The sequence below is a fragment of the Sarcophilus harrisii genome, chromosome 4 (assembly GCF_902635505.1).
Source record: "Sarcophilus harrisii chromosome 4, mSarHar1.11, whole genome shotgun sequence".
Lineage (NCBI taxonomy): Eukaryota > Metazoa > Chordata > Mammalia > Dasyuromorphia > Dasyuridae > Sarcophilus > Sarcophilus harrisii.
Window position 1 is genome coordinate 239,489,465 of NC_045429.1, and position 243,992 is coordinate 239,733,456.

The window sequence follows — 243,992 nt, forward strand, 5'->3', positions numbered from 1 at the left end:
CACAAATATTAAAAAGGATAAGAAGTAGAATTTATTAGGAAAAAAAGTAGGGCTAGTAATCACTGATCCCAAGTAAATTCAAACTTAAAGATTCAACCAAGAGAGAAATAAATCTGTATTATGTGTCAATCATTAATATTGGTTTATATGCATTTCTGTTTATATAAATGCATATGGTACATATCTATGTATGTACATGTGTGTGTAACTATTATTTTGTGGGTGTGAATATATATATATATGTGTGTGTGTGTGTGTGTATACATATATATATACATGCTTAACTGTAGCCTGTTTGGGGAGATGGGGAGGATGAAAAGGAAAAAAAAAAAAAGAATGAAGTAAAAAAGTACAGAGCAGAGAACAAAAGAATAACCTACAAGGAAGAAAAGATGGACAGTTAAGAATGTAACGTCTTTTATTGTTTTATTGAAGTGGATATTTACTATATTATGAATCCTCCCTGATGTTTTGCTGAACACATGACAATGTTGTTTTTATTTTTCTATCTATTTCTGTTTTGTATTTGTTTTAAATAAATTTTAAAAAATCACACATGTGAAAAAAAGAACAGAACCTGAAAGTGTCTGTTTTCTTCAGGTCAAAGGATCTTAATTAACCATTCTTTTAAACTCTTAAGAAATTCATTTTTCTCAAATCTAGGATGCGCATTAGAATATTTGTGGTTTCTTCTGGAGCATGAATTCCAAGATAAAGTTCTTTTATCCCTTCAAGATTTTCCCATCATTTTTAGTGTAATATTCAATGGGTATAAATCAAATTCAGAATAACACTATCCCTTGTTGTTTTCTATATTCCTTGGAAAATGCAATTATTAAGGCAAGTAAAGAATTTATTAGCAACTCTGCTTTATTAGTCCTGAAGTACACATTTTAAATTCTTAACTATTATTGTATCATGACTCTGTGTCAAATTTGTGATATATAATATACAACATACTTCAATGGCAGCATCATGTTTCCACTGGTTCATAAAATTTTCCATATGAATATTGTTTAATATAGTGTTCCTCCATCATTCTTTTTCAAGTTCATCCTATAATGTCATGTTCCAAAAGATATTCTTAAATTCCATCCAACAATGCTTGTGACCCATGAAGCCAAATTATTTGTTTATAGATATGAGGATATAATTTTGCTGCTTTACCATATGCATATTTTTTCCTATAATTTATTATTTCCCTTTTAATGATATTCTTCCTATGTTGTATCAATTGCTCTCCAGGGCAATAATTTCCAAGTTTCATATACATACATACATATATATACACACATATATGCATATATTTATACACATATGAATATGTATAGATAAAATATATCACATAATATTCAACAATTATTTAATAATTAATAATAATATAATAATAGATCTATTTTTAAAAAGTGGGGTGTTGTTTCATATTTATACACATATACACATGTGTACATATATATGTGTTTCCCTTTTCCACAAGACAATCTACATAAAATATTTTTTAGCTTGTATTTTATTCAAGTAAAATTAAGTATTCATCACAATTTCATAATAAAAACAAAACTTACACATAAAGTAAAAGTAACAAAATATCAAATGATCAAGGAAATGAATTGTCAAAAGATTAGTTTCCTCCATCAGCACAAAGGGTTGAATGCTTATGACTCCCAATGCCAATTATTTAATCTCCTTCAGTCCCCCTGTGATAAGGAAAGTTTGGTGGGGAATATTCAAACAGCACTGGGAGATAAAAGTGTTCAATTTCTCCCTCTAGTCTAAGGACCAGGTGATTTCCTCTTGTAACCCCCTATTCTCTGCAAGCCACCTATGCTGGGAAACATTGCCTTCAGTTGTACTGGCACCCTCTCTTTCTGCAATCTTATCAACTACTGAGAATTTGATGCTAGTTTCACATGTTGATTTTAATTTGAACTTTATTTCCAATTAAATAAATGGATTTATTTATGCAAGAATATTTTAAAAACATCCAATAATTTTGGTCACTATTTCAAATTTTTTCAATTCCACAGACTCATCTCTTACCAATGTGATACAATCCACAACTTGGAAAATTATTTCCCCCAATACACTATAAGCTCCTGAAGGTTGGGGTCTGTGCTGCTTTTTCCTTCTGTATTTCTCCTTCCCCAATCTAGCATGATGTTAGGCATTGAGAAAGTATTCTATAAGGACTTGCTTAACTGAAATGTTAGGCTTTTATGTAATCATTTGCTTGGCAAAACTTTTCTTTGCAGATAATGCAACATAAAAACATTTTATATCTCAGTAAGACCTTTTCAAACAATGAATCACTTTCACCCCATAAAAATTAAATTATGGAACTTATATGCAATGCTAACTTAACTGATAAATTAACAGGCAATCCTGAACATCATCTCTTCATTAACAAATTTGTATAACAAATATGCTAATGCCGAAATATTTCCCAAGTGTAATCTTTTTTGGACTAACATTCTCCAAATCAGATGATTAAAGAAAAAAAAAATTTTTAAAAAAAGGAACAAAAAGAAATTAAATATTCAAAACTTAAATTAAATATGCTACATTTAGAAGAAGAGGCCAGTTTGTCAAGAGTTAAAGACCATTAAAAATCCACACAACGTCCTTTTCGTTCCCAATCTCCATATCGAGTAGGTTCAGGACCTTTGGGGCCACCTTTTTCCTTTGTAAGAGGATTGATATCACCTGGAAATTCTAAAAAAAGAAAGAAAATATAAACAAAGCTCAAAATGAGCTAGAAGAAATATAGTTAGAAGAAATATTATAATTGATATATATACACATATATTAATTCTAAAGAATGTTAATTATTGAGAACTAGTTTTCAAAAAATACCATTGCAAATCATTATTATAAACATTTATCTCTTCCTTCTACTGCTTCCAATTGAACAATAAAAAGATGAAGATCAAGACCCTCATAAAAAATAAGCAGAGTTATGCAAAACTAATTTCCACCTTGGTCACATCTAAAAATGTTTCATTTTACTTTTTAAGTCCAACACCTTTATAATGGCTTAGTCTCCTAAACCTGTAGTTTATTATTGCACTGATGAGAGTTCTTCTCCCTTCCCCTCTTCGATAAGGTTCTTGTCATATAAATATTCTACTGGTTCTGCTCATTCTAATCTCCCTTAGTTAAAAGAAATCTTCTCACTTTCCTATGAAAATGTCTACTCCAACATTTCAAATGGCACAATAATATTTTACTACATTCATATACCAAATATGTTCAGCTCTTCCCCAAGAGGTGGTTATTTTCTTAATTTCCAGTTGCCTTTCTTTGATCTCTTTGGGTTATAGGCCTAAATAGTGGTATAACTGGCCAAAAGTTTTGCATTGTTTCATAACATTTTGGGTATGTTTCAAATTGTTTTCCAGAACAGCTGGATCAATTCATAGCTCCACTATCAGTACACTAGTATCCTTGTTTTTCAATAGTTCCTCCAATATAAAATTATTTTTTGGCAGTTTGAGTGGCGTGGCACTGAATAGAACAATTTAGGTAGAATTATCACTTCTTATTATATTAGCTTGGCCTACACACGAGCAATTGGTGTTTTTCCAATGGTTTAGATCTGACTTTGTGTGAAAAGTTTTTTGTAATTGTGTTCATATAGTTCCTGGGTTTGTTTTAGCAGGTAGACATTCAAGTGTTTTATTTTGTCTACAGTTATTTTAAATGGAATTTTCCTAACTCTTGCTGCTGAACTTTGTAAATAATATGCAGAAATGCTGATGATTTGTGTGGGTTTATTTTATATCCTGCAACTTTGCTAAAGCTGTTGTTTCAAGTGAGTTTTTGTCTGATTCTCTAGGACATTAAGTATACCATCATATCATCTGCAAAGGATGATAGTTTTATCTCCTCACTGTCTAATTCCTTTAATTTCATTTTTCTCTTATTGCTAAAACCAATATTTCTATAACAATATTAGATAATAGTGATAACAATGGGCATCCTTGTTTCACTCCGATCTTACTGGAAATGCCTTTAGCTTCTCTCCACACAAATAATGCTTGCTGATGGTTTTAAAAGATGCTGCTTATCATTTAAGGAAAAATAACCTAAGGACAGGCTTAAAAATGCTCTTATATGTTTATATACTTATATAGTTTCTTGTCTTATGCCATTCTTCTCCACTGCTGTCCATACTCACATATCCTCCAAATGGACATGGGATACAGAAAGAGGCAAATACAAAAAAAGACCTGTCTTTCCAGCCCCTATTCTCTTTCTCTCTTTTTTTAATTATAGCTTTTTATTTACAAGATAAATGCGTGGGTAATTTTTCAGCCTTGACCCTTGTAAAATCTTCTGTTCTAACTTTTCCCTTCCTTCCCCCCAACCTCTCCCCTAGATGGCAGGTAGACCAATACATGTTAAATATGTTAAAGTATATATTAAATACAATATATGTATACATATCCATACAGTTATTTTGTTGCACAAGAAAAATCGGACTTAGAAGGAAGGTAAAAATAACCTGAGAAGGAAATAAATGCAAGCGGACAAAAACAGAGGGAGTGGAAATGCTATGTTGTGGTTCATGACTCATTTCCTAGAGTTCTTTTGCTGGGGTGTAGCTGGTTCTCTTCATTATTGAACAAATGGAACTGATTTGGTTCATCTCATTGTTGAAGAGAGCCATGTCCATCAGAATTGATCATCATATAATATTGTTGAAATATATAATAGATCTCTTGGTCTGGCTCATTTCACTCAGCATCAGTTCATGTAAGTCTCTCCAGGCCTTTCTGAAATCATCCTGTTGGTCATTTCTTACAGGACAATAATATTCCATAACATTCATATACCACAATTTATTCAGCCATTCTCCAATTGGTGGGCAGCCATTCAATTTCCAGTTTCTAGTCCTTTTCTACCAAAAGGGCTGCTACAAACATTTTGGCACATGTAGTTCCCTTTCCCTTCTTTAAGATCTCTTTGGGATATAAGCCCAATAGTAACACTGTCCAGCCCCTATTCTCAAGGCAGGTAGGTGGCACAGTAGATGGAGTACTGGGGCAGGAGTCAGGAAAGATCTAAGTTCAAATCTGGCCTTACACATTAAACTATGTGACCCTGGGCAAGTTACTTAACCCTGTTTGCCTCTGTTTCCTCATTTTTAAAATAAAATGGAGAAGGAAATGGCAAACCACTCTGGCATCTGTCGAGAAAATCCGCCAAAAGGGGTCACAAAGAAAACACAACTGAAAAAAGATCAAACAACCACTCTCAAGGAACTTCAGTCTAATGAGACAACATGTAAACAAATACATATGAAACAAGCAATGTATAGGAAAAATAGAAATAATTAAAAGTTCAAGCACTGGAATTAGAAGAGAAGACTTCCTGTAGAAGGGAGTATTTCAGTTGAGATTAAAGGAAGTCAGAAAGCTCAGCAGTTGGAACAGAGGAGGAAGAACATTCCAGGCATAGGAGAGAGAGGCAGAAAAAATGCCTGGAACTTAGAGAAGGGTGTCAAAAAGTCAGGAGGCCATTGTTATTGGATTGAAGAGTATCTGTTGTGGCGAAAGTTAAGAGAATACTGGTGAGATAGGAGGCTAGGTCTTATGAAGGGCTTTAAAAGTCAGAGCATTTTGCATTTGATCCTGAAGGCAATAGGGAGACAGTGGAATTCCTTTAGAATGCTTTGTAAGGCTGGATTTCCAGTATGTATTCATACCACTTAACCCTTACTATAGTATGTTGAACACAACTTAAACCCATGATTCAAAATCTTCAAAACTTCAGCACTTGCAAAGCACTTTTAAAGTTTAATAATTTTATCCCCATAACAAACCTGCCTAGGGTCACCAAGCTAGTAAGTATCTGAGGCTGTGTTTAATCGTCTTCTTGACTCCAGACCACAGAGCCATCATGCTAATTATTCATTAGTAGAATATATACGATATAGAAATATACACATTCACATAATATAGGAGATTGGATTGAATGTTTACTAAATTGAGACTATACTAGGAATACTGATTTTTAAAATAAATACTTGTTAGTAATTTTGTTTCTTTTTCTTGAAATCTGTTTACAAAGAAGAAATTGTAGTTATTAGATTAGTATCATTGTACAGATGAGGAAAGGAAAGTTCAGAGGTAATGCAATTTATCTATGATTATACAAATAGTAAGTAGCACAGCCAGAATTTAAATTCAGTTATTTTAGGTGTAAATAAATCTAACACTCCATTCTACCACAATGCCTCTACCAGAAGAAAAGTTTATGCATGGAGGGAAGAGACACTAATTATGTGAATTTGCTACATGGAGTTCAGGTTAATCAAAGTTTGACCATATTAAATTGGTCTCCCTCTCTTTGTTTTCATTAGGTCATATAGCTCAATATTCATTCTTAAATAGCTTTAGAATCAAATGACCAAACATTATAATTCCTTTATTTAAAAAGAAAAAAAAAAAGATATGTCAATGTGTTCTTTTTTCCTAATTTTTGGAAATCTTCCCCTTTTCACTCATCATTTCTCCTTAATCACATGATAATACTGAATCTTCTCTTTAACAAAGAAAAAACTGATAATATAAACAAATATTCTGTCCTATTAGTATCTATCTCTTTGCTATGAGAAGGCTGTATGTTTCATTTGTTCTCTGAGATCATTACTGGTTTTTCAATTACTTTAGTTTGGCTTTCTCTTAGTAATCTTTTCACTGATACTGTTCTTACTACTGTGTATACCGTTCCTTTTAGTTTTGTTATCTTTACATCAGTTCATGCAAATATTCTCAGATTAAAAAAAAAAAGATCTTTAAACTTCCCATTTTTTTTAATTATCTGAAGTCATTCTATTATACTTTAAAATAGTTTTTTTTTTCAGCCATTTCCTGTTAATGAGGTTAGAATCCCCTCAATTCCCAGTCAGAGAACCAAAATGATGAGGTCAGTGGCAGTCAGAGAGTTGTTAAAATCTCCTTATGGTTGGTGCACAGGTTCTTCATGAAACCCGAAATATTAATTGGGAAAAATGAAAGTTTACTGTTGGATGGGAAGCCAGTTTTGCTAAGAGATTGACTTCTTTAGTGGCAAAGTCCTATTAGGGAAATGAAGACTGGCACTGAGAAGAGAATGCCTTCTTAGTGGGCAGGGTCCTAGCAAGTTGCTCTGGAACTTTTGCAAAGAGTGCGTTTTGAAACTGCCCTTTATTAAAAGGAATCTTGAGGCTTCAAGTTGAAAAGGAAACCAAAGTTTCCAGGCCTCCATGCTTATCAGTATCTGGCCCAGATCTCCAACTGGAACACTTCAAAGGGGTGCTTTTTGACCAAGATTTTTAATTGAATCAAAGGGTCTGGCATTCCTAAAAGATAACTTATATGGGGGGAAACTCCAAAAGGCAACACAGATCAAAAGGGAACACAGTTTCAGTAAAGAGAACAGTTTCCCTCCCCCTTCACTGTCTGATAGGCACTAATGTGCTTCCAATCCCTTGATAACACAAAAATTAATGTTATTAATATTTTGGCTTACGTCTTCTTGAGGCATATGTGCCCAATAATAGCAACAAAAACTCCAAATAATAACTTCTCTTGCCTAAGCTCAAAATGGTATCTAGAAAGGTTAGATCAGTTCACAGTTGTATGAAATTTAAATAAAGTGCTCGTTTCCCCCACAATCTCTATATCTATTTAAAAATCAACTCTGTCAATTTACAAGGTATGAAGTGGAAGGTTAAATGCTATTTTAATTTCTATTTATGATTTAAAGCATGTTTTGGACCACTTATCTCTTGGGAAATTATTGTTGAACCTATATATATCTAAATCAGACTTTTATCAGTGATAGTTGATATATTTTTTTCCACTTAACCATTTCTCTTATATCTTTCATTGTTTTATACACTACTATTATTCACAATTACAGTGATATAGTAAGGCAGACAAATATAGCACTAACCATCCTCAAGTAACTAGTATTGCAGAAGGTATTGTGAACCTTCACAAATGAAAAATATATGAGCATTTACTCTTAATTCCCTGAGCTGGCTCAATTTTCCCAACTTACCTTATACTAGAACTAGATGACTAATAAAAATTCCTGCTAAAGGCAGGAATAATGAATATATCAGAACAAAAAATTTGGATTTTCAATCTCCCACCAATGTACTTAGTTTCTGTGGGAGAGAATGGTCTTACATTTACAGAAACCTGGCAAAGTACATGAGTGAGAAAAACTCATGGGTAGGGGCCAATATATGTTTCTTAATTTTTATTTTCAACCAAATTCTCTCCTTCCCCCCATCACTTCCTAAACCCATTAAGAAGGTAAGAAAAATTATACCCATCATATATATGAAGTCATGCAAAACAAATTTCTACATTAACTATGCTGCCAAAAAAAAGTAAGAAAAAAAATTTTCAATCTGTTCTAAGAATAGATAAACTTTCCCTCTGGAGATGAACAGCATTTTTCATAATGAGTCCTTTGGAACTATAGATCATTGTATTGATCAGTCTGGCTAAGTCTTTCAGTTGATCATCATGATAAAATTGCTGTTACCATGTGCATTTTTCTCCTGATTGTTAGTTTTTCTTTCCATTAGTTCACACAAGTCTTCCCATGTTTTTCAGAAACCATTGCTCGTCATTTCTTGTAGCATAATAGTATTCCATCATAATTATATAATCACAATTTGTTCAGACATTTCCTAAAAGATGGGCATTCCGTTAGTTTTTAATTATTTGCCGTCACAAAAAGCTAGCTGCTATATTCTGTACAAATAGGTCATTTCCCTTTGATTTCTTTGAAGTATAGACATAGTAGTGGTATTTTCAAATTAAAGGGTACGTACCATTTTATACCCTTTGGGTATAGCTACAAACTATTCTCTGGAATGGCTGAACCAGTTCAGAGCTTTATCAACAGTGCATTAATGAGTCTACTTTTCTACATCCCTTACAGCATTTGTCATTTCTTTTCTGTCATGTTAGTCAATATGATGGATATGAGATGGTACCTCAGAATTGTAATTTTCATTTCTCTAATTTTTAGTGATTTATTGAATTTTTCCTGTGAATATTGATAGCTTTAATTTCTTCTGAAAACTGCCTGTTTATAACCTTTGATTATTTATCAATTGAGGAATGGCTTTTATATTTTTAAATTTGCTTGACTTCTCTCTATATATTGAGAAATGAGAACTTGGTCAGAAAACTTGCTATAAACTTCTCCTCAATCCAACCCAGTTTTCTGCTTTATTTCTCTTTTGGTAGTTTTGGATTTGTTGGTATAAAACCTTTCTAATTTCATTTAATCGAAATGATCAATTTTACCTCCTATAATCCTATTTGCTGTTTTATTATGATCTTCTGTATGTATAGAACTGACAGGTATATTTTCCATGGTTTCCCTAATGTGTCCTATGACTTTATCCTTTATGTCTAAATTCCATTCCCATTTTGAGTTTAGTTTAGTATATGGTAAGAGATGTTGGTTTTTGCGTAGTTTCTGTTTTCCAGTTTTCCCAGCAATTGAGTGAATTCTTGCCTCAAATAGCTAGTATCTTTGGGTTTATCAAGCACTAAATTACTTTGGTCATTTAATTGTGTATATTGTTTACATAATCTGTTCGACTGACCAATCATCCTATTATTTATTCATCACCAGACTGTTTTGATGATTGGTACTTTATAGTATAATTTGCGACTGGAACTTTTCTCAATCATAACTCTTGAACTAAAACCTTCAACATCCACTTTCTGTCTCTCGAATTGAAAATTGAGTGGATGCCCATCAGTTGAGGAATGGCTGAATAAGTTATGGTATATGAATATAATGGAATAGTATTGTTTTTTAAGACATCATTAAAAAAAAAGAAAAAAGAAAAAGAAATCATTAGCAGTTTGATTTCAGAAAAGCCTGGAAAGACTTACATGAACTAATGAAAATGAGTAGAACCAGGAGGACATTGTACAGCAAGATTATGGGATGATCAGCTATGGTAGTCTTAGTTCTTCTTAGTAATGCAGTGATCCAAGACAATTCCAACAGACTTAGGATGGAAAATGTTAATCATGTCCAGAAAGAGAACTATGGAGACTGAATGAGGACTGAAGTATACTGTTTTTAACTTTTTTGTTTGTTTGTTTGCTTTTTCTCTGTTGTGGTTTTTCCTTTTTTTCTAATTCGTCTTTCACAACATGACAAATATGGAAATATGTTTAAAATAATTGTAAAAATATAATCTATTTCAGATTGTTTGCTGTCCTGCAGAGAGGGGAGGTAAGGGAGGGTAAAAAAAATTGGAATTCAATATCTTTTTTAAAAATAGCTTTTTATTTTTCAAAATACATGCAAAGATGATTTTCAACATTCATTCTTGCAGAATGTTTGTGTCAGCCCTCTTTGTAGTGGCCAGAAACTGGAAATTGAATGGATCCCCATCAATTGGAGAATGGCTGTACAAATTGTGGTATATCAATGTTATGGAACATTATTGTTCTGTAAGAAATGATCAACAGGATGATTTCAGAAAGGCCTGGAGAGACTTACATGAACTGATGCCGAGTGAAATGAGCCAGACCAGGAGATCATTATATACTTCAACAACAATACTCTATGATGATCAATTCTGATGGACGTGGCTCTCTTCAACAACGAGATGAACCAAATCAGTTCCATTTGTTCAATAATGAAGAAAACCAGCTACACCCAGCGAAAGAATTCTGGGAAATGAGTATGAATCACTACATAGAATTTCCAATCCCTCTATTTTTGTCTGCCTATATTTTTGATTTCCTTCACAGGTTAAATGTACATTATTTCAAACCAATTTTTTTTGTACAGCAAAATAACCAATACATGTTAAATATGTTAAAAGTATTTCTTAAATACAATATATGTATACATGTTCATACATATTTAACATGTATTGGTCAACCTTTCATCTGGGGGAGGGAAAGAAGGGGAAAAATTGGAACAAAAAGTTTTGCAATTGTTAATGCTGAAAAATTACCCATGCATATATCTTGTAGATAAAAAGTATAATAATAATTAAAAAAAAAAATTCATCCTTGCAAAAGCTTGTATTCCCATTTTTCCCCTCCCTTCCTACCTTTCCCCTTTCCAAGACAGCAAGTAATCCAATATAAGTTAAATGTGTAATTCTTCTAAACATGCCCACATTTAAATACTGCACAAGAAAAATAAGATCAAAATTGGGGAAAAAAAAAAAGGGGAAAAAAAAGGGAAAAAATAAACAAACAACAACAAAAGGTGAAAATACTATGTTGTGATCCACATTCAATCCCTATAGTCCCTTCTCTGGATGCAGATGGCTCTCTCAATCATAAGCCTTTTGGAATTGGCCTAATCACCTCATGGTTGAAAAGAGGCAAGTCCATCACAGTTGATTATCATATAATCTTGTTGCTGCTATGTACAATGTTCTCTTGGCTCTCTACTCACTTCACTTGACATCAGTTCATGTAAGTCTCTCCAGACCTTTCTGAAATCATCTTGCTGATTGTTTCTTACAGAACAATAATGTTCTATATTACATTCACAGGCTATAACTTATTCAGCCATTCCCCAAACATAGGGCATCCACTCAGTTCTTTGCCACTACAAAAAGGGTTACTACAAACATTTTTGCACATATGGATTCTTTTCCCTTTTTTATAATCTTTTTGGGATACAGGCCCAGTAGAAATACTGCTGTATCAAAGGGCATAATTTGATAGCCGAAAGAGTATGCATAGTTTGATAGCCCTTTGGACGCAGTGGAAATCAAAATATTACAAAAATGAAAACTACCCTTACATATAATTGGAAAAATAAAATACTGCTGAGTTAGGGGGGAAAAAAGTACTGGGCCACAAAAGTGTTTTCACAAAGACAGCCTCCGTGTTGAATGATTTCACTGATAAACCAAGTTAATCTACTCTGTGCTTGACTCATTAAGCACAAATGTCTCAAACTAACTGATCAGATGAGTGGTATCTGATGTTCTGCTTCCAAACTGCTCCTCTATTCAGTTGAACTTATTAATCAGCAGACAATGGAATATACATCACTTCTAATTTAGCTGACAAAGTTCTGAAATATGTTATTTCACCTCTTATTTTTCTGAATTTAGACCTAGGTCCTTTCAACAAATTATAATTTTGTTTATAGTTAATTACCAATTTTTATCTCCTAAGATAAAGAAAATTAAATTTGTTCCATGATGAAAAAGAAGTTCTAGTATTCCCATTTTCCTAGTTATTGATCTAAAAGTCCTCCCATTACTCAAATTTTCATATACAAAAGTCACTGAAGCACACTATTTTCTATAAAAATCAATATACTCTGTTCCAATCGCCACTTCTAGGTAATTTTTCTTCTAGCAATATTTTCCTCTTTTGAATTTCACTTTTTAAAAAAAATCTAGTTTAAAGTAGCTCAGGATTCTATAGCAGGTTACATTAAATCAAGTAACTTGCTTATGATTCCCAAGTCAGACGTAGCTTCAATAACTACTTCACTTAAGAACTCTGGTCAGATCTCTTTGTGTACCATGGACAAAAACTTTCCTTTAGAAAGCTCAGTTCATTAAGATGCACATAAAATATGAAACCTTCAGACAAAAATAAACAGATTATTTCAACTTGAAAGTTTACACATTTACTTACGCATGCATTGGTGCTATATAAGAAAAGGGACTCTACCTATGATTTAAACTCCTGAATGAGTAAAAGACTGATACAGATTGGTTATCTCCTCTGTTTAGAGAGCTGCTTATTTCTCAGGCAGATTAAGTGATTTGCTCATTCATACAGGCACATTTCAATGACTTTGAGATCAACTCTCCATCCACTATTCTCTTTCGTTCTGCATTGTCACCAAACTGATTCCTATAACCTTCATTGTTTTCAGAAGCACTCCTAAATCTCCCTGCCTTAACTGAAAGCTGACTTTCCTCATGAAATCTCCTTCCATTCCCCCCTACAATGACAGGGCAAGTAAGATTTCCAGATTACTATTCCACCACTATTACTTTCCTCTTCCAAAATCCATGTTCAGCAGTTTACACTAGTTTTTCCAAATCTTATTAACATCTGCAACCTATTTTTCCCTACTTCTATTCACATGTTTTACTCTAAGCTGTAATTTTCCTCTGGTTCCTTCACACTTCTAATTTCATCTAGTGAATTATAATTATCTAGCTTTACTTTTCTCTGTACACATGGTCAGCTATTTAAAAAATATCTTTTCTAATACTCTAATCCCTTTCTTTCTATCTACTGGGAAATAAATGTTTGTACTTTTCTAAAGAAATTTTTCACATATTGCTTTGCATGAAAAAAAAAATTATTCTGCCCTATAGCAGAAAGAGCAAATCAAAAGATTTGATTTCAAAACTCAGCTTTACCAGTCATTTTATATTTAAATCTCAGTTTCTTCATTTATAAAATGGGAATAATAAATGTACTACCTGACTCATAGGGTTGCCCTAAGAATCAAAGCTACATATAATACTTTGAAGACCTGAAATCAATGTATCAATGTAAACTCTTCTTAAAGCTGAATATTTCTCATCTCTCCTATTAGACCAAAAACTCCTAGATACTAGAGACGTGATTTATTCATCTCTGTAACACCACATTACCTCACCATTTTCTGGTAGTGAGCAACAAATGAAGGCATCTTAGACATATTATTTAAAAATTACACATTTATGGAAAGAAGTGTGCAGCACCTAGCATCTTATTATTTTATGAACAGATTAGGTTATCTAAGAGTTACATAATTTGTTGGGCATTTCCCACAAACTTCTGAAAATGTTTTACCACCTTTTTTCTTGGTATATTATGCTACCTACAAGATCCCGAAGGAAGTCAAGATTTATATATTTATAAACAAAGCAACAGTTATCTTCCAAATACTTGTTTTTAGAATTGCTTCTAGGTTTTCCATTTCCTACTCACAGAATCATACAATTTTAAAACTGGAAAATATGTTCTGATTTGCTTTTGAATTGCTTGTAAATTTCTCTGAATTTAATTGCCTCATTCTTATGTTTTTCTCTATCTACTGGCATACTCACACTTAGAACCTCATAGTTTTGAAACTGTTCCTCCTGTAACATATTTTTTATCATTTTCCTACTTAATGTCTCATTTTGGCTTCTAATGTGAACAAATTACTAAAATTGAAACATTTTTCTCAATTAGCTCTAGCTCCATCCCCTATCCTTGTATTATTTATCAAATACCCTAAAATTTCTTAGGTTTAAACACCAAGGTTACTGGTGATATAATTTATTAACATCATAACAATAAACCAAATCTAAATAATTATTTAAAATATATCAGTACTGAGGAAGATCACAAAATCATTATCATTACACTTGCTGATTTCTCAGTTGGGGAGAAAACAGTTCCTTCATTTACTTCTCTCAAGATAGTAATTAAGTTTTCTTCTCAAGAATTCTCTTTATGTTTCTTTGTAAGAATTATACATCAGTTCCCTAATAACAGTTAATACCTAGCATTTATATAGTGTTTACTATGTGACAGGAACTATGCTAACAGTTCTCCTTAGAGACTCTTCATATAACACTGGTTAAAGTATAAATGTCTACTGCCTCTTAAATTAGTCTCTGAGATAAGTTATTGAATTTAGTACTACATATGTATGTGTATTTCCTTCCTCTTCCTCAACAGATTACAAACTCTTCACCAAATGAGACTACGTCTCTATTTCTTTTGTACCTTTTCTTTTTTATACATATTTTTTATTATATAATGTTGTCTATTGTTTTTGATTAAAGCCTTTTATTTTAAAAACATATGCATAATTTTCAACATTCATCCCTGCAAAACCCTGTGTTCCAAATTTTTTTCCTCTCCCTTCCTTCTATCTCCTTTTCCCAAACAGTAAATAATCCAATATGTTAAATGTGCAATTCTTCTATACATTATTTCCATAATTATCATGTGCACCTTTTCTTAGAAAAACCGTGTTAACATTTTTGAAAATAATTATTTGGTAATATGTGATAAATGAGCTCATTAACTTACTCATGAATTTTACTATTCCCTATCATTATCATGTTTTGGAGAAAAATGCCCTCTTGTTGAGATAACTCTTTGACTGAATTTTATAAAGCCTTTGATAATTAGAATGTGAATATCTCTGGAAAATACTTTAAAAACTAAGTTAGCAATCACCAGCTGTTATCCCTCAAAATATGAGCAGTTTAGGGCAGTTTCCTAGGTCCTTTATGCTATATGCAGGCAAATAAAAATTCTCTTTGGCAACACAAGCACGGGTGCTCTATCTAATGCCAGTTCTAAAAGGGTCAACCCATGTGATGACCACGTTAACAACCTTAGAATCAGACAGAGTCAGGATAAGCAAAAGTCCTTAGTCTTTATTCTTGTTCTTTAGAGGTAGGATTGAATTGGATGGAAGCAGAATCTCCCAGACCTTCCTTCTTCATCTCCCACCCAGAGTGACCCTAGCTAGTCTTACTCCACCCCCTAGTCCCTCCTACGATTCTTTGTATACACCAATCATTGAGTCAGCACAATATAGTGGGAAGGGCCATTTTCCAAGTATATGCTTATAAAGTATTGTCCAATCGGTAATTAGCCTTAAGTGCTCAGTTGTCCAGACCTCAGTCCATAAACTCAAGAGTTTCAGCTCTCTACAAACCCAGAGAAAGATACTTCAGTTGCTCCACACAAGTGTGAGAAAAGTCATAAGTGACAGTCTTATTTAGGTATTTTTAGTATTTTTTTCAAAGTTTATAACATGGTGACAGATCTAGTTAACAGACTGAAAGTTTGTGGGTGCTATATTACTAAAGTAAACAAATTAAAGACTAACCAATAGAAAATTACAAAACTGAAAGAGCACCAGAGGGAGGATCTTATTTCATAATCAGCACTTTTTAAAAAATCTGGTACAGAATCAATATGCAAAAAAACTGACTATCAGAACTGAGATCCAGAAATTTTGATTTAAAAGTCAAGAATTATTTGTGTTCCCAGCATGTTGTCTTTGTGTAGAAGAGATAGAAAAGCCAATAGTGGAGTCTGGAAATCTTTTTTTGCTGCTTTCAGAACTCTGCCACAAAGCAATACAAAACTGCATTTTGATGATGATGTATTTTACCACAATTTTCAACTCGCCTCCAGATCTACTTATACTACTACTACTACTACAATGAAGTGATTCATACTCAGAAATATTTAGTTAGTATCTCTATTATAAACATCTTCATGAAAAGGTAGACTACTCCTACACAAACTGCCAAAGAAATGAGAAATCTCACTTTTCTTACGGTCTTTTCAATACCAAGTAACTAGGTTCATTAATATTTTTGGAGTTGCTTGTTAGATTGATGTATAAATTAATATCAAGGAAAAAGTAATTATCTACAACTTGAAAAGACTCTGTTGGTGGTCTAGGATAAAGAGGATTCATTACGATTTTGTACTTGCAAAATCCTCCATTATTTTATTAAAGTTTGACAATCAATATATTGATTTAACAATTGCTTTCAATTTATCCTCATCTTTGAAATAATTCCTTCAATTAGCCAAAGATTTAGTTTTGTTGATATGAAGGCAGTTAGGCGGTACACTGAATAGAGTATTGGCCCTGGAGTCAGGAGGACCTGAGTTCAAATCCAGCCTCAGATACTTACTAGTTGTGGCCCTGGGCAAGTCATTTAACCCCAACTAGCTGATCAGTTACTTCCACCAGTTAGTAGATCACTATTTTCTCTCCAACTTATATTTGGTATTCTCCTGAGCACCAAGAGGTTAAATAAGTAACACCCAGAGCACACAGAAGTTGTCATTTCTCCTTCATTCTCAAAGAGGACCATGACATTAGGGAAGTGATGTGCTGACATGCAAGTGAATTAGGCTTAAGTAAGAGACCACAGTGCAAATCTCACTTTCTCCTCTGGAGACATCTGGATCCAGGGACCAGATACAGCTCAGGACAACTGGAAATGGCCCACACCTTGGCCTTTTTAAGCTAAAGTCTTCAACAGATCTCAGTTTAACTGAGGGTACTCCCATTCTGTGATTAAGGCTAAATTGCAACTAAGGCAAAGAATCTCTTCTTTTACCTAGTCCAAAAAACCAAAACAAACAAGAAATCCCCAACTAACTAACTAAATGAATGAAGGAATCTGGGAGGGGAAGACCTTCAGGGTTTCTGGGCAAAGCAGAAATAATTGCTATTTACATTTAATCTAAGTCAAATGGAACCCAAACAATGACTAAAAGGACCTTTTGATGGCCAATTAAAATCAGATTGGTTTTGGTTTAAGACCTGGTCCTTAAAAAAGAAATCTAATCAGTAAAACCCACAAGCTATCTTAAGATCATTCATGTGACAGAACTGGCTATCTATTCACTATGCCTCTCAAAAATATAAATTTTTATTATACTTGTGTATGCAAGTATATATGTATGTGTGCACATGTACAGATTTTTCTCATACTTACTTTCTAGTGGTTCTTGTTCTAAATTGGAATCTTCTGGAGCATCAAATCGTCCTTGTGGCAATTTGGGCTTCTTAAGTTCTTGCTTGCTTGGTCTAGACTGTCCTTGACTAGAATTTGCTCTCCCCAAAGAATTACTCAGGAATCCTATGAAAGTGAACAAATGTAAAGATGAGAAACAAGACATTTCATTTTTTCCAAATAAAATCAAAGAATACATAAAATAAGAAATAAATTTTAAAATGCCCTAAACTCCTATTAAAAAAAAAATCAGCAAAAAGTTTTAAAAAAGATAAAAAATTCGAAACAAAGTAGGTACCTATCAATTGATAATTAGCTGAATCACTGTGATATATTGAAGAGATTATTATTTCTCCAATGGAGAAAAAAAGACCAAAATGCTGAATTCAAAGGAAAATGGGAAAACGTCTTTCACTATAGCTGGTGGAAATGGGGAGATACAGTCAGGAACACCTCAGTTCAATTTTTACTTCAGATTCCTCATTGTAAAAGAGGATATAAAATTATGCATCTGTCTCACAGGGTTGTGGTGAGGATCAAATACTATTTCTTAGATAAAGTACTCTGCAAATCTGAAAAACTTAGAAATGATGGCTAATAGAAGATCATAGATCTAGAACTGGTGGGAGCCTCAAAACCCATCATTTAGTCTACCTCTCATTTAATTGATGAGAAAATTGAGGCCCAGGGAGATTTTTAAAGCTTTGGCTTCTAACCTAAGAAGCAGGTATTCTTTCCACTACATTCTATAGCCTCTTTTTACTACACAAAATTATGCAGAATGAAGAAAACAGAACCAGAAGAATTATACATAGATTCCTACAAAAATGTAAGACTACCAAAGGAATCTGAACTCTGAGTAAATGTTCAAATCTCAGTACTGAAAACATTTCTCAAGCGGACTGACCTTTTGATTTAGAGAAGAGGTGGGAAATGTCCAGCCCATGGACCATGTAAACCTTGTGAAATCATTTGCTAAAGGAACTTCAGACATTTTAAGCTCAAAGTCAGGTACAAATATCTTCCATTGCCCGAGTTTTGAAAAGTAATAATTTTGTATGGCCCTTGAATGGTGTTATAAATATGCCAGTGGATCTTGGCAGAAAAAAAAGTTCCCCACCCCTGGTTCTGAGGTATTGGATTATTAGTACAAAATGTTCCATGAAGTTAGAGGTAGCTGGGTGCTTAGAGTGAAAGAGACATGAGTAGGAATCCTGCTTGGGCACCTACTAGCTATATGAATTGTCTATTTTGGTTTCCTTGCCTGTAAAATGATAATAACCTCTCAAGGTTATTTTTAGAATCAAATAAACATTTAGTATAATGCCCAGCACATAAAAAGATATTTTTAATAAATGTCTGTTTCCTCATCACTATGTTGGCTGGTTTCTTTGCTTTGTCATAATTGAGGAGAGTTGTGTGGAGTTGGGGAGAAAGAATATAAACTTTCCAGGTAAATTCACTGACCTCATAAAGCTGAAGAAATTAATAGAAAAACTAAATTCTAGACTAGCTATTCTGAACTTTTTGGTCTCAGAACCCATTTATACTCACAACTGGATTTTCAAAATGGTTTCTGCAATTCGTTTTGAAATGTTGTTTTGACAGAAATATGTGAGGAAAATTTAGCCTTCTACAGATATGTAGTTGGAAAAGAGAAGAGTATTTTGACAGTCTTTACAAATACATGGATATTCTAATACTAAAATAAAACTTGATAAATAATCATTTTTTAAGGTTAGCTACAATGTGGAATATGAAACTCCATCAATCAGTACTGTGTGCTGTTATTAAAATTTAAGAGTCTATCTTGCATTTTGAATGACTCTTACCCCTGGTATTATTTTGTAACATCATAAATTGTTCATTTGAAAATATTGGTTTACTAAATTATGCAACCTTCCCCAAAGTTAAAATGTTTCATTATACAATATCAGAACATGACATTCATTGATATCACTATTTCATCAGAAAAATCTTTTAGTCAAATTCACAGTAGCAAATGCAAATTTTAAAAAATTTTGATTTTCAACACAATTTTAATTTTACTTCAAGTGATAGGTTCAATTTGTTCATTAAACAAACAAACCAACAACTACCAAATATATATAGTTTCCAACTAACTTTATTTTGTAAATTGTTCTTTCAAGTAAAAATATTATTTAATGAAAAAAGCAGGGAGTTTGGCTAGAAATTCAAACAACTGCACAAATGCTTTTCAATGAGACAATTAATATAAATATGTTCTTTTCATTACATCATAAAGAATATGAAAAGGTTAGGTGCTCAAAGGTGGACATTTAATCAAAATAATTTCTTATTGATTCATCAAAGGTTGACTATCTTAAATAAACTGGCATCTTTATTTTGTTTGTACTATTATAAGTGTCAATGAAGAACACAATGACTTCAAGTGTAGTTTGGTGTCAGTTTTACTTAACATTGCTTTTGGACCTTCAATGCAAATGTCAACTGAGTTGTTTCCAAATAATGAGATCAAAAATTATTATTCAATACTTTAAATATTTCTGATATTTACAACAGAAGTGCTGATGATACCACTAGTAGTCATCTCTAGGACCTTACTACATTAAAAAAAAAAAAAAATACAAAGTAATTGGAGTAATTGTGGCATATGAACAATCGGGAGGTTCAAGAAAGGCAGTGGTATCTAAAGAAGGTGGTGTCTAAACTGACTTTTGATTAAAAAACTAGGGAGATTATCAAGAGTCAAAAGGAAGGAGACTGTATATTCCAGGCCATCAGAGATAGCTAGAGCAAAAGCAAGAAAACAAGAGATGAAATATGTAAGGTACATTAAGAAAGCCAATACAGCTCAACCACAGTGCGAGAAGGGAAGTACTTATATTAACAAGATTAGAAAGGTAGAGTGAAGCCAAATCAAAAAGGTTTTAAAAGCAAAAAGGAGGAATTTATATTTTTTATACTAAGGGAAAACATTGATTAACTGATATGGTCAGATTTGTAAGATAAGAAAATCAGTTGTATAGAGGATAGATTGGAGTAGGGAGAGAGGAAAGGAAACCAATTAAGTGGTGCAGTAGTCCAGAAAAAGATGGTGAGGATCTGAACTAAAGTTGTATTCATGTGAATAGAGAGAGAAGGAAAGTGAGAAATGTTGTTGAAGTAAAAATGACAAGACTTGGCACTGAATAGATCAGACATTCACATAGACTTTTTATAAGCATTACCAAACTCCCTTTGGCAACGTACACCAAATGGCACCATCTCTTTTATAAACTCTTTGCTGGTAGAAAATAACATACATTAAAATTTATAATAAAGAATGGTATATGGGCCCTTGTAAGATATCAGAAGTTGAAATAAGAATCATCCACCTAAAATTAATGATTATCTTGTACAAATGGAATTCACATTGCACTTATATATTATTTTTTATTGTATTATGATCTGAAAAAATACATTTAATATTTCTGCTTTTTTTTTTTGGGGGGGGGGCATGTTTGTGACTTTTATGCTCTAATATATGGTCAGTTTCTGTTAAGGTGCCACATTATAAGTGAGAAAAATGCATACTCCTTTCCAGTCTCATTCAATTTTCTCTAGTTATCATTTTCTTTCAAAGTCCTATTTATGTTTTTAACATCTTTCTCATTTATGGTTATATTTATCTAGTTCTGAAAAGGGAAAGTTTGAGGTCTCCCAGTTTGTCTACTTCCTCCTGTAACTAACTTTTAAAAAAATAATCTAGATGCTTGGTGTGTATCTAATATTACTTCATTGTTTATGATGCCATTTAGCAAAATATTTCCTTTATTGTCTTTTTCAACTAAGTTCATTTTTGCTTTTGCATTATCTAAGATATACTTCAGCAGAAGGATAATATATTCCACTCCATCCCCTTTATTCTAACTTTGTGTCTGTTTCAAGGATTTTCTTTTAAACACCATATTGTTTGATACTGTTTTCTAATCCATTATGCCATCCACTTATGTTTTGCGAATAAGTTCATTCCATTTACTGTTATAATGAATGTTATTTTCCTCTTATCCTATTTTAATATCTATTCTTCCCTCTTTTTATTCTGACCCTCCTCAAAAGAAATGTTTTGCTTTTGAACACTGCCTCCCTAAATCCATTCTCCTTTTAATCACTACCCATTTCCTCTTCCAGTCCATCTCCTTTCCTCATCCAATCTTTTTTTTTTCTGAGAATATTCTAACATAATTAACTCACACCTGTGTCTTCTATGTAGAATTCATCTCTTCAGTCATGTCCAACTCTTCACGACTCCATTTGGGATTTTCTCGGCAAAGATATTGGAATGGCTTGCCATATCCTTCTTCAACTCACCGTCCTAATAATGCTAACAACATTCTTCTGATTTAACCATTCTGGAGAGCAATCTGGAACTATGCCCAAAGAATTATAAAACCATGCATACTCTTTGATCCAGCAGTACCTCTACTGAGTCTATAACCCCAAGAGATCATAAAAGGATCCACACATGTGCAAAAATGTTTATAGGAGCCCTTTTTTCCCTTTTAAAATTACACATACATTTTTTTGGTGAGGCAATTAGGGTTGTGACTTGCCCAGGATCATACATCATATGAAGTATAAGTCATTTGAATTCAGCTTCTCCCAACTTCTGGTCTGGTTCTCTATTCATTGTGCCATCTAACTGCCCTTTTTATTGAAGCAAGGAACTGGAAATTGAGGGATGCCATGCCCATCAGTTGGAGAATGGCTAGATAAGTTATGGTATATGAAAGTCATGGAATATTATTGTTCTCTAAGAAATGAACAGGCTGATCTGTTGAACTAATGTTGAGTGAAATGAACAGAACCAGGAGAACATTAAACATAATAACAATAAAGTAATTTGATGGATTTGGCTCTTTTCAAAAATGAGGTAATTCAACAAGGCAATTTCAATAGATTTAAGTGCCATCTCTAGAGAATTAGGGAGGCTGAATGTGGATCAAAGCACAGTACTTTCTCACCTTTTGTTGTTGTTCCTTTTTTTTTCTTCCCACTTTTAATTTTTCTTGCACAGCATGACGAATATGGAAATATGTTTAGAAGAATTCCATATTTAAGCTATATTGAATTGCTTGCTATCTTGGAGAGGGCAAAGTACAAGAGAGAGAAAAATGTGTAACAAAAGGTTTTGCAAAGGTAAAAGTTAAACACTATCTTCACATGTATTTGGAAAAATAAAATACTATAAAAAATAATAATAACCTTCTTAAGAGTTACATGTATGGGGGTGGGGGGGCAGCTAGGTGGCATAATGGTTAGAGCACCCGCCCTGAAGTCAGGAGGACCTGAGTTCAAATCTGGCTTCAGACACTTAACACCTCCTAGCCCTGTGATCCTCAGCAAGTCACTTATTCTCAATTGCTTCAGAGAAAAAAAAAGTTTGTATCATCATCTCATAAGAATAGAATTTAACCTTTATGCTTCTTGAATATTCTATTAGAATATCAAATTTTCTTTCTTTCTTTCTTTTTTTTAAAATTAAAGCTTTTTATTTACAAAGCAGATGCATGGTAATCTTTCCAACATTGACCCTTGCATAATCTTTTGTTCCAAATTTTCCCCTCCTTCTTCTCACTCCCTCCCTTAGCTGGCAGGTAGTCCAATACGTGTTAAATATGATTGAAATACATGTTAGATCCAATATATGTATACATATTTATACAGTTATCTTGTTGCACAAGAAAAATCAGATCAAGAAGGAAGAAAAAGAAAAACGGAGAAAGAAAACAAAATGCAAACAGTGTTCTATACAGTTCCCACAGTCCTCTCTCTGGGTATAGATGGCTCTCTACTGATTTGAATCAATTCAATGTTGAAGTGAGCCATGTCCATCAGAATTGATCATCATATTGTTTTGTTGTGGCTGTGTATAATGATCTCTTGGTTCTGCTCATTTCATTCAGCATCAGTTCATGTAAGTCTCTCCAAGCCTCTCTGAAATCATCCAGCTGATTGTTTCTTATAGGACAATAATTGACTATCAAATTTTCGGCTCAGGTGTGGTCTTTTCATCAAAAATGTTTGAAAAGTCCTCTATTTCATTAAATTTACATTCTCTTTTCTGTGACTCCCCAATATTTAAATGGTTTCTTTCTGGTTGTCTACATTTTCTCCTTGACTTGGGAATGCTAGAATTTGGCAATCATATTCCTTCATTTTGGGATCCCCTTTAGGAGATCATAGGTGTAATATTTCAATTTTTATTTCACCTTTTGATTCTAAGTTATCAGGGCAATTTTCCTTTGTAATTTCTTGAAATATGACATGTGGATTTTTGATCATGGCTTTCAATTAGTTTAATAATTCCTCTCTTTTCAATCTATTTTCCTTGTCAATTGTCTTTACTCAGGAGGGGCCCTCTGCTCCCCAATAGTCACAAGTTCTAGTATACTTTTCTACCTTTGAACTATGACCACATTCCCTGTAGCTTCAAGGACTAGTATTACTCTCCACTCTGGAATCTCAACTGGGAACTTCAATGGAGTTGCCAAATAATTCTTGATCTTAAGCACAATGTCACCTGTTTTGACTAGTTATTCAATCCACTTATTATCTTTGAGCTGAGAGTTCCTGAAATTACTTCTGCTACTATGGCAGTTGCTTCCAAGGTCAATCACTGGTCTTGCTGCTGCCTGCACTTCAGGCCAGTTCCCACTCTGATTGTCACAGACCTCCTTCCAACTTTCTAAGTTGTCTTGGGCTGGAAAAATGTTCCCATAGTCAGGAACTCCCCTTTCATACTTTCTTCCCTTTAAGATGAGGGGTTCTTAATCTGGGGTCTATGAATTTTAAAAATATGATTTTTAAAAATAATTTTATTCTTATATATTTCATTTCCTTTGTGTGTGTGTGTGTGTGTGTGTGTGTGTGTGTGTGAAATGTTAAATGTGTTAAAAACATTCTGAGACGGGTGAATAGATTTAATTCATCAGACTGCCAAAAGGTTCCACAAAATAGAAAAAGTTAATATCAAAGTATCAAATAAAATTCTATCTCATATTGACTAGGAAAATCACAAACTATGTTATACTGTATTTTTGTTTATTTTGTTAAAACATTTTAATCTGGTTCCCAAATTTTACAGGTACAGTTTGACCACTTTGCACTAGAAAAGGCAGGTTCTAAACAGCAGGCACTCCAAAGAAGGGAGATGAGAAATGGAGAGGAAAATAAGAAAAGGGAAAAAAAAAAGGTAGTGGAAAATAAATGGCTCCTTCCCCAAGTAGTCCCCTCAAGCCTCTTAGTTTTGGATTAAAGGGGTTCTGATGTCTAAAGGACTATGAAGCGTGCCAGCAGTCACAAAAGGGCCAGCACAGTAGTTGATAGATAAAACTTTCTCCTTCCTCAAATCCTCTCCTTTTGATGAGGACAATACAGCCTCCAGAAGAGCATCTGCATTCCCTGGGAAAGACTCTCTTCCCATACATTATGCACCTTCCCTGGGAAAGACTTTATTCCCACACATTATGCACCTTTTGGATGCAAAATCTACATTCCCTAGGAAAGATTCTTTTCCCACACCCTATCTCTCTCTTTTTTTTAATTTTTATTTAATAGCCCTTTATTTACAGGATATATGCATGGGTAACTTTACAGCATTAACAATTGCCAAACCTCTTGTTCCAATTTTTCACCTCTTACCCCCTCCCCCCCCCCATCCCCTCCCCTAGATGGCAGGATGACCAGTAGATGTTAAATTAAATTAAATTAAATATTAAAATATAAATTAGATACACAATAAGTATACATGACCAAAACGTTATTTTGCTGTACAAAAAGAATCAGACTCTGAAATATTGTACAATTAGCTTGTCCCACACCCTATCTCAAGTATGTTCCTTTCGGATGCAAAGCCCAAATTGTTTTGTTTCTGTATATAAGTAAGCCCTGAGAAAATGTCTCTTTGCAATTCTTTGACATTGCCCACTAAGAGAACATCTTAGTGTCTTTCTCTCTTTAATAAAGTGCCTTTTCTTATCACAGCCTTTTGTGTAGCGTTTCTCACAGCGAACCCGCCCAAACTGGTGTTTTGGAGAACTAGGAGACCAACCCATATTCCTGCCACAATCCATACCTCATCACTTTTGCTCCAGAAATTATGTTCACAGTTTTGCCGATTATATAAAACAATGACTACTACATGGAGGTTATATACTCTGCCAAAGATTACATACTCTCCCAAACCTACAAGAACTCATACACCTTAGATAGTTTAATTGACAAAATTATAAAAGATAAAAGTATAGGATAATGTTTCTTTAGTCTACATGTTCATATCAAATGCATCACATTAAGACATTTATCAACTGGTAGAAATTTTGTGATGTAAAAAAATAACACATGTGAAGATATATATATATATACACACACACACACACACACACACACACATAGCTAGTAGTAACACAGGAACTACAAAGCTAAGTTAAAAATAATAAAAATAATCATAAGCAGTATAATCTCTTCAAGCAATGGAATATTTTATTCATAAACTTGCAAAGTAGGAAAATACTTAAAATATACTTAAATAAAATACTTAAAAGCAGTCTTTTGAATATTTCACAACTGCACTTTCTCTAGAACTCTCCTCTCCCCATTGGCGACTTTCTCTCTGAAAATGCCAGTTTAGAATGCTTCTTAGTCATGTTTCACCTCATTTAAGCCTAGATTTTCTCAGAAATCCTTGTCTTTCAGAAATCTTCATTTTATCCCTCAACTCTTCCAGATACTTTTTTCCTCTATGTCTCCTTCCAGCTTTCTAGTGACTTTGTGTATTTATGCTACTTGTTTCCTCCTCTTAGAATGGTGCTTGACTTTTAATAAACTACTTCTCAATAAACAAACAAACAAATAATTCCTCTCTCTCTGTATGGTCCATCCTCATGTGTAGAGACAGAACTGGTTGCTGTCACTTTAACTCTTGAGCTTAAGCATTCTCATTTATATACTATTCAGATCTACAAGGGATTTTGGAATTCATTTGATCTAAAACCTTTATTTTACAGGTGAGGAAATTGAGGTCTGCACAGTCATATAAAAATGTGGCAGAGTCACAATTTGAATTAAGATTCTTTGATTCTATATCCAACATCTTTCCACTAAACTAGAAAAATGCTGTGAAAATCATAAGGTATTATAGATAAGCATTATCATTAATCAATACTTTCTTTGATAAAACTATAAGTGTGACTATAAACTATTCACATTCATGCAAAGTTTTCAGTCCAAGTCTTATGTTTTACATCAATATTTATCTGACCCTAAAAATAAGTTGACTTTTTATGAAGTCAAATCTCAATTTAGCAAGAAAAGATCATTTACCGCAAAAATCTGTCTAAAATGCAACTTATCATAGCTTTATGAAACACTCAAATATCTTATCTGCTAAGTCATATTAGTTTAGTATAAGACATACATAAAAAAAATTTGAGTGCTTGAAATAGATTTCACATTTAATGTCCTGGCTAATTGGTTTTCTGCATTTCATACTAACTAAATTTGTTTTGTTTTGTTTTTTGTGCATTAATTCACTTTGAAATGAAAAATTAAACAAGTATCTATCTAAATGGCTATATTTATCACTGTGAGAACAATGAGAATTACCAGTAATTCTATCTAGGTTTGATAAAACTTTTTAAAAGATATCTGAGGTGTCTGGTATGTATATTCATTTACATGTTATATAGCTTCACCATGTCTCATCACTTATGTGATAATCAAAAAAAGTCCTTGAGCATGAGTTTGAAAAGATGCTCAATTACAAAAGTACAATAGACAGACTTTCTAAAACTAAATTTCCTGAGTATTTCTCCAAAGCTAATGAATACTGAACAAAATGTCAGACAAGCAAAATGTTAAGTGAATAAGACCCATTTTAAATCACAATGGCCTTTTCTCAACTCATTCTCTTGGGCTTTTCTTCAGTATTTCTCCTCAAAAACCTTTTCATGTCACCAATCTATCTGGATTCTTGTAAAACTTTCCCGATCACTTGTCTGGAGCCTCTTAGATTGGTTCATCTTTCTCTTGCTCTTACTTTTTGGCCTCTTCCACCAATAGACACCTCCCAGCCTTATTCTCTTTTGTACTTTCACTTCCTTACCAACGCCATCTCTCCCACTATCCTGTTCTCATTTTCAATTATTCTATGTGAATGACTCCCAAATATCTATAACTTTGACAACCCTAATATGCATCTAATGTTGGTACTTCTAGTGCAGTACATAAAAAATGAAATTAATCTTTGTCATTCCTGCAATTTCTCTCACTATGCATGTATCTACTCACTTAGGATCAAATCTTGAGTCAAAGGACAATTCAATTCAATGTAAAGCAATTCAATAAACATTAACAACTAAGTAAAAAGAATAGAATAGTCCCAAGTAGTTAGAATACAAAGACAATAAAGTGATTACCACCTTCAAGTACATTACATTCTACCTGCCTAAGATACCTTAATATTTAATCACTCGCCAAATCCACTTGGTTTTCTGTATTTGTTCCACTGCCTTTGCTTAACACTGGAAATTGACGGGATCCTATGAGTTAAGGAATGGCTAAACAAATTGTGGTATATAATAGTGATGGAATGCTATTAAGCTGTAGGAAATAAGATTCCAAAAAATCTTGGAAGACAAACATAAACTGATGTAAAGCCAGGGGAAGAGAACCAGGAAAACATTTTACACTGTAACACCATCTTGTAACTAAGATCAATTGTGAAAGACAGCTACTTTGATGAAAAGTGCTATTCAATCCCATAAAGAGATAAGTGATAAACTAAGTGCTGAATGAAGTACTATTTTTTTTCACTTTATTTTTCTTGCCTTTTTTCCCCTTGGCAATGTGGCTAATATGGAAATAATTTGCATGACTTCATATATCACATTGTTTGCCTTCTCAATGGGTGGGGCAGTGGCTGACAGGAGAGAAATTAAAACTTGAAATATTAAAAAAAGGGGCAGCTAGGTGGTGCAGTGGATAGATCACCAGCCCCAAAGGACAAGAGGACCTGAATTCAAATCTAGTCTCAGATACTTAACACATCCTAGCTGTGTGACTCTGGGCAAGTCACTTAACCCCAAATGCCTCAGGGAAAAAAATTTTAAAAAGATGTTAAAAATATTTAAAAAAATTTTTTTAACTGCTTTTGTTTTATTTGGACTCATGGCTCAGGTTATAGTAAAAATCTAGAATGAGTAATTTTTTAACCAAATCAAGAAAGAAAGCTGATATAAATCAAGCTTTATGATGTATTGATTCAAGCAAGCAAGCAAGCACACACACATGTGGAGAGGTCAACTGGTGCCTACTCTCTCTCTTGCAATATAAACAGACATTTGTCCCAACAGATGTAAGAAACTCCAGAGTGAGGGAAATGTGTGGGGAGGAAACAGTGAGGTGGCAAAATGATATACCCCTTGTATACAAAGGCAAAATGATACGCTTTGTAGGAAAAAGTAATTGATTCTGGATGGGAGGAAGCATTCCTGATAAGCCCCAAATGTGGTAGAGAACTTTTGGAGGACTAGGTTTGGATGAGCAGAGGAAATTTCCTCCTCTTGGGGTTAAGAGTTTCATCCAGTCAAAAATCTCTTAAGTGCCTAACCCAGAGTTAACAGCAGAAAAGCACAAAATGTTCTGTCTTTGCTTATATACTTTTATGAGCATTAAGTTCACTTAGGCTGACTCCACAATGGAGTACTATCATTATAACTATAATATCAAATAACAACTATAACATCAAATAATATAAAGTTTACTACACCTTCCTATTTCTACTGACACCTTAATTGTGGGCTTCATTATTTCTTTTAAGGACACATTAGCTTCCCTAATTGGTCTTTCTGCATCATCTCTTTCCTCTCCAATACAACCTTATACTACTTCTAATGTAAATCTTTCTAACATGCAGATTTGATCATGTTATTACATCATTCCAAGATCTTGATGGCTTCCCCACTATCTACAAGATGCAATATTATTGTATCCTTTTGGCATTCAAAGTCATTCAGGAAAAGGTTCCAATTTACTTTTCTTTCCAACTTTTTTTTTTTTTTTAAAACATTACTCTCTTTTAAACTAGACAGCTAACTTTTCTTGGGTCTCCACATTTCTGTTCCTGGAAATTCATTTAATAATTGGTAAAAGTGATACCTTCCCTTTTCTCTCATTCATCTTTGACCTCTCCTGTGTATTTATTACATTCTAACTTGTGCATGTGTACGTATATACATACCCCAGTCCTCAGGTTTTCTGAGAGCGGGATTGAATGTGATTTTTAATTTTCCTATGCCCATGTGAGATGCCTGCCTAGTGACTAAATAAGTCATGTGACAGCCAAAAAAAAAAAAACCTTAAAATTTTTAGATAGCATCAAGGGAAGCAAAGTCTCTTGGAATAGTATGGTGATCATCTCACTACACTTTATTCCTCATACTACACCTGGAGTATTGTATTCATTTCTGGGCACTATATTTTAGGCAGGACACTGATCAAGTGGACAGTGTCTGAGGGAGAAGGAAAATGATGTTAAACGGCCTTAAGGCCATGAAATCTGAGGATAATGAAGGAACTAAGGATGTTTAACCTGGAGACAAAAAAGACAAGAGAATATGTCTTCCAAATCGTCGAAGATTTATCACGTGGAAAGAAAACAGAAGAAAAAGTAATAAAAAAAAGTGTCTCATGACGCTTGACAACAGAAAAATGTCCTAGAGATATACGAATGAGTTGCCTCGGAAATAGCACGTTCCTACGCAGTCAATCTACATTAATAAATGCACCTACTATTAAATAAAAGCACCTACTATGTGCCAAGCAATGCTGAACCACTGAACAATTAAAAAAAAAAAATAAATAACTGCTTTTTACTCCGATCGGGAAGCTCTTCCTAAGGGGAAGTTTCACGGGGTACAAGGGTAGGGAGGGGGCCAAAGGGCGCAGGTCTGCGTGCGCTGTGGACTCCCTCCCTCGACGGAGGCACTGTCGTCAGGCCCAGGTTCAGCCAGCAACCGAAGGGAAAAGAACCGAGAATAGAAAGAAGTAAGAGCCAGTTAGAATTCGGGGGCCCAGAAAGAGAGCAAAACAGCTCGGAGCACCAAACGCTGGGGAAGCTGGAGGACGGAAAACGGGGAATGAGTAGGTTTTACGTACGCATGCGCAAAGGCGCATCGAGAGGCTCAAGCCCAAGACGCCCCTCACATACCGTGACCGACAAGAGTCTAGCGGCTCCCACCGCGCTCCCACCCCTGGCATGGCCGCAAACCGCTCTCAGTCCGAGGGGAGGAGGGTAGGACGGAGGAAGCGTTTAGAATGTTCCTTACTTGTTATCACCGGGGTCCACGCAGCGCTAGAATAAGGACCCAGAGAGAACAGTCGTGCGAGCACAGTGGCCATGGCAAAGTCGCGCGAAGGCCACCTCCCAACCTCCAGCAGTCACTTTCTTTGGCCCGGCGGCCAGTAGGCCGTTCCCCCTCCGCCAAGAGGCGATAGCTAGCAGCGCGTGGGTGGAGCCGGAAACCGTATCTCCCCCTCGTCCTATGATCACGCCCCCTAGGACGCGTAGCCCCTCCTCCTATAACCACGCCCCTAGGACGCGTAGCCACGCCTCCGTTCTATTGACCTCTCTACTCCTGGAGCCTCCGACTACCCGCCTACCTCCCTGGCGGGGATCTTGGAAAACCTGGAGTGCGTCTGGGAAGCTCCTTCAAGCTGCAGGAAAGCTTTTTTGTGGCGTGCTCACGTCCAGTATCTTTCAAAAAATGGACCCCAAACTAAGCCGTGCATGCGACTTTGGCCATAGGAAAATTATAGCTTTTGGATGGAAGCAGCGGGACTGATGTGCAGCCTGACACAAGGCCATTTGTGAATCTCCTCCGCAGCTTCCAATTCAATATAAGTACTTAAGTACTATTACAAAGCAGCAGTCATCAAAACCATTTGGTACTAGCTAAGGAAGAGTAGTGGGTCGATGGAGTAGGTTAGGTACAAAAGACACAATAGTCAGTAACTGTAATAAAGTATTTGATAAACCCAAAGACTTGGCTTTTGGGATAAGAACTATTTGACGGAAATTTATGGGAAAACTATCTAACATGATAAGGTCAATAATAAGATAAAGTCAAAATGAGTTATGATCGACATATAAAAGGTGATACTATAAACACATTAGGAAACTAAGGAATACTCTGTCAGATGTTTGGAGAAGGAAGGAATTTATGGTCAAAAAAGAACTAGAGAACATTACAAAATTCAAAATGGATAATTTGGATTACATCAAATTAAAGTTTTGGCACAAACAAAACGAATGCAGTCAAGTTTAAAAGGAAGCAGAAAACGGAAAAAAATTTTTTTACTACCAGTGTTACTTATATAAAGGTCTCATTTCTAAAATATATAGAGAATTGACCCAAATTTATAAAAATACAAGGCATTTCCCACTCAATAAATGGTTAAAGAATATGAACAATTTTTCAATGAAGAAATTAAAACCATTTCTAGTCATATAAAATATGCTCTAAATCATTATTGGTTAGAGAAGTGTAAATTAAAGATAATTCTAAGATACTACTTCCCACCTCTCAGATTGTTGGAGGGAATGTGGGAAAACCAGGACATTAATACATTATTGGTGAAGTTGTGAAGTGATCCAACTATTCTGGAGAGCAATGTGGAACTATGTCCAAAGAGCTATAAAAAACAGTGTCTCTACTGAGTCTATATTCCAAAGAGATCATAGAAGGGGGTAAAAGACCCATATGTGCAAAAAATTTTGTAGCATCCCTTTTTGTAGTAGCAAGTATCTGAAAACTGAGTGGATGTCTACCTGTTGGGGAATGGCTGAGTCAGTTATGGTATATGAATGTAATGAAATTATTATTGGTTGATTTCAGAAGAGCCTGGAAAGACTTACACGAATGGATGCTGAGTGAAGTGAGCAGTACCAGAAAAACATTATACATAGTAAAAGAATTATGTAGTGATCAACTGTGATGGACTTGGTTCTTCTTAACAATGAGTTAATTACCATCTGCATCCAGAGAGAGAACTATGGAAACTAAATATAGATTGAAGCATAGTATTTTCACTTTTTTGTTTATTTTTTTTCTCATTGTTTTTTCCCTTTTGGTCTGATTTTTCTTGTACAACATGACAAATATTAATTGCATATATTTAACCTTTCTTAAATTGCTTGCTGTCTTGGGGAGAAGGGAGGTAAAAGAGGAGGTAGAAAAATTTGGAACACAAGGTTTTGCTAGGGTGTTGAAAAATTGCCCATGCTTATGTTTTGAAAACTAAAAACTTTAATTAAAAAGATGAATGTCAAAAATTATCTTTACAAGTATTTAGGAAAAATGCTATTGAAAAAATTTAAAAATTATCTATTTTACATTTTGTAATTCTCTGTCTTGTTTGGTCCCTTTTCCATAAATCTGACAGACTATTCCTTCCTCTTCTAATTTTTTTAGATGCCACCCTTTATGTTGGTATATGGTATGAGATGTGGTCTATACCTCATTTGTGCTTTGTTGTTTTTCAGTTTTCCCCAGCACTTTTTTTGGTCAAATAGTGAGTTCTTCTCCCAAAGGCTGGATTTTGTGGTTTATCAAACACCAGGTTACTATGGTCATTTACTGCTGTGTCTTGTAAACCTAATCTAGTTCACTAATCCACTATATTTTTTAGAGCCAGATTGTGTTGATGACTGGTGCTTTTATAATATATTTTGAGATCTGGTATTACTAGGTCACCTTCGTTTGTATTTTCCCTCCATTAATGTCATGGTATTCTGATCTTTTCTTCTAGATGAATTTTATTATTTTTCCTAAGTTCATAAAACAATTTTTCAGTAGTTTGATTGGTATGGCACTGAATTAAGTAAATGAACAATTTAGGTGTTGTCATTTTTAATATATCTTCTCAGTTTACCCATGAGCAATTAATATTTTTCCAATTGTTTAGATCAGATTTTATTTGTGTGAAAAGTGCTTTGTAATTGTCTTCATATAGTTCCTGGTTGTGTCTTGGCAGGTAGACTTCCAAGTATTTTATATTATTTACAATTATTTGAAAATGGATTTTCTCTCTTTTGTTGCTGGGCCCATTTCCTTTGGCGTTTTCATCTCCCTTCCTGAGATGTCAGGGAGGGCACGATCAACTCCTTTTTATGGTGTTTTCACTCTTTTTGAGCAGTCAGGGAAGGTGTTCACACCTTCTTCTTTGGGGTTCTCACCTCCTTGAGAAGTCAGGGAGGTCATGACCAACTATGTTCTAAATCAAAAGAAAGCGGGAGATGTTATGGGCCAGAACTTGAAACAAGGTGCTAAGTCACTGGAATTGATAGAGACAATGCTTATGTACTTAGTTCACACATTAGAGTTCATACCTTTAAGAGAGGATATATAAGGAGAAGCCCACTAGAGACTCCAGGAGATTCACAAGTCAGAAACCCACAAGCTCACTCTTGGAGGGGGAGTCAAGATTCATTCCAACTTCCACCTTTGTGCTGGCTTTGGATTCAGAGGGAGCTAGAGGCTGAAGCTGGAAAAGACAAAGGACTAGCAGCAAGAGCTCTTGGAACCAAGGAGAGAGAGGCCTCCAAGAAAGCTAACCGGGCTATTTTGAAGGAAAAAAATAAAGGATCTGGACTTTAACTCCTGGCTGAATTTGAGGTGATTATTATACTTAACTGAAAGGAAGGCTGCCTCCAGAAGCCCCCAAGAAATCTGCTCTCAGAGAACAATATATTTTAGAGAGGAGAACATTACAATTATCCCCATTTTATAATAAGGAAATTGAGGCTGAAAATGATTAAATGATTTTGTCCAGTCAACCAACATAGGTTGTATATTTGAGCCAGGTTTTAAATTCAGGCTTTCCTTACTACAAGTCTAATGCTCTAGTCACTGTATTGTTAACCTTGTTTTTATAGTTTTATCTTTTCAAAAACAGAAACAAAAACAAAAAACTCAACATCCACCTCTTAAGTCTAATCAAGGCAGCCTGTAGTTCAGATCACACACAATGAATCTCACTATTAGCTAACTTTGCTATTCATTCATTAAGTTTTTACTTTCTTCTGGATTATGTGCAAAGCACTTTCAACTCAGGAAAGGAAGAATAGAGCTGTTCTTTCCCTGGCATTTCTGACACAAATCTAAAACTTAAAGAAAACATAAATATACCACTTGCCATTTGCCTTCCCTGCTTCAGACTCCCTCAAAGAAGGAAGGAAATAAGCACTTGTAAAGCACTTACTATGTGCTAGGCACTGGGCATACAAATAAAAGCAAAAAGGCAGTCTTAGCCCTTAAGGAATTTACATTTGGATGGGGAAAGATACAGAATAGAGCTGAAAAACAAAGCCAGAGAAAAGGTTTTTCTGTACAGAAGAATGATTTTGAAGTCTAGATGTCAGGACCAAAGAGGGGAATGAAAAAAGAAAAGCAGCTCATTAATGAAAAGGAGGTACAAGTGGATGTTCCATGTTGAAAAGTCTAAAAAGATGGTTGAGGTGTTTCAAGGTGAAGAAATCCCAATCCCTTAGAGAAGTTCCAAAATGAGAGAGCATAATTTAGAAATCTAGGAGTAAGGAAAGAGGGCTAGGAAGGCAATATATAACTTGCTTATATGCTTTTTTGTTCTGTCAGTGTTGGCTATATTTAGATGCCCAATTAATTTCTATTCCTTCTTATATTTTGAAACTATCTTTAGAAGTTATGTTAGTACTTCATCAATTTCCAGATACTAACACTAGAGACCATGGAATTATCAACATATATTTTAGCAATCAAGGAATATTTGTTGAGTGCTTACAATATGCAAAGCACTGGTATTATGGGGGATACAAAAAAGACCTGGTCCTTAATTTCAATAAGATATCTCTTGTGAAGGTCAATAAGATTGAATGGGACTGATTGGATGAAATATTTCTCAATATTGTCACATGATCCCTGTTCCCAGAACTTTGGACCTTGGAGGGAGGTCATTTACTCTCTGGCAGAATGGACTTTGAACTTGAGATATAGGAAGTTGCAGGAAGTGACATGACCTATGGGAAGCAGCCAGCACTGGTGATCTTTGGTCAAAGATGGTTACATCCTGTTAGTCTATCCAATGAGAAGGCTCGAGTCTTTTGGTTTTAAATCCCGGACAAGCCAGAAACAAGTCGGGTTCCAGGAGCACATGGCGGGAGCATGGGATAGCTCCCAGATGTGTGTCTGGGCCTCTCCCTGCAGGGATTACACCAAATTTTGGGTCCTTAAAGAGATCAGCATCAAAAGATGCTTCCTATGTTGTAATTTCTATGTTCCCATATAATAATTTAATATAGGAAGCCAGCAAGACAGCATGTGTGTGGGTGTACATCTCCCCTACCCCCCTTTGCTATGGTGCCATGTAGTGACCTTGAACCTAAGTTCCTATCTCCTACCCACCTTTTCTTCAACTAAGAGTGAATTTGAGAGTTTGTCCTAGGAAAAATTTTCTATTTATAGGTCTCCCTATATGACTTGGCTAAGAAAATAAGAAAAAAAAGTCAGAACCTAACTATTCTCTATAACCACTTTCTGACACATAGAACTACCAATCTGCTGTTGAACTTTGGATGTCACTCAACGTTTTTACATTTTTGGGGGGAAATACTGTATTCATTTGATCATAGAATTAGAAATAGAATGTTTCTAAGATGTCATCTAATTCAATTCTCTTATTTAAAAAGAGATTTCTCTGGGCCTCAATTTCCTTAATTAGCCCATTCAAGGTCACAGAAGTATTAAATAGAAGAGTGAATTTTTCAACTTAGAACCTATGATGATAAAAGCCCACTAAATCACACTTCATTTATCTCCAAATAACTCTAAGACAAATAGGATCATATTAGGTATAAAAGCTCTTGCTTTCTTCCTATTTTCCATAGTCATTAAAAACATCATTGAGAGTTCTTTAAGAATATTATGTTTTATATAGATGAGGAGTTTTTTTGAGCTAAATCTAGGGGTTATTTCACTGATTTCTAGGCTCAACAAAGGGTAAATATGTTCATCCTCAGGTCCTGAAGACCAAATACATTTTAAAACAAAGATTATTTTATAGATAGGTCCATAAATTGAAAGAAAAATGTTAAAAATAGAAAAAAAATTGATAATCTACTTTGATTATCTTTGGACAAAATGAGAAAAAATTAAGTTTTTTCAAGAGTTAAAGGGTCAATTATAACTAGGGCCATATTTAAATTTAGCAAACCATTACTCCAAACTCAGGATTGAGGCAGTATGAAAATGAAAAACTAATCTTCATTGTGAAAATATTATGAACATAACATGTACTAAGAACCTTAACTGTTTAGTTAATTGATGAATTTCTCAAATATATCTTAAAAAGTAGAATGCTATTTAGCAGGATCATTAAGGTATCTTTCAGTGATTCCATGCTCCAATAACTTAGAAAATCAAGGGAAAAAACTTTTACATAGGTTATGTGTTATAAAATCATGCTAAACTAGAGAATTACTTGATCTTGCTTTTAAATGGCATACATACATATTTGCTCCTTACATTATGAAAATTAGCAAGAGATTTCAGTTATTTTAACTGCTCCTAATAGAGTCATAGATTAATTTTATTAATGCCAGATGAAGTAACATAATGCTAAAAATAAACATGCATTAATTGTACAACAAATTAGCCTTTAAAAATTGTGTCACAATTAGTGAACTTCCTATCCACTTTAGTGCATTATTGTTTAAACATGAAAAAAGGGAAATGAAAAATACTGAACTTATTATGCTTCTCAGCACCATTAAAAAGTCAAAAGACCTTTAAACATTTTCATATTATCAAAAACACTTGTATCTGTATCATCACCAAACATGTAAAGTTAATAACTTTGTTCTGTTTCAAGATGAGTTATTTTATTTACAATATTTTGTATTTCAATAAAATCTTTGAACAATATTTAAAAATTATCTAACTTCATAAAAGTATTGCAGAAAATTTAACATTTAGGAATTTTATGTACATATAAGGAAGTTCATGAAAAAAGTTAATTTAAAGAAACGTATTCAGGGAATACAAGCAACATTACCAAATTTAGCAAAATTCCAAAATCAAGGTTGCAATCATTTAAACATTCAAAAACTATATACTGCTAGCTTCTGAACATGAAAAGTTCCAGTAATAAAAGTAAATATGTGAAACAATATGTTTTTGGGATCAAATGTAAAAATACAATTGTACAGATGTGGCAAATGTTTAAGAATAATGACAACAATGATTTTTGTAAAAAAAAAAAAACCCTTTAAGATTCTATGGATGTCTGAGTTGAAACTAAATGGGATACTCATAATAATGAGCAATTTCAGATCTATAGAGAGTTTTCAAAATATATATTTTAGCAGCCATAATTGTATTTCCAGTTAAAACATTCTAAAATTATAAGATTCAACATAATTGACTGCATAATACCTCAATGTTAGAATTTAAAAACCAAAGTGATTCTAGTAATAATACCTAGGCATATGTAAGAACTCTTGCAGATGGAAAGCCAATAATAAACAACCAAATATACATACTGTGCTTAAATCTTCACTCGGAATAATCAAGTACCAAAAATATAAGAAAACATAATAGAAAAGTAAAAAGAATAAAATTAAAAAAATATTGCACAGCCACATTACCTAAAAAGTAAAATTGATATTTAAAAAGCTCTACACATGGATGATATAAATTATCTTCCATATAAAAAGTATAAATATTTCTTGACACTCAGTGGCAGCTACAGTTTAATACCACACATTATTTGATTCACTGATGAATGAGGTAATTGCCAAGTCTCTAACAATGCTTTTATGCTACTGGAAATATTTTAGAGCAGCCACTAGAAAAAATTTTTCTAAAAATATTTCTGAATCAAGAACAGCAATATGTGCAGCTCTCCCAATAAGTGAATCAGCTGTATTGGGCAATGCATTGATGACATTGTATCGAATCAAATTACAGTCCTTGCTTTGCAGAACTGGGAGAAGGAGGTTCTGGATCATTTCAGCATAAATTGGTCCTACAAGTGAAAAGAAAAATGAAAGTACTTTCAAGTTATGTAAAATTCAATAAGCCTGAATAATCTAAATATATTTTTATTCTGTACATATAATAATGACCATGTTAAAATTTACCATGCCCAATTACATTTCATTTTAATATTAAGATTCTAGTATTTTTGTTAGGATTTTATTAGGAAAAAATATATTCATGGCATTTTCTCAGTTGTATTATAATATTTGCAATGTAAAACTGTCACTTATCAAATCTTAGCAAATTTTTTGGTTTAATGAAAATAAAGCCTAAATCAAGTGCTATTTTTTTTCAGTTAATAACATGATTTTTAAAAAAAATTATAGCTTCTTATTGATAAAATGTATGCATGGGTAATTTTTCAACATTGACCCTTGCAAAAACTTCTGTTCCAACTTTTCCCCTCTTTCCCTCCATCTCCTCCCCAGTAATATGATTTTCTTGTATAATTTGATGATATTAGTTGTATGGTCACGTAAGTCCATTAAATTTTTAAAAATTTATTTTTATTATGAGAAAACACCAATAGTTGTGAAATTCCTATATATAAACAACAACAACAACAAAAAAAACGGATTGTGATAAAACTGGGCTGCTATTATCTATAAAATATAATTTTAAAATTGTATGTTAAATTTAACATGATAATTATAGAACTTTTCTGCTTGTTTTTCCTTCTGAATTTGGGCCATTCAGAGAAAACAAATCACACTGTTGAATGAGTAGGGGGGGAGTTCTTAGAAATATTTTTACAGCTTTCATTTTCAGCTTATTTTCATGAAGTAATAGCCAGAACAGCAATGTGTTTGTCTCTTCCCAAATACACAGGACTTACAGAGGTCTTTGTTGTGAAGAAGGCTTTTTAAATGCTTTTCTCTCTTTTTATTTCAAAATTGCCTAATTTTTTGGACCTGTGCAATTTTAGTTAATGAGATGCTATTAAGCTGTAAATGTAGCTACTATTTATAAATGTGAACTTCCTAGGAGCAAAGACATTTGCTTTTTCAACACTGGTTCATTACTGTATTTTAAATAAAGGCCATGAGTTTTGTTAACCAGTTTTTATTTTGACAGATAAACTTAACAGGTAAAGAGGGGATAAAAACCATTTATTTATGGCCCTTATGATTAATAAAAATGCAGTATCAAAAATACAGAGGTGGTAGCAGAAATGTAATTTTAAGAGCAATGTAAAGAAAGTAGCTGGAAGGAATATTGGGAGTAAATATGGATAAGAGGTTGTATTGTTTGAATATATCACATTAGATCCATCAAAGCAATAAAAACTATAGAGTCACCAAATCCCTTTTACCCTCTTCTTGCCACAAATCCCACATTTAGTACAGCTAGTTTCCTTGTGTGTCATGTAGCCTTATGTAAAATATTGTATAGGAAAAAATGCCAAATATAAATCATAGGAACGGATTGTCCCTATCCCCCCTGTCTCCCAATAATCTTGGACAGATGGTATTTCACTGACAATTTGGACAAAGAATCTGTTACTAATTAGTTATCTAAGTTTATTTAAATTATTAAATTTCTCTGAACCTCAAGTTTCTAATCTGTAGAATTAAGGGACTTAATTAGAATTTTTTTTTGAGATCTTTTTTAGCTGGGAATCTTATGACTATTTTAGAATTATGTGATCTACAGCTAGAAAGAACCATTAATCAAAGTCAGCAAGTCTACTGCTCCTATGAACAAAGAAAGGTAATTTTTGTCCATCATTACAAAAATGACGGCAGAACAGGAAAGAAAATCTATTAATATAGGCTATAATCACCACAGAGAATATGAATGCTCAAAGAACCTAAGAGGGGAAAAAAGGAGGGAAAGAAAAGTGGTAATTTAATAAATAACACAGTTTTCATTTATAGAATAATGCATGGTTTATAAAGCATCTTTCTCACATGAATCCAGTGAGCATATGCATGCATACAGTGTGGATCAGATTTGTAGGTGCACCCAGGCACTCCTGGCTCACCCTCTATGCACACTTATAATTTTGGTGATAGGAAATATAAGCAATATTTCCATTTTATGGATGATGAAACTGTGGTTCAGAGTGATATGTCAAAGAGCTCACTTAATGGAAATAATTCCTATCTTATTAGAAAATATTTTTTCTAAAACAAGTAAAGGATGGTAAATTAAGGGATGGAATGTGCTATTCCTTCACTGACCATAGTGGAGAAAGGATGGGAAATAAAGGTAAGGATTCACTGGGGGAAAACGGCATGAAAAAAGATTAGGAAAAAGAAATTAAGGGAAAAAAGATATTTTTGAAGTTATAAACTTGAAACATTTTTTTATTTGTGCTAGAAGGCAATTTTTCCAATTACCTGACTGTTTGTCCTTTAAAGCTGTTTTGCACATCTCAATACGGGCAGAATGATATGGAACATAACGATCCTGCAGAGATCCTACCAATACTACATTTTTGAAGTAATGAAGACCTGTGGCAATGAAGGATAAAGAGAAAGCTGTCAATAATTTAAAGTGCACATGTTTTCTCAAAATAAAGTTTCAGAAACTAATGCATGAATCCTGTAGGCTTTTCTAATAAAAATGTTGCTCACTTTTATTTTTTTTTTTAATTAAAGTTTGAATCTGATAAATTATAAAAATCGAGTAAAATTTTGTTATTATAATAAAATCAAATACTATTTCATTTTCAATTAACATCCCCTTATTTCATCAAACATAGTGTTTAAGACCTTAAGATATGAATACTAAGCCTTCAATGAATTATTGTAGTTATTGTTCAGTTTTGGTTGCGTCTGATACTTCATGACCCCATTTGGGATTTTCACAGCAAAGATACTGCAAAGGTTTGCAATTTCCTTCTCTAGCTTACTTTACAGATGAAGAAACTGAGGCAAATAGGTTTAAGTGACTTGTCTAGGGTCACACAGCTAATAAGTGTCTGGCCAGATCTGAACTTAAGAAGACAAGTTTTCCTAACTCCAGGACTTGCACTCTATTCACTCTTGACACCTAACTGCCCATTCAATGGATAGATAATTCAAAACCAATAGGCAGTGAAATCAGTTAAATTAAATCATGTTTATAAATACATTTTCTATGTACTGTTATTTAGAATCCAGGGCAGAGCAATATTAGAAAAATGTTTGAGGCACATATTTGAACTAAATATTTAATTTATTAATAAATATGAAATAAAATATTTACATTGTGCTAAATAAAAGGGTAAATGAAGTTAGTAGGGTGCTGAAGAAGAGGAAAGAATGAATGAATGAATGTAAAGATTATAAGCATGATGGTTAAATTTATTAGAGAATTGCTTTGACTGTTTCACACAATTTATCTCATTTTGTGCTAATGCTCTAAAAGGGAGGCAAGTATTTAACTACATGGTAACTGCAGTATATTTAATTTTTTTAACATTAAGTTGGAAACAAGTCACTATTTTTTCCAGTTTTCCCAGTTCATATATTGAGCTTGTAGTCAGATATTCAGTCCAGGACTTGGTAAAATTGATATTTTTCTGATAATTCTCCAGATTTGTTTAAAAAGAACTCTATTCTGTAAAGGATGCTAAATTGTTAATTGTAGATTAAAGGGATAGTTGAAGAACAAAGAAAATTGATCAAAATTTTAAGATTTTTGTATTACAAAGTAATTCCTAAATGTTCACCATATTATTATGCTCATATCTAGCTAGTTTCAGATCATGGAATCATAGGTATAGATTTGGAAAGGACTCTCACAGGTCTGAGTCCAAACTCCTAGTTATACAAATAAGGAATTGAAGTCTTGCCCAAAATCAAACAGTTATTAAATGACAGTAAACATCTCAATTGATAACTCTGAAGTCAGAACTTTTGCCACTATATAATTCCATCCAATTATTCATTAGAGACCAAGCCTTAGTGAGCATGGACATCTTGCTCTCTAACCTCCTTTATGCCTCTCTTACTCTAGTCCTCTTCTATCCTCCATAATTGCTTACATTAAAAACCTTTTTTTTTTTGGGTCACCTCTTTCTGGTGTTCTATATCTTCTCAGAAAATGTAAGCGCTTTAAAGACAGAGGCTATATAAGTTTTATAGTGCTCAGCACTAATATTAGATCTTTAATAAAAGCTTGATTAATAAGTGGATTAGGGTATGTGGACTCAATGACTAACACTTTATTATTGTTAAATAAAATCAAGGTATGATGTCCTTTCCATAATCTTTTAGAGATATCTTAAGAATGAAACTGAGAGATTGCTGGAAAAACTTTGGACAGTAGTTTTAGTAGAGGGATCAAAAATCAGATTGCAAGGCATTTAGTCACTTAATAAGAACCACTAGAGATCCTAAGCCTCTGGAAACCAAAGGTAGGACCTAAATTAGAGATCACTAGTGATCACACTATCAACTGCCTTTTTGGACATTTCAAACTGCATTTATTACTACAGAGATTTCAAATTCAACACATTTCCAATAGATTTTATTATCTTTTCCTTAAAATCTATCTCCTTCTCAATTTTCCTATTTCTAAGACACCACCATACTTCCAATCAACTATTTGCAATTTTGATGTTATCTTCAATCTTAACCCACATACGTAATTAATTGCTAAATCTTTTCATGTCTGTCTCCACATTCCTGTATTCAATCCTTTTTCTACTCATCTGAGCTCTCATTACCTCTTTTCTAGATGATTGTAATAGCTTCTTAAAAAGGCTGTCTACCAACTACCTTGAATTTATTTTCTATGTACTTATAGACGTATGTTATTTTTTTCCTGGCTCAAATCTTTCCCCAGTCTAATCCATTCATCACCCATCTGACATAAGATGAATTGCCTAAGTATACAACTGATCGTGTTACTCCCTTAACTCAATAAAACTGCAGTAGATCCTTACTATCTTTAACATAAAAAAAAAAAAAACACCACTTTTATTTGCCATTCTTTTTCTAATCTATCTTTGTATCCTTGTTATACATTACAACTCTTCTTACACTCTGCAGTCTAAGCTTTTTGGCAGCCTTGTTATTTCTCACATATAATATTCCATCTCCTGGATCATGCCTTTGAACTGGCTATCCAATGCACTCCTTCCTCACCTCTGCCTCAGAGACTTATTTTCTTCAAAATTAAACTTGAGTACAATCTTCTGCATGCCATTTTTCCTGATCTCCTCAACTGCTAGAATCTGTCTCCACCAATTACCTTGGTTTTATCTTGTGTATGTCATGTGTGTGTGTGTGTGTGTATATATACACACACACACACACACACACACACACACATATAAAACACACACATATATCATCTCCACTGAAATAAAAATTCCATGAGGACAGTGTTTGTCTGTGTATCCCTGGTGTCTAGTATAGTACAAAAGCAAATATTTAATGAATATTTGTTAGCTGATTGGCTGGTTAAGTTCCTTTCCTTGCCATTATGAAGTGAGGCTAGAAACTTGAAGTCTTGTGAACTGCCTGTCCTTATTACAAGATGTTAAGTGATCCAAATTCCTGGTCCTCTTCACTCTAAGGTCTCTAGAGAGTTTGTAATAGTGGTAAGCCATGGAAATGGATTCAGCTGCTCCAGATCAATGCTATATATGCTCAGAATCATGGAAGATAGGGGTCCTCATCTACTATTTTACTCCTTCCTAAGACTATATCTATGTGATGTTTTGATTCCTTTGGTTCAATTATTACAGACAACACCCTTTTCCTTGCTTCTGTTCATACTTTTACAGAACTGATTCCTCCTTAGGTGCAGGTTGAACTATATGGCTTCCAAGTATTTTTACAGTACTATGAGATGCCATGAAAAAACCTCAGAGGACTTCTGGTTCAACTCATACCTAAATAGGAATTTCCTTTACAACATCTGGTATCTGCCTAAAATCCTCAAATGAGGAGCAGCTCTCTACTTCCCCAGATACTGGAATCAACTTTTATAGAATTCTTTATTAGTAGGAACAGGAAGACTTTCACAAATAATTTTCTTCAATAGAAGACCACATCTTCAGTCATGAGACAAAATGAAAGAAGTGAAGATCATAGGATTCTTTTGTGTTTATATTTACTAATGATGGGGAAAAAATTCCATTTGATTATAAAAAGCAAAATGTAGCTTTAAAGGCTCTCCTTCAACAGTATGTCTTCTCTAACAAATAGTAAGATTATACAAGAGTCTCTGAGTTCCGATCATGAAGATACTTGCCATTGTCACAGAGGATGTCTTATGCAGAGTCTCAAAAGAAGATATATTTTCTCCTTCTACAGAAGACTTGTTTTCAGATGACATTATAATGATTTTAATAACCACCAAAAAATCTAATAAAGACTTTCCTCAAGGAGAGCAGCTAAAATTATCACCTACATGGAGAACAACCATCATCCAAATAAATAATGCCTAGACAGGTAATGGATGAGTAATCCAACTATTTATGTTATTTAAAAGCACTTGTAAATAGATAGTGAACTGGGCTCAGAAACAAATGGAAATAAAAATATGACTGAACTGTATTTGAGAAATGGTATAGCACTTTCAAAAATCCTAAATTGTACATTGACAGAAGTTACATTTTTAAAAACCACAATTCTTCTCATGATACTATGTGGATGCAAACCATAGAACAGTTTGGTCATAAGCCAAAGAACAGAATTGCAGATTTCTTTAAAGACAATGGAAAAATACATGGTAGCATATGTAGGCAGCAGCTCATTAATACCTTCTTTTGCAATTAGTGATTAATAAATACTGAGAAAATGTTATAATTAAAAAAGGACGTAGGTGAATCATGTCTCAAGAGTAAGAGGTAATAAACAAGCATCTTAAATTATGAACTGGTATCTGCAGAATGTTATGATTGTCTCATAGAGATTTTTTATGAAGAACTTATGGGACAGTAGTATAGAGTAACACAGGAAGTAAAGAAGTGAATGGAGAAGTAGTATTAACGTTGGTGAGATTATGGAACCATTTAAATGTTTTATATATATGTATATACACATGTATTTAAATATATATGGATAATCTATTATTTCACTGACTCTACCTATAACACACACACACACACACACACACACATATATATATATCTTTTAAAAGCATATGGTTTTCAATATTTCAATGTAGTGCTTTAAGAAAAAACTTTTGCTCTTTTAAAAATAATTTTGTTGATGCATTTTTAAAAATAATAATGATAGCTAGCATTTATATAATGTTTGCAAAGTACTTTATTAAGATTATCTCCTATTTTATCTTCAGATGTAAGTATTAATACTATCCTCATTTGACAGAGAAGATAGATGTAAAAGGGTTACAAAGCTAGTATATCTGAGAATGAATTTCAAATACAGGTCTTCCTTATTTCAGAAACAGATATTTCACTTTACATTGTCTAAATTACCCTTTGGTTTCCTTTTTTTCTTCCATATATCCATCCCTTATAACAAAGAATTTTTTAAAGAGAAATAAAAATTCAGCAAAACCACTCAATTGTATTGGAAACAAACAAATAAATCTGATAATATATGCATTTCCTTCCTTTTCCCCCACCTCTACCCCAGTTTTGCAGAAGAGTGGAGGGAGATATCATGTATCTTATTTGGAATGTGTATCTTTGTGATTTTGCAACATTCACCTTCAATTGTTTTGTGGTTATTACTCCCCCTTCCCCTCTCCGAATTGTTATGGTTGTTGTGTAAATTGTTTTCTTGGCTCTGCTTACTTCAGTTTGCATTAATTAACATATACCTTTTCATGATGCTCTACAGTCATCACATTTTTCATTTCTTAGAGCATAGCAACAATCTATCACATTTATATATAAGAGTTTATTTAGCAGTTTCCCCAACTTGCCATCACAAAAACCACTGCTATGTTTTGATAGATATGGGGCCTTCTTTTTATTAGTGGAGAATATGCTTAACAGTGGAATATCTATGGGTTAAAACATACAGATAGCTTTGCCATTTTATTTGCATAATTCCAAACTACTTTCCAGAGAAAAATTGTACTAATTCATACCCTCACTAAAAATCGATCAGTGTGCTTATCTTTCCACAACTTCAACACAGACCATTTCACAATTTTTTCTTGTTTTTGCCAATTTGTTCAGTATGAACTAAAATCTTAACTTGTTTCGATTTGAATTTCTCTTATTATTAGTGACAGATCATTCTTTCATATGACAGTTAATTTGCAATTCTTTTCAGAACTATTTATATCCTTTGAGCATTTTTCTATTGGGGTAATGGTCTTAGTTTTTAAAAGGTTTTCTATGAATTCTTGAATACTAATTTTTGTAGGCATGAGGCTCTGTGGATAGAGTGCTGAGCCTTTAGTCAGGAAGACGAGTTCAAATCAGGTACTCAATTACTAACTATAGGACTTGGACAAGTCGCTTAACCTCAATTTGCTTTAATTCACTGGAGAGGGAGATGACAAACTACTTCAGTATCTGACCCCCAAAATCCCATGAATACCACTGGCATGGGTCTATGAGGTTATGAAGAGTTGTACACTACTGAACTAAACACAACAGTAAATAGTCTTTGCTATAGTTATTAATATTTATTCCTGAACATTTGTTGTAGGTCCTTGGGTTCAAGATTTCTTTCTCAGTTTTAAAATAAGCTACAACAGGCATTAACTAGAGTGTTCATAATGAAGATCATTAAGATGCTTATGCGATCAACATTCCAAAGAAAACAGAACAGTCCTTAACCTTTTATTTTTAAACTTATTATAAAATATCAGATTTATTCTTTATTAAACCAACAAAAATAGTTAGTTCCTCCTAACTCTATTTTTTATCAAAACCAAAATATATAACAACATAAAATGTTGTTTACAAATCAAAAGCAACACCTTTTACTGAATAGCTTCATGATATGTGCTTATGGATACATTTGCTTAAAAAAAAAAAAATTATCCTGTGCTACGGTTAGCACAGTAGGATTCCTTAATCACTATACTTTATTTGTCAGATTTCTACAGCTGGGAAAGATTCTCAGTTGTTTGTTTTAGGGATTCTTAAAATAGTGACTTTCTGTTTGTGAAATTCTGAACAATGACTTGATTTTTAGGTAGTTCATTTTGTTTTCAGTATTCAACTTTAAACTGAAATTATAGTTATTTCCCCTTAAAACAACTAGCTTTCATTAGAATTTTTTTATTTTTGTTCACTGGAAATTTACCTGCTTTAAGCATGGCAGAAATAATCCTTGTCGCAGTATAGATTTGTGGTCTAAATTTCTCCAAAATTGGCAGTAGCTGATGCGTTTTAATATTTAATCTGACTTTTCAAGTTAAAGGCCAAAGAAAATGAGGTTTAGGATAAATTTCAATATGACATCTTATAGGACCCTCAATCCCATGAGATCTTAGCTGGTTTGTTTGTTCATCTAATTTTATAATTATTATTTTATTATTCATTAAACATATGTATAGTAAAAACCTATAATGTGAAGGAACGAGATGCCATGAAAGATACAAAAAATAAGATAAATCCTGCCAACAAAGAACTTATAGTCTAATCTTAAACAAATGAATAACTACTGAATAACTACTAGATGACAGAGTGGGTACGTGACATAGTAGACAGAGCATTGGGCCCAAGCCTTGAAATCCAGCCTTAGATACTAGCTATCTAAGTTACTTAACTTAGGGCAAGTTACTTAACCCTGGTTACCTCAATTCCTCATCTGTAAAATGAGTTAGAAGTCCTCCAGTATCTTTCTTTGAAAAGAAAATCCCAAATAGGTTCATGAAGAGATGAACACAGCTAAAACAACTGAGCAACAACAACAAAAGCACTATGGACCATGCTGAGGGGAAAACAAAAATAATTAAATTCCTAATATTATAAAGTTTACAATAGATAGATAGACAAAGAAGATAAGACACATGTATGCAGCAAATGAAAATATAGTTACGATAGAAAAGATAGCTCATAAGCAATACATTTCAAGGAAAACTGAAAATGCAGGTAAGAGACAAAAAATGCTAGAAGAGTTTTAAAGATATTTTACTTCTGTTTGAGGAGTTATTTCTCTTATGTACTTCTACATTTCTTCCAATCAGCATCTTGAGCTCTTACTTTGTTTCAGGTACCCATAATCAAACAACTTTATAAAAAGAAAGTATATAGGTCACCTGAAATCAATATCATTCTTCACTGGGTTGATTTTGCTGTTTTCCTTCAAGACTAAACTAAAGTATCACTTTCTACATGAAACCTTTCTGGACTGTGATTAGCACAGTGCCTGACACATACTTGATAATTAAAAAGTGCTTGTTGATGTTTTCTATTGTCTTCAAGAATGGTCTTCATTTACATATAGTCAATGTATATTGTGGTATATATATATGTATGTATGTATATATCATTCCCCATATTTATGATTATTCTGGTTTCTTTTGAAGCAATAGTTTGAATTTTGCTGAAAAGTCCAACTCCTATTCAATGACAATCAAAGCTTATTTTGTGTAATGTTATTTTTTTGGGGTACAAAGTAATCTTTGCCTTTGTAAAATGATATTCTAATTTCCCGTTTGATATCTCCTTAAGAAACATTATGTAAGATCTGGCCTTATTTTGGTTAGTATGTGAAGGATTTTCTTTTTGTTGATATTATGACTGATGGTATGACCAAAGCTGACCACAATACTCAATGAATTAAACTTAGCTTTCTGTTGTAGTTTGTGATGTCTCTCCATTATTCCTTTTCCTGCCAGTCAAGGCAACAAACCATGTTAAGTGTTTACCATTTGCCAAGTACTATCTTAACCCTAGAAATACAATTTAAAAAGAAGGATAGTCTTGCCCTCAAGGAATTTACATTTTAATGGGGAAACACAACAAGTAAAAGAAAGCTGAAAAGTGAGAAAAGGGGTAGGAGAAAAGACACTCACATGGAGTATCAGGAATTGAACTTTCAAGATGGGGGCACAGGAAAGAATGGAATTCCAACGTGAGAAGGCTGCTCCCTACATGGTAGAAGAAAGAACTCTAGAATCAAGTCAAGTCAAGAGTCAAAAGCAAAATAGAAAGGAAATGCTACTTCTGGGAAATTTTCTTGTATGATTTTTTTTTTTTTGCTGAGGCAATTAAGTCACTTGCCCAGAGTCACATAGCTAGAAGTATTAAGTGTCTGAGACCAGATCTGAACTCAGATCCTCCTGATCTTCAGGGTTGGTGCTCTGTGCCACATGGCTGCTCCCTGTATGAATTTTTTTGAAGTGTGGTGCTTCTAGAAAATTTTTAATCCTTCTTTCTTTGCATCCTATCTTTAAAACCAATCTCCTTGGCTTATAGAGATTTCATGTAATCTTCTAGTTTTAATTTTGTCCAAATATCTGCATTTTTGGATTTCAATTTTGCCATTCTTTTTTGAGAATCTATAAAATCAATTGTTTCATTTATTTAGTTTCTTCCTTGAGAACTTTAATTTCTGCCCTGATTTTTAACCTTATTTCTTCTTTTAATTACATAATTCTTCTTCTGAATCATTCTGGAGGTTCTTATTTCATTTTAATTTGGGGGGCACCATGTAGCATTTATTGTATTACCTTCTTTTTTCTAAGAGATTTTCTTCTATCCATAGTACTTATTCATTGTATTGGCTCCTTTTCTAATCATTTGCTTTTCTTTATTCCTTCTGCTGGTTTTTAGGTGAAGTATTCCTTATAACCGACGTTAATAGGAATGATCTTCCTCTTATACTAAATGATGCTACAAGGGCCTACTGTTTTTCTCCCACACTAATGAACCCCATCCCTGGTTTCTTTTTACCATTTACATTTTTACAAATTCTGTGACTTCATCTGTTACCTGGTTGGGACATCTGGCTATATAAAAGACTCAGAGGTATTTTTAAACTAGACATAATATTCTTCACTTGACCTTCTTAAAGATACTAATTCCCTCTCTAATATATAGACTGTTCTAAGTCTTGTTCTTCCAAGCAATTCTTTTCCAGTTACTAAATCTCTTGGTTGAATACACGAATTTCAATCTATTAAGGAAGTGAGACCTCAGCATCTAGCTGGGATTTTAAGTGGAGAGCCTAAGAACTAATGTTTAATACTGCTATAGTCAAACAAAATTTGAGACAGGAAGTTATTCTTTGGGTTGTGCATGGAAAGAATTGGGCACTGTGATAAGTTTGTAATGTGGCTTTCTGCAGTTTTCTTTGATAAAAATTATCTTGCAGTGAACTGTTCCTTTCCCCTTGTTTCAGTTATTTTAGTTATATTATCTGGTACATTTCTTGTTTTAAGGTGGTAAAAGGGAATTAAATCTAACAGCAACTTCTTACTATCTTGTTGGGGAAGCCCTCATACAAAAAAATCAGTCCTAGAGTATAAGACTGTAAACAGTATCGACTGTTACTCTGTAAAATCATCTGTTGCAAACAGCTGTTCATTTGCAGAAGAAGCTTACAGGTATGGATCAAAAATATAAATATTATTCTAAATTAATTAAATACAAATTCATTCAAAAGTATTACTAAATTTATTGAGACATTTTGGCCAAAATAGACATGAGAGTAAATGATAAATATAGGTAATGTGACAACAAAAAAGGGTAAGATTTTATAGATAATATTAAGTAAAATGTTTGCTCTCTTTTCATATAACCCTTCCTTAGGGGATGATTAACCTATTCTATAATATTTGTAATGTGAACAATTGGTTAACTTTGCAATTCATCTCAGAAGTTCAAAAGAAATCTTTATTCAGGAGGAAAAATGACCGGGGAAGCTTTGCCTGTATTACAGAGCTATTCCAGTTGTGTTCCAGAAATAGGAGACTGGCTGTGTTCTAAAGCCTCAAATCCATGAAATTCCAGACTTCATGATTCTTAGCAAAGTAATGGGCAAACTTAATAAGGATTTATATAGTAATATAATTAATTTATATAGTAATGTAATTTATATAATAATAGTAAAGTAACAATAGATATTTGTGGATTTTAAAAATGGCTGAGTAGAGGGATAAAAGGCAAAAAAGAAAAAGATTATACACATACTTATTTTGAAATATTTTTCTTTTCTCGTGATCATACTGTGGTAATGTTTGATTTATGTTTGTATTATATTCTTCAGTTATGGACTGATTTTATGTTTTGCTATTAAGTACTTAGTATAGAACCTAGAACACAGTAAGTGCTTAATAAATTTTTGTATACATATAACAATAATAGTGTTGGAGAAGTTGTGAAAGAACTGATGAACTAATACATTGTTGGTAGAGATGTGAATTAGTTAATCATTCTGAAAGCAATTTGGAATTATGCAAATAAACAGATATCCATATTCTTTGGTCCAAAGACCAACCATATCCCTCATAGAAGGGATTGATAGATAAAAAATAAAATTTTTATATTATTTATAGATGTAGTAGTATGGTTTTTATGGTAGCAAAGAACTAGAAACAAAGCAGATACCCAGTGATTGGAGAAATGACTAAACAAATGATGGTTATGAATATAATAGAATATTATCATGTTGTAAAAAATAATAATACAGAGAAGTGTGAAAAGACTTAAGTAAACTGATATATAAAGTGAATTTGTAGATCCAAGAAAACAATAAACACAATGACTACAACAATACAAAGGGAAAGATTAAAATGTATGTCACAAAATTACAAGATTTAAGGGAAGACACATTTCCTCACTGCTTTGCAGATCGGGGGGGGGGGGGGGGGTGAAGAGGTTCATTGAAAATATACATTTTCCCATATACTGCCTAGTTTTGATAATTTTTTCCTCTCTAAAAATAACTGTTGTAAAAGATGGCTGTATAGGAAGGGCAAAGGGGACAGATATGGAGGAAAATCTAAAATTAAAAACAAAAGATACCAATAAAATTTATTTACTTATAATTTAAATTTTTTTTATTATTATTTATTAAATTATTAAATTTTAAATAAAAAATTATATATACACACATAAATCACACTATACATGCATATCACACACACACACACAAATTATATAACACATACCCACACCCCTTAGACCTGTTTGTAAACAGTAGATGGAAATGCTAGACCACTATATGGCTAAGAATAATTCAGATAACTAGATGGTATAGTAAGTAATTAATGTGCTGGACTTGGAGTCAGGAAGACATAAGTTCAAATCCAATTTTAGATAGATTTACAAAATGTGTGATTCTGGTCAAGTAACTTACTCTCTTTCCATCTATAAAATGAAGATAAAATAGTAGTTACCTCCCACGGTTATTATAAGGATAAAAACAGATAATATTTATGAAGTACTTTGCAAACCTATAAGTGCTATAGAAATGCGATCATTATTACTGTTTTTAACAGCAGCAGCAGTAAGAGTTGTGAACAAATACTGGTGAGGCTAGCTGCTTAAGCCTTAAAGATATTCAAAATAGAATATTTTCATCTTGACAGAAAAGAACAAGGCACTCTGGGACTTGTTTTCAAATCTCAAACTGAAAGAAACATAGTATGTAAATTTCCCATTACTAATTGCAATTAAAAACATTTTACAATCATTACTTTATTTCCAAACATTTGTGGGTGTTTAGCTACATAGCACTAAAAATAGTTTATTAAAATAGCTGATATAACTGACAACTACTGTCTCTTAATTTGGGTTCTATGGTCAAAAGTTGTACTGCTTTGCAGATTTGGTTTCAAATAGGTTCATTAAGTGAAAAATATGTATCACAAATATATTCACCAGTTCCTGTCAACATAAGAGTCAATCTTAATAAAAACAATGTTTTCGTACAGGCAGTCTTTGACTGATGGTGATTCAATTTCCAGTGCTCAGCCATAAATCACATCCATCTTATCAACTTACAGTACTTACTGCAGGCACGTAGCACACAAATGCACTTATATCAATCTGCTTCCTGACGTATGCCACGTAAGGCTCTCCTTGGCCCCCAGTCTCTTTCCCTGCCCTGCAGAGCCTCTCTCCCTGAGGGTCTCTTGGGTCCCAGCCAGCACCAGCACAGCCCCTCCCTGGGGGTTCTTGGGCTGTTGCTTAAGCAGAGGGAGGGAGGGGGCAAAGCAGGAATAAAAGGGAAGAGGGAGGGAGACAGAAAAAGGTATCAGACCAAAGGAGAGTGTTCTGTGAGTATAAAATGGTATCTTATATCTGTGGCTCACAAACTGTCTCTGAAGGCAACTCCAAAAAGAATTTCAAGAATACAATGAGGCACAGTTATAATATTTAAACAATTATATGGCTTTCCAGAGAAGTAATTTGATAAGAGCCTCATTTGTAGTCATACATTTCAGTGTGTTTAAAAATCAATTTCACTACTATAATTATATATGGCATTAAACAAACCTTTAATTGAGTGCTAGTGAAAAAAAAGACCCCACTCAAATAGATGATTTCCTAAATAAATTCTGATATCAAAATTAAAATCATATGCTGCAGATTATTATATCTATTTTTTCTTCCCTGAAGTTTTTTGAAATTTTTCTTATAAGGAGATACTAGAGGTGGCTAAATTAGCTAGACTTTCAGATTAATCAAGGTATGACTATTTATTGAACTGAACCCCATCTAGCACTTCAGAATAAGTAAAGAAGTAAGTGGATGGAGGAAGGTAGAGAGTGAAATGAGTATGGACAATTTCAGAAACACAATTTAAAAGAATGATTATGGTTCCTGGTTTAGATGTGACACCTGAAACTATGAATTTATTTAAAAAAATTAATCAGTCCTCTGAAGTCATGCTGATGTCTGAATTGATTCCAAAATAATGATGACATAAAGTAGCCCCAAATTCAAGATTAATAATGAGCAAGCGGCAACTTTTAATTAATGGTGTTTCTTAATAAAGGCAAGATTTATATGATAAAAACTTAAACAAAAAGAGAAATATCTATAGTCAATGAAATATAGTAAAAAGCCACTGGACCAGGATTCAGGAGACTAGAGGTAAGTCACTTAACCTCTCTAAAAATTAAATTCTTATGAAGATACCACCAATGATCCTGATTACCTTATGGGAACTTTAGAAATTATCTAATACAACCCATTCATTTTGCAAATGATTTGAGGAGCACATAAGATTATGCATACATAGCACTTTGTGAACTTTAAAGCACTATTCAAATATAAAGTATTATTATTGATTACTAAAGAAATTACACTAGTCTTTCATGATTTTTTTTAAGGTAACCAGTCTATTTTGTAACAATAACTTGCTTATAAAATCAATTCATCTAATAAGTATTTGTTTGTAACAAATATAATGTTATGAGTGTAGAATTGTGAAGTTATTATTTTATACTTGCCTGTTTTCTTACTGAGTTTGTATAGGAAAGTTTGTCTGGGGTCCGAATGGTCTCGACATGTCAGTTGTAATAAAGAACCTGACTTTTTCCATTTTTGCATAAACCAGAGACCTGGAGAGTTATGAATAATATGTTAGTATAAATCTAAAATATGATAATTACATCCAAAATTACTGATAAGCACATGCTTTAGTTTTTAAAAATCCAGGAAATTGCTAGTTATTCCATTAGCCTATAAAACACTTTAACATTCTTATCTTTAAAAGTCCATTAAATAGAAGGATAAAAAATTGGATTAAGTAGATTAACAGAAAACCAGCTCATTACGGTAGTTATATTAGCAAGATAATACGAAGGAAAAAATACTGAGAAGCTGATCAGAAACTATTTGATTAGTCATGGAAAGAATGAAATAGAATATCTTAAATACACTGGAAAATGAAAGTGTGGATATATGATTTCAATCTACAGATGATGATTAGTCAAAGCTTTCATTTAAGGTGACCAAATAATCAATTTTCAGATTACTGATGATTTACTTAGGTAATTTACACTCTACACTTATGCTAATTTTCTTATATATCAGTTCTCCATATTTGTATAGTTCCTTTAAAATAAATCATCATTCATACATGACTCTCAGATCACTGAAAATTCATTGCCATCTACTGCTTTGTCTTTGTTTATTACATTTGTCAGTTTGTAGATTAGAGCAGAGGCTCATCACTGTAAGAAAAAAGATAAAACTCAAACAATTAACATTATACCTATAAAAATTGTTGGCAAAAGATTTATTGAAGAAACTCAAACTACTATTTCTCTGCATTGTGGTTTAGATTATGTATAGATTTTATTTTTTCCATCTTATTCTGTTTTACTGGAAATATTTAAGAGTTAACTGTAAATACTTTGCCACCAAAATTTTAAGTGAGGGAAAGAAAACTGCATGGTTTGCATATCAAAGAAACAAGATAGGCAAAAAATATGCCTATAAACAAAGATTTAATCTGAGAAATAGAAAATGACAGAAAATCCCTTCTCTCTAAAGGAAAATCAAATTCTCTAATCCTAATTTCACCCAGAAACCATTTAAAAGAATCCAAGATGTTCAACTGAATGAAACTCTTACCTCCATTTCAATTAAAAATATTTTATTGTGAGATTAAGACTTTTATACTATGAAAAAGAATAATAATTCTGTGATTTTAGCTGAATACATTTATTTTTTTATGACATACTTTTAATAAAAATATTTAGAAGGGTTAATACAATGTAACATAAAGGGTCAAATGTTTATTTTGACAAATACCAAGTAAATGTAAAAATATCTCTTTTCTCAAATAACTTTATTGGTTTATTACATATAATTTGGGGAAAAATGAAGGAACAAAACAGGAAATGAGCTGGTTTTCCTGATTTAGGCATATGGGGACAATGAATTCTCATTTATCAACATATGAATACTAAAAATAGCCAATTCTTATTCAACTATCTCTTTAGTTAAAAGATTCAAAAAAATTCAAAATGACAAAATTTTTACCTGTATTCACAAGAGCACTACTGTTGTAGAGGGTACCAAGGTGTGGTCCAGATAGAGATAGAAAGGTATGAAGTTTGTTGAGGTAATATTTAAATCTAGGCCGTGTAAGCACTGAACGGATAATTAAGTTCCCCAAGGAATGTCCAATAAAGCTTAAAGAAAAAAAATTACATTGTCTTCAAATCTGTTCAATTTTAGTTGAATTTTGTTATTTCACAGATATTAAAATTGAGATCTTGAAGGATTAACTGACTTGCCTGATGTCAAAAAGTATTTGCTAATTCCTACTACTCCTTCAAAGTGATGGTGAACACTTCTTTAACAATCCAAAATTTAAATAATTTTGCTCTCTGTGTTCTAAAGAGGCTCTGTAAATAGATGGCTTTCTAAATTAGAATTGAAATTGCCAAGAAAATATTTTAAAGGTAACACTGAGTTGAGTAGTTCATAATTTTGCTAGTGGGTAGAAAAACCAAAATACAATAAAGCTAAGCTTACTCAGAAATTATTAAGCCACAATTGCCTATATAATAGCCAGCACAGTAAAAAGTTATGTGTGTATGAATGTTTAATGTGGAAATGTTTACCTTTCTTTTAACTTTATATCAATAATTTGTAATGTAAACACTGTTAAACTACAAATAATGTTTACAAAGCACTGGTAAAATACAAGTTAGTTTCTACAATAAAGAAGTGAAAACATGTTTCATTTCATTATTATTTAAATAATAGTTCAATGATTAATGTTTTAATTGTACCTATTTAACAAAATTTGATAAAATTTGGGAGAACTCTTTGGGCATTTACTTCTCTTTGAAGGAAAATTACGATTTGTGGATCTCCACTGAGACAGAATCTATGAGAACTCGTTAATATAATAATAAGTTTATTAAGCTGGTCATACTAATGTGAACACAAAATCATTTAATTGAAAGTATTATATTATAAAGTATAAAAGTATTTTATTATATAATTTAAAAGTAATCCTAGAAATTCCCTTTTCTCAGAGAATTAAAAAAATTTTTAGGCCAAAAGTAGGGATGGATAAAATATTTATGCAAGGAATTGTCATGTGCTGAAGTATTCTCCTCTACTAAAGGCATTATTCAGCATTTGAAAGATATTACAGTGAGAATGTTTCAAGTTAAAGCTACTTTAAATAAAAGTCACTGCCATCAAAATTTTGCTTTCTTTTCAATTTTACTTATCAGAGTAAGAATTTAAGAAGTTCTAATCCAGTTAGCACTTATTTAGCTAGGTGTTCCCTAACTTTTTGAAGGAAAAAGTTATTTTACATGACTTGTACTTTGGAAGTCATAGTGAAGTTTATAAGCATGAATGTAGGTATAACAGTGGTGAATTCTGTAAGAGATGGAAGGTATGAATATATTATATCACAAATAACTATATACTCCTGGAGTAGTATGAAAGCAGCAGAGCTACTTTGAGCTATAATTCTCTCTAAAAAAAAAAAAATGGCAATGTTTTAGGAAAAGAGATAGCTATGACCCTGAAAACTATTCTGTGTCATCTATTAAAATTGACTGTCTGGTGAAATCCTGACATAATCTAAGGATTGATATAATTGATTCCAGATATGGAATGGATACTAATAATACTAAAATACCATTTATATTTTCTTTAGAAAGGGATTTGTACTCATTTTTGTTTTTCTGACACTGACAGCATTTTTGCTCCCTTCTCTCCATTCATCTTTTGTACTCATGGCTCCATTCACCTGGAAAGTATTTCCGATGAAATACTTTCATAGTATTCATGATGAAAGTTTTTTCCAATTCCCCCCAGTTGCGAGTGTCGTCGGGATAGTTATCTTCCCCTTTGTGAGATCTTTAAGGGCAGGAACAATTTAAAAACAAAACAAAAAACCAACCTTTCTTTATGGTACATCGCCTACTGTAATAGTAAATGCACATAATGTTACTGATTCTGTGTGTGTGCATCTCTAACAGTAAACACTCAAAATATGATTTAAGCTTCTAAGGGAGTTTTCATCTTTGAATCTCTACCACAATATCGTACACATACTAAGTGTACTTAGTGAATTGAACTGAATTGAAACTAGCTGGTTAGAAACAGTTAGCTTCTCCTTTCTTCATATCTTTTGAGGAAGGAACATTTATCTTTTTGTTTAGTCCCTGCTGTGTTAGACCAAAAGTCCTGTATAAAAACAAACAATTATTTATATTAATAACAAACAATTCTTCTTTTAAAGGAGAATTGATGACACTGAAAAATTTAAACCCAGTAGAGCAACTATCAGCCATGAAAACTGGATGCTCTAATTTTCTTTTTCCTGTCTTCTTGTTTGTATGCACTTGTTACTGAACTATTTTTATGGCATTTTTATCTACTCTCAAATAGTTTAGTTTTATTTCTACGCACAGTTTTTCTATTTTATAGTTAAGGACAAAATTATTATGAAACTGATGTTTTTATATAATTTGTAAAAATATTAAACAATAAGAACAATTTTAATTACCTGATTTTTGAAATTGTTAAACTATAAATTTGAATATACTGTATTATCTCATCAAGAAGGCGATCAGTCATGCTATCAAAATCAGCAAAGGTATCATTCTAAAGAAAAGCAAAATGTATAAATCAGTTACATGTACAACTTTTTAAATGTATTACCACTTCTAGCCAAATATTAATATTAACCTTAATGTACATATTAAAACCTGATCTTTCTTTGCTTCAATGTTTTTGTTTGAAGAAAGCACTAAATGAATTTACATTATGGCCCAAATAGTAAGATTGGTTTTTGGTGAAACTATACCATGAGATCAGAAAACTGAGGGAAGGGATTTAAGAAATTTTCTTCTCCAACCATTACATTTTATAACTGAGAAAACTGAAGACCAAAGAGGTTAAGCTCTGACATCACAAAAGTAATAAGCAGCAAAACCAGGATTTGAAGCCTAGTCCTGACTCAAATGCAATGCTCTTTAGCATTCTCTTTTAACATCATTAACAACCCTCATTTCATTTCCAAAAAACACAAAAACAAAAAAAACCTCCAAAACTTTTTTTTGGGGGGAGGAGCATTCTACTTAAAGTAAAAGCAAAAAAGTTAGCATAAGTAGTCAGAATTACAAATTTAATTAATAATTCCCGTCTGTATATAAACTCTAGAAAAATAAGCAGAATGCTTAGAAATATAAGTATAAAATATAGATATATAAAAGTCAAAAACAAAAAAATAACTTTATACTTATTCTTTATTTCATGAAATTTAAGAAAAGATTTTTCAAATAGACAGAAATGAAGTTATAAAAGAAATACTTTTAATATGATTTCCTATAAAAAGGTCACATCATACCTGATTCCTCTCAGACATAAGAAAATCTATTCGTCCTCCAGGAAGTCCAAGTTCGATATATGTTTTAACTAATCTAAGGTCTGCACTGTTACCTAGAAATAAAAAAAAAAATTCAAGTTTAAAGAAGCAATGGAAATGTAAAGCACAGTATTCCTGCATTTTTCTAGTTTATGAAAGTAATTTTATGGCCTGTGTTGAGTGAGCAGTGAGCAGACTGTTATTTTTTTTTTTTTTTAACTTTTAAAACTTCAAAATTGACATCCCAAATTCAGATGATGCCCATCAACAGTAAGCAAATGAGTAGCTTTGAGTTATACTATAATGGCATCATTCTCAAATTAATGATGTATTTCCTTAGCTATTCTTACTTGTCAATTAGGGTAGCATATAATACATCAAAATTGTGCTTTGTAGCTATTGTTGATTATATATAGCAAGTCAGCTAGACATGAACTTTAACTATTCTAGATCATCATTAACAACTTCATAATACATACTAGAGCTAGTCTTAGCTATGGGCACCCTCCTTTGGGAAGTGAGGTGAACTAATGACAGAAGTAGCCTGGAATACTGGAATATTACAAAGAGTTTTAGGTTTTGAGTCAGAAGTTCTGAGTACAAAAGGATTTGTACTTAGTAAGAAAGCTCTCATCCTCACAGCCTCAGTTTCTCCATCTATAAAATGGGAATAACTATACCTCCAACACTAGGTTGTTGTAAGGATCAAGTAAGAAGTATATGTAAGGCATGTTATAAACTTTGAAATATCATGTAAGTGGAAGCTATGATTATTCTTTCCAAAAGAAATTTTTAAAAGAACACACTTTCATTATTAGCAGGCTTATTTCAGAAAGATTTGAAGAGGCATGAACTGATGCTAAGTAAGTAGAACCAAGAGAACACTGTACCCAGCAACAAGATTATACAGTGATCAACTCTGAAGGACATGGCTCTTTTCAACAATGAGGTGATACAAAGCAATTCCAATAGACTTGTAATAGAAAGAGCCATCTACACCCAGAGAGAAAGACTATGGAGACTGAATGTGAATCACAACATAATATTTTCACCTTTTTTTATTGTTGTTTGCTTGTTTTTTTTTTCTTTTTTCCCCCCTTTTGATCTGATTTTTCTTGTGCACCATGATAAATGTGGAAATATGTTTAGAAGAATTGTACATGTTTAACCTATATTGGTTTGCTTCCTATCTAGGGGAGGGGAGAAGAAGGAAGAAAAACTAGAACACAGGATTTTGCAGGGGTGAATAGTGAAAACTATATTTGCACATATTTTGAAAAAAAAAAGTTATGATTATATTAAAAAAACAACATACTTTCAAATTTTAGGATATATTGATTTCTATCATCTGTTAAACTATGTTCCATAAAGCAGGAGAGCTGTTCCACCTAGGGTCAAAACTAATTATTTTAATTAAATATTTTGGTTCTGTAACCATTAGAAATATCATGCAACTTCCCAAATTTCTAACCTGTTTATCTCACACCCCTCTCTTTAATTCTGATGTCAGCTTATCACCTATCTGGAGTGTTGGTCTAAGATACCTGTACTAATGAACCAAATCTATGAACTGTCTAATTGTATAATTAGACAAAATATACATAAGAGTTGAAACAGCTTCCATAACTTGAATTTATAAAAATTATGAATATGTGCTATTTTCTCCATTTCAAAAGAGTCTTCAAGCCCATATGTGCAGAAAGCTGGTTCTTGCTATTGCTGCTGCAGTTTGTCCTTCATTTTCAAAAAGAACTAATGACAACATGAGGTGATGTCTTAACTTGAATGCAAATTGGATTTAATTGAGGCAGAGTTGCACAAAGTTGTCAACCTCTCTCTTTTCCAGTCACAGAATTTCAGTGGCAAGAGAAAAATCAAGACAATTGGCAATGGCTTGGAATGCACTGTTATAAGCTTGATATTAAGACGTATGACAATACCTAGTAAACAAAGTTCAGCTTTAGTAGTTTAAAGGCTTTAATACCAAACAGGGTTGAGGTTGTTTCTTTTTTCTTTTTTTTTTTTTGGGGGGGGGGGGAAGGGATTTATAGGTAGAAGGTCAAGTTCCTTACTCCTAATCCAAGAAATCAGCCATATGATATAAATTAAAGTTTTTAAATAATAAAGGAAACTTATAGTGCATCCTTTTATAAAATGAAAAAATTATTTTATAGTATGAATAATTCATTAATTGATCTATTTTATAAGTCTTACTGATGCCTTCCAAACATTTCTTTTGGATAATGTTCCCTTAGCTTATTAATTCAAATATTTGATTGCAAATTATTAACTGAAGGAAAAAGCATATATTTATCGTGGGAACTGAGGTGCACCTTCAAAGAATAGAGCTTTGGATTTACTTAATTAAATGCAAAAAAAAAAAAAAAAAAGAAATTTTAAGTACTTTATAGTACAGTAACAGTCCACTTATCTTGAGATTAGATTTTTAGCAATCTTGACTGTACAGAAACTGAAAGATCAAACTATTTCAATAATCACTAAAGAGATACTATAAGAAAAGTGTTATTTAGTTCATCACAAAGCACCAGTCCTTATGCTTTTATTTAAGAGCCTTGCTAGCTTTTAACTTAAAATTCTTTTCTTGAAAAGTAACTTTTATTGATATATTTTGTTTTATTGTCTAATTTTATATCACAGACATTTCTAGATATATGTCCCTCTTCCTCATCATTCAATCTTGACCTTGTAATAAAAAAAATTTAAAAAAAACTTACAGAGTTAAACTTATTGCTATAAATAGACCTTTGAACCTGAGTGACTGAGCAATGCATTTCTTTGCCCTGTGGCACTTGAGGGTCTCTGGTATGTTTTCAGGATTTTCTGGTAAAAGGCAAATTGCTTGTCTTGATGAGTCTTTGCCTGCTTCAAATAACTCCCATTTCTATAACTTTTTAATAAGTTTGCAAAGTGCTTAAGAAAAACAATTTAACAAAATCAGTGGATATAATGACCATGTTTGACAGTATAGGTGATATCTGTACCCACAGTTCCCCTCCTCTCTAACAAGCTTTGTTTTAGGGGCAGCTATGTGGCACAATGGATAGAGCATCAGTTCTGAAATCAGGAGGACCTGAGTTCAAATCTGGTCTCAGACACTTCCTAGCTGTGTGAACCTGGGCAAGTCACTTAAACCCAATTCGCTCAGCAAACCCCTCCCCCCCCCCAAAAAAAAAAAAACACAACACCAAGTTTTGTTTTATCTTCTAGGATCAATACTAGTCATTACATTAATCAATATTTAATTAAGTCTGGTTATCTAGTTTCCTATATCATAACAAATTAGAAAAGGCACATTTGAAAATGGTTAGGTCTGTTAGAAGAAGGTTATTGACTATAGGAGGTGAAATTTGACAGATGGTTAAGACATAAATGAAAAATTCAAAAATGGATGCAGAAATTATTTTTCTAATATAGGCCAGTTAAAGACAGAATGTTAATAATGTTAATAATGTTGACTGAGTTATCAAAAATAGACAAATTAATTATCCTTTGTTAAAAAGCAAAGAAATACGCCTGAGCAAGATGCTAATCCAAAATGACTAAAACTAGATTAGTAAAATTTAAGCTATTTTAAAAATTAACTTAATACTTTTTTGACAGCACTTTAAAGGTTTATAAAGCATTTCACATATTATCACCTTTGACCTAACAACAACTCTGTGAGGTAAGTGCTATTATTATCCCCATTCTAAGACTGGGAAAATCTGAAACTTGTATGACCAGCCCAAGGTCACATACTTAGTAGGTGCTGAAGCAGGCTTGAATTCGAGTTTTCTTCCTAACCCCAAGTTCAGTATTTATATCTACTATGCTCTCTAACTGCTAATGCTTTCCCCCCCTCCAAATCCCTTTCCAATGATATCTAATCACAGTGATATTACTATTTATATAATAGTAATTTATATAATATGGTATGCTTTTATCAGGTTAAAAAAGACTATATAAAAGATGTCAATATTTGCTTAAGCAATTAAAAAATCTTTTTGTTCAAATCCAGAGAGCAAATAATACAAGAAGATTATCATCATCGTCATCATTAATGGGACTAAATATTTTTATCAAATGTCATGGTTGCACACACCATCTAAACCATGAACACAGACAATGAGATGTATTCCATCTTCTGAACCATCATCCTCTTCCACGCTGAAATAAGGTATTGAGGAAGCCAGTTGAAGAACATCACTGTACATAAATCCAGGTAGCTTAAGTTGTTTTAATTCTTCCTTTGCCTGAAGAAAACTGAAGCAAAATATATGAACTAATATCTAATAATAATATATTATATTTTTAGCATACACTGGGTTTACAGAATAAAGTAAATCTAGAATTTAAGAAAATAATGACATTATATATTATTATTAAATTCCAAATATTTTCTTCTTCTTTTGGGGAAAATTCTAATTTTAATCAATACAGTGAATGCAAATGGGAAATTACTTAAGGATAAGGCCAGGAGGCTGTATGCTTCTTAATTTCTAATTAAAATTTTAAAAGAAAGTTTGGGAGAGACAACTGCAGTATGAAAGCTTATTTGTCATATATATATATATACATACACACACACACACACACACACACATACACACACACACACGCAGACACAGACACACACACTCTTCAAATCTCATAGTTAAAATGTAATAGGTTAGGCTACTGTATCTATCTTCCTCACAACAATGAATGGTGAGAACAAACCTTGTAAGCTAAGGGGTTTGTTACAGTATGAGCATTTGGTGGTGAGAACTCAGTTATAAAGTTATAATAAAACAATCTCTCAAGGATTGTAAACATTAAATCTTATTATATATTTAATGCTTATCCTTGATCAACAAATTAAAAACCACAAACAATTTTGTATTACAATTAGAGAAGAATTAGTTATTATATGCCTACCAGTCCTTATATAAAAGGAAGATTCGAATTTTGATTGTTGAATGACTTAGAAAGAATGATGGATCTCATGGAAGGCTATGGCTATCTTCAATGCCACAGGAATGTTTTTTTGAACTCAGAAAGTAGGGGAAAGCATGACTACATAGCTCTCTAGTATACCACTGTTTCCTTAATAATGTAAGTATTTTAGAAGTATAACAACATTTTATGAACTTGCATATACTGTCACAAAAAGCTCATAGAATGAAATATTTTTTGCTTCTAGGTCATGACAGAGATGCAGAATGGCTTCTGGTCATTTGTCGATTCAACAATCATTTAAACTCTATTATGTGTAATATAACAAAGATAGGGAGATAGCTCAAAACTCTTGATAACAGTAATTTTGGTAGTTAATTTAAGGAATATTTGATTTTAATTCATTCCTGATAATCAAAATACCAAAATGGGACAACACTATCTTTATTTTATTGAGGCAATTGGGGTTAAGTGACTTGCCCAGGGTCACATAGCTAAGAAGTGTTAAGTGTCTGAGACCAGATTTGAACTCAGGTCCTCCTGACTTCAGGGCTGGTGCTCTATCCATTGCACCACTGTCTTTATTTTAGAGGAAGATAGGTAACACAGGACTTGGAATGTGAAAGATCTAAGTTAAAATTTTATTTCAGATACTAAGTTGTGTGACTCTAAGCAAGCTATTTAATTCATGTCTGCTTTACTTTTCTCATCTGTAAAATGGAGTTAATAAGCATCTACTTCCTAGGGATTCTGAGAAGAAAAAATGAGATGATTTATAGAGATGTGCAAACCTTAAAAGTCCTATCTATGTAAATGCTGCTACTTATTATTATTCAAGATGTTTTTGTTGATGGAATAATAGCTAAATGTTATTAATGCAAAAAAAAAAAAAAATCAGCTCATCTAGGAACATAGTTAAAGTAAATATTTTACTTTAACTGCTGGCCTGGTTGTCCTGGCCTTGAATTTGCAAATTTTATCATTATATGTAGTTATAGATATTCTATTTGTCTCCTTAATCCTCCTTCCAAGTTTTTCTAAATCAATTTTATAAGTTAGAGGACTAGTATTCACACAATGACAAACTTATATCGTTCTATATACTCTGTAACCTTGGAACTTTCTGGTCATTTCCTTGTTACTACAATGGCGGACAATTTCTTTAATTCTTAGTTCTGTTCAGAATACCTGATTTCTCTCTAGACTAGATAGAAAAGGCTACTAGATTTGTACAGTGAAAATAGTTTTAAACAAGAATGTAATCCATAAAATGACCAGTGGAACATTTATTCTTAGGAATGGTTTGATTATATCAAGAGAATAATAATTAATGAATGTGAGAATAACAGATGTGTCTCTTAAGAGACATATTATACTCACCTTGATCTTTCAGAAGGCTATATGAGGAAATGTTTTAAAATTATTTTTATATTACACAAATTAAGAGTACAAAAGATATCTTCATTCCTTCAGTACAATTTCTGGTATTTCCCCAGCATTTAGTAACATTTTCTACTTTCCAGGATTTAAACCATTATACTTTTATGTTTTATTGTCAACTTACTTTTCTTCTCTAAAGACAAAATTTTTAAAATCATATTTAGGTCTGCTGGCCATTTCTGGAAGTACATCTATTGTTATGAGAAACACGTTAATATTCTAAGATTGGAAAGTGAATTTTTTATAAGCCTAAGAGGAGGTAACTGATTAATGCATGAGAATTGTCAATAGTTCAAATACTCATCAACTAATTTAATTCAATAAGCACTATTAAATGCACAATGACTATGATTTCTAATTTCTTTCCTTCAATAGTTCACATTTAAGTAGCTCCATAAAGGTATTTAATTTAAATAAATATATTATTGGTCTATTACTTACGCTTGTATTTGAGGTTTGGGTGAATTTTCATACCAGGAAATTGATGAAGTAGAGCTGTATGAAGTGCTGCTTGGTTGTTTCGTAATTGCATCAAATTTGTTTTTAGAAGAACACTTAACACTACAAGGAGACTCTCTTGGTGCAGATGGGAAAGACAAACAACCAGGAGTACACACAGTAGGCATATTTATAACATCCCTCAGATATTCTCTGTTTATTCTTTCAGCTTGGAGAAATTTCTCTTCTGCTAGCCCATGATTGTTCTCCAAGTGAGAACTTATTGTTCTATCCAAAACTGAGTCTGTTTCCTCATAATACCCATTTTGAATCATTTCTTGATCCTGCTCTTCCTCCTCTTCCTCTTGTTGAGGATTAATCATGCCTTTTTCAGAAATTTCCTTCTGAGGGCTATCTGGATTGCTGTGGTCAATAGCACATGTATCAGAAATATCCGTACTACTTTGAGAACCAAAATAATTCTCCACAAGCCCTTGTTTTACCATATCAATACTGCTGGCTGATGAAAAGTCATTTGTACCTGTGTGAGTTTCCTTTTTAACTACTGGTAATTCTGCAACCATTTGTTTGAAGTCTAATTTTTCTTCATGAGGTCTACCTTCACTAAACTCTGCATTATTAGAAACAGAACCTGTAACACCACAAGTGGCTCCCATATAAATAAGTTCTGAATTTAGTGTAGTCACTTTCTCTGTAGAGATAAAAGGTTCATTAGGACTTTGAGAGTTCTTACCCACATTAAAGTTTTTCTGTGAACTGTGGCTACTAGAGGTATCTTCAACTGAAGCAACACCCTGAAATGAATCTCTTATATTTGAATATAAGGAATTTATAGCTGTAGTTTCAGTGTATGGAAGTCCTGAAAATACAACACTCTGCTGCTGTAAAATAATACTCGACTTTCTGTCATCATCATATTTTGGCAAATCAATCATTCCTAAATTTAACACAGTTTTACTATCACTTAGATGGCACTCAGGTACAACAGATTTCTTAGAATTTTCATCAGGTGAGAATTCATCATCATCTGAAGGTAGAGAATTTATGGATGTCAAAGATGACTGTATTTCACTTAAAGCACTTGTACTCTCTGTACAATGGCTTTCTAATGAAATTTTTACATTAGAATCTGGTTTTAGTAAAAGCTGAGGATACATTTTTTCATTATTAGCACCTTTTTCTTGTATGGTTTCAAATATTACATCAGGGTTTGGATGTGTTGCAAAAGAACTTGGTTCACTCTCAACACCTGAATCTGAAAATCTAGAGGAGGCATATGTGACATTAACATCTGGTAACTTAATTGTATCTGTACTTACTACAACATGATATTCTCTTGCAGAAAGGCCAGATGGATTACTTTTTAATTTACTTAAAGAATCTCCAATACATCGGCACTTTGTTTCTCGTACAATTTCCTTTTCAGAAACTAATCCTTCTTCTATAGATTTAAATTTATCACTAGTTTCTATAGATTGAAAGTTGTGTAACTGAGAATTATTTAAAAATATTTCATCTTGCTGAGATTCTGTCCATAGCCCTACTGTGACAGTTACTTTCTCTCCTCTGAAAGGATCTTTACTACTTGGTTTTACTTCAATTGTCCTAATTCCTGTTGATTCAGTTGTTTGATGATCATGGCAAACGTCCGATGGCCCTCCAGATGCCAGATTGTGATCCACTTGTGTAATGTCATTATCGTCCTGGGAGATACCAAGTTTACCTGAAATGGACAAATTTGCACAAAGATTTAGGCTGCCAAAGTTCAAAGAGGAAAATTGGTTTGGCTGTATAGTTTCAATTTTTGTAGGCTTTTGTTCAGTTCTGTCTGTGTCAGCTGGCAAAAAGCCAACTTCTTTTTGATTTGTCTGTCTGATGCAGGTCTTTGTTTCATAATTAAATCCCCTGATTGTGGGATCCAGACCTTCCTTTTGGCTATGTGAAGGCTTGCCTTCAGAGCATTTAAAGAGGTCCTCTGATGCTGTATTTTTCAAACATTTGTAGCCTACTAAAACCACAGAGTCCTTAGAGTTTTGTCTTATTACTCTTTTGGTGTTTTCAGTTTTCATAGTTCTCATCAGTTTAGTAACCTTAACCTTGGATTTATTTGAATCTTCATTTTTTCCTTTTAGAGACTTTGTGAGCTGCTTTTCACCTTCTGTATACAATATATTGGAGGCATCAGCAGGTCTGATTTTCAACTCTGGGCTAGAAAGTCCAGTTATAGGGCTTTCTTCAGTCTCATATTTATCCATTCTATTGGACTCTGATCTCTGAAGATTCTGAATTCCCATCCAGGGTGCATCTAAGTCTTTTATCCAAAGAAAAAAAGATTCAGGTTTAAAACAAGATAAGAGAACTCAAGTGATTAAGATTTTTTTTTTTTTTCTGCACATAAATTTCAAATATCCTCAAAATAAATATAACCAGAGGGAAAAATGCTTCAAAATGAACAATTTTATGTGCATTATGATTGAAAAAATTTTAAAAACATTCCTAGCTTGCACACACATTTTAGTTTGGTTATACTTACCTTCAGTAACAGAATCTAAATACCTATCTTCAAAGATTATAGGTAATGAATTGAGATCTCCATCAAGTTCACTACATTCAATAGGAAGGGGTGGAAGAGAGCTGCAGAAGGAAGTATTTTTGATAGCTGTGCACATCTGTAGATGACTCTGAGCACTGAAAAATATGAAGTTAGTCAGAGTTGTAATATAAATCCAACAAATTCAATTTTTGCCTTTAATTTTTACATGGTCCCCAAAACAAAAATTCCTGTAAGTAGCTGAGTTATTTTCATAAAGCTTAATGGCACAATTCCTTTGAAAGCAGGGAGTATAGGCCAGGGCTAGAGTAAGGATCTTCTTTATCTCTTAGGTAAAGTAAAAGGTTATTTATCTTATGTGTATAAAACCAATAAAGAGGAAAACAGAGCTGATACAGTGATATCCCTTTATGTGGAAAATAAATACTTCAATCTTTGGATGAAGAAGGTAGATATAATAAACTGGTATATAAAACAGATTTAAATTTTTTTTTTAAATTACATTCTGCTTTATTAGACAGCAGTGTGATATGGTGGATAAAGTGTTGGATCTAGAGTCAGGAAAGACTTGAATTCAAATATGGCCTCATATTAACTCGCAGTGTGGTCCTATTTTAAGGCAAGTCACTTCAGTGTTTTCTGCCTGTCTCCTGTTTTGTAAAATGCAGGGGAAGGTTACTAACTATAATATTTAACTCTCAGGTTATGAAGATAAAATGAAATAAAAATAAAATATAAAGATAAAATGCTTTATTTGTAAAATATTTTATAAACTTAAAAGTACTATGTAAGTCCTAGTTATTATTATGTTTATTGTTCTGTATTACTTTTATGCATAAATCTATGTTGATATTATTAATTTTAGTATATAAATTTCCCAAATGTAAGTAGGCTTACGGGATTACACCTATCTAACTTATTGTGAAGCATAAAATAGAAGTATAAAACAAAAGGGACCATGTATATTGTTTGTTACTAGTATTAATAAGTTAAAACAATGTGCTAATTGCTTTGACTCTAAAGAGAAAAATGGTAGTGAAAAGGAAGAGTGTGAGAAAAAGTAGGTAAGCACAAAGTATGTTACATTTGCCTAAAGTATAACATTAACATAAATTAATGAAGGGAAGAGAAATTGGAGGGACAGGTTTGGTCTGGATTGTAGAGATCATAAAAAGCTAGACTAAAGTGGACTTTATGGCCTTTTGAGGGCTATTGACAAGAAAATGATATGATCTACAGCAATGGTGTCATGAGATATCATTCCTGTGGGCCACATATTGACTTAGAAAAACACAAGATTAACATTTTCTATGTTGTACTATATTTTTATTTATTTTGTTAGACTTTTCCTAGTTACCTTTTTATCTAGCTCTGGTGAAGTGGGAGTTTTGTGGGATAGGTTGGAAAGTTTTATTCCTCTGATCTACAATATCACCAAATGCCTATTAGGTATTCTGAAGGTTTTCTACTCAATGTAATAACCTCTTATTTGACTTGTTAGTTGACAATCTTCAGCCATATTCCTCACTTCCTTCTAATATAACTTTGGATTTTGCCTTTGGGATTCTGGGCTATGATAAATGAACTTTCACTTTCTCTTTTCTGGAACCAGGCCTACACAATCACTTTTTGGAAATTTCTGACTAATGCTAACTCCCATGTAACCCTTTTAATTCTTCTTTATGTTTTCCCATTAGAATGTAAGCTCCTTCACCTCTGAGATACCACTACACACCTGTCAGACTGGCTAGAATGACAGGGAAAGATAATGCGGAATGTTGGAGGGGATGTGGGAAAACAGGGACACTAATACATTGTTGGTGGAATTGTGAATACATCCAGAAATTCTGGAGAGCAATTTGGAACTATGCTCAAAAAGTTATCAAACTGTGCATACCATTTTGACCCTGTTACTACTGGGCTTATATCCCAAAGAGATCTTAAAGAAGGGAAAGGGACCTGTATATGTACGAATGTTTGTGGCAGCCCTCTTTTTAGTGGCCAGAAACTGGAAACAGAGTGGATGCCCATCAATTGGAGAATGGCTGAATAAATTGTGGTATATGAATATTATGGAATATTATTGTTTGGTAAGAAACGACCAACAGGATGATTACAGAAAGGCCTGGAGAGACTTTCACGAACTGATGCTGAGTGAAATGAGCAGGACCAAGAGATCATTATATACTTCAACAACATTACTATATGATGATCAATTCTGATGGACATGGCCATCTTCAGCAATGAAATGAATCAAATCAGTTCTAATGGAGCAGTAATGAACTGAACCAGCTATACTCAGCGAAAGAACTCTGGGAGATGACTAAGAACCATTACATCAAATTCCCAATCCCTATATTTTTGCCCACCTGCATTTTTGATTTCCTTCACAGGCTAACTGTACAATATTTCGAAGTCTGATTCTTTTTGTACAGCAAAATAATGGTTTGGACATGTATACTTATTTTGTATTTAATTTATCCTCTAATATATTTCACATGTATTGGTCATCCTGCCATCTAGGAGAGGGGGTGGGGGGAAAGGGGAAAAATAGGAACAAAAGGTTTGGCAATTGTCAATGCTGTAAAATTACCTATGCATATAACTTGTAAATAAAAAGCTATTCAAATTTAAAAATAAATAAAGCTTTCCAATACACACACACACACACACACACACACACACACACACACACACACACACAGAATGTAAGCTCCTTTATGGTAGGAACTGTCTTGTTTATATTTGTATCCCTAGCACTTAGCATGATGCTTGCACAATATTAAGTGTTTTAAAAATTGCTTTAGCAGATATAATACATTATCATATCAACACACAATCAGTATCTCCTTTGAATACTAAAGGTACATGCAAGTTTGATACTGGAGGCTAGTGATGGCTTACTTGCAAAGGATAAATACACAAATGAGAGCTGTTATGAAAAATAGCAGGATCACAATATCCATAAAAATATCAAGTAGTTATAGTGCCAAGAAGTTGAAGATTATGAATGGTCAGGGATGAATTTTCAATTAAAGAATGATGCTTCATATCAGACTTCTATACATTTGACTGACTTGACAGGTGAGGGAAATTTTTTTTTTGGGGGGGGCAAGATTTGATTTCTCAAAGACTCCTCAATCTATATATTCAGTGGAAAAAATACTGACTCAGCAATACAGAATTTTCATGCAAAATAAATTCATATCATTCTTGTAGTATTTTCTGCTTTGTGCTACTTACTGGAGTTCTTGATAGGCAAGGGCTGCATGCCTTGGATGTTCAAAACAGAAGAATGCTTCAGAAAACCTGCGTACCTGAAAAATCCCAACGGTTATTATTAATCAAAGACGGAATAGTTTTAGGTAAAGGAATTAGTTGTAAACTCTTAAAAATACAATTAGCCTACAATCAAAATACACCAAAGTAATGCTTATCCTAATTTCAAATAATAAATAGTATCAACAGACGTCCATTGATCAAAATGAAATATAATAATATGAAAACATATATGTGAAGGGTTCTGAAAGACTATGATTAGAGTTATAATTCTAAGTGGCATCTGCACACAGTCAGAAAGTACTGAAGCCATACATACAGCTTTTATTGCTCAGTGAATGAAAATAAGGCCCTCAACAAAACTATATGTTAAGTGTATCAAGAACATCTATGACCTTCCTTTTCTTTGTTAATCTTCTTTAGCTACCCAATGCTATAATTGTTTAAACTCCCTTCCTCATAAAAAAAACAAAACAAAACAAAACAAAACAAAACAAAACCAGGGAAGAATATGAAAGTCCTTTATACTTTGATATTTACTCTATAGTGACACCTCTAGCAATCACATTTTGCCAAATTTCAGATTTGGAGCAGGTTAGGTATCATTTAGTTAAGACTTACAGTTTACTAACAATATAATATTTTGAGATATAGTCTTTCCTTAAGTGAAACTACTTTCTGAAGGAGTTTATTGTAATTTTCATTATCTCTACATATCAGAAAGTTCTTTTTTATAGATCAAGTTTGAATTCTCATCTCTCTGAGAGTTTGTTTTCTAAAACTTTAGCAAATAAACAGGTGTGATAGTCCTTCAAATTTCTGCTGTCAACTAACATGTCCCTTCCCTAAAATTGCTCTTAAAAAAATACCTACAATTCCTTCAATTTATCCTCATATGAAATCCTTCATCATCCTGAATTCCAGCCTTCCTCTGACATTGTTCATTATTTGTTGTCAAACCAATGTCAACTGTTCTGACATTGTACCGATGCCCTTTCTAAAATAAAATATTCAATAAAGAACATAGTATTTCAGGTGTGGGCTAACCACTTGGAGTTCATATAGTTAAGGTATCACTTCCCTATTATTATAAGATTTCTCTTCATGTACCATAAGATTACATTAGTTTTCTTGGTGATCAGAGCAGTTAGGTAACATAGAGGAAAGAATGGCAGGCCTGACATCAGGAAAACTCATCTTTCTTGAGTTCAAACTAGTCTCAGCCACTTAGTAGCTATGTGTCTCTGGGCAAGTCACTTAATCCTGTTTGCCTCAGTTTCCTCATCTGTAAATGAGCTAGAGAAGGAAATGGAAAACCAGTCTCAATATCTTTGCCAAGAAAAACAAAGAATCAGACATGATTGAAATGAATGAACAAGAAATATTTTCACAGCTGATTTATACTGACCTTACAACTAACTAATCTCAACCCTATTTTCAGATGAACTGCTTCTGTCTCACCCTGCCTCCTCCATATTATATATTTTGAAATTTATTTTTTTGAACCTAAGAATAAAGCTTTATAATTAGCTTTGGCTAACTGGTCTTAGATTTGGCCCAAATATTTTAATCTTTCAAAATTTTCTTGACTACTGACTCATCCAGTGAATTGGCTATTCTGGCCATCTTTGGTCATCTTTACATTTGATAAATATATTACCTATTTATCTATTTTAAATCTTTTATCTAAACAATTAAAACATTTTGTTCTTATTAATAAAATGTCAGGTAGGTAAAGACAGAATGCTAAATGTGACAGATCTTTTCCTTGCTATTGAAATCACATTCTAGCTAAATCTGATAATATGCTTGATTTAGTTGAGGCTCTTACTCAGAAGTGAGGAACTGAATCAAAAGGAATAAAGCTTGTGTTCCTCCCTTCTCCTTTACCCCCAAGCTATTTGGATGCTTTTCAAATGAGCTAGGGGTATAATCTTGGTTGAGGCTGCTGGATGAGAAGGGGCATATCTTGGCACTCTGATTTTTTTTTTAAACTCAAGTCTTAGCTCTTGCAGGCTGCTGGGTCAAACCATAGTTGTAGGACTTGCTAGTCCCTTCCCCCCAATCCCTGATCCTAATTCCTCCTTCCTTCTTTGTCCTAAGAACCCAGACTCCAAGGATGCAGGTTCTATTCTCATAACAATCATTCCATTTTTATTTCTTCCTCTTAGAATTCCTAGTTTTTTTCTCCCCCCAAAACTCAAGTTCCACTCTGCAAATGGAGCCTTTCCTAAACCCCCAACTGCCTATGCCTTCTGCTCCCAAATGTTTATTTTGAATGTTTTTATTTTGAATGAATTGAAAATATAGTACACTACAGTAGAGAGAAAACTGACTTAGAAGGCAGAAGACTTGGATTTAAGTCCTGCTTCTGGACACAGGTAGTGTGACCCCTCACAAATTACTTAAACTCTCACTTCAACCTTCTAAGACTTACTTGCAGAGAAAGTCTGATCTCCATTGTAGATGGAGTTTCTCTATACTGTTGAATTAATACATAGTAGATTCTCTATAGTAAAGGAGTACAGAATTTTATTCCTAAACCTTTTATAGATACATGCATTATTGTCCCTTCCCAGAATATAAGCTCCTTGACTGTAAGGGCTGTTTCATTTTTGTCACTGCAGCTCTAATATGTAGCATAATGGCTAGCACATAGTATGTGTTTAATAAATACTTGCTGATTAACTGATTCCTTCTCTCCTAAATAACTATTTTTAATTTCTGGAAGGACGAAATAGATTTTGCAACATTCAGTTGCTATACAATTTGTAGCTGCTATCTTTGAGGAAAGAATCATGAAGAGAAAGAATGCAGGTATAGTGATCACTCATAATTACAGAGAAAATGATGATAAATATGCTGTAGCTTCTTAATTCCTAAAAGAAAAGTGATGGTCTCAGGAATCATTAAGAGACAATTTTTGGACACAATCAATGTGAGAAACTGTATGTGTTTCCCATGAATGGGGGAAGACATAAAAGGAAGAGAAAATAAATATTCTTGGTTAAAAATTAAAAAAAAAAAAAAAGAATACAAGGAATAAAATGAAATTCTCACATTGTAAAATTTCACATAACAAAGAATTTAGAAAATCTTCAGATAAAAAAAAAAACAAGAAACACTTCAAATCTTGATGCTTAAAGGATTATAGTTCAGGCATCTGCAATATTAATTTTAGAATAGTAGTTCCTTAATATATTCAAACACAATTGATAATATTATTATTTTTTAAAATTATATTGGAAATTTGTCAAAGTCTTATAACTCAATATGCAAAGTGAGAAGAATCTAGTTAAATAATGACAAAATATTTTCATTACAGAAATTTTATCACAAAAGAAAAATTCAGCTTATTTGTATCTTATGTTAAAAAAATAACAAGGGAGACTAATTAAAGAGTGAAAAATCAATCGGAGTTTAGCTTATGTAAGTAAAAATACTTACAAACAAAACAAAATACACATAAGTGAAAGAAACAAGGAAAAAGAAGTATATTTTTTTGGGTTGTTTATGTGAATAAATTCTGAAAAACCTGAGACTCCTGTACTCTGCCATTTCTTTCCTGAGGACAACATATATAAAAACGGAAACTGCAACAGAATGTTTCCTTAACAAGGCTAGCTAATGTATTAACAACTTAGTTCAAAATTAAGTGTTTAGAATGAAAATAATTGTCTATGTGCAACACTACTCGGATTAGCTAGTAAATAATCCTTACTGCCAAATGCTGGTATTAATCATGACCTATTTAAATCACAGGAATTTAAACTATTTTTTAGGAATTACTTTATTTTACAAAAGGAACACCAAAAGGATAACCAAAAAGACCTCCAAAAACATAGGATCACAAATTTAGAGTTGGAAGAAACCTCACTGAATGTAAAAACCCTCATTTTGTGTGAAATACTACATAGTATTTCTAATCCCTCTGTTTTTGTCCACTTGCATTTTTTATTTCCTTTACAGGTTAATTGTACATTATTTCAAAGTCCAATTCTTGCACAACAAAATAACTGTATGGATATATATATATATATACATATATTGTATTTAATATATACTCTAACATATTTAACATGTATTGGTCTACTTGCCATCTGGGGAAAGGGATGGGGGGAAGGAAGGGAAAAATTGGAACAAGAGGTTTTGCAATTGTCAATGCTAAAAAATTACCCATGCATATATATCTTGTAAACAAAAAGCTATTAAAAAAAATTCTCATTTTATAGATGAGGAAAAAGACTTAGAAAGACTAAATTGGGGCAGCTAGGTGGCGCAGTGGATAGAGCACCAGTTTGGAAATCAGGAGGACCTGAGTTCAAATCTCACCTTAGATATTTAACACTTCCAGCTGTGTGACCCTGGGCAAGTCACTTAACCCCAACTGCCTCAGCAAAAAAAGAAAGACAGATTAAGTGACTTGTCTAAGATGAAACATGTATTATCAGAAGTGAGATTTTAATCCAAAGCCCCTGACTCCAAAATCAATGTTTTTTCCCTTTTTACTATGTTGTCATATATTGTGATTTGAAGGAAATTATATGTTTTTTGAGAGCAGTGATGTTTCGTTTTTATTTTTTATCTCAAGTATCTAGCACAATACTTGGCACATGTTAGGACCTTACCAATTGTGATAATTATAATATTGGTGGAGATAACCTAAAGAATAAAACATCTTAGAAAAAGCAACATTTTTTTATTATTTTGGGCTTTATCAGACCCATTATTAAATCAGTCTCATTACCTCTCTAGAACAAATGGTAGAAAAAATGACCTAACATAAAAAATACTGTTAGGCAAATGTTTATAAAATCTATTTGAAGTATGTAATTTAATTATTTTAGAAAGCAAAATATGGAAAGCAATGACACCACATGGCTAAAATGTTAAATGCAAAACAATTTATGTAGGCCAATAACTAAGTTAATAAAATATTTCTGAGGAAATGTTGAAGAAAATATTGAAGAAAATGTAATAGTATTTAGGATTTAAGAACAGACGATGTGGAATTAAGAATTATAATAATGATCATCAACCAACAGATAAGTACAAGGTGATGATTCAAAAAGAAAAATAAAATAAAACAGTCCCAATCATCAAGGAAGGTAAGGACCCAGAATTTAGTAGTAGCAAGACAATTGGTCAAATTGCATCTAATATATACAGTGCTTTTAACATATATTGCTCCCCCACACAATTCCCTATGTTTTTACTAAACAAAATCTCATCTTTTCAATGAAAAATGTTCTCTTGATGAAGCATATTGATGGTAAATTCTGAAATACCACAATCTTAAAAGAAATGAAGACACAAATGACACAAAGACCAGTGGAGAGATATATAGTGAGCACAAGAAGCCTAAAGCTTATATTTACCTCAATGAAGATGAATAACTTAAGAAATAACATTAAGGAAATGTAGGGCTAGAAAAAGAAGTCAGGCTATCAAGAATGAGATAAAAAATAGATAGCCTGACTATTCAATTATAATTCATATACAAAACAAAACCAGCAAATATTTGGTATGTTATGTTGACATTATTAAGAGGATTTATGGAAAAACATGGGACAAGAACTGTACTAAAAAAAAAAATGTGAGTGATTTATTAAGGTGTATCAATGGATATAAAAAAAAAATTAGATCAGACCCCTTGACATACTTAAATAACAAAATTAAAGAGGAGCTTAATCCAAATAGGGCATATGGTGTAGGAACAAGCATATTTATTAAGTTACCTTTGGGTATGGTTTAATTTTAAAGGACACTTAAAAACAAAAACCTAGAATCAATGAAATTAGAGAAATATCTTATTTTGAATCAAGAACTGACATTCTTACTATATGGTTTCATATGGTTTTGTATTAGGCAAATCTCACCATAATGGGATAGAAAAAAGTTCAAAATTAAAAAAGAAAATTACCTTTTTCACTGCCTTGAAGAATAAGAATACATAATGTTATAAAAATCAACAAGAAAGGTGATGAAATATTAGCTAATCTTATATTTCAATTCTTTAATGAAGAAACAAAAAAGGAGAGAATTAATCTTACTAAGAAGATTTGGCAGATAGAAGGAGGGCAATGATAAGTAAAGCCAAAACACTATAAGTGTTAACAAGTGCCCTTCCCTCCCTCCAAATCTTGTCCCAAAAAAACTATTTTAAAAAGTCAGAATTACAATAAATAATGCTCAATATGAAACACTGTTCAAGAAGTAAACGACTCATGTTTAAATAACACTACTTTAATTAAAAGAAGAGACAATGTGACATGGAAGGAGAACAAAAGAAGTATCATATATATATAGGCCATTATCAGCTAGGCATTATACTAAAAACTTTACAAATATTATCTCATTTGATTCTGTAGGGTTGGTGCTAGTACACGGTGGACAAAGTGAAATAGACTTGATGAGTAAGACCTGGGTTTCAAATCCTAATCAAGTCATTTAACTTCTCTGAGCCTAAAAATCTTAGAACATGAAATTAAAGTGAATTTGCAATCTTTTTTTGTGGGGAAAGTCCTTAAAAGTCCTTTAAATGTGTGTAAGCCCTAATGTTCAGTTCTTTGTTTTTCTACTAGTATTTTATTTTTATTTTTATTTTCATAAGACAAGAAATTAGTCCTAAAAACTCACAGTTGTTTTTGTAAACATTTTACAGGTTATTCAAAGGATTTTACTAAGACTTGAAGAAAATCTAGCATCTGAGAAAAAGTAATACATAATGATCAAAACACAACCAAGTCTTATTGATGCTATTTAGTAGAACACAGACTGAATAAATGCACATCTTTTCAAAAGTATTTATGCCACTCAAGGCAGGTTAGATGCTGATGATTTTTATACTGTCACATTTACCCTTTGTTTCTGTTAGTATGTCATAATTTTAAAACCTCAAGAAAATCACTACCAGCAGAGGTCACTATACACAAAAATATTGTCTTCCCAATTTTTCTTAATAGTCATACTTAAATTTCACTCGTACTTATTTATAGGCTATATCTCTTCATTTCGACTAACTTCTTTTAACATAAAAGCCTGGATTACAAGAATAATCTTAGATTATTGCAAGGTCCCTAAAATACCACTCTACTATGAACAATAGATATGAAAGAAAAGGCTTCTTAGTTCTAAAGAATTTGGTCCTAAGGAGTCATTGGGAACATTTCTAGAATAAGAGCTTTATAACACACTCATTAGTTGTGCCATCCCTTGTTTTAGTCTATATCTTTAAAGCACACAATTATTAAGTGATTATCATGTGCCAGGGACCCTTATGCTATATTACAAGAGTCTATTCAATGAACTTAAAGGGGAAAAAAATTCAAAACAAGTGGTGATTCTTTCACTGTCCACCTTTTATTTAGCTTTCCTCATCTGATGAAATAAATTTAACACTAGTATTACAAAAAGCATGATGAACATAACTTTTATCATTTTAAAATGTAAAAGGTATTTTAGATTGTTTCAATGCCTCAGTCATCAGTATGAATATTAATTATCATCATTTTTATTATGAGAGTTCTCACTGAAAGAATATCAGTGAATACAGCTTTTTAACAGAACATCACTTTTTTTTTTTTTTTTTTTTTTTTAAAGTTCTAAGAGGAGCAGCTAGGTAGCACAATGGTTAAGAATACCAGCTTGAAAGTCAGGAACATCTGAGTTTAAATCCAGCCTCAGACTATGTGAGTCTGTGAAAGTCACTTAAACTTGTCTGCCTTAGTCTAAAAAATAAGCTGGAGGAGAAAATGGCAAACCATTCCAATATATTTGCCAAGAAAATCCCAAGTGAGGTCATGAAGAGTAGGATCTAACTGAAACAACTGAACAATTCACTTTTTCCCTTAAGACATATTTTTCCCAGTTATTTCCAATTACTGAGGTTTTTTAAAGTCTAAAAAAGTAATTTCTGTATCAAATATGCACAATAACTTTACCATCTTTAAATAGTAACTACACTGTGAAGAAACCCACATCCAGATAGAGAAATTATAAGGCTACCATGCAAACATTTTTCTCCTCCAAATGGAGGCATATTTATTTCCTTACAGAATAGTGCTACTACATTGGATAAGATTATTCCAAAACTTTAATCATTACCAAAATTTTTAATTATTTGACTAAGAGTAATAGCTGCTTCTCATACCCAAAGTGCTCTTCAGAAAAATAAACTGTTCACAAATAAGTCCTCTGAAAAGCCATGAAATTCATTACAAATCACTTTTTATTGGCTATTTTTCTCAAGGTCAAGCTAATTTTTTGTGCCATGATATAATTTAAACATAATTTTAAAAAATAACTGGTTCAGTCAACATTGAATGATAAAAAAATCTTTGCTTGTTCAATTAAGCATTGGGTCAAAGATATGGGAAAGCCTTAGATATTTTTATTAAGAATCAAAAAAGCAGTCATGTATAACACAGAAGTCCCAAAACACTATATAATGTGAGTAGTGCAGAAGTACTTAAAAGCTTTTGGTGAGTGCAAAGTGTGAAGAACTGGAAAAATCATGATTTCAATTCTTGTTATAATGCAGAGTCAATATTATGTTTATTCATTAAGTTATTCTATTTTTGCTTTTTTGAGTCATATATTGATTATCGGTTTTCTCTTCAAGGTTAACAAGATTCTGATTTAGTTCACTTGCTAGCACTGATGGAAGATGGAATATTATGAGTAGTTTTGTATCACAAAACAATGAAAGAAATGAAAGGTCCTGAAAACAAGGTAAGAAGTCATTTATCCTCATTGCAAAATCAGGTAAGGCTTCCACCACTGCCCTTAAGGAAAAATTTGGGAAAGCAGACCTGATCAAATCCTTAAAAAAAAAAAAAAATTTTAACAAGAGGTGACATTTTAAAGACTCTCAGAGAATGGATCTCAGGATATTGCAAAGAGTAAGATTCCCCCAAAAAGGTTAAGATCATGAATTGAATAGCAAAAACAGAAGACTGAAAATACACTATAAATCCATTAGCTGACTTTCACATATCTACAAAATCTTAGGTGACAATGTTCTATATGTGCATTAAAGATATGGCTGAGGAAGAGAGATAAAGGAGAGAGGTAAATTTTCAGTTTTCCCTCTATATTTCAATCAAAAAGTTCATAATGCAATATTTTACCATTTTTGTTGGTTTATTATAAAAACATTTGATGGAAGAGGCAGATTAGGGATTCTCAGTATCTTCCACAGGTTAATGTCACACAAAATGCATAGACATATATTATAATAGAAAATAGATGTGATGACAAGGAGAATTTTATTTGAAGATCCTCTATCAACACAGAGTAAAATAAATGCCCTCAAAAATATTTACTAGGGCCATGAAGAGTATCTTGCTCTAAATGGTGTTTCCCAAGATGTTCTTATTCCCAACTGACACTATGATTACTGTATTGAGACAAAGAACAGTACAGGGTGTCCTTTATAAGATTTATAATCACTTAAAATAATTCAGATTAACAATCCACAAAGCAAAACTCAAATAAATGAACATGAGTTGAATCAAACAATGACTGGTGCCAACTATGTGCCAGCCATTGTGCTGGATATTGGGTAGAGAAAAACAATAATGAAATAGTAATACCTGTTACCAAGAAAGTTACATTCTATCAAAGAAACAATATATATATATATATATATATATATATATATATATATATATATATATATATATAACTGTACACTGACTAAATATAAAATAAATAAAAGGCAATTATGTCAGGGAGAGCACTAGGAACTGGGGAGTGGGGCAAGGATAAGGAAAGATATAAAGAGGTCTGGGTAGAACCTTGAAGAAATTAAGGAAATTCATATTGCTTTAATTAAGATGTCTTCATCAAGATCTGTATCTTGGACAGTTACTACAGCTGGACAATCATTTAAATTAAGAGCTGAATAGGAGATAAGGTTGATTTTCATTTGGGAAGCTAGGGAAAGCCTTACCTTTCCTCAAGTTATTTACCCCCTTTTGTGAATGTCTATTTTTTTTAAATCAATAATCTGGGTAATACAATTACACACAACTCCAAATCAGGGACCATTACACTCCTGGAGGAATCAAAATTTAAAAGGCAATGGAAAGAGTGAATGGAAGGTAAAGTAAATATGAGATAGTATGAAAGATTCTGAGAGAAAAAATAAATAAAAAATTATCGAGGATCTTATAACTAGAAAATGAGGCATATAAAGGTATATAGAATGAAAGATAATGGACACTAAATGCTAGTAAAAAAAAAAGAATTGCAGAAAGGACCAGTATATTAACTATATACTTTATGGATAATTTTATGGAAAGACAGATATAAATCATAGGAAATGAGATGGGGATAGATTATTATCTGTAAACTTCAGATCTATAAAAGAATATTATCATTTTTCTCTAGTTCTTTCACTTACTCGTGACTAAACCATGAGAAATTCACTTTCCTAATCTTTAAGATGAAGAGGGTGGCTTTAGATAACCTCTAAAGTACATTTTGGCTTTAAATCCAATGATATGTTCTAAATCCATAGCTAAACAATATATATGTTGCAATTATATATACATATATTTTTATTATATACATTTTATTTATTTATTATACATGTTATATACATACATTTTATTAATGCCTTTGTTTCTGGAAATATGTCAGCCTTTCTCCTCCTTGCCACCCAAAACTGACCTTTTTTTTTGGTAAATAAAGAAAAAGTAAAAAGAATGCCTAACAGTGACTGAGTTTGTCCCCTCTTCCCCCCTGCAATATATACACACATATATAAACAAATAAACAAAGTTTTGTCCCAGTAGTCTATTTCACTTCAGGAACAAGGAACAATGTTTCCATATCTTGTTTTCTGTGATTATTATTGATTTTTGATCATATTTGGCTAACTTTGGGTCATCTTTTTATTTATACCACTGAAATTTGTGTGTGAGTGTTCTGATTCTGTTTGTTAATTTATTTTTTAGAACAGTGTAATAAACATCCAATAAGTAGTTTGGGAGTGAAGAGAGAGAGATTAGCTTCACTCTCTGGAATGAGTTTTCTCACTCATAAAACGAGAGAGGCCAGATGGTTGCACTAATAATTTCTGAGGGCCCTTCCAGCTCTGGGCTTTGATGACTGAGTGTGCATGTACTTGGGTAGCTTTTGTTTTTATAAACTTCAGGGTATGTATTTTAGGAAAATTTATCAGATAAATGGCAACTTTCATCACGATGTTTTACATTTAGCACTCACCCTTAATGTATGATGTTCTTGTGCTAATAAAGCTGTTATTTCATCCTGTAATGTTATAACTTCTAAAAATTGTCCCCATAGTGCCATTAGAAGTGAGCATAGCTGTGCAAGATTCATATTTATGAGTTCTGCCAGTTCATCAGGATTTTCCATTTTCTGAAATTAGAGGGGAAAAAAACACAACACTTTTCTAAGACCTATTAAATATATTATCACAATTCTTTATAAAAAAATGCTAAGTACTCAAAATAAGAAAAAGGCTGGGAAAAAGAGATGTATTTCTTACTTTCACATAATACCACAATGACTTTTACTTTTTACTACCTACTTATTTCATTACTAAAATAGTAATTCTAGTAGTTTTACATATTATTTCTAGTAAAACTTTATTAGTCATATCATTTCAAGTTATAACAATTATGATGTCAAAAATAACCTGAAAATCTTCTAAATTAGATTTATAAAACATGGAACTTTAAGGACACAGACAACAAAATGTAGTAACTTTACACATAATATACAAATGTGATTAAACAAAACAAAATTTGAGATATTGATTCAACCTCATAATTACAGGCTTTAAAACATCATATCTACAGCTATATCAGATATTTATTTTACATATTTATGATTCCATATAAGGCACTGGAGCAATTTCTAAATTGTTCTTTTTGGACTTAAAGACTCTTATAACTCTATTCTTTAATTTCAAAGTTTTGGTTTGCCTATAGCATTCTGGAATGGTCTTCATAAAGAGGTAAAAAGTCTCCTTATTGGAGATCAAGTAAAGATTATGATAACTACTTTTTACAATTGTCATGGAGGGTTTTTTTTTTTTTGTTCAGACACAAATAAATTAGATTACTTCCAAAGTGTGCTCCAACTCTTTTGAAATTCTGCAATTTCTGTAAACTGTTACTCTAAACATTCTTGCCTAGTGGGTAACAATAAAATTATTCTACTTAGTTAAATATTTATGAAAACATCACAAAAGTTAAGCTATTACTAACCTACTGTGAAAGGTAGAGTCCACTAAAAGAGGCAATCACTTAGCTGGTGAACTGCTAAATAAAATGAGAGTCTCTTAGAAGAATAAAATAAATTTAGTTCCAAATATTCAAATTTTTCATGGAAGCAATTTTATTCATGAGGATAAAAATTTTTTTAAACACAATTAGAGCACAAGTGCTCTGTGCAGGTAAAAACCTTTTCTTCCTATTTCTTAACATTACCTTAAGAGAGAAGCTATCAATAGCTTCATTCTCCTGAACATCAACATTGCGGGAGATCAGGCACAGACATGCAGAAATTCAATAATCCTCAGTAAATCTTCCTTAAAAAAAACAATTACTGGGGCAAAGAAATACTATAAGCTGCAGCTAAATTTAGCCTGTCATTTATTTTTAGTTTGGAAGAGGACTTTTTTTTGAGGGGGGAGGGGGGAACAGGCAGTCAGACAAGGGTCATATAGCTTGTAAGTGTTAAGTGTCTGAAGTCACATTTGAATTCATATACTCCTGACTCCAGGGCAGGTGCTCTATCCACTGCATTGTCCAACTCCCCCTTATTTTTAAAAAAATTAATATATGATGTAATGGTACAAATTTATCATTTAATGAAGAAAATATTTTTTAAATGTCTTTAGAAAAAATGTCTTGACAATAAGAAAAAAATTGAATTTTATTCACTAAAGTTTTTTCCTAAAATAACATTTGAATGTTTTCTCAGTTCCACCTAATTTTTAGCAAAGAATCTTAACTTAATTCTTAATGCCTTTTTGTTGACTGAGCTCAAAATTATTTTTAATTATTTTTAAGAAATTATTTTTAAGAAGAGGGAGGTTAACTGAATCAAATAAATCATGCCATCCCAGATTTTGCTGACCTGGGACTAAACAACCAGCTTTCCTGATTTTTATTCTTCATGTAATATTGTGTAACATCCAATTTCTGTTCTTATGTATACACAGGTATTAGAGAATCCCTTTGTAATATGATCTAAACATACAGAACTGAAGTTGAAAGCCTATCCATGTCAGAGGTAGCCTTGTACTGTAGGAAGTTATTCTTCTGAGTGTATATAATTCCATTATGGTATATATGAAATCATGTGATAGTGATATTCTATTATACTTATATGGAGATCTTATATGATCTTGGCAGGAAAAAAAGGTCTATTTTGTTTGTAAACATAATTTGTATTAACTTATGAAACTTAAGGTCTTAGAGAGCTGCCTGGAGGTTAAGTGACTTCCTCAGGACAACACAGCCAGTATGTCAGACTTGGAACAACATAGCCAGTATTCCCAGCTTTAAGGACAGCCTTCTATTCATTACACCAGGATAAATCTAAGCAGAATTCAAATACTCCAAATTCTAAGTAAAAACAACCCCAATAATCCACCATTATATAATATTAAGAATAAAATGATACATACATATATATACTACTTTATAGCATTTCTCTTATCAAGGATGAAGAAAAAATTTTAATATAACTGATTCTTATAATAAAAGTAATAAAACAATAATTTAACTAAATTATTATTTATAACATAAATAGAAAATATAAATAATTAAATGAAATAAAAATAATTTAAATACAATAACTGATTCTTATACCAAAACCAAACAAGTTTGACTTATGGACTAAATTGACTTTAGAATTTCAAGTAGTGTTATCAATGCAAAACAATTTCCAACTATCAAATTTCCAGTGACAAAACTAGATATATAAGCAGTAAAGACATTTTTATGCAAGGATCACTTAAAAAAAATTCAGTCTTAAGTCCAGCAGATTTTTTAATGTTCCCCCACTCATTCCATCACTTTCCCTCCAAAATAAGTTAATAACTCTAAAGTAAGGAGAGACAAACCAAAACTACAATTAAAAAACATACATACAAAAATGGTAGCCAACTTTAGGATATGAATAACATTTGAAATATCAAACACGGAATGTGAAGAAAAGGAATTAGAAAAGAAGGAAAGAAAAACTGATTATAGCATCTTCCAAGTCAAATCTCTTTATATTACTTTTAAGCATTATTATGAGAATTCATATTCAACACAGGTAGCTAATTTACATATGAAAATACAAAGAAACACTAAAGTCAAGTCATATATCTGATTTCTGTATTATCTATACCACTACTCTCTCCCATTAGTACATGTGACAATAAATTGCATAAGGATTTTAAACATCGGAAATGCTTAGTTCCTTACTGTAAAAACAAACCAAAACAAAATAAAAGTTTCCAGCTACAGCAACAACAAAAAAATAAATCTAAAACAAAATTGGTTAAATACTGGACAGAACTGTTAACAGGGAAAACTTTCTAAATAATGACAATTAACAACACCAACTATAGATAATCAAATGATATTTATCCATGAAAAATAATTTTTAAAAATCAACCTTTTATTCTTTGAGAAAAATTATCTCAAATTACCTGAATAAAAATGAAAATCTTTTCCTTTTAAAATATATTCCAATAATGCAACTACATATAACATATTAAACTACAACCAAATGTTACATGATGTTATAAACTGGATTTCATACTGAAATATTTTCTGACCAATTTAAGATTTAATTTCAGTAAGATAAATATCTTTTCATTTTAGAGGAAAAAAAAATATTTTTGAAATGTTCAATTTAAATTATGAGTCAAATATAGTTTGAATAGGTGACAAAATAATTAAATGATTCTTAAGTCCAAAATACCTTTACTTCTTCACATAATTCGGTAAGGCGAGCTTCTACATCTATTTTTTCTGAAAAAGAAAAAAATTAAAGCATAGAAAGATGAAATATTTTAGTGTTAAAATTTAGCATTATTCTGCAAATAATACAGCTAAATTATCTTCTTATATAAGTAACTGTAAGGAATTTCCAGGCTAGGTTTGAATAGTTAAGTAAATATAGATACAATTTACCATTTTTCATAGGGACATTAACTATTTCGATTCAGTAAATAACCATTTTTCAAAATTACTGCTCTAGGATAAAGTATAATAGTATTTTTAAAAAGCTAAAAATGCCATAAAAATATAATACTCACATAGTAACTAGTTCAACTTCAGTTCAAAGTTACCATTCTCTGTTATGCATCATAATGTACATCTTGAAAAATTTTAATGAATTGAATCATACTTAAAATGGAATACTATATTATTTAAGGAGAACGTGATAAATCCTTTTAAATATTTTCTAATTCCATCTTTTATCAATTATATATATGTACACATACACACACATATCATACATACATACGTGTGTGTGTGTGTGTGTGTGTGTATTACACATCAAGAATTCTTGGAGGCATATCTGTATCATAATCCAAATTTGTATGTTATACATTATAAACACCTGGATGAAAAGCAGATTGAATTAAAGTACTTTTAACATGAACTTCAAAAATACTTTAAATGAAGAAAAATGAAACATAAAAATTTCTTCATTTTTTTCTCTCATAAGTTAAACTTGCCTATTATATGGTGATACATATTTTTTACTGACTTCATGCCTGTGAAACTAAAACAATATAGTTTCTGTGAAAGATGAAAAAAAATTAAGCCAAATTACAAACCTAATACATAAACTTAACAAGTAGTGGTTATCTAATTTAACCACTACTATTGGCTTGTTGACTCATTTTTAGTAATGGGAAATTTCCTATCTTTCAAAACAAAAATGTTTATTCCATCATTAAAATAACTCCTAATACAATGAATTTAGAAAATGTTATGAAATGATTGCTGTGAATACAACTAAATTAATACATTCAAGAGATAAAGCTTTCATTGGTAGTTATAGATGATGAATATTTGCATAATACTTATATTCAAAAATTGCTTTACAAATTTTATACTTAATTTGATATATTATTCCATTTGACAACCTTACTGGTAAAATGATACTAAAGCAAGGAAACTTAATACTTTTGTTTTAGAAGTTTAAATAATGGTATCCCCTCAAATGAAGTCAAAAGGTGTTGACAAAGTTTGTGACTCTTACTATTTTTCATTTGTCTCTATGTAATACTGATCATTTTCTATGTTGACAATGACTAACAGATATAATGCTTTGAAAATATAGAGAAATTTTGATTCTTAAATTCAGATCTTTAAAAAACAAATCCACCGAATTTAAGACAACAGTTTCTATTTAAATTCAATTAAAGATTTTAAAATCATTGGTATCAAACTCAAATAGAAAAGGGGGGGGGCCCTCTAAATCATACAGCAGGATGCATAGTGACTTGGAAAACCAAATGTTAACATTATATCCAATCAAAAACAAATATCTCCATATTTTATTTATTTTCCAAAATATTTCCCAATTATATTTTACTCTGCTTAGGCTACACTTGGGATTGTTATGGGCCCCAGTCCATTTTGGATGTTTTGACATCTCTATTTTAAATTTATTGCTTCAGTTAAGAAAATTGTTATGAATGTATGTTTTAAATTATTTTCTCTTTGTTCTTCACTGTTTTTAATTTAACAAAAGCATCTTTTTTTTTTAGTCTAAGCCTCAAGTTAAATCAAATTAATATAGGAATGTTTTATGTAGGCTCATAATATAAACTGAAAAACTACCAATTCTAAATTGATGAATCAAAATCTTATTTTAAGATTTCATGAAAATAAAGGAAAGTAGCTGGATACAATGACCCTGAATATGAATGAATTTATTTTGACAATAGAGACATTGGGAAATATCTGGTCAGAATTTCCAAAAATGTATTTATATACATATAGAGAATAATAATATGATAAATGTTTATAGATATTTTGAGATGAAATTGTCATAAAAATGATGCTTAAAGAAAATACATTTATTAGAACTTCACCTTTTGTTCTTATTCCTTCTACCCTACCTTATATTCGGAAATCCTGTTAACTTTTAGCTGCTTCAATGAAATGGGACCAACTTTAACATAACTAAGCTAACTTTTGGCAGGGGAATCATATGAAAAGGTCTGGTTGTCCTTTTATTTAATTTTTTATTTGTTTTAGATTAATAAGAGTCAAATATTTTTAAAGAGAAAAAAGTATATTGAACTGTAGGACATTTTCAGTTTTGTATGACATAAATTACTTGTTTGATATAAAAACTCTTTAAAATATTTCATACAGATGTTAAACTACTATTACCATTATTTGCTTATTAAACTGAATTGTAAATGTCTTTGAAACATAAAATAGAATTTTGTCATTTTAATTTTTAAGAGTAAATTTTTATTTCTTATATAACATAGAATAATTACTTTTGAATTGGAGCAATATTACATTAAAATATAACTCAAACTCAAGTTAATTCAAATAGTGTTCTCATTTATTTCTGTCATGAAGATTAGATTTTTTTCCCACCTTTTAAAAATTACTGAATTTACTCAAAGCTAAGGTGAACTTTAGTTCAGTTTTGGCAGTATAGATGTTATCTAAAATGAGTTTTTTAATGCCTTTTAATTATCACATGGTAGCCCCATTCTTCAATACAATTTTTGACTACTATCTAGAAAGAAGTATTTAAAGAATGCTGAAAAGGATATTAGAAGATTCTTAAGGATAGCCTTTTTATATTTACCATTTTATAGTTGAAAATAAGAAATTTAGCTAATTCTGCCCTTTGGATATTGGATTCAAATTGAGAAAGTTACATGGATCAAAGAATTTCTGATTTATCAAATAACCAAAATCTGTAACTACGAATGGTGGGAACATATTACATTTTGTATATAAAGTTATCATAATAATTTAAAACAAGAATTTCTATTACTAAAAATTCTATGAGATTACTTATTCTGCATTAAAAACATACCTATATTTGTGTCTTTCTGGTTTCGTGGACATTTTCTTCCAAGAAGGCGCTCGTAAAGGACGTGCATGCTGGCCTTGGCTAGTTATAAGGATTGTACACATGACTAGTTACTATACTCCTTTTTTCAATGTAATTTATTAGAATTTGCCTATAAGTTAGTAATAAATGTTATAACTGCTCTCATGCTGTAGTTAGATTAGAACTTAAATAAAGCAGAGTCCAATGGTTAAGTTAATAAGCATATTAAATGTGTACATTAAGGATGACAATGAAACCTAAAGCTTGGTACTTATTTCAATTTAAATCTCTTTAAAATTTAAGAGACATTTGATCAAAAAACTCAATTTTGTTTATATGTAATTATATTCATTTTCAAATGAACAAATATTTATAAATGAACACCTATTAGTAGGCACAGTGCTAAGTATAGGGAAAAAAAAAAAGAAAACAATTTGCTTTCCTTAAGGAACTTAAAAGAATTTAAAAGTTGGTAGGAGCCTCAGTCTAATCCCATTCATTCACTTGACACTGAGGCCCAGAGAAATGACACCCTTACTCAAAATCAATTAATGATAGTGGGTACTACTCTCTAATCCACTTAATCACCACTTTTAAATTAGATGTCAATCAAAAAAATACATCATTGTGGTGAAAGTAAAAATGAAAAAAAGAGAAAAGAAATCAAAGCATAATTCTAAATACTAGGAATATAATATTTCCACTTTTTTTTTTTTTAAACTCCTCTCAAAAAAGCTCTGGATCATTTTCCAAATTTTTTTTGAAAATCAGATTTTGAAATACTTACAAATTGGAAAATTCATGGGAAGAAGGAAAAGAAAATCCAAGTTTTAGAAAAAAAATAAATTCAATATTTTAAAAATAAAAAGCAACTATATAGATCTATTTAAAAACTGTGGTTTTTACAGAGTATTAGAATTATATTGTTACATGTATTTTATTTTTGGAAAAAACAATAATTATTTAAGTCTACATATAGCTAATTACTTTTATCTTAAACAGTGAATAAATTTTTTTTAGCAACCTATTTAAAAGATGCATGCAAAAGAGATTAAAAATTCACAAGAAAAAATGGGTATGTCAAGAAATAGTAAAGAAAGATTTAAGAAAAACAAAATGTTGTCAACAAATATTTACTGAACACAAACTATTAAAAAATCTTGGATAATAAAAAGCAAATCTTATTCTGTAAGTCATATATCAGTACTTATATGGATTCAAAAGATTTTTAAAAATTATCTTTTACCATACAAAGACTGAAGGTTTTGTGATAAATCATTTAAAATGCATAATTAGAAATAAACAAACTTGATTAATATTTGAGATTGTATCCTGAGTTGAATTATGAGGTGTTTTTGGATTAATTATATTAATTCCCATTACACTTTATCCAAAAGTGAAAATACATAACAGAAAAAAAAATCTCTACTATGTATGTTTTTACTAAGAGGAAACAATTATCAAGTACAAATTTTAAAAAAATAACTTACTCCATAAAGGGAGAATTTAAGGGATTGATACTTTTTCTATTTGAAATACATTTTTTGTCCCTGAAAAAAACAACGTGATGAGTACTTCATGACTCAACTTCTTTTATAAATTGGCTATTGTTGGCAAATGTAATTTTCTGAGTTAAAATGTAAATAATTTTCTTTCTTAAACATCTACTACATTAAATATAAAATTATGTTAGTAACTTAAATAAAATATAATTTTGTTTTAAGATCTCTATCACAGGTACTGATTCAACATAAAAAAGTCAAGGTGATTATAATCTAGTTCCTTGAAGAAAATAGACACTTTCCATTATTGTTCTACATGTAGAATTTGTCCAAAGAACATATTCAGATGTTTTAAATAGAGGGGAAAAATAAGGAAGCAGTTTGTCCAGATAATAAATGGCCTAAAATATAATAATCCTTTTACATTATTCTTTTTTCATTCTGAGGAATAATATATTAGCAAGAAGAAATGTTTATTATCACATACACATGGGATGTATGTGTGCACAAGTATTTTAAACTTTTGAAACAGTCAATGTAATTAAAAACCAATATGCCTGATTTTTTCCTCCAGGGAACTGGTGGATTTTTTTTTTTTTTTTTTTTTTTTGGTGTATATAATTCAAATGACCGTGACATTATAAAGTCAAAGACAAGCACGGTATTTGCCATTTCCAAAGGAACAAAGTAACGGTGAATCAAAAAGCTGGATTTACAAGAGTTCAATGATTCAGTAATGATTCATTAAATATATTTGTGGTTTATCTATCCAAAAAACCCAAAACAGCAACCACAAAAAAGCCATCTAAAACAGGCAATTATAAAAAATAGATTTCTTTTTTGACATTAAATTTTATTTTCATTTTTTTTCTTTTCTTCTTAACTTTAGATGTAATTTCAAATGAAGAATTTTCACATATGTGAAATGATATCTGCTATTTCACAGACAGCATTATATATTAAAAGATTAATGTATTTAAAAGAATAGGCAGAATTTAAAAGAATATGATGTAACCAAATTAACAGTAATCAAAATGGAAGCTCTCTTCAAAAGGAGCTAACAAAATTAAAATCTTTAAAATTATTTAATTTACTAATTTTTATTATGTCAAAATTAAAAATCCAACATAACACCAAAATTTTAACTTTTAATCCTAATAGATATATGTGTTTGTGTATACAGTGTATATGCATACACATTTTACACATATCTATGCATACATATATTTAATGAAATCATATGTTTGCTTATTGGTGACCTATAACTCTTAAAAACTATTTAGATAATATTCATAATCCCACAAATTTAGAGCAAGTCATTTGAAATCAGTTTTTTTAAAGTTGTTTCAGATGCTTACAAAATTACACATTCTATTAAATATTTTTGGTGGACCTTTAATTTGTTTCCATAATATTACTTAATAATAATAACAGTAAGTAATATTACTGTTTTTATTTTTACATTATTACAAAGGATAATTGCTACTTTTTGTTTTTATGTGTCAAAATAATCACTTAAAAAGTAGCACTAAGAAGTGTTTTTTCTTAAAAGACTGTAAAATACTTCTGAACCACACATTCAGATTGAATAGTTGAGAGAGAAATATTTTCATTTATGAATGGTTTGCATGTGAAAAGTATAGCAATGTGTCTTCATAATTAACAATATAGAAAAGATTTGGAAGTACAGAAAAAGATCATATTACTTCCAACATACCCAGATCTATTCTGTGACAAGAAGGAAGCTCTTGTGTTACCATTAGGAAGTAGCTGTGCAATCCCTGGAATGCTAGCAGCAAACTGGCACAAAGTGTATAATGGAAATTGTAGGCATGATGTAAGAAGGATTCTGCAATCATGAAACTGCATCCCTAAACAAAAATATTAAGACAAAATATTACTACCTCAAAAAGCTAAAAACAGGAAAAAATTTTTTTTCATAAAATTCAAATAATCCCTCTCAAATCTAAACCACAACTAAGCCATAACTAAGGTAAAGCTTAATACAATTGTTCTTTTTTAAAATCAAAGTAATTTAAGCATATTAAATATGGCTCAATTGATTAAACTGAATAATACTGAAACAATCTTCATTTATTTAATTTAAGCACAAATTTTTTTAATCTTGCCTGTAAAAATTATTTTATTAGAATTATAATTACTACTTTTTGGAACCAGAGGGGACATCTGAACTAACTGGGCCAGCATTTTGATTGGCTATGATTCATTACCTCATTACTTCCTAAGATTTTTATCAAATTTGTTATGTATAAAGATACACAATATGCCATATATAAATGTTTATTAGTATTATTGACTAATGTCATCTCCTTTTGGAGGGAGTTTCTGCTGAATGAACATATAATGTTTGAGGGTCTATCTTTAATTCTGCAGAGAGTAGAATATTGATGGGGATAAATTTCTCTAAAAGCATTTTCGTTAGGCTGTTAAGGTTTTGCTAACAGAACAAGAGATAATTGTGGAAAGGTGACAAATCTGGGAGGCTGTCAAAATTTTTTTTTGTTAAATATATATTGTAAACTAGGTCTTAAGGTTTTATTATAGTTTTGACAATCAGAATATGGAATCATCTGATAGTTTCTAAACTTTCCCTTTTAATTGCGAGAGTCCATTAAAAGATTCAATCCCCAAAGTGACTCTAATTATCCAAAATTCTACAGTTTACTGAAAAAAATACTTGTTCATATTCCATTTTCCTGAAATAAGAGAAAAAAAATAAATATACTATAGTCTTACATCTGGAGTTAACTGTTTTGAGTAGTTATTACCAAAGACCACACTTTCAAGAGAAGGAATCACAGAATCCTTGTTTTGTGCTGGCGCATTCCTATTTAACCATGTATTCTTCACTGGACGAGGAAAGCTGAAGGAAAAATTATTTTTAAATTATTGGTTTTTTTTTTTAAACAAGCAGCATAAATTCAACTAAATATATACTAAATAAAGTCTTATGAAAATAAAAATTCATGTAAAGGGCAACATTTCTATAAGATTTTGATTTCTACTAATGCATTTTTAAAGAAAATTTTTAAATTATTCCTAGAAGTTAAAGAAAAATGAGGCTGAAAAAGATTACAATTATTTCTGCACTCAAGACAAAGATTCTCAAAAATATTGTTATTCTCCTCTTCTGATGAATGTTCACATAATCCAGATAGTGGACTAAAAAAAATGGAAGGGGAACCTGACAAAGTTGACATGTCAGTTTAGCTATTTTTTTTTTTTAGAAACGCTGTAAGGATGAATAGTAGTACTCAAATTAAGTAGTTTACAATTACCTAAATATTTACATAATTATTCTGATGTGGGACAAAATTTATGGAGTTAGGATCCATAATTTAAATATTATAGGAGGAAAAGCATTTAATGTACTTGGTATCTTAGTTTCTCAAGAAATAGAGATAATTTCATAAGATCACAGAATCAGAGATGTAGAGCTAGAAGGAAGTTTTATGATTTACACCCACAGCTGGGATATTTTAAGCTTTGACAAAATGTCTACAAATTCTTTTAGGCACTATCTGAACAATTCTGAAGTCAAAGAAGACATGGTAGCACAAATCCTCTATAAAAAATCTCTCTGAAAATGACCATTTAAAAAATAATTCTACTATTTCTATTACATGTTGTGTGAAATAATGATAACTGATTTTGTTAAATTAATGTACTTACACAATTTGAAGAAAGTAAGGGAAAAAGAAATCAAAATCGTCATAAGCAACAAGCACATTTCATATGCAAAAAGAAATTTGAATTTGCAAAAATAAAAATGTTATTATCTTAGAAAATAAGAGATCTTCCAAGTCAACTGTAAATTCCATTTCCTGCCAAATATCTTTCAAAATTAAGTGTTAGTATGACTGTTTTTGGAAAAACTGAATTAAAATAACTTACTAAAGAAAAAGAAATAGATCATGTGCAAGCCAGGCATATCAGAAAATCCTGAAATTACTTAATTTAAATAATTAAGTGAATTAATATCTATTTGAGCTTAATGGCATTAATTTAATTTTACCTATATTAGAACAAACATAAAAGAACATGAAATGCTCTAGCTCTTTTTGCTATGATTGGAAGAAAATCTATAATAAATAAATTTAAGAAAAAACTTGGTGGAACATTTAAAGCTAGGAATATTACCTTTAACATGACCTTGGATCAATACCATCAGCAAAAAGCTTTGCCACTAATCTTGTCCTGCTGCTTCTTGCCAACCTCCCAACTTGATTTATAAATAAGTAGAGGAAAATGAGAGAAAAATTCTGCATTCATAGTAAGGACAATTCTAGCAACAGATAGGAAGCTTCATAGAAGTTACTGAGGGCAGCAACATTAGCTATTAAAGGCACGCCAACTTTTCCTCTAGCCAATAAGCAAAACCAACAGTTCATCCTCCCGGCATATGAGTCAGAGTCAAAAGAATCTTCTTTCAATAGTCCATGTTTAAGTAAGCTATCCTTTTTTTTCTTACTAGTCTGGCAAAAACTGCTATACTACAAGAGGAAAGCACATGTTTAACTAAAATCAGAGTGATCTGGTTAATAATGGAAATTGTAAGCAAGATGTAAGAAGGATTCTGCAATCATGAAAATGCATCCCTATATTTCACTACTTAATGAAAGCCACCAAAATGAGCATGTGAAGGATAGTCTATGTAGTAATTAAGTGAGATCCTATGCTTGCATTATTCATATAGTCTTATAGTGAGTTTGGAAAACTGGAGTTTCTAGGTAAGGGTTTCTTCTATAAAAAGAAGTTCAAAGTAGCATACAACTTAAAAAAATGAAAACTTCCATTATGAACATCAAATAGTTGTAATGTAGGTTTGTAAAAGTAAATATAAAAAAAGAGGATGATGACATCAAGAAGTGAAATCTTTCAGGATCTTTATAGTTTAACTTTTATGCTGGGTAAATTCTGTTCACAGATATTAAGCAATTTTAATAGATTTTTTTTTAACTTAAGGAGAATAATTTATCCCTACTTAAAAATTAGCAATTTTTTCATAAAATCATAGATTTACAGATGGAAGAGCTCTTACAAGTCACTTAATCCAACTCCTTTATTCTATAGATGAGGAATTAAACAAACAGTGGTTGAATGACTGGTTGAGAGCCATACAGCTAATAAGTAGGATTTAAACTTAGGTTTTCATGACTCCAAGTCCAATGCCCTATCTACTATACCACACTCTAATGGTACATCATCTTTTAAATAATTCAAGAAATGAAATGATCCAATAGAAATGAAATAAGAAAAATCTAAGTTTAATAATCAAGAGTAAAAAACATCACCACAGATATACAAATCTGAACATGGTAACTAGGAATTGCTGAAATAATCCTTCTGATATAATGAATATTATTCAAAAGTTTATCACCGTACACAATGACTAATTTTAGTCTTCATAACTAGAAAAGTACATGAAATAGAAAGGGTTTAGCAAAGAATTTTTAAGACTAAAATATTATCCAGCCAAAAGTTAAAGAAGCTGGAAATTATTCAATCTAGAGATAGGAGGAAAGAATGATAGGAAATTTAATAGCTAAAATACATAAAAGGCTTATATGTAATAGATGTATACAAACAGAACAAGGGGAAAATGGTCTTTTACTGCAGCTTTAAGATTCAGACATAAAATGAATTTCCTGACACTAAAGATTGTCAAACACTCAACTGGGTTATTAAAAGAGGTTTTAGAATATTTTTCTCTACACTCTTAAAAAAAACAACATTAAATAGTTCTAATCAAATGAGAATTATATTTTGGCATGACCATGCTAAAGAATAGGGACATTCATGGAACAACTTTGGTTTGTCCTAAGATCCTACAAATTTTTACTAAAAAATGTTTTGGATAAAGAAATACTATTACATAATATATCTGCTAAAATTTATTATATACTTATTTTATCATAATTTATATTACCACAAATAAATCTGAAAAACTTCTAAACAGTTCCACATCATTCTTCAAAGCAATTTTCTTCCTACCAAAAAAACACCCCAAATCAAAACATTGTGACTTAAGGATTCAAGTAAATTTACCTTATTAATGGCTGGTGTAGTGCAACCAATGATGCATGGACTGTAACAGACACAACAGAAAGATGGAAATAATCAAACATAACATTAACATGATGATGAAGGCCTCTATGGAGGCTAAAGTGCAGCTTCAATGTTCGGCTACTTATTAGTTGCAAGGAGTTCAAGTCATCTGCCCTATTAAAAAAAAACAAAAAAACAACCAAAAATGTTTGTATATAGGTAAATAAATGGTTTAGAAGACAATATTTCCTAGGCCAGTATAAAATAATAGAAAATAATAAAAAGTAAATATAATATAATCTTAGGGAAAGGTCATTATTACTTTTAAAGACTCTCAACAAATGTTGAGAAATAATTTTAAAAGCAGCACCCAATAATGAGAAAGTAAAACTTGTCTCATCACTTTGTTCTCAATATCCATACCATAGGTATCTTATGTAGCTGTCTCATAATAAGGTTTGGCATTTCTGTAACTACAATCAAATTCTACTACACAGAGATTAACATGACAATACAATGACAATTAGTATTATAATGTATTACAGGGCAAATTCAAGATTAGCAAATTCTTAAAAACATTTCAAATTATTCTTCTGTAAAGAATTTTGTGGAGCCACTGTTGGGGACTTTGACATGTTTTATTTTAGTAAAATAGAAAATTTTGATTGAAATGAGATTTTTACCTGTAAAACAGTTTTGGAACAATTTCGAGAAATATGTCCAATTTAGCAGTTAGATAACAATAACTACAAAGACCAGATGATGAACAAAACAACTCTCTAGAATTTGGTAGAAGTGGTTGTTAAGTAGGAAGCTGACTTCTTAATGCCATTACACGAAATTCTCAAGACTGAGATAAATCAGTGATACTTAAGATGAATTAAATGCAGAAAAACCACAATGAAATTCTACAAAAAATGTTTTAAAGTAGCAACTGCAAGACAACAAATAAAAAATAAAACTATTTCATTGAATTTACAATTCTCTCTACATAGCAGTCAATCAAGTTAAAGTATTTCTAGTAATGACTGGTCTAAAATACATCCCTGATGATTTAGCTGGATAAGCAAGTAAGCATAGTCACTTCTAAATTTCTCAGGCAGTTTTGAAAATGAGAATTATAAACTCTGAGAGCTATCAGTGCTGCTCATAAATTCATAAGCCGTAAAACCTAAAAATAACTAAAGTTAATTTACTGTACTTCTAAGATGTGGGTCAACGTGCTCTAGTAGAAAGAACAATGAATTCTGAGTCCAGAATCCTGGATTCAACTTCTCATTTTTGATTTTTACTACCTATATTACACACGGTAAAGTCACAAAAATACTTAAATTTCCTCATGAATAAAATGGGGATAAACTCATCAATAATACCTATAAGGCTGATATAAGAATCAAAACAATGTGTATAAAGTGAGTCAACAACTATTAAATGCACAATAAATCAGATCTTCTTGTGTAGAAAATGGGGATACTACTTACATTATGTTTCCTCAAAACGGCTATTGTGAGAAATTAAGAGAGTTTTCATCTTTAGCATTTCATCATGGTATAGAAATATATGAGTTCATTTTCCTATACTTTTCCATGTTAAACAATTTTACCATTTAAATTTCATGTAATTTGGGTAGATGTGTGATTATAGTATATTGTTTTCAATTTGGCAGACTTGGGATCCAAAATTACATTCCCCAATTTATTTTATAGAAGAATTATCATCAGAAAGGAGATGTAGGGAACAAATGTTTATTAAGAGTCTACTATGTGCCAGGCAACATAGTAAGCACTTTACAAATATCATGTCATTTGATCCTCGCAACTACCCTGTAAAGAAGATGCTTTTATTATTCCTGTTTTATAGTTGTGGAAACTGATTTAAGTGATCTGTCCCTGGTAATACAACTAATAAATATCTGAAGTGGGATTTGAATTCAGATATTTTGGACTCCAGACTTAGTGTTCGATCTACTGTTACCTAAATATAAAGAAAGAAAAGAATAATAAAAAAATTCCCAGTTCTCACTTAGTATATTATGTCTAGGTATTTTAATAGTCAACTGTTTTATTTGAATACTTACGAATAATCTGTGTCTGTGAAGTGCAGATCTAAAGATAACAGGAAATTCATTTCATCAAGGGATTCTTCAATCTTAAAAGAAATTAATGGCTTATGAAATCCACTTTGAATAGGTATAGAAAATATTGAATGCTTTAAAATATTTTTTACTTGTATGGATGCTTACCTTTTTTTCATCTAATAGCATTTTAACTTTGAAGATCATAACATCATTTATAACAATCTCTTCATTTTTGTAAAGAATTTGAAATATTTTACTGCAAATTACATTGTCATGAACAGAAGCTGGAAAGGCTAGATCCAGACCTGAAAATAACAACATAAAGAACTGACATGTGAATGGCAGAATATTAAAAAAGTAATTAAATGCACTTTACATATAAATTCTGAACTCCTTATTTTATCAAATCCAGGGTCCCTGCCATTTAAAAAATATTAAGTCATATCAAAAAGAGTTCAAGAAATTTTTTTCTAATTAAGAACAGGAACACATAAATGCACCAATAACAAGCATCAATGTAAGGAAATGCACAGAAGCTTAGATTTGATGTCCAATTATCATTGATTGCTTACAAGCAACAGGATCCTCATCAGCAAATCAGTTAACTTCTCAACATCAGTTTCCTCATCTATAAAATAAATACTAATACACTATATCTGCATATCAATACACCAGCCACTACTAAATATTAGGGTTACAAAAAATGAAAAATTGTCCTTGTTATCAAGAAACCTATATTCTAATCATTTACATATTGTGTAAATAAGTAAATAATAAAAAAAAAAAAAATTCTCCTGGTTCTGTTCACTTAACTTTGCATCAGCTCATGTAAAGTCTTTCCCAGTTTTTCTGAAATCATCCTTCTTGTCATTTCTTGTAGAACAGTAACATTCAGTGCAATCATATATCACAGCTTGTTAAGCCATTCCCCACCTGATGGGCATTCTTTGAAGACACCACATAAAGAACTGCTAAAAATACTTTTGTACAAACAGGTCCTTTTCCCTTTATTTTTTGATATCTTTGAAATATAGACCTAACAGTAATACTGCTAGATCAAAGGGTGTTCAGTTTTATGGCTAGACAATCTTCCTTCACATTTTTTTTCACTATGCCTTTGATATCTTTGACCTTTTTTTCCCCTAGCTTTATAAAAATATATATTTTTGGATATTTGGTTGGTATGGCACTGAATAGATTAATTTACATAGAATTGCCATTTTTATTATATTGGCTTGGCCTACCCATGTGCAACTACTAATATTTTTCCAATTGTTTAGATTTGACTTAATTTTTGTGAAAAATATTTTGTAATTGTGTTGATATAGTTCCTGGGTTTGTCTTGGAAGGTAAGCTGCCAAGTATTTTATATTGTTTATTTATATTGTTTACATTTTAAATGGAATTTTTCTCTTGCTGTTGGATTTTTTTGATAATATACAGGAATGCTGCTGCTGGTGGTGGTGGTGGTGGTGGTGGTGGTGGTGGTGTGTGTGTGTGTGTGTGTGTGTTTTGTTGGTGGTGGTGGTATTCCCTATTTAACCCATTGCCAAGATGAATTAAGTATTCGAACTACCTGCCCTCTCCCACCCCTCAATCTAATGCCTCTGTTTTGGTCCTTCCTCTGCACCTCATTTGGATAGGGTAAATTACTGTTTTTACCTTTTCCTAGACAATTTTTAGAGTCATTTCATACTCAGCTCTGCTCTACACTTTGCTTTGAGTTACCCAATGTCAATCTTAAACATATGGTATACATTTCCCTGTAACAAACAAACAATTTGTCCTAGTTGAGTCCCTTGAAATCAATCTTTGATGTTGGCTCTTCCATGTCCTGAAAATCTGCAAGTTCCATGTCCTGAAAATCTACAATTATTCTCATATTTTCTTTTCTTGATCAGTACTTCAGGACTGGTTTTTTAAAAGATGTTTCATATTATGTTCTATTTTTTCATTCTTTATATTTTGTTTTGTTATAGCTTCACTGGATTATCATTGCCCAATTCTAACTAACTTTCAAAGAATTATTTTCTTCTTTATGACTCAATATTTCCTTTTCTAAGAGGATGACTTCTTTTCATAAATCTTGTTTTTTCAACAATCCTGAATAAAAAGCTTGCCTTCTTCCCATTATACGCCTAATGCTGACTTAATACAAGCATATATTTTTTGCATAATGACAATTAACATTCATATATAGTTACTTTAAGGATATTTTCTTCACAACATCAGCTGAATAATTAAATATTATTTTTACTGATTTATAAATGAGGTACAAAGAAACCAAGTAGTATAAGAGGTAAAAATACTGAAATCTATTAACATGGTACATGAACTGTGTCACAGAGGTACAACAGGGTAGCATGCTACTTTAAAATTCCAAACCAATATTCCTTTTACTACAAAACATTTCTTTTACATTTTGGAATAAGGACAATTATGAATGATGTAAGCTACATTTGCAGAACCAATGTGGTAACATTATAATCCATATATTAACATTTAAAAGTTGAAAGAAGATACCTTGGGATAAAAATAAGACTGGTATAGTAAATTTTCAAGTGCCCCAAAGATCAAAGTTTACAGATGGTATTAAAATACCTACTGTTCATGAAATTTATTCATCTTAAAAAGTATAGTAATCTTATTGTGGGATTTTTCTTTGAGAATATTATAGACTGTAGTTCCAAAATGGCTTAAAAATTTTCAAAGGCTTGTTAAAACAGGCTTTAAAAAGCAAGCAAACATGGAGACTGAATCAACACATGCTATGTTCACTTTTTTTCTTGTTTTTTTTTCCTCCCTCTCTTGGTTTTTCTCTTTTGAAGTGTATTAAAAAAATTAATGTACATGTATAACCAGAAAAAAAATAAACAATTAGAGACAACCCCCACTTCACCCCCAAGAATCAAACAACTTTTTTTCTTTATGTGTAGATGCTTAGGATTAGATTAATTACTTAAAATAATCTCTGGTAGGTTTATACTCTAAACATGGAGTAGGTTTGTTTCTTCCACATCTATAAAACTCAGATAACAAATTTTTCAGTTTGATTTTTCTCTTTTATTCCATCTCCATTGATTTATATAAAAACTTTTAAAAAATTATGTAACAAAAAGCTATTTTGTCTTTTATGATCACTTTTATCCTTTGGTTAAAAATTCTCCTCCTTGTTACAATTGTGAAAGGTACCTTCACAAGTGTGAACTGTCACCTCCAAACCATAATGAGATGTGAAAGTTGTATTTTAATAGAAAACAAAGAATAATAGAACATACTGTTCTTTTCTATTTTGTTTTAGTGTTATTTAAATGCAGTTCAAGTGAAAAAAAAAACCCATCTCTTTACATCTTTTTTCTATAATCCTATTCTGATGTAAACTCTCTAAAGACAAGGTATATGCACAGATTATTCTACTATGGATTTTCTACTATTCTAAAAAACAAAGGAAAATGGGCAAACAGAACAAATACACATAAATGTCAAATTAGCTTCAAATAATTCAAGTTTTCTATTTAAAGCTAATAGAAATTAAAATATTATAGCTAGAGAATTAAAAACTCAGAATTTGGGTGTGACTAAAATGGTTAAGCAAGCTAATTAATTAAGTAAAATGGAACAATGACTTCATCTTTGGAAGGCATTTAAGCTTGGTATGTAACACAATCTGGTCACTGTCAAATAAAACAAGGATGAATCATGGTGGCATCACTTAGTGAATCGCTTGGGACAAGAAATAATTTTGACCTAGTTTAATTTTGTGATAGCAATCATTACGCTATCCACTGACAGTAGACTGATTCAGAAACTCTGACCTTAAAGATATAAAACTGGTTTGAACTGGTTTCACCATCTTTAATTAATTATTAAAGTTTAGTGCTGGGTTTTCTATCAACACTTCTTTTGTTTTTAATTCCTTAGTTTTTAAGAACAGATATTATACAAGAAACATATAAAAGTAATAGTTCTTAAGATCACATTTCATAGACTTACATAAGCTGATGCTGAATGAAGTGAGCAGAACCAGGAGAATATTGTACACAGTAACAACAACTTTATATGACTATCAATTATGGTAGATTTGGCTTTTCTCAACAATATGGTTCAAAGCAATTATAATAGACTTGGGATGAAAAATATCATTCACATCCAGATTGAAGCACAATATTTTCATCTTTTTTGTTTGTTTTGTTTTCTTTCTTGTGTTATTTTTCCCTTTTGGTCTTATTTTTCGAGCACAACATGACAAATATGGAAATGTTTAAAAGGATTGTCCTTATTCAACCTTTATCAAACTGCTTACTGTCTTGGGGAGGGCCGAGGTAAGGGAGGGAGAAAAAATTGAAAGTCTTAAAAAATTAATGTTGAAAACTATCTTTATATGTATTTGGAAAAATAAAATGCTACTGAGAGGAAAAAAGATCACATTTCATTTAGTAGGTAATTATTACAAAAGGTTTTTGGGATGGGGTGAGGTGGAAGGAGAAGTCAAGCATTTCAAGGATAACTTAAGTCTACAATGAAAGGACAGACACACTAAAGTACAAAAGAAAAGTGCAATCAAAAATGAAAAATACCACGTATTGCTGCAAAACAGCCCAGCTATCCAAAGGAAAAAAAAACAAAACCAAAGGCTTTGGAGGGATTTGATAGCAAGAGGATCAATTATTCATTTCTATAAAATGCATTTAAATATCTTTAAGTTGGAAAACATTGAGAAAACCAGTTCAAAACAACAAACAAAAACAACAACAAATCAGCTGCTATGGTAACGATTCTTAGAATGGAAGTATATAAACTTAAAAATAGTGTGAATAAGCCTGTGTAGATCTGATCATCTTTATGAGACAATACAATATCCACTATAAACAATATTTAAGGATATTTTTTAAACTCTCGACGTCTTGTCTCCATTGAAGAAAGGAATTAAATATACTAATATAATGAAAAGCATAATTGTTCTGCCATTATAGAAATTCTCAAATAAAGACAGAAACCTGCAAAGCAAAACTGGACCATACAATATTTCAAAGAAGACTAAGAAATTTATTCACATATGCACAAAAAACACTATTGATGGGCTAGGAACACCTTTAAATCTCACTAAAAATCTGTATCGTCAAAAGTTACATTATTTAATATGATCAAAATGTGGCTTCATGAAGAATTAAAGAATGTGCCAAAATTTGTGACTTCAATGTAAAATCATACTGAACCAGCTATTACATCAAGCCATGCCTTCATAGAACCAAAGCCTAGCCAGTTCAGCTATGTAGCCAGAAGCACTGTCCTACCATGCTCCTCTCCAAAATCTGTAAGGGAAGGAAAATCATGCTTCTTATCCCTCACTTTCAAGCCCACATTCTACCACATTCACTCTTGAGCACCTCTTCCTTTGAAGTTTACTCTCCAGAGATATATTATTCTATCCAGATCCTGGTAGATATTTATTACCAGCCCCTGAAATATTTCTGTTTTTTCAAGGAATTTTAAAACTGTCCAAAGATGGAATTTAATACAAACCCCATAATATATTACTGATTTATGTAAAATTATTTATCTATCTTGTGTCCCTCTTTGTAACATATAATTTAAATTTTCACAAAAATTATTATATTATTATTAGGGAGTTTTACAGTGCCTCTAGATATGTTTTAAAGGCCAAAAATATTTACATTACAATCATTTAATACTTCACTTTTTTTTTAACTTAAAAATGTTTCTTGGCTTACCTGTTGCATGTAACAAGCTAGCTTCTAATCTGTGGGGAATTCTTGGAGGAACTTTCATTGAAGCCCGAATTTGGTAAAAACTGAAGAAAAAGAAAAAAAATTTTGATAATTAAAAAATGCTAATTCTTTTTTTTTATTATGGTTATTTTTTTACTGACAGAATATATGCATGGGTAATTTTTATAACACTGTCCCTTGCACTCACTTCTGTTCCAACTCTTCCCTTCCCTCCCTCCACCCCCTCCCCTAGTTGGCAGGTAGTTCATACATGTTAAACATGTTAAAGTATATCTTAGATGCAATATATGTGTGCAGATCTGTATCGTTCTCATTACACAAGAAAAATTGGATTCAGAAGGTAAAAATAACCTGGGAAGAAAAACAAAAATGCAAGTAGTCCACATTCATTTCCAAGTGTTCCTTCTCTGGGTATAGCTGATTCTATCCATCATTGATCAATTAGAACTGAATTAGATCTTCTCTTTGCTGAAGATATCCATTTCCATCAGAATACCTCTTCATACAGTATTGTTATTGAAGTGTATAATGATCTCCTAGTTCTGCTCATTTCACTTAGCATCAGTTCATGTAAGTCTCTCCAAGCCTCTATGTATTCATACTGCTGGTCATTTCTTACAGAACAATAATATTCCATAATTCCATATACCACAATTTACCCAACCATTCTCCAATTGATGGGCATCCATTCAATTTCCAGTTTCTAGCCACTACAAAAAGGGCTGCCACAAACATTTTGGCACCTACAGGGCCCTTTCCCTTCTTTAATATCTCTTTGGGATATAAGTCCAGTAACACTGCTGGATCAAAGGATATGCACAGTTTGATAACTTTTGGGGCATAATTCCAGATTGATCTCCAGAATGGCTGGATCCATTTACAACTCCATGAGTAATACATCAGTGTCCCGGTTTTCCTTCATCCCCTCCAACATCTGTCACTATCTTTTCTTGTCATAGCCAATCTGACAGGTGTGTAGTGGTATCTCAGAGTTGTCTTAATTTGCATTTCTCTGATCAATAGTGATTTGGAACACTCTTTCATATGAGTAGAAATAGTTTCAATTTCCTCATCTGAAAATTGTCTGTTTATATCCTTTGACCATTTATCCATTGAGAATGGCTTGATTTCTTATAAATCAGAGTCAATTCTCTATATATTTTGGAAATGAGGCCTTTATCAGAATCTTTAACTGTAAAAATGTTTTCTCAGTTTATTGCTTCCCTTCTAATCTTGTTTGCATTAGTTTTGTTTGTATAAAAGTTTTTTAATTTGATAAAATCAAAATTTTCTATTTTGTGATCGTTATTGATCACAAATCAATAACGATCTTTAGTTCTTTGATCACAAATTCCTTCCTCCTCCACAAGTTTGAGAGGTAAACTATCCTCTGTTCTTCTAATTTATTTACAATCTCATGCTTTATGCCTAAATTATGAACCTATTTTGATCTTATCTTGGTGCACGGTGTTGAGTGTGGGTCCATGCCTAGTTTCTGCCATGCTAATTTCCAGTTTTCCCAACAGTTTTTGTCAAATAGTGAATTCTTATCCCAAAAGTTGGGATCTTTGGGTTTGTCAAACACTAGATTGCTATAGTTATTGACTATTTTGTCCTGTGAACCTAACCTATTCCACTGATCAACTAGTCTATTTCTTAGCCAATACCAAATGGTTTTGGTGAAAAATGCTATTTCTTTCATCCTTATCTTTCTGTCAAAATAAACTAGTCATCCATATTGCTTATTATTAACAGAGAAAATCTATTAAAAAAAAAATCAAAGACAAAAAGTAAAGTACCATAATTGTCTGTGCTTTCACATATTCTCATTGTAAAATATTCACTTATTTCAGTAGAAAATATTTGTTAAAAATTACTAGTAAAGGTCATCACAATGAAACACCAGATTGCCAGATGAGAAGTTACTACTAAATAATATATTTTCCCAATATATTCCAATCTGTTGTACAATTTATCATTTAATCTTTTTCTTCATATCTTGCCTCCATAAAATAATTACATCCCAATATTAGTTGGGAGTCACTTTAGAAGTAATTTGATCTAGCTTTTATTTTATAAATGAGGAAACAGAGGTCTAGAGGTGACTGACTGGCCGAAGGTCACAAAGCTAGTGAGTATGGGAGCTAGTACTAATTTAAAAACCTGTAATTTTTCTTCTTACCATTTTACTTTGTAGTTTTCAATATTAAGAATTTACAAACAAACAGTAGGCATTTAGATAAAAATGAACGGATTTATAGAGCAAAAGAATTTCCACACCTCTATTTTAAAACAATTTTTCACTTTTAAATTTGGAAATTTAAAAAGAAACACAAATTTAACTGAAATATGACAGGATTTTATTACTTTCTTTTAAAAAATCAGCTTGGTAAAAACTATGAATCCCCTCGTAGAATGAACAAAGCAAATGCTAAATTTCAGTTCGAAGTGTTGAAAGTAAAACTAATTTTTTTTTCTATCCAAATCTAAAGATTCTCTCTAAAATGAAACATTTCCCCCCCACCCCTGCAAATATCAGTTCTTAAGTTAAGAATCCCTAGTGTAGGCCAAAAGCAATTTTCCTTTTTCTTTATGACTAAAAAGAAACCTTCCTTAAACTATTAATTTATATGATTAGAACACTCATTCTAAATATCTCATCTATAAATCTCTATTTTTAGAATAACATTTAGCAAGCCAAATAACACTACCTTACAACGAAGAAACATCTATTATTGCCAAAAGGACCTAATAAACCTTTTCAATTACACTCAATGTTAGGCAAGTTTCTAGGACTATATAAATTGCAGATAGTGCCAACCTACATTGGTAGTGGGAATTTCCTATAACAACGAAAGGTAGTCGTACAGCATAATGTAGTTAATCTGTGTTTTTTTATTTCTGATGGAGGTTGAATAAGACCTCCTGATCTTTGGTTTCAAGGAGTAGCATCTGAAGAGAACCTGAATTACTGTAAACAATCTGAAAGCCTAACAAGCTTTCCCAAAGGCTAAAAGGAAGGATTGCTGATAGGATTATAAGTGGAACTTTTGACTTTGATTAGGTCATCTGTTCAAGTGGACCTTTATTACAGTCCCAATCCAAGAGGACATCTCTGTTAGAATTCTAAGCAGATTTCTTTGCATTGACAAAAATCATCATAACCCCATGATTACTGTATTTCTCCTAAACTTCTTTAGGGATTTAGCCCACCAGTCAATGGTGTAATCCCTCACTTGCCCATGCCTAATGGAGCTTCCTCCATGTCAGTTGTGATTTCTGCTGGAGAACTCATCTTTCCCTTTGTTAATTGTTAATACCCCTAAAATTCCTAATGAATTTGGCCCAATCTTAGCATCATCATAAAATCTTTAAATCCTTGATTTGGAGGTCTAACCTGACAAATTCTTTTCAGACAATCTACAATACTGCCTATAACCTCAATATATTTTTTGGGTCACATGTCCCCTTGCTCTATCATTTGGTGGTAGTGAGGTGGACTTTGAGACCTATTCTCTTATCAGGAAGGAGCTCATCTGGCCATTATCACCTATAATCAAATACATAAAAGAGCTGCAGAAAGAAAGCTAATTTTCTCAGACTACTCTGTTTGTAAACCACTCATTCATTTATGATTCTGCATTGTAATTGCTTAAGCCCATGAAATAAATAGCAATAACTAGCATGTAAATAAAGAGTATCCATTTCCTTGCTAACTCCTGTTATCAAAAGACCTTGTGGAATTCTGCAGGTTAGGGAGTAAGCACAGGATAAGCTATTTCCCCAACTTCAAGCTGGTTTAAGAGTAATATTACAACCAATGCTTATAGAAAGAGAAGAATCCTTTATTTAGCAATTCTCATGAGAAGCGGTTATGGTCATGGGCAACACACACACTGAATACAGAGGAAGAACTGGCTTCTTGGTCAGGAACTTTTTTTTTTTTAGGGGGAGGGCCTGAGGCAATTGGGATTAAGGGACTTGCCCAGGGTCACACAGCTAGGAAGTGTTAAGTGTCTGAGGCCAGATTTAAACTCAGGACCTCCTGACTTCAGGGCTGGTACTCTATCCACTGCACCAACTAGCTGTCCCCTGGTCAGAAACTTTGTTTAGTCAGTTCCTTGACATAGTAACTGGTTAGAGCTATCATAAAAAGATATGTCAACCTTTCCTTCATCCTGTTTGACAATATCTGTGCCAACCTAACTTCTCATACTTATTTTTCAGGACTAAGCCCATGATGAGATACTCTCTTTCACCTCACAGTGTCTTCCCTTTAGAGACTTCTTCCTCCTGGTTAATTATGAGTTTCACTAGGGAATTAAGTTTTTCCCTTATTAATTCACATAGTATTTATAATCTGAGATGTATGTCTTCATGGTTGCTCAATGTCATGAACTTTTACATAATAATCTTTTTACAATTTATTGCTCTGCTTAATCTCTATTTACTGATCCTGATGTCTATTTTACCTCTTCATAGGTAGAATCTCATTACTGTGGGGAAAATCTGACTATATCCCATACCCCCATCATAGCTATATTCTATTTTCTATCCCATAATATACGTACCATTTACTGACTACTATGTTCAAGAAGCACTGCTAGGTGCTAAAGATACAAGTCTAAAAATTAAATATCTCCTTCCTGCAAGGAGTTTTCATCCTACTGTAGAAATTGTTGCGTGGCTTCCAGATCTAGTAAACAAGTTCAGACATCTGTGAATACTGTATGTCTATGAATAATACTTCAAAATGAAGGAAAATGTAAAACACTTGATGAGACACCGGGCCCTGTGGAATTTGAGGAGAACATGAAATTACATAAAACATACTATTTCTGAGTGGCTTAAAAAGAGAAATAAAAATTATTAGAATAGAATTTCTGTCCTGTAGAGCAAAAATAATGAGCAAAACAGAAAAATTCCCATTTGCAATATCAAACCACACTAAAGAAACAAAAAAGCAAACAGCCTGGGAATGTTAATACACAGAAGTGAAGAACTGCCTCAAAGAGAAGCAAAAAACCCAATAAAATTAAAATAAAACATATTTACTAAGCAAGCAAAACAATGAACTCAAAAATGTGTAGAAACAAACAAAAAAAACTTAACAATGTAATAAAGGAAATAATAAAAGAAAAATGCTCCAAACTTTAGCAATGAAATCCCAATTCAAAGATTTCACAGATCACTTGTAGGAAAAGAAAAACAATATAAAAGTAAGGTAGCAAATGGTAAGACACACAGTGGTTAAATTTAACAATTCAATTCAAAATTCATTTCAAAATGTTCTGTTAGCCATTGGGAAAAAGACTTTCAAATACAAAAGGAAAGAAATTTGAAGAATACAAAACAATTCTATATCCTGTAGAAAAAAAGAGAAAATGGTATATTTGTTCAGAAAAGCAGTGGAGCTCAGGATGCAACCCCAAGAAGTCCACTGAAATGTGGTGAGGTCCTGGAGAAAGGGTAGAAAGTAAGAACAAAGGACAGAACCTTTGGTTTAATCTAAGTGTAAAAAAGTGTGTGAGATGGATGATGATTTAGCAAAGTAGAACAAGTTAGATAGGAGAACCAAGAGTTAGAGTCGGGAAAATTCAGAGAGGAAAGAATCTAGGAAGAGAGGACAGTCATCAGTACCAAATATTGCAGAGATCAATAAGAATGAGAAGAAAAAAAAAATCAATAGTTAAGGACTGAGAGGTGACCAAAATGAGGTGGGGAATGTAGAAACCTTATTTTTAGGTGTTTGTCTGAGAATAGGAAGAACTATATAGCATGTCATCTTATGGGCATGGAAAAACTGGCTAAGTTTCTTAAAAGTTAGAGTAGATCTGGGTTATCCGAAAACAAAAAGGTTAGAGCCAATAGAGGGTTAGAGATAGAAAATTGATTGGGGAAGGGTAATATGCTGAAAATTGGAAGAGGATGAGATGAAGGGTAAATATGAAAGAACACACCATGGCTTGATAATTACCTCATTAGAGATTGAAAGGAAAAGAAAGGAGGGAATGATCACAAAGGGTTTTAAGATGACAAGAAGTAGAGAAGATAGCTCATGGTAAATGACCTCAATTTTGTCAGTAAAGTAAGGGGCATGCATTAAATCCATGTAATATCAATAGCAACAGAAATAGATTCCTCCTCAAAAATTGTCTGTAAAATATAATTTTTACTTAAATAATTTTAATTTCTAAGACCTCCATTTTAAAATTAGGAATAAGTTCTTTTAAAGCAGTTTCAGGGAAATGTTACTGGAAAAAAATGTCAGAAGAGGTTGATAAAGACTTTAAAAAAAAAATCACATCAATCTCAGAGAGAGTTGAGAAGCTAATCTTTTTTTTATTTCTACTTCTCATTCAACAACTGTGGCTGAACCAAGAAGCAGCTGCAAAAAATAAGCCACATTCTTATTGCTTCTATCTTACAGCCAATACTGATATTGAAGTATACTGTGATACAACTATATTTATCTTGCAAGATCACTATAGCTCCTTCCCACCAGAATTGATAATTTACATGACATTTAGAAACATTATGTGTTTGTTATTCAAAAAGAAATAATTTAATAAAAACTTTATACATTTTTAATAGCTGGGTTAATTTTATCCAAATGTTTTTAACTCCTTCACCTGTCATTCATATTCTTTTACATGTGATTCTAACCTACCATTCCAACCTACAAATTCAATCAAGCTAATTTGATTACTCTGAATATATCTTACATATCTTCTACATATAACTTCCACAGAATCTTACATATCTTACATATTCTATCCTATCCATATTTTCTATTTCTTCCATTTGTGTAAAATAGTGTCCTTCAAGAAATACTATCCCTTACAAAAGATAAGAGATTTATCTATATGATCCAACAAACAATTATTAAGCACCAACTATGTAGAAGGTACTCCATAAAATCCTCCACTGATGCTTCACTGAATGTAGAAATAAATAAATGAATTGATAAATGAATAAAGAAGTCATTAAGTACTTTGTGGAGAAGACAATACTAAGCACTGGAGATACAAATATAAAATCAAGGCAATTCTTTGTTTAAGAGTGTCAAAAAACTAATAAAAGCAGACAACACATTCAGCTACAATAATGGAAATTCTTCACTGGATTACTAGAGTACAATGATAAAGTAGATAGCAATCCATCTTTCTACTGATAAAAATCTCATCTATTTCTGGTGTTGAACCATTTAATGGGGCAAAGGACTTTGATCTTAAAAGCTTTCAGGTCTTCTCTAAGGAGCAATATCTTCAAAAACAACTAGCAAGTTAAATTTCTATTATGGTTGCTTCCTTGTGTGATAGCTGTGGGAGATGGACTGGAAGTAAGACTCTTGGTTTGAAAGATACTGCTGTTCCTGGGTTACTACTAGTGGCAACTGATCAGCATATTGAACTGATGGCGATGTGAACAGTGGGAGCCTGTTCTCTACAGGGACAACTGAATGGATATGTAGGGTGTCAGAATAAGGAGCAGAGGATTATTTAGAGGTTGCTAACTTGGGTAACTGGAAGGATGGTAGTATTTTCACCACAGTGGAGAAGTTTGGAGGAGGAAGAAGAGGGGAGAAGATAAAGAGCTGCAGTTTGACATGCTAAGTCTGATATGTTTCCAGAACAGTCAGCTCAAAACAGCTAATAGATGATGTGGAAGTAGAGTTCAGGATACTAAGGGTAGACCCCTGTGGTGAATTTATAGAAGGATATGAAAAGTAGTACAAAACAGACAACTTGTAATGTATGTACATCATTAGAGGAAAGATTTCATATTATGAGATCAAAGATAAGTTGGAATACTGGAATCAAAGTTCAAATCTGGTTTTGATAATTTTGCTTAGGATTACAACACATACTCCATTTTACCAATGTATTTTTCAAATTTATAATTTTGATGGTGGCCTAATGATCCATTATATAATCTATTTATCCATTCTCTGAATGACTAACATATATAAATTATTCAAAAATTTGCCAAGTAATGTACAGCACATTATCCTATTTGAGTCTCACAATAAACCTATAAAGTAGGTATTACTATCCCCATTTTAGAAATGAAGAAACTAAGGCTGAGAGAGATTAAGTAGCTTTCCCAATGCAACTCAAGTGTCAGAGGGATATGAAAACAAGTCTTTCTGACTCCAATAATATCTATTGTGACACACATCAAAAATTATTTCAGACATCTAAAACTGAATCACTAGACATAAAAATTGCTATCAAAATTTCATTATTAAAACAACATATTTATAGATAGATGCTTCCTAGTATTTAAGTTAATATGGAATAATATGACAAAAGGGTACCATAAGTTTTGTGATTCAGACTGTATTTCATATGACTTTCCAAATTAATAACCATTATGTAGCTCAAGCTCATCAATACCTGCCTTACCTGTGTGACTTTTGTTGATATTCTCTCTGATACTCACCATAAGGGGTCCACCCAAAATGTTGGAAGTCTTTTTTCCTTTCTTTTGACCTTGTGATAGTTTTTGCAAAATTTTTTTAAGTTGTTATCTTTAAAAAGGATCTTAATTTTTCTCAGAATGATAGCTTTGGAACTAGAAGATACCTGAGAGTTTAACCCTTGTAGAATTTCCTCTTTAACATCTCCAACTGATCATCTAGTCTCTACTTGAAGACCATAGTGAGAAGTACTGTAACTTCTCAAGATAACCTATTCCATTTTTAGACAGTTATAACCATAATAAAGTTTTTCTGATTATCAATATCCTTATGACCCCTTCTGTGATACCGCATACTTTATTAATGTCCTTTCTCAAATGTGGGACCCAGAAACAAAAATGAGGCTCTCAAGTTTGACTATGGAAGAAAATGGTGGAACACTTTTCTCTTCCCTGGGAACCTAAAACTTCTCTTAGTTAAGTCCAATATAGAATGTTTTTTTTTGTGCTACCATTGTTAAACTTGTAAACTAAAATAGCAATTTAGTCACTTCTTTTCCATTCAATTTTTCAACTTTATGCTTATAATTCTTAAATTTCATTTACCACATTGAGCTCAATGTTCTATTTTGTCAAGATCTTTTTGGATTCCATTGTTATCATTTTGTTATTCTTCTCAACTTTGTATCATCATAAAAATGGATTAGGACACAATATTCCTTTATCTAAGACACTGATAAAATGTTAAGCAGCCAGAGACAACTACATTACAGTGACATTATTACACTGAAGACCTTTGTTAAAGCTAAAGTCAAGCCAGCAATGGCCAGATTCTAAAAGTAGTACTGAATCCAATTGTTATATTATTGGCTAAGCCCACATCCTACTGGTTGGTTTTTCCCCCCTCAAATAAGTATAGAATAGAATAGAATTTTTAAAAAAATCAAATATTCTACTAAAATACAGATAAACTACATCTATACTATTCTACTGATCTACTATTTAAGAAATTGTTGCTACAAAAATTAATGTTAGCTCTTTGTGATCACCACATTTCTTCTCTACTTCATTATTTCCTTAAAAATGCATTCTAGAATTTTACCAGGAATTGAAGTCAAACTCAAGTCTTGATGACTTCAGGCAATTCCTTCCTTCCTGCTCTACTACTCTGTGTGTGTGTGTGTGTGTGTGTGTGTGTAAATGAGGATAACATTTGTTCTTTTCCAAGACTGGAACCTTTTCAATTCTCCATTTTCTTTTAAATGTCATTAATAGTGTCTCAGTAGTTACATATGTCACTTTTTTAATATCTGAAGTTATTATTCATCTGGGTCTGGTGTCCTGGATTAATTAAAGCCAGTTAAAAAAGTTCTCTTACTATCTCTACTAACTCCCTGTAGTCACTGTTGTAATATCTATTTCAGTCTAAATGTCATTCTTTGCCCATCTTCTCTAAAGCAAACTTGTCATTTCCCTATTTAACTTCCTATTAATAAGACAACTAATAATTTTTTTCAAGTGGCTAACCATGTTTTCCCTTGAAAATTATATATCCATGTCATCTGATCATTGTTCAACTAGGAAGCATATTATTACTCTTACAGATATGTAAATTCCTTTCATGTTCTGGATGGCAGGTATGTAGATGAGATATGTACTAAATATATTTTCCTTATTTCCTTTTTTTCTCTTTTATTAATAAGTTTAGTGACTGATTCAGTCTTCTCTTTACGCTAACTTCTGTTTCATTCTAAAGGATTTTAACGTATATACAAATGTGATATATATACTGATGTTCTCTCAAATATATATTTGTATAGTATATGAAATATACTACATATAAAATATACTAATATTCCTAGTTTCTCAATTTACTCGATTCCCATGAACTATTCTCTTCATCCTATCTCAGTTACTACAAATAGGGATTTTGATCTTCCCATAACACAAATGCATGATCCAAAACACTTCCATGTTACAGAATTCCAAAATTTCTTTATCTGATCATAATCTATTATATTTTCATTTCTTCCTATGTTATATTCCCCCTAAATCTATTCTTTATTCTTATTATGACTTCCTTAACACACCCATATCCTGGCTATCCTTTCATCCCTTCCAATATCAATCTCCTGATAATCTAATTCAATTCTATCCTATCCTCCATTCTCAATTTTTTTTCCGATTATAATGCTTTGCTCAACTCCAATCCTGGATTACCATATGCCTCCTATTCACATATTGCTAAATATAATTGGAAGAAATCACTAATCTGTGTAGCACAATTTATGCTAGTTAATTGTAACTGGCTTCTAACTGCAACAAGGTGTATCCTATTGAACAAATCTTTCCCCCCTCCCACTCCCACCCTTTTTCAGCTAAGAACTTCATCTCATGTTACCCCAAGGTCATCAACTCCCTTTTCCCTTCTTCCTAATCTCACATCAAAATGACAGTATCACATATGATTTCCTCCTTTGTTTGAGTCAGATAACATGGAATTTGTCAAGGCAAAGTCCCCTTCTCTAGCAGGTTGTCTTCTCTGCTATCTACAAACATATCCAAGTCCACCCCAGCCTTACAGAATCCTCACTTGATCCTATTATGGCCAAATTATCATGCTACAACTCTCCCCACTCTTTTAAACTAACAAACTTGAAAAAGTCAGCACTTATTGCCTCCTCTGAAGCTCTCAATCTCCTCTAGACTTTCTGCACTGTGGCTTCCAGCCACATCAATTGAAACTGCCTTTTCCAAAGTTACCAATGATATCTTAACTGCCAAATCAAATGACTTCTCAATCATCAAACTCTTCAACCTGCTTAAAGCAATTTCTATGGAGAAGAGAACAGTCTCTCAACCACCTAACAGAACAACAAACCAGTTCAGCTAAAGCAGTAAGGCACTCTGAGAGAGAAAAGAAGTACTATGTGTCAGGAAATTCACATCACTTATATTATCTCAACCAGACTCCAAAAGAAAGATATCCAAGATCCTGAACCTAAAGGCTTTCAAATTAATAATGACCCCTTAAGACAACAGGAAAAAATAATGATGAATGTTGGAGGTGATGTGGGAAAACTGAGACACTGATGCATTGTTGGTGGAGTATTGAACGAATGCAACCATTCTGGAGAGCAATCTGGAATTATGTCCAAAAAGTTATCAAACTGTGCATACCCTTTGATCCAGCAGTGCTACTACTGGGCTTATATTCCAAAGAGATACTAAAGAAAGGAAAGGGACCTGTATGTACCAAAATATTTGTAGCAACCCTGTTTGTAGTGGCTAGAAACTGGAAAATGAATGGATGCCCATCAATTGGAGAATGGTTGGGTAAATTGTGGTATATGAATGTTATGGAATATTATTTTTCTATAAGAAATAACCAGCAGGAAGAATACAGAGAGCCTTAGAAAGACTTACATGAACTGATGTTGAGTGAAATGAGCAAAAGAGATTATACACTTCAACAACAATACTGTATGAGGATGTATTCTGATGGAAGTGGATATCTTTGGCAAAGAGAAAATCTAATTCAGTTCCAATTGATCAATGATGGACAGAATAACTACACCCACAGAAGGAACACTGGGAAATTAGTGTGAACTGTTTGCATTTTTGTTTTTCTTCCCAGGTTATTTTACCTTCTGAATCTAATTCTTCTTATACAACAAGAGATCTACGGTTCTGCACACATATATTGTATCTAGGATATATTATAACATATTTAACATGTATAATAAGACTGCCTGTCACCTAGGGGAGGGGGTAGAGGGAGGAAAGGGAAAAGTTGGAACAGAAGAGAATACAAGGGATAATGTTGTAAAAAATTACTCATACATATGTTCTGTCAATAAAAAGTTATAATAATAAAAAAATAGTGAGGAATGACAAGAAAGATGATTTCATAAAAACTTGGAAAAGACTTACATGAACTGATGGAAAGTGAAATGAACAGAAGTAGAACATTATACTAGGAGAATAGAACTAGGAGTAACAGCAATACTGCAGGATGAACTGTGAATGACTGTTTTCAGCAATACAATGATCCAAGATAATCCCAAAAGACTCATGATGGAAATATACTATGTACCTCCAGAGAAAGATCTAACGTTTGAATATGGACTGAAGCATACTATTTTTTACTTTCCTCCTTTCATTCTTATTTTTTTGTGTTCTAGTCTTCTTGTAAAAAAAAATGACTAACATGGAAATGTCTGACATAATTACACATGTATAATATATATTAGATTCCTTATCCTTAAAGGGAAGGGAAGGAAAAAGGGAGCGAAGAAAGAATAGAATTTGGAACTCAAAACTTAAAAAAAAAGTGTTAAAAATTGTGTTTTAATATATAATTGAGGAAAAAATAAAATATCATTTAAAAAACAAAATATATGCATTACCATTCTATTTTGCCACTTCATTCCATGGACCTTTTCCTTCTGACTTAACACCTGAACCTAGGTTTTGTAAGGTCCGTTAGAACATGAGTTCTTTGAAAGCAGGGACTGTCTTTATTTCTATTTATATCCTCAGCATTTATCTCAGCAGTTTGTTTGTAGTAAGCATTTAGCAAATGTATTTTCATTCATTCATTCATTCATTCATTCATTCATCTATTTTTATCATCTTGACACTTTGGCCTTTTTTTCTTTCTTCCTCAATTTTGTGACATTGTTTTTTTTTTTTTTTTTTAAGTTTTCCTGTCTAAACGTTTTCGTTTCTTATGTTGCCTTTTCATCTATTTCATGTCCACTAATCAAGGATGACCCCCAAACTCTTTTACTTTTCTTTTACACTATCTTACTTGTGATCTCATCAACTCTCAAGTGTCCATTAGATTATCATCTCTATACTGATGCCACTTTATCCAGGCCTAATCTATTTCCTGAGCTAATCTCACATATCACCAACTGCCTTTTTTGACATCTCTAAATGGATGTCCAATAGAACGCAGTTGTTGAAAACAGAATACATTTTTCTTTCTGAGATGTTTTCATCTTCCCTATTGCTCTCAAAGATACCACTTTTGTTTTCAGTCATCAAGATTCATAATCTTTGCTTTATTCTTGACGCTTTACTTTCACTATCTCCACATATCCAATCACTTGTCAAACCTTGTAATTTCTTTTTCTATAACATTTTGTGTGTACACAAAAACCATTCTCCATTTGAACAGTCACTACATTGGTTCAATCCTTTTTCATATCTATCTCAGACTATTTTAACAGTCTTTAAATTAGGCTTTCTGGCTCAAGTCTCTCCTTATTCCAATCCATCCTCTACTAAATGATTTCTGCAAAACATAGATATGACTTTATCATCTCACTATCCAATAAATTACAATAGCTCCCTAATACTTCTAATTACAAATAGAAATTCCTCCATATGGTCTTGAATGTTCTCTTTCCCAACTTTTCTCTTTTTAGAAAACCTGACTTTTTAATTATGAAGAAATAATTTGTTCTTTTAATCCCATTGTTTTCTTCTCTCCTCTTCAAGACTGCCTTCCACTTTAATATGCTTGTATTCTCCATTTATTTCTCTCTCACATATCTTTGGAGAGGCTTAGCACTAAAGATTCAAGTTTTTCTATTCTGCTAATTATTCTAGCTTTTCAGGCCATCAATTCTGGCATTTAACTTCTCTCAATATTATGATTTCTCTCTTGATGATTGTGGAATCTTCTGCTACAATTCTATGGAATCCTGAAAATTTACAGGGTTCTGTGTTTCATCAGCAAGTTCTTTCATCTTGCAAGAGTTAGTTGGAGAGATTTGTAATCTTTTGGATGCATTTATACTCCTCTTCTCTACCAACATTTACCTCCCTTTGTGCTAGATTTTTAATTGGATCTTCTTCCTTTTGAAATATGTGGCAGAATTAGCTTTTTTGTCCCCCCTTATATTTCCCTATCACTCACTTGTCTCTGAAGTAAGGTATTCCCTAAAGGCTCAACAGCACTGTTGTTTTAGGTTCCTCCCACCCCCAAAAATTTATTTTTTCACTGACCTCAGTCTCTGGCCCAGGTAAGCTTTGGGAATTGGAATGGCCTTAGCTGCATTTCAGACTTTTTAATTTTAGGCCCATACAGTATAACACCCAGGCATTTCCCTCAATTTCCTTCAATTCTTTAGTTCTCTGATTTGGTTTAATCAGCATTTGTTGCTTTTTCTAGGATTTGAGGAGGGTGCTGTGGGGATTCCAGGCAAAGTCACCTTGGGGTTCCCTAATCTAAGTGCTACTTCAGGTAAAAGGAAGTTTGATTTTCCTTCTTCACATGAGTAAGCGTGTAGATGTCTGTTGCATTTTGTAATTGTTCATTGAGGGAAGGAGATAGGCAGGTGCTTTGATGGATATTCTGGAGTAAAAAGGAAATCCTTGGGTGGGTCCTAAAGCACAAACTAGTAAGCTACTTTTGTGCCAAAGCACAGAAACATGTGAGGCAGAAATACTAAGTGAGCATATTATGGATAAGTGCTCTCCACTGTTAATTCATTGGGCTTCTTGTTTTCTTGTCCTGAAAATTCAGCTAATTACTCTTCCTAAAGTTCATAATTCTTATTTTTTCTCATTTTTTAGAATTACTAGCTCTTCATCTTGCTAGCCTTATAACCTAGAGAAAATATTATTTCTTATGAGTCAAAGCAATTGATTTTAAAGACGGAATACACAGAGATAACTTAAGATCTCTCAGAAGTATATGACAAATCAAGAAACCTAGATACCAAATGGTAACAAGGAAACTGCTCAGAACTTTTAAGTAAAGAACAAAGCATTGATCAAATCCATGCATCATTCCCAAGAAAAAAGCCCATGCTTCAAACTATTTGTTGTTAAATAAAAAAAAAAAAATTATATGCAGCATGGAGAAAACCTTCAGAATATGAAGGAAAGGCAATTTAAACAACACAATTATTTTGCAGTCACAAGAAAATAAAAAGAATAAAACGCCATATTTAGTTGCAATCACAAATAATATATATTACAAAGATGCTCCTACTATTTATCAGTGACTTTCAACATGGAAAGCATTTAAGGCACTCCTAAAAAAGTTGAACAGAAGTGAATACATTATTTGACTTGCAAACACTCCAAATAAGCAGGTAAATAATGAACAATTTGTTGAGGAAAAAAACAGATTTTCTCATGCTTCTAAGTCTACAATTTTAAGAAAAAGACTGACCAATGGGTCAAAAGAAAAAGGTCAAAGGACCATCTAGGGGAAAAAAGGATCTAAGGAGCTGAAGATTTAAACAGCAACTTAATCAGGAGAAGCAAAACAGGAAGAGTTAGTGTACTTTTTATGGATTGTGTGGGATTAACTGAGTAAAGACACTATCATGGGAATACAGCCTTCAACTATACTTTAATTGTGACTTAAAACTTTATAACAACCAGCATTATAGCCAAAAGTTGCAGATGTTTTTAACCACCTCTTAATTAGCATTTTAAGTACTTTTTAAAAAGGATGATTAAGGTTTTGAATTCTCTTATCTGAGGATATCTGCTTATATTACAGATCTCTAGGCAAATTTAAATTAAAAGCTTATTATTATTGATTTGTATTCTTTTATTTCTGGGTTAGATCTCCCCAAATGGAAACTGATTGGAATGTAAGTCAGGACTCCTCCAAACAATGGGAGAAAAGGTCAGATTGGGTGGGGGTTCTGCATTCAAGGTATTTAATCTTGTATTTTGCAGTTTTACTTTGCACTCACTTCTTTATTGACAAACACCATGTCATATGGGAGATGCCATTTGTTCTGAGACTATAATAAAGCTCTTTTTTTTTTTTTTTTTTTGCTTTCTTATTCTTAAAAGTCTCTGATTGCTTTTGTGGTCCTTACTGTCCCACACATGGATTAAACCCTTCATCTCTATAAATGAGACAACATATTTGTGGGAGAGAATAAGAGAAAGAGAAATTAAAGACTGATACAGTTGATGTACATTTACAAAATCAGATGAATAAGAAAAGGATAAGAATTCCTTTAGTCTCTCAAAGAGTGGGAACTATAGAAGAATAGTATAAATACACAGAACTGGGAGAAAGGAGAAAAGGGAGGTGAAGGACAGTAGCATAAAATAGGAAAGGAAAAGGGTCTTACCAAGAACAATGGCATGGAAGAGGAAGTGGGCCTTTGTAGGTAGAGATGGAGAGCTTCATCCAAGGAGAAACTGCATCAGCTTAAAAAAAAAAAAAAGAGCAGTCTCTCCCAGAAAAAGAATTCCATCCTAAAAGAAGGGCATTCTAAGGGCAACCAACACCTAGAATTGAAGTAAACTGAGATCTTTTGGAAGTATCGAATCCCTTTCTGGAGAGCTCCCAAATCCTGGGAAAAGCCTGCAAACTTCCAATTAAGTGGTCTCATTCAGTTGAAGATCTGGCCAGAGATATGGTTGCAATCTCTATTGAGTTGAAGATTAGTTCCATACCATTCCCAGTAGGTCAAACTCCTAAGATAAGTGATCTCTTTTCTATTACAGATCTAAGCCAGGGCATTGTCAACAATTGAGGCAATCTCATTCAATTTTGAATGAAAGCCAAGCTTCAACGGCTAATAAAAGACAACTCTAAACCCCCAAATCTATGTAGAAGTCCTAAACAGGATTTTCTCTTCTTGGCAAAACTGCCTGCCAGGACTTTTGCCCACTGTGAAGAATATTCTCTTCTCAGTGTTAACCTTTGCTATCTCCCTAACAGGACCTTTTGACTAAGAAGTCTGTTTTCCTAACAGGCTGGCTTCTCAGTGCCAATACATTTTTTTTTGTCATACAGATTTCAGGTTTGCGAATTCTTTTGAATTGGACCTGCCCCAACCAGAGGGGATTCCTCACCCCAATTCTTAAACCTCTTCAATACCACTAACCTCATCAGAATGGCAGTAAGAACATAGAATTAAGAGATGATAGCATGGTAAGGGCTAGAAGTAGTATCTCTTTAAGGTCTGGGTCAGAGTGATTTCTACCATATTAATATACATAATAGAAGAAATAGATTATCTACTGGACAATACTTCTTTAATGAAGAAATATTCTAAAGATTGAAAGACAGCTTAAAGTCGAAAGACAACAGAAAATCTGAAGGGGAGAGTAAGATCTACAAAGACATAAGAGAAATGAAACAGAAGGGGAAGTTAAAGCTTTATCCACTAAACTGAAAGACAAAGGGAATGAAGAAACAAGTATAATTTGCTAATTAGAGAACAGAATTCAAAATAGGAAGGGAAGTAAAGAAAAGAACAAAGGAAAAGAAAAGTTCTTAGCAATAGCACAATTAAGAGCAATTATTTAAAATAAGAAGTCAGAATAAAAAAAATGAAGACTTTTAAGCACTAGTTTGAGTTGAGGAAAAACAAAGGTTGAGAGAGGAAAAATAGGTAAAGATAAGAGAAATTTAAAATTTTAATTCAAAGAATGTAGAATAAAGCAGGTAAACTGGAGGAAGGTAGAAAAAAAAAGCCTGAGTGAATAAACAAGCATATAATTAAAAGCATATATTTTCCTGTAGTCCTTCCAATAACTGCCATTTCTCTTTTTTGTCATCTTTATCAATCTGATGGGTTTTTATATATACTGCTTTTCTATCCACTTTATTGAAATGATTTTGTATTACTTTTCTGTTGCTCTGGGAGTTTTCTAAGGAAACTCTCATGGTGTACCCAGTATCCCTATTCCCAGGGATAATTTTGTCAGTTCTTGATCACAGTTTATATCTTAAATTTCCTTCTTTTGTTTTAATGAATCTGCTGATGCAGCTCTTGGAACTTAGGTTGTTTTTCAAATGAGAACTATACAATCTGTCCCAGAGCACACACATGAAACCTCTCCAGGTAAAGTAATTCTACCAAAACTTGAATCCTGATAGCACAGCCTTTAAAAATTCTGGGTCATGTCCATGTCATGATGAGGCAAAAGAGCCTCAAGGCCATAAGTGAAGCAGTTATGGTGTATTGTTATCTATCAGAGTTAATTGCATTTGTGTTTCACATTTCATTAGATTACAAGCACTTTTGAAGGTCAAGATGAATGGCACCAGGTGGAGATTTTTCAAAAAGTCTATGAGATAGAGAGTCAGACCCAAGACCTAAGTTTTAGGAAGTCCCGAGATGCCATTCTCAGAGGGCTGTAGGGCACAAAAGGTCAGACCCTAGGCCTAAGTTTCAGGAAGTTATGTGATTCACAGAAAGTAGATAGCATTGCTGACCACTGGTCATGGTGTTACTTCCTTTTCAGTCTATCCAATGAAACCAAGTCTTTTGCTATTTAACCAATTCATCACTTCCACCTCACTGCCACACACCATGCTGAGAGATGGGAGCTGAAAGGCTCCGAGTCTGTTCAGCTGGTATGTTTGGACCTCTCCTTGCAAGGACCAAATAAATGCTTCCTATTTGTATCTGAAGTTGCCTCAAAATAGTCAATTTGGGTAAAGGGGTCTAGCACCTTATCTCACACAAAGATCATGTCTTATTTAAGCTTTGAACTCTCTCAAATGCCAAGAACAGTGATCTATATCCAGTAGCTGCTTAACAAATGTTTCCTGAATAGTTTTATCTTGGGTTCAATTCCTTAATAACCATCTTTGCTTAATCCTTCTCAGTCTGAAGATCATTCTTCCAGGTATAAAAAACATCTTCCAGGTATAAAAAACAAACACGTAAAATGGAATTGAATAGTTCTGCCTCTTTGCATGCTTCCTTCAACCTGATTCTCAACCCTTTTCTGATCTTTGCTAAGTAATACAAATACAAATGGCTTTTTGTTGTCATCCATTGCTAGTTTGGTCTCATTTTCAACTTCAGTACTCTGTTTTCAATTTAAAGCTTTCTTGATTTGTACAATAAATAAATATTTTTATTCATCTTTATGACATTCATTAGGGAAACTAGGTGTCATCATGGATAGAGCGCCAGGCTTTGAGTTCAAATCCATCTTCCCGTACTTGCGACCCTACACAAATCACAGGTTTCTCATCAGTAAAATGAGCTAGAAAAGGAAATGGCAAACCACTATGGTGTATCTATCTGTCAAGAAAACCCTAAATGAGGTCAGGAAGAGCTGGATATAATTAAATAACAAAATGACATACATTCTATTTCCTACTAATAAGCCATGCATATATTCTTAAGTTGAGCTCCAGAAATTCAGATTCTGTTCTCAGACATCTTAGTTCACTTACCAAATCTGCCTCTTTTCTCAAGTTCAATTAGCAGCAATGATGAAAATACTACTTATATCGCCCTAATGTCTTCAGTTTCTTGTTCAGTATTTCATAATACCCAGAAATATTTCTAGGAGCTTTGTAATGAGATCATTTATATTGATTGCTTCTGGTCATGGGGTTTTACTACAATAAAAACAACAATAATAACTAACATTTATTATAGTTCTTTAAGTATATATAATATTTTATCTTTGTTCTCACTTATCTCCATTGGTTATCCTGCCATAACTCTTCCTCTTTTGTGGCTAAACTCCTTGAGAAAGCCATCTCACAAGAGAGAAATTTCCATTCCTTTTCAATATCTTCTAAACTCTCAACAATCTGTCTGCTCACTTCAAAATTGCCAATGATGACTTAATTGCCAAATCTAATATCCTTTTCTTAATCTTTATTCTTTTTGAACTTTCTGTAGCCTGTGAAATATTGATCACTCTCTTTTAGTTCATAAGCTTTTCTCTAGATTTTTGTGTCCCTATTCAATCCTGGTTTTTCCTTCTAATTAACCATTCCTTTTTAGTTTCCTTTGCTGGATTTTTGTTCAGTTAACCATCAGGTTTACTGGCTAGATTTCTTTCTTAAGCACCAAGCCAGAAACCAAAATCAGTCTGATTCTCGATGACCAGCAATGGGTCCTAGGTCAAGTTCCATTTAATCTTTTGAGTCTTAATTGACTCAAACTGAATGTAAATAGCAATCACTTCAACTTTGGTCAGAAACCCTGAGGGTCTTCCCCTCCCAGGTTTACTTATTTAGAATTTTTTTGAGTAGGTGAAAGAGAATACTCTTTGCCTCAATAGCTACCTAGCTTTAATCACTGAATGGGTGCAGACTCAAACTGAGACCTGTTGAAACCCTTAGATTAAAAAAGTCAAGTCTCCCATTTCATCCAGGGCCATCTCCAGCCATCTTGATCTACATCTTGCCATTAGACTCAGTTTGCTCTGGAGGGGAAAGTCAGGCAGGTGACCCTACAGAATGAAGGACAAACAACAAGTCAAGACACTGTAGGTGTCCCTTAAAAATCTTACTTGGAATTTCTTATCTTTTTTCTCCAGAGTATTTCACTGGATAGCCTCTTCCCTAATGGCACCTAAGGTTCATGATCAATCCTTAGAACATGAAAAATATTCAAATCTGCCTCATATTTCTGGGGGGGTTCAATAGTCCTTCTTCCCCTCTGATTTTGCCACATTCCTTTAAAAGGTTAAAGCTCAAACTGAATTTTATGTACTAGTTATTACTTAGGTTAGCTAGGTGGTACAGTGGATAGAAAGTGAGCCAGGCTTGGAGTCAAGTAGGATCATCTTTCTGAGTTCAAATCTGGCCTCAGACACTAGCTGAGTGACTCTGAGCAAATCATTTAATCCGGTTTGCCTCAGTTTCTTCATCTGTAAAATGAACTGAAGAAGGAAATGGCAAACTATTATCTTTACCTAGAAAATCCCAAATAGGATTAAAAAGAGTCAAACTTGACTAAAAATGATTAAACAAAAACATTATTAGAAATATAATGTAATTAATTATAGAAATATAAAAAGGTACACTCTCACAGATTCCTGACATGCACATCCTAACCATAAAGGATCTAGGTGGTAAAATGATAAAGAATTGGACTTGAAGTCATGAAGATCTGAGTTAGATTCAGTCTCAGATACTTATTAGCTTGATGAACCTTGAACAAATCATTTAACCTCATTTTCACTCTGTTCATCTGTAAAATGGGGAAAACAGCAACTATCTCCCACTTATTGTGAGGACAAAATGAGAAATCTATAAAGTATTCTGCAAACCTTAAAGTGCTATGCAAATGTTATTATCGTTACTAGTCCAGTGTTCTGTATATCTTCTTTCCTTAGTAAGGTAATGTAAAAACTTAGAAAGGTTTTCTCAATTTCAAGTCTACATAAAATTGCTAAATGTCTAATTTAATTCCCATTTCAAGTCTTAAAACAGAGAACAGCTGCTTAATATCATCATATCTTCATATATAGAACTAAAGTAACTATAGTCTTCTTGACATGGAGATATTCTGAATAATATCTGTGGGGAAATGTTATATTTGGATATGCCCCAATTATGAAGTGATTTTTTTGGATCCGGGAAATCTGAAAACAGATTCTGGCTCATTTCTATGTCATATTCCTACTATCCTGCAATTCCTCCTACTATAACAACATCTTAAATTATCCTCAATTTATTATGATCTTTAGCCTATTACAAATATGCACCAGAATGACTCTATAATGTTTTCAAATCATTATTTTACATTTTTATAGTTTAAAAATCTTTTTTGCATTAGTTTCACATTGCTGATTTCTTTACATCTATTTGGCTCCTTATATAAAAAAGGGAAACAAATATAAAAATAATTATTTATCAACCATAATATATGAAAACTAGAAATATGCAATATTCCCAAAGAAAAGAGGATTAAAGTTTTCTTTTCTTAAAATAAATTATTGTTTAACCTTAATGTCAGACTTGAGTAAATAATCAGACAGATGATGAAAGTTAACATTTGGTTACAGAAGCATTTCCTTAAAACAATCTTGTTCATCTGTCTTCATGTAGTTTTGGATTACCCTCATCTAAACCAGATGCTCTATTACATTCCTTTCTATTTATAGGTCAATCTATTTCTAAGACAATCATTTTAAAAATTACATATCTATTACTGAAACAGAATGGATTTTAATATGAAATATATCAATACAGGTAAGTCTCACTTTTAAATGTTAATACATTCTTTTTACTGTCCAAGGTACATAAATATCTATACCTGTTTCAAGCTTTGGTACCTTCTAATTGTTGTGCTTTTTTCAAGTGGAACTTAACTATTACTATTATAATGTTAATTAAACCCAAAATGAGAAACACAGGGGATTGCAATGAACCACACAGATGAAAAAATATCTTGAACTCTATTTTTATTTGATTTTTAACAAATATAGCTTAAACTTACCAAATATTTAAGTGCTTACTATGTGCAAGGTAGTGGATTAAGTAATGGTATTTCACATTCTATTTTGTGATGCTATTTTAAAAAAAAATTTAAAGAGAAAACTGAACCAGAATACTTAGTTTCTTGAGATTTAGAAATTTTTTTCTTTGTATTCTGTGATATTTTTTAAAATATTAGGAAATAATTGGAAAAACACATAACAATTAACTCTACTTCATCAATATGAATATGTGATTAGTGACACTTCAAATGTCAATTAAAAGCAATGGTTATTTAATAACAATTTAAGAAACTTAAACAAAACATTGAAATTCTACCACTACTAAAGACATCTAGATAGTTACAAAGTACAAAGATCAATGTGCCAAGCATTCATGTTGGATCATGAGGATACAAAACAAAAATGAAACTGACTTTGCCTTCTAAGGAACTTGTTTTATTAGTTAAAATAACATGCACATATAAAAATAAATACAAATTTATGTAGAAGATGATGTTTGACCTGAGTTTTGAATCAAAGTCTTCACCAAAACAGAAGTAAGGACATAAGGGGTTCAGCCAGGGCAAAGGCTCAGAGATAGGAGATGAGTATTGTATACAAGGAATATTTGCAAGAAGTCTAGTTTGACTAACAACAAGTACATTAAGTGAAGAAAGATATATTTTAAGTATAGTTGAGAAAAGCTTTAAATGATAAATAAGAGTTTGTATTTGATATTAGAATAGGAAACCACTAATATAGCCTTCCCCAATTAGCTACCAGATTTCAGGAAGAAATGAAGGAAAAAGGCAGCATGGTAAGATATAATGAATAATAATTACAGACATTAATTCCTTTCAACAAGTATTTATTATCCCCTAAAAAGCAAAAGCTGTTTCATCTTTTTCTTTATATCCCGTGCTTGGCACAAAGTAGGTGCTTAATAAATGCTTTTTGATTTATTGATAAAAGAACTACTTAATGTTACAAAATATACAAAGATGAATATGAATATGACAGTCTTTATCTTTATGGAGCTGAGAATTTAAATCTCTCAAATTCTCAGTGAATGAGGAAATGAGAAACCAGACTGTAGCAAAAAGAAAAAAATGAATGTAACAATTGTTTACATTAAGACTACTAAAAAGGGAGAAAGAATTAAAAGTAGAGCATCCTTGCTCTAATACCATTATCTTTAAAAAAAAGATTGTGAAAGGTCAAAATACTAAGCTAAGTTCAATACCATGAAACTTAACAGAGATAAATATAATTTTAAACTTGAGTTCACAAGCTCAATTTCCTAAATATAATAAAGGAATGGTAAGGTAGAAAGTAGTTCATCTAAAAAGGATATGGGAGTCATAGTAGCTTGCAAAATCAGTATGTCTAGATTTCAAGTAATATGAAGAAAGCATGTTAAAGCCAAAAAAGCTAAAGACCTTATTTCTATATGAAGAGAGGCCCAGTGTCCAGGTCGATGAGAAGTAGGCCAGAATGCCCTGAGAGTATGTGTTCAGTTCTGGGCAATATATTTTAAGACGATACTGATAAAACTCAAAAGGGCAATCATAATGACAAAAAATCTCAAGATCATGCAAAAAAAGATTAGCTGAAGGAACTAGAATGAAAAATTTTGGAAGGAATATATTACCTTTTTAGGCATATGCTAGAGTAGGACCTCACTAAGATCCCTTTCAACTATCAAAAAAAAAAAAAAAATTTGGTGCTATTGTGAATAGCTATTTTCATATATTTGAAGGGCTGTCATGGGAGGAAGGGAAGAATTAGGAGAAACTGATAGACATTTCAAAAAGACTCTGAATCCTATCCTGCATTAGGATATTGTTCCTTTATTCATGAACCTGCAATGGCTTTGCAATAATATCAAGTGCATAAATGCCTTAACCAAATATTTAAGGCTCTCTATAGACTGGCCATAATTCAACTTGAAAAATTTTATTTCCCCAAATCCTCAATAAGAACCCTATATTTTAGCTCATTATCTATTATCTCATTATCCATCAAAACTAATAATGCTAATTATTGAATACAATCTTAAACTTTGATCATTTTTGCCTCTTTCATTTGAAGGCCTTTCATTCTCCATTCTGAATATCCAAATCATACCTTCTCGAAAATAAATTTTATGGCTCATCCAGTACACAATCTTTTTAATTCAGCCTTGAAATTTTATGTTACTTGTTTCACGTCTGTGTCTTATTTCCCCAATTAAACAGTAAATTTGTGGAAGACAGGGATAGTTTTTTTTTTATAGTTCTTATGTTCTACTCTCAGTATCTGAAATACTTAAGAAATATTTTAAGTTGCTCAAATATATGAACATTTTATACTTAAAAAATCAAAATTCACTAAAAATATTTATGTGCACATAGAAAAGTAAACTATTCTAGAAATAAAAGTTATGAAATTTAAATAATTTTAAGCATTAAATTAATACATACCCTCTCTGAAACAAATCAACATTGTAGAACTTGTGTAGCTCCACAGAGAATTCTACCATTGCTTGGACTTCAGTCATTTTTAATTTTATACATAGAAGATAAAGCTAGAAATAGCACTAGGTGATAAAGAAAAAAAAGTAATGAGAAATGGGATAGAAAATAAGCTTTAAAACATCTTGTTTTCAAATATTTGTTACATAAAAGAAATATGATCAATAGTTATAAAATACACATATATTTTATAGTTATAAAAATATATATATGTAAATAATATATATATTATATAGTTATAAAAAAGAGCACTGAGTCTTGAGCTCAATTTAACCAAATGCCACCAGAAAATCATTTCTTTGAGTGCTCTTAAATATTGTAAAAATACAAAAATATTTTCCCTAATCTCAAATAACCAGACATAGCACATCATTAATAAACGTTCAAAACAGAGTCTGTATTCTAATATTAGCATCCTTAAGAATTTTAATTTACATTTTATTAGAACAAACTACCCATTAACCCTTTTTCAACTCTGTAGTGTATACAAACAGATCCCAGGATTACCAGAAGAGAGATTCTTTTCATCTCCACAAATTTATAAACAATTTACTTCTAAAGGGCAGAAAATTTTTAACTGATAATTTTAAAGACAAAATTAATTTTAAAAATTAAAAGCAGGAGAAAATAAAATCCCAAAAGTCATTTTTAATATAAACTATGTTCAAGAGAAATATTTCATTCTTACCTCTTCTGATCAAAATTTCATCCTAATATGTGAAATAGTAAATCTTTTCCTTCCAGTTATTTACTCTTGTTAAAAGAATATTCTTTTCCTATAAAAAGAAGAGAGATTACAAATAGTGATGACATAAAAAAACTGCTTTAAAGAAGAATTATATTATTTGTATTTGTATATATTGTATTTATGTGGTCTCTAAAACTTGAGACAAAATTTGGATAGAAAAGCATTATCAGCTACCATAACTCTGCAAAGTAGGGCACAAGACCTGTTAGCTTCAAGGACCATCTCAGCTGAATTCAGGCTTATCATCAAGATTAAAATTTTTAACTATACCACCTCTCAATCACCACTTACTAAAATGAAGAGAAGGCTGGCAAGCTGTACTGCTGGGGGTGGGGGTGAAGATCAGGAGAAGGATTCATTTTGAGAAAAATCTTCATCTAGACACCTTGAAATATTAAAGTATCTTTACTAAAGGTCCACTTCCTTATATTTCAAGGAATATTATTAGGCAAGGATTTTCTCTGATGTACTCAATTTGGAAATCCCTACCCCTCCCTATCCCTATCCCCCTCCCAAAACAAGAGAAAGTTGACTCATCTTTAAAATGAAAAAATGAATTCTTTCATTTCATTTCCCATCATTTTACATGAACCACTCAAAGAACAGGTTAACATGAGATGCATATTTGTGTTTCTAACTTCCAGTTTTATATCGTTGTTAGGCATTTTAGAATATTTTGCTAAAAACAAGTTGCCTGAGAACATCTAATACCTAATGGTTAGAATCAAATTTCAAATATTATTTCTAGACAGAAATTATCTTTACTCCTTAAACAACTTCAGAAATTAGAAATGTTAGAATAGAAAGGTCTGATTAAATTTTCATCTCAGAAAAATCTTGTCTCCATCAGGTCCTCTATCTTAAAAGCCCAGCTTTATCAATAATAAATATATCTATGTAGAGTTTTAAAGTTTTCAAACTGACATACATTATATCACATGATTCTCACTGAAGCTTTATAAGGTATATAAATTAATTTATTATTACACTCATTTTATAAATATGGATCTGAGGCTCCTAAGTTAAATGATTTGCCCAGATTCACAAAATAAACAAATACTTGAAATTTGAACTCAGATCTCTCTCTACACCAGTAATCTAGTGTTCTTTCCACTATACCATGTTATTTGAGCTATAGGGAGCCAAAGGATGTCTGAGGAAAGGAACCGTGAGCAAGAAATCTTTCATTTTCTGTACTCAGAAGCCTAATTGCTTCAATGAAGAATCAAAGGACTCTTTGGGAAGAAAATGTACAGAAGCAAAGAACATGTTAATTCTGTAACATGAACACTTTCAAATTCCTATTTGGAAGTAGCGCAAGACACTAATCTACCTCCAGTTGTACTAATTTTCCAAATCTGGTAATCTATTTGGAGGAGCAAATGACATGTCTATACTAATTTTTCCAAAAAGCATCATTTTTATTCTAAGTACTCTACTTTCTCCCCAGGTCCACTGAAATCTATTTACCCATTACATGGTCCATTACCTTGTGCCCTTTGGAATTCTCATTCTACCATCAACAAATTCTAAATATGCTTAAGGTTTCCAACTAGCATTTCATAAGATGGTAAAGTGGATGTAAAGCTGGACCTAGAGGTCAGGAAGATTTAAATTTAAATTCAGCCTCAGACATTTACTATGGTGTGAGACTGAGCAAAGTCACATTTTAATCTCTGGCTCAGTTTCTTCAACTGTTAAATGAAAATAATAACAGTACTTTCCAGCTACTCTACTACTTTGAAGATCAGAAAGCAGGCACATAGTAGGTGCTATATAAATGCTTCTTCCCCTTCCCTCACCAGTGTGCCAGGTGCATTGCTTCAGTGGTGAGGTTACAAATACAAAAGTCAATCAGTTGCCACTCTAAAGGAGCTTACATTCTACACAGTGGGGAGTGAGGGAGAAAGAAGGGAGGACACCAAATGTTCACACAAAAATAAATACAAAACAATTGAGGATGTAGAAGGGATGAAATTCCTTGAAGAAGGTGTCATTTTTAGGTGAGCCTTGTAAGAACATAGGGAATTCCAAGATGGTGAGGAGAGAGCATTCTAGTCAAAAGGAACAACCTTCACATAGGTGTGGAGAAGGAAAATAAAATGACACATTTGGGGAACAGCCAAGTAGGCCATTTGGGCTGTTGCATAGAGTGCAGGGAGAAGAATAATTTTTAAAATGCCTAGCAAGATAGGAGCTAGATTGTAAAGGGCTTTAAAAGCCAAATATGGGAGTACTTTCTTTCATAATGTATTTCTACACTTTGAAAAGGATTTTACTATATGGACGATGGTCTTGTTCTATATTTCATTCTTTGCCAGCATCCTTGGAGATTTACAAATAATGCTGACAATCTGATAGTCTGACCACAAAAATCCTGATTTCCTCGATTCCAACAAATTCATTGTCCATTCCATTTCAGTCACGTATTAATGGAGTTCACATTCTCTTAAACTCTATTTCTTAGCTAGAACTTTGGAGTTCTATCTTCTGAATACAAACTCCAAAACTTGTAACTCTTGGTTGAAGAGACACCTCACTCTTTTAGCTATTTTTCAATAAATGCTACTTCTCTGGCTTATCTTTTTCCAGATTTCTTAACAAGGGTATTATGTTTATTAAGGTCTGTCATCAAATTTCTAGTCTATTTTTTTCTTGAAAATGTTATTCATCTGGTGGGTTCACCTACCACTTCTATAAAGATGCCCTTCTTTATTTCAGTTCCTAGTTTTTTTGATCTCCAAATCTTTATTTCAGTTCCTACTTTTTTTGATCTCCAAATTTGTATTTTCAACTCAATGTCTAAAACTGTAGCTATTATTTTTCTTTCCAAATCTGTTCCTTCTTTTGCCTTTGAAATTTCTGTATGTGGTTATCTTTTATCTGGTCTTCCAATCTTGTAATTTCGAACCTTCCCTCTATCATAAAGCTCATACAGTTACTAGGTCCCATTGATCTCATATCCACAAGGTCTCTCTAGAGACCATTGTAATCCCTCTATTACAAACTTTTATTAGCAGACACCACAAGAATTGCCAAGGACTCCTATCAGTCCTGTAGCCTCCAAGCCAGTATGAACATACTGTTGGCAGAATAATCTAAACACAGATTTGATTTTACATATTTTTCAAAAATTGTTATTGATTTGCTATCACCTCCTTAGAAAAGTTCAAAATCCTTGTTCTGTTTGCTTGAAGCATTCTATTTTCAGTTGTTATCTCATATTCAACTTCCAACTCTGGACAATTTTAAGCTCACCAAAAACATATTACGCTTTCACATCACATGCCTTTTGCTCAAATATGTCTTATGTCTGAATAGCCTCTCTCAGATCATTCAAATGCATTTTCCCTTAGGAACACTTCTCTGAATTGTTCTAAATTAGTTAACAACTTTACTTTTCAAAGCTCGGATAGCATTTTTTAGAATGAATATTTATTTTTCTTGCTCCCCATTATTTAATATTTTATTTTTCCCCGATTACAGGTAAAACAATTTTTGACATTTGTTTTTAAAATTTTGAGTTCCAGATCCTCTCCCTTCCCACCCCTTTCCCCCTTGGAAAGGCACAAATGATGTCATGCAAAACATTTCCCACAAAACTAAAACTGTAAAAGAAAACAAAGAAGCCCAACCCACACCTCTTTAAAAAATATCGCAAGAAAAAATATGCTTCAATTTGTATTTAGATTCAATCAGTTCTTTCTCTAGGTATGGATAGTATTTTTTTTCAACATAAGTTCTTCAGAGTTGTCTTATAACGTTGTATTGCAGGAAATAGGCAAGCCATTCACAACTGACCAATTTACAATATTGCTATTACTTTGTCCTTAGTACAATTCACTTTCCATGACCTCATGGAAGTCTTTCCAGGCTTTTCTGAGAGCAAACTCCTCATTTCTTATAGCACAACAGTATTCCATTATAATCATATACCACAATTTGTTCAGCCAATCCCCATTTAATAGGCAATTTCCAATTCTTTGCCCTGAGAAAAGAGCTGTTATAGTTTCATATATATAGGTCCTAATCCTGTTTTTAAAAATCTCTTTTGAGATACATTCTCAGTAGTGGTATTGCTAGGTCAAAGGGTATACAGGTTTTATAACTCTTTTGGGTTTTTTAACTCACAGTCCCAAATTGCTCTACAGAATAGTTGAATAAGTTTGCAATTCCACCAATGTATTAATGTTTCATTTTCCCCTACATTCCCTCCAACATTTGTCATTTTCCTTTTCTGGTCTATTAGCCAATCAAATAGATATAAAGTAGTACTTCAGAATTGTTTTAATTTGAATTTCTCCAATCAAAAGTAGGATACTCTCCTAATTTACCCTTCCTTCTCTCAGCCTTCCCCCTTCACCTACCCCTTTCTCTTCCTACTGTCCTACAGGGTAAGATAGATTTCAATAGCCTCTTAGCATTTTGTGTTATAACTCAATTGATATAAGTAGCATGCAATACTGTTTTATTACAGTTATATATGTTAGTGTTGTCTCTCTCTCTCTCCTTGACTGGAAGGCTCTAGGTGGTAAAAAACTATATTTCTTCCAGAAGAAGAGTGATATATATGTATGTATGTATGTGTGTGTGTGTGTGTGTGTGTGTGTATTCTCATCTACAAAAAGGGTACCTTGCTTTCTACCTCAACAGAACTGTTGGAATAAGAAAAATGAAATGACATAAAAGTTTTTGAAAAGTTAAAAGCATTAAAATGTAAAGTGGCATTAGTATTATCAGTAAAGATACATCTTACTTTAAGTAATTTAGCATTCCTATATTTCCTAAATATATTCCTATATTTTCCTAAAGCATTATATTTCAGTCAATATTTTAAATATTTATGATTACTAATAAATTTCAAGGAATATTATGGTGGATCTTTTTGTAAAATGAAGACTTTCAGAAGCAAAACCTACCGATAATTTTTTGGGAAAAGGAAGTAAATTTGAAATTTCACATATTATATACTTATGAGGTAGCTAGATGGTACAGTGGATAGAGCACCACCCCTGAAGTCAGGAGGACGTGAGTTCAAATGTAGCCTCAGACACTTAACACTTACTAGCTGTGTGACCCAGAGCAAGTCACTTAACCCCAATTGCCTCAGGCCCCACCAAAAATAGAACATACCATGTACTACTTTGCGTAAAGCAATACAATTGTAATACATTTTTACAACTAGAAAGAATGTTCCTAAAGCCTACTAATAATTTTTTTTGGTGTTTCTTATACTATATGAAAATAACTTCAATTCATGCCTTCCCTCTACCCTCACTCCCAAATGATTTCAAGCTTCTCATATTACTTAAATAGTTTAAAAATAATTAATTTTTAAATTGTTTAATTGGAATATGGTAAGACATGTCAATTAACACTTTACATATCAAAGTGAAACCCTGACTTTCCTGACAGCATGAACACTGACACTATGGCATTGTCCATCTGATTCTGTCACAAGTCTCAGAGTTAATTTTAATCAAATGGATGCAGTTCTGCTAACCACAGATTTTGCAAACCTGAAGTCATTTAACTAGTATCTGAGCCTCTCAAACACAATGCTTAAGAGGAGGGGAATAAGTCTGGCATTTGCAACTTTACCTCTATACATCCAATGCTAAGAAAGAACAAATTGATTTCCAATATCCTGTTTTTTCCTATTCAATCGCCAAGGTTTCCAATTCTTCCTTTCTAAAGTAAATTATACTTATAGTAAGGGAAGCAAAATTATGACCAAAAAGAGAGTGAAAGGAGAGAAGAAAAACTGACATTCAGGTTTCTTTTAATAAAAAATAACAATTCCAATTTAATTCTTATCCTCCAGTAAGTCCTATTCTGACTTTCATCATATTGGGAAACTGATGCTGAATTCTCAAAATCTTTACCAGGACAGTGGGAAGTTTACAAGATTTTATGCAAACTAGAAAAGTCCCGTGTACAGTCCTAGTGACAGATTGAGTCTGTTGCAGAGGCCCAACAGAGAAAGGTTCATCATTAGTTCACAGGCCAATAGATTTTTAAAGTCCATATTTTTAGCAAACCATCAAACAATGAAAAATTCAGAATGCCACTCTGAATTCAGTCCTTTTATAACTTAATAATGAAGGGAATATAGTAGCAAAAAAGCAGGGAAGAAAATAAGACTTTTTAGACTGTTTATAACCATTACCTTAATTATAGGTACTGTAAATTACATCTTTGACCAATGATTAAAAATTTGAGGCACCACTTGGAATAAGATAAACATATTATTGATCATCTCATGAAGAAAAAAAACCAGAAGATAAATGCAAATTTCAGCTAAGTGAAAGTGTATCACACAAACTTTCACTTGTTTCTCTCACCATGAAATGCATAAAATATAAGCAAAAAGCGATTACAAAGATGGTTACAGCATGAACATATTACAGAAAATGAAAAAGTTGAGAAATTCCACCAATAACATGACTAGAACATCAGAGATAACACGTACTATGATATTTAATGACTTTAACACAGAAGTTAAGCATAAGGGAAGACAATGAAAAATGTATTAGGAAATATGGCTAAAGTTTGGAAAAATAAGATTAAAATCATAAGCTACTCAGAAACCTCATATTGATGTATCATGAATATAAGATTCATTGATTCTATGAGATAAAGTATGAAAAATAAAAGCTAGAGATACTAGCTATATCTTGATAGAAATGATTATTGGTATAAAAATCACATCTGAATCAGTTGTTCTCTTACATTCTGTTCATCTAAAAAAGTCAATACCAAATTAAAGGAATAAGGATGGGAAGGCACTGAAAATACTAACAATAGTTTTAACCTGATCTATTCAAATAAGACAATGCTGCTAAAAAAAAAAAATGATAAATGGGAAAAGATAAGCTGAATTTGATTACGACCATTACTTATAGTTTATTTGTATGAAACAGACTGTTCACAACAAGGAGGCCAAAAGGGTCCATAAATGCCTCACCTAGCAAGTACTTTAACTATTGTGATGCTGTGAGAAATAGAAGTCAAAATAACAGGGGTTTAGAATCTTGTTTGTAAAATCTTTAGAAGGATGACAGTGGAATATTATAAGCAGTCATGTCTTATAATGCAGCTAAAACAAAAAGTTTACAGAAAACTCAATGAGAGAACCAATACATATCCCAAGAGTTAAATGAAATTCTCAGTCCAAAAAATAAACAGAAAATAGAAGAGATTAATGTATGTTTAATGTTTTGTTTTCATTACCAATAGAAAAAAAAGTACATTTGAACCTTAACTCAATTAAGGATGGGCAACTTTCTTAACCTCTTTGGATCTAAATTTCCAGAAGTATAAATTGAGAGTCTTGGACTCAATGGAGCTTTAAAGTCCCTTCCAGCTTTAAATCTATGATCTTACCATAAGATGAAGAAAAAGTAGTTAAATAGTACATACTGAGAAATTATGTTCAAAATATTAAAGAATCATTTTCTAAAATATCTTAGTTAAGACTAAAATTTTTAAAAATTGACAACTTAATATCTAAGATGACAGCTAAAAAACCATCAATAGTTATCTACTCATGTACTTACTTTCAAATTTGTACATAGCATGAGAATCATCTATAGTTATACTAAAACGATTTTACTAAACAAATTGTATTAAAAAGCATTTAACTCAGAAGATATGTAGCTTTAAAGAATCTCTTTCAATAAGGAAATTTCCATGTATATATTATTCAAATGAGATTCCTTGAGCAATGTACATAAACTATGCCCAAAGGACAATCAAACTGTGTATACCTTTTGAATTTAGCAATAATTCTACTATAAGATCTGTATCCCAAAGAGATTATAAAAAAGGGAAATTATATTTATAGCAACACTTTGTGATGGCAAAGAAACAGAAATTGAAGTGATAGCCATCAATTGGAGAATGATTGAACAAGTTGTGATAGAATATAATCTTATGCTATAAGAAATGATGAGTAGGCAGATTTCAGAAAAACCTTGAAACATTTATATGAACTGACGCCAAATACAGTGAGCAGAATCAGGAAAACATTGTACAGTAACACTGTGGAATGATTAACTATGAATAACTTAGCTCTTCTCAGAAATACAATGATCCCAAGGCACTTTCAAAAGATTCACACTGAAAAAACCTATCCACCTCCAGAGTAAGAACAGATGTAGTAGTCTAAATGTAGATGAAGCATACCATTTTTACTTTCCTGTGTAAGTGTGTGTATGTGTGTGTTTTCCTTTTGGAATGTTTCTTCTCTCATAATATGATTGATATGGAAATGTTTTATATAATTGTACATATATAAACTATATCAAACAGCTTACCTTTTTAAGAAAGGGCAAGGGGAAGGATGGAGAAAATTTGGAACTAGAAATTTTTTTTTTTAATGAATGTTAAAAATTGTCTTCAAATGTAATTGGAAAAATTTTTTTTTTCAAAAATTACAAACTTTTATTATAAAGAAACATAACCATGGATTAACTTTTAATTAAACAACTTTGATTCTAAACATCAAATACAAAACAGGAAGATGTATGCTCAACAACTAACATTTTCATGAAGGATAGCTGTTTAAGCATATCTCCTAAAAATGGTGAGGTTCACCATATTCCAATTAGTGAATAATAATATTGACTGTAACTAACCCTTAAATATCACAGGGACTCCTCACTGATTATTAAAGAGATATGCCTAAACAGCTAAATAATGTCTCATATCCAGACTGCGATACATTTAGATACAGTCCATAGATTTTTTTCGACTTCAGAACCCCTGTAACAATTCCTGTAACAAGAATTACTGTTAACAGTGAGCTGGGTTTAGAATTGTGTAGGAGAAATGGAGTATGTTGGAGAGCCTCTGGCAAAAGGTCACTACACTTTTAATTATGTTAGGCTATTTTACTAGAACAAAGACCCGTTAAAAAGTATAAAAAGAAAAAAAGTTTAAAAAGTGTATGATGTGTGTGTGTCACACACACACACACACACACACACACACACATACACACACACATGCTCCTCTCTAAGGAATCACTGTGATAGATGACACACAGAAGAAGTATAGTGGCTGTAAGCAGAATGTAATGCATTTCTAATTATTAATTACACAAAGGAAATCATAAGGAAAGGAAAATTAGAAAAAGATATGGGTGGATCATGTGATAAGTTATAGTCTAAGTAAATGGCTTCCTGCAGACTCTGGAGAATAAAGGAAAAACAAGGATAAGAATCACACAAGATGAGAAGGCATAGATAATCTGAGATTTGATTTGGCTGAGTAAATACTTATATTAATGACTTCACACGTTCATTAAAGTAATTCTTGATAAAAACAAAGAAATGCTTTAAAGATAAAATGGCACAACATATATGCAAAAATTTTGGAATTAAAATCCTTTATAAATACATAGATGTATATATAGGATATAAATGTATGTACATATACATACATATAATTATATATTACACAAACACACAAAATTCTTCAAACATTTCTCAGTCGTCTTCTCTTAGCTTTTTATTATGTCCTACTCTAGCTATGTAAACTTTGGTTAATCATTTTCCTTTTTCTACTTACTCTAGTAGTATAAAAATGCAAATACATGTGCACTGATATAAGGGAGAGTGAAATTTTAAAAATAATAAAAAAAAGATGATGTAGGTATACATGTGAGTGCTTGAAGAAAATAAAATGGAAGAGAAAAGGAATTGATGAAATAAGTAGGGACAATTAAACAATTAACAAGCATTTATTATGTGCCAGACACTATACTAGGCACTGGGGATACAAAGGAAATAAATTAAATAGCCCTTTCTCCCAAAGAGCTTATATTCTGTAGAGAAGAGATATGTACACATTTAAATTCATACAAAACCAACACAGGCAAGATATGGGATACAAAGTAACCTTGTGGAAGGAGGCACTAAAACTGGAAATCAAGCAAGGTTTTATACATAGGAGATGATTAGAGCTCTGAGGGAAACAAGGATTCTAAGAGGCAAAAGTGAGGAAAGAATGCTTTCTAGGCATGAAGGATAGTCCACGACAAAGCAACTAGAATACTATGAGAAATAACTAGGCCATTTTTGACTACACCACAGAGTGGATTAAGAAAAGTTATAGATGAAGTTGGAAAGGTAGACCAAAAATGGGTGTAAAGGGCTTTAAATACCTAACTGAGGAGTTTATATTTTATATTGGGGGTACAGGGAGTCACTAGAGTTTATCATGTAAACAAGAGAGTAAGATGGTCAGACCCAATGATGAATTGGGAAGAGAATTGGAAGTAGGTAAACCAACTGAGGATTATTGCAGTGGTAATAAGGGACTGAAGTAATATAGTGGCTACATGAATGGAAAAATTGAATATGTGGAGGTAGAATTAGTAAGATCTGGCAACTAAATGGGTATGTGGGGTAAAGAAGAATCAATCAGCAATTATTTATTAAGTACCTATTATGAACCAGACATTGTGGTAAGTGCAAAAACAAAAGTGAAATAGTCCCTGCTCTCAAGAAGTTTACTTTCTAAAGGGGAGAGACAAAATGTAAGTATATATAAAATAAGAAGTAAAGGATGGTTTTAAGATTGCAAACTCTTGTAATTATTGACAGTAAATATAGAGAAAACAAGAGAGTACAAATTGTGAAAATACTCAAATCCTGTAACCCAGAGATCACATTCTTAGGAGCATACCCACAAGAAAGTTAGTGAGAGCACAAAAAACAATGCATTCATACAAAAATGTTCATAGAAGTATTATAAAAGGCTAGAAATAAAAAATGTACTCAACAATTAGGAAAATGCTTGAAAAATGTTATGAGGATGTAATGGAATATATATTACCCCATCATAAGAAATATGATTTGGGGAAAATATGATTTGGTACAAATTACATCAAGTGCTATTTAGTGAAGAATGTATAGCCAAAATATACCCAACCACAAAATTTCAAATAAAGTCAACATAAACCAAAAATAAAAAAAAGCAAAGGGATAGAAAACGAAAAGCTGATATTCGTTGTTATAATTAGGATTAGATTAGGATTCAGAAACCCACAGCAGTAATGACAGTTTCTTGGAAAATTAAAATGAGTGAATTAAAATTAAGATGATGTGTGGTCCTTCAATCAAAATTTGACAATGAATATTCCTGCTATGGATGAACTGTTTTTGAAGGGTTTGTCCACACCTGTCTGGGATGAATTTGCTTGGATGGTTGTGGCTACTAAGTTTTGTTTTGTTTTGTTTTTACCAATGTGTGTACATAACAATCTGGCGCTACTTACAATCAAAAATGTGAGATGCATCTGGTATATATCAAGAACTACTAATTCTGGATCTCTGCCACCCAAGTACAAACTTCTTAGCTGGAGTCCACCAGAAAACAGGTGAGAACCCTATTATTTCCATCCACTCTAAGACTGACTACTTTTCACATCTTGTTTAGTTCTGTACCTATTTCTTTGATCAAAAAACCAGACACTTGTCTATCATGTATTCCAGCTATAGTAATGATAGACTTGAGACCCCACATGAACTTTATGGCATTCATTCTGGCCTAGTGAGTATACCTTAGAAATTCTGAATTACTTTAGTGGTAGGGAAACAATTATAAAGTATTTAGATCACTAACCAAACCATACTACTCTAAGTGGCAAGACATCACACAACATTCATCCTAAATAAATAAATTCTAATTCTACCTTTTCTCTGTAGTATCGTGGGGGTTATTGGTTAATGTTACAAAAGTCAGTCATACAAAAGCATACCTTCAGCATTTAGGACTGTGGAAGTTATTGCCTAAAACAGGATATACCACTTTATTAATAGTATTAAAGGTTCTAATCATTGATGTCCCACAGGATTCCATCCTGAATTCTCTCCTTTTCTACACTTCTTCACTTGGTACTATCATCAGCTCCCAATAGATTTAATAATTATTCCTATGCTGATTCTCAAATCTACCTATTCTAACTGCTCTATTGACCTCCAATTTCATATCTCCAACTCCCTAGTAGACATCAGAAACTCAAAATATCTAAAATCAAGCATTATTTTCCCCCTAACTTTCCCATTTCACCCCTATATCTTCTCTATTACTGTAGAGAGAAACACCATCTCCTCCCTGTACCTCAGGGTTGCAACCAAGGTGCATCCTTCTCACAATCTTTCACTCCCCATAGCCAATCTGTTACTAAAGTCCATGAATTCCATGTTTGCAATCTCCTGAATAACCTTCTCTCTTTTAATAGCAATATCATCGTGGTGTACCTCACGCCTAGACTATTACAGTAGCTTGATGGTGGATATACCTGCCTCAAGTCTCTACTTATTCCAATTCATCCTTTATTCAGACACCAAAGTGATTTTTCTAAAGTGCAGGTTGAAATATGTTACACCTCCCCCACCCAATTCAATAAACTCTAGTGGTTTATTATTTTTAAGATCAAATACAAAATCTTTTTGGCATTCAAAGCCTTTCATAAGCTATCCCCATCCTACCTTTCCCAGTGTTCTTACACTGGTTTCCTGCCATGAACTCTTAAATCTAGGGATGCTGTCTTTGAAAATCTAGGAACATACATCACTTATCTCAGCTCCAAGAATTTTTTCTGTGCTACCTCCCATGCCTAGAGTGATCTCCCATCATCTCTAGTTACTGATTTCCCTGGCTTCCTTTTAAGTTTCAACTAAAATTCCATCTTCTGCAAGAAGCCTTTCCCAACCTCTCAATTTTAGTGTTTCCCTTCTGTTAATTATTTCCTATTTATCCTGCATATAATCTTGCATATACAACAAATACGTTTGCTAATTGTCTCCTCAATTAGATTTTTAAGTCTTGTGAGGGTAAAGGAGGTTTTTTGATTTTTTTGATCCCCAGCACTTATCATAGTGTCAGGCATACTGCAGACACTTAATAAATGTTCATATGTCAAAAGAATAACTGTGCATACTCTCTAATCCAGCAATATCACTACAGGGTATATATCCCAAAGAGATCATAAAAGGGGGGGAAAGGAACCATATATGCAAAAATGTTTGTGGCAGCCCTTTTGGTAGTGGCAAGGAACTGGAAACTGAGTGAATGCCCATCAATTGGGGTACAGCTGAATAAGTTATAGTATATATGAATGTTATGGGGTATAATTATTGTATAAGAAGTGACAGCAGGATGATTTCAGAGAGGCCTGGAGAGACTTACATGGACTGACACTGTGTGAAATGAGTAGAACCAAGAGAACATTGTACATATTAAAAAGATTATGTGATGATCAATTGTGGTGAACTTTGTGAAGACCAAGTTAGCACCCTGGATATCTTAGAATCAGCCGGAGTCAGGATAAGCAAAAGTCCTTGGTCTTTATGGGTAGAAGTGAAGGGAATGGACACAGAATCTCTGTGACTTTCCTTTTTCACCTCCACCGCCCAAGTGACTATGGCTTGTTTTACTCCACCTCCTAATCCTTCCCACAATTTTCTATATACACCAAAGGATTGAACCAGCACAGAATAGTGGGAAGGGGCATTTTCCAAGCATATGTTAATAGAGTATTATCCAATCGGTAGTTTAGCTTAAGTGCTTGGTTACCCAACCTCAGTACATCAACTCAAGAGTTTCAGCCCTTTATAGAACTTGATTCTTTTCAACAATGTGGTGAGTCAAGGCAATTCCAATAGAATTGGGATGGAAAATGCAATTTGTATCCAGAGAGGATTATGAAGACCGAATGTGGATCAGAACACAATATTTTCATTTTTAGTTGTTGTTGTTGTTTGCTTGTTTTTTTTTTTTCCTTTCTCATTTTTTCTACTTTGATCTGATTTTTCTTGTACAGCATGATAAATGTGGAAAATGTGTATAGAAGAATCGCACAAGTTTAACATATACTGGATAACTTGCTGTCTAGGGGAGAGAGAGTAGAGGGAAGGAGAAAAATCTGGATGGAGTACAAGGTTTTGCAAAGTGAATGTTGAAAACGATTGTTGCACGTATTTTAAAAATAAAAAGCTATTATTAAAAATTTTTTTTAAATATTCATTGACTGATTGAACCCACTTCAATACTGGGATTATCAGGATATGTTTAATACAGTCAAAGCAAAAGCTGCCCCTACATAGGCTGTTCAATTGTAACTGTATTAATCTAAGCTCAATAGCTTCAATTTACTCAACCACATTTATTCACATTGACTCATATCAGTTATGGTAATTCTTAGAAAACAAAATGGAAAAAAAAAAAGAAAAAAAGAAAATATGGGAAGATTCATCACATTCCTTTTCCTTGAGGAGTCCTAGTGCTATATGTTTAAACAAAACGGGATGGGAGCAGAATTATAATCCACTACAACTATAATTTATCATCATCCCTCACCTTATTACACTATTTTGAGACTTCTCTGACTGAGTTGTCCATCATGGCACTGTATTAGGTATCATTTCTTCCTCTCCCTACCCCCAATTGTGAGCTTTCTTTTACATTCTTAATTCCCCTTGGGACTATAAGTTTCTTGAGGCACTGCCCTTTTTCTCTGATTAATATTTCCATTATTTGTAGTGCCTGGTACATAATAGGTACTCAAAAAAACTGTGTAGTTATCACTCTGCTGTAAATTTATACATATTTTGGTGGGGTGGGGAAAAGTTCTAATAAATGCTTTTGAAAATCAAAGATGAATCTATTTGTTACTTTCAACACCAGGAGCTTAAATAATAGTTAACAAATTGGCTGGCATTACCATCCTATTTTGCTTCTATGCTGAACAGTAGCCTGATAAAGTAAACAGAATCTTGGAAATGAAATCAAAAACATCTGGATTCAAGTCTCATCTTACTGGAAAATACTTCCCACCTATATAATGATAGGCAAGTCACAACCTCTCTTAAATTATGGGGACAAATCATACCCATAGTATCTATCTTAAAGGGTTTTTATGAGGCTTGAATGAGATACATGAAAAGGACTTTGAAAACCTTAAAACTCTATGTGAATGTTAAGTAAATAAACCCTATGTTCCCAATTTTTGCTGTAACTGACTTATAGTAATACCAAGCAGTATCTTCTATAACTAATAGTAGTCAAAAATAGAAATCATAGAAAGAAGGAGGTGAAATGGGAACCAGTATACAATGGGCTCGTTACAAAATGAGCAGAGGCATTCCATCAATATATCCCACTAAACCACAACCCAAAGAAAGAGCATGAGGAGGAAGGATGCTGAGGCCCTGTCACTACTAAGTCAGGAACAGGCAAGAAAGACTGGCCAGAACCACAACAGCATATCAGTTATGCAAGCAGGGATGGTGGGAGAGGGATGAATAAAAATATAGACCATAAGAAACTCAAATTTTAGAGAGGAGGTGAGGAGAAAACTGCAGAAATGTCAATTCTCTTGGTTTGAGATCTACTTCCTAGCCTGAATCTCTATCCTAGAAACTCATTTTTATTATCTTCTTAGTCCTATGGAATTCCATATATTAAAGAAACACTTTAGAAAGTGTTTTTTATAACTGTAGAAATACCTCTGAAGAAAATAAAGTCAATTATAAAAATATGCAGACTGATAAGATATGCAGACTGATAAGAGCAATAATGATAGACAAATTATATTTTAAAGAGTAGCAATAATAATTCTTTTAATACAGAGATTTCCTTGTAACTAATGGAGATCTACTGAAGAATAAGATGATAAAATATATTCAAAGATATTAGAGGCAAGATTTTCTATAAGAGGTGTGCGAGGGGAAGAAGGAAGGAACACAATCCAAACCCCTAGCTTCCAGTAAGAATAGAAGCAAAAATTACCCCAAATTACCATTTAATCAAACATTTAAATGGTCACTGCACTTCTTAAATGATTGATATTCTTAACTTAATTAACTTTATTCCTTATTAAAATCTCCAAGTAAATCCTAGCAAAAGGGACAAGTTTTTAAAATCAATGTCTAATTAAGTTCATTTTTTTAAAGCCTGGATTTAAATGGCTATATTGTACTTCAAAAGGCAACTGCCATTAGTATTCCTAAAATCAGAAATAACATTTGAATATTAATGTATCATTTCTCTCAAAATAGTTGTGTATAATTTTGTTTTACTTAATAGCATGTTTTGCTGAAATCAGTTAAGGACATTTTAGGTGGGGCATATCATATCAGTTTGCTCTGCTAAGATGAAAATGATGTAACTTTTGGTTATCTACTTGTAACATGGATGAAGGAAGTTCACAAATCAAAACAAAATTGTACTTCCCAGATAAGTATTACATCTTACCTCTTTCTAAAGTATTGCTCTAATGGCTCATTTTGGCATGGAAATAATTCTGATTTCTTAAAAAATTATGCCAGCACAGCACAAGAAGTGAGAAGCCCTACAAGTTCAGAATGACTTAAGTTTTAAGTTTTATAAGACAATGGGTATCTGTATCTGAGGACAATCTAAACAGGATTCAGAGAAGATCATCCTCCTTCTGAAGATAAGCTACCAGGTGATAAAGGTTTTGTCCATGATAAATGATGAAGACTGTCTACTAAAGCAAGGACTAGTTGTGATTTTTATGGTGGAGGGAGTAACCATACCAATAAAATTACAGATAATTTGTTGTACTGAATGAAGTAAATCTTAGGAATCATTTCAGATAGCAGTTCCTGGGTACATTTATAGATTATTAACTTCCTGAATGTGACCTCTTAGATGACAGCTAGAGAAACTCAATTTCTTATTTTTTTTTTTAACTTGACAATTAAGAAAAACCAGTCCTGAAATGAAAAGTTAAGTTGGTAGGGGAAATAAAGGATCCAGTTTACAAAATTACAAAAATTAATTTAAATAAAAAATTTCAAAAATATGTGATGCATAAGATGAGGTACCTTATTTTGGAATCCAATATGTTTTTGTATCTAAGTAGTATTAATTTGTAAGTATTGAGGAGCTAGCTGTCTACCCTTTTCTTTTGTATTGATCAAGTCAAGATTATCTACTTCAAACATCTTAAAGAGAATAGGTTTTAAAGAAACACTAAAATCTAAAATACTGCACTGAGATCTTACAGCACAAGTAAAAAATATTTCTTCCAAGTAATTACAATTGCATCAAGAAGTCCAGAAACAATGACCTAACAATTTTTTAGTTCAGAACTGTGATTTTATGAGTGTAGGGAACTATGGATGTGGAAATTCCCTCTATCAAGACATACGAGAAAACATTCTACTATGCATGATCTTAAGAGAATTGATGAGGACCCTGAGAAGTTAAGTGCTTTGCCCAGAGTCACCCAGCTAAAATTGAGGGAAGGAGGGAGAAAGAGCAGGTTATAATGCCTCACATCTGGAGCAGCACAATCCATATTTTGAAAATTTCAATTGCAAAAAAATATTTTCCTGTTTGAGTGATTATAATTTTTCTAGATTCTTTCACTTTAATTCCTAAAGAATTACATTTAATATACCGTAAACTCAGCTTTTTAGATGATAATAAAAAATATAAATTCAATTTACAACACAAATGGTCAACACGAAAGGGTGCAGGACCTTGAGGAGAAGAAAATATCCCAACAGTCTCAGTCAAAAGAGCGTCCTAAATGTAGGAAAAAAAAAAAAAGCACAAATATAATGGAGATATCAACTTCTCTGTACATAGAAATACCACATTTTTAAAAGCTGGTGAGAAAAAAAAAAGTTCACATCCCAATTAAAGACATCAAATTTCTACTAGCTTCACAACCTGGCCTGGTCCTATAATTAAATGTTTTCACTATCTCTATCCTTCCCTCTTTCCTCAGTAGATAACTAAGACTTCCCTGCCAACTTTATCATGCTTTTGTATCAAATGTATTACTGGTTCAAGGGACTGAAAATTCTGCTATTAACTTAAGGCAAAGGTACCACTGACAAAAAGAAAAAGAGAAGAGGTATGTCAGTTTCTTTTTCCCCTGAGTACATCAAATACTCATTCTTGACTCTTTTGGAGTCAACAGTGGTTAAAGATCAGGGTGGTTTTGAAACCTCTCATTCTCTGCTCCTGAGACAACTTTGACGGCAGAGCAAAGTTTAGTCTTGCCAGATTTAAAGTTGCCTTTGCCAATATGGAACTGGAAAGCTTATATTTAAAGTTTTGACCTCAGGCCATAGATTACTCCAAGATGTTTACAGTCAGCAGTACTTCTAATTGAAGTCTATGACTTACTGGCAACTTGTGAAGGGCAAGTGTCTCAGATACCATTACATAAAAACAATCACAAAAGGGACATACCAAAAAACCTACATAAAAACTTAAAAGAAATTTCAATGAAAGAAATAAATTAGCTATACAATTGAGTGTGTAAGTAAGCTCTATTTTGGAATGCAGATAGAGGAATATCAGAATTAGATATCCATATTGAGATGTAATTTAGAAGAGAATCCCAGAATATAGGAAGTATCTCATTAATGGGTGATCTGAGTCTTTGAAAGAGGACTTCTTACAAGTTATTCAAAATGTATCCCTTCTTAATTATGATATCAACTAATAAATGAAAAACAGTAACAGGAAAACAACATCTAAAGTAGAAATCAAATTTCAGAATGTTAATATTTCTAGGAAAACATATCTATGATGAAGGACAAAAAAAATGGGCTTTAAAATAAGTTAGCAGTAAGCATAGTATATGTTCAAAGTTTAGAACCTGCATCATTTCCAGTGCTATTTTGTTTTTGTAAATGACAAATTCAGTGGAACAGCCCCACCTTCTCGAAATCCAAAAGAATCCCCAGTATGTCTAACGATTTATATTTTATAATGTATCAAATCAATAGAATTGTAAAAATTCTCATTTACTCTTGCTTTTTTCCCTTTTTCTTTCCACACTTGTTCTGAATTGTCAAGACAAAATAAAACATCTGTTATTTCAATTCTATCTACGTTGCTAACCCCTTAAAAAAAAAAAACTCATTTCAAACTTAATTTTCATACAGACTGCCCTAATTAGTAGAACCAGGGCAAGGATTTACTTTCCATTTTCATTTAACCTCACATTTCTCATATTTTATTTCCTTGCCCCTCAAACACTCTAAATTCAGCAAAAAGTCAAAAATTAAAATGTATAAAGTATAAGAATATGTCTACTATATGTAAATTCCTGGAGGATAAAGTATCTATCTAAATTCAGAATGCCATAATGCTTGCTATATAATGCCATATACCGTATTAATATAATCTCCTCAGCAGAAAGGACACTCTCTGAAAATATACAAGTGCCATAAAATCTGTCAAACGTTTCTGATGTCTGAACCAAAAATGATTATTTAAAGGAAATCTTGACCTACATACCACTTGAGTAAACTAACTGCATGCCTAAAAATTCTAAACTATTATTATTAAGTTCTCATAAAGAACTTTTGGTCTACAAATACATTAAATACATTTAACTAGTTATCCTTCACAAAATATGAGATTATTGAATGGCAACCACTATTGTTTGCATTTTCAGGTAGTCAGAGAGGCACAGAGAAGTTAAGTGGCTTCTACAAAGTTATGTACTATGTCATAATTATAATTCAAATCTCTTGGCTAGTTTTGTGCCAGTTCTACCATGTCATTTCACTGTAATCTTCTATACAGATTAGTCAGGTTGCTAACTAAAATGTCAACAAAAGAAATAAAAGCATATTACTTTATGTATAATTAAAAGTAAAGATGGCTATGCCTTTTTAAGAGAAAAACTGGCTTCCTTTAGAAGCAGCAGTTTAAGCATGTGTACTCAAAAACCCCACTATCAAGTAAAACCTAAAAAATCTGGGATTTTCTACTCCACATAATAGCAGCTGGTTCTTCTATTTGGTTTAATTTAATGGCATTGGGTTGGAAGTCATGTGTTCTCAACTTATTTTCAGCTATACTTCTGATTCATTCTGTCTCTGTCTATAAGAAACCAATCTTTGTGTCTGATTTTCTCTCTATAAAATAGGAACAAAATAATTTAATTTCTACAGTAGACAGGCATTTTGAGTTAGAAAATTCTGAAAATACCACATAAAATGTGTAGCGATCCCTAATAACAAATACTTGACCAAAAGCAGCAACCGGTTCTAGATAATTTAAAGACAAACTTGAATTTAATTTTAAACAAGCTACATAAACTCTACTTTTTGTTTTTAATGAATGATGTCTTTTTATAAAAGTTTGACATCTAACCCATACAACAAAATTCTACATGAATAAAACAACAAAAACTCAAAGGTTGTATTACTTCTAATTTAATGAAATCAGAAATATTTACATGTATTTTCTGGCTATCCAAACTTTGGTGTTCAACAAGCAAAAGCATTTACATTTAATAGGAACTACATAGATTTTTCTGATCCCCAGGAAAACAACCAGAGTAGTTTTAAGATTAATTGAAAAAACAAATATTCAAAATGTACAATATGTCAAATTAAAGTCAACAGCAGCTTTTACAAATTGAATTATGGATCACTGAACAGCAGCTAAAAATACTGAACACTTCCCCTTCATCAAGAACAATAAATTACTTCATAATAGTTTTAGAATGTATTTTTTAGAGGTGGGGAATGAGCAACTTTACCCAACTATAATTTGTTAGTTTACAATTTTAGGAACCCACGTAATAAGCCTCTATTACTGGCATGCCAATTAAGTATGCTCCTTAAATATTAGTCATATATTCAAAATAGTAGATTCATTACTTCTTCTGCCATTGTTAAAAGACCCTTCCAACAAGGAGTGAAAAATAGTTGGAGATATCAAGAATCTGCAACGGAACGAGGAAAAGGGAGTAAAGCAGAAAGGTAATGGGGAATAAAAAAAAAAGTCAAACCAAGAAGCATTAAGTAAGAGCTTTTTTAGCCACTGTACTTAGAGCTGGGGTTACAGAGAGGAAGGAAAAAAATACCTTGTGAAGGGCATAATGGAGTGATAGAAAACAAAGAGAAGGAAAAAATAACTCCATTTTAAAAGAACTGGCAAACAAAAGTAAGAAAAAGAAGGTAAGGAAGAATCTAGAGAGAAAAGGTAAGAGACAGTATGAGTTTGGAATTGGGAAGGGATGGGAAAAGGACCAGGAAAGATAATTAGCTCCAACACAGGCAAGTCAGGTACTACCAAGGCGTACGTGAAGGGCTGTCAAAAGGAATACAGATTCTTGGAGATTAGAAGGCAAAAAAAAAAAAAAACAAAACAAAACAAATAAACAATCTTGCAGTATAAAGTGATGCTCAAGTAAAAAAAAAAAAAAAAAAGTGACCAAAAAACTGACTAAAAACAGAGAATATAACAGCCAAATGCCTAGAGATTGAGGGCGGGGGGCCGGGGGAAGGGAAGGAGAATAAAGGAGTAAAGAATCTTGTTGGATAGAGAAGTGAGTGAAAATGAGAGAACTGCGATAAAAAGTAGAGGAAACCCAAAGAGAAGGGGGTAACCATACTGACCGAATTAAAGACACCCCTTCCGTTCCCGTCCTTCCCCCCCCCCTCAAAAAAAAAAAAAAAGAACTAGACATTAAGACATGGGACAGAAAGGCTGACCGGACGGAGGAGAAACGAAGAGGAAGGAAAGGAGGAAAAGAGGAGAAACAGGACCGGGGATGGAGGGTGCGGGGCAAGGGTACGGCGGCCCCGGGAGGACTAGGTGAGGAGCGCCCCGGATCAGCGGGCACTGCCCACGCCGGACTCGGCCCCTCAGAGCTCGGATGCCCGGGCTGTCCGCACCGACCTTCACCCAGGTCTCTCGGGCACCAGGCTCGGCCCGCGGGGCGGCGGCTCCAGCCCAGTCCCAGGAAGAAGGGAGAAAAGAAAGGCGGGGAGGATGGTGTTAATGGAGGGGGCGGAGGGGCTCCCTTCCAGACCTGGAGGGAGGTGAGGAGAAAGGGAACAGCCAGCTGCGACACTTAGGGAGCAATTACCTCTCGCCTGGGTCGGCGGTTCCCACCCCAAGTCGTGTGGAGGAGCTCGTCGTCCCGTCGAAGAATACAGCCCTCCCCCGAGTCAACACCATCCCGCCCCCGGGGTCCCTCACATCGCCGCCGCCGCTCGCCCAGCCGCAGCGGATCCCGAGCAGGAGCCGGTAGGTCACCGCCGCCCCGCGTCTAGCCAGTAGTACGACTAGCGAGCATGCGCGGCTACCTCAGCGCCCAAGGGAGCCCACGGGCCAGCTTGGCGCTACCTGCGATCAACAGGTCCCGCTGCCACCGTACCCCCCTCCCCACACGGAGCTTCGGCCCCACCCCGCTCCGGCCCAGCGCCCGCCCCCTTCTCCAGCCTCCTGCTTCAGCTGAGATTGCGTGAGATTTCGCCCGGGACAGCCCCCGCGGCAAAGGGACTGAGTTCTCGCGAGATGTAGTAGCTGGCGTCAATAAAGAGCGCGAACGGAGGCCTCCTGACGTGGGTTGAAGGGTAGCATTTGGTGGCTGCTTTTGTAAATGAGAGAGGGGGGGAAATCGGGAAAAGGTGATTTTAAAAGATAGTGGATTTATGCTGCTTCTGAGGCCTCCCTTTTTCTACCCTGGGGAAGGGGCTCCGTGGGGGTTTGCCGTTATGCCTGGCATGGTTGTAAACGTAGGAGATGGCGCGATGTAGTTTATTTGGTTTGGGGTTGCGACCCCCTCAGGGTTGAAGCATCAGTTAAAGCTTTCCTCCCTCCAGCCAGCCTCCAAGTAAAGGCCCCTGATCCATTCCTCCCCTTTTTGCTCACCCGCCCCTTTTTGATTATTGACTCCTTTCCGGAGTCAGGTGCCATCTTTCTGATAGGAACCAAAAGATTTCGTGCCGTCGTGGGTAGTGAAACGAGCAGAAAAATCTAGGGGGAAGGAAGGGGAAGAACGGGAACAACGTACCCATGAAGTCGGCCTCTTTAAGTATTAGATTTGTTGTTTCACCTAATATTGTTTTTTTTTTTTTTTTTTTCCTCTCTCTGAACTTGATACCTATTCATAATGTCCGGCACAGGGCATTCATTAAGCCTTTTGTAGTTACATCACAGGTCTTAAGAGCGAAGAAGATGGTGGTACAGATGCTTAAATTAAATCCCTTCCACTATAGTCTGAGTATCCGGACACTGCCTGGCATGATGGAGACTTCCCATTAAGTGTGTGATAGAGAGGCAAAAAGCACTGGCTTTGATGTCACCTGATTTGGATTCTGATTCAGACAGTGCCACCTGTTTGTATGACCTGCATCCTTTCTTCAGTTTCCTTGTTTGCCAAAAAAGCGCACTGGATTGGGTGACCTCCTTAAAGTCTTAATCAGGTTTTAAATGTATGCTTCTATGGCATATACTACATTCTTGCATGTTCCCTCTCCCCTCTCCTTTGAATTATCACTTCTTCAACTGAGTTTCTTTTTTTTTTTTTTTTTTTTTATTTAATAGCCTTTTATTTACAGGATATATACATGGGTAACTTTACAGCATTAACAATTGCCAAACCTCTTGTTCCAATTTTTCACCTCTGACTCCCCCTCCCCCAGATGGCAGGATGACCAGTAGATGTTAAATATATTAAAATATAAATTAGATACACAATAAGTATACATGACCAAAACGTTATTTTGCTGTACAAAAAGAATCAGACTCTGAAATATTGTACAATTAGCTTGTGAAGGAAATCAAAAATGCAGGTGGGCATAAATATAGGTATTGGGAGTTCAATGTAATGGTTTTTAGTCATCTCCCAGAGTTCTTTTTCTGGGCATAGCTAGTTCAGTTCATTACTGCTCCATTAGAAATGATTTGGTTGATCTCGTTGCTGAGGATGGCCTGCCTGGTCCATCAGAACTGGTCATCGTATAGTATTGTTGTTCAACTGAGTTTCTAATGCTTTAACTTAAAAAAAAAAAATCAGAATCCTAGTTCTTAATGTCCCTGTGCATTTTACTTGCTTTAAAAAAAAAAAATTCCCACTGTCCTGAGGGAATTTTTTTCATCATCTTTCCATCACCAGCCCTTTTCCAAGATGTACTCCTTCCCGAGAATTCCCTCTTGTCTTTCACGCAATTGATCTCATTTTTTTCTGAGAAGTCTTTATTAACAAAAAAAGGGAAATTGATCAGCCACATCAGTCCTCATATTTCTTCTTTAATCATTACTTTAGGATCCTCTATTACTTTAATATAAATCCTAATTTTTATACATTTAGTGTACACTAAAATTGTATTCCAGTAGGTAGTGTGGCATGTTTAAATCTTGAATCATCTCTTTTTCTTCACTAGCTTCTTCCTCCCACTCTCACTCCCTTCCCTCTCCCCACCCCCCACTCCTCTCCACATAATCCAGGGCTAGCAGCCTTCTAGCACCTAGTGTGCTCTGGGAATGTAGATTTGTTTTAATATTAGCTTAAAGAAAAGTACTGTCATGTACGTAATTTATTAACTCCTACATTCCCAGAAAAGCTTTGCCTAACTAGTAAATTGTGATACAATGAGATTATTCTGTTTCATGTTCTCTTTTTAGACTTCCTTCAGTTTAGATATGAAACAGTTCAAGTATAAGTTTTGAGGGGCAACTGAAATAATTGTACAAGTGCTGCTTAAAGTAAAGTGCCACGTCTTTAAATTACAACAAAATCAGTACTTTATAATATGTCTTATATACATGGCTATAAAATTATGACATCCTACTTCATAGTTTTAGCTATGTCAACCTGACATGACTAAACATGAACATTCCTCCCCTCATACCCCACTTCTAAGATATTGGTGCATAAAACAAAATTCTGAATGGGGGGGACGGGGGAAAGGCAATCTTCATTCTATTCATATATGCTATTAGCCTTAAACAATTTGTTGTTGGTTCATGAATATTTTTGTGATATGTTTTCCTTCCCAAATGAATAAATTACTACTTTGCTTTTTCTGTTCTTTATTTTAATCAGAGTTCTTGCCTGGTTGGCCAAGATGGGATTAACAACACTGCCTAAGTAGATCTGAATGGAATATATTACTATCTTCTCACCCAGTTACAAAATCAATTAACTGCTCTAATTTCAGGGCAACCATATCAAAAGACCATACTTATACCTTCCTCATGCCCATTTCATTATGTTTCATCTTTGATAGTAAAATAAGTGACCAAAGTAGACATTTGACTCACTATGTCCTGGACAAAGTCCTTTTGTGTATATAAAAACAGACCAACACTTTTCCATTTCTTAGTTGGTAGCTTGTCTTCATTTACTTGTAACTGAACGTAACTGACATTCAAATTGTTTCAACTGTGGTTGAGGGTTGGAAGGATAGGAAAAAATAATTCTCAATCAGGAGGGATAATATGATGTCTCAATTCTAAAGAGATAAATTGCTGCACTGGGGAAACTATGGTTTTATAGAAACACCGTAGCATTCTTTGTGTTCTATCTGCTGCACTAAAAATTGCATGTGGAAGCAGCCAGATGGTGCAGTGAATAGAGCACCAGCCCTGAAGTAAAGAGGACCTAAGTTCAAATTTGGTTCAGACACTTAACACTTCCTAGCTGTGTGACACCGAGCAAGTTACTTAACCCCAATTGGCTCAGAAAATAAACAAACAAAACTTGTATATGGTTTAGGTTTATATATTCCTTTGGATTAAGGAATTTGTGATTTAATGAAGAGATTTATAGCATAATAGGAAAATGAAAAAAAGAAAACTAGAGGGAGATTAATGGAGGAAAACTAATATGATTGAAGATTCTTATTTTATTTTGCGGACACCAACACTAAAGCTTTATTTGTGAAGATGAGTGGAAAGAGAAGAATTTAGCTAGAATGGACATATAAATATCACCCTGAGGTCCTACTGATAGAAATTTGAATGCTATTTACTACTCTATAACTTTTTAAGTTATTGTAAGGAATTCCAAAAATGCCATTTTTTAAAAGCCTATATAAACATTTATGATTTTTTCTTTCTGTACCCTAAACCAAACATAAAAATTGAGTTCATAAGAAATTAACTTTTTTGATCAAGCCATTCTCCAATTGAAAAATGGTCAAAGGATATGAACAGACAATTCTCAGATGAAGAAATTGAAACTATTTCTAGTCATATGAAAAGATGCTCCAAGTCATTATTAATCAGAGAAATGCAAATTAAGACAACTCTAAGATACCACTACACACCTGTCAGATTGGCTAAGATGACAGGAAAAAATAATGATGATTGTTGGAGGGGATGTGGGAAAACTGGGACATTGATTCATTGTTGGTGGAGTTGTGAACGAATCCAACCATTTTGGAGAGTAGTTTGGAACTATGCTCAAAAAGTTATCAAACTGTGCATACCCTTTGATCCAGCAGTGTTACTACTGGGATTATATCCCAAAGAGATTATAAAGAAGGGAAAGGGACCTGTATGTGCACGAATGTTTGTGGCAGCCCTTTTTGTAGTGGCTAGAAACTGGAAACTGAATGGATGTCCATCAGTTGGAGAATGGCTGAATAAATTGTGGTATATGAAAATTATGGAATATTACTGTTCTGTAAGAAATGACCAACAGGATGATTTCAGAAAGGCCTGGAGAGACTTACATGAACTGATGCTGAGTGAAATGAGCAGGACCAGGAGATCATTATATACTTCAACAACAATACTAGATGATGACCAGTTCTGATGGATCAGGCCATCCTCAGCAACAAGATCAACCAAATCATTTCTAATGGAGCAGTAATGAACTGAACCAGCTATACCCAGAAAAAGAACTCTGGGAGATGACTAAAAACCATTACATTGAATTCCCAATCCCTATATTTATGCACAAATGCATTTTTGATTTCCTTCACAAGCTAATTGTACAATAATTCAGAGTCTGATTCTTTTTGTACAGCAAAATAATGTTTTGGTCATGTATACTTATTGTGTATCTAAGTTATATTTTAATATATTTAACATCTACTGGTCATCCTGCCATTTAGGGGAGGGGGTGGGGGGGGTAGGAGGTGAAGAATTGGAACAAGAGGTTTGGCAGTTGTTGGTGCTGTAAAGTTACCCATGTATATATCCTGTAAATAAAAGGCTATTAAATTTAAAAAAAAAAAAAAAAAAAGAAATTAACTTTTTTGGCTCATGTAAGCTTGAATCTTAAATTCCATAAAGCTTGTTCAATCTGAAATTTCTAGTTGAATATATTTTTCAACAATCTGTTTCTTTATGACATTGTGTAATCCATTTGTTGCATATTAACATTGCATATTACTATTTACGATTACAATATTACAATTTACAATTACTATTACAAATCACTTGATTTGTTGCATATTAACATGTTTTCTATACACACTTATAAAATTCTGACATTCTACTAAATTAAGTCAGCCTTGACCTCTTAAATTGGACTCCAATCCATCCCATCTCCACCCAATTTCTCTCTAAGATTCAAATCAAGTTAATCATTTTGTAGAGGTGAGGCTGGAATTTCAGAGGTTATCCTAATTGAGAACACTCTGCAACAGATCTTGTCAGGCCGGAAAGACTTGTGAGATAGCTATGTCTTGTCATTCAAAGATCAACTTGGTAAAATCCTGAGATAGGTACATCATAAAGCTTGGTTAAGTATTGAATTTTTGGCCATAGCAACCCAAAGGTTGTCTATTTGCACATATAGAGCACATGCGATCTATGCTAACGAGGAATACTCATACTAATGAAATCAATAGATTTTTTTGGAGTATTGCAATAAAAAGTAAAAACTTGTTAATCCTATTTGGTTTAAGAATTTAAGAATTAACATGTAATTTTCGGGCTAGCTTTCTGGGGGATCTCTGGATGGGCCTTGGTCTTTAGGTGGAGAAGTGATGAAGGCAGGAGGGCCACCATGAGGCTGGTCAAAGATGGAGTCCGGAATCATCTCTGTGTCTGTTGCTGAGACTTCTGTGTCCATGACTGAGAGGCTTGATTTCCAGTTCTTCCAGCCCTTAAATACTTCAGTATAATTACATCACTACAACAATTGAGTATGTGCAACCATGTGAGCATGTGTCACCATATCACATTAAGTATATGTTTAGAGAACCATTATCTCACACTGAATAGGTGCTTAACTCTAAGTATCCTGCTGTTTTTAATTCAAGTACACCTTTTCAGAGTTCTAACCCTCTACATTCACAGATATTTTCAAATGTGGGCCTGTTTCCTCATTTATGAAGTGAAAGGGCCTCTGATGTTTTTCAATTCTTTATGATTCTGTATTCAAGCCACACAAAAGTCCTAGGATATTATAGAGTATCATTCTCATTTATAATAAGGAACTTAAAAAATCAAGGTTAAAAATGACTTGCCTGAGGTCACACAACTGATAAATGTCTTGGGCATGGGAGATGTAAAGAAACTTGAACCCATTTCTTCCTGTCTCCAAATCCAACATAGCTGTTCTGCTTTAAATCTATAATTTTAAGGCTCAATTTCATAAGTCATAGGGCACGTAATAATAGATGGATACAATTAATATAAAGCTGAATGTATCACAAAATTACTGGAAAGTACAGAGGAAAAATTTCTTTGGAGAAGACATTTTTGAATGAACAAATTTCATTAGGATATAAGAATTTGCCTCATAATATTACAAACTGATAGTTTCTCTTACTGAAATCAAGGAAGGCTTCATGAAGAAAGTAGGATTTGATTCTGATCTTGAATATAGTAGATTTGCAGTAAGTGCTGTTTACTTTAGTTAACAACCAAGGTATGCAGATTAAACTATTTACAATTTTTCTTTATATTGACATTTCTCCTGTGGTTACATAATTCTCTTTAATCTTCAAATAGTAGGTGAATTCCCTTATGACTTAAAAAACATCTTTATGTAAATGCAAAAGAGGCAAAAAATGCTGAGACATAATAAAATAAAAAACACAAACTTTCAGAAGCAAGAATTCAATTTCAACCTTAACCACTACTTGAGAAAAAGAAACTAGATTTCTCCTCTCCTTCACTGACCCTAAATATTCAATGCTTTTTCTAAAGAACATTTTAATTTCATTTTTGTCTCAATTATATGAAAACTATTTTTTATAATTTTTGAGTTATAAATTTCCTCTCATCTCTCTTTCTACTTTGAGGCAAATATTTTGCTGTAGATTATAGATGTACAGTCATTCAAATGTTTCCATATTAGCCCTATTGGGAAAGTGAAAACGGACTAAAAACCCAATTAAGCAAGAACAAATTTAAAAAGTAAGCTTCTACCTGCATTCAGTTTCCATCAGTTTTTTCGCTGGAGATGAATAGCATTTTTCATTTTAAGTCAAAATTGTCTCATATCGTTGTGTTGCTAAGTCTTGCTGTTGCTGTGTACAATGATCTCCCAACTCTGCTCATTTTGCATCAGGGCAAGTCTTATCAATATCCAATAGTACTTAATTCATAGAATGTTTTATACTTTGGGATAGACTTTATAATATGCAAGAGTTTCAAAGTTAATTGCATTTGATTGGAAGAGGAGGGAAATTAAGACTTCAAATGTGACCTTGAACATATTCCTTAACAGCAGCTGTGGAGCTATTGCTGTATTTGGAGCCCATCTTCACTTGGCGGGAGGTTAGTAAAACTCATACAGTGAAGGAATATTCATTTTATAAAAAAGAGGTATTGTGTGATTAGACTTGTGGCCTTGATAGCTGCCTTTCCAGAGTGTCATCCTAACCTGTAACTTCAACTTGAGGCTCCTGAGCCTAGTCATTTGACTTGCCATTGTTCCCAAAAGACCACTGGGCCTTTCTATTGCTCTTGTAACTAAATCTATCTAGATGTGTTGTCTCCTCAACTAGAATGTGAAATCCTTGACAGCAGGACCTGTTTCAGTTTTCCATTTCTATCTCCTTTATTATAGAGCATGGGACAACAGTAAGAATTTGATAATTGCATTTTTATTCATTTAGTTATAAATGACACATGAAGGACTTTGAGTTCTAGATTCCAAAATACAATATTCAACTATCATAGTTTTATTACAGACAGCATTGTGTAATGTTCAGGCTAGCTTTCTTTCTGGAGGACATTAGGATCAGCCCGAGTCCTTGGTCTTAGTGGAGAAGTGATGAAAGCAGGACAGCCACCATAAGGCTGGTCAAAAATGGAATGTCTCATTTCCAGCTCTTTTCAGCCCTTAAATACTTTGGTATGAATACATAATTACAGCACACTATGTATGTAACTAGAGAACCGTTGCATCACCATGTTAAGTACTAAGTATATATGTACATAAGTATATACATATGATGTATACATATCATCAATTCCACAGAGTTAACACCTTTTTTGTAAGTATCCTTGTTTCAAGTATACTTATCTAGAGTTCCCTACAGCACTGGAATACATATTTAATGGATATAGCCTAAATATTTAATACGAAGGAAAGATACTCTCATCACTATATAATCCTTAGATTAATAACATTGAAAACTAAACAGTTTCTTTAGTGATTAATTTAGCTATCCACTAGCTATACATTTCACCTTTTAACCAAGAATAAATAATAAATGTAAACCACACGAATAAGATTTTGGCATTTTTCCCATTCCATTTAGATAACAATGTTAATTTTGGCCCAAGAATATTTTTAAATCTATTTTGTGCCATTGATTCCAGTGCTATTTTGTTAGAGATTATCTCACCACCACCTCCTTACCCTCCCTACTTCAGAGTTGCATAATATTAATACAATCAGATCATGAAATGAAATGGACAGTTCAAATCTGGGGAGCTTTAAAATTGAATATTGTAAATCTGAAAATTGCCCTGTGAGAACTTGTTTCATGGATATAAATTACTAGGTATTTATTAAGCAAATAAGCATTGCTTTTCTTTTGAGATATTTATGACTTAAAATATTCATGTGGTTTTCATACTTTTTAATTTCTAGAAATTTAAAAGAAAATGTAAAATGTATTGTAATGGTTTTGTAACATTTTTTCATTAGCTCATTTCTTTGATTATCTTGATATTCTTTGCAAAGAAAACCTTAAGAATTATTTAGTACTTCTAAAGGATTGAAAAAAATCCAAAATATCCAACCTGTGTCTCCCACCTCATCCCTTTACTTATCCATAGATGCCTGTAAATATATTTTAATATCCTCAAGTGATATTTTATAAATTACTTAAACATTTAGGAAGACAGAACCAATGAGCAAAAGCTTTTAAAACCAAATTTCCCTGTAAAATTACTTTCATTTTAAACTCTCACCTATCCCATTGCAAGAGCTGCTTAGTCTTATATCAAGTTTCTCACAAGTTTCTCTGTTCTCCATATAGATGCCAAAATCATTTTCCTCAAGTACAAAGCTGACCATGTCACTTAACTACTCAAATTTTATTGGCTCTTTGTTGTCTGTAGGATAAATGATAAACTCTTGACTTTTAAAGCCCTTCATAAGCTGACCCCAAACTATCTTTCTAACCTCTTTATACTGGGAGAAAGAGAAAAGAAGAGGTGGAATGGAGTAAACATTCTGTGTAACTGCTCCTTTGTAACTGCTCTTATGTCCAATCAAGTCATGGTTATAACTTGAATTGATAGGCCAACATTTGGCTGTGAGGTTATAAGACTGGAAGTTTAAATAGTGGTGAAAAGTGGTGGAATAGAGAAGTGTGGGGCTATAATGGGTGAAGGGTTGGTATGGTAGCCCCATGATTGACCACCATAGAATATAACCCATCTTCTCACTTTCTGATTGGTAGATCACACAACCTTTGGGGTCATAGCCCTCTATTAGGTTCCTGCACCTACTTTGCTTTAATCAGCTGTCTCAAAGACAGTAATAGAGAATACCTGCATTAGTATGCAAGGAATTTCCTCATTAAAGAATTCCATACCAATGAAATCATAGGTTCAATACCTTATATTTATTCTGTACTTAATTATATGTATACATTTTGTTTACCACATAGAATTTAAACTCTTCACATGCAGGGATTATTTCAGTTTTGGAATTTGTACCCATAGCATCTAGTACAGAGCTCACATATAATTGATGCTTAATAAATGTTTATTGATTGATTGGTATAACAATTTATTCATAACAATTTTGTAATTTAATTTTTCACTGCTCAATATGATTTAATTTTCCATTCTCTAAAAAACTTAATGACTAAGCTTCTATTTTATAATATATCACTATTTTTTATTGTTTTTATTTAATTCTTTATTTCTCAGTTAAAATCTGAAGTAACTTAACACCTTTTAAAATGAATGTACAGGAAGCAGAGTCAAGATGGCAGAGAAAAGGCAGGGACTAGCCTGAATTCTCCCCACAATTCCTCTAAAGATTTTTAAATAATTCCTTAAAACTAAAAGGACAGGGTGAAACAGTTTTTTTAGCCTAAGACAATTTACACTGTCAGCAAGAAAGATCTATTGCACTGGAATGAGAGTGGAGAGCAGTCCAGTATAGGCTGAGATCCAGCAAACCAAGAGTAAGGCTGAGAAGTAACTGAATTAGAAGTGGCAGTGACTTCTTCAGTAGTTCTCAGTTGCAGTGACAGAGGGGATTGAACAGAAGGTTATTACAGGTTCTCCTTGCTGATACTGGGGGCAGGACTTTGTTGCTTTGCCCATAGTGAGATCTGGGTAGTAGTCCCTGAGTATGAGGATGAGCAATAGCATACCAGAGCCAGTATTCCCAAGGAAGTTGTAAGTCTGCTAACAGTTCCACGGTTAAAAAAAAGAATTCTTGTGCTCACTCACAGCCCGAGCACAGGCCAGGAGAGGAGTAAGCACACATCTCCTTAGATCATACCACCTTGGAAAAACTGAAAACTTACAGGTCCTTAGAGATATCTTTGAAAACAGCTCTAGAAAATCCCTGAAGCTTGGGAGTGTACCCTCCATCCTGAAGGCAAAGCCACACTTTAGCAAAAGATTAAAATTCAAGAAATAGACTGGAAAAATGAGCAAACAACAGAAACAATTCTCACTATGTTACTATGCTGATAAGATCAAAAAACAATATCAGAAGAAGATAGCAAAATCAAAATTACTACATCCAAAGTCTCAAAGGAAAATATTAATTGAGCTCAGCCTAAGGAACTCAAAAAAATTTTTTAAAAATCAAATGAGAGGCAGAGGAAAAATTGAGAAGAGAAATGAGAGTGATGCAAGAGAATCATGAAAAAACCAATAGCTTGGTAAACGAGGCACAAAAAAAAAAAAATACTGAAAAGAAAAACACCTTAAAAATAGACTAGGCAAAATGGTAAAAAAAAAAAAATAATAAAAAAAAAAGGCACAAAAATCCAATGAGAAGAATGACATGAAAAGTACAATTGGTCAAATGGGAAAAGGGGCACAAAATTCACTGAAGAAAATAACTCCTTAAAAAATAGAATTAACCAAATGAAAAGAAGTACAAATCCTTACTGAAGAAAAATAATTCCTTAAAAATTAGAATTGAACAAGTGGAAGCTAATGTCCATGAAATATGAGAAAAACAAAACAAAACAAAACCAAAAGAATGAAAAAAATTAAGAAAATGGAAAATATCTCATTAGAAAAAAAATTGAAATTGAAAAATAGAAAATAGACTTGGGACTTTTAAAATTTGGGGTTTCTGAAAGCCATGATCAAAAAAAGAATCTTGTCATCTCTCAGGAAATTATCAAGGAAAACTGCCCTGATATTTTGCAATCAGAGGGCAGAATAGAAATCTAAAGAATACACCAATCACCTCCTAAAAGAGATATCCTAAAATGAAAAATCTCAGGAATATTACAACCAAATTTCAGAGCTCTCAGGTCAAGAAGAAAATATTGCAGGCAGGTAGAAAGAAACAATTCAACTATTGTAAAACCACAGAGAATAGTATATGATTTAGCAGGTCTTACGTTAAAAAATCTTAGGGCTTAGAATGATATTCTGAAGAGCAAAGGAGCTAGGATTACAATAAAGAATCACCTATTCAGCAAATTTTAGTATAATCCTGGTGTTGGGTTTAGGAAAGGAGGGGAATGGATATTTAAGGAAATAGAAGATGTTTGACCATTCCTGATGAAAAGACCAGAGCTAATTAGAAAATTTTTCTTCCAAATACAAGATAAAGCATAAAAAGATAAACAGGAAAAGAAAATCATAAGGAACTTAAGGAAATAACTTGTAACTAGTTTTTTTTTTTTTCTTCCTATCATTAGGGCAGTTAAAAGGAGTGTTATGTGGACAGAGGGCACAGGAAAGTTGAATATGATGAGATGATACCTTAAAGAATAAGATTAAAGGATGAGAGACAGGAATGCACTGGGAGATATGGAGGAAGTGAGAAAGTTTTTGCAATGTAGAAGATGGCAGAGGTGACAGGGAATGCTTGAATCTTACTTTCTTCAGAATTGGCTCAGAGAAAAACATACACACCTTGATTGGATATAGAAATCTATCTTATTCTACATGAAAGTAGAACAAGAAGAGAATAAGAGAAGTGGGGAGGGGAGGTGCCATAGAAGGGAGAGTATTGGGGGAAGCAGTAATCAGAAGTAAAGCACTTAATGAGGGAAAATGAAAGGACAGAGAATAAACAGGAAAATAAAATGTAGGGAAATACAGTTGGCAATCATAACTGAAAAAAATTTTTGAAACAAGTTTTGCTGATGAAGGTCTCATTAAATATGTAGAGAAATAAGCCAAATTTATCAAAATAAAATTAACAAATGATCAAAAATATCAATAGTTTTCAAATGAAGTAATAAAAGCTATATATCTATAACCATAGGAAAAAATCCTCTATTGTTTGGAGAAATGCAAATTAAGGTAATTTTGAGGTACTACCTCACACTTATTAGATTGACTAATAGGACAGAAAAGGAAAATGACAAATGTTGAGGGGATATGGAAAAATTGAGACACTAATGCACTTTTTGTGGAGTTGTGAAATGATTCAGCCATTAGAACAATTTGGAACTGTGCCAAAATTTTAGAGCAACTCTTTTTGGTAGCAAAGAATTGGACATTGAGGGGATGCCCTCAATCAAGGAATGGCTCAGTCATTTGTGGTATGATTGTAATGGAATACTATTGTGCTATAAGAAATGATGAGCTAGACATTTTCAGAAAAAATCTGGAAAGATTTACATGAGCTGATGTAAAGTGAAATGAGTAGAACTAGTAGAACATTGTATAAGTAACAGCAATATTGTAAGATGAGCAACTGTGAATGACTTAATGAGTGATTGTTTTCAGCAGTACAATGATATAAGGCATCTCTGAAGGATTTCTGATGAAAAAATGCTATCCAAGCCCAGAGAAAGAACTAATACAGATTTGTTAAGGGACAGGTCAATTCTCCAAGAGCCTCCACAGCTGTGAATCATAAAGGAGGTGCAAAGCAGCCTTTGCTGACACAGGTATTGTGGACTGGAAATGAGATAAATTGGAGGCAGAGGGAAGAGGGGAGAGGTCAGACAATACAACAGCCTCTCAGTCAGAGAGGTCAGAGAACATTAACTGCCTCTCAGTCTCTTTGTATCATCCTCTCACAAGAGGAGATCCATTCTGCCGGTCTGGGTGGGATCTCCAGTAGCCACTGTCAGGTGACTCCCATGTATTTCAACAGCTCCCATGTATTCCAACAAGATTGAAGCATATTTTAAAATTTTTTTCTTGGGTTTTTATTTTGGCCTATGTTTTTTTTTTTTTTTTTTGCAACATGGCTAATATAGAAATATGTTTTGCATGACTACATGTACATAACCTATATTGGATTGCTTGCCTTCTCAATGAGAGGGGAGGGGATAGAGGGAGAGAATTTGGAACTCAATTTTAAAAACAAATGTTAAATATTTTTTGCATGTAAGTGAGGGAAAATAGAATGCTAAATAAAAATTTAAAAATATAAATAAAATGATGTTCATTCTTCTAGATCTAGTTCAAATCCTAACTGTTCCAAACCACATTGTCATAGGTAATAGGATTTTAGAACTGAAGGGACATTAGAGTTCATTTAGTCCAACTGTCTCATTTTAAAATTGAGGAAACTTAGATGCAGTGAGATGAAGTCATCGCTCATACAGAGAGATCTGAAATCAGGTTTTGAGCCTAAGTATTTTGACTTCTGGAAAAAGAAATGACAAATCACTCCAATATCTTTGTCAAGAAAAGCCTGGACAAAGTAGGGTTGCACATGATTGAATGACTGAACAATTAAAACTCTGACCCCACGTGAGCTGCTAAGTGGCATAGAGGATAAGAATACCTGGTCTGGAGCCAGTAGAAGCTGAGTTAAAATCCATCCTCAAACACTCACTAGCTGTGTGACCCTGGGAAAGTCACTTAATCCTATTTGCCTTAGTTTCTCCATCAGTAAAACCAACTGAATAAATGACAAACCACTCTAGTATGTTTGCCAAGAAAACCACAAATGTCATGAAGATTCAGACATAATAATATTCTGACTCCAGAGCCAGTGTCACTTCCTGTATGTCCTTGGGTAAATAATTTATCTTCTCTAGCCACATGGATGAGAAAAACTTATTTGAAGAATGAAGGAATTGGTTTACTTGACTTCGGAAGGCCCCACATTTAAAGCTTTAAATCTATGATCTATGTGTAAGGAGATTCTGTAAGAGTACATGACATTCTACTGAGGAACAGAAAGAACAATTTTACTTGTAGAGGCTGCTGGATAGCCCAGTCAATAGAGCCCAGGATGGGAAGTTAGGAAAATCTGAGTTTAAATCTGGTCTTAGGCCCTAGTTCTGTGACCCAGGACAAGACCCTTAATCTCTGTTTGCTTCAGTTCCTCATATGTAAAATGAGGATAGTAATAGTACTTACTCACGTGGGCTGCTGTAAAATAATGATTTTAAAGTGCTTAGCACAATGCCTAGGACATAGTAAATAATATTTAAATGTTAACTCTAACTCTTAGGTATTTATTATTATTCTTATTGGAGTTTTACTGACACGATTTTGTTTTATAGGAATTACCTATGTATGAGACAATGCTCATGTTGAAATAGTTGTATCAGTTGTGGACAATTGTGAGGTCATTTGAGCTGAAGAGAGATAAACTGAAGGGAGATTCCTCCCCCCGCCCCCCTTCTTCCCTAACTTCTTTCTTTTGTTCTTTCTTTCCCTCCCTAGACCTGAAACTTCATTATTCCCAGTATCAGAACTCCTTCCACTGAAGCAGATTGTCAGCTCGTTTATGTTGTTTTGAGCAAGAAATATTAGCTTATCAAATGAAAAAATCCTGCTACAACTTCCCTTACATCCATGGACCCAAGAGATACTTTGGAGAGTAGGATTAAATAGATCCTGCTTTGGGTCTAGCTTTGGTTTGGGTCGACATTGGGTTATACCTAAGGAAGATAAGCCAAAATCATGTCAGGTTGCAATCAACTTGCTTACACATATGCTTCTTGGGCTAGAAGTTTTTAGCCTATTGTATTGAAGCCCCTCAAGAACATTATGACAAGAAACCTCCATCATGGTTCTGACTACTATAGAACTCAGATTGTGATTGTAGGGCTCACTTGTTCCATGCTCTAATAGCTTCCACTGTGTTCTTATCTGTGGTCAGTTTGAGTATGCCTATGAATGTTCATTTAATTATATACTTGCTCCTTTAAACGAAGCTATAATAACTGTCTTATTCTAAAAGTGTCTAAATAAACAGCATAACAGGAAGAAAAAAGAAAACACTCTTGTGAGGTTAATACATTTTTTGTTTCAATACATATAATCACAAAACAATAAATTTGTGCCATTGATTGTCAACAGAATAATAAGTGGATTCACTTGAACTTTACTGACACAGTAAAGCTAGTAAGGTTAGAACAGGAATTCTTAACTATTTTGTGATATGGATCCCTTTGGCAACCTGTTAATCTATGGACCTATTCTCAGAATAATGTTTTGACATTCATAAAATAAAATACGTAGGATTTCAGAAGAAATTAATTATATTGAAATATATGTAATTTTTAAAAAGTTCAAGTTTAGAATCCTTGGATTATATTTAAAAAATGAACAAGCTGATTATAGAAAGGCCTAGAAAGATTTGCATGAACTAATGCAAGAATGTGCAATGATCAATTATGAAAGACTTTGTTCTTCTCAGCGGTTCAGTGATCTAAAGCAATCCCAATAGACTTTGAACAGAAAATTCCATGTGCATCCAGAAAAAAGATCTAAGGTGAGTGAATATAAATCAATATATGCTATATTCACATCTTTTTTCTGTTTTTTAAAAAATTTCTCAATAGTTTTTCACTTTTGCTCTGATTTTTCTCTCTCAACATGATTCATAAAGCAATATGTATTAAAAATAAATAAACTTCCTACAAAAAAAGAATCCCTGTCTTAGCAGGTGGCTTCACTAGACTTCTAGACTCCAATATTTTAATGTTTTCCTGTAGTCTCTGCCATACCATTTCATGGTCCCCAGTGCTAAGCAAGATATTATAGAACAAGACTTTTAAAAAATTGTATACTTGTGACCCCTTTTTGCCCAAAATTTTTTACACAACTCTGAATATACATAGGTATATAAAATAGATATAAATCAAATATTTATTGATAACAAATAAGCAAACAATTGCAACCCCCACATTCAGTTACACGATGACCCACAGTTAAAAAGTTTTGTTATAGTGGGTAGCATATTGATTTGGAATCAGAAAGACTTGTATTGAATTCTCACCTTAGATAACTTACTAATTTTATGACAAGTCATTTATCTCTCTGTGAATTTCCTCATTTGTAAAACAGGGTTTGGATTTGAAGTCTCCTAATATCCCTTCCAGTTCTAAATCTGTGCCATTATTTTGTGACTTATCAGGTCAAAAACAATAGCAAGTGATTGATCTGTTTCAGCTAATTTAGGCAGAAAAGGAGGATTTCTCCTAACACAATTTGAATAATATATCTTACTTTAAGAAAATTCTACCTTAGCATTTTCACTGTGAGCATTTGTTAATAAAATTTCAATGTAGCCTTTTGTTTGGGGAAAAATTGAGAAGTAGAGTGAAACAATGGCATGATTACATAAGTTACTATAATATTTTTTTTTGGATTATTGTTTAAAAATATCCCATGAAAATCACTTTGGTTATTTTCTTCTAAGCAAAGAAAAAAGACTACAAATTTGTTGATTAATTTTTATTCATGATACTAACTGGACTTCATTACTCCCCTGGCATTATGAATAATGTTATGAACTGAGTGCAAAACTGAAACTTTAACAGCTCTTCTTGGCTTCTCTCTCTTAATATCTGTGACTTTGCGAAAATTGCTTAACTTCTTTTTCTAATTTCTTCATGTATAAGGGGTCATAATGAAAACCTGCTGCAGGAGGACGTTGTGAAATCTCTGACTATATATACCACTTCAAACAATATGTAACACATCTATTACTGTTGTTATTGGCAAGAGTTGTTGGAAATGCTTTATGGTGTTTATGAGTTGTGAATTTTAAAAAATTTGATTTATAATAAAACTACCCATTGTTAGTAGTTTTGAATATTTCCCCTCATTACCCTATAGAACCATACTTCCGTGGGGTATATAGATACAAATATGAGTACATATAATATATATGTGTATGTCAATATATTTATATCTATTTCCTAATTCTGATTTTTCCTATATATTTCTCCAGAGAGGAAAAGAGCTAAAGAAAGAGAATCAGATACATATACACAGATAAAGAGACAGAGACATATATATTGTCTATTCATAGTGTCTTTCTCAACATATATATGTAATACATATATATGTATGTATGTATGTCTTTGTGTATACACACAGAGAAACAGAGAAACTACAAAACTACTCCAAACCTCATGACAGCTGTACCTTGGAAGATAAACCACTGAATTTATTTTTATTTAAAGCTTTTTAATTTTCAAAAGGCATGCATGGACAATTTTTCAGCATTAACTCCTGCAAAACCCTGTGCTCTAATTCCTCTCCCCATCTCCCCACCCCTTCCTCCAGCCAGCAAGCAATCCAATGCATGCTAAACTTGCAAACTATTGAATTTAAGGGAGAAAAAAGTCATACAGTGAAAAAATGATCCCCAAACCTTTCTTCCAGCTACATTCGTCCCAGGACCATTAATAAGATTCACTAGAGAGGACAAAAACAAAACAATTAAATCATTTTTTTTTCTAATATAGAGTAGCATGCTTCATTGTTTTCAAAGGAAGCCATGAAATTTATTCAGCTTAGGATTTCTTTGGAAACTACGTGTTGCCATCTTCCTTGTGAGTATGGGATATTAAAAAGTTTTGTTGGCAGCTTTGCTATCTGCATTAAATTTGTTATTTTAATGTATATTTAAAGATACTTTTTTTCAATTATTTGATTGATATGATTAAAATTACCTGTAACACACAGTTCATTTTAAAGTCATCTGTGTGATAGGCTAGTGATTTGTTATAGATATACTCTATTGACATAAACCTTTTGAGTTTGAACAGACTTTTAATACCTTTTTAAAAAGTTGATAAAACATTTTTGATGGTTTTAAAATTATCTGTTTTCATCATTTGTGTTATAAAATTCAGGGTTATAGAAAGATGAAGTAGACAGATGAAATTTTATTAAATTTATTTATAATAAATTGGGTTGAGGATTATTAAGGTCATAATTATTGTTTTTAGATATTAGAATATTATATATATATATACTTTAGGAATGAGAGGGGAAAGAGGACACGCTTTGCTCTAAATGGGGAAAATTCTTACTCCAGCCATTTCAAGAATCAAGATCAATTCCATGAGAACTAAGGAATGGATACACAGACAGATAGATAGGTAGGTAGAGGGGATAGATAGATGAATAGAATGATAGATAGGTAAATGGATGGATAGATAGATGATGGAATGATAGATGGATAGTTGGATGGATAGATGGATAGATAGATCAGTGGTTAGATGGATAGATAGATGGATAGATGGAAAGAATGATGGATAGGTAGATGATAGATAGTTGGATGGATAGATGGATGAATAGATGGATGGATAGATGAGTGGATAGATATGGATACAGTTATATGAATGATAATAATATCTAATAACAGCTAACATTTCTATAAGATTATGTGTCAGGCACTGTACTAAGCATTTTATAGTTATTTCATTAGATCTTCACATTGGTAGGTGCTATTATCATCCCTATTTCACAGAGGAGAAAATTGAGGCAAGCAGAGGTTTTAGTGACTTGCCCAGGATCACACAAGTGATGTCTAAGATCTGACAGCCACTCTGAGTGTCTGAAGCCAGATTTGAACTTAACCCTTCCTGAAGCCAGGCCAGTTCTATCTCCTATGCCAGAGAGAAGGTATAATACTGCTGAGCATGCCTAGAAATGAGGGGGATTGTTGGAAATTAGTCTAGATGACAGTGAGGGCTAGAGTACAGGAGAAGAGGCAATGGTTGTGTGTTTAAGAACATTTTACCATAGGAGTAGGAAATCAGCATGAACTAGTATGGACATTGACTTTTTATTTAATTGTTTCAGTCCCATCCAATTATTCGTTTTCTTGGCAAAGATATTTAAGTGTTTTTCCATCTCCTTCAGTTCATTTGACAGGAGGAAACAGAGACAAATGGAATTAAGTGATTTGAGCAGGGTCACACAGCTAAGATCTGAAGTCGGATTTGAATTCAGAAGATGAATGTTCCTGAATCCTGACTTGGCACTCTATCCACTGTTTCATCCAGCTGCCCCATGGAAGTTGGCAGCCTATAATAATTTGTTTTGGGTGTACATTTGGTGTGAGAGTTGAGGCAAGTAGGGAAGCTGGGACTTCATGGAATTTGTCTGGGTTTTCCTTCTCCTGTATAATCAATGTGTTGTGTGGAGGGGTGTGTATATGAACAGTGTGACCACCTGCAAATAATATTCTACCAGGTACACAATGGTGCAAAGCAAATGGTAACAAGAGCTATAAGATCAGAATTGGATCTACAACAGTTTCTCTGAATCATGATGCAAGCACATTTACTTTTGGCTTCTTCTTTTAGAAAAAGGATACTTAGGTAGGTGACACAGTGCATAGAGTACCAGCCCTGGAATCAGGAGGACCTGAGTTCAAATCTATCCTCAGACATATATGTGACCTTGGGCAAGTCACTTAACCCCTATTGCCTTGCCTTCCCCCACCCCCTCCGGGTCCCCCCCTCCAAAAAAAAAAAAAAAAAAGGATACTCAGAAAGGAATTTGGAAAGCTAACTGTATGAATGCTTTATAAATAGTATGTAAATCCTAAGTAAAACAATAGAAACTGAATGTCGTTCTTCAATGTGGAAGATCTTCTAAAATTTTGCTTTTCTCCCTTAAAGAAACAACCAAGAGTATCCAAAAGGATCTATTATTCTCTTAAAGTATCATGTACCTTCCTACCTCCGAGCCTTTGTTCATGCTGCTTCCCGAGCCTGAAATTCACTCCATATCTCTCCAGAATAAATCCCACCCTTTCTTCCTGATCCCAAATCCTTCTTCGTTCACAAAGCCTTCTTTAACTACTCCTAAATTTTGATAACCATTTTTCCTCTCAGATGACTGAGAGGAAGTGTGTCATAGTAGAAAAATCACTGACTCTGAAGTCAGATGGCCTTGGTTTGAATTGAATTAATTGCCTGTTTGTGCAATTTACTCCTTGTGGAACAACAGGTAACAATCCCTCTGTCTCTATTTTATTACCTACAGAATGAAGAAGTTGGACTAAGTGGCATATATTAAAGTATATTTCAACTTTAAAATCCCCAGACTCTAAAGCTTCTCCAGTAATGTTTATTATCTAGTACTACTCATTTGGCATACACTGTTTTTTATTGTCACTTATCTTTTATGGAAAGGTCTTATCTCCCCCAACTATATTGTAGCCCCTCAAGGGCAACCACTGTGCTTTATATCTTTCTATATTCCTAGAATCTAGCACAGTGTACTGCATGCTCAGTAAATATTAGATACTTAATAAGATATCTGTTAATAATGATGCTAATTAAAGAATAAACTGATTCCTACTAAGAATCAGAAATTTCTCACTGTAGTACAATTATTCTTAGAACACTCCAAGGGGCTTGATGAGGAGTGAATGAAGTAGAGGGAAGTCAATCTAGTCAAGACTGTTTTTAGGCCTAAAACAAGCTAGTGAGGGAGTTTTGAAAACAAAAGAGACAAGAGCTGCTGAGACTGACAACTATTATATATCCCAGTTGACTGGTGTACTTGATATAGCTATTCCTTTTTAAGTTGAAGAAGTTGAGACAAAAAGCTAATTATTTCTCCACCCATTCCCTTTCATTCTATCTGCATGCAAGAATCTGGGAAGGAGTGAACTAGGAGGATAAAAACTGGTGGTAACTGTTTCTATATAGGTGACTGTCTCTTGATCTAGTTAATTTTTCATTTTAACATATGTACAATAAACTGCAATCATGGCAGGCTGAATCTCTGAGAATACTGAAAAAAGACCTGAGAACAAAGTATTTCATGGGATATGGGGCTAGTTGACTATAGTATAGTGCTTTTATATTTTACTATTTTGATCTATATTTCATTTTATGGCTTAAATTTGATCACAGCTAGTGATAGGTTTACAGATACTGCTTTTGTACTTTATAGGCAATCGGGATAGAAAAGGAAGAGCAGCATAGACATTTGCAGACTTGGAATTAATTCTTCTAGGTCTCAGAGGCAATATTATTGTCTATTAAGAAAGGGGCTGTGTGTGTGTGTGTGTGTGTATGTGTGTATGTGTGTGTGTATGCCAGAGAAGGGGTTGATGATCTGGGACTATTTAAATAGAGTGCCACTTATTATTCCATTACTTTCATGTATCATAATTTGATTAATCATTCTCGAAATGGTGGGTCCTATCCTTTCTTGTTACATTTCTGTAATCATAATCTGATGAAAATTCCCCATTTTGGCTTTTAATAGCCTTCTTTGAAGATAGGTTTTAAAGATCTAGGCATGGTTGAAGAATTCTTCATCTAAAACATAAGTAAAGCGACTCAGTGATTAATATGCAAAAGCAACTCATTCCATTCACTCAAATGCCCTTCATGTTGCCATATGTAATCCTATTCCCATATCTATTTACTTTTTTTCCTCTATTCAAATGTTGTTTCCTTGGATGTAAAGGCTTGAGATCGATCTATTGTCTGTCAAGCAGGCATTACTGTATTGTCATGAATTAATTTACACTAGGGTCAATGAAAAGATTCAGTGTTTATGCCCTTTGTTCCATTTTATCCTGCTATTTCTGTTGCCAGTTCAAGGAAATGCCACAGTGTTAGAATTCTTACAAGGTGCTAAGTCAGTGGAATTGATAGAGTCAATGGTTGTTTAGTAGGGTGCTTAACAGTTCTCTAGATGTACTTAGTACTTATTAGAGTGCACATTTTTAAGAGAGCATATATAAGCTAGGAGCCTCATGTACTTTGGGAGATTCAGAGCCAGGATTCAGTCAAGGAGATTCACAAGTTGGGCAGAACGCAGGAAGGCAGAGAAATGGTGGCAGGCTGTTCTATGGAGAATACTGAAGCCAAGATCCAGAAGGTCTCCAGAAAAGCTAGCTAAGCCCCAAGTGAAGGAGATAGGATTTTGAAGAGACAATAAAGGATTTGGACTTTAATTCCTAGCTGCATTTGGGGTGTATTACACAGAACTGAAACTAAGGCTGCCTCCAGAAGCCCCCTAAGAAACCTGCACCCAGAGAAGATTACATTTTAGAGAAGAACATTACACCACAGAGTAGGATATTAATTTTTTCCCCCCAGTTAAGAATTTGGGGCAAAGAACTACAGATTTACCCATATGCTAGTCACTTGTTCTAGTCTCAATAATTTATTAAGGTTTTATTATTGTAAAATAAAACTTGTCCTACTAAAAATCTCATTGATTTGCACATCTATCAGCAATCAACACTCCAGTGTTCAAATATTATTATTTTAATATGGAAACTTAGTAACTTTTCATGTCCCGACTCTGGGTTTTTTCATTAGCTGGCCCCTGTGCTTGGTATTCTCTTTGTCCCCAGCTCTACTTCTATATTTCATTAGTTACCTTCACATCACAGCCAAAATTCTATCTTTTGCAAGAAACTTTTCCTGATCCTCTTTGATGTTATTCCCTTACTATTTCAGATTATTCCTTATTTATTTAATATATGTTTTGTATAGTAAATAGTTGTTTGAATGTTGGTTTCCCCCATTAGAGCTCTATTATAGGAGAGACTGCTTCTCTGTATACACCAGGGCTTAGCACTTTGTATAACACATATTAGGTGCTTAATAAATGATTACTGACTTAATTAATTCAGCATAGTACTGGATTAGTTGTCTAAGTTCTCAACTCCACCAACAATGCATTAGGGTTCCAATTTTCTTACATCTCTCACATTTATCATTTTTCTTTTCTGTCATATTAGTTAGTTTGATATCTATCAAACTATGAGGTAGTACATCAGAGTTGTTTTAATTAGCACCTCTCTGATTGATAATAGTTTATAGCATTTTTCATATGATTATAAATAGCTTTATTTTTTTTATCTGAAAATTGCCTATTTGCATTCTTTGACTGGAGATCTGAACCCTTTTTTTGGCTTCTTGCCTCATTTCCTATCACTTCTCTATCCCAGAGGCATTTGCTATGCTCTCATATTATTCTCTGGCTGACCAATGTCTCCATTTGCTCTTTTCATTCCCAATATCCCTGGGTAATACTCCAATTGCGTATTTATCTGATTTAATCAATCCATACTATAATATAAATGTCCCCTTTGCAGGGAGCATTTTAAAAGTGGAATTCTGTTGGAGTCTATTCCTAGGACTAAAAGGGCTTTCCAGAAGAATTAGGCAAGCCAGTCAATTCTAAAAGCAATAAGCCTATGTATTGTGTATTCAAGAGAAGGCTTCTTACTTGAAGCATCCCAAAGGATCACTGAGAGAGAGACAAAAGTAAAAATGGACAAGTTCAAGAGCAGCCCACTGTATCCACCCTACTCTCCTTTCCCATAGTTAGGACTGATATCGCCAAAAAAAAGTTTGGGAAGGATGGAAAAGGGATATAATCATAGATGTTGCCAGAAAGCCTTAGGCACATGATCCTTATTTATATTAGATGCATTTCTTACATATTTTTATGTGTTCATGTTATCTTCCCAATAGAGGGTAGGCACTGTTTATTTTGTCTTTGTAGCCTCAGCATCTAGCACTGTGCCTGGCATATAGTGGGTATTTGATTCTTATCGAGTAAAGATAGCGTTTACTCAATAGCTGACTAAGCAATAACAAAGTAACTTAGAGGATATAGAAATAGGCAAGAAAAACATGCCAATTTATTTCAGGTTAAAAAACTTCTTATAGTCTAGTAAAAAAAAATTCCAAATTAAAAAAAAATTTCCAGCTTTTAAAAAAAAAACTTTTATTTTTAATTTATGGAATAAAACAAGCCTTTTTATAACATAGTATAATTTTTAAAAGATTGTACATGAAACTGCAAATTTATTATGTGCAACTTGCTATTCCTTTAAATGCATGAAAAAGTTATGTAAATTTCTTTTTTCCCTCTTTTTTTCTTCCCTCTCCCTGTCTTAGAGATGGCAACCATTAGACACAAAGAGGGAAATATATCTATATCCATACGTATGTATTGATATAGACATATATATACATATATATGTGTATATGTGTGTATGTACATGCACATGTGTTGTGTGTGTAAAATTATTCTATATATACTTCTATTTATCAGTTCTTTCTCTGAATGCAGAGACCATCTTTCTTCCTATTTATAATCTTTCTTTTTCCAGGGAACTTCTTGTGCTTTAATCACAGACCTCTTTCTATCTAGTTGCCCTTATCTCCTGATCTGCCCTTTTTCTAGAAACCTTCTTTTTCATATCTAGACACTCCAAACTTGAAAATTCCAGTATTCTTGGCATCTTCTTGACTATAACCTCAAGGGGTAAGCGATCAGTTCCAACTGAGTGAGATCCCAGGGATCCTTATAAAATAAAGATTTCTAGGACCTACTTCCTTCAAGGAGCTCATAATTTTGTACTTGAACCTGAAGGAGATACTTCCTGGAGTTTACTATGTAGGGAGCTGACATGGTTGAAATTGAATTTTAGGAAAATCACTTTGGTGGCTGAATGGAAAATGGATTGGAATATGGAGAGGTGAGGCAGATAGACCCACTAGTAGGCTATTATAATAACTCATGCATGAGGTTATAAGGGCTTTTACTAGGGTGGGGCAGTGTTGGAAGAAAGGGGACATATTCAAAAACATTATAAGGGTCAAAACTACAGACCTTGACAACATATTGTGTATTGGGGCAGGAGAGAAGATGGTAAAAGATATTGAGGAATCCAGGATGGCTTTTAGTTTGTGAACCTGTGGACTGGGAAGATAATATTGCTCTCTTTGGTAACAGGAAAAGTAAGATGGCGGGAAACGGGAGAGGGGAGGATTTAGGGAGAAAATATAATGAGCTGATAAGATCAGTAAAATAAATTAGTATAGATGCAGAAGAGAAGAGATCCCAGGAAAGAACCCTGTGGACATCTACAGTTCAAGGGTATGATCTGGCTGAGGATTCAGCAAAGGAGACTGAAATGGATCAATTAGATAGATAGAAAGAGAACCATGAGAGAGAATGATGTTCCAAAAATCTAGAAGTAAGAGAATATCAAGGTGGATAGAGTGATTAATTGTGTCAAAGACTGCAGAAGGGTTGAGAAGTATGAAGATTAAGAAAAGGTCACTGGATTTGGGAATTATGAGATAATTGGTTAACTTTGGAAAGAACAGTTTCAGTGGAATGATGAAGTTGGAAATGGCTAAAAGAGTGAGAGAAAAGAAAATAGAGGCATCTATTTCAGATGAATTTTCCAAGGATTTTAGCAATAAAGGGCAGAAAAATAGAGAATTCCCAGGGTGATGGAAAGATCAAATGAGGGTTTTTTCTGAATGGGGGAGACGTTTTGTTTTTAGACAGTAAGGAATGAGCCAATAGACAGGGATAGGTTGAATTTAGGGTGACAGAGTCGGGATAAAAGAAGAGGTAATTGCTTAGGGTAGACAGGAAGGAATGGGATTGCTTGAGCAGGTAAAGAGGTTAGCTTTGGTAAAGAGTAAGGCCACTTATATGAGACAGGAGGGAGGAAGGAGATTATGAAAAAGTTATGAAAGGATTTAAATGACCATTGGAATATATTGAGCAGGAAAGAGTTATGGTTACTTCTGTGCTTTAGGAATATTATTTTGGTAGCTGGGGTAGTAGATAGAATACTGGGTCCAGAGTTAGGAAGACTCATCTTCATGAGTTCCAATGCATGACCCCGTCCACTTACAAGTCACTTATAAGTGACAAGCCATTAACCCTATCTGCCTTGGTTTCCTCATCTAAAGATGTTGGAAGGAGGAAATGGCAAACCAATCCAGTATCTTTGCCAAGAAAACCCCCAAAAGGGGACATGAAGAATCAGACATGATTAAAATGACTGACAACTACAAGCTGTGTGAAAGATGGAGGTGAATAAAGATAATAGTTGTATACTTACATGCCCTAATTTCCTCATTGCAAGATTAGACTTATTTAAGGTCTTTTTGATTGATAAAGCCAGAGAGGGTGTTTGGGAATATCTCACCAGTTAGCATTCATTGATTTTTACAAAATACAGGGAAAGAATAAACAAAAGTCATAGGAGTCCAGTTAGTTCTATAATAATCTTTAGACGCACAGCAATAATCAAGCAATATATATTTACCAAAAATTTATTATGAGCCAGACACTGTACTTAGTTCTGAGGATACAAAAAGAGAACCAAGACAGTCCCTCTCCTCAAGTAGACAAGCTGTGAGACATTGACAAAGTCATAAATTTTAGAGCTAGAAGGTTGATTTTAGAGGTAATGGCTTTGTTCCTTTTATCAGCATAATCTTTCTTTTTCATCTCTTCTCAAGGTACTTTAAGGATCTAGTCTTCTCTCTCTGTCTCTGACTTTCTCTCTGTCTCTGTTTCTGGGACTCTTTCTCTGTGAATCTTTTGATCTCTTCCTCTTTTTCTCTGTCTCTGTTTTTCCTTTTTGACTACTCTTTCTCTGTCTCTTTTTAAATATAAAATTCTTAAATCATTCGAATCAAGTACTATTCATTAAATACAGTAAAATGTCATTATCTTATGTTTATGAATAAACTTCATATGCAGGTTACCTACTAGGTAATATTAGTTTTCTTTTAGTCACTGACAATATAGATTTAAAAATAATGCTTTCACCTTTGCCTTTTTTCCTTCCTAGCATTTGCATAATACTTGGAACATAGTATTGGTTCTTAATAAAGAATTATTAATTATTTTTTGAAGCAACAAATATTTTAAAATTTCTTTTGTAAAAGCTTCCATTAATGTTGTATTTCTTAGTTTTGTAAGTTCTAATGCATTTGTGTGATATTGATATGTGGCAGAAAAATTACTGGTGAATACAAATAGTAGCTTTTAGGATAGATTGCTAGTTTTCTGAAATAGGAATAGGAAAGCATTTGGGCTAATGCCTAGAATAGTTAAGTGGGTGGAGACTCACCTTTAATAAATAAACCCAACCCTCTTCTCTACCAGTCTTGGGCATATTTACCCTTAATGACTGCACCCACCCAGAAAGATAAAGGAGGCCTTTGGAACTCAACTGGGTTGAAGTCTGAACAGATTGGGGAAAAGAGCATGACTCATGTAGTTGGGAAGTTGAATGACCAGCACTGGAAATATTATAATGGATTAATTGAAGTTTTAAGCCGGATTTTCAGAAACTGTTCCACAGCAGCCTGAGGGAGATGATGAAGTGAGAAACAGAATTTAAGAAAGAAAGAAAACTTTGTGTGAGAGATATATAGAAAGTGGAGTTAAGGGCCTTACGCCAGGAGAATATGTGAATGAGTCAGGAGTTATTTTGATTTGGGGAAAAACCTGTCAAACTGCTAGACATTTTAAGATTAGTACATAATGCATTCCTTTTCTGGATTGCATTTAATGGAAAAAAAAAAGGCTAAGAGAGTCAGTTGAAGATAAAATATTTATTTTGAAAGATCTCTATTTAGACTATAGTACTCATTTATTTATTTTACTATGTTGCTCTTATTAACAATGAAAAAGGCATATTCTAATAAAAATAACTAAAAATAATTGGAAGTAGTCATCAAAAGCAAAAGACTAAAACTATAGTTTTCTACATTGTCATCACTAAAGCCAAATAAAGCATTTAAGACTATAGCAAGTTAATCTGAATTTATCTAGAATCCTTAACTTGTTGTAGATAATCTTTGAAGAATGTTCATCTCTTTCTCATAATGAGTAATTATTGCAATGTACAGAATATAATGTAATCTTGGACCTTATTGTGCTTTAAAACCATTGTTGTTAACAATAAATCTCATAATTTAGTCTTTTAGTTGAAGCAGTAGGAGACTGGGTTAAATCTATGGTTAACTCAGGATATACTCTAGTTTTGGGTCTGTTTTTAACTTAAATCTCTGATATTATCTTTTTTTTTCTTATAAAATTCAATGTCATAAATATGTATTAAACATTTACTATATATGACACTATTCTAGGTGCTAGGTATATAAGAATAAAAGTTCAATTGAGAAAAAAGTTTCATTATTTAAAGGATATTTGAAGAATATCTTTGGGTTCTTATTAATTGACTTTTTTGAAGCATTTATACTTATATCATTTTAATTGTAGATCAGAACTTTTAAAATGGAAATAAAACTCAAAACACTTTTCTTGATATCAAAAAAAATTTTTTCCTACATTCCTATTCAGACCAATGTGCCTCTTCTGTCAAAGTATCATATCTTAATTTCTAAGCTATCTTACCCAATTTAAATTTAATATCTGCATGTTGCATACTTTATCATGCCATTTTCAAAATAATTTTATGCAATTATAATTCTGATTTTCAAAATAGTTCAAAGGTTTAAAAATCCAACATTCCTTCACTTTTCACACCATTTCTTATGTAGCATGTTATTATTTAGGTTCTTGTTATTTCCCACTTTTTATATTAATAATAACCAAATTTCAAAATAGTTCAAAGGTTTAAAAAAAGCCAACATTCCTTCACTTTTCACCCCTTTTTTCTTTAGTTGCTATTTTTTAGGTTATTTTCTACTTTTTATATTAATAATAACCAAATGTGATAATAATTTCTATAAAATCCTTACCAAATACTTCAGAGATTATTTATTGCATCCATTTTGAAGCAAATAATGTTAACTCAGTTCGAGCATATTTACTATAATCTGTCAAGCATGCAGTTAGCATAGGCAGAATATTAACAAGAAAATTTCACAGTTAACTTCATGTAGGTTATTCATTTTTTCAACATATAATTCTCTATGACCATTACGATTTAACTTTTAAGCATTTTTTTCTCTTCCCAAGAAAATAAATAATGCTGTCAGCTCAAGGACCTAGTTTACTAAATAAAGCATCTTTTTCAGAATTTCTTTTTGTTCCTACAGGCTACTAAAACTGATTTGATCAATTTCAGTAAAAGGAAATTCATTCTCTCTGGGAGAGAGGAACATTCTCAGGCTTGCATATTTAAAATGCTTGAACTTTTAAAAACATATGGCTCTTATTTTATATATGTCTAATATAAGAATATCTAAACTTATACCATTTTCAGGATGGTTCAGACTTTAGGTGTATATTGATTTCTGTTTGTTGTGCCTATCTATATCTTTAACATAGGTTAAAAGTTAAACAAAAGCAACAATCTGTCAAGAATCCTGCCATCAGCATATAGCTGTCAGTAAATACCCACTCCAGCCTACATGGCTACTATTTCACTATTATGTATGGTCCCTGATTTTTATCTGGGAGTAATGATTCACTCATTCTCTGGCTTAGTGTCTACTGACTTAGCCACGACCCTGCCCCTGCTTTCCCTTCATGTTGCTTCATTTATCCATATTCATTCCAGATCATAATTTCAACATACAGTCTAATTAGATTAGCAAATGCATAAAATAAAAGCAGAAGTCTTAATTACATGTCATATTGCTGGGCATCCTATTCAGTCTCTAGATTCAACTCGTGTAAAGTCCTTTTAAGCTGGAGTCTGGTTTCTCTTCTTAAAGAGAACATTGACAAAATCATAAATTTCAGAGCTAGAAGGTTGACTTTAGAGGTAATGGCTTTGTTCCTTTTATCAGCAACAGAGGAACAGTAGAGAGCTAACCCCAAAATTCAGTGTTTTATTAAAGAATTCCTGTTTCTGCATGAAATAATAGGACATATGTAGTTATTACATGGTTGTAATAGGGCTTATAATAAAAACTTCAATAATTTTCATAGTCACAACTATATGAGTTTGATCATTCCTTTAGGGTACCAGGAACTATCCTTTTCTGGATGATTCCCAAACTTCACTCCAGTGACAGTCCAAGTCCAAAGTGTCCCTTGAGCCAGGCATTGTGAAAAAGTTCAGTTTAGTGCTTATGTTGACTCAATTGTCACAAATCTATTGTTATTGTAGCCATTGTATTTCTCTTACTACCTATATTTCATTTTCCAAGTCTTTGTGGTTCTATCTTTGTAACTGAGACTTGTCTCTCAAGATGTCCAAAACAAAATTGTATTTTCCCTTGAAACCTCTTTCTTGAAATTCCCTCAAATTCTTAACTGTAGAATCAGAATTACCTCTTCATTTTCATTCACCCTAGATATCAGATGCCAAGTCTTGTTAGATCTACAATATTTCTTGCATAAGTATCCTTCACTAACAGTATAGATCCTTATCGCTTCATTTTTAGCCTTTTGTAATGGCTTCATAATTATTCTTCTTGCACCAACTCTCCTATTTCCAAGCCATCCTCCTTATAGTTATCAAATCTCTCTATCTATCTATATCTATATACATAGCACAGGTCTAACTATGTTATTCCCTTCCCTATCTGATAAACTTCAGTGATTCTCTATTACCTCTATGATCAAATATAAATTTCCTTATTTGGCATTTTAATACTTTCTTTAACTCTTCCTAATCTGGCTCCAGCCTAGCTTTCCAGGCTTATATTACTCTTCATCACACACTCTGTGGTCCAGTCAAACTGGCCTGCTTATTGTTCCTCATAAAGGACACTCCAATTCTCATTTCCTTTGTGGTGACTATACCAGTGCCTGAAAGACACACTTCCTCATCTCCCTCCTCTGTAATTTCCTTCAAAGCTCAATTCAAGTGTTAGTTTGTACATGAATCATTTCCTGATGCTTGTAGGTGGTAGTACCTTATTCTCTCCTTTCACCTTGTATTTATTTTGTATATGTTTATGAATGTACATATTGTCTTCCCCCAAAAATATGATACTTGACTATAAGGACTGTTTCATTCTTATCTTTGTATTACATACATACATACATACATACATATACATATACATATGTATGTATGTATGTATATATCCCCAATAAGTGCCTGGCCTATAATAGACTTTTAACTTGTTGACTGACTGATTGATTTGATGATATCAGTTCCCTTTCCCCACAATCTGTGTCAGTATAAGAGGTTCTATCAGATAAGCACTGCTTTATCAAAGGGAACAAAATGCCTCTCATATATCTGTATTACCCTTCTCCTTATCCCTTTTTCATTATCTCATAAACAATTAAACCAATTGTGATTATGGAAATTTTTTTTTCAGGGATATGCTTTTATTTATTCTCTACTAGAACAAAGCACAAATAGAAAATTTTATAAAGAAGTACTTAATTAGAATTTTGATATACTATAGTTTGGTTCCACTAACAATGAGGTGTCCAGTTAACCCAGGCAAATTTAGCCTCAATAGACATGCCTATTGTTTTTAGTCCAACTCATCTAGACAAGCAGCAACTTGTCGAGCATTTGAGTGCCAAATAGTTTGATGTTATTATATGGGGGGAGTTCTGTCCCCTTTCTCTCTTTGTAGAGTAAGCATCAGCCTATGCCCTACTTCCCCAGCAAATTCTAATTCATGCTTGCAATTCCTTTATCCAGAATAAAGTCTTTTATTCCACAATTAAATAGCTTTAAAATGCAAGTGCCTCTGCGGGAAAAACACTTAGATTTAAACTCAGTCACGCCAAGTTAAAAAGGACTGTTAAGTTTTGAAAGGAGGTGAAGGATACCAGAGGAAGGAGAAGGGAAAGAATAAGTTAGGACAGGTGGAAAGCTTTGAAAAAACACTTATCTATTTCATCATTCTGTCTTGGACCAGCACTATGTGTGCAAAGATAAAGGAAGGAACTAGTGTTGTGAAATGCTTCTGTGCTGTCTACAGGTTACCATGCCACTTTAAAAAACAAAACAAAATAAAAAACCCCTTACCACAGCTTACTGAACAATATAGATAAATGTGCTGGTATATTTCTAAAAAGGTCTTTATCAAGACTATATAAGTGAATTGAAATTTCATTGGTGCAGATTTGAGTAAGTAGTTTACAATATGTAATTTCTCTTTTCCATAAAATCTTCTGGTCCTTGAAAAAGATACCTAATTGTTTTATAATCATCCTTGGTACAATCAGCTAACTTGCTAGGCCAATATTGGCAAGGTCAAGTTGGACAGAGATATGATAAAACAATAATCGTTTCTATTATAACAATTGTGGGAAAGTAGGGAGTGTTAATAACTTTGAATTTTGCAGTTGGAAAATGTATATATATGCATATTGTTGATAATAATAATAATAGCTTAATGTTTATAGAGCATTTTATTGCATGCAAAGAACTTAACTGAAGAGTAGGGAGTATTTTTTCCTACTCCTTGGCTTGTTATACTGCAGTCACTTGTCTTAAAGAAGGGTATGGAGGAAAAGGGCTGAAAGATCTCTCTGTCTCTGTCTCTGTCTCTGTTTGTCTGTCTCTCTTTATCTCTGCCTTTCTGTATCTCTGTCCCTCAGTATCTCTCTCCATTGCTCTGTCTCTGTCTCTTTGTCTCTTTTTCTGTGTCTGTCTCTGTGTCTCTGTCTTTCTGTGTCTCTGTCCCTCTGTGTCTCTCTCCATCTCTCTGTCTTTGTTTCTGTGTAGCTTTCAGTATGTCTCTGTCTCTCTCTCAATGTCTCTCTGTCTCTCTGTTTCTGTCTGTCTCTCTGTTTCTCCTTCGGTCTGTCTCTCTGTCTATGTCTCTGTGTCTCTGTCTGTGTCTCTGTCCCTCTCTCTTTCCATTTCTCATTCTCTCACTGTCTCTGGTCTGTTTTTATATCTCTGGTTGTCTCTTTCTGTCTCTCTGTGTCTATGTCTGTCCCTCTCTATCTCTCTCTCCCCTCTTCTGTCTTTCTCTCTGTCTCTGTCTCTGTCTGTCTGTGACTGTGTCTCTGTCCTCTCTCTTTCTCTTTCCATTTTCCATTCTCTCTATCTCTGTGTCTGTCTTTATATCTCTGGTTGTCTCTATCTGTCTCTCTGTGTCTCTGTCTGTCTTCCTTTCTGTCTCTGTCTCCCTGAAGGCAGGCTTGTGGATGGGATCACTCTGTATTTTTCTCTCTTCTAGGAGTTCTCAATATTTTCATGGGCCATGATAGTTGACAATTCATTCTTTTCTTTGACTTACCAAGAGTTTGAAAGCATTGCACCACCACCACCATTTTCAACAAGAACAATCCAAAGGAAACCTTGAGAAAGGCATCTTTTACATTATGTTTACATTTTCCTAGAGATATTTTTCTTACAAATTATATTTTTGTGCCAATTTTCTATATGTACATACATGAGTTCTTCAAACTTTCATGAACTTTAACTCTATTCATGCTTGCAACTTCTCTACTTAACTTGTGTGTCAGTTGCTTTTATAAGCTGATAAAATTTATTTCTGTATGCAAAATAGTTATCTCACTGAATTAATTCCAATTGTCATGAACAATCATTCGCATCTTTGTCTGTTAACTAAAATCTCTTTAAAGCAATCAGTTTGTAATTTTATTCTGTATGTTTAGCAAATGTATCCTTGTAACTTTGATTGTTACAACCCTGTTTGAAGTATTTGGAAATAATCGTAGTGTGAGGGGCAGAAAGAATTTGGTTATCTCCCTCTCACCCTCAGTTCATTTAATGTAATCAGAGATGTCATGGTAATTTATATAAAAATATAAATGTATCTTTTAATATAGTCTATTAGTAGAGAATTCAGCAGATCAGGTTTTTTATATTTATATATATAAAATACATAATATACAAGTATATATTATACATAAATATATAAAATAAGAAAAAATATTTATATATACATATATTTTATATGTATAAATAAATAAATAAATATATAACCTGATCTGATGAATTCTCTACTAATAGACAAATAACCATAAATTAAATAGAAAACCTTTCAGTTAGGACAGAATAGCAAAGTAAATATGAAGAGAAAACTTTATCTTTACAAAATGTATAGTCTTCCAGAGATTATTATATGGGATACTTTAGATAATTGGCACTTCTAGAGTTGAATATAAACTGGATTATCATTCAGGGTTTAGACTATTGCTTCAAGAAATTTCTTGCATTCTATTCCACTCTGTCAACATAACTACTTTTCCACTATGTTCTTCTACAACTCTTGTTTTAGTTTCTGTTACCTCTTTGAGTTGTCTTCAGTTGCTTGTACACCTTCCTCAAGGAATCTTGGGAAAGAATATGTATATGTGTGTATACAAAATAAATAAAAGATCATGAATGTGAACATTAACCCAGTAGTTATAGGTATCAGCAAAGATTTCATATAGAAGCATTTGTAATGTGCTGGGCGCAGGGAATACAAATTTAAAAGAAAATATTTCTTGCCTTCAAGGAGCTTACATTCTATATATAAATTTATTTAAAAAGTTAATTTATGCAAAATAAGGATATGGCAATTTTGTGGGAGGAGGTATTAGAGTTGAGAAGAATCAGGAAAAGTTTTTTTTAAGATGTGTTGTTGAAGTAAAATTTTGAAAGAAACAGGGCAGAGTTGAGGAGGGAGTATGTTCCAGGCCTTGAGGAAAGCCAGTGCAAAGCCATGTAGACCATAGAATGTTATAGGTGAGAAAAATTTAGAAAGTCACAATAATTAAAACAACATTGAGATATCATTTTATACCTATCAAATTGGCTAAAATGATTGAAGGGGAAAACAACAAATGTTGGAGGAGATACGGAAAAATTGAGATACTAATTCATTATTGGTAGAGTTGTAGACTGATTCAACCATTTTGGAGTGCAATCTGGAATTATGTCCAAAGAGATCCAACAATACCTATATTGGATCTATTTTCAAAGATTTGGGGAAAAGAAAAATAATCTATATGTTCTAAAATATTTGTAGCAACTCTTTTTATAGTGGCAAAGAACTAGAAATTGTGTGGATACCTGTTAACTGGGGAATGACTGAAGAAGTTATATATGATTTTGAAGGAATACTCCTCTGCTATAAGAAACAATGAGTTTAATGATCTTAAAAAACATGGATAGACTTCCATGAAATAATGAAGAACAAAATGAATAGAATCAAGAGAATGTTGTGTACAATAATAGCAAAATTGTTTTAAAAACAACTTTGAGCAAGTAAGTCATTTTGACTGTTATAAGTATCCAAATTAAATACAAAGGACATATAATAGAAGACACTATCTGAACTCAGAGAAAGAAATATGTATGGAATTATTTTATACACATACATGTACACACATGTATATATATGCATACACACATATATACACAAACACATACATATTTATGTCTAATAGTAGCCATCTCTAAGTCCCAGGGAAAAGGGGGAAAAGAAAATTTACATGATAATTTTATTATATATTTAAAACCAATAGCAAATTATACATAATAAATGTGAAGTTTCATGTGTAATCATCTTTTTTGTTATACTATGCTATGGAAATGCTTGTTTTATTCCATAAATTAAAAATTAAAAGAAAGTCACACTATAGGATGCATGATTTATGATCATACATTTTCAGTGAGAAGGAATTTTAGAGATCATCTAGTCCAATCTCCATATTTTCTGGATGAGGACAATGATCCCAAGATCATCTTGGTAATAAACAACTGAACTAAAGTTCAAATTCAGATCTCTGATTCAGAACCTGCACTATATCCATTGCCAATTTCATTTTATATATGCATTTTAGAAAGTATTAGAAACTATTTTTCATTGTATCTTGTAAGAGACTTTGTTTTGGTCTCAAAGTCCTTTTGGTAAGTCATCATTTAAACTGATTGAGGAGTAGTTGATCCCCATTGCATCCCCATTTGCAGAAATATTTCCATCATGGGATGATTGAACATGTCTCTGCCTGCCATATTCTTAAGTTAGCTTGAATTTAAGCTGTTTTATTTCTCTTTCTTGAAATAACAATATTAAACATTTCTCACAATATTGTGAATTTTCTCATAATGTTAGTTCTAATGTTATGGCAATGTTATATAAATTTTATAAATTTGGGACAGGATTTAATTTGGGTTTCTTTCATTGGGAAAAATACTGATGTGTTTATTTGTTGGGTGAGTATAAGGTTTTGCATTTGACAAGTGTTTTTATTGTTGTTGTTCAGTCCTTTTCAATCATGTCTGACTCTTCAAGGAACCAGTATAAACTCTTTTAAATATAAGGTGCTAAGTAAGTAACTCATATTGTTAAAGACCTTCTTTCTCGACAACAGTAAAGCAGTAATAATCCTGTTCTTGAAACAAGATTGTCTGTATTGGGTACAATCCAGCCAATTTGGAGATGCCTTGGTTCATTTCTCTCTATAGGCTGATTTACTCCTCTATTTCCTTCATATGAGCCCTTTTATGAATGGATCATATTACTTATTATCCTTCTGTGTGATGTTCTCAAAATGTTTCTTTCATATTGTCCTCTTTTTTCCCCTACCCTTAGAAAATTGAATGACTTGTCTCATGAGGTAATATGAAATCCTCATCATTGAAACTATTTATATAGACAATGGTAGGTCTGAGAGAGGATTTCTATACTATGAAAGAAGTAGAATAAAATGATCTTTAAAAGATTTTTTTTCTGTGTGATTCTTTGAGTATACTTTATAAAAATAACATTAGCTTATATTAATGTAACACTTTAAAGTTTGCAGAGCATTTTATGTGGGTTATTTCATTTGATCTAACAACACCAACAATAGCAACAGCTAACATTTATATAGCAGCTTATACCTGCAGAGTATTCTATACATATTATCTTATTTGATCTTCACCATAACCCTGTGAGGTAGGTGCTATTAAATTAGTAAAATGAGGCTTAGACAAACAGATTTAAGTAATATGCCTGAAAAGGTTTTTAGACAAGATTAGATTTCAGACTTTCCTGAGTTGTAATGCTAAATGAAGCAAAATATCTTAGTTTCTAATGACCAGAAACTATTTCTAGCTTATGGTTTGTTGGTTGTCCATTTTACTCAAAATAAATATAAAAGTATGTTCATTTAATCACTAAATTTGCTAAATAAATCATTCATTCAACAGATTGTTAACAGTCTGTTGAGTGTTTTTCTTTTTAGTAAGTTGAATTAGAGAATTTTATTGCTTGGATTTTTTTTAATGATTGGTTGATTAAAGAAAAAAAATCTTTATTATACCATGCTGTACTTTCCCCTGAACTGCTTTTTCATAATGTAAGAATATCATGTTACACAAGGTAAGTGCTGCTCTTTTTTGGAACTGGAAAAATATTCTGAATTTTTGCAACACTTCTTTCTTTTTCTACAACTTTCTTTCTCCTCCATTCTAGTATTTGGCTAATTATCTTTTGTGATTGGGATTAGCATAATGACCACTATATATTAATTTTAAAAGATGGAATTCCTGGTAGATATTGTATTCAGAAAACCAACAAAAAACTTTTCTACTGTTAAGAAAGGAAAGAAGGAAGGAAGAAAGAAGGGAAAAAGAAAGAAAGAAGAAAAGGAAAGAAAGAATGAAGGAAGAAGAAAGGAGAAGAGAAAAGAAGGAAGGAAGGAAGGTATCCTTTGTTTTGCTATTTGGTAACGTGGTACAGTGGCATTAGATTTGGAATCAAGAAGATCTTGTTTCTAATCTGGTTTTTGCCATTTAGTACCTGTATGACCTTGAGCAAATCACATAAACTTTCCTGGTGTCCATTTTAAAATTGGCGTCTATAAAATGACAGGTTGGACTAGATGACTTTCAGGCTCTAAGTCTGTGATCCTATGATCTTATGTTTGAGTGAAGAAACAGACTTTAATTGTAGCAATTCTGAGGTTGCTCAATGTGAGGGAAAATGTTACAACTAATAATTATACAAATAATTATTGACTTAAAAATTGGTTGATTTTGTCAGTCTGGGTAGGGAGGAGTTACCTCCTCTTCTCTTCACCACTCACCTTTTAAAGAATCTCTCCTGCACTTACTCCATGTCTTACTCCTCTACCCCTCACACCTGCTTTTTAATCACTTCTTCCTGGTGACCCTTCCTAGGGTTCAATTATACAGTGACCTAAAGGTTTCTGGACTCTATCCTGGATAGTTGAAGATAGAAGGTTTAACTCCTCTCACTCAATTTGAGGAATATCAAATAAACTGACATCACACTATAGTTCTCAGTCCTAACTTACTTTAAATTTATCCCTATGCCTCCTAATCAATATTTTAAATTGGAATGACATTTGCATTCAATTGTCGCCATAGCAGCGGATTCTAATTCAAAAGATTAAATTAGAAACTCTTTTTGATAACTAATCTTTACTGAAACAATTTGCGGCTGCAAAAATCTGTTTATAGCAGAACAATTTTGAAAAACATATTTAAACAGAACTTAATATTTTAAAATAAACTTTAAGTATTTCCCCTGTAGAAACCATCTATAATTATATAGAAAACAGTATTTTGTATAGGTTTTGGTAGTAGTTTCTTAGGTTATATTGAGATTAAAGTCTATGGTATTATACAATGTTGAATTTTAACTTATGGCATTTCATAATCTTCAGGTCATATCCTTTAACTTGAGTGCCTTGCAAGATTCTTTCTATTCTAGGATCCTTCTGATCCACCTTGTATGACATTAGAATTCTCTGGGCCTCAGTTTTCTTATCTATAAAATGAGGTGGTTGAACTGGAGGATCCAGAAGTCCCCTTTCCACTTTAGATCTGTAATTTTTGTAAGATCTTATGCTGTTTCATATTCTCTTTATACTCTTTATTTTGGAAATTTCATTCATTCACCTAGTTTCAGTTGCCACTTTGATTTAAATGATTCAGATGTACATCTTTACTCTTGATTTCTTTTATGAATTCTAAACCTTATATATCTACCTGGGTGTTCCACAAAAAACTTATTCAACATCTTTCACACCAGACTTTTTTATCTTTTCCCATTCTCCTTAAGATACTCCAATGGCTTTTTTTTTTATGAAACTACTTTTCTCAAGGAATTGTTTTGATTTATAATGACCTCTGTCTCTGTCTCTCTCTCTCACATACACATACACACTTTTTGAACTTACATTCTTCCTGCTATTCTTTTATTTTCTGGAAACTACTTGTATTTTAGAATAGTGCCATTAAGAGAGAATATCTATTAGTTATCTCCTTTATTGCTTTCCAAATGTTTATTCTATTGAATGACAGATTCCTGGGCTATAGAACCAAATACAGTATAGGGGCTTGATACACCCGTGGAACATACCTGTCTCCACCTAGCTCCAATACCCACTCTTTCCTTAGTCCCATAAATGAAGGCTTGCTTATCTTTGGGGCAACCCAAGTCTCTGGGAATATGCATCTCAGGAAATGACCCGGAAATCCCTGGAAGCAGGCATCTAAGTGCTTTCACAATTTAATCTGCCTCAGAATCTTATTACTTATTTCTTTCATCTGTGAATTCATGTCAATACTCTGAATCATTATAATAGCTGTGCAAACCCCACAGTTCCACACAAGCACCCAAAGGATCAGGCCTCTCTCTGCCATACCAAACAAGTACCAGTTAGGAATTACAGGTAACTGTACTCTTTTGCCTTCCAAACATAGCGACCTTTCAAATAATACATATATTTGAACCTTTTGGGTTATGAAGGAATAAATGAACAAATGAATGGAAAAACATTAATTAACTACTGATTATGTGTGAAGCACTGCCTTCTGGTGCAGAAATTGTCTTCCCCCATTAGAATGTAAGCTCCTTGAGAGCAGGGACTTTCTTTCTTTTTCTTATTTGTATCTTCCATGTGTTAGCATAGTATCTGGAACATAGAATGTGTTTAATAATTGTTCTCTGTATTGTATGTATCAGTTATGAAGTTGGTGTGCTCCATGAGGAAAGGGACCTTATCTTATCTAAATTTTTGTGGTTCTCTCATGTCAAGCACTTTGGTTTGCACATAGCAAACGTTTAGTAAATGTCTGTTAATTGAATGAAATGCAATTTGGAGGTTTCTTTGCTCAGAGCAGTTGTGAGGGCCAAGATGGTGAAGGTGGCAATATTGACAAAAGATATACATTGAGAGCAAGCAATGCTGAGCCAATAGTTAGGCTCAGGAAGCCATCAGGAAATGGAATTCAAAATGTAGGCCCTATTAAGAGTCATTCTCTTGTTTTGTCCTTACATGTGAAAAACAGTGTAGTTCATAGAACTGGAGAAAGTCAGAGGCAAAAACATTAAAGACCAACTAGGCAGTACAGTGGTTAGAGTGTTGGATTTTAAATGAGAAGGCCACAAATATTCTTTAACAATCTAACTCTGAGAAAACCATTTAATTTCTCTTAGCTCAGTTCTTTATCTGTAAGATGTGCATAATAACATCTACCTCATAAAGTTCTTGTGGGTATGAAATGAAATAATATATATAACTTGAACTTTAAAGTACTGTATAAATTCTAGCTATTATTATCACCATCAGCTAGCTAGTCTAATCTACTACATGATAAGATGAGATCCAGTAAGATTGGTATTCTTCATTGTTTCTCTATTGTTCAATTTCTTTCAAAATAGGAGAAAATTAAGAATTTCATGGTTTGTTTTTTTGGGGTTTTTTTTGGCTTTTTTCCTGAGGCAATTGGGTTTAAGTGACTTACCCAGGGTCCCACAGATAGGAAGTTTTAAATGTCTGAGACTAGATTTGAACTCAGATAATCCTCACTTCAGGGTTGGTACTCTATCTACTGTGTCACCTAGCTGCCCCAAGTATTTTCTTTTGAATTCTTCCTCCTAGTAATTCTAAAAATTTCCATGTTTAATTTTAAAATTCAAGTTAGTCTTTGATTTCAGCACCCATTTAGTAATCTGGTTTATTAACCACAACCACAGAAAGTGTGGTATGTTGGAGAGAGAATTGGCTTAAGATATAAGTTATGGTACCTATTCTAGTTTAAGAGTAAGGAAATCCTGCCTCTGATAAATGCTTATTATATAATTCTGCCCAAGTTATTTAACTCTAAGTGTTCTGGGTAACTCTTTAGGGACTCCCTAGAAACTGGATTGCTTAGCAGATGCTTATCTGCTTTGGTAAGGGGAGTTTCCTCATTTATCTGGGAATATGCATCATAAATATGAATATGCATTTCTGGAAATGACTCAGAAATCCTTGGAAGTAGGCATCCAAGTGCTCTCATAATTTAATCTGCTTCAAAATCACATTACTTATTTCTCATCTATGAATTCATGTCAATAGTCTGTATTAAACTCAATTATTATAATGACTGTGCAAACCCCACAGTTCCAAATAGTAAGTCCACTAACATAATAACAAATTTGTATAGCATTTTTGTGGTTATGAATTATTTCATATGATAAAATGAGGCAATATTTGTAAAGTTCTTAATACAGTACCTGGCATATAGTAAATGCTCCCTTCCCTTTGTATGTTATAGCATTTGATTGTCACAACAACATCCTATGAGACAATATGGAACAGTGGGAAGAGATGTGTAAATGTGCTTGCCCCCCTTTTACATGTAAAAAAGAAACTGAGGTTAACTAATTTGTTCAAGATCACAGAATAAATAATAGAGGTAGGTCTCAATCCTAGGTCCTCTGCTTTTAAATTTAGTGCATTCTATTAACCACATCATTGTCGATTTTGTCCATACCACAGGTAGCCAGCCATACATTTGGTTTAATCACTTTACTTTGTTTTAATTAACTTAATAGTTTTTAATACAATTTAATGCATAATGTTCCTTTGGGGAATGATGAGATATCGGATGATGTGACATTCAGAAAAGGAAATTTCTCCTTGCTAATATTTTCAAGAGGCAGTGGCGTACTGAATACAGTGTAAGGCTTAAGTTTTTTATATGTAAAATGAGCTGGGGAAGGAAATGATAAGAAAACTCCAAATGAGGTCATAAAGAGTTAGCTGTGACTAAACAACATACTTTCAGGGATCAATTTATATCAGTGCCTGAGGTTACAGGTTAGTTACCATATTTGGGGGCAAAGATTTTAGTTCTGTGTCAAATGGGAGCAAAGTTGGGAACAAAGTTATCTTTTGTTTCCATTTTTGAATTATTTCCTCTGTTAAAAAAGAAATGAAACTTTGTATACATGTTACCAATAATGTTGCCCTTAAGTTGTGTTTAAGATTTGAGGATGGGGGATTTTGGCAGTGTGAGGGACTCATGGTAAAGGAAGGGATGGCATAGGGAATGGGATGATACCTAAGGGCCTTAGGGGAATTAGTTCTAATCAGCTTGCAAGTAGATTGCTAAATTTTCATTGTGAGCACTTACACCTCAGAAATCATTAATCATTACAAATTAGGCTTGATTTATTATTAGGTTGATTTCCTGGGTTTATGGCTGTTGATGATAATTCAGATTATTTTTTTCCCTAAACAGCCCTGATTTGCTAGCCCCTAAATGTTGGTACCTTTGTGTATTTAAGGCAAGAAAGAATTAAATATGAAAACAAGCTTTGTTCTTGCTATTGTTAGGGGCTCCCCACTCCTACTTTGTCTTCCTCTTTTCATTTGTCCCCCATTGCTTCCACAGGATAGGTAGAGGAATGGAACTTCAGTAGTAGCTTTTTCTGTTGGGGCTAAGTGTGTGGAACAGATCAGTCACAAGGTCAGTAACAGGGCCAGTGGAGGTTTTGCCCCAGGAGAGTAACATTTAGAGAGCACAAACATTTAAAATACATATATTCCTTTCACCGAATAAAGGGATGTAAGAGGAGTTGTATTTTCAGGAGGAGATATTGGTGTTCAGGGGCTTTCTCCTTCAGGAACTCCTTCACCAGGTTTCTTCAGAAAGGTGAGGAAATGACGATTCAGATGGTTAGTGGCTGGGAGGATAACAGATTGATGCTTCTGTCCTATTTCCCAGTCTTCTTTTCATTATTCCTTTCCTAGAGCTTGCCTTTTCCCCTAGTAAAGGGAAAGTAAGCACAATATTTGGGAAGGAGTTTTGCCAAGATCTGTTTGGTAGTATAGAAAGAGTTTTAGTCCCCAAATGTTATGGGTCCAACTAGACCAGGCTTCTTAAACTTTTTCCACTTGGAGCCCTATCTATCAGTAAAATTTTTACACAACCCCATCTCGAATCTGAGCCGAGGTATTTCTGGCAGCATTTCTGTAGGTGCAATGCAAAGTGCATGTTGTGTGTTTAGAACTAAGGTATAGTGAAGTCACGTAACGCAACAAGGGCAAGACAAGAAACATCTTGGATTCATTTTGCATTTGATTTTGAATTAATTTTTGGTTGTTGGGATCAGAAATCATTTACTGTTGTCAATTTTTTTGCTTACACATTCAGTTACATGATCTCATAAGGGGTTGTGACCCACAGTTTACAAAACTTTCATCTAGACAACCACTGAAGTCCTTCTTAATTCAGTCTATTCCCTGAGCCACTACAGTTACAAATTCTTCTGCCACCTCACCTGAATTTGTGCTAATTAAAATTTTTGCATTACAGTTATCCTTTCCACATTGATGGGCTAAGCTCCTGTGATCAGGAAAATCTATTTACCGAGAAGAAGGATGAATTTTTTCTTTTTCTTTTATGTTTATAGTATCTTATTGTAAAATTTGGGTTAATATTATATAGTACTATACACATATTTTATGCATTTCTGAGTTTCTAAATTTTTTCTGTCATCTTTGGGCTTTTGTGTGTTGTCTGTGACTTCATGAAATCCCCCCCCCCCAATTCCTATTTAATTTTTTATGCCAGAACATGATATATTGAAACCAAGATGGGAAAAATCATAATGTGGAAGGAATAGTTGTATTTTTACATTATAATTTAGTAAATATGAGGGTCCACATCATACTGGGGGCTTTTTGTGTGAATTGCTCTGGGTAAAAATTGCTTAGTTAAGCTTCTGGTAGATTACCAGAACTGGAAATCTTCCTTTGCCTCAGGGGTGGTGGTAGTCTCAACTAGATTATTTGTCATTGCATTTAAGAATTTAGTCCTTGTTTTTTAAATCCTTTCCCCCCCACCACACAACTTCTTATATGGCTGATTCCTTTGTCTTTTCACACCTTTCAAGCTTATTTTTTTCTTCATATTCTCTTGGGGGGAGGGTGGTAACTTTGTCTGACAAAACTTTTGCAGTTTGAGTTTTTTTACAGTTAAATTTACTGGTTTGCTTTCTGATACCAGACTGACTCTGTCTTATCATAGTTCTATACAAGTTTTAGTGATAGCAATGCTGATTTTCTGTTGCTTACTGCCCTGAAGTATAACTTCATTTGATTATAGTCTTGTAAATGTCCTGTGTTGTATATTATGGCCAAACATTTATTATAATCAGTTAGATAACTACTGAATAATTTAAACTCATGGATCAGGAAGAAATGACTTTCCTTGTGTCCTCAATTTCCTATTGGTCATTACTAAGATCTTTATTGGCACATATTCCCACACTTCCATTTCAGGAAAAGAAGCTTCAAAAAGATTCTGGACCTTCAGCCAATTATAGGATAGTAAAGATGTGTTCCACTGTAGAATAGTGCTTATGAAAGCCTTTCTGTTCCCTTCTAATAATACCTTTATGAAGGATGCTCTTAACAATTTTAGATTAGTAGATTTCATGGGCATAGTATATCTAGATTTCAGGAAGTAATTTTAAGAAGTTTCTCATGATATCATTGTAGACAAGTTAAAGAGAGATTGGCTGAAGGATAATATGAATTCAGCATGGGCTGAATGACTGGACTCTCATTCATAATTAATGGATTGTAGTCAGTTTATGGCAAAGTCTATAATAGCTTCCTATAGAGTATTGTCTTTGGTTTTGTTATTTTAGAAACTTTTGGTATATTTATATATTATACAGAGATACATGGTATAGTCATTCTATTACACAACAGAATTAAAACCCCCAAAGATCTTAGCATGTTATAACAGAACCCTTAAGCAAATACACAAAAAATTGATGTTTCCCCAAAAGTCAAATGCACAGGTATGGTGGTTGGAGCAGCAGAGGCAAAGAAATTAGTTAACTAGAAATTAATTAGTTCATTAAAAAATCCTAAGCATTCTATTGGAATACATGCACAAAGTGAATTAGTAATATTATCTTGCTGCCCCCAAATTCATAAACTATTTAATACATAATTCTGTATATAATGTTAGAGGATCTGTGTTCTAAATTTTGCCTTTTCTACTCACTATCTGAGTAATCTGAGATCACTTGTTTGGGTAAGTCACTTAAAATCTCTGTTTTCAGTTTTTAAATTTTCTTATCTGCCTCATGATTTGAGTAGAAACCTTTATGTTAGTTCTTTTTAATTCTAGATATTTGGAACTATGATTAACAGGTCATATTTCTGTGGTGATTTTAAGGTTTGGAGTTCTTCATGGTGATTTTAAGATTTGCAATTCCTCACTATAAAGCTATAGTGTTTGAATGAAATTATAGTTCTATTGTACAATCCTCTAACAAAACCACATTGGAACACCATCCAATTTGGGATGCAACATTTGAAAGAGATGTGGACTAGCTGGTGGATATTCAGAAATGGTGGCTATGATTTTTAAGGATGTTAAGAATCATTAAGACCTAGATGAGGATTTATATGAGGAACAGAAGTTAAAAACATCGTGCTTATAGAAATAAAAGGCTTAGTATAAAAATCTGATGATTTAACTAGGAACTTTTCCAATTTATGTAGTCTCCTAAGCACAGCTATTTATACAATCATTTTCACAAGAAGGATAGCTTAATAGGGTGATACTAACAAATTAATTCAGAAATATTAATATAGCATCCCTCTCAAACTCACTTTTTTTAACTTTTAATGGTAATAGCAATTGTATCTCCATAGAGACAATTGTTACCTTGGGTTATTTCTATAACCTTTGGGTGATTATTCCCAATGTCATAGCACACAGGCCCCCTCCTGTGTGTTTCCCCTTAACCATTAGTCAGTAGATTAATTTAGTTCTTACAAAAGACATCAATGCAAATGGCATAGCTAGAATAGAAATTCTAAAGCATACTATATGTTTCTCCCACCTCCAAACTGGAGTTGCTCTCTCACAAAGATAGAGTCTGGAATAAGGAGAATAAATAATGAGATATGTAGGGAAGAGAAGGAACTTTGCAACTCTGAAATAGCAGGCCCTGGGTCTCCTTTCTTTCTCTGGAGAATTCTCTCTCTTTTAAATTTTGATCATAGCTTTTAAATACATACAAAGAAAGTTTTCAACATTCACCCCTGCAAAACCTTGTATTCCAAATTTTTCTCCCTCTCTTCCCCCCCACCAGTCTTTTCCCCCTAGACAGCAAGTAATCCAATATAGGTTAAATATATACATTTCTTCTAAACATATTTCCACATTTATCATGCTGCACAAGAAAAATCAGATCAAAAAAAGGAAAAAATGAGAAAGAAAAAAACAACAATAAAAAAGTGAAAACACTATGTTGTATTCCATATTCAATTACCATAGTCCTCTTTCTGGATGCAGATGGCTCTCTCTATTGGAATTGGCCTGAATCACCTCATTGTTGAAAAGAGCCAAGTCCATCAGAGTTTAACATCACATAATCTTGTTTGCTGTGTATGATGTTCTCTTGGTTTTATTTATTTCACTTAGCATCTTTTTTTCCTGAGGCAATTCGGGTTAAGTGACTTGCCCAGGGTCACACAGCAAAGCCGTATTAAGTGTCTGAGTCAGATTTGAACTCAGGTCCTCCTGACTCCTGGGCTGTGCTCTATCCACTGCACCACCTAGTTGTCCCCTTCACTCAGCATCAGTTCATATAAGTCTCTCCAGGCCTTTCTGAAATCATCCTGATGATCCTTTCTTATAGAACAATAATATTCCATAACATTCATATACCATAATTTATTCAGCCATTCTCCAATTGATGGGTATCCATTTAGTTTCCAGTTCTTTGCCATTATAAAAAGAGCTGCCACAAACATTTTTGCACATACAGATAGATCCCTTTCCCTTTTTTATAATCTCTTTGGGATACAGGCCCAGTTAAGTCGTGGCTGGATCAAAGGATATGCAGTTTGATAGCCCTTTGGCATAATTCTAAATTGCTTTCTCTGGAGAATTCTCATGAAATTTACTGCATCTAGACCATTATCATCATCACAAACATGTATCAGACACTGTGCAAAGTGCTTTTTAATTACTATACCATTTAATCACTGCCAGTGAAATCAATATGGTGCCAGACTGGGCTAGCTCCACATAAACTATAACATTTCAGCTGGTTTATCCTCTTAGGGAATAGTTTATCTGCCAAATGGTTGATTCACTGATAGGCAGGACCAAGCAGATTACTCTGTTGCCAGACTATCTCCTCACAGGAAACAGCATCTCTACTGAGATGTTGGGTCAGACAGGTTGCTGAACTGGTTCCTCCACAAAGGAAGAAGGCTGCTCCACTGCAGGGCTGCCTCTTTACTAGGTGGGGCTGCTTCTGGGTAGGTCAGATAGGTTGATCAGCCACTAGACTGATTCCTCAAAAGGTGTGACATCTATACAGAATAGGTCAATTCATTAATCTCCTAATCCCTGAATTCTTCCATGAGCAGCTCTAGTTTTTGCCACCTCCTCTCGGGTTCAGCTAGTTGTTACAAAGAACTTTGGAGCTCTTTTAGAAAGGGTGAAGATCCTTAGTTTAGGATTGTCAGGAATCTCCAGTTCTGCTCCTCCCTAGGTAGTGAAGTATAAACTTCTCTGGTTAAATAATTCTTCCTAATTCAGAGTTAGGAATGATGATTCTCCAGTTGTGTTTTTCAGATTCCTTGGTTGTGTTTTTCAGATTCCTTGGGGCTGCCTATGCAAAAATAAAGTGGGGCTACAAGAATGATGACAGTCAATATTCTTGAAGCTTTTCATTGTCATTTGCTCTCACTACATAACTAGCTTTCTTTTTCTAGTTTTCTTTTTGCTTTTTAAAAAAATTCTTTGGTAATGGCTGTAACCTACTCACACTCAACATGAATCTGTAGTCTTCAATGCCTTTTGGGTGGCAGACATTTAAAAAAAGAAGTATTTAATAAGCCATTTTACTGGAAGAATGTTAGTGTTAAAAAGATGGACCTTTGTTTAATGACTTCAAATTACTGAAAGCATTTCACAATTCCCCAAAGACAATCCAATTCATTTTCCCACTCCTATTCAATTATGAATCCAACTCATTGTCTATCCAGTGTTGTTTTTTAAATTACAAACTATTTATGCCAATGAATCAGCTCTCTCAGTTGGTCATTAAACTGTATATCCTAGTCAAGATAATAGGCATTCTTTATCCACTTATTTTTTTTTCTTTTCTGTGTAGATATTCTTAATAGGAAAAATACTATCCCTTCATTAATAAACATACTAGATATAAACAATAAACAACCTAGAAGTATGATATATGTGAAAATATTTTTAGAAGAATTATGCATGTTTAATCTATATTGAATTACTTGCAATCTAGGGGAGTGAGGGAGAAAAATTTGGATCATAAGGTTTTGCAAGGGATTTTTAACTTGAAGACTTTTAAAAAATTAAATATATTTCAATATAATTGATTTCTTTTGAAATCCTATGTATTTTATTTTATGAATGTCAAAACATTATTCTGAGAATAGGTCCATAGGTTAACAGGTTGCCAAAGGGATCCATGTCACAAAATAGTCAATAATTCCTATTAATTAATTAATTAAGAATTCTAACCTTACTATCTTTACTGTGTCAGTAAAGCTCAAGTCAATCTACTTATGATTCTGTTGACAACTAATGACACAAATTTATTGTTTTGTGATTATATATATTGAAACAAAATGTTGAAAATTACCTTTGCATGTATTTTGAAAAATAACAAGCTATTATTATAAAAAACCTAGAATATATATACATATATAAACATATATGTAAACATACTAGATATAAACAAATACCAATCTAGAATATACAGATACATATATATATATATTATGGAGAATGCTAATAGAATTTTTTTTTTTGTTTCTAGTGGAAAGTAATTTAGGTTTTAAAATGACAAAGGTTTATCCCAATGTATATATACTGATAGATCAGTTCTTTGAGCTATTTCAACTGGATGACAGCCATTCTTCATATACTTACTTTATCATATATGATTCCTTGAAGGATATAACATAGTAGATGATTTTTTTGATGACCTTATGATCATATTAAGCAGAAAATAAAACAAGGAAGTTCAAGTTTATTTAAGGTGTTTGCTACATCAAGGAACAGATCCAAATGGAAGGATTCTCTTTAGACAGCCAACTTCTCTGGATGTATCTGTTTGTAGATGACATTGTGCTGACTGCATTAGATTCCTGAATATTACAGAGTCTTCTGAATGAGATCCATAATCCCTCAAAAATTTTTGGATTTTAAAGGAGGAAATGGCTACTGATATCAAAGAGGATATTTTAGTATGTATTTTCATCATTATATTTCTCTCTTAATTATCTTAAAATAATGGGGCAAATAGATGGTACAGTGGGCAGAGTGCCAAGCCTACAGTCAGGAAGACCTGAGTTCAAGTGTGACCTTAGACACTTACTAGCTGGGCAAGTCACTTAATCCTATTTGCCTCAGTTTCCTCTTCTGTAAAATGAACTGGAGAAGGAAATGATAAATCACTTCAGTATTTTTGCCAAGAAAATCCCAAAAGGTGGCATAAAGATTCAGACTCAACTGAAACAAATGAATAAAACAAAAATAATAAAAAATCATTGCAAAAATTAACAAAATTATTTCCTATTTTCATTAGGGTCTCACTCAGGAAAAAATGACAAGGACAAAGCTGGCTCCCACAAGCTAAACACAAACACAACAATTAAAAAATGTGTGCAGATGGGCTTATCACTCTAGGCCCTCTAGGAAGATAAAGCACTGGACATATTTGTTATTGGGTAGACATGAAAGATTCAATCTGTACAAAGCATGGAACAAAAAGTTTGAGCAACATTTGAAAATTTTTGTTTTTGCCAAAGTTAATTCACACATATATATTTATTCAGAAGGAATATCAAATCATTTATATTGAGATTCTGGTATGACGTGGGCCAAGTTATATCCCTTACATAAATACATTATAGTGAATCTGAAAAAGGAAAACACAAGTAGCTTATGACAGAATTCTTTTTAATTCCAAAGTTAACTAACTAACCCACATAAGAAACAGATTTTGGCCTGTCCTAGACAAAAAGTATGTTCTTTATAAACATAGGTGTAAATGTTGCTAATGATTAAAAGTTTGGATAACCCATAGATATATCAAATTTAAAACATTCACAGTGAAATTCATTATATATTTTTCCTAATTTCTCTTCCAGGCTCCCTCATTTCTTTTGAAGGCACAATACCTTTCTAAGTCGCTTAGGTTGGAGTCATACTTGACAAATTCTTTTCTCTCACCCTACATATTTGTCTTCTCTAGTCTCTCTGTTAGCAAATATTTTCAATTCCAACTACACAAAATCTATTCCTTTCTCTCTTCTCACAGAGCCTCTATCCTAATTTTGGTCCTAATCACCTTTTCCCTGGTCTATTGGAATAGCTTTTCTTTATTTAGTAAAAGAAAGGATTTAAAAATTTGATCTCAGTCTTTCCAATTTTGATTTCTCTTCTTATGGGCAATTCTGTTGATTCTTTTAAAACGTTTTTTTAAAAGTTTAAAAAAAAAGTTTTGTTTATTTCATTGTCATAGTTTTTTTTTTAACATTCACTTCTTTCCAGAAAATCATCCTATGTAATACTTTTTATTTTATTTATTTTTTTTATTTAATAGCCTTTTATTTACAGGATATATACATGGGTAACTTTACAGCACCAACAACTGCCAAACCTCTTGTTCCAATTCTTCACCTCCTACCCCCCCCCCTCCCCTAAATGGCAGGATGACCAGTAGATGTTAAATATATTAAAATATAACTTAGATACACAATAAGTATACATGACTAAACATTATTTTGCTGTACAAAAAGAATCAGACTCTGAATTATTGTACAATTAGCTTTGAAGGAAATCAAAGATGCAGGTGTGCATAAATATAGGGATTGGGAATCTAATGTAATGGTTTTTAGTCATCCCCAGAGTTCTTTTCTGGGTATAGCTAGTTCAGTTCATTACTGCTCCATTAGAAATGATTTGGTTGATCTCGTTGCTGAGGATGGCCTGATCCATCAGAACTGGTCATCATCTAGTATTGTTGTTGAAGTATACAATGATCTCCTGGTCCTGCTCATTTCACTCAGCATCAGTTCGTGTAAGTCTCTCCAGGCCTTTCTGAAATCATCCTGTTGGTCATTTCTTACAGAACAGTAATATTCCATAATTTTCATATACCACAATTTATTCAGCCATTCTCCAACTGATGGACATCCATTCAGTTTCCAGTTTCTAGCCACTACAAAAAGGGCTGCCACAAACATTCGTGCACATACAGGTCCCTTTCCCTCCCTTATAATCTCTTTGGGATATAATCCCAGTAGTAACACTGCTGGATCAAAGGGTATGCACAGTTTGACAACTTTTTGAGCATAGTTCCAAACCACTCTCCAAAATGGTTGGATTCGTTCACAACTCCACCAACAATGAATCAATGTCCCAGTTTTCCCACATCCCCTCCAACAATCATCATTATTTTTTCCTGTCATTTTAGCCAATCTGACAGGTGTGTAGTGGTATCTTAGAGTTGTCTTAATTTGCATTTCTCTGATTAATAATGACTTGGAGCATCTTTTCATATGACTAGAAATAGTTTCAATTTCTTCATCTGAGAATTGTCTGTTCATATCCTTTGACCATTTTTCAATTAGAGAATGGCTTGATTTTTTATAAATTAGAGTTAATTCTCTATATATTTTGGAAATGAGGCCTTTATCAGAACCTTTGACCGTAAAAATACTATGTAATACTTTTTAAAGGCAAAAAGAAAAAGGAGAGGGGTACAAAAGGATGTGAAGGTTAAAGGGAGTGGATAAGGTGTGTAGATTAACAGGAACAGGATAAAGAGTCAGGGAGTAATTGGGAGGAGAGGATAAAGGAGGGATCCTTCAGGTAGGGGTGCTAATAGAGTAGGGATAGGGGAGGTGAAGTAATAATAAGGCAAACTAGCAGATATTAAAGTGGAAGAATGGCAGGGATAGGAAACAAGAGGTATACACAAACACAATAGTAATGATCAGGTCTAGAATTTATTTTTAAAAAATAGAGGTAGTAATTATTGTTCTCAGACAAAATCAAACTTGAAAAAGAGTCAAAAGAGAGGAAAATATATTACATCAGCCATATTAATATTGTTTTAGATGTATGTATCTGTATTTGTATATAAGCATTTATGTGCACATACATATGTACAGTTAAGCATAGATTTATGTGTCTATATGTGAGTGTGTGTACACACACACACACACACACACATATCTATATATGTATACACACACACATAAATCCATGCTTAACTGTAGCCTGCTTGGAGGAGATGGGGTGTGGAGAGGAAAGGGAGAACAAAGAGAATAAATTTTAAAACACACAGCAGAAAACAAAAGAAAACCTACAAGGAAGCAAACAGATAGTTCTGAATAAAATGTCTTCTATTATTATATATGCTTTCTTGAATGGAAATTTGTTTCATATTTTGAATATTCTCTTTGTTCTATAGTGCATTTGACATTTTTTTTTCCTTTTCCTTTTTTTCCCATTTTGTATTTAGAATTAAAAAAGAAAAAGGAGAGAAAAATCAATACATTGAAAAAGTTCAAAAACATATGTAATATGATATATACATGGACTTCCTATCATTATGGAGATGGGATTGGGAGTGCCCTCTCACATTTCTTCATTTTAGGGCATACTTGATTTTTATAATTTTATGTTCATTTTTCTTTTTTTGTCTATGTGGTTGTTTTTTTCCATTTACATTGTTGTAGTTATTGTGTATATGGTTTCCTTGGTTCTACTTACTTCACTCTACCTTGGCTAATGTAGACTTTTCATAATTCTTATAGCAGAGTAATATTCCATTACACTCATATAATTGAATTTGTTTAGTCATTTCCCAATCAATGGCAATCTATTTTGTTTCCAATTCTTATGGATCATAAAAAGTGTTGCTATAAATATTTTGGTGTATATGGGACTTTATTCTTTTCAAAGGCCTCCTTGGGGTACAAGCTTAATAATGGGGTCTCTGGTTCAAAGGTTATGCACACTTTAGTTACTTTATTTACATAATTGCAAGTTGCTTTCCAAAAAAATGTTTGTACCAGTTTACAGGTCTGCTAGCAATGTATCAGTATGCCCATCATGCTACAACCCCTCTAATACTGATAATTTGCATTTTTGGTCATCTTTGCCAATTTTTAGTTTGTAAGGTGAAATTTTAGTGATTTTGACTTATATTTTTCTTATTTCTTGTTTGTTATTATTAGTGATTTGGAATAGTCTTCATATAGTTGTGAATACTTTGCAAATTTTTTTGGAGAAAAAGTCCTTATATATTGGGGAATACTTTTTAATTAGTGTTCCAACTTCAAATTTTTTCCTTTCCAATTCATCCCTAAACCAGGTGTTTTTTTCTGTATCATAGACTACTTTGGCAGTCTGGTGAAATCTATGGACTCCTTCTTACAATATGTTTTTTTTAATTCATAATTGAGGGAAATGCTAATTCAGTTATGAGTTAGTTAAAACAAACATAAATTTTTGCCATCTAAGTTCATGGACACCCTGAAATTTATCCATGAACTTCAAGTTAGGCATCTGTACTTTATAAAATTACCAAAGATATTTGACCAGAGCAGAGATCTGACTATGTTACTATCTTTTTTTTTTTTTTAAATAATTATAACTTTTTATTGACAGAACCCATGCCTGGGTAATTTTTTACAACATTATCCCTTGCACTCACTTCTGTTCTGACTTTTCACCTCCCTTCTTCCCTCCCTCTACCTCCTCCCCCAGATGGCAAGCAGTCCTATACATGTTAGATATGTCACAGTATTTCCTAGATACAATATATGTGTGCAGAACCGAACAGTTCTCTTGTTGCACAAGGAAGAGTTGTATTCAGAAGGTAAAAATAACCCGGGAAGAAGAACAAAAATGCAAACAATTTTATGTTACTATCTTATTCAAAAGTCTTATGTGGGTTCTAGGATTATATAAAAATCTAAGGCAAGACATTAAAGACTTTCACAATATGGCTACTACCCACTTTCCCAATATTATTCCATATGGTTCCTTTATTCCAATTAAAAGAGATTACTTGCAGCATGCAACATACTTCATACCTAACATTCTATCTCCCATCTTCATGATCTTGCCTAGGTTTCTCCCATGACTAAAATGTATTTTATTTTCTTTGGTGATTCTTAGAATCCCTACTTTCTTCAAAGATTTTAAGTGCTTCTTCCTACAGGAAACTTGTTCTGATTTTATTTGCTAGCACCATTTTCCCATATATTTACTTTGTGGAGTTTTTGTATTTAGTTTACTATGAATGAGTTAGTTCTTTCAATAAAAAGAAATCTCCTTGAGGACAAGAAATGTTCTATTTTCATCTTTGTATCCCCATTGTTTAACACAAAACTTGGCACATAGTAGATACTGTGGGCATTAAAATTATCCCACCTACAATAAGAGAGATTGAGACACAGGTTTGAGCCAATGGCACTTTATTAAAGGGTCCATAGTTCCCTCCAATGAAATGGACCTCAGATCTTCCTCACAATCTGAAATGTCACCTCCCTTTAGGGCTATACTTTTATAGGGTTACAGTTATGCTAACTATAGAACAGTGATTGGTTAACATATAATACATAGATTAAAATGTGAATACCAGCAGGGTCACATTGGATGAAGCTATCATAGTCAGTGACCTAAGTGGTCATAAGATGGTCACCTGCTCCTATTAAACAAGATAGTCTGGAAGTACAAAAATATTTTGGGGGACTTTCCATATACTTATGATCTCTGCTATGTTACGCTTGGTCACCAAGACAAGGCAAAACAAGGATATTTAAGCAAGTGAACTTAGAATTGGCAGCTCTGGGGCCTTATCTATAGAACTTTGATATGATTCTATCAAATTGATTAATACTGATTGAAATAGAGTAAGGATCCAAATGAATTATTTCTCTCAATGCTTAATAAATACTTGATAAATCAAACTAAATTGAATTGGAGGCCAAGAGTTTCAATTTGGTTTTTATAGCACCTAGCACAGAGGTTAGAACACAGTAGGCATTTACTAATGTTTGTGAAGTCGAATTAAATAACAATAGTGAACACGTATTACAAAACTACGGTGTTATATATGACAAGAGTAGCAGTATGGCAATTTTGGTTGCTGGTGAAAAATAGGGTAAAGTTGTTCAGTTCTACCATCTCCTTCTGCCACTGGAATATTTTAAATTAATAGTCTGAGGGAGTAGAATTAAAATGGAGAAGTGATCGGTAGCAGTCTTACTTCACCTCTTTGTCAATAGTTTCTACAATGACATGGGAAACTTAGCATAATGAATTCTGAATTGGGAAAGCTAAGAAAAGTAACAGTGAGTAATTTTTCCAGCCCAGAGCAATTTAGGAAGACAGGTCTGGCAATAGATCATGGCAGAATAGTGGGGAGCAATCCAGAGTCCAGGGATAATTGAAGGGACTAAACACCTGGGCAGAAAAGATCCCAGGGAACCCTCTATTGACATGGGAATGGGTGCCATCTGTCAGTTTTGTAGCCCAGTATCCAGACATGAGTCTTAGTTCCAGGATGGAGAGGAGCAGTAGTCATCAAGAAGTAGTTATTATCCTGCGAAAAGCAGGATCTTCCCATGTGTAAGGAGCTAGGAACAAGTTCAAGAAATATAGTTTTGTGACTCTGAGCCTAAGAATAGAATGGGGGCTCAGTTCTAACTTTTAGTTCAGTTATATTCATTAGCCCATAGTGGAATAAACCAGGGCAGGAGACCAAAAGTAAGGGAAAAGAAGCAATGCAGTAGTTCTGAACATGAAGAACCTCTCAGTGGGATAAACTATAATTGAGTTCAGGAGCAGTCTACAGAAAGTCAACCATACAGGCCAGCAGACTCAAACTTGGTCAGGAGTTTGCAGAGCACACACCAGAATGGCAGTGAGCAGACAGACCTCTTTCACCACATTACTTTGGGAGTGAAGTTTCAGTGGACTTACATGATAACCAGGGGAATTTTGGGGGGAGGGAGGCAGGGTTTGAAAAGAATTTCCTTTACTCTATCTGCTTGAGCAATTTTGCTAAGTGGATTCCTTAAGGTGATCCAGAAGAAACCTACCCTAGTGGATGACAGATGACAGGAGACCCTAATTGAAGGACAATCTGCCTGAGAAATATGGGCTTCCTGGGTAGTTGTGATAGCTATAGTCCTATTCAAATGAAGTCCAGTAGACGATAACAGAGAGCACCTTAACTGAGACACCTAACCCAGAACAGTGTAGCTAAAAGAACAAAGTCACAGAGCATCCTAATTCAGGGCATAAAATAAAGTAGCTTGCATAGTGACATTACCAGAAGATGCTGAATGCTCTACAGAGTTGGAGGCAAGGGTTGGTTATTCCAGCTTCTGATATGTACTGATCATATTTGTTCTCTTTGTTTGTATGTTCCATAGACATATATATTTCATGTGTATGTAGTCTCTCCATTGCTTGTGTGGTAACCTGTGTGAGAGCATGTGCACAGAGGGTTGAGTATTATTTTCATCATTAATTGTGCTATTATATTTGATTAAACATCCTTTGCTTTGACCTAGGTCCTCTTGTGCTAATTAAAAAAAAAGTGAGCTCTTGGGAAGGGCTTACTTATTATAAATCAAATGGATACTGATCTAACAAAGCACCTTGAACCTGTTAGTATTTTGGGGTATTTGTATGTATGTTTAAGATGGTTCTTGGATACTACAATTGAAATAAAGATATAAAGAATACTGGGAATTATAGAAAACATGAATATACATTTTATTGGCCAATAAGCATTAAAATAGATTAATATGGGGAGATAAAACTCCACATGTATAGATAGTAATCTATCTATGTAAAATTACCAGAGTGAGATAGTAATTTGTCCAGTGAATATACTTTGAAATAAAAAGAAAGATTTTGTTTTTAAAATGTACTTCCTTCCCCTCTAGTTTATCTAATTTAGTTCTTTTAGGATGCTATCTATAGACTTTGAGGAAGTTCAGTTAGAAGTTGGAGAAACAATTGCAAATGTAAGCATTACATTTAATATCTACAGTGTATTTAAACATGGAATGGGGAAAAATAATTGTATAATGATCTTCAGTAGCCAGTCTCTTTTTACCCTTCCATACCCGCCTGATACTTCTTTATATTGTTTGCTTTACCATCTGGAAGCTAAAGGTATAGCTATTGTTCAGAGGTTTTGTTTTGTTCTGTTTTTTCTCTTTCTTACTTTTCTAGTCATGGGCCAATTCACTTCTTGCCATCTAGTGGCCAGATTGAAAGTTCTTTGCTTAAGTTAAGTTAAAGAGCAAATATTTACAGATATAAATAGGAAATAAGACTATTTAGCAATTTTATGACTATGTTGATACCACTTCAAAACACTAAATATTTGTCTAATCCCTTCATTATGCCTTTGTCAGGGTTATTTACATATTAACTGAACTTGCCTCCCTTAATGTACAAAATTCACAGTATGAAATACAAAGAAAACTGATTAAATCACGGTACTCTACATTGAGAGCTAGTATGGACCTTAGAGACCATCAAGTCTCCTCCATCTTTTTTTAGCGATGCGAAAACTGAGTCACAGTAAGGTTGAATGGCTTGCCCAACATTAGGCAACAAGAATTCAAGCCCAGGTCTCTGCATTCCATTGGAACTTGCCTTCAAGAAACTTAATGTCTTTTTTTTTTTTTTTTTAGGAGATAAGTGCATTGATCTAAATTTAAAGTGATCATTGGTCGAAAACTGGAAAGGCCATTTAATCCAATCTTTTCACTTCATAGAAAATGAAATAGTCATAGGAAGATATCTTCTAACATCACATAAGTAATAGATATCAGAGTTGGATTTGTACCCAGTTCTCTGACTCTCAAGCAAGGGCTCTTTTCATTGTACCAAACCATCTTCCCATAAACTTCAAGCCTCTTAAATAATAAAAATAGTGATTATAAGGACCTCAGGCAGCCTCTCCTTCTAGCTGAATGAAAAAGCCTAGCAAGCCCAAATCCTCTAAATTACCCAGCCAAAATAAAGCTTGTGACAAATGGCCAAAAGCCTCTTTCCCATGGGCATGGAATTTGAATACCCACTAGCTACCAATCTCAGAGTCATTTTCTTTCTCCCTCTACCCTTACTTTCGCCTTCCCAAACCAGAATAAATTGAACCACTCCCCAAACTTTGACCTGTATACATCAGTCTAGGATCCCTATTTCCTTTTCAATTTCTGGTGTTGTGTGACCAGTTATTGTCGTGGTTTAGTTATTCCATCTTCCTGATTCCAAGTCCTGTGCTCTACTCACTGTGTTGCCTAGCCATCATTTGGCCCAGATAAAAATATTAGAAAAATTAGGGAAAAAGGGGTTTTATTGATTTTGGTATCCCTTTTCATTAAGGATCTAACCCATTTTCATTCTTACTGACTGTCCCTTGTATTTTATTTACCTTCCTTAAAGTTTGTACTGCTTTTTCTGCTGATTCCTGTCTTGTGCCCCCTGAAGTTAGGGAGACCTAAATTCTGATCCAGCTTCAGACATTCACTCATTTGTCGCATGTCTTTGGACAATTTGATTATTATCCGTCTCAGTTTCCTCAATTGGTAAATGGGGATAATAATACCTACCTTCCACTGTTATTATAAGGAATAAATGAAGCAATTGGCTATATAGATGCTATATAAATGCATGATGCTATGTAAATGCTTGATTTTTTTCTTACTTTGTGCTGTATTCTGTCATCTCTTTGTACTATCTCTTGGAATCTCAAACCTCATTCAAGCTACAGTAAAATGCTGATTTTCTTGAACTTGGATAATTTGTAATTTTGTTAATTGTTCTATAACACATCACTAGTATATGTTCTTCATCTGTTTTGGAAACAGAAGCACCAAACTAAATATCAGTTGAATGCATCTAACCTATAACATTATAATCATTTCTTCAGACACATTAAAATCCTATTAAAATTCCTTACTATGGATATCATCTCTATACTGATAATTCTCAAATCTACTTATCTTGTTATGCCACAGTTCTCAATTGTCCTGACTCACTTTCCCTAATTATCCTGATCCAGTCCTGCCTTGGTTTCCCTGCTTCTCACTTCTGCAAAACCTCCCCTCCCTCTTTATCAGAATACTTGATAGAACATCAAAATGCCTCTCCCCATCCTAAGCTATTAGAATATCAGATACTGTCTTATCAAGATGCCTCTCCCCATGTCTGGGGTGCCTCCCCCTGATTATGTCATCCCCTCTCCTGAGGCTCACCCCACCCTGTCAGAATCCTGTTTCCGCTCTCAGTATCCTGACTCTGCCCCTGCCTCAGTCTACCCCCTGTCTGAGATGTATATATGTATTGAGAACTCTGATTGTTTGCTGGATTCTTGGAGACGATAGTCTCATTCAGCCCTGGGACCAAACATGGATTCATTGGTCCTAGTGAATCTCTCTATTTAATGAATTATGAAATAGTCTCTAATCTCTGTCTTGCTCAGTTTCTCTGGCATTACAATCTGACCCCAACCTCTTAGAATGACCTCTAATTTCATACCTCTTACTGCTTTTTAGATATTTCCAAGTGTATGTCCAGTAGAAGACATCCTAAGCTAAACATGTCCAAAGTAGAATTCATTATGTTTCTCCCTAATACCCTCCTCTTCCTCCTTTTATATCATTTATCTACTCGATAAACTCCAGGGGCTCCCTATCATTTCTAGGATCAAATAAAAAATCCTCAGTCTGGTATTGAAAGCTTTTTTATCCTATTTCCTTGTTATCTTCCCAGTCTTTTAATGCCTTGCTTACATGTACTTTGATCCAATGACACTGCTCTCTTGGCTATTTTGTGAACCAGACACTACAACACTTGGCTTTGGGCATTTTCTCTGGCTGTCCCCCAAGCCGAAAATGCTCTCCCTCCTCATTACTGCCTATTGCCTTCCTTGGTTTCCTCTAAGCCCCAACTAACATCCCACATTATAAAGGGAGCCTTTCCCAGCCCCTCTAAATTCTAGTGCCTTTATCCCCTGAATTATTTCTTGTTTACTTCAAACACAGTTTTGTTGTTGACTTATTGTCTCCCCCATTAGTTTGTGAGCTCCTTGGGGCAGGGAATCCCTTTAGTCTCTTTTTGCAGCCCTTTTTGTAGCCTTTAGCATAGTACCTGCTTGGAAAGTTCTTTCTCAATACCACCTATTGTAGACATTCATGGTTTAAATTCCAACTAACTCCCCCTTCCCCCTTTTTTTAAACAGGAAGTCTTTCTCAGCCCCTCCTAATTTTACTGTCTTTTCTCTATTAATTATTTCCCCAGTTTGCTTTATATATGTTTGTTTACATATTGTGTGAAGACTGAGTTAGCACCCTGGATACCTTAGAATCAGCTGGAGTCAGGATAAGCAAAAGTCCTTGGACCAAGAATAAATTCTTGGTCTTTAGAGGTAGAAGTGAATTGGATGGACACAGTATCTCCACAATCTCTCCTCTTCGTCTCTCACCCAAAAGTGACCCTGGCTAGTCTTACTTCACCCCCTAGTCCCTCCTATAATTCTCTGTATATACCAATTATCGAGCCAGCACAGAATAGTGAGAAGGGCCATTTTCCAAGCATATGCTTAGAGTATTGTCCAATTGGTAATTAGCCTTAAGTGCTCAGTTGTCCAGCCTCAGTGCATCAACTTAAGAATTTCAGCCCTTTACATCTCCTGCTTTCTTTTGTTTTAGAACACAGATGGTCACACCATCCCTGACTTCTCAGGGAGGTGAAAACCCCCAAAATGAGGTGATCACACCCTCCCTGACTTCTCAGGAAAGGAGGCGAAAACACCGAAAAAGAGGTGATCACGCCCTCCCTGATATCTCAGGAAGGGAGATAAAAAGCACCAAAGGGAAGTGGGGATTGCTAGCAGGTTTCTGGGTTGAAGGGTCTTATTAGAAACAGGTATGCACATACCAGCATGTGTGGTATTACACAAGCACATAGCAATAATGCACAGGCTATTAGTGATAACTCTCACCACAGCCAATGCAGGTTCATTGTAGTGTAACAAATATGAATTGTACATGTAAGTAATGGTATAACAAACAATATAAATCAACATGGTATTATAAGAAATTTCCAGAAGTCCTAGAAGGAGGGTATGTAAACAATAGTCACACATATGCCTTCTTCAGTAGCCAAGAGATAGTCTAAAACCAATCTATTGTCCATTGCTTCACATGTCAGGGAATTTAATGATTCCCCCCCAAGTTTTTGAAGTCCTGCAACAGTCTTTTATGTGTTAGGGAATCCAATGATTCCTGCAGAAGTCTTGCAATAGTTTTATCACTTTTCAGAAAATCCAATGATTCCTGAGGGTTTTCAAGTCCTACAACAGTCTTATCATGTCTCAGAGAATCCAATGATTCCTGAGGGTTTTCAAGTCCTACAACATCTTATCATGTCTCAAAGAATCCAATGATTCCTGAGGATTTTGAAGTCCTACAACAATCTTATCATATTTTAGAGAACCCAATGATTTCTGAGGGTTTTGAAGTCCAACAATTTTTGATGTTCATGAGTCAAATGCCATAACTGCCATACTCTTTCAGTGCTGGGCACTGCCAGCAATGGAACCACCCAATGTTTCTTCTCCTTCATTTCAAGGGTCTGCTCCATCTCTTTCAGATGGGCAAGGTGAATACGACTCGTTGGCACCCATCTGATTCCTTCTCCACCTGTGGAGATACAAGTTACAAAATAGGGACCTATATGGTCCATTCCATTCACCACTTTCTGGGTCTCTCCCATATCACCTGGTGATTATCTACAGATAGTGAAGCTGCTCGCACTGGACACTACCCTTCTGGTGGGTTATAAAACCTGTCTGCTGGAGCCAGTGTCAAAAATCAAGAAATTAATAGTATAAAGAGCTAGATTTAGAAGTTCTCTAGGGTTACCTGTGGCTCCCCCTTTCTTTTGTTTTTGGAGGAGCATCTTAATATCTCTGTTTCTCCTCTCTACTATTGCCTATCCTTGAGGATTAAAAGGTATGCCAGTGGTGTGTAAAATCTCATACTGTGCACAAAAGTGTGCAAAATGTTTAGAAGCATTTGCAGGTCCATTGTCTGTTCTTATTGCTTATAGCACACCCATAATGGCAAATGCTTGTATAAGGAATTCAGTGACCACTCGGGCTGTCTCTTTTCCTGCTGGTATTGCAAAAGTGAGTCCTGAAAAAGTGTCTACCACAACATGGATAAAAGACAGATGACCAAAAAATTTATAATGGATAACATCCATTTGCCAAATGTCATTGGGTCTCAAACCACGAGGGTTCTTCCCTGGAGGCAATGTAGGAGCATGGAAAGGAATGCAAGCTGTACAGGCTTTTACTATGCTCCTCACTTCCTCTCTTGTTATTTCAAATTGTAAATGTAAAGCTCGAGCAGCCTGATGATATTTAAAATGAGATTCTTGGGCTTCCTGAAATAAAGGAGTATTGGCCAACATAGTTAGAAGGCTATCTGCCTTTGAATTACCGTCAAAAATAGGACCTAGAAGTCCACTATGAGAGTGAACATGCAAGATATAAATTTTATCTGGATGCTTTCTCACTTGCTCTTGAAGTTCCTTAAAGAGCTGATATATATTAGAGTCTACAAATTTTATTTGGGCTGTGGCAATTCTTTGTACCACACCTATTGAATAGGTCAAATCAGATATTATATTTATATCTCCTGGATAATAAGTAAGAGTTAGAATGATTATATACAATTCATTCTGCTGAGTGGACTGAAAAGGAGTTCTGACTACTCTCTTTATAGTTAAGTCATGAGAGTATACAGTGCAAATATTATGTTTGGATGCATCTGTAAAGATAGTTGATCCTTTAAGAGGAACTTTAGAAACCTTTTTTTCAAGAATCCACTGCCAATTATGTAATAGTCTGGTTATCTTTAATGGAGACCCGTGTGTAAAATTTGGAGTCATGGCTAATAAAATTTGCCGTTCTGGGATGGTTTCACAGCATACATTAATTTGTGTATTAGTATAAAAGGTGTATATCTTGTCAGGTAATCCCAGATAATTGTACTGCTCTCTTTAATGGCCTTTAATAAAATTCTAGCCACATGCACTGGGTAAGGAGTAAGGCTTTGTTCTGGTTGTGCTGGGAGGTTCACCCAGTCTATCACACTGTCTCCTTGATGAAGGACTGCTGTGGGTGCCTCTTCTGAAGCAAAAACTGCTGTTTGCAAAGGTTTTTGAGTGACTCTTTCAACCACATTGGATAAAGCCAGTTCAATTTCTCTCAAAGCCTCTTGAGATTCTTTTGTAAGCTGGCATGGTGAGTTCAAAGCACAGTCTCCCCTTAAAATGTCATATAATGGTTATAATTGATAGGTAGTTAAGCCTAACACTGGATGCATCCATTGGGTATCTCCTATCAATTTCTGAAAGTCATTTAAGGTGTTTAGCTTCTCTGTTCTTAAGGAAAGTTTTTGTATTCTAAGCACCTTAGGGTATACTTCATATCCTAAATATTGAAAAGGTGCATGTCTTTGAATTTTTTCGGGAATTGTGTGCAATTTGTAGTTCCTTAGTGTTGCCATGGTCTTTTGTAGACATGCTTCTAAGTGCACATCCCAATATATCATCCATGTACTGTAATAACATAACTTTTGAAAATGCTTTTCTTACTGGAGTAAGAGCAGCAGCAATATACATTTGACACATAGTAGGGCTGTTTTTCATTCCCTGTGGCAAAACTGTCCATTCATATCTTTTATAAGGCTCAGCTAAGTTGACGCTAGGCACTGAAAAGGCAAATCTTTTCACATCCTCCTAATCTAGAGGGATAGAATAGAAGCAATCCTTAATGTCTATAACCCAAAGAGGCCATTCTCTAGGCAACTGAGTAGGAGATAGAAGCCCAGGCTGAAGAGTTCCCATAGTTTCCATCTGTTCATTTATCTTTCTTAAATCAGATATTATCCTCCATTTTCCAGATTTCTTTCTTACAACAAATACTGGGGAATTCCAAGGACTTAGAGAAGGTTTTAAGTGTCCTTAGTCAAGCTGCTCCTGTACTATATCTAATAAAGCCTGAATTTTATCATTACTTAAGGGCCACTGTTCTATCCACACTGGTGTATCAGTTTTCCATTGGATAGGAACAGGTGAAAGTGTTGACAGGCCTTCAACAGCAGCCCTGCCTAAAAAACTGAAGTATTCATTTTAAACCCTAATTGTTGTAAAACATCTCTTCCCCACAGATTGATGGGGATTTTTTCAACTATAAAAGGAGTAAAAACTCCTGTTTTGCCTTCAAAAGTCCATCTCATAAGGGCAGCACTAACTTCAGCTGCTGTTGATTTTCTTATGCCAGACATGTAGGTGTCTGCTTTAATCTTTGGCCAGTGACTGGGCCAGTTAGCACCTGTAATGAATGTATGATCTGCACCTGTGTCTACCAATCTTTCTAATGGTAGGCCATTTATATAGATTGTGAGCATAGGTCGGTTAGCTGTCACAGCTGCTCTCCAGTATATACCTGGATTTTGTGGCTTGGAGTCAGAATCTGGGTGACTATCACCAGGCTGCTTATTAGGATTCTGTATCAGTAAACCTGATGCTACTACTTCTCCTGGGTGATAAGTCACACATTGTCTACCTGTATTAGTGACTGGGACATTATCTATACATTCCCCAGTTTCCCACATCAGTGTGTGGATGGACACTGTTCGGTAAGTACTCTCAGGAGGTGAAATGGTCAAACTTACTGTGCCTGGAGGCAAGTGATCCATAGGCTGGAGAGGAACAGATTTCACCTCTCCAGGGGGTATCTCAGTTGTTCCAGCTGCATACAACTCTATTCTCCCCAATTGTAATCCCTTTCTTCCATCAAATTGCTTCCTGGCTGATTGGTCATGTCTGGGTACTGGACTTCTAGGCACTCTCTGGGTGTACCATTGGCTGCCATCATTTCCCAAGTATTTTTTGCCTGGGGCCCTGGAGCTGGGCCTCTCATCCCATTTCCCTGAATCAGTCTACATCCTGATGCCCAATGAAAGCCTCTGTTGCATTTTGGACATGGGGTATTGGGTCTTGTTCTCCCACCCTCTTTTTTCACTCTGTTTCTATGCCAATAATGAGCTTTCAGATGCCCTACTTTACCACATTGAAAGCATTGCCGAGTCTCTCTGGAAGTCCCTTGCCAGAAGGGACCCTGTCTTCCCATGTTCGGATCTTGGGAAGTCCTCATCATAACCTTTCTATAAAAGGCATTTGTGCCCACTGTGGCACAGCGTCTTATGAACTCATCTAAAGGAACATCCTTGCACAGTCCTAGTATAATTCTTCTACAAACCTCATTAGCCTTTTCTTTAGCAAGTTGCCTTATCAAAATGTCTGTTACTGCATTTTCACCAATAGTTCATATGATATCTGTCTGCAAACATCCCACAAAGTCAGCAAAGGATTCATTTGGCCCTTGTGCTACTTTTGTGAAAGCCTCACCCTTGTTTTTATTGGGGAGAAAAACCCAAGTTTTGATAGCAGCAGCAGCAGCAATTTGCCCATAAGCTGCTATGGGGTAATTAATCTGTACTGAAATGTCTGCATAAGAACCTATCCCTGTTAGTTGATCATAGGTGATTGGAGGATTAAGTCCATTTTGACTATTTGTTGGGCTTGTATCCTACAGAGCTCACTATATTCAGGAAGCCACAAGTTTTGTCCAGTTCTAAGCATATCCTTGCTATAGATTTCCAGTCCCTAGAAATCTGACTTCATAAGCCAAATTCTGTAATAACATCTTAACATAAGCTGATGTAGCCTCATAAAGAGTGCAAGCCTTTTTCAAGTCTTTGAGGATTTCTATAACAAAAGGAGCTTATCTTCTACTTTCTTGACCTGAAGGATTAAACTGTTGACTCACAGGATACATTCCTATTTTCAAATTAGCTAAATCCTGCCCTTCTTCTGTGGCTTTAAGTATTCCCTTTTGCAATCTCGTCATAGGAAGGGGTGATTGCTGGGGGGGAGGTGCTGGTGGTGTCTTATTCCAAGACCACTACTCCTCCTCCCCTCTCCATCCAGGAAGATGAAGTTGATGGGGGCGTGTCAAGAACCAGTTCTGCTTTGGGCGGGGTTGAAGCTGCCTTGTGAGAGTGAGAATCATCATGCCCTTTCACCACACCCTTCATCCTTACTTAACTCCTCATGCCCTCTGGTGATATCGCTATTAATTTATTCTTTGTCCACATGGTCTCTTAAATCTATAGGGATCTAAAGCATCTTAATAACATGTTATGACCATATAGGATTTTTTATTCTTGATACTTTCCATCATCATCATCATCATCATCATCATCATCATCCCCTCCCTAATAATTAATATCCCTAGCCAACTCTTCTTGCTTTCATACCCACATCTCCATCTCCAGAGTTCCAAAGTGATTCATAATATTGTTTGTTTTATCATCTTCCATTATATATTGGTGTATTAATCCATAATAGTCAATTCTTCCCAGGTAAGATTATGGGAGATGAATGAGTATAGGCAATCACAGACTCCAGTTCCCTTTTGGACATGGTTGTGCCAAGCCTGACAAAATCAATTGACTTTAATCCTGACTTTACCTGACTTGAATGGAGCCCCATAAATTCAGGTTTGAATTCCAAGAATCCACCTTTTTATTCTTTTCAAATATACCGATTTCCTTCATATAATGTAAACTTGCCATATCATTGATCATTATCTAAATTGTCTTTAACTAAATCTTTTGTTGTTTAGTTGTTTTAGTCACATCTGACTGACCCTATTTGGGGTTTTCTTAACAAAGATGCTGGATTTCCTTCTCCATCTCATTTTAGAAATAAGTAAATTGAAGCAAACAAAATAAGTGACTTGCCCAATCACACAACTAATAAAGGTCTAAGCCAGATTTGAACTCTGGAAGAGGAATCTTCCTGACTCAAGGTTGTGTGTTCTATCTACTGTGATACCTAGCTGCCCCTAACTTAAATCTAGTTTAATTTATCTTATCCCAACAATTTTTGTTACTATTATTTTTATTATAACTGTTGTAACTATTATTATTGTAGTAGTAGTATGTTTATATAATTGTTCTGATCTTGTTTTCTTCACCTCATATCACTTCATACATCTCTTCATATTTTTTGTATCCTTCATACTGAACTTTTCTTAGAGTCCTATAATATTTGATTGTACCCATATTCCACAGTTTGCTTTACTATTCCCTGTTCTTAAGCATATTTCATTCCTTTTGATGTCAAAGGAGCATTAGACAAGAGTATCTAGTCTTACTGTTGTAGGGAACTAAAAATATTTAGTATGCATGAACTAATTGGGAAAATCACTTGATGATATAATTAAATGCATAAGGCAATAAAGGATACCTTCTGGATACTTAAGGTCCCTGAAGAATAGACAAAACAGTGAATCTCCCTCCCTCCCCCCATGTAAATGTTTCCAAAACAGGCCCACTTTCTCTTCAAAGCTTTCCCTTTTCTTATTAATATTTCTTTTGATTATATGAGGAAGAAAACCTAATTAGTGCTAATTATTTTTAGCGCTTATTAATCTTTCTTGTAATACTTTCTGGATAAATTGGGCAGGAGTCAACCAAACGAAATGTGTGTATGGAGGTACAATAAAGAGGTTGACTCATAGCTAAAGAGCATGATGGATGGATATGCAAAACACTAAACCTAGAATTTTTTATTCTAAAATAGTTCCTGTATATATTAAGTAGTAAATAGTAAAGTAAGTAGTAAAGTTAATCAATGCTATTAGAATTTGGAGGTAGGAAAATTTACCACATGAGCTAGTAAGTAGATCCATATGGTTGGGCCACAGAGTTCAAGGAGAGGAGTAATGCTTCTCTACATGTTAGAAGGTATTAATTACCTGGGGCTTCCTAGAATGATGAGATCACAGAACTGGTCCCTAAATCCCATAAGCAATGAAGAACCATTGAAAGTTTTTGAGGAGAGAAGTGAAATGATGGAAACCACATTTGAAGGAAGATTTATCTAGCAGGGGTAGCCAGGATAAATGGAAGACAGAAGAGATTGGAGACAGAGAGACAAATTAATATATTGTTATTATTGCTTAATGGTTGATAATAGGTTCATGGCATCCAGAATGAAAAAAAAAGACTCTGTGAAGGAAGAATTATCAAAATTTGGTAGGGATGACAATAATTAGTATTTGATTTGTTTGTTCAGAGCATAAGCTTTCAAACTTTAAAAACCAGCAATGTAAAAATGCAAGCTAGTATTCATGTTCTTTTTTTTTATAAGCATTTTTCAAATGCTGTGGGCTCATTCTTCCTGTTTGGTGGACCATTGAAACAAAATAGCATTGAATTGTTCATAACTCATCTAAAAAGAGTACATAATGATGTTTGACTTCCGATGAGATTAGAATGGTAAGCTCTCAAATACCTCAGCAATTTCCAAAGTGAATTTATGGTATTGTCACTGTGCAGGGAGTGTGAGTAACTCTGTCTAGAAATGCTTTAAAAGCATGTAAGATTGAAATGACATCAGGCTTAGTTTGAATTAAGAAGCATTAAGTGTAGTGTTTGGAGATAATGCTCAATAAATTCAAATATGTAAGGAAAGGTTAACACAAAGATCAATCATGTGGAAATAAATTTCTTTTAGCTTGCATCTCCATCAGAAGAAGGGCAGGAGTTCATTTAGCTATTTCTTTACTTTTCTGCTTGTTGTTAGCTTTTATTGTTGGACATCTAATTTTTTTTTTTTGTTTGTTTTATTTCTATCTGAAAAAGAAATACTCTTGTTTTATTCCAAGACAAATTCTCTTATTAATTGTCCTTAAGCACATTGAGCACTTTCCATTCTTCCAAGGACTGGAACTATCAGTTACTCATTCTCTGCTTTGAATCTTCACTTTTTTGCTCTTCCTTGGTTACTTCTCCTTGGCCTAAACACATGCTCAGGTGTTCAAAATCCTAAACAAAAGACCTTTTCAAGATTTTGCTTCCACCCTACCTTTTCCCCATGTTAGTATCAAGTTTCATTCAGGAATAATGTAGAAAATGAAGGGGTAAGTGGGATGGGACAACCAGTTGGCACAGTATTATCTAGTACTAGAGCACCAGCTCTGGAGTCAGGAGGACCTGTGTTCAAATATGACTTGATACACTTAGTAGCTGTGAAACTCTAGGCAAGTCACTTAATCCCAATTGCCTACAAAAAATAATCTGTATATGCCTTTATTTCATTTATTTGGAGGTGCGATCACAGCAAGTTGGACTGGTCAGAGAAGACTTCATGGAGTAAACAGGATTTGCGTGAGGTTTGAAATATGTGTACAATATCAATAGGATGAGAGGAATAGATAAGGTATTCTAGAGGAGTGAAATGCTATAAGGAAAAGACACAAAGGTAGTGTTTTTATATCATTGTTTTTGCATTGGTGAACATAACATTGAAAGGATTGGCTGGAGCTAGACTGTATATAATTTTGAATTATGGAGTTTGTACTATATCCTATATGCAACGGGGAGCTATTGGATGGTTTTTGAACAGGGAGATGTTGATGAAAAATGTGCCTCAACTCATTTCACTCATGTTTCAAACCTTTGCAATATAGGTCCCATCCCTTCCACTCTACTGAAAATGTATTTTGGAAGGGAACATTCTTGCAAAGGGCAGGAACTCTGGAGAATCATACTTAAGGCTCAGTAAGATTGATTTAATCCTACAACAAGGTGTTAACTCAATGGAATTGATAAGACAATGGTTATCTAGTTTAGCATGGTGATTAATAGTTCTCCAGTTCAGTATGATTGATGTAATCCTAAAATAAGATGTTAACTCAGTAGAATTAATATAATGATTCTCTAGTTCACATGTACTTAGTACTTAGTATAGTTCTACAAGTTGGCACCTATTCTACAAGATTGACACCTATGCAGATGTACTCGTAATAAGAATATTTAAACTGAGGATAAAATCAGCCACAGAAATTCCATCTTTGATCAGCCTCCTGCACTTTGGAGAGAGAAGACTTGATCAGCCTCTGGTGGCTTTCTTGCCTCCTGCATTCCTCCACTGAAACCAAGAGCCATTTCGAAGGCCCTCCAGAAAACTAACCAGAACATTACACCTTTTGGTCAGCAAAATCAATGTTCTTTTCTTAGTTCTCATACTCCTTGATCTTTCTGTAGCATTTGACACTTTTCATCACCCTCCCCCATTCTTTATTGATATTCTTTTGTCTGTTGGTTTCCACTGTGATATATCATTTGGATTTTTTCTCTCATTTTTCAGATTATTCTTTGTTTTCTTCAAAAACCTCACTTCTCCCTTTCAAGCCCTAAATATTGGGATTCTTTAAGGTTCTGTCCATGATCCTTGGCTTGGAAGATTCTTACTGGCCAACTTTCTAAATGACAGGCAATTGACCTCCATTATGTGACTCATAGACCAGATCTATAGATCATCACTCAGATATTTCTTGCTATTCCATATCCTGGCTCCAGAATAGCATAGGAGCCAGATGTTAACCAAATGTAGGTACAAAGAGGAACACAAATAATGTTATACAAATTCTTTAATTTCTTTTTCAGAAACTTGTGTGGCTAAACAACAATGGAATTAACTGAAGGAAAACCTTATACCACTAAAGCCAGTAGTCTGTAGGTTCTCCAATCTTCCATGACTCTGAGTTCTCTACACATAATAATAATAATAATAGATGACATTTATATAGTTCTTTATAATTATGTTACTTCTAGATATTCATATCACAATCCTGTAAAGTAGTCATTGTAGCTGCTGTTATCCCCATTTTTTCAGATGAGAAATTTGAGGCTCACAGAGGGTAAGGTACTATTCCATGATCTAAAAGCTGATTAATGTCAGATGTAGAAGATGAATTTAGGTTTTCTTCCTTTCAGGGCAGCTAAATGGCATAGTGGATAGAATGCTAGGCTGGGAATCAAGGAGACTCATCTCTCTGAGTTCAAATCCACCCTCAGGAATATATTACCTGTGTGACCATGGGGAAGACCCTTAACACTGTTTGCCTCAATTTCCCTTTCTGTAAAAAATCAACTGGAAGAGGAGATAGCTAACCACTCCAGTAGCTTTGCCAGGGAAATCCCAAAGGGGATTGTGAAGAATTGAATGTGATTGAAAATGATTGACAATAACTTCGTGATTCCAAGTCAAGTCGTCTATATTAGCCAGGCTCTACTTCTCCAAACATAGACTGAATCCAGGGGTCCTCAAACTACGGCCGCAGGCCAGATGCGGCAGCTGAGGACAATTATCCCCCTCACCCAGGGCTATGAAGTTTCTTTATTTAAAGGCACACAAAACAAAGATTTTGTTTTTACTATAGTCCGGCCCTCCAACAGTCTGAGAGACAATGAACTGGCCCTCTATTTAAAAAGTTTGAGGACCCCTGAATGGAAAGGACTTGGTGGAGAGGGAGATATTGAAGATAATAACTGACATTGATATACTAATTAAAAGTTTGCAAAGTTTTTAACATAAATTATCTCAGCATAACCTGTTGAAAACCTCCTTCAAAGCCTAACTTAAATATTTTCATCATCAACTTAATTCCAACATAGAAATGGAGAGATTGGATATAGGTCTGAGGATTCACATTGCCTGGAAACAGATTCTAAATTTCTCATAATATTATTCAAAACTCTTTATAATCTGGTTTTATCCTGTATTTATGAGAAATTTGCTCTGGGTAGTGAGAGTTGGAGTGACTTGTCCAAAGTTATGTAGCTACTTGAGGCCTTATTTTGAACCAAGGGTCTCCTGATTTAAAACCAGCCTTCTACCTTCTACTTCATCCTGCCCCTCCAGGTTAAGGATATGCTATTGATAATAACAACAATAATAACAATAAAAGACATTTACATAATATTTTTTTTTCCTTTAAATTTATTTATTTAATATTTTCCCCCATTTATCTTTAAAACAGTTTTTTTACATTTGTTTTTAAGATTTTTGAGTCCTAGTTTCTCCTTTATCCCTACCCAGTTAAGAAACCACATGTGAAGTTATGCAAAACATTTCCATAAAACTAAAGTAGTGAAAGAAAACATATATCTCCCACCCTAATGAAAATAAAAACCCTCAAGAAAAATTAAGTTAAAAAAAAGAGAGATAGAGAGACAAATAGAAAATGTTTCAATCTGTATTCAGATTAAACTGGTTCTTTCTCTGGATATGGCCAGGATTTTTCATCAAGTCCTTCAGAGTAGGTGTGGATGATTGTACTACTGAGAATAACAAAGTCATTTACAGCTGGTCATCTCAGAATATTGCTGTTACTTTGTATACAATATATTTCACTTTGTTCATAGAAGACTTTCCAAATTTTTTTTCCTGAGAGCATCCACATTCTCCTTGGCCATTTCAACACCATGACTTCTGCTCTTGGGTCATTTTTATCTCTTCACTGTCTTTCCTTCTCCCTCCCACTAAACTTGGACTGAATCCCTGTGCTTCTTGACTCTGATAGATGACTTTATACCTTATCTTATTAGAAATAAACTTCAAGCCACTTCTCTGGTCAGTAGGCCTCCTTATATTCTCCTCTCTACATTTTCACCTGTTGAAAACCTATACTATAAAGACTAAGTCAAATATTCCCACCAGCTATACTCCTTGGATTCAGAACCACCATCATCATTCCTCTTTTCCTTAACTCCCTTACTCCCACCCTAAAAGCTCATTAATAGGAAACTCATCATTATAGAGATTTCAGCAGCTTTGGTACTCATATTTCATCAGTATTCTCAGTTGCCTCTGTCCCTCTGATTGGAGGATTAGAGAATAGAGAAAAAAATTTCTCCCAAATCCTCCACATGAAGAAGGCTTTGAAACCCATCCAAGCTTTTATTTCCTCCAACGTATCTTCCTTGGATTTGACTCTACTGTTAACATTCTCCCTTTCCCCAATTGGGTACTCTCTTTTCCTCTTCCTCTTTTCAGATTCCTTTTCTAAATGAAGAAAGGAAGTTTTGTGACTGAGAAGAAATAAATTTATTAGTAAATAAAATTTTTTGATTAAATGAGAATTTGTTTTTTTTTTCATTTTTCTCCACTAAACAGAAATAGTTCACACACATATTTACATATATATATGTGTGTGTATATCATATTATTTAGCTAATTTTAATCTGTATGAACACATGAGAAAAATGAGATTATTAAAATGTTTATTTTGATAAATAAATGAATGTTGTCTATTATTTTAGTGAGATTCATTTAAAAAACTAGTAGTACTTTAAAACAAATCTAAAAATATGGCTTTTAAGAATAATTGTAGTGTAGAGGACCTTCTGCTGAGGGTGCTATAAAGCTCTCATAATTAGATTAATGTGTTTAATCTCCCCAAAAGCATTTATAATGAGTGTACCAGAGTATTAATAATAAAATGTGTCATATCTCAGAAAGCTGTACCCATTAGTGTTCATGAACAGTGACCTGAGTTTGTATTTTTTAATTCTTATATTCATGTTTTCAGTGCTTATGGACTTTAGTGTAAATTGTGTTTACTCAAAGATAGAGTTTGGTTATTAATGTATGCCAATAGATAATTAAACAGTACTACACACTATGTTAAAAATTAGTTTATTTAGGACAAAGTATGTGGGAGAAAAACAGACTCATTGAATGGATAAAAGGACCTTGAGAAATTATTTAGATAATTTTTCAATTTAAGCCATCCAAGAAAGATCATGAAAACTGAATCTACTTCATATTTAAAAATGATCAGGAAAAAAGATCTTATCAATAATTAATTCCTTTGTTTCAATGTTATCATAGTCACAGATGAGAATTGTAAGCATCACATTGTTGATTATGTTGAAGCAGTTTACACAACATGTAACTAAGTTTTTTCATCATCTAGTTTTGAAACCAAATCACAATCATCCAACCACATCATAATTGACTAAGATTGTTTCACTTAGCATTTTTTGCTTGAAGACATCATGTTCACATTCTGGTATTGTTCAGGGTACATCAGGCATAGCATAATTATACTAAAAGCACACTAGTAATAAGAGATAATATTTGGGGAATGTTAATTGTGTGCTGAATTCTGCACCAGGCACTTTGTGGGGATACAAGCAAAACAGAAACCATAGTCACCAATGGGCTTCTTTAATAACATTTAGGCATTATCAGAGGCATCCTTTTCAGTAAGAAATACTAGTCAATAACATTAATCTAAATACTGCAGGAACTAAAATTGAAGGGTAGGTTAAAATCAATCCCACCTCAGAAATTTGCATTATTTACTTTAAGGGGTAGGGAACTATCACAGAAAGTACTTTGTAAACCCTTAAACTTCAGTACTTTTATGAATTTGTGTTTTCACTGATATGGGTGCACTCTCCATGAATCTAGATAATAACCCATTCATGCCTACTTATTTTGTTCATCTCTTGCTCATGTTCTACCATAAATCTCGTGTCAAACTCATATTCCTCAGGAAGTATAAAAATTATCTTTGATTATTAAGAGCAAGTGACATGTTTACTACAAGTATATTTCACTATCGAGGATGACACTTAGCACAAAGCCCAAATGGGAAAATACTTCTATTGGAAAGTGATTAGGAAAAGTGTAATAAAATTGGGAAAATGTCAACAAAGGGTAATTTAGAATATTCCAGGGAATGGAACAGTTTCCTTACAAAAATATAAAAAAATGAGAACTTTTTTGTCTGGAAAAATAAAGATTTAGAGGGAGAAGAAAGTACAGCAAAATCAATTAATTAATCATCCATCACTTAATACTTTCTATGTACCAGATGCTAGGGAAAGAGTGTACATTCTAAGGGGGAAGGAAAATATATTTATTTGTTTTTATTCAATTTCTATTGCATATATCTGTATGTTCACACACACATATACATGTATATCCTAATACATATATGTATATGAAATGAATGTCTAATCTTATGATTATCTAAAGCCATTGTGAGTTCATTCCATGCCAAAAAAGTATAATTTTCTTTTTTTTTCCTTTGATAAAGAGGCTATAATTACTAAACTGCTGGATTAGAGAAATGGCATGAACATTGAGGCAGTTTGATGGCACAATGGCTAGAACTCTGGATCTGGAGTCAGGAAGAGCTGAATTCAAATCCTATCTCAGACACTTGGTAACTTTGTGTTACCAGGTAAATCACTTAATCTTTGTTTGCATCAGTTTTCTCATTTGTAAAATGGGGATAATAATTTCTCCTACTTCCCATTGTTGTTGAGGATCAAATGTAATAATATTTGCAAACCTCAAAGCACTTTATATTACAGTTGTTTTTCAGCTGTGTCAGACTCTTTGTGACCCCTTTCAGGGGGATTTGCCATTTCCTTTTCCAGGTCATTTTACAATGGAGAATAGTGATGCAAACAGGGTTAAGCAATTTGTCCAAGGTTACATAGCTAGTATATATATCTGAGTTCGGATTTGAACTCAGGACTGGAGCTCTATCTACTGTGCTACCTGGCTGCTAGTAATTGTTCCATGGATTTTCACAAATCATTTCACAAAGTCTCTAATACTCTCCTTGTCTTGGGATGCAAACTATATGATAGAACTTTTTAGTGGATTCAGAATTGGTAGAATTAAAAGATACCAAAGGAAATGATTAATGAATTGATAGTAACATTAAAAAAAGGAAGAAAAGAACACATCTAATTTTTTGCATACCATTTTTATCATTGAGTTGGATAAAATTAAGGATGACATGATTTTTGAATGACATAAACCAGGTGAGGTCAGATGACAATTTACATACATCTGCTAGAGATTTTTTTCTTCTATTGATCCATTATCTCATCTTCCAGGCTTCTTCCTTCTCCACTGCAAATAATCCATCCCTCTCTGCCTTCTCATCCTATTTGATTTATATTCACACCCTTCCATAAAATGTCCACAAAAGATTTATATTTGGAATAAGTCTCATTAACCATACTCATACTTGGCCTTATTTGTTACACACCAATGTGTAGTTTTCACAAATTATTTCTCATCACAAATGCAATTAAACTAGAACCTATAACCACTGTGTGCTGTGATTTGAAGCAATGAGATGACCAAAGTGTATAGAGCAAGAAATTTTGAGTCAGGAAAATCTGAGTTCAAATTCTTGTCCACCACTAGTTGTTTGGCCCTGAGCAAAACACTCAACATCCCTTAACCTGTTTTCTCATCAGCAAAATGAGAATAATAGTAGCATCTATTTCACAGGAAAATGATGAACAAAAGAGATTTGCCCGACAATTTTAATAGCACTGGCTAATATTAATATAATGCCTCCTATGTGCCAGATACTATGCTGGGCACTTCCCAATTTTTATTTCATTTGATTCTCACATTACCATACTTGATCTTCCTGTCTGAGACAAGATTTGAATTCAGGTCTTCCTAACTCCAGATCTAAAGCTCTGTTCATTGTGCTTCCTACTTGCTTTGATTTCTATGAAATTTCTCTAATCCACTAAAAAAATGGAATTAGATTTTTCTGGCATGATGAATTCATAAGGACTTTTGCTGGTCATAAGGAAATTGCTCATTGGTGATAAATTCTTTTTTTATCATCTCATGAGTACCCTCTGCTTCTCTTATTGGAGGTTAGAATAATGAACTCCTAAAGAATCTGATTAAAGAGGCAGTTCAGGCCAGGTATCTCTTCATTTCCTACATAGATATACTCCTTTGGACTTTTCTATTATGTCTCTGGCCAGATACTTTCTCTACCTCTCCTGTTTTCAACTTTCTTTTCTTTATTGTTTTCTTTCTATAAGCTGGAAAGCTCCTTGAGGCTGGGGACTATCTTTCACCTTCATACTTGTATGTCTACTATGTGTCTACTATGTGCCAGTAGGTGCTTAATTAATGTCCACTTTCTGATTTACAAATTGCAATGGATAAAAATAAAAGATGGCTTTTAGTCTTGGGTGTCCTCTTCTGCTTCCACAGTGACAAAGACAGAAAAAGGGAGTGAGGATGAAGATACCTAATCACATATTTTAAGTTGCCTTCAAATATTAATTTGATTCTTAGTGTGCCTAATGAAAGCTTTTTACCTAGCGCCAAAAAGTCGATGCATTTCCACAGGTACTGAGCCTTAGTTATATTGACATTTTCATTATAAATAAAAGCAGAAGACACAAAGAAATTGTAGCTATATAGAACGACTCAGATTTTTCCTTGAGTGGTGAATAAAGAAAGTGATAGTTGGTTTTATCATATACCCAAAGACATCAATAAATATCATTTTGTGGAATCCTTAATCATTTTGCCTTGTATATTTCCATGGAAATAATTAGATCTTGTGTGCCCATATCTGTTATAGATGCTGAAATAGTTAAGAAATTCTATGAAAAATCTGAAATGATCCTCCAAAGCAGATCAACATATGCACTGATACTCAGGGATTTTAGTGAGAAGTTGGGCATAGGGAAGAATAAAGAAAAATATTTTTCAGAATAAGGGCATCTTAGGAGCCTGGTAGAATAAAAGATTTGCTAGTTTTTCTTAGTTTTCCCTTGCCACAATGAATAATATAAATTAGCAGTCTACAAATTGAGAAAATTCACCAATTCCAAGAAATATTGGCCACAATGTATTTTTTCACTTATGTTTATTTTACTTTATCTATTGATTCATTCATTTTATTAGTTTTTCTATGAACAAAGAACCTTTTCTTTCCTATACACCTAGTGAAAAGAAAAGAGAAAAAAATTTATATCAAATAATATAGACAATATTTTGCATAGTGAAGTAAAACAAATTCCTTCATTGACCATGTCCAAAAATATATATATCTTGATCTGTACCCTGAGTCTATTACCTCTCTGTCAACAGGTGGATAGTTTTTTCATCAAGAGTTCATGGAATCCTAATTGGGCATTTCAATCCAATTCTTACTAAGAAAAAGAAAAAGGAATGAAAAATATTTAATATTCTGTCATTCTGCTCTCTGCTCATGCTCTCTACCTGTTTTCACTATTTCCAGAGTCTATGTTGGCCCAAGAAGACAGTAGCCCTATGACTCATTTGGCTGATTTTAGCATCCAGCTTTGGGAACCTTGTCACAGTATTCTGAGGGAACTATATTATCAGGGTTAATGAGGTCAGTAAAGAAGGAAAGGTGACTGTATGGTATCTAGGATGCAAGAAAGAGCCAGGAAGATATCAGAAAATCTTTGACTAAGAATAATTGAATAGGATGATTTCAGAAAGATTTGAAGAGACATGAACTGATGCTAAGTGAAGTGAGTAGAACCAAGAGAGCATTGTATACACCTACAGCTAGATTATGAAATGATTAACTCTGATGGACTTGGCTGTTTTTAATAATGAGGTGATTCAGGTCAATTCCAAAAGACTTGTGATAGGGCCATCTACATCCAGAAAGAAATCTGAATGTGGAACAAACAAAGGAATGTTTGCCTTTTTTGTTCTTGTTTGCTTATTTTTTGTATTCTTCATCCTTTTTTACCTGATTTTTCTTGTGCAGCAAAATAAATGTGAAAATATGTATAGAATTGCACATGTTTAACATATATTAGCTTACTTGCTGTCTAGGGAAGAGGATGGGGGAAAAGGGAGGGAGAAAAATTTGGAACACAAGTTTTGCAAGGGTGAATGTTGAAAACTATCTTTGTATATATTTTGAAAGTAAAAAGCTATTATATTTTTTTTAAAAAAGTAACTGAATAAATATATAGTAGAAGGGGTGAGAGAGGAGATTTGAAGAGATATAATTGCAAAGACTTCTTGAAGAATCCCTCTGTGTAGGGTCCTGAGTTTAACAACTTCAAAACCAATTCCAAAGGAATTGTGGAATCCAATTTAATAAAAGTAGAGAATGGTTCCTATATCAATGGTTAGTTGGAGTCTCTCAGTAGCAGTATCTCAGATGACTCCCTATACCCTTTGAGACAATCAGACCATGTTCAAATTAAGAAATGAAAGAATAGAGAATAAGATACAAGGAAGGGGCCAAAGTATTAAACAATTTTCAATAAGAATATCAAAGGAAAATGTAACACTGATTATTAGACAAAAGCTGAATAAGAAGGACAATTGAGCAGACATACAAAGAAATGATCCATATCACAGGACAAATTGCTTTGGAACAAAGGAAATTGTATCAGAATCTCCTAGGTAAAGTGAAGATGCTACAAAAAAAATTCAAGAAGGCCTTCTAAAAATGATAATTCAGAAATTGCAAGAATTTGTGTTTCAGAAGAACTATCAAGGAAATAAGTACAATTTAGAGCTCTTATGGATCAAAAGAAGAAGACTGACAGGACAAAAATAAGAGATAGTTACCATGTAAAAAATCTCTTAGAAAGAAAGAAAGAAAGAAAGAAAATGACAGAATTGGCTAGAAAATTCACAAAAATGAAGAAATAGAAGGACAAATAATGAACAAAATCCCCAAAGTCCCCAAACCTATATTCAAGATTTGAAGAACACAAGAGCCAAGAAATTATGCAGAAAAACTTATCAGAAATATTTTAAAATAGTATTTTCCCTCAGTTATATGTCAAGAAGAATTTTAGCATTCATTTTTACAAGATTTTGAGATCCAAATTTTTTTCCTTCTCTCCTTCCTTTCTCCTCCCCTTCTCTCTTCTGAAGATGGTAGGCAGTTTGATATAGTTTATACATGTGCTATAATTTAAAATATATTTCCATATTAGTCACAGTTATGAAAGAAGAAACATATCAAAAGAAAAAAAAACCCCGAGAAAGATTAAAGTAAGTGAGAAAAATATTCTTTGATCTGTATTCCAAATTCTTAAGTTCTTTATCTGGTTAGGAACAGCATTTTTCTTTGTAAGTTCTTTGTACTTGTCTTAGATCATTGTGTTGTTGCAAAGAGCTGGATCAATCATAGTTGATCATCATACAATGTTGCTGATATTGTAAATATTCTCCTGGTTTTGCTCATTTCACTTTCGTAAGTTCATACAAATCTTTCTAGGTTTCCTAAAGTCTGCCTGATCAGAAATATTATAAATAAAGGGAAAGTTCAGATCAGGAGAATCCATTGAACAATAACAGAAAGAAACTTCTTGTTTAAATGATGAATAAACATTAAAATTAATAGTCAACAAAAAAAATCAGAGATGGTAATCATAAATTCATATAAAGCTACAGTAAATATAAACATGATAAAAAGTTATACACAAAGAAGTTACAATATGCTTAAAGTTACTATAGATAACAAATCAATATGAATGAACCAAACAGAATAGCAAAAAAAATATTTAAGTAGAGTTAGAGGGATAAATAGATAATAAAACTATAATAGTGAGAAATTTCATTATACTTTTTTCAGATTTAGACAAATCTAATAAAAGATAAAGAAGAAACAATGCTTTGATTCAATGATACCCCTACTAAGCTTATATTGCCAAAGAGATCAAAGATAAAAGTACTCATATGTATGTATAATGTATAAATATTTATAGTAGCAATTTTCATAATAGAAAGAAAAACAAAAACTAAGTGAAATATTTTTGTATTGTAATAGATGGCTAAATAAACAGTTTCAAAGGAAGCTTGGAAGACCTTTTCAAAATGATGCGGGGTAATGTGAGTGGATGCAACAGAACAATTTATATGATGACAACATTTTTAAAAGAAACAACTTTAAAAGTCCTCAGAACTTTGTTCACTGTAACGATAAATCATGATTCCAAAAAAACAAAGATGAAGTATATTTTCCACTGCTAGCCAGAGAATTGCTGGATTTGTAATATGGAAGGACACACATACATGTGCATGCACAAACACACAGATATTTGTAAATGATTAGTACAGAAATTTGCCTTGTGGACTATTCATATTTGTTGTGATACTACAAGAATAGGACAGAAATATACTCAGAAAAATTCACTGTAGTTAATTTGGCTTCATACTGAAAATGAAAGGTTAGTTCATCAGGAAGTCAGTTAGCATAATCATAAAAACAAAGCTAACAATAAACCACACAATTATTTGTTACATATGCATACATTATCTGAATAATCATTATATAATTCCTTAGGTACAGAAAAAATTTCAGTGAAATATGTTCTGCATTTATGTGTAGAACTATATAGTACATTGGTATATGAATAGATTTAATAAATGTGATGAAAAAATGTGTTTAAGAGCATAAGCTAATATTTTCTGTAAGGGAGAAACACCAAAATATTTGATAGTACAATAATGGTTAAGCAAGAATGTCTTTTCTACTTACTATTATTTGACATCCCTAAAAATGCTAGCAGTTATCAATAAACAGCATAACAAAATAAACAATATTAAATATTGGCAAAGAGATGATACATTTATTGTTATTTATGGATGATGCAATAGTGTACTTAGAAAACCCCAGAAAAATCAGTCAAGAAATTAATTGAGCAGATTGATAATGAATGGTGAATTTTTAGCAAACAAAATAAAGTCCCCCAAATCATCAGTATTTTTAGATAGTGCTAAACTTAAGAAGATAATAATAGGAGAAATTACATTCAAAATAATTTCAAAGTATGTAGAATATAAGAGTTTACATACAAACATTCATGCAAGAATTTATCTTAACATAACCACAAAACACTCTTTAGAAATAAATGACATCTTAAATGTTTTAGAGTATTCACTGCTCGTGGTTGGGCCATATGTATATGATAAAGATGATAATATTATTTAAAGTAATCAAAATATTTTTCCTATGCTATTCAAATTGCTGAGATGAAGATTTTTACAATCAGAGAAAGCAATAACAAGTTTCATTTGAAGGAAAAATATTCTGTTATCTCAAGGGAAATGATGAGAAAAAACAAGCTTAACATTAGAATCTTCATATAGTATTATAAAGCAACAATCATCAAAATTATTGAGTGCTGATTACAAAAAAAGAAAAGCAGAACAGTGCAATAGATTAGATAAATAAGAGGCAATAACCATCAGAAATGATGATTGAGTGTTTGATAAACCTGAAAACAAATAACTTTGAAAATATTTCCTTTTTGACAAGAATTTTTGTGAAAAACAGAAGTTTGACACAAATTATGGCCATCTTACATAATATGATAATGATAAACACCATTAACAATTAGAAGAAAATGACATTGTGTACCTTTCATATACCTTTCATACTATGAAAGTACTATTCTGGGGGAGAATTTTTTAAAACTTACTTATTTGTTTTTGACATTTACTTTTACATGATTTTGATTTTCATTTGTCTCCCTCCCTCCTCTCATCCCCAATCTATCTGATATAGATATGTTTACAATTATATTAGATATATGGCCACATTAGTCATATTGTGAATAAAGAATCAGAACAAAAGGGAAAAACAACAACAAAGGAAAAACAACAAAAAAGTGAAAATAGTATGTGCAATCTGCATTCAGATTCTATAATTCTTTCTCTGGATATGGATAATTGGAATTGTCATAGATGTCTATCAAAGTTGATCACCTGCATAATGTTACTGTTACTGTAACAATTCACTTCATTCAGCATTGGTTCATGTAAGTCTTTTCAGGTTTTTCTGAAAACCACATGGTCAGAATTTCTCACAGCACAATAGTAATTCATTATATTCACATGCCACAAGTTGTTCAGCCATTCTCCAGCTAATAGATATCTCCTCGATTTCTGATTGTTTGCTACCACCCAGTAAGCTGCTATAAACATTTTTGTACCTGTAGATCCTTTTCCATTTTTATAATCTTTTTTGGGATTTGGATCCAGAAGAGGTATTTCTGCGTTAAAGGATGTGCACAGTTTTATAGCCTTTTGGTATAGTTCCAGATTGCTCTCCAGAATGGTTGTATCAGTTCACAATCCCACCAACAATGCATTACTGCTCCAATTTTTCCACACTCTCTCCAACATTTATCATTTTCCTTTTCTATTGTATTAGTCAATCTGATAGATGCAAGGTGGTACTAAGATTTGTTTTAATTTGCATTTCTCTAATCAATTGTGATTTAGAGCATTTTTTCATATGTCTGTAGATGGCTTTAATTTCTTCATCTGAAAACTTAAGCAGAGAATTCTTAATGAACCAATACAGAAAGAGGATTGTGAGATCTAAAACATAATGGTGTCAAAATTAGAACAAAAATGACAAAACGGGAGGGCGGAATTTAGACCAATTATCACCAATAAAAATTTGCTATCCAAAATACTCAGAAAATTAACCCATTTAAACAATACAAAAGGAAAACTCCCAAGAATGTCAGTGACAAAATTCAAAGCTTCCAGACAAAAGAAAAAATAGCTAGAAAGAAAGATTTAAAATATCTAGGAACCATAATAAGTATCTCATAAGGTTTAGCAGCTGAGACAAAATTGAAAATGAAATTTAAAAACCCTCACTAAATCAGTAAAGCAAGGAGCTGGTTAAAAAAAAAAAACTGACAAAAAGTTTAGCTAATTAAATTTTAAAAAAAGAAAAAAAGTAGAAAACTAAATTATACCACTTCAGGGTTTGCAAAATGCTTTACAACAAAATGAAAAATAATGTGTATGGATTAGAGGTTTGATTGATATTTTATTTGTTATTATATTAAGTTCTGCGGCGATTAGAATTCCTAGTATAGTTATGATTAGAGCTGAGAGTTTTATTAAGGTAGGCATGATTATTGGAATTATTGTGGTAGGAGGGGTGTTTGCTGTTAGGAGTAATCCTGCTGTTCTTGTTTTATCATTGTGACAACCCTTGAATGTAGGTTCTATTATTTCCTCATTTTATTATTGAGGAAATTGAGGTAGATAGTGGCTAAATGCCCTCCTTAGGATCACTCAACTGAAATGTTTGCATGATTTGAACTCAGGTTTTCCTGACTCCATCCAGGTCCAGTGCTTAATCTACTTGCCACCTAAAATAATAATTAAAATAATAATAGCAACTAGCATTTATGTAGTGTCTATTATGTACTTGGTACTATGCTAAACACTTTACCAATATGATCTCATTTGATCATCACAACCTTGTGTGGCAGAGGATATTATTGTTCCTATTCTCCATAATTTCCAGTTGAGGAAATTGAAGTAAACAGAAGTTACATGACTGCCCAAGGTCACACAGTTAGTAATATTGTTTGTGATAACAAATCCCAAAATATGAAATAGTTTCAGAAAGAAATATATAAGCATACTTCAGAGATATTGTCCAGACTATCTCAATAAAGCATATATCACAGTAAGATGATTCATATGATTTTTTTGGTTTCCCAGTATATAAAAGCTTTTTACATTATATTGTAGTCTGTTAAATTTCCAATAATATTGCCTGAAAAACTCTAATGTACATACCTTAATTAAAAAAAAAAAACACTTTATCATAAAAAAAGCTAACAATCACCTGATCCTTCAGCAAGTTGTATTTTTTTTTTTTGCATTTTTTTTTCATTTGGTTAATGTTGATAGCTGCTGACTGATTAGGGTGTTGATTGCTGAAGAATGAGGTGGTTGTGGCAATTTCTTAAAATAATACAACAATTAATTTGGCCACATTGATTTACTATGCTTTTCATTGAACAACTAGATGCAATCATAAGATTATTAATTGACCTAATTTCAATATTGTCATGTCTTAGGATACTGAGAGGCTAAGGAAAGGGAGAGAGAGATAAGGTAACAGTCATGGGTGGAGCAATCAGACCACCTACAACATTTATATGAGGTTGATTTATGGCACCCCCAAATAATTACAATAGTGACATCAAAGATCATTGATCATAGATTAATTTAACACATATATTAATAATGAAAAAGTTTGAAATATTGTGAGAATTACCAAAATTTGACACAAGTCTTGTGTGTGACTTGGGTGTTTTGGGTTGATCCAGGATATATGAGAAGCCAAAAATACCTTGTAGCCATCTCTGGCCTTCCTAGAAAGGGCAGGTTATATTCTGGGTATGGACAACCTTTAATTTTATAAGGTTGGATTTAAGCAGTACAAAAATGTTTTCCAAGTGGGATATAATAAATCATTTTCCTCACATTAAGTATCTGAGACTGGATTTTATCTAGGACTTTCTGATTCTAGGTTAGAACTTTATTTACTATACTACATAGTTGTATAATATATAATAATAAATATTTACATATTTACTATATTTATGATGAATAATAGCGAATATTTATTAAATGAATATTGAAAGAAATGTAAATAAAACAAGGAATAGAGATCCAAACAACTTAATTTTAGAGGAAGAAATTGAACAATCCTTAAATGAACTTCTAAAGAATAGAACTCTAGGATTAGAAAAATTTACAAGTGCATTTTATCAAACATTCAATGAATAATCAATTCCAATATTACACAAACTCTTGCAAGAATGGTAAAATAAGAGATACTACCAATTCCTTCTATGATACTGAAATGGTCTAAACCTTAACCAGAGACATTTAAAATTGAAAACAGAAACTATAACTCAATGTCTCCAATGAACATTGAAACAAAATTTCAAATAAATTGCTAGTAAAACACTAAAGCAACATATCACAAAGATTATAGATTATGACCAGGTTGGATTTATATCAGGTATGTAAGACTTTTTTAATATTAGGATAACTATTAAATTAGTTAACAAATTAATATCAAAATAATTAAATTAACATCATATTAATAATACATAAAAAGTTTTTGATAAAGCATAATTTATATTTCTTTGAAAAGATCTAGAAAACATAGTAATTAATGGATCCTTCTTAAAATAATAGTGTATATTAAGTAATACCATTATATGTGTGTTAAAATTTGTCTTATTTTGGTCCCTTTCACCACTCTCGGCTCCTTCTTGATGATATAGTAGGTTTCCAGTCTGTCCCATAAATTAAGGAAGCATTGTGGTTATTTGCAAACTGTCTCATAAACTGGGGGCCAGAGGAGCCACTGAAAACTATCTCATAAATTAACTAAAGCCACTTTCTGAGACTTTGTGCTAAATCAGGGGAAGCCAGCTAGACCTTAATGTAAGGGCCCTTTAGCTAATTGCTAATTGCCCATGGTTTGTAAGCTTCAGATAAACTTCAGACATGCTGAGTAAGACAGAACACTAGCAAATTTGTGCTAATGAATTAACTCTAATGCATTGCTGATAACTTTGAGACAATGCAAATATATTGATGAATTAACTCAAAAATATTGAGATCATGTGGATATTATAATGAACCCACTGTAAGGTGATGTGTCTGAATTAGTCTGTCCTCCACCAAAATTCTTTTAAAACAAGACCCCAAACTCTCAAGTACTCTTCCATTTGCTTTGGGTTCAGGCAGTCAAAAGCTCTTAACTCTAATCCATGGTTACATAAGTGACTCTTTCCTTCCTATTTTCTTCCCCAAACTGTCTATTTTCTTCTCCCACACCATTCCTGTCCCCAAACTGTCGATCTGTTTCTGTATGCTGCACCATTTGCCTCTGTATTCTCTGTGACTTATTAAAGTATATTTGAAGAATTATTCCTTATTTGCTGCCTTTGTGGTGTTTCCTGACAAGTATCTAAAGAAGTGATCATGTCTGTGTTCCTCTCCATTCAGAGGGAACCACAAGGTTCCATTTCCTTAATCATAATGAATAATTCCATACATTAATTAGCAGCTTAATATGTAATAGAGATCATTTACGATTCTTTCTAGTGGTATCAGAGGTGAAATAAAGATAGCCATTGTCACTTTTATTTAACATTGTACTAGAAATACTGGTCATAGCAATAAGAGAAAAGAAGAAATTGAATAAATAAACATAGGAAAGAAGAAACAAAAGTATCACTTTTGCAGATGATGTGCTGTTTTACTTAAAGAACTCTGAAGAGTCAGAAATCATATATTAGCACCTTTTTTCTTTCTTTTTTTCTTTTCTTTTTTCTTTTTTCCTTTTTTTTTTTTTTTTTTTTTTTTTTTTTACAAAAAATAAAACTGATCTTTAGAGAATTAAGTAACTTTTTCATGCTCACACAACTAATAACAGAACTGGTTCTGATGCCTTGTCAGAAGCACTTTTCACAAAATCATCTTGTTTCCTGGGCTTTGTACTCAAGACTAATTTCTTGAGGAACAAGGTCAAATGAATAAACTACTGTCTTGCCATTTGTCTCACTTATGGTTTGGCCAGCTTTTGAAAAAAAAGTAAAGCAATTTAGCTCTTCATGAAAGAGAATTACTTCTTTATAATAATAAACAACAGGACCATGCCAGTCAGTATTCTGGCTTTCTGTATCAGATGCCAAATTTTTTTTTTTAAATTGCTAATGTAAAAGTAAAGCTCTTTTTAAATTGACTTTTGAGCATAATATGGACAAAGGAATGACATTGATAATAGAAAACCAAAATCTTAAAATAATGACATATATAATCTATATCACAAAACAACAAACCTCTATAACTTATTAGAATAACAGTATAATGATTGAATACTTACTTATTTTTCCATGGTAGAATTCTACTTCTATATTTCATGAATTGCAAAATCCCATCTCAAATGGCAGCTCAGCAGGAGTAGCAGAACTCAGTATGTAATCACATCAAAATTGGCAATGATATTTAGATAAGCAATTTCAGAGTCTTAGATGAATTCATAGGTATTCATTTAAGGACTTTGCCATTTCCATCTGTTGTAATTTAAATTCCAATGCTTGAATGATGTTTAAACTATTTTGGGCTAGAAATCAATCAGAGACTTATTTACTTGTAGTTTATTTTTTTAGTAGAGTTGGCTAAAAGTTCCTCGAGGGCCTGGATATGGCCATTTTTTATCTATGTATCTCCAGCATCTGGCATAGAAACTTACACGTAGTAGGTACCTAATAATGTCTGCTAAATTGGCTCACTGTTTTAGGAATGTGGAGATAGACTATAGTTAACTTGGCACTCAAATTGAGGTTACAAAGGCTCTCTCAGCTATGAATTCTTTGCCTAATGTGTTAATATCCCTTTCTTTGTTCTGCCAGCTTATTTTACAAAGAGGATTCCTTCCAAATTGATGACCTTGAGACCTAAAGTCATTTTGAATTTGCAGCATGCCAATTTTTTTAAAAGAGTAGACAGCATGTTTAAAAAGGCAGTTGAATCCTGCATAAAAAACATATCAAAACCATTTCATATTCAAGAATTTGGTCTTAAGCCCTCATATGATAACCAAGATTAAAATAACTTTGTTCAATAGAGAAATAGCATCTTTGGTAGAGTTAATTAGTTTTAAACAGAAATTGAGATCTTGAGTCTAAAGGTGCTTCCAAAAATGTCAGTAGAAGTAGGGATTACTTGAAATTTTATCACTTCATTGGTTTGCATGTTCCTATTGTGTCCTTTATAAGAATGATGAAAAAAGAAGGGTGGTTATAATAATGCTTCATCTTATCCCAGGTGGATATTAGTTATCTTCTTGAAATGTATCTTCAGATTCCCTCAGGAGAAAACAAGGAAGGGAGGTTTCTGCCTCAGGCAAGCTAGACGGTATAGTGGAAGATAGGAGTTCAATTTTTTTCTCATATACTTTGTAAACTTGGGAAAATCACCTAATCTCTGTTTGTTTGTTTCCTTAATTGTAAAATGAGGATCATAATATCACTTTTCTTCCAAAGTTGTTGTGAGGATCAAATGAGATAATATTTGTAAAGTGATTAGTACAGTGCCTAGTACAAAGCACGCTTTGTAGGTGCTTAATAAATGTTTGTTATTTTTTCCTTGTGTATCTCTCCTGTATTTATAGTTCTTTCTTACTGTTCCTCTTTCTATAGTTCTTTTTTTTCTCATCTTGTCCTTTCTTATATTTAGTAGCTACACTTACTAGCTATGTGACTCTGGGCAAGTCATTTAATCCCAATTACCTTCCCCCTAAATCTTTTTGATATTTGTCAAAAGCCTTCTTCTAGGACTTGTCCAGTTTAGATTCCTAGCCTAGACACCTGGAACTTTCCTGTTATCTGTCCTCTTCCTTTTCCTTAATATTTTTACTACCTTCTCACATTTTTTCCTCTTAATACTCTTATGCTCTTAATTAAAAAAACAACAAAAATTCCCAACATCTAATATATGCCCTTTACCTGTCACTGGCTCAGGATAGCTATCTCAGACAAGAATGGGCCTTCCTGATATTCCTACCTCCCACATTTAAAGATCCTGAATACTAGCCTCATGTCTATCTTGAGATGAAAGACAAATCTGTCTTTTAAAACACAGTCCTTTATGTACTCCTAAATTTTAAAGATACCTAAAATCCTATGTTCATATTTGTAAAGAAATTCTATTAAGAACTTGACAAGATCCTTCAAATCTAGTTCATTGATACTTGCTGACTTCAAAATTAAGATGAATTAGGGAAAATGGCGAACATCTTCCCTAATTAATAAATAAGTTAATAATAACACATAATTCTATGAAATACAATGCATAAGTATACAATGTTGCCCTTCATTTACACATTCTGCTCCTTTTTAAAATAGGGCAGACTTTTTCAAAGCCATGATCCATTCATAGGTATTATTCTGCCAAATCTCAATGATGCCTATAAAGTTTGTCTCCTCACTTTAGGATTTTTAGTTCAGCTTACTTGTTATCCAAATATATCCATCTGTTTTTGGTCTTTAAACATTTTT

General features: G+C 33.2%; 2 protein-coding genes across 7 annotated transcripts; both read right to left on the reverse strand.

Annotated features, from left to right (window-relative positions):
- Positions 1-1,494: 1,494 nt before the first annotated feature.
- SDHAF4 (succinate dehydrogenase complex assembly factor 4) lies at positions 1,495-31,089 on the reverse strand. The gene is made up of 3 exons (XM_003769196.3): positions 30,865-31,089; positions 17,495-17,638; positions 1,495-2,712 (listed from the first exon to the last, which is right to left on the reverse strand). The coding sequence occupies exons 1-3, from the start codon at positions 30,935-30,937 to the stop codon at positions 2,603-2,605; spliced, it is 327 nt and encodes a 108-aa protein (XP_003769244.1). The 5' UTR covers positions 30,938-31,089; the 3' UTR covers positions 1,495-2,602.
- A 6,433-nt stretch (positions 31,090-37,522) lies between these two features.
- FAM135A (family with sequence similarity 135 member A) lies at positions 37,523-153,989 on the reverse strand. Of its 6 annotated transcripts, none has more exons than XM_031964669.1 (22): positions 153,685-153,989; positions 131,736-131,823; positions 130,997-131,112; positions 105,918-105,997; positions 100,351-100,490; positions 100,186-100,256; positions 98,109-98,282; positions 94,797-94,923; positions 93,757-93,910; positions 90,520-90,597; positions 87,418-87,467; positions 83,692-83,847; positions 72,421-72,494; positions 69,160-69,314; positions 66,609-68,349; positions 63,895-64,055; positions 59,775-59,866; positions 58,932-59,029; positions 56,432-56,583; positions 54,892-55,002; positions 40,953-41,066; positions 37,523-38,596 (listed from the first exon to the last, which is right to left on the reverse strand). In XM_031964669.1, exons 3-22 carry the CDS (start codon positions 131,071-131,073, stop codon positions 38,391-38,393), a joined length of 4,011 nt encoding a protein of 1,336 aa, XP_031820529.1. In that variant the 5' UTR covers positions 131,074-131,112; positions 131,736-131,823; positions 153,685-153,989; the 3' UTR covers positions 37,523-38,390. The 6 variants fall into 6 exon arrangements, with proteins under 6 accessions (XP_031820529.1, XP_031820524.1, XP_031820530.1 ...); XM_031964664.1 differs by having other exon boundaries at positions 66,609-68,937; XM_031964670.1 differs by lacking the exon at positions 90,520-90,597.
- Between the last annotated feature and the right edge of the window lie 90,003 nt (positions 153,990-243,992).

Excerpts from the sequence above, each read along its gene's own strand:
- FAM135A (XM_031964664.1), bottom strand. The coding sequence starts at position 131,073 with ATGACTGAAGTCCAAGCAATGGTAGAATTCTCTGTGGAGCTACACAAG. Across the intron at positions 98,283-100,185 it reads TTCACAGACACAGATTATTC|GGCAGATGACTTGAACTCCT; the intron begins GTAAGTATTCAA and ends TTTTTTTAATAG. Across the intron at positions 90,598-93,756 it reads TTGTCACAGAATAGATCTGG|CCAAGGCCAGCATGCACGTC; the intron begins GTATGTTGGAAG and ends CCTTATAACTAG.
- SDHAF4 (XM_003769196.3), bottom strand. The coding sequence starts at position 30,937 with ATGGCCACTGTGCTCGCACGACTGTTCTCTCTGGGTCCTTATTCTAGC. Across the intron at positions 17,639-30,864 it reads GTGGACCCCGGTGATAACAA|GATTCCTGAGTAATTCTTTG; the intron begins GTAAGGAACATT and ends TCACTTTCATAG. Across the intron at positions 2,713-17,494 it reads AGAACAAGAACCACTAGAAA|AATTTCCAGGTGATATCAAT; the intron begins GTAAGTATGAGA and ends TTCTTTTTTTAG.